Raw genomic sequence first — 228,918 nt, forward strand, 5'->3', positions numbered from 1 at the left:
TGCGGTGCATTGAAGCTTTCGCAGGGGAACAATTAACTTATGGCCAAACAATAACGCCCAGGAATGCACGCTGACAGGAACCAGCCACCAGGAGCACATCCTGCTCAGCTTCAGCTTCGGGTTTATATGTATATACACCCTTCGTCCTCATGCCGAGCTGCATCTTCAGCGGCATGATCCAGCAATAATCCCTCTTTTGTCAGCAAATTTATTGCACACAAACAAACGACCAAAGGATATGCCAAGCGGATGAAACGGGGCGCTCAAACGGGAAGGGAGACGCACCGACTGGGGACTGGGATTCGGATTGGGGATTGGTCTTTGGCTTGGATGAGCCCAGACTTTTGACAATACAAATTTTTATTGCGAAATCTGCAAAAGGCAAATAAAAGATTTGACACTTGAATTGCTTTGACTGCAAGGATTCGGCAAGGACAATCACTTCTTTTGGCACAAACAAAAGCGACGGTTGCCAGCCCCAAACGATGTCCCGCCTTAAACGCTCTACAGTCGGAAAAACACTTCAAAATAATAGCCAAAAACACACACATTTATTATAAGTAGTAAATTATAACAAGTAAAGTCTAAGAAATATTTACAATCCTTAATTTTAGATATTTATCAAGATTAATGTTAAATGATTGAATGTTGGTTGACATTTTCGTTTTCTATATTTATCCTTATAAACAGATCATTACTTTAATTATAAATCCTAGTTAGAGGATCAGAAGTTTGTAACGCAGTAAAGAAGATGACCATATAAAGTATATACTATGATGATGATGCTTATCAAATGACTATGCAAGTATTCAAAATATGTTCCCCAATTTAAAAGTTCTCGACTTAAAACTTTTCCAATAATCATAAAATATGTGCGCGCAGATAAAGTTTAAAACGGGCCTGATCGGACATCTGTATCCTATATCTTCCAAAAGGACGATCGGTGAACATATTACAAGAAAATGAGAGGCTTATTAAATATTGACGTATATTTTTACCTGTCGTATTTTTTATGCATTCAGAATAGAATTGTGTTGGATTTTATTCCACTGATCTTAATTTAAGGAATAATGGACTAAAAATGGCTATACATGGACTAAAAAATATGCATGATATGCATGATATATCTAAAATAAAAAGTCTAGTTTTGGCTTTATATATATCATTGATCCTGCCGATAGAGGCACTATATTCTCTATGAACAATTGGGAAATGTACAACATTTTTATGTATTTTAAGATACTTTTATATTTTATGTTTAAAACTTATACTACTTTAATCACATTTTAATTTTAACTGCCGAAATCAGCTGCTGCTCTTGCTTAAAGGTGATCTTGCTAGTTCCTCCTCATTATTTTCCCCAAGTGTACTTGATAGCAGAAGGATCCCCCACTAATTTGTGCTTGAGATGCCGCATCCTGCATCGATGCACGGGTCTTTGGCAGGCGGTGGCACCTGCTGGATGGCAAAGGCAAACACTCGAGGCCGTTTAAGAAGTTCGGGCCGAGGGTTGGCAGGTATAATAGCTTCACTTCTTATGTCATTATTAAATCTTTGAAGTATCTGAAGCGCAGAAAACAAGGCACAAGTCTTTGGTCATGAGAGATACACATACAGGCACTTGAATACTTGAGTGACGCTCAATTTGATGGACAAGGACATGGAGAATCGGCGGGCAAACCACCCCAGGATTGCCAGGACAATGGGAAAAATCACAGCAGGCAGCGAACAAATTGCACAACTGCAGCCGCAATTTCTGTTTCAGGATATATCCAACCTGCCAACAAGTGGCAAGCACCACAATGGATTCGATTTAACCATCCTGCCTGCCCTCCCGAATCCCCTCAAAATCCTCTGAACGAGCTGGAATATTTCACGCTCGATTTATCCCGGTTGTTTTTTTATTTTTCCAGAGGGTTGGGACAAACAGCAAGTGCCACACACCAATGTTTCGTGGCTCATTTCATTCAGTTTTGTTCATTTGATGTGGATGTGGATGCGGCTGATGATGATGATGATGATGGTGGTGGTGGTGGTGGTGGTGATGCCGTTGCCTAAGCCTCTTGTTTGGCGGCAATAAAAATCGAGAGCCGTGTGCCTAAGCCTCCTCAGGAACCCAGTTCCCTGCCCCTTGTTCGCAACACAGGACGTCAATTTCTCAATTCATAAATAAAACCCAAAGCCCTTTCAATGTGTCAGCACAAGTGTGGAAATTACTGGGCGGGTGGAAATGTGGAAAAGTGGGCATCGTGTGTTATTGTTGTTTATTTGCTGCTGCTGGATCTGCCTGAGCCACCTATAACCACAGCCAAAGGATTTCCGCACATCACTCCCCCCCTGTTTGGCCGCGCTTTTTTCTCCATTTTGAATTGCTCTGCATCCTCGAGGAACTCAACTGGGTACTTGGATCGCATTAAGTTGATTTATTATGCAGCGCAGAATTCAATTAAGTGGGATGATTGTCACTTGTCCGTATGCCACGAAAGCCAAACTCTCTGAATATGGGATTGGTTTCCCACTTTGGCTTTTGCTCTCTTAACTGTTGGGGCGTGGCAGCAATTTGGACAGTTGGTAATAACCATCTCGGGTACTGATCCATGCTCCGCACTCCCCACCCGTGGTTTTCCCCTTTTCCAGCGCGGTCACGCACAAGCCGTGAAAGATAATCGTTTATTTGTTTTGGTTTCGAGGATTATGAAGTCAAAATTAGAAGGGATTTACTTTAATGTGTTCGGGATGATTGAACTCTAAATCGTAGAGAAAATAAATGAAATCAATGAGGATGCTAAAACATCTGCTTCAGTTTTTAGAACTAATGACATTTCATAAGAAATGTATATTTATTCATAAAAATTATTTTAGATTCCAACGTTTTCTTGATTGGAATTAAAATAAAGTCATGTACGTTTATAAGAAAATTAATCAGCATAAGATTTTATTGTCTTAGCAATAAAGGCTCTGCAAAAGGGGTTCATTATTAGTACAATTACCCATTGAGAATATACCCATTTTCGATTACATATAAACAGTATTGTAAACAGTGAAGGATCCAGAATTTGGTTGTGGGGGATATACCAAAATGTTGTCGAGTAGAAGTAAGAAAATTAGGTATAAAATACATATTCTTTTTAACCCGAATGGGGGGATCTATTCCGTATATCCCCCCGTAGATCCGCTCATGATTATAAACATTATCTGCTTAAGATATGTTTATCTTAGCAAATAGTATAATTATCATTAGTAAAAACTATTATTACTATTAGTATAGTTAGCATATTCTTAATGGCTAGAATATACCGGGGCTTAAGTATATATGTTATATGTTAACAGTGCGTATACGCAATAATCCCTTCCCTTCAACCAGTTTTCAATAACTCTCTGTGATTTCCTCGGAAATCTTCATTAGTTGCTCAGCCGTAAGCATGACAACAATCCACAAAAGGAATAACATATCACACCCAGCGACTCTTGAGCGAAACCCATTTAAATCAAACCAAAAAGAATCAAACAGTGAAAAGTTGCGAATGGAAAATAGGAGGATGGTGCAGGACACGCCTAATAAGTTGTTCGGGAGGCACGTGTGGCACGTGGATGAGTCCTTCGTGGATGTGAATGGGTGTCGGGTAATTCACACTTCCTGCCAGGACATCGCACGGGGGTGGGAAAACGGAGTGCCGCTCGGGGAATTTCATTAAATAATCGTTAGTGTAAATCAATTTGTTAGATCAAAGCAATGTGGGCGACATGGCGACAAATGAAAAGAAAATAGAGGACACAATGCCCGGATATGGATACGGGAAGTCCCGGAGTACCAACTTTCGACGGATGCTGGCCGTAGATATTACCAATTTGCGCTGCAAATAAAATGCGAACAATAAATATTTGCCTGCACTGATGAGGATATTACAAACAAGTTAACACGTGGCCGAAGGACCGCGAAGTGCGAACACGTGCGGGATGGTGTCGATGGGCTATCAGTGTCCAAAATCAACAATATTGAATGGACAATTTTCTGGGCCAGGAACCTGAGCTGGGGGAACCCCCTTTGTGAGCAAAAAAAAAAAGAAGCTTCCCAAAATAGCCTTCATAATATAATTCGAAATTAAATCGAAACAGTTTTAAACTATAAACAAGAATTAATATAGCATGGTAAATGTATAAGGAATCACTTTTTCCTATGTTAAAATTATCTTTTTGAATATTTGAAACTTTCGAAAATAGAACAAGAGGGCAAAGATGGAATTGTTAGTGCATTTCATTGAAATGATCAACATGTCTTATAAATTTTGTTGTCTTTAAACAAGCTAACCAATTTTGATACTTTTATTCATAAAAATACATTTATTATGAGAACATTGAACACATTTCTCTGCCATTATTCATATATTTAAATCAAAATATATACAACTTTGTGGGGTTTATAAAAATCATAGTTTAAAGAAATGTGGTTGTATAGCTGACAGAAAGATAAAAAATATACTTCCACGAATATACTTCTTTATTGACGTTGATCAAAAATACCCAAAGGCTTGAAAACATTGTTAATTCGTCGAACTCTACGATCATATATGCGATATCAACGCATTCAGAAACAACAAATAGAACTCGATAATTACGAGTTTATATTTCAAAAACGAAATAGGTTATTCAATAACTCTAAGAACATTTAAATCGTCAGTGATTTTTGCAAGCGTTTTTAAACGGCTTCTTCTTTCCGCTTTGTTCCCTTGTATTATATTTTTTCCTTGGGACAGTCTCCATACGGAAATGGCAAATCTGTATTCCCATAATCGCATTAGGTCGCCAGCCGGATGAGCACTAAATCAAAATCGTCAGCCACTACCCACTCAATAAAACCCGGGCGAAGGCACCCATTCAGCCATTTGATTGTCATTGTCCTTCAGCTGGAGTACAAGCGTTTGAAATTTAATTTAACGCATTTACATGCAGCTTAAGATCTCCGGCTCGGCCTCGGGCCATGGCCATGGTAAACAAATCAAATGTATTTAGAGGAGTGAACCGAGCCCAACTCAAACAAAGGGAAGCGAATGAAATTTCGAGACCGATGAGATGGAGTAGGAGGAATCCGGCGCACATCTACGGATCGGATTGGAGGGTGGTTCCGTTGGGCCCGCTGCGAGCGAGTTGAAAAACTCAATATTTGAATAACTTACTACCGTGTGGAGAGCAAACTTTCAAGTGAAGACCGAGGACACTGGCGGGTCGCAAAAGGACAATTATTTGCTTACGCGTTGTCATTCAAATTGAGTTTTAATGTCGGGCGGCGCGCGTAATCCAGTAAATCCCGTTCCCGTTCCCGTTCCCGTTCTTCCATCCCGGTTCTGAGATGCAAGTGAACGGATTCCTGGCGGCCATGTGGGCACCATTATTTGCTCTATCACGTTCACGTACTAAAAGTTATGAGGACATTATATGTACAGCCGTAGTAAACACAAATATCTATAATCCCCGCCCCCTGCGGGCATTCCGTGCGTCATTCCGGCCGAGCTGGAAGTTCGGAGCTCGTAGTTCAGAGTTCTGAGCTCTGAGTTCGAACTCGAGATAAGTACACATGTACGGGCGTAATGGTTTGCAGATGTCCTTAAATGTCGTGAGAATATTCAGTTGGTTTTCCTCTCCTGTCGGCTGGCCGCCCTTTTGTTTTGTGTATCTTATCTGGCGGAGAACGCCTGTTGCGCCTCTCGGCACCGATTATAAGTTACAAAATGTATCTTCTATCGAGATGTAGTTCAATTGAGTATCTTGTAAGATACGATCATCAACGCGATGATCGCTTACTTGATATTACCCAATTAATTTGTTACATTTTAAAGATAATAGTTAATTGTCTATTACATTTTGAGTATAGATTTTAGTTATATTCACAGATTAGATCAGTCTTAAAGTTACATACTCGGATGAGTAAGACAAGTCATTGATTGTCCTTTCCAACATTACAAAATCAAGGTTAAGAAACTATAAAAGCTAAGAAAAAAGATTAATTATTCAAAAATATTATAAATATGTTTAAAATGTTTAATAAAATATAAATATTTTTTGAGCAAGGTTCGATGACGAAATTTTTTAGGGTTCAACAAGGATTATGTGTAGAACATTATTATATATTTATTTATTTTTTTAATTCAATGTTTTCGTTTTTAAAAAATGCAAATTATTTTTTTATGTTTGGACTACATTTTGAACCGAAACAATCATTTATATCTGAAAGCTTGGTAAAAGCAATATTTTATTGGTTTTTTTTAACACCACGTAATTTAAAGTTATAAATAAACTAAAAATAAACAAAGAGTAACCATATCCTAACTCCTGGTATTACATATAATTGGTGTAATATAGGAAATAGGAAAATGATTTGAGACCATAAACTCGATACGTTTTAGAAAGAATCCTTTATATGTTTTATTTACCCCACACATCATAAACATTTTCTTTTGGTTTCCGTGAAACTCTTTATAAAAATGTTTACAATTTTTGATAGTAGATATAGGAGTTTAAAAATTAAAAAAATAATTTTACTTTTTTATGTATTACTGAGCTTTAAAAATGTTTAAATGTTATATAATGAAGCTGTACATTGTATAACACTTAAACATTTTTGAACAAATATTTGTATTACCACTGTTTGAGTAAAACCAATCCTCGTAGAAAAATAAAAATAAGCTAAAGTCAATGTAGGGCATTAATTACGAATAAAATTAAAAGAAGTCGGATAAGTAAGGATATTAGAGTAGTGGCTTTTAAGAGCTTTCAATAAATGTTACCAACAAATCGGTCAGCATCCGCAGCTGTGTGCTGCATGGTAGTCTCTCTTCACTTGAGGTTTTGTGGTTTCCACATTACCCACTTCCCAGGACCTGAACAATTTCCATATTATTCCAAATCCGAATCATTGCCTCAAGTGTTTTGGCGCAAAAAACTGTAATTTTTATTCATTTCCAGGACGCAGTCTGAAGTGCCTGCTAAACGATTATTAGCAATTTGATATAACTGCATGTAAGTACAACACGAGAACAAGTCAACAACGGATTCGCCTACACACACACACGCACGTGTGGCCACTTACATAAGAGGATGCCTGGGCGGGTGGGTGTGTGTGTGTGTGCGACAGCTAACAGTGGAAAATCACTTCAGTTAACTAAATCCTCGCAACAACCATGCGCCGACTGCGCCGCAGCAGCGCAGCTTCTTCAGAGAGCGAGAGCGAGAGAGCGGAAGAGAGAGAGAGAGAGAGAAAAGGACACTGCTGAAAGCAGCCATTGCGGGGGGCGTGTCTGCGCTGAGAGAGCCAATCAGAAGGCTACGTCCTGCAGGCAGAGGCGTCGACAGCGGCAGAGGCTGCAAGGAGAATGAAAAGGGGGTGCGGGAAGGGGGGTTCCGCAGGACGAAACCAAAAAGAAGGCGGGAGAGTTAAGCTCATTGCCATATTTTCGCCATGCTCTCTTTTGAATTTACTTTACTAACAAAACATGACTGTTGGGAGGCAAAAAGGAAATTGTTTTATCAATTGGGTTTCCTTACGCTTTTTTATTATGAAATTAATTTCCAACATCGTTTCGCAGTCGTTGACGTTCCACCACTCATCTCCCATCCCCCCCGGACTGGCCATTTTCCCCCCTCCCCCTTTCCACAATTTTCCCCTACCGCCTTTGAGCATGTGTTTACTCTAGTTTTCCTTTGGAGCTGCCTTAGCCTCCTACTTTCGTTTCATTTCGTTCGAGCATTTAATGGAAATGTTTGCATAGCCATCTCTTCCTTTCTCCTTTCCCGCTCTTTCCTTTTTGCCCCCTTCCCTCCACGCTTTGCTTTTTTTTCGCCTACTCCCATGAAAATGCAAATCTTGATTATGAATTTAAGCTTGGCAGACAAATTGAATTCATTTGCCACTCGAATGGCACAAATCCTAAAACTTTTATTTGATTTCCTTTGGCTTTGTCTTGTGATAAAGATCCAAATGGAACCTAGTAATCTTTATAAAACAATCTTAACATAAAATGTTGCCTACATTTTGGAGCAACCCTATTAACCATATATGCACTTAAAATGTTTGATATTTTTATTTCTCCTAATTTGTTAAGAAAAATATTATTAGTCAAAGCGGAAATGTAGATACATATGTCTATAGGCTTAACAGACTGTAAAACTGCGGTGTTTCGGTAAATTTACAATCTTCGGTTCAGTTTTTTATGGTGGTTTGTTTAATAATCTTGTTATTTAAATGCACATGCTCTCATTTTCCAAAAAAAAGTTCTGAAAAATAGTACACCATCATGTGTCTTTTATTACTCAGTCTGTTTTCATATATTTATATATTTTTTATAGAAAATTATAAATTATTCTTCGATTCAAATAGTTGTCTATGAATATCTGTAAAAATGTGGGTGTATATTAACCAATTTTTTAACAATTCTTGATTATTTGTATAGCCAATGCACAAGCATTATCGAATCTTTGAGTGTGAGTGACATATGTTATTTAGTTGTAAGTGCAATGAAAGAAAAAGATAAAATCGATGGGCATTTCTGGTCAACACTTGATAGGCTTCTCCTCGCGGAGTGTTGAGTTCAGCATTGGTCAAATCGCCCCAACAAATTAATAACTTGATAGGGGCAATAAAGGCACTTGAGTACTGCCTACTGCCTGTTTTTTTCACGCCCGCATTTTCGCTATGGTATTCCATATTATGACCGTCTTGAGGGAGCTGTGTATTATGTGAGGGGCGCCATAACAGACAGTGAAAGTTACTCAATGCAATAGAAGCACCTTCTCCAAATCGATATCACTGAACTGCAAACGACAATAATAAATAAAGAACGCTTTTAAAAATTTAAAAGAACCCTATCCTTACTATTCATATTTATTTTTTGGAAAAAAAAATCACCAAAGCACTAAGCGTTGTTAATGTAAGGTATGTATATTTTAGTATTTCTGCCTTTTTTTTAGAATTGGCATTATAATAGTTTTCACGTGATGGCAACTTCGAGTAAGAAATTTCGGGTTAAATGTTTTTAAAAAGGTTTTGTAGAAAATAAAAATTGCTATGTTGATGTCTAAACATAAAACACCTCCAACCAGCTACAACCAGAAAACACATCTTTTGTAAAAGGCAAACCATGCTGACCAGTGTAATCGATACGAAAATCATACTCAAAATAGAATGGCCACTAAGTCAGTTAGCAAGAATGTTCGCCCGCTAATTGTAAAATCAGTTTAGGCGCACTTTTCATTGGACTCAAATCGGGCGCTGCCAACGCGGAATATTCACAATAAATAAATCATTTAAACAATAATTCTAAAAATAATTGGATTATAAATTTTAAAGTGACTTGTTACGGTTAATGTTCGGTCAGTGAGCCGCGATTTTGGCTTGGATTACAAAGCAGTCGATCCCAACCAGCGAGGATGGTTCAGTTCCTGGGAAATCCGAGCGCCGCTGGTGGTCAGTGCTCATTCAGTGGTTTCATGACCAACTGCTAATCAAATTTGTACTAATCCGGCGCGAACATGACCTTGATGGGCCACCCAATGGGTGTTTAATGTTCTATAAACGGAATTCTGCATGGATATTAATCATAATTTCATTTTAATTCGATTTCTAAATAATAATTTTTTGTTTGCTATCAAGAAAAAAGTGTTTTTCCAAACAAAATCGCCTTAAATACACATTTTTTTCTACGGAAAAATCAATAAATTAAAATTGAAATTGATTTCATCGATATTTCATCCTTTTATTACTTTAATACAAATATACCAGGTCATATAAATATCTTAATTTATTTATTTATTTATTTTTTATATAATGATAACAAGTAATTATAAACTAAATGCTAACAGTGATCATGAGCTATAGCAGCTATAGGCCTTCAGCTCTTCTGGTTTAGTATAATTTCATTTTGTTTTCTTTTGATCTTAATTTATTTATATCAGTTTTAGTTCAATTTCATTTAATATTTTTATAAGACCATAATTTATTTTTGTTCACAAATAAATTTGAATATAACAAAACCGAAAGAAATTTTCTTTAAAAACATTAACCAATTTAAGTGGGTTAATTCTGTAATAATAAGGACGTCATATTTTGTAGTATCAATTGTGAATTTATCTTCATAAATTATATTGGACTGGATTTTGCAAATATGATTTTATTTTGTTTTAAATACTTTGCATTTTATGTACTTACATTTTTTTATATTAGGCATATAAATTGTTATTGACATTCCAGGAATCTAGTGACGTTATACATATAATATCCATAGTCAACAAAAAAAAAGCTAAAACATAATTTATTTACTTAAAAAAAAAAAAATTCAACATTTAATCCCTTTATAACTCAAATATAGAATAGAGCTGAAAAAGTACTAGAACCCGTGGATTTTTAATTATTATGAGTTTCAAGAAGTATACAGTAGAAACTCTTTCATCTGTAGATCCAAAATTATTTGGACTATTTGCACATTTGTTTAATTCTCTATGAAAATATAGAGTAGATAAGCGTATGACAGTATTAAAGGAATGATATTAAACAAAAATAAACTTTATAGACTAGTGCCTTGAGTGTCAGATACCCGTTATCTGTTTTAAATTTGAAATAAAGTAAGATTCTAGGGCATACAATCGGTATGTCTATTCCCAACTTTGTATTTTTTGTAGTTTTTGAGATCTCAGTGTTCATTCGGACTGATGGACATGGCTAGATCAACTCGACTAGTGATCATTATCAAGAATATACATATATACTTTATAGGGTCGGAAACGCATCCTTTAACCTGTTACATATTTTCCGACGAATACAATATACCCTTTTAGTTTAAACTTGTGTAAAAGTGGATGTTTTCCGTTCGCAGAGCTAATTCACATGGTGACGCTGGACAAGACGGGCAAAAAGTCCTTCGGCATCTGCATAGTGCGGGGAGAGGTAAAGGATTCGCCCAACACCAAGACCACCGGCATCTTCATCAAGGGCATTGTGCCCGACAGTCCGGCGCACCTGTGTGGTCGCCTCAAGGTGGGCGATCGAATCCTCTCGCTCAACGGAAAGGATGTGCGTAACTCCACTGAACAGGCGGTCATTGATCTCATCAAGGAGGCCGACTTCAAGATCGACTTGGAGATTCAGACCTTCGACAAGAGCGATGAGCAGCAGGCAAAGTCAGATCCGCGGAGCAATGGCTACATGCAGGCCAAAAACAAGTTCAATCAGGAGCAGACCACCAGCAACAATGCGGGCGGAGGTCAGGGAATGGGTCAAGGTCAGGGGCAGGGTCAGGGACAGGGACAGGGAACGGGTGGCATGAACCGGCAGCAAACTCTGCAAAAGCGAAATACCACATTTACGGCCTCGATGCGTCAGAAGCACAGCAACTATGCTGAGGAGGATGACGAGGACACCCGAGATATGACCGGTCGCATTCGCACGGAGTCGGGCTATGAGGTGGGTCAAAATAATCCAAAAACTGTTCCTTTAACCATCTAAACCTTTCTTTAGATTGATCGAGCCTCCGCCGGCAACTGCAAACTGAACAAGCTGGAGAAGGATCGCGACAAGGAACAGGAAGATGAATTTGGCTACACGATGGGTAAGGCTCTTCTAACCATTAAATGCTATTCACCCAGCACGTAAATGCCATTCCCAGCTAAGATCAACAAGCGGTACAACATGATGAAGGACCTGCGTAGAATTGAGGTCCAAAGGGATCCCAGCAAGCCTCTAGGACTCGCTCTCGCTGGGCACAAGGACCGCCAGAAGATGGCCTGCTTTGTAGCCGGTGTGGATCCCAATGGATCTTTGGCCAGTGTGGATATGAAGCCGGGCGACGAGATCGTCGAGGTCAACGGCAATGTGCTGAAGAATCGCTGCCACTTGAACGCCTCCGCCATTTTCAAGAACGTGGAGGGGGACAAGCTGGTGATGATCACCTCGCGACGCAAGCCCAACGACGAAGGCATGTGCGTAAAGCCCATCAAGAAGTTCCCCACCGCGTCTGATGAGGTATGTTATCCTAAAGTTGTATAAAAATAATTTTGTCTTTTTGTTCATTACGATTTGCCATTCGGATATCGTAGTTTGATCAAAATAATAATATGTATCGGTACCTAAGAAATTTATAAAATTGATAATAGTATATTACATTTTAGAAAGTTATACCCACGGTCGATACCACGTATTAAGAGGCATCCCTTCTTTCCAATTTTTGTTATTATATATTCCTAGACTTGTCCACGAATGACTACAAGGTACTTATATAGTCAGTTAGGGGTTAATTGTAACCGTCGATTTTCAGACACACTTGGTTCGTTTAAGATTTTGATTATAAGATCATAATTAATTTTAACCTTAATACAATTGCGAAACCTTAAAAAAAGGATTTTACATATGATAAGATCAAACAGAATTAAAATTCCATTTTATGTACTAGTTTCTCCTCTGATTACATCTTCTTTTCTTTTTGACAGACTAAGTTCATCTTCGACCAGTTCCCCAAGGCGCGTACGGTGAAGGTGCGCAAGGAGGGCTTCCTGGGCATCATGGTCATCTATGGCAAGCACGCTGAGGTGGGCAGCGGCATTTTTATTTCGGATCTGAGAGAGGGCTCGAATGCAGAGTTGGCGGGCGTTAAGGTTGGTGACATGCTGTTGGCCGTTAACCAAGATGTAACACTAGAATCCAATTACGATGATGTGAGTTCTAACGAAACAAACTAGATCCTTAGTTTGTAACCATTTATGTATCCCTAACTTTAGGCGACTGGACTGCTAAAACGTGCCGAGGGAGTTGTCACCATGATTCTTTTGACTCTCAAGAGCGAGGAGGCCATAAAGGCAGACAAGGAGGCGGAGGAGAAAAAGAAAGAGGGTAAGCATTAAATGCAAGCGTGGTTAACCACACACCTCCTTCAACCTGATAACCCAATCCACAGAGGCCAAGAAAGAGGCGGAGAAGCCACAGGAACCCGCCACAGCCGAGATCAAGCCGAACAAAAAGATTCTCATTGAGTTGAAGGTGGAGAAGAAGCCGCTGGGCGTAATCGTCTGCGGCGGCAAAAACAACCATGTCACGGTGGGCTATCTCCGCTTTCCTTGATTTCAATCAATACCTTAACTTTCTTTTGATAGACTGGCTGTGTGATCACCCATGTTTATCCCGAAGGAGCAGTGGCCGCCGACAAGCGCCTAAAGATTTTCGACCACATTTGCGATGTGAATGGTAATCCAACCCACGTGGGATCCATGACGACATTGAAGGTCCATCAGCTGTTCCACACCACATACGAGAAGACGGTGAACTTAACGGTCTATCGCGCCGATCCGCCAGAGCTGGAAAAGTTTAATGTGGACTTCATGAAGAAACCGGGCAAGGAGCTGGGCCTCTCGCTGTCGCCCAACGAACTGGGATGCACCATTGCGGACGTAGTACGTATAAAACATGGACTGGCGGTGGAAGGTACCTCACTGAACAATTCCCTCATTAGATACAAGGACAGTACCCGGAGATCGACAACAAACTGCAGCGCGGCGATATTGTAACCAAACTCAATGGAGATTCCCTGGAGGGCCTCACGTTCCAAGTGTGCTATGCCTTGTTCAAGGGAGCCAACGGCAAGATATCGATGGAGGTGACTCGACCCAAGCCCACTCTGCGCACCGAGGCACCCAAGGCCTAGAGACGATCCTCCGCTTCCGAAGTAGTGCAGCATTCAATAAAAGATCCGACAATTCTAATTCAAAACAATCTGTTTTCCGTTGTGGGTTTATTTCAAAAGGAAACTCCTTATGCTATGGAGCTTGCATTGGATGCGATACGGGGCCACAGATCAGCGCATTCCTTGGCCACGGGCCCGGTGATGGCCGAGCCCTTCATTTCGCCCTTGTTGTTCACTATCACCCCGGCATTGTCCTCAAAGTATATAAACACCCCGTCCCTCCTCCTGAATGGTTTGCGCTGCCGAATAACCACGGCAGGCATGACCTGGAAAAGATGGAGACAAGAATTAGTCATTTTTATTTTCATAGTGAGATACAAGGGGACTATGTTGATAAATATGGGGCAAACAAAAAAGAACATTTATTTCTTATTTAACTTTAATTTAAGGGTAAGCACCCAAGAAAAATAAGAGTTCTTGCTGTCTATTGCAATTATTGATAGAAATATAATTATCATCAAAGTTGGATTGTAAACATTACGCAAAGATAAGGTTTGGAAACTTCTAACTCAAAATCATGCATTACAAAAATAAATAACGTAAGGCATAAAACGTGCTTTTTTTTTTAGCGATAAGCTATCTTTGCCGGAAAAAACATGTGGAAAATATAAACTATGTTTTTTAAGATTAATACAACAGCGTACACTTTACAAAATTAAATACTTTCAATAATAAATGTAAGAAACAATTAGAATAAACAAAACTAAGTAAAATTTTTTCGAAACAGTACAAGTTTTCCAAATAATTTCTATCTAAGAAAACTCAACATTTAGGTATAGCCATATATTGGCGAATGTGTTAGCTTTGCGGGCGCGAAACAAATTAATCATACAAGTGAATTATGGGATATGAATGAAAATTGCCGAAAATAGTTAAGGGTAGCACTGTTAATGCACATGTTTGGAATGTAGCCACAGCTGATAATATCAATTTGAACAAAAAAGGTTAGCAAGTGAATTTTAAGAAAATCAAATTTAAAGTTAGACCAAAAAGAAACCTAATATAAGGCGTTTAAGATTTTAGACAAGTGACAATTAAGTTAATAATAATTAAATGTAGTTAGGGGAGTTGTTAGATTGACTTCTTTCAAGCAAACACTGCAAATTTCATTCACGAAAGTACACAAAAACAAAGTTGGAAAAAACGTGTTCACTTGTTGGGTTTGTAAAAACGAGGGGTACAATAAGCGGGGGATCTGCAACTTGACCCTCCCGGAACCACCACACTCACCTTCTTGCGGAGCTCGGGCTTTCCCTTCTTGACGGTGGCCACGAACATGTCGCCGACGCCAGCGGCGGGCAGACGGTTCAGGCGACCGCGGATTCCGTGCACGGCGATCACGTACAGGTTCTTGGCTCCGGTGTTGTCGGCACAGTTCATCACGGCGCCCACGGGCAGACCGAGGGAGATGCGGAACTTGCCTCCCGCGGTACCTCCACGTCCTAAATGGGGCGGAAGCAGAAACACAGGGATTAGTTTGGTTTGGCACACCGCACTTTGTCTCTCCACACACTCGGCGGCGTCACATTTTTCACGCTTCAACCGCTCGTTTCGTTCGGATTCCTACCTCTCTTCGACATTTTGCTGCTCGCGGGCTGGTTATTCCAAGTTTAATCGCTAGTTTGCCAATGGGATGGTTTAATTATTAGCATTGAGAAAAACGTGGAGATTTTATTCTACTTACTTCGCCGGAAACGAAAACGAAAAGGAGGGAAATACGGTGTGACCGCACGTCTTTCGTCAAAATATACCGCGAAATATCGAAAAAATAACCTAATTATTACCAAGAACAAGGTTGGAATGGTGCAGAACTTTGATAGAAGTCTAGCGCGGACTCAAACCGACGACGCTTCTTAGCATACGAAAACAAGTTGGCAGGGCTGGCCATACTAATAGCGTTTTCACACCGGGTAGTGCAACATCATTAGCGTTTATAAGTTGAAACGGACTATTATCTTACGTGTGCTAGAAAACCCTAGCTATTTCTAATAGTTTTTAACTGATCTAAACCGAATGTTTCCCAACAAAATGTTTCAATTCTTTTTAGTTTTTATTAGAAAAGGTTTAAAAAATAAACAATGTTTAATTATTAAAGTGAATAAAAACAAATGGACACTACTAAATACGAAAATACAGACTTTTCATGATGATCGATTGGATTTCTTTTTATAATGACTTATTTATTGAGTTTTTTAAAGCAGTAGTAGTTTTGTCCCACAAGATACTCACCAGAAAATTTATTTTTGCCAAAATCAATTGATAATATATATATTTTTAGTTATTTATTCTGCTGTTTTTTGGAGCATAACGGCATGGGACACTTATTCTCCTTACATTTTTTTGCGTGGTATTCGCAGACGGCGTCGAATTGCTTGCAGGTGCGACAACCTGCTTCCGCCTTGCGTTGACAGTTCTTCGTGTGCTGGATAACGCGTTTTGTAATCCTGCATTTGCGGTTGGAGCAGTTGGAGCATTGGACGGCGTGCAGCAACGCATGGACATACATGTCGATATTCTTTCTGAACTGCTCGCGAGCCAAGCTCTGATAGCCACGAGCCATCCCGTTAGTCATCGTCTATAGTTTTAAAAAATCCCAAGGGAAACCGAAAAATTTTGTGATGGTTTTGTGTTTCGAATGCAAGTAAATGTATTTTTATCACATCAAATACTAACCAGGAAACAAATTGTAAAGCAAAATAAGAAATTGTTTATAATCTGTATGGGCACTCAATAAAAAGACGTCTTATTTTTTTGAGCTCTAAATGAACACTGCATTTTTATAAAATCATTACGCAGGTAGGAAACACAAGAGGATCCGAAGAGAACCTTTCGTGGATAGGAAACCATTTTAAGTGATAACATTTCGGGTTAGGTTCAAGTGACCTGCACGCATGTGTGTTTAGGACAGTGTCTTTTTTAGGGTTTCACCTACAAGTTGTTATTTATGGCTCTAGAAAAATGAACAGAGCTAATAAAATCTTCTATTTCGTACTTGAGCTCATGTGGTGAGCCATCTATGTACAATGTACAATGTACTTATATAAATTTGTATATGTGAATTAGGCAGAAACCATTGTTGTCCCTTTTCCCTGTTCCAGTGTTCCCTGAGTTATAAAGTGTGCCTTATTCCTTTAAGGATACTATAAGAATTCCAAAACAACCAGATTAGCACACACGTTTGGGAACTGTTTGGAAATTGTATCCGTGATCAAACTCACGTTCTCGTACATTCTAGATCGATCTGGACAGCAACAGGCACCTAGGTCCACCGTCCGTACTGCCCATTCGGTTCCGACGTCCCGGCTTAAAAGTTTTAGTCATTTTTTTTTTAAGAGATGTGTTTGCACATGAAATAAACATTGTTTTTATGATTTAATGTCATTTCATTCACTTCTTATTATCACACTTAATTTTTGTACTTTTACTATGTTTTCTACAACCAACCAATTAAAAGAATATGATTACAAGATGTTCAAGTAACACAGGCCTTCGATTAATTTCTTAAAATGAATTATTTTCATGATGTTCTTTTAGTTGCAAGGGTACTTATGTTTTATTTTTCTGGCTTTGGTTCATCTACTTCTGCACTCACTGTATTGTGAACTAGTTCCATCTCAAATAAGGTTCCGGAGGAGAAGCAGCACATTCAGCTGTTTTTCCTATTATCATCTGTTGATTGCATTGCATTGTTCGCCTCGCCTCGCCTATTCGGAGGCGAAACAAAGAGATGTGAAAAAACCCGCAGAACATTCCAAAAACCACCACTCCGCCCTCCAAGATGCATTCCGCCCAGGCGCAGGCTCAGGCCCGCGACAAGATATTCAAGAACTGGAAGGGGATCAGCGAGGTGACCATCATAAAGGAGGTGGCCACCAAGGGCGAGCACATCGACCTGTGCATGGAGTACTGGGCCCAGAAGAGGAAGATCCCCGTCTCGGAGTACCGCCACTACTTCTACGACGTGGTGCAGGCCTATGTGCAGCGCCTGCTTTCCGAGCGACTCGTTTGCAAGGCGGAGGATGTGATCCGTAACGTGGACCGGGATGTCAAGTGCTTCTTCTTCCAGTTCACCTGCGAGTGCCAGGACGAGGAGTTGTGTGAGTTCGTGCTGGATCACCTACGCAATCGGGAGCCCCTGATGTACGAGCAAGAGGAGCCAGTCCTCGCATACCATTGGTCCCTGGTCCAGCAGCTGCGGGAGTGTGAGTCCCTGGTGGCCAAGCATCGGGTGCATCTGCCGCGTGTCCACATAGAAGCCTTGATGACTCTACCGGAGGAGGCCCTGCAGTTGCTACTCGTCGAACTGTACTTCGCCAATGGCAATGAATCTCTGCTGGGATCCCTCTCGAAGAAAATGGTCTGGCAGCATCTGGTGGATAGTGATGAACAGGCGAAGCTCCAACGCTGGTGTCGCTGCCAGGAGGAGAGCTTCGAAGCCCCGGAAACGCTCTCTCCCTTGGAACAGGGCTTCGCCGCATGGAAAATAGATGACAGCATGTATGAATATGCCCTGGAGCAACTGCGGCAGCCCAACGAAGTGCTGCGAAACTTCTTTGCCCGCGCGGGATACTTTTTCACTGATGAGTCCGGCGATATTCCTTCTTTGCTGCGTCGCCTTTGCACCATGGAGTGCTTGGGAAAGCACGCGGATCTCCTCAGCCGTCAGCCTCTGGCCAAATATCTGCTGGATCGCGGCCAATACTCTCTGCTCCTCATGGAATGTGTGCCTGTAGCCTCGCTGGAACAGCTGGCCGGCACTGAGACCCATCAGGAGAGTCTCATTAACCTAATCGTCGATTTAAAAACGAATTCGCTGACCGAGAATGAGGGCTTCGAGTTGGTAAGTCAGGAAATCTAATCCTATCTTTAAAATTAGTCGAACAAAAATGACTTAAAGTATGTAAATGATATCATAATTTAAAAATGTAAAATGTTGATTAATTATAATTATGTGTAGTCAGTTTTGACTTTTGTATATTTTCTCTCCAACATAAACATGACTTCTGATAAATCTAATTTCTATAAAAATCTCAAATTTAAAACATTTATTATTATCCTTTCCTATAAGATAAGTTTAAATTTAATTTAAATTCTTTTTAATTCTTAGAAAAAACTTCAAAATTAAATGTAAGCCTCAGCAGCTACTAATAAATACATTTCTTTCAGATTTCCAAGAGCGTCCAGGCATATTTGGAGAAAACTCACGATACAGCCGACTCATTTGAAGGACATCCCCTGCTTACCTTCTACGACTTTCTGGGTCAGGAACCAAGTGTGCGGTCCCTGGAGGGATTCCTCACTTCCACAAACTTGGGCCGGGTGCCCTATCTCAAATCGCTGATTGCTCGATTCGATCACGGACCAACTAGCAGCAGTTCTAGCCTGCCCACAGCCCATGATCTTTTTTTGAAGTTCAAGCAGGTGAATCTACCGCTCCTGGCCACCGCTGGACACGGCGAACTGGTCAGCTTCTCAAATGCGCGCCTCTGTCAGCGCTACGCCAGAAAATCTCAACTGAATTACACACACTATCTGAAGCAACAGAGGAGTGCCTATGCCGTTTATTATCTGATCGCCGAGCAACTGCAGCTTTATGGTCAGATCACAAAGACCCAACTTTTCCATGCCTGCGAGACGGTTACTCAGATGGCACTGCAGCACGCCGGCGATGAGGAGCTTGTGACCCATTGCGTTGCTTGCTGCGAGATGCTGGGCTTTGATACCCAGCCACTAAGGAGTTTTCTTCTACTACAGCGGAGACTACCGAAGCCACGGAGCGGAGAAAGTTACTCGGATTCGCTGGCTGAGTGGGATCGGGATTTAGTGCAGCAACTCGAAGCAAATCCCAAAGAATTTCCCTTGGAACTATATCAATCACTGATGCGTCTGGCTGTTCGAGATACTCCTGGAAAACTTCCAGCGGGCTTGCTCGAACACTATGCCTCCAGAAATGACTGGTGGCACTTGCTTCTCATCTTTCAATACTTCGATCTTCCTTTAAGTGAACTAAAGAAGCTCTTACCGCACTTTAAGGCCTCTCCAATCGGTGTGCATCTGCTGCGCGCCTTAAGTTTCGAATCCTCTGGCGATCGTCAGCACAAAAGGAGTTTCCAAAGACCGCCTCGTCGTAGCGGAGAAACGCAGACCAACTCCTCGCAAGAAACGATGACTAATTCATCACACAGTTCGAACCAAGAAACCAGCATGCAGCAGCTTCAAAGGAACACCGAACAATCCCTGTGCACTTTGCTAACCCACACAGCTCGTCAGGATATATTTGCCATCATACTGTGCAGTACCAATAGTCTGCCAGATGAAATTATTCCCACCACAGCAAAGTTTCTGGAGATTATGGTTGGCAATGCCCCGCATTGCACAAGTATCAATCTCTTGAGGCACTGCATCCGACAGGAGCTGCCTATCTTGGCTGTGCTGGCAGTCACACTCAGCGAACAGAACCGGGATTGGTGCTGGATCGTTTGGCTCTCGGTTTCCAGCGGTCAGTGGAGCCACCTACTGCAGGAGGCCTGCAAAGTGCGCGAGGAGAATCGAGAGGAGTGGGTGTGGTCTGTCATCCGAGGAGCTGTAGCTGGTGGTCATGTGAATGCTCTGCTACACAGCCTAGAAATTTTTCAGCCAGTGGGTATAAAAATTACAAATTAAATGACATGGTTAATTAAAGAATCTATTCCCGTTTCAGGAGTGCAAATTTACGCATCTGTGTCGTTTTCTCCAGCTGACAGCCCACCAGGAGGATTTTAGCGATGCCACAATCGTAGAACTACGTCAGTTCTTTTTTAGCTGGAGCCAGAATTCAGTTTCCTTGCCACTTTGTGGTGCCCTTCCCAGAAAGCTAGTAATGCAACGCTCCATTGGCTTGCTTATCATCCAACTGCAGTCCAACTTTGACTGCATTTTGCAGCAGCAGCGATTCCTCGACTGCATCTGTCGCTCGGATGTGGGTGATATTTGTGATCTGCTTAATTTCTGTCTCCTACATAAAGTTTTTGGCGTGGCAGCCACCTGGCTGCGAGAACTTTCCATTGATCTGGAGCAGCTTGTGAAGAAGGACAGCTTAGAGTACAGACGGCTGGTAGATGCCCTCACAGAAGCTCGAGCTTACGAGGAAGCCCTTCAACTAGCCACCTTGCTGCAGCTGCCGCTAAGTGATATTGTTTATCGCAAATGGATGGCCGAGCTGGAAGGCGGCGAAATAAGGCCCCATCAGGAGTATGAAAAGGAGATTCAACAGCACTCTCTAGCACCCGCCATTCTAGTGAGTTTTCTCCTACAAGCGGCTTCCTCCGTTGGCCACGTGGGTGTGCAACGATATGAGCTGCTTCAGAGTACGCTGGGCGTGATCAAACAGCACCATTTGTTTCCCAATGAATCTTTTGATCGTGATCAGATTGAGTATGATATGGTTCTGTGCTATCTGCTGCTACCGGAGGACCGGCTGTCCCAGCTATCCATTTACCACTCGGAATATTTTGAACAAATCATGCTTCAAGAGCGCTGTGTGCTTTATAAATCCTTCTCGGAACTCAAAGAACTGGCAGGAATTGACGACCTCAGCATTTCTGATAAAACTAAGCTAACCCCAGAGATGGAAAGCAGACTCAATACTTTACTAAACACGCTTTTGGACAAGGGCGACATAGTGGAGGCACTGCGTCTTCAAGAGCTGTTTGAATTTCGGCCAAATGACCTTAGGTTTATCGTATTTGCAATGGCACTAGCCGAGGGCATGACCAGCATTAGTAAGCTGTCAAGCAAGGAACGCCAGCTGCTGGGCGAGATTGAGAAGAGTGCATTTCCAAAGTTTAATCGGATTACTCTAAACCAAAATGTGATGTCGCGTTGGGACAGTGATCTTTCTGACAGCTGTTCGGACACGGTGGCGATGGAGTTTGAAGAGATTCCCTCCAAGGAGAAACAGCAGACTCTGGACACCTTGCTGGGCATAGGATCAAAGTTAAAATACGGCGTGGAGCTTGGTAGACGTATTGTTCTTGCCTATAGGGCAGCCATGTATCTGGACAAGGAATACCTCGATGTGCTGCGTACCAAGGATGCTAGTGTGCTTTTAAAGAGCGCCGCTGCCGAGGATTGCTTGCAGCGTCTGCTGGTGGTCAGTGATATACAAATATCCACGCGAATGACACCAAAAGAAGTAAGTTCTTGTAATCTTCTAGAACAGCAATGAGTTTGTAATCCGATTTTAAACCTTACAGATTGCCGAGTGTATAGCCCTGGAGCTGACCACCTGTATTGTACGTCCCCGGTTCTATATTTTTAACGCCAAGGAGCAGCCAAGAAATGCTTTGAGGAACGCTGATCTTTGGGGCCACAGCATAGATAGGGATTTCCACTTGTTCCTAGAACTGGCTCCCAATTCAACCATGTTGGGTAACTGTTTGCTGGAGTATTGTGATGCCCTAAAGATATATCGTCGATATCAGGAAGGAAAGGTATTCGAGGAGACTGAAGCCTTCGAAAATCTGTCCAAGGTTATAAAACTCTATGGATTGCCAACGCCCTCTCCCACGGGAACAATATCCGGCATTCCCCAGGTGTTGTCCCACAAAAAGCTGAATCAAATCTACGTTGAGCTGTTGATCAAAGCGCACTTGTGTTTCGTGCACGAATGCTCTATGGAGGGTATTGTAAGTGTTCTTCAGAAAGCTAAAGTTCTAAATGGGCAACTGGCCCAGGCGAAATCCTGGTCGCTGATTGTCCGGATGCTGATTGGAATAGCGCGTTATCGTGAGATGTTCTATTGCTTCGATTCACTGATTGAGAACGAGCAATTCGAGTCCTTGTTGGGACAGTTCGATGAGGATCAGAAGGGCGGACTTCGGCAGGCAATTCTTAGCTACCTAAGGGAGTACCAACCAAAGAATGGAAAGGAACTGCTGCGTTTGGCGGCCCTTCACTTCCTTATGTACAAGGAATTGGCGGAGATGTGGACCACGGAGGCCCAGGAGATAGTCAGCAAAATTCAAGCCCTCGCCGAACAGTCCAACAAGCTGAAATGCTCGGCGGAGGTGCAAACTCTTTTGCAGCAGGCATTGGAAAATTACACACATGCTACGGAGAACTATTTGTTGGACAACAAGCTATTGCTGGCTCAGCAGTGTGTTTCCCGCGCGGAGCTGATGGCCATGCAGCTGGATCTGTGCAACAAGGCACTGGAAAAGCGGCACAACACCAACTCCAATAGTATGTGCGTGATCGTCATTGGAGTAAGGACAAGAGAACATTTTCGGGAGTTGGTCAACAATCATCTAAGGTATATTATATCTACAGTTGAAATAATGTACAATTTTATATACATTTACATATATGATATTTTTAATTTCAGCGTACCCCAAACTTTGATTCTTGGTCGCGCCTATGGTTATGACATTAACTGGAGCGAGGCCATCTTGTCCCAATTTGTAGTCCTTCAAGCACCAAACTATCTGCAGGAATATCTGTGCCATCAGCGAATCAATGACGATGTGATTGAGCAGGTGGTCAAGGGGTAAGATTGTACTATATTCCGCCAACTTCTATTTACTAAAATGTTTCTTTTGTTTCCTTAGATACTTGCTCCACGCCCAAAGTAATGCCACAAATTCAAAGCAGGAGGAGTCGCTGGTCCAACTAGTGGAACTAATCAAATCGGTTATTCTGAAATACAAACTGGCTTCGATTTTGGGGCTCAAGTCCATCGTGATGTCTTTAATCAACGATTCCTCAGTTTATTATCTGAGAGATACAAACTTCGGTCGCAGCGAATTCCACACGGCAGGGGATACGTGACATATATACCATTGTGATTTTAAAATGTTTTTATGTAACAAAATTAGCACTGAATATGTTATTACAAATATACAATTACAAATAGTTAAACTTTTCGACGGATACCGATTCGTCGGGTGTTTTGGCAGTTGCCAAAGTTTTTGGTAATGCTTCAGCTGCGGTTTCTTTGGACAGGGGATCATTCCACGGCTGGACAGTCATTTGACCGAAGATTCAATACAACAAGTTGCCTAGGAAAAGTATAGCGGAGATGCCAAGGAAAACAAATCTCCATTGCGTGCGATCCGACTGAAAATAATATAAAGTATTTGTAAAATATAATATTAAGTACACTATAAGTTAACATATGGATATGGTTAAAAAGTACCTTTCTAAGTAGTATCTGAATATGTAAAAGTTTCCCATTAACCATAGTGTTTTGTTATCGACCACTTATATATGTATTATCAATCCTCACCTCATTGGTAACAGTCAGTCCAATAATGATGGGTGATATCACCCCAGCCGCAGACATCAAGGTGTTGCTGATCCCAAAAAGCAGTCCGGCGAAGTTTGGCGACAAGTCCACGTGGTTGAGGGAACTTCCGATGGCCTGTCCGGAAATGGCAGCTGTTGGACAGACTCACTAGGGCTACAGCCGGTGTCCAGGTGGCAAATGAATTGATGGTTTTTCTCAGGATGGGCAACGGAATGTCTCTATATCGAGTCAAATATTCAGCCAGGAAAATAAACCCGTAGGAGGACATTAGCATGACGACGAAGGGTAGTGCGGATAGCAGAGCATTGACTGCAATACTGTAGTGAAAAACGCCGTGGATGTAGCGCCGTATTTGCTGCATTAGCGTATAGAAGCTGCATGCCTGACTCATCTTACAAAAGGCCAACACGATAAAGGGACGTGAGGTAAGGATTTGGAGCCATGGAACTGGAGGAATCTCACCCCGAATCCCCTGATTCTGCTCCAGGGCCAGTTCAATATGTTTGGGCTCCGCCAATGAAATGAATCTTGATTCGGGTGGACTGTTGGCACCGTAACGTAAAAAAAGAAGGCACCAAACAATTCCCAAATAACCTATGGATGGAAATAAAGCTTGATAAATGCATACTTAGTAAATCCCTTTGACTAAGAATGAGGTTTTAAAAGGGACTTAATCAAGTTTCAATGGCCTATCAACCGTTATTTAGTATGATGATTTATTAACCTATTTTAATGATTTATTGTGCATTAAAACATTTATGACAAGTATTACAGAATTTATAGTTCACTTTGAGTTAGAAAATGGATAATTTTTGCAGATTATGAATAATACTAACACATTTTCCAGATATTTTCGACTTGCTTTTTGAAAAAATACCTAACTTTGTGTTTTTTTAAGAAAGAAATATTTGTCCGTAACCTTTTGTATAACATCAAAAAAAGTATTAATTATTTTGAATTTGGCTTAAGAATTTAAAAAAACTTTTGTGACTCAACAAATTTTTAGGTGCATTACAAGTCTAGCTTGGCTTTCTACGAAACATTTTCGTCCTGCTCTTAATTAATCGTTTACGTTAAAAAATAGAAGAATATCTGCATAAAGATATGTTAAGTCGTTTGTAAATTCCGGTGAGTAAGGAGTTTCAAAACGTTCTTTTAAGAAAAATGCACTCTAGTCTAAATGAAAAGAGCAATTTGCAAAGCCAATATATTCAGAACTAAGATCTGATCGGCCTAAATAAAAAAATATTTTCTTAGTTTAAAAAATTCAGCACAATTTATGTAAAAGATAATATGTTTCTTTGGAATATTAACCAAGTGGATGTTATGGAAAAGTACATATTATCCCTTGATTTCTTTGTGTATTTCCCTGAGCTATTAGGGACAAGTATTAAACTCACCTGGCACATAAAAAGTGCTGGGCCAACCAAGTGGCGAGGCAGATAGCAGGCCACTCAAAGCGAATCCAATTATGGTCCCGCAATCCAGGCCCGTCGTCATGACACCGCCCAAGCGATTCGCCTCCTCCTTGGGGCACCACTTGGCCAGATGGGTGTACAGGCAGGGCCACATGCCGCCCATCGCGAGTCCCTGGACAAAGCGGACGCAGAAGAGGAGCTGCCAGCCGCCCCAGGCCAAGTCGAAGGGCGTGGCAATGCTGAGGAGGGCGGTGAGGAGCATGATGGCCAGCAGCAGCATCTTGGCTACAAAGCGACTCGACAGATAGCCACTCATCATTTGGGTGCAGCACGAGCCCCAAAAGGGACTACTAATCGTATACGACTTGTGCTGCTCCGTCAACTTATATTCCGGATAATATGGGTTACTGCTATTGGCATTGGTGAAGGCCACGATGGCCACGCTCATGTTGAACCTTTGGGCCACGGTCAAGGTGGCGCAGGTGAAAAGAAACAGCACCTGCAGGTGGCGAATGCCCCATTTGGGACCTGCGAAAACAAAAGACTTTGACAGCGAACTTGACATGCGCATTGAACTTTCCAGCTCACTTTTTACCACCAGGTTAAACGATTTTATCGTCATTGCAGGCCGCAACGAAAAATGCGACTACCTCGAATCACCGAACTAGCAATTTGAAGATAGGCGATGCAATTTAATAAGTAGCTGCAACTAGCCATTCTGCAAAACTAGTTTACCCGCCAAATATTAAAACTTGCTTCACCGAAACTCGAATTCTGGCCGCGTGCCGCTGACGAGTTCTATAAAATATATAGTATGTTGGTAATTTGGATAAGAATGTTTTTAAAGTGAATCCAGATACCAGAGCCGATTCAATAGTGGCTTTTATAAAGATAATTACACCCAGAAAAAAAATCCCCTGGTTCGCGGCCCTTCACTTTAATTTAAGAAATAAAAGCTTAAAGCCATCAGGCAGTCCATATGACCTTAAAATCATTCTTAATCCTTAAATGTATATGGGAGGCACATTTTTAAGGGTATGTAAGGCCGTTTTTAGTCCATTGATCTTTAAATTATTGTCAGTGGACTAAAATCAAAGATTTCTTTTTTTCTGGGTGTAAAAACAAAACCTTTCATAAAATATCTTAATGTGAACACAATACAAAATATGATTAAACGAACATTTAAAAGTACAATTTAAGATTTAAGAAAATAAATAATATGTCCAAAAATAAGAAAATATAATATAACATTATTACAATATAATGGAAAACAAAACTTAGATTTCAAGGTAAGGATATGTTATACAAACACAAATATTAAAACTGTTTATGTATTTCGAAGCCTAAACTTTTCTAGTCGAAATTTAAGAGAGCGCGTCTTTTATTATTTCAGAAATATAGCATACTTTTCGTCTTATCAATGTAGAATAATAAAGTACGAGTATCTTTAATAATAGTTGTAACTTTTGCCAAGCATTAGGGTATGCTCTTAAAAATATATGTATATATTTCTTTAAAGCACAATTAAAATGTATAATATATTGTTTTCCCATTTATGACTTTTCCGCTGATAAAATATTATAGATGACGTTACAACTGTATTACTGTTACCAAGATATATAGAAAAATATGTATTGATTTAAGAAGTTGAGATATTACTCACGAAAGACTTAAGAAAGAAAACAAATCATATCACGTAAGTTTTAAGCTTTTAGATGCTTATCTCATAAGCAGTAGTCAATCATGTTGGTTTATTGACAGTTTTATAGTCGGGTGAGAAGCTATTCCATTTCTATTTCCCGCCCCAATAACTCACCGCCCCGTGGGAGCTACACATGGGTATAAAAACAAACAATAACAATGACGGGCCGCAGTAGCTGGCGTTAAGTTCTTATCAGAGAGCAAATATAACAACGGCAGTCAGCCAGGCACTTTATATCAATCGGCAGAGCTAATTACAATCACTTTGGTTCCGGGCATTAGACTGCCTTTTTTTATCAAATGACCAAGCGATCGTTAAGCGATAATTACTGCTGAATTAGCCGATGATAAGATAAGGAGAGGAGACCTTACTCAACTTTAAAGTAGGCTGGTCTCAGGCAGGGATTCCACGGTCTTTGATGAGCCATAGAACTTAATTCCTAAAGTGCATAGTTTGTGAGTTGTCAAGTATTCAAACAAGTAAGATTATATTTCCCGAGAGCACTTGTAAGCTATGGGAATCACAAGTAAGCAAATATCATAGGGTCCCATAAATCTGATCCCATCTGAAGAACCTTCCTCATCTAGAAGTAAACAGAGAGCTCTTAAAAAGGAGTCTGAACAGATGCCGAGCAAAACAACCTGTAACCCACCATTGTTTCCATTCAACTGATATCCCATTTGGAGCAGCTAGTTCAAATAGAGCAAAGTACACAGAGCGGAGAAAGAAGTCAACAGTTTATTTCTAAGTATCACAATATATCAGATATTCACAAACAGCTGTGGCAAATGTTTTTGAACCCATCGATAGAGGGGCAGTGCAAAGCACTCAACTTTGGCTGTAGCCATTGACAATTGGTCGCTCGAGCCGCAATCCATAATAAATATGGGTACTTATATACATTTATAAGATAAATTAACAGATTAGATTGCGCCGCCCGATCGGACTCTTCCTCGATTCGAGGGCCGAAATCGCGAGCGATTGGTAACAACAAAGCGATTCAATTGAAAATAATTTACTTAAGCCTCGCGCTACGGTCACGCCTTATAAATAGAATAAATATAAATTACAGCCTACTTATAGTTAATACTGATTAACAAAAGAAATTGTTCTGTGCAGGCAGGGGCAGGGCAGCCACTTCCGCCACAAATCAATCGATGGCTTTGGCCGTATATCTCTCGGGCCAACTGATTTGCTGCTCCAGAACAGGATCGATGGGTGGGGCAACCTCTTCGGCAGTGGTTTTCGTCTTTTCGCAGGCGGATTCCGCATCCTTTGGCTTGAGGAAATCATCTGCATCCCAGGGCTGCGCCTTGGCGGTTCCCCAAATGATGAAGACCACGTTGCCCACAAAGAAAATGACAGCCGCCAGGCCAAAAACGATCTGCCATTGCCCGCGATTGTGCTGTGGAGAATTGGGAAATATTTATTATTATTGTTTTTGACTTGGGTTTTTCCATATACATTTTTTTTCGACAGTTGACTCACCTTATCGGCCACGATCTCTCCGGCAATCAGTGGTGTGAGGATGGGAATAACATTCGCCACCGTATTGCTCAGGCCAATCAATATGCCAGCATGATTGGGTGACAGATCGATGGAATTCAGGGAACTGCCAATGGTGGCTCCACTATTCACGCCCACCGACACGGTCATCAGTACGATGGCCAGCTTCTTGTTCTGCTGGCTGAGGAATCCTATGCCGATCAGGCAGGCGGCTGGGATCCAGAAGGAGAGCGTATTGAAAACCTTCCTCACCGAGGTCAGGGACAGGATTTTCTTTTTCAGCAGAACATCGGCGGCCACCAGATAGACATAGGACAGCAGCCACATGGCCAAAAAGGGTAGCGATGAGAAGACCGCATTGCTCTGGATTTCCATGTTGAGGACACCGTTCATATAGGAGGGTATCTCCGCCTGCAGAGTGCTCAGGCCATAGGTCTCTGCACACCGAGTCACCAGCAGGGCGAGGAAGGGCACCGAAGTCCAGATGGCCTTCCAGGGAATGGGTATCGTGCGCTCATGGAAGTCATCATTGTGCTCCAGCGAGGACTCTATGTACTTGCACTCGGCCTCGCCAACAAACCGAGATTCGGTGGCATTGTTGGAGGCGAATATCAGCCAGAGGAAACACCAGGCGGCGCAGAGGGAGCCGGACACATAGGATATGCCCGGCCAGCCCATGACGCCCTTGGCAATCATGCCACTGATGAACATGGCCAGCACAGTGCCGCAATCTGTGCCCGTGTAGCTGAAGGCGCCCAGGCGATTTCGCTCCTCCGGCGGTGACCACATGGCCAGGTGTTCCGTCACACAGGGGAAGATTACGCCCTGGAACAGGCCCTGCAGAATGCGAATGGCGCAGAACACCTGCCACCCACCCCAGGTGATGCACCACGGGGTCATCAGACTGAACACTGCAGTGCCACAGCTGGCCACAAAGAGGACCACTTTGGCGCCATAGCGACGGCACAGGAAGCTGCCAGGACAAAGGGTCAGGATGTAGCCCCAGTAGAAGCTGGAGAGTATGTACGACTTCTGTTTCTCCGTCCATTGGTATTCCTGCGGGATTAGGCAGCCACGTCAGCCAAGTTGCATTACGCATTGCGTATCACTCAAGACTCACCGGAAAATTGGGATTCGTGGTGGCCGCATTGGTCATGGCCACAATGGCCACACTGACATTAAGACGGGCTATGTGCATCACTGTGAGGCCCAGGAAGAGCAAAAACGACTGCAGGTGACGAACGCCCAGGCGAGGGCCCTTCGATGGCTTGTGGGTCATGGTCGCCGCGTATAACCAGAAAGCTAGTCCACTAGGAACACTTTAGTATGTCAGTTAACCCGCGGTCTGCACTGCTAGATTGTTAGAATGGTTCTAAGCCCAATCGCCATTGTATTGCCAACATTTATACGACAAGCGAAAGCTTTGAGAGCTTGGGCCGCAACGCTTGGCCATATCATTCACCTGTTTTTTTCTGTTTGGCACGGGGACTAACAAGTGGGTCTCCAAAGAGATGGTTCAGTCACAAGCAAGATCGTCGAAACTTTGACGCAACTCCTCGTTCCAGAAGCCGTCTGACGTATCCCACCCATTGTACCATTTTGCCAGCGGATTGAGAAAGCATATGCATATGTTCCTACGTATTATCAGCAAATATTGATGGGTTTACACAAAGTGGTAGCTAAAACACCAAAAAACACCCGCACCCTCCCAACACTCCATTTTGCCAGAGACGTGTTTATTTGCTTAAAAGATTTATGGCCCGATTATCAACTAACGCCTTTGTTTTAGCAGACCTAAACACGTAGTGAAATTAAATCCGATCTGTTGAAAGCTTCAAACGGAAAGCGGAAAAGGGCAAACTTTACTCACCACAACCACTCGAATCAACCAGAGCAGCCATAAATGAAAGATTTTACTTATTTTTTGGAATCGTATTTATGGCTTTAATCTCGGCGAGGCAATCAAACGTACCTGATAAGCGATGCTACCACACCTGAAAAAAACGAACTTAACGACGAAATTATTTTTTAACGATTTAAAAAGAGTCACTTCTCTTCTAATCGTTCATTAAAACTTCTTCTTTTGAATAGCATTTTCACCATCATCATAAAAAAAGACAAAGCGTGTCTGTAAAATTCTTTGCTTTGAACGGTATGAGTCATATTATGGACCACCAAAGTAGCACAGGTTGAAGTACGAAAGATCACGTCGAGAAAATTATAGTTTCATTAAAAACTGCTTGATAACAGTATTTCCTAAGCTTTATATTTACTAGGTAATACAATAATACCTTCTGATCTCATATGAAATTATAAAAATATAGTTTTGGAAAAAAATTAGGCAAATATAATCAAGAAATTAACAATCTTTTTGATATTAAATGCAGCCCTTTTATTCTGACCTCGTTCGTTTGAAAGAGTACCCCAAAACTTTGGTAACATTTTTTTGATAATCTGTTGTTTTTCTAAGTGCAGTTAAATAAATAATCAACAAATCGATAATGTACACGGCCAAAGTATTTATAATGTTAATGTCAATTTATTGAACTTTATTAAATTAAAGGAAACTCTAATCTGAACCAAATTAAAGCCCTGGTATAACAATCTCGAGTGACTCCCCTAGCTACTCTGAGTGAGTTATGAGCTAAAGCTTAATGGACTTGTGTTTAGATTAACAGAGCTTTATTATCTTCTCAGGAATTTGAACGCTTTCGCTGTTTTTCAGTGATCGTAGTAGAAGAAACTAAAATTGGGCTTTCATTAATGGCACAAGCTTTGGAGAGCTCTGCGTAAAAATGTTGTGGTGGTTGTCCTTAAAGACGTCTTTCACTTCAATACATCAATCTATGAGAAAGGTGACAGTCGAAATTAAAGAAATATAGGTAGCTTCTAACATTATTTTTAGAAAAGGAACAGTTTGGAACTAGCAAGTGATTTGTATTTTCTCATCTGGATACTGGCAGGACTTAGCGATATTTGATCGATGACAAAACTCTGTGGATCGCAATACCCGTCTTGTGGAAGTGCTGGTTATGCCTTAGAGACTAGTTTAGGAATAAATGAAGTGTAAAAGTACTTTAATCAGAACAATGTGTATATGTTATTGCAAAAGCCGGGTACTCAAAGCTGACTAGCTCTTGAGACATGGTAAACGAACTCATTGGTTAAAGCAATTATGGCAATTGATTGTAGCACTTCATTTTAGACCGAAGGAACTACTTCAATCTTTTACCTTTTATACCTAATTATAACTTTTCAAATCAGACTTTTCAAAAAAACTAACACCAAATTGAATACATATTATTTTATTTTGGTAATCCGTACATAACTTAAACCTACCCAGACTTTTAAAAATAATGTTGCCTTAAAATTCAAATAACTTTGACTATCTGATTGTAGGACTTGAATTTTCTTTAGTATTTTCGTTGATTTTTGAAGAAAATTTTTCGTTAGGTGTCGCGAAGCTGGCTGGTCCTTTGGCCAGCTCAGGTTCCTTAATCTGGAGATAGTCCTCGGCATCCCAGGGTTGAGTTACAGCCGTTCCAAAGATCAGGTAAATGCAATTGCCCACAAAAAAGATTACGGAGGCAATGATAAATACAATCTGCCATTTTGACCGATCAGTCTGAAAAGAAGGATGCTAATTAAAATGTTCAGAAAGGATTTATTTATGCCGATACTCACAGTATCCTCTGCAATCCAACCAACCACCAATGGAGTGGCTATGGGTACAAAATTAGCAGCTGTATTCACAATTCCCATCAGAATGCTAGCATGATTTTCCGATAGATCAATGGTGTTTAGAACGCTTCCAATGGTCTGTGCGCTATTAACGCCCACACTGATGGTCATCAATGCAATTGCAAAATTCTTCTGATCCTTATCCAAGAATCCGATGCCAATCAAAGTGGCGGCAGGAATCCAGAAGGCTATCGAGTTGTAGGTTTTCCTCAGGACTGTCAGGCTAACTAAGTTCTTACTCAAGAGAACATCGGCAGTGATCAGATAAATGTACGACATGCACCACATGGCCAGGAATGGAAGTGCTGAGAAGAATGCATTGCTCTTCATGTCCATGCCGAGGACTCCGTTCATGTAGGATGGGATCTCGGCCTGCAGAGTACTTAGTCCCCAGTTTTCGCTGCAACGTACAATAAGCAGGGCCAGGAATGGAGCCGAGGTCCAAATCGCCTTCCAGGGCACAGGAATAATGGTCTTGTGGTACTTCTCGTTGTGCTTCAGAGAAGACTCAATGTAGTGAAGTTCTCTTTCCCCTATAAATCGAGATTCAGTGGGATTGTCGGCTGCAAGGACGAACCACAAGGCACACCAGAAGAAAGCTATTCCAGCCGAGACATACGATATTCCCGGCCATCCCAGGGAACTCTTGGCTATCATTCCACTCAAGAACATGGCACTCACATTGCCACACTCGATTCCAGTGTGGCTGAGAGCCCCCAGGCGATTCCTCTCCGCCGGAGGTGACCATTTGGCCAGGTGCTGATGAATACAGGGGAATACCAATCCCTGTGCCAGGCCCATTATCACCCGAATTCCGCAGTACGCTTGCCATTCGCCAAATCCAATGAAGAGAGGTGTCAAGGCGCTGCAGACGCCAGATCCAAAGACTCCCCAGAACATTACACTCTTCACTCCATACCTCTTGCAGAGATATCCGCCGATGAACTGGGTAAAGATATAACCCCAAAAGAAACTGGATAGTATATAAGATATCTCAGCCTGCGTCCAGTCGTATTCCTGTGTAATTGTATTGAGATTAACGATATTTCTTTGAGAGATTTCTTTCAGCCGAGTTCTTACGGGAAAGTCCGGATTCGTGGTATCCGCATTCGTCATTGCCACCACAGACACGCCCACATTCAGGCGGCCTATGAACATAATAGTTATGTTGAGGAAGATCAGTAGGGCCTGGACATGCCGCATTCCCACTGTGGGACCTGCAACAAAGAGAATAATTGGTATTACCCGATCACTTCCTGTCTGCAAGCCGTTCGGCAAATAAATCTGAATTGCTCTTGAGACATCGTTATCGTAGCCATAATTGGAGTGATTTATGACCACTTCATTGGCGTGCGAGTAGCCCGGGAATTTTTCAGCCGGAGGGCAATGTCTGACTTCTGAAGGGCGTTCTATTTGCTTTAAGGCCGTAGGAGGCAGTCCCATTCACAAATTATAATCCCAGCCGATGGCATTAACATTACACACACCATTATTAGTCTCTGCTGACATTTTGTGATTTAATCACTACTTAAAATCGACCGATCCGAAGCACTGTAGGAACTAAAGTGAGTGAGTGGAGTAACATAATGCTGATTTAAATCCAAATCGAATAAGCCGATAAGATGTGTTTCTCTAATCTAAAACGCCATCACGCGATAAGGTCAATCCACGGGCAAACTTTAATATCTGGTGAGTACGCAAATTAAAAAAAAACCTGTATTTTTAACGAAGTGGTTTGATTTACCAAATCACAATCTTATCAATAAAGATATTGATTCCAATAAATCAATAAAAAATGTGTGGTCATTGACACTTTGTCATAATTAAACCATTTTATTTAATTTAATTAGTAATGATGTCACTACTATCTACTCGGGCACAAAGTGTATTGCATGTATTGAGAGTGATTAATTAAAAAAATACTTACATCATTCTAAATGATAATGCCGACAATCAAAGAAGTCACAATGGTTACCACACTCGAAGCAGTACTTACGATCCCCATGAGGATGCTGGCATGATTTGGTGATAGATCGATTGTTTTCAAGGAGGGACCGATAGTTGCACCATTGTTTAAACCCACACTAATGGTCATCAGAGCAATGGCCGTAGTCTTCTGATGCAGGTCCAGAAATCCTATTTGAATCAACGTGCCACATGGAATTTAGAAGGCTGACTAGACTTAACCAGCGAGCAGAACATTGGCGGTAATCAGGTAAACGAATGACATAACCCTCATGGCCAAAAGCGGTAGCGCCGAGAAGAACGCAGTGCTTTTCATGTCCATATCGAGAACACCGTAAATGTAGGCTGCGATTTCCGCCTGTAGGGTACTCAGGCCCCAGATTCCGCAGCAACACGTCACCAAAAAAGCAAAGAAAAGGGGATAGGGATAATGGTCCTATGGTACTGCTCATTGTGCTTCAGAAGTGATTCAATGTAGTGAAGTTCTTTTTTCCATATAAACACGGATTTGATTCAGTGGGCTTGTTAGCTGCAAGGACGAACCACAAGGCACACCGGAAGAAAACTATCCACCCGAGACATACGATATTCCAGGCCATTCCAGGGAACTTGCAGTCTATGAACATTGTTGTTATGTTGAGGGCCTGTACGTGGCCCATTCCCACTACGGGCCCTTTAAAAACACTTGAAGTTTTTATTGACAAATTTGGATCCAAGCGAAGGACTACGTTTATTCCGCACCTTTATTAATTTCTGACAACATATTCGATTCGATCAGCAAAGAAGTTAAGCCACTGCTTTAAATCGACCAATCCGAAGCAGTTCAGGAAGTAAGTGATTTAAATCCAGTTGGCGCAATGATTTATTTCGTCTGCGGTTTGACCTTATCACACATTTTTGTTGAAGATAAGGCAACATAATAAGCCATATTTTATAGGAATTAAAACATTGGTAAATACGCCTCTTGAGAAAAAGTTGAACGCTGACAAACGTGAACTACTAGAAGTAGGTCTATAAATTTTAGTAGCATAATCAATATGTATGTGAATATATAAGTGTACTGAAATATATTAGATTAAGTTTAGTTATTAAAAAATCTGGATTTGAAACTATCTTTCCCGTGAGTCCAGCGTATTTTTCATTTCATCAGTATCTTTCGATGCTCCGTGGATAGCTATTTTAATAGTTAGGTCTGGTACTTTTAATTGGAGATAGTCTTCGGCATCCCAGGGCTGAGAAATAGCCGAACCAAAGAACAGAAATACGCAGTTACCGAAAAAAAACAATACTGAGGCGATTATAAATACGATCTGCCACTCCGAACGATTGGCCTGAAATACAAATGTTTAAGCGGTGCTATTTTAAAAACAATTAAGGACCAAAACTTACATCATCCTCAACGATAAAGCCGACCACAAGAGGAGTCACTATAGGCACCACATTCGCAGCCGTATTCACGATCCCCATGAGGATGCTGGCATGATTTGGTGATAGATCGATGGTGTTCAGGGAGGAACCAATCGTTGCACCACTGTTCACACCCACACTGATGGTCATCAGAGCAATGGCCACATTCTTTTGTTCCTGGTCCAAAAATCCTATTCCAATTAGCGTAGCACATGGAATCCAGAAGGCTATCGAGTTAATGGTCTTTCGCAGTGCCGTCAAACTTAGCCTATTTCCAGAGAGCAAAACATCGGCGGCTATCAGGTAAACATACGACATAATCCACATGGCCAAAAATGGTAACGCCGAAAAGAATGCATTGCTTTTCATGTCCATATCGAGAACACCGTTCATATACGTTGGGATCTGCGCCTGTAGGGTACTCAGACCCCAGGTCTCGCAGGAACGTGCCACCAAAAGAGCCAGGAACGGAGCCGAGGTCCAAATGGCCCTCCAAGGAATGGGTATGATGGTCTTGTGATAGTCTTCGTTGTGCCTCAGAGACGATTCGATGTACTGGAGCTCTACCTCGCCTATGTAACGAGATTCCATTGGATTGTTGGCGGCGAAAAGCATCCAAATGATACACCAGGCGAAGACCAATCCGGCAGAGACATAGGATATTCCCGGCCATCCTATAGGACTTTTTGCTATCATTCCACTCAGGAACATGGCACACACGTTTCCGCACTCGATTCCCGTGTGACTGAGAGCTCCCAAGCGATTCCTCTCCGCGGGGGGTGACCACCTGGCCAGGTGCTGATGAATGCAGGGGAAGATCAGTCCTTGAGCAAAGCCCATAAGCACCCGAACACCGCAGTACGCCTGCCATCCGCCAAAGCTGATGAAGAGGGGCGTTAGAGCGCTGAAGACACCCGATGCGAAGGATCCCCAGAGCATGACATTCTTGACTCCAAACAGCTTGCAGAGATAGCCCCCGAGGAATTGGGTGAAAATGTAGCCCCAAAAGAAGCTGGAGATTATATACGACTTTTGTGTCAAAGACCAATCATATTCCTGAGATATAAACGAGAATGAATATCAATCAATATAATCAATGATCATTAGTTAAATAAAAGACCTACTGGAAAATCCAGATTGGTGGTCTCGGCATTCGTCATGGCCACCACGCATACTCCCACATTCAGGCGACCGATATACAAACATGTTATGTTGAGGAAAATGAGTAGGGTCTGAACATGCCGCATTCCCAGAAGGGGTCCTGAAATCAAGAACGACCACTAGTTAAGATAGCATGTACTTTGTAATTAGAAGGGTAGCTGTTCATCAGAAAAATCTAAAATGCACTTGAGATATTTATATCCCAGGTTGTTTCACTCAAGAGAACCTGCGAAGTATGTTATGCTTATGGACACTTAAAAAGCACGATCGTTTAAAGTCCAAAGATAAAGTCCATATCCTTTTTTTAATTGCATCGAATGTCTTTCCAGTTTCTGATACTAGCTCAAACACCTTTCTCTTTACCCTTACTTATGTAATTAAGAAAAAACATTTTTTGATCAAAGTAGACTAACTTGATATTTATCTTCTTGCACTCGCATGCACGTATCCAATAATTATGCTTATTTTTCCATACCTTTATTTACTTCAGCTGTCATCCTTGAAATACTTATAAAAAACGGGCCCACCGACGACTGAAATGTTACACCAATTAAACGCGAGTGAGCCGTGAAAGTACCACACCCAGGCACTATTTTAATCTAATTTGTTAATAAACTTTTAATCAGTCAGATTATTCTATGATAAGGCCTTAAAGCGTGCGTGTTAATACAAAGAGTTTAATCCATGATTAAGAGAATGTGGCACGCGATTAGGATCATAAACGAGTCAAAATAGGAATGTTGGTGATTATTTTAAGATTAGCCAATCTAATTTGCAGATTGTCAAAATCTTGTACTACCCATAAATACCATAAGCATGAATTAAATAACAATTAACCTACTAACATTTTTAAAAACTGACCAAGGTTAATATGGATTTCGGAACCCCTAGCCTAATTAGTTGGGGCCTTGAAAAACCGCACACCAAATCTAAGATAGCAAATCAGCTCAAAGGTCAGATTAATCTTGTACTATTGGCCATAACATCTCTGGGAACAATGCTTCTAAGTATTTATCTAACAGTTGCTACGACTTCTTCTCTTATCAAATTTCAATTTGTTGGTAGTGAAAACACATGTCAACTTAATTGAAGAACCAATCGATCTTGTTTTCACATGACACATACGTCAACTAGTTGCTTATTTACGATTAGTACTCCCAATGCTTGTTACAGTAATCAATGTTCATTGATAAAGAAGTGGCATGGTGCTACCTTGATGAGCCCCTTTCCAATAGGTAATTAAACAAGGACGCAGTGTTATTCATTTATAGTTTCTATATATTTATATCTTAAATTATTTATTGGGAAGACATATGACTTATTGTAACCTATTGAATAAAAGACACTTGATAAAAAGTGTTCCGGACCAGCCGCGAGTAAAATTCTTATTTTCGAGTTATAGTTAGTTAGAATGTTCCATGATCTTAATTTTAGTTCTGACTAAGATTCTCCACATTTTCTTTGTTTTTGTTGGGTTCCTGGACCTCTAAGCCAGCTTCACTTTCCTTACGCTTTGCTTCCTTCAATTTCTCGCTCTGCTTTGCTTCCAGAGCTTTATAATTTCCTTCTTCTTGTAGGTTGGAGGATATTTGCTTATCCACAAAATCGGGGGCATCCCAGGGCTGATTAACCATCTGTCCAAAGGCTAGATAGATAATGTTTCCCACAAAGAAGATGACGGCTGATATGATAAATACAATTTGCCACTGCTTGCGATCGTGCTGTTAAGTATAAGATATTTTAGATTATTATTTGTGGGCTTTAAAGGTGTCTTTAACTATGTTACTCACATCATCCTTGACGATGATTCCCACAAGGAGAGGCGTTAGAACAGGCACAACGTTAGCTGCTGTATTAATAATTCCCATAAGAATGCCAGCATGATTCGGCGACAAGTCGATGGTGTTTATGGTACTGCCAATTGTGGAACCAGCGTTGATTCCCACATTGGCGCACATCAGCACCACAGCCAGTGACTTCTGGTTACTATCCAAAAAGCTGACTCCGATCAACGCAGCCGCGGGCACAAAGAACGCAATAGAATTTACACTCTTGCGAATGCCAGTAATGGACATAATGTCCCTGGTCAGAAGGATATCCGCAATGATGACGTAGACAAAGGCCATTATCCAGGAGGTTAAGTACGGTAGGGCCGAGTAGAGGGCATTTTTCTTCATGTCCATCAAAAGAACACCATTCATATAGGCAGGCATCTCGGTCTGGAGAGTGGAATATCCCCATGTCTGACAGCATCTTGTGATCATCAGTGCCCAGAAAGGTACCGAGGTCCAAATGGCCTTCCATGGAACCGGAATTCTTCCAGTCGCCTTTTGCTCCGCTTCCTCCGCTTTGCGACTGGAGTTAATCGAAGTCTCGATATAGTTCAGTTCCGCTTCGTTGATGAACTTTGACTCCCTGGGGGTATTGGCTCCGAAAATCCACCAGATGATGCACCAGAAAACGCCTACACCACTGGATACGTAGAAGATTCCGGGCCAGCCGACACTTGAGGCTGCCAGTAATCCACTGGCGAACATGGCCACCAAAGTTCCGCAATTAATACCCGTGTTGGCCAGAGCTCCCAGCCGATTTCGTTCGTTCACCGGACACCAGTTGGCCAGGTGGGCGTGGATGCAGGGGAACAGGAAGCCCTGGAACAGACCCATTGACATCCGGATAGCGCAATAAGCCTGCCAACCACCCCAGGAAACACACCAGGGGGGAAGCAAAGCCACAAGAGCAGAGCCAATTGTGGACACAAACATGGTAATCCTGGCTCCATAGCACCTGCAGAGCCATCCACCCAGAAATTGAGTTAATATGTAGCCCCAGAAGAAACTGGACAGAATGTACGAACGCTCCATTACGTTCCAATCGTACTCCTACAGGATATTAGTTAATTATATTTCTTAAGGGATAACGATCTTGGAACTCACTGGAAAGTTTGGGTTTGTATTCTCGGCGTTCGTCATTGCCACAACAGCCACTCCAGCATTTAACTTGGCCATATAGTTGACCACAATGGACAGAAAAAGCAAAAAGGCCTGCAGGTGACGCTGGCCGATCATCGGACCTATAATAATTTGAAATTAATACTATATGTAACCCACTTAAGTGTATCTGGAGAACCCCATTTTAAAAATGTACCTTATAAAAATTCTGCAGTTTCTCCAGTTGCATCAAAACCTTTGTTGTCTACTTCGTACTTACATAAATAAAACCAAAGTGTAACCAAAACATCTAGACTTTACCAATAGACTCTCATGGAATTTTTCTCATTGAACCCTGAATTTCGATAGAGCGGAATGCAAAAATAGCGTTCGATACACCCCCTATACTAATTGCTTTTTGTTTTCACCACAAAAATTATAGTATATTTCCCAATATATCTAAATGTGAAGTAACTATGAAGTGTGAGCACCGCTTTAATATATTTTCCTTTAAAGCTCCAAAAATCCATAAGACCTTATAAAGGATCCTATAAGGACCTTCAACTAACCCTTATTTGTTTCCGCCTTCATATCCGCACTGCTTTAGTTGTACCACACACGCCAGAGATCCAATTTAAACTCATCTCACAAGTTGCAGTCAGATCGCTTTGCACCTTCCATTGGAGAGCTAATCGAATGCGCCGTCAGTTTTCAAGTCTAATGGACACCAAATCAGAGCACTTTACAAATACGATATTGATAAGGGAAAAAGCAACATTCATTGTTGAACTTATACTAATAAAGCGCAGCGATACCGGTTCCACAACAGTCAACTGATAGCGATAGAGATTGGCTTTGGGGGAGGTGGGTGGCACGGGGCTTGAAATCCGGATGCGATACTGTTAGAAAGGGAAAGGCCCCCTTAAAGCAGTCTTTTTACTCCGGAGACGTCATAGATTTTTCGCAGTCGACTGTTGTCCGGCAAAGCTATCTACTCTACCTCTTCAGTGGCAGAGGCCTAAGTTTAATCTTATCAGGGGCCAATGCCAATAATCTGCATGACGCTTACCTGTGTTATGCTTAAGACTTTAGCTGGAAATTCCATCCCCCGTACTTTAAAATGATAAAGGTTGAAGCACTACAACTGATAGCGAAAGTTGATCTTCAATCAATCAGGGCGCCAGGCACGAGCGGCTTATCAGGGACCTTTCAAACACTTGTTCTTTTTTGGAATATGTAACGGCTATACTACATAGGGAAAAACCCTCTATAACAAGCTCGTGCACAGAGCCCCTGTTTTTGCTTGAAAAAGGATATCTTTTGTACAATAGATGTATAGATAGATATATAGAAATATACTCGAGATTCCAGTTTAAGTACTTACATTTTCTTGATCTTCACCAAGCACTTGGCATTGGGAACCGATCATTTAAAGGAGATCTTCAGAAAGGTTTTCAATACTACTAAAATGAAAAAAATATATAATAAAACTTACCTGTAAATTTAGCTAAGTTTGATTTAATGCATTGGTGATTATGAAGATAGTTCAACAAAGTCATAATAAATTCAATTAAATGTTCTATATTTATATCCTAAATTACTTAATGGGAATACATATGCCTTAATTGTATTTACGTGTATTTATAAAGTTTTTACTTTTGTCAAAAAAGTTTCGGACCAGCCTTTAGTAATATGTTTTGGTGTTTTCGATTTCAGAGCTCATCATTAAGACCCTTCTTTTTTGGTACCTCGCTTTCTAAGCCAGCTTCACTTTCTTTACGTTTAGCCTCATCAACATTTGTGGACTCTTTTGCTTCCAGAGCCTTGGAATAGCCATCTTCTTGTAGATTGGGGGATCGTTCCTTATCCAAAAAGTCGGGTGCATCCCAGGGTTGGGTAACCATCTGACCGAAGGCGAGATAGATTAAGTCGCCCACGACGAAGATCACGGCGGAGATGATGAACACAACCTGCCACTGCTGGCGATCGTGCTGGAAATGATAAAAAGAAACAATTAGTTGGCAGCCTTTCAACTATCTTTTTACCTATCTATATTTAACAGGTACAAAATATGATCACGATAGATACAGTATACATTTTTGGATATAAGTCAAGTAAGTCTATCAGTCCGTATTAACCTTAAGATCTCTAAAAGATAATTGGCTAGTAAGATGAGATTGAACATTCTATATCCTAGATTTTTAGGGTGACCATTTAAAAAGCAAGAAAGAACGATGGCCTCGACTATAAGATATGTTACTGAATTCAAAATAAAATTCATGGAAATTTTTTTACGCTACGGGTAACGGATACAATAAGGAATTTTTCATTCATACTCACAACATCTTTGACCATAATTCCCACGAGGAGGGGCGTCACAATGGGTATAACGTTTGACGCCGTATTTGCAATTCCCATCAAAATACCAGCATGATTTGGTGACAAGTCGATGGTGTTTATGGTACTACCAATTGTGGAACCAGCATTGATTCCCACATTGGTGCACATCAGCACCACGGCCAAGGTCTTCTGTTCACTGTCCAAAAAGCCGACTCCGATCAGAGCAGCCGCGGGCACAAAGAACGCTATCGAGTTTATGGTCTTGCGAATGCCAGTGATGGACATAATGCCCCTGTTCAGCAGGATATCCGCGATGATTAGGTAGACGATGGCCATTACCCAGGATGCGAAATAGGGCAGAGCAGAGTAGAGGGCATTTTTCTTCATGTCCATCAACAGGACTCCATTCATGTAGGCAGGCATCTCGGTCTGGAGGGTGGAAAATCCCCATGACTGACAGCATTTGGTGATCATGTAAGCCCAGAAAGGCACCGATGTCCAAATGGCCTTCCAAGGAACCGGAATGGCAGTCCCCGCATGTCCCCCATTCGCCTTGTGACTGGACCTGATCGAATTCTCAATATAGATGCGCTCCGCCTCGCTGATTAACTTGGATTCACCGGGAGTGTCGGCTCCGAAGAACCACCACATAATGCACCAGAAAATTCCGACACCACTGCACACGTAGAAGATCCCAGGCCAGCCAATACTTGAGGCTGCAATTAACCCACTGGCGAACATGGACACCAGGGTTCCGACATCAATACCCATGTTGGCCAGGGCTCCCAGCCGGTTTCGCTCGTTCACAGGACACCAGTTAGCCAAGTGGGCATGGATGCAGGGGAACACAAAGCCCTGGAACAGACCCATCGCCATTCGGAGGGCACAATAGGCCTGCCAGCCACCCCAGGAAACAAACCAGGGAACCAGGGCAACCAGCACAGCTGATCCAAAGGTCGAAGCAAACATGGTGATTCTGGCTCCGTAGCGCCTGCACAGCCATCCACCCAGAAATTGGGTTAATATGTAGCCCCAGAAGAAGCTGGACAGAATGTAAGAGCGCTGCATTTCGGTCCAATCGTACTCCTAGCAAAATTAAACATATATAGCATACGGTTTTTCCAAAAAGTCTTTATAAACTTACTGGAAAGTCCGGATTGGTACTTTCGGCATCGGTCATTGCCACAACCGCCACTCCAGCATTGAACTTGGTCATAAAATTGACCGTGATGGCCGAAAAGAGCAAAAAGGACTGCACATGCCGCTGGCCAAGCATGGGACCTATTCGATTATGAAAAGATAAATCTTATAAGTACCACACTTAAGTGGGTCTCAATATTGTAAAACATTCCCGGCACAAAATAATCCCCATCGATGGGCTAGTTTCGCTTTCTTAAGATACGTATTTTCTGAGTAGAAAAATGGTTGACCACTTGAATCAAAGATTTAAGATGCTGGCATGATTTGGTGATAGATCGATGGTGTTCAGGGAGGAACCAATCGTTGCACCACTGTTCACACCCACACTGATGGTCATCAGAGCAATGGCCACATTCTTCTGTTCCTGGTCCAAAAACCCTATTCCAATTAGTGTAGCACATGGAATCCAGAAGGCTATCGAGTTAATGGTCTTTCGCAGTGCCGTCAAACTTAGCCTATTTCCAGAGAGCAAAACATCGGCGGCTATCAGGTAAACATACGACATAATCCACATGGCCAAAAATGGTAACGCCGAAAAGAATGCATTGCTTTTCATGTCCATATCGAGAACACCGTTCATATACGTTGGGATCTGCGCCTGTAGGGTACTCAGACCCCAGGTCTCGCAGGAACGTGCCACCAAAAGAGCCAGGAACGGAGCCGAGGTCCAAATGGCCCTCCAAGGAATGGGTATGATGGTCTTGTGATAGTCTTCGTTGTGCCTCAGAGACGATTCGATGTACTGGAGCTCTACCTCGCCTATGTAACGAGATTCCATTGGATTGTTGGCGGCGAAAAGCATCCAAATGATACACCAGGCGAAGACCAATCCGGCAGAGACATAGGATATTCCCGGCCAGCCTATAGGACTTTTTGCTATCATTCCACTCAGGAACATGGCACACACGTTTCCGCACTCGATTCCCGTGTGACTGAGAGCTCCCAAGCGATTCCTCTCCGCGGGGGGTGACCACCTGGCCAGGTGCTGATGAATGCAGGGGAAGATCAGTCCTTGAGCAAAGCCCATAAGCACCCGAACACCGCAGTACGCCTGCCATCCGCCAAAGCTGATGAAGAGGGGCGTTAGAGCGCTGAAGACACCCGATGCGAAGGATCCCCAGAGCATGACATTCTTGACTCCAAACAGCTTGCAGAGATAGCCCCCGAGGAATTGGGTGAAAATGTAGCCCCAAAAGAAGCTGGAGATTATATACGACTTTTGTGTCAAAGACCAATCATATTCCTGAGATATAAAAGAGAATGAATATCAATCAATATAATCAATGATCATTAGTTAAATAAAAGACCTACTGGAAAATCCAGATTGGTGGTCTCGGCATTCGTCATGGCCACCACGCATACTCCCACATTCAGGCGACCGATATACAAACATGTTATGTTGAGGAAAATGAGTAGGGTCTGAACATGCCGCATTCCCAGAAGGGGTCCTGAAATCAAGAACGACCACTAGTTAAGATCACATGTACTTTGTAATTAGAAGGGTAGCTGTTCATCAGAAAAATCTAAAATGCACTTGAGATATTTATATCCCAGGTTGTTTCACTCAAGAGAACCTGCGAAGTATGTTATGCTTATGGACACTTAAAAAGCACGATCGTTTAAAGTCCAAAGATAAAGTCCATATCCTTTTTTAATTGCATCGAATGTTTTTCCAGTTTCTGATACTAGCTCAAACACCTTTCTCTTTACCCTTACTTATGTAATTAAGAAAAAACATTTTTTGATCAAAGTAGACTAACTTGATATTTATCTTCTTGCACTCGCATGCACGTATCCAATAATTATGCTTATTTTTCCATACCTTTATTTACTTCAGCTGTCATCCTTGAAATACTTATAAAAAACGGGCCCACCGACGACTGAAATGTTACACCAATTAAACGCGAGTGAGCCGTGAAAGTACCACACCCAGGCACTATTTTAATCTAATTTGTTAATAAACTTTTAATCAGTCAGATTATTCTATGATAAGGCCTTAAAGCGTGCGTGTTAATACAAAGAGTTTAATCCATGATTAAGAGAATGTGGCACGCGATTAGGATCATAAACGAGTCAAAATAGGAATGTTGGTGATTATTTTAAGATTAGCCAATCTAATTTGCAGATAGTCAAAATCTTTTACTACTCATTAATACCATAAGCATGAATTAAATAACAATTAACCTACTAACATTTTTAAAAACTGACCTTAGTTAATATGGATTTCGGAACCCCTAGCCTAATTAGTTGGGGCCTTGAAAAACCGCACACCAAATCTAAAATAGCAAATCAGCTCAAAGGTCAGAATAATCTTGTATTATTGGCCATATTATCTCTGGTAACAATGTTTCCACGTATTTATCTAACAGTTGCTACGACTTCTTCTCTTATCAAATTTCAATTTGTTGGTACACAGAGAAAAAAAAATACCAAAACTGGTCATCAATCGGGTATTTTTTCATATCAATTTTGATCCCTTATGTAGCCATATCATATTCATATTTTCGAACATATGACATTGATATTTTCGAACATGTCAATTTGGTATTTTTCATACCAGATTGATATGAGCACATATCAAAGTTGTGACCAAATTGTGGTATTTTGCAATATCCAACTGATATGCTTTCATATCAAACTGATATGCTTTCATTTCAAACTGATATACTTTCATATCAGATTGATATGTTTGTAATATCAATATTAATCACTTTTGTTTTTACTTTTTTGAATCTTATAAACAAATAAATATTGAAAACCCATAAGATCGCTGTAAATATTTATTTTTTATATATTTCGGATCAATTATAAAAATTATTCCAGGACTTAGCAATAAATGACCGATCACTCTGTACTTGGATGCCTCCTGTAGCTTTGCATCAGCGGCAGGAAGTCCTTCTTCTGTCCTCGATAGAAGCTTTCCAGCGAAGTGGTGAACGCCAACTTGCCCAGTTCAGCATCTTGGCCAGCCATTTGACTTTGTTTAGTGCATTATGTGTTGTCATCCGCCGAAGCGCACGTTAAAGTGTCCAAGAAATAAATATTTTAGAATTAGACAAACATCAAGTACAATTGAAAATGAGATACTTAACTTACCATTTGCAAAAATAAAGAAACAACATATGTAAATGTTTCACTTTGTACACTTTCACTTTTCGTCGAATGTTAGAGTGGCCGCGGCAATTCTGTCAAAAAATATCTTTTGTACCATACTTAATACCATAAATACACAAAAAATACGAAAGCACAGTCATACTTTTTTTTCGAAGACTTTTCGATGTTACGATTGATATGAAAAACATATCAAATTAATACGAATATATATTAATATGATGCAAAATCATATCAATTAGAAATGTTGATATGAATTCGTATCATGCTGATATGAATTCGTATTATTTTGATATGTAAAAGTTGATATGTGAAAATTGAGGAGACAATATCAATCGGGTATTGTTCCGTTTTTTTCTCTGTGTAGTGAAAACACATGTCAACTTAATTGAAGAACCAATCGATCTTGTTTTCACATGACACATACGTCAACTAGTTGCTTATTTACGATTAGTACTCCCAATGCTTGTTACAGTAATCAATGTTCATTGATAAAGAAGTGGCATGGTGCTACCTTGATGAGCCCCTTTCCAAAAGGTAATTTAACAAGGACGCAGTGTTATTCATTTATAGTTTCTATATATTTATATCTTAAATTATTTATTGGGAAGACATATGACTTATTGTAACCTATTGAATAAAAGACACTTGATAAAAAGTGTTCCGGACCAGCCGCGAGTAAAATTCTTATTTTCGAGTTATAGTTAGTTAGTATGTTCCATGATCTTAATTTTAGTTATGGCTAAGATTCTCCACATTTTCTTTGTTTTTGTTGGGTTCCTGGACCTCTAAGCCAGCTTCACTTTCCTTACGCTTTGCTTCCTCCAATTTCTCGCTCTGCTTTGCTTCCAGAGCCTTAGAATTTCCTTCTTCTTGTAGATTGGAGGATATTTGCTTATCCATAAAATCGGGGGCATCCCAGGGCTGATTAACCATCTGTCCAAAGGCTAGATAGATAATGTTTCCCACAAAGAAGATGACGGCTGATATGATAAATACAATTTGCCACTGTTTTCGATCGTGCTGTTAAGTATAAGATATTTTAGATTATTATTTGTGGGCTTAAAAATGTCTTAATTACTCACATCATCCTTGACGATGATTCCCACAAGGAGAGGCGTTAGAACAGGCACAACGTTAGCTGCTGTATTAATAATTCCCATAAGAATGCCAGCATGATTCGGCGACAAGTCGATGGTGTTTATGGTACTGCCAATTGTGGAACCAGCGTTGATTCCCACATTGGCGCACATCAGCACCACAGCCAGTGACTTCTGGTTACTATCCAAAAAGCTGACTCCGATCAACGCAGCCGCGGGCACAAAGAACGCAATAGAATTTACACTCTTGCGAATGCCAGTAATGGACATAATGTCCCTGGTCAGAAGGATATCCGCAATGATGAGGTAGACAAAGGCCATTATCCAGGAGGTTAAGTACGGTAGGGCCGAGTAGAGGGCATTTTTCTTCATGTCCATCAAAAGAACACCATTCATATAGGCAGGCATCTCGGTCTGGAGAGTGGAATACCCCCATGACTGACAGCATCTGGTGATCATTAGTGCCCAGAAAGGTACCGAGGTCCAAATTGCCTTCCATGGAACCGGAATTCTTCCACTCGCCATTTGCTCCGCTTCCTCCGCTTTGCGACTGGAGTTAATTGAAGTCTCAATATAGCTCAGTTCCGCTTCGCTAATGAACTTTGACTCCCTGGGGGTGTTGGCTCCGAAAATCCACCAGATGATGCACCAGAAAACGCCTACACCACTGGATACGTAGAAGATTCCGGGCCAGCCGACACTTGAGGCTGCCAGTAATCCACTGGCGAACATGGCCACCAAAGTTCCGCAATCAATACCCGTATTGGCCAAGGCACCCAGCCGATTTCGCTCGTTCACCGGACACCAGTTGGCCAGGTGGGCGTGGATGCAGGGGAACAGGAACCCCTGGAATAGACCCATTGACATCCGGATAGCGCAATAAGCCTGCCATCCGCCCCAGGAAACACACCAGGGGGGAAGCAAGGCCAGAAGAGCAGAGCCGATGGTGGACACGAACATGGTGATCCTGGCTCCATAGCGCCTGCAGAACCATCCACCCAGAAATTGGGTTAAAATGTAGCCCCAGAAGAAGCTGGACAGAATGTAAGAGCGCTCCATTTCATTCCAATCGTACTCCTACAGAAAATCAGTAAACTAATGATTTAAACGATTTAAAGGATAAACAGAATTAAAACTCACTGGAAAGTTTGGGTTGGTATTCTCGGCGTTCGTCATTGCCACAACAGCCACTCCAGCATTAAACTTGGCCATATAGTTGACCACAATGGACAAAAAAAGCAAAAAGGCCTGCAGGTGACGCTGGCCGATCATCGGACCTATAATAATTTGAAATTAATACTATAAGTAACCCACTCAAGTGTATCTAGAGAACCCCATTTTAAAAATGTATCTTATAAAAATTCTGCAGTTTCTCCAGTTGCATCAAAACCTTTGTTGTCTACTTCGTACTTACATAAATAAAACCAAAGTGTAACCAAAACATTTACCAATAGACTCTCATGGAATTTTTCTCATTGAACCCTGAATTTCGATAGAGCGGAATGCAAAAAAAGCGTTCGCCACACCCCTTCAATACTATACTAATTGGTTTTTGTTTTCACCACAAAAACTATAGTATATTTGCCAATATATCTAAAAGTTATTTAACTATGAAGTGTGAGCACCGCTTCAATATATTTTCCTTTAAAGCTCCAAAAAATACATAAGACCTTATAAAGGATCCTATAAGGACCTTCAACTAACCCGTATTTGTTTCCGCCGTCATATCCGCACTGCTTTAGTTGTACCACACACGCCAGAGATCCAATTTAAACTCAACTCACAAGTTGCAGTCAGATCGCTTTGCACCTTCCATTGGAGAGCTAATCGAATGCGCCGTCAGTTTTCAAGTGACACCCGCCTAATGGACACCAAATCAGAGCACTTCACAAATACGATATTGATAAGGGAAAAAGCAACATTCATTGTTGAACTTATACTAATAAAGCGCAGCGATACCGGTTCCACAACAGTCAACTGATAGCGATAGAGATTGGCTTTGGGGGAGGTGGGTGGCACGGGGCTTGAAATCCGGATGCGATACTGTTAGAAAGGGAAAGGCCCCCTTAAAGCAGTCTTTTTACTCTGGAGACGTCATAGATTTTTCGCAGTCGACTGTTGTCCGGCAAAGCTATCTACTCTACCTCTTCAGTGGCAGAGGCCTAAGTTTAATCTTATCAGGGGCCAATGCCAATAATCTGCATGACGCTTACCTGTGTTATGCTTAAGACTTTAGCTGGAAATTCCATCCCCCGTACTTTAAAATGATAAAGGTTGAAGCACTACAACTGATAGCGAAAGTTGATCTTCAATCAATCAGGGCGCCAGGCACGAGCGGCTTATCAGGGACCTTTCAAACACTTGTTCTTTTTTGGAATATGTAACGGCTATACTACATAGGGAAAAACCCTCTATAACAAGCTCGTGCACAGAGCCCCTGTTTTTGCTTGAAAAAGGATATCTTATGTACAATAGATGTATAGATAGATATATAGAAATATACTCGAGATTCCAGTTTAAGTACTTACATTTTCTTGATCTTCACCAAGCACTTGGCATTGGGAACCGATCATTTAAAGGAGATCTTCAGAAAGGTTTTCAATACTACTAAAATGAAAAAAATATACAATAAAACTTACCTGTTTGATTTAATGCATTGGTGATTATAAAGATAGTTCAACAAAGTCATAATGAAATTCAATTAAATGTTCTATATTTATATCCTAAATTACTTAATGGGAATACATATGCCTTAATTGTATTTACGTGTATTTATAAAGTTTTTACTTTTGTCAAAAAAGTTTCGGACCAGCCTTTAGTAATATGTTTTGGTGTTTTCGATTTCAGAGCTCATCATTAAGACCCTTCTTTTTTGGTACCTCGCTTTCTAAGCCAGCTTCACTTTCTTTACGTTTAGCCTCATCAACATTTGTGGACTCTTTTGCTTCCAGAGCCTTGGAGTACCCTTCTTCCTGTAGATTGGGGGATCGTTCCTTATCCAAAAAGTCGGGTGCATCCCAGGGTTGGGTAACCATCTGACCGAAGGCGAGATAGATTAAGTCGCCCACGACGAAGATCACGGCGGAGATGATGAACACAACCTGCCACTGCTGGCGATCGTGCTGGAAATGATAAAAAGAAACAATTAGTTGGCAGCCTTTCAACTATCTTTTTACCTATCTATATTTAACAGGTACAAAATATGATCACGATAGATACAGTATACATTTTAGGATATAAGTCAAGTAAGTCTATCAGACCGTATTAACCTTAAGATCTCTAAAAGATAATTGGCTAGTAAGATGAGATTGAACATTCTATATCCTAGATTTTTAGGGTGACCATTTAAAAAGCAAGAAAGAACGATGGCCTCGACTATAAGATATGTTACTGAATTCAAAATAAAATTCATGGGTATTTTTTTACGCTACGAGTACAATAAGGAATTTTTCATTCATACTCACAACATCTTTGACCATAATTCCCACGAGGAGGGGCGTCACAATGGGTATAACGTTTGACGCCGTATTTGCAATTCCCATCAAAATACCAGCATGATTCGGTGACAAGTCGATGGTGTTTATGGTACTACCAATTGTGGAACCAGCATTGATTCCCACATTGGTGCACATCAGCACCACGGCCAAGGTCTTCTGTTCACTGTCCAAAAAGCCGACTCCGATCAGAGCAGCCGCGGGCACAAAGAACGCTATCGAGTTTATGGTCTTGCGAATGCCAGTGATGGACATAATGCCCCTGTTCAGCAGGATATCCGCGATGATTAGGTAGACGATGGCCATTACCCAGGATGCGAAATAGGGCAGAGCAGAGTAGAGGGCATTTTTCTTCATGTCCATCAACAGGACTCCATTCATGTAGGCAGGCATCTCGGTCTGGAGGGTGGAAAATCCCCATGACTGACAGCATTTGGTGATCATGTAAGCCCAGAAAGGCACCGATGTCCAAATGGCCTTCCAAGGAACCGGAATGGCAGTCCCCGCATGTCCCCCATTCGCCTTGTGACTGGACCTGATCGAATTCTCAATATAGATGCGCTCCGCCTCGCTGATTAACTTGGATTCACCGGGAGTGTCGGCTCCGAAGAACCACCACATAATGCACCAGAAAATTCCGACACCACTGCACACGTAGAAGATCCCAGGCCAGCCAATACTTGAGGCTGCAATTAACCCACTGGCGAACATGGACACCAGGGTTCCGACATCAATACCCATGTTGGCCAGGGCTCCCAGCCGGTTTCGCTCGTTCACAGGACACCAGTTAGCCAAGTGGGCATGGATGCAGGGGAACACAAAGCCCTGGAACAGACCCATCGCCATTCGGAGGGCACAATAGGCCTGCCAGCCACCCCAGGAAACAAACCAGGGAACCAGGGCAACCAGCACAGCTGATCCAAAGGTCGAAGCAAACATGGTGATTCTGGCTCCGTAGCGCCTGCACAGCCATCCACCCAGAAATTGGGTTAATATGTAGCCCCAGAAGAAGCTGGACAGAATGTAAGAGCGCTGCATTTCGGTCCAATCGTACTCCTAGCAAAATTAAACATATATAGCATACGGTTTTTCCAAAAAGTCTTTATAAACTTACTGGAAAGTCCGGATTGGTACTTTCGGCATCGGTCATTGCCACAACCGCCACTCCAGCATTGAACTTGGTCATAAAATTGACCGTGATGGCCGAAAAGAGCAAAAAGGACTGCACATGCCGCTGGCCAAGCATGGGACCTATTCGATTATAAAAAGATAAATCGTATAAGTACCACACTTAAGTGGGTCTCAATATTGTACAACATTCTCAGCACAAAATAATCCCCGTCGATGGGCTAGTTTCGCTTTCTTAAGATACGTATTTTCTGTGTAGAAAAATGGTTGACCACTTGAGTTAAAGATTTAAGACACCTTACGATATGATTAAGTAATTGGAAGACTTCAACAGTCCTTCAAATTAATTGGATTTAATTAAGAACAAAGTTTAGGGCGTGGGTGTTGGGGGTGAAAATTGCGTAATAGTTAGCAAAAAAAACAGTATGCTACAAAAACATTTTTTGTATAACTCTCCACAATCGCAGACAGGTGCGAGACACTCTATAAATTATATAACTTAAAAACATTTGTCTCGTTGAACAAAGAATAAAAGTAATGAAAAATGTAGAATATTATTATGCAAAAATTATTAAAAGTACTAATCATATTAAAGATGCACCAAGAAAATATTTTATAAAATTTCACTAATAAACATAGCAGCAGTTTCTTTAATACAAACTAGGATAATTTAAATACTTTAAGGACAACTAACCCTTATTTAATTCCGCTGTCATATCCGCACTACTTTCAATTGTACCACACACGCTAAAGATTAAAGTAAAACTCAACTATTCTAATGCAAACAGCTCGCTTTACACCTTCTACTTTTTTGAAGAACCAATCGAAACCGTCATGATCGTCAGTAAAACCCGCTTAATGAACACGAAATCAGGCACTTCATAAAAAAGATATTGATAAGGTAATAACAATGGAACCATTGGTTTGTACTTATAAATAAGAGTGATAGCGGTTTCATTACGGATAAGCGGGCATGCCGACAACGAATGGCTCCCAAGGTGCTAAGACACATGTAATCCGGATACGATCTAAATGGAATGTCATCTAAAAGCAGTTTGAATTTTTCCACATATCTAATTTCCAACGATTCTGCAGAATAATGGTGTCAATGATGCGTCATGCTTACGCATCAGTTTCCATGGGTTCTATCTGGAAAATCCATTCCACCAACTCATGTCAAAAAGTCTGCGCACGAAGTACCTCGACTGATAGCGAACTTCTATTTACTCGTACTTTATTGGACTATATAACGACTTAGAGTACTCTAAACTATACATATTGCTTGACGCGTTCTCTCAGCGGCTCTCCTCCTCCTCCTCCTGCAACCGAAGGATATCCGCTTTGTTGATGAAGTAATAGCTTGGCTGTCGTCCTTTCAAATCCTTAGCGGTCCGCTTGGCCCCGTTCTGAATCAAAATCCGGCTAACGGTCTCCAGCGCGTTGGTTCCCATGGCGTAGTGCAATACAGTGCGGTCCAGCTGGGTAATAGATAAGCTCAAAAATAATTTCTTGATATCAGCAAGAAAACTCACATTATCTGGGATTTTCAGAGCCTCAGGACAGATCTTCACCAGGCGCTGAACCACTTCCTCGGACTCTTTCAGTACCGCTATGTGCAGGGCGGTTCGACCTGGAGTTTGTTTAGATAAAATCAAGGATCTCATTTTATGGAACTCAGTACTCCCTTACCATAATAATTCTTGGTCTTAACCAACCACTTGGCATTGGCAACATCGGTCAGCTCCATTACACGCTCCATGTTATTTTCCCTGATCATCTGATGGAGTTCTTCACGAGTCTCCTCCAAAGCCCGAAGATTGGTCAGGAACTCGCCAAGAGCTTCATTCTGTCGTGACTGTACCACATCTATAATGGACTGACCGTTTTCGTCTTCAATGTCTAAGATGTGATCATAGCCTTGAAGAGCAAGTTGTTCGAAGGGTTCCACGTTGCCTGGTTTGGAAAGAGAATTGTACATAGCCTATAAGAAGAACACTCTATGGTAAACCCACCGATAACTGCCTGAGCCAGGACATATCGATCGATCTCAGCCGCATTGTTGGGCTGATTCGCCTGCAAAGAGACATCGCGAGCAGTTCGGTACAGCTCATCCCGGTAGGTGATGTCAATGCCCGACTCCTCGATAAGGGTGTAGAGGGCTCCCCGCCGATGGGAGCGGGCACAGGCGAAGTGCAGCATACTTTGGCCATGCTCGTCCCGCTCCTCCATGTGCTGCACCGCCAGAGCTCCTTCCGCATCCTCCTCTTCGGCCAAGGATCGGGAGTCCAGCTCAATGAGATCTGCATTGGTGGGACCAGGACCATTTCGAGTGCTGGCCAACCTTGGATTTGAGCTGGCATTCGATTTGGCCAAGGCCAGGGTGGAGGTGGAACTGGTGCTGGCCTTGCTGCTTCCCGAGTGGACCTGCACCTCGGTCATGGGCTTGCGATCACCCATGAAGTGCTGGAGGTAGTTGGTCAAATAGGCCACGGGATCTTTGGGTCTCTTGTTGGCTATTTCAGTGAGGGCCTTGATCAAAGGATCGGCGAGGGCTAAGGGCGAGAAAATGGAAGAGATATCTGTTATTATACATGTATAATCTTTAAATCCATTTTCAAGAAATTTTCTTTTGCCATATTTTAGTTTGAGTTAAAAATATCTATAAATAAGTACTGTTTTTAGAACATTTTTTTGGTATTTTCTGGTTTATCATATATCTGTAATTATAGTTGCATAATTTTTAAAACCATTTTCAAGGAATTTTCATTTGCCCTATATATTAGTTTAAGTATGTTCTTTTTAAGTTAAGGATTTTTTTCGTATTTTCAAAAATATCTTTATATCTATTGTTATAATTGCATAATCTTCAAAACCATTTTCGAGGAATTTTATTTTGCCATGTTATAGTTTAAGTGAAAAAGTTCTTTAAATGGGTACTGTTCTTAGATAAGGTTTTTTTCGTATTTTCTGAGCTTTACTTAGTAAATAATATCGGCTGGCTAATCTAAAATGAGTTTCCTAACAGAATGTAGTTAAATTTGTATCGCGTAACCAAACCCCAAGAATTTCAGAGTACTTACAATTAGCTAGATATTTGCCCTGCTCGGTCTTGAAGATGGGATTGGCCTGAAAGCTCACTGGCTGCGCCTGACCTGTGAGGAAAACAAGCTGGATTAGTCACTCCAAAAGCCCCAGGATATCTTCAGTCACATTCAGTGGATCGAGTCCCAGTAATCTATGTACACAAAGCGAGAGGGGGGGAACACTTTTCGGGCGGGAAGGGGTTAAACAAACGAAGATGAGGATGCCGATGGTGGAACTCAAGAGACCTTGCAAATCATATTGAAATCGTGACAAGATCACAGTCTTTGGGGAAGACACGGTTACGGATACGACTATGTAGGTGTAACTCAAGGCGGAACTTACGATTGCGGATTAAGTTTAAGAGCAGCGTAAGCGGAGGAGAATTGAGATGAGGGCACGAGGTAGGTGTCAATCATATAAAGTACTATATAAGCATTTGAGGTTTTGGGTGCTGAGGTATTCTTTTCATTCGTATATACATTGAGCTGGCATTTGGTTCTTTCCTCTAGTTACGATCCACGATGCTGTTCTTCTTGCGTTTGAAGATCTTCACCAGCATGGTGGCAATGTGTTTGGAGTTTGTTAGCGACATGTCCTTTTCGAGTGACAGGATATTGGTGACTGCAGTGCAATAATCCTGGAAAAGCACGAATTCCACCACACCCATGCTTTGCATATTTACAAGGCGCACGGTGAGTTTTGACAGGCGATTGGTCACCATACTCAGGCCTCTTACGGAACACAAGTGCCGCAGGTTGTCCATCTCTTTCATCAGATTGGTCAACTTTACGATGGTGGTCATCTTGAGACCTGTGCCCAGGTAACTGGGCCTGGACTGCAGGTATCCCAGGAGGTAACTCTCCTTGAAGTGCAGTTGTGATTCCAGGTAGGAGATGGCTCTTCCCACTCGCGTATAGGCAGCTCCCATATCGGCAGGCTCTTTGCTGTTGCTGGTGGAGATAATTCTCAAGTGCTCCTGACAATTTAGCCACACTGCCAAATTATTGGCTGAATTAACAAAAACACCCCTGCCATATGGCCAGAGGGCTCCATTGAAAGCCGTGGACTCGGCAGCCTGAACCAGATCCTTGGTATCCAGGAGGGGAATCATCAGACCCAGACTGCTCAGCATCATGGTCACCTCCGAATCGGTTTCCAGCAGTTCGGTCATGGTATAATAGTTTCCCGAATCCGTTTCGCCAATAGCGTCTGCAAAGTGCGTGGTGAATATTTTGCTCATCATCAGGCGCTCCGCTTGCTCTAGTTGGCCAATAGTGAGGTTCAAGGGTAACTCCAACTGATCCAGATTTCTGGAGACCTCAACCAAGCAACGGGTAACCAGAAGGGATTCATCGTCAAAGACAAAAGCCGCCGTATTAAGCCTTTCGCCATTATCCATTGGAAAGTAAGCCAGTCGCGGTTGCGGCTTGAAATCAGCATCTATACTCAGGCAATGCATATCCTTTAGCAACGGCACCAGAAACTCTTGGAACACCACGAACACATCGAAATCTGGGGCTATAATGCCGCAGTTGATATCCTCCTCCAAATGGCGGGCCTTCGAAGTCTTCCGCATGGCCGGCCACAGAACATCAAAAAGATTGTGATCGAGTCTGGTTTGCCGTCGCTTGATTTTCTCATAGACCCCACGCTTCAGAAATCGACTAAGATAACTAGTGACCGAAAGCTGCAGCGATGAAGCACTCAGGGGCTTTCGATGCGATAGGGCCGATGCCGTAGTACCGCTCAACAGTTTTCCCGATTCCGCAATGACGCTAAAGCAGCGCTCCAAGGTCCTCGAGATCTCGCCATCCTGCAGCTCCCGCCGGGCACTGTGCAGATCGTCGGGAACTGCTCGTGGATTTCCGGAGCAGCAAAGATTATAATTTTTTCGTTTTTTTGACGTTTATCAATCAACACACACCAAAGCGTAGACAAAGACACAGATACAGATACGAACACCGAGATCATGATGGATATGGATGAAAGGATTGCAGGGTAAGTGACCGGGATAGAAAAGCCGCAGGTGCCAAGGGAAGGATTGTGCATTTCCCTCTTACATACCGAAAATTTCATCAATATTGCCAATGATTTCGTTGAAAAATTCATTGCGATTTCCCTCCATTTTAGAGGGCCAACACGTATACGCAGTGTGTTCACTGGGCGACTGAAAATCGATGACTGACTTGGCCAAGCTAGCGCCGAGTTGGGTTAGCCCCTAGTTCATAGTTCTCTAACCCAACTCCGAACACGCCCCCCAATGGCCCACACACACACATTTAGCCGGATGTTTGACTTGGCTAACAAATGTATTTAATTATTTCGGTTTAGTGTTCGTGTGTGGGCAGCGAAAGCGAGTGTGAAAACAAAAACGCCACTAAAGCCACAGACAAAGCAAAGCGGCATGGTATAGCAATCCGCTATTCGGAAAATGGGTGAATTGGGTGGATCGGGTGGTTTGGGTGGTGGCTTCAATGTGGGCTCAATGTGGGTGGTGGGGGTGGTGGTGTTGGTGGTGCCTGGTGAACGGTCAAGTTGGAGCACTGGAACACCTGCCGGTGGCTCACGGCCCCCATGGTTTCCTTACCCTGGTCGTTGAGCAACTGGTTCTCCAGCTCCTCCGCCCCGAATATATTGAGCAGCTCGGTGTAGTTGAGTATGTTTTTCGCCTTGTCCTTGTCCAGGTAAAACTCGGCCGAGTGGCCCAGCTGCGTGTGTTTGGTTATTGAATTTTAAATCAAACTCTGTTCATTATTTATTTCGGACTAATCACAAATTTATGGCATATTGATTCCCACTGCAGCAGGCATTTGAAAGTCAAGAGGGGGTGCAGCGAAACGCATGAGCCTTGGCCCACTTTTTACTTCGGTTTTGTGGTGGGTAATTTAAAAACAATTTTCATTTGACATTTAAAATGCCATTGTCCGACTACAGCTGCCTTTATTCACAATCAACTCGAAACTTACTACCATAATAGCTCGCATTTGGTTTTTTTTCTAACTATGGTGCTATGGGTTCAATTTGGGGAAATTGATACACTCAAAAAAGGAACGATTAAGCCAACACATTTCCTAATATGTAGATTGTAGTACCTTTCAGTATTTTATTGCTAGGCATTTAAGGGAAGTATTTCAAAATCAAGTGTTTCTGAATAAGCTTGACTGTACAAATTTGATTAAAGTCATAAAATTATTTCCCTTTATTATAGGAACATTCAGAAAACACTACGAACTTTAAGTAGATCATTTTAAACCACACCAAAAAGTTGATAATACAAAAAGTTTCCTAAAGTCGGACCAAATTTACTATAAAAGACATTACCAAATCTACAGATTCATAAAAACCGAATGATCTTTCATCAAATGTTAAGGGATATTTAATAATGTTTCAGTGATATTTTAGGGAAATTGCAGGGATACTTCAGCGAATTTTCTTTGAACTATCGGATATTTTCTGAGCACCCCAGCAATATTTTTTCAGTGACAGCTGACATTTTTTTCCTTGGCTCACTCACCTTGTCCAGTACATTCGGATTGGCGCCCAACTGCAAGAGCATGTTGTAGAAGTGACCGTTGTCCTTAATTGTGGCTGCGTAATGAAGCGCCGTTCGCCCGTCATTATCCGTAATGGTCATGGTCTCCGGAAAACGCGACGCCAGGTAGCGAACGATATCTGACTCGCAAGTACGGGGAGGAGCAATCATATAAGCCATGTTCGCCGGAGTGGTAAGACTTACCCGTGTGGCCGAAGAGGACGGCCACGTGCAGCGGCGTGGAGCCGTTGGGCGATATGTCGTTCTTGGCAATGGCAAACTTCCGGCGATCCAGAGCCTGCTGCAGTGCCAGCAAACCTCCGTCACGTGCCGCATCGTGCACGCGATGTATTTTCTCCTGCCGATGGAAAATGGGAAGTGGAAAATATGATGCATGCCGTAATTAGTCCCGCAGAAAGTGGCTCTTCCTTCCTGGAGTTCGCCTAGCTTACCATATAGCTGGGCACGTTGTTGAGAAAGGCCTGTATTTCCGGTTCCTGCGACTTAAGGCCCACCAGGCTGCCGCCCTCGCCATTCAGCACTATCTCGGCCAGCTGCTCCAAGTCACCGGCATCCACTATCCGCTTAATGCGTTCCCCCTACGGAAAACAGTAAAGCAACATCTCCAATGAGATGATGATGCTGATGGTGACAGCGAAGACAACGTGGGTGCATTATCGAAAGCGCTAAGGGTGAAGGATCAGAGATGATTCTGGGTATATAAAGAACTCGATGGTTTGCTTTATGAGTGACTCAGGTGCAAACCCAAAAACAAGCCAGGTGAGCCAGCAACCGAGGGCGATTCAGCAATTGAGCGATAGATATAGATAGACAGATAGAAACGGATAGCATTGTATACTTCATCAACTGCAGTTTGAGACTGAACTGTATAATCCTCGGGGGCACCTTGCACAAAGCCCTCAATGGCCATCGCTGATGTTAGGGACTCGTTGCCGTCCTCCTCCTGTGGCTCTGATCCACCTCCTCCTGGTGGCTGATCCTCCTGCGGATCTCCTCCATTGCTGCCTGAAGCTATTACATCCTGTTTAAATTTATTTCACCACTTAAGAATTTATGTTTACTTTGTTGGACTGTGTTCGGGTACATGGCTACAAAGTGCAAAGTTACACAGATACATTAAACATGTTTACATTTATATTTTACAAAGGACTAAGTGCAGCTACAACGGGTGACAATGCCAGTTCTGAACCCTTTGTATACTATATAATTACAAATTTAAACCATAACCATTTACCATTTTTATTAATAGGTCTGTCAAGCATTTAAGCACTCAAGCTAAATTAACTTGTTTGAAAGTCCACATGGTGTATACGCAGTATCACGCATACGCCCCGTTTCCCCAGTTTTTATTGAAATGCAGCTGGAAATAGTTATTATAACTGCCATAAGCAACGCCCACCACTATCTTTAACAAATCGCCTGGGGAACTGCAGGCATTCGGGGCGAACTCTATATATGGTATATTTTCCATATATCAAATATCAAATATCTAATGCCTGCAACTGTTTTGACGTTTGCATGTTCAGTTACCATTCGGACCCACCAACAACTGGATGCCTCTGACAGTTGAGCACCGACTCCGCACCCGACTCAACCTCAGTCTCCGTCCGACTTTCCGTCTCCCAGTCGAAATGTCAGGCGGGTGAAAGTGAAAGCGACCGACTTGGCCTGCACATATGCATATGTATCTCCAGGTCGGAGTGAGTGCATTATTATAAAGCCTATCTGTGGGTAAACAGCTGCTGATTTCAGCCAATCGATAAGCACAAATTGGGGGCAGACACTGGCATTGATTCGATCTAAGGCAATATAACACACAGAAGTGAAACTGAAAGGGAAACAACGGATGCGGAATACGGAAACGGAAATGGAAATGGAAACAAACACACGGATTGTTGGGCAGGTCTCGGGTGTGCGATAGAAAAACGATAAACAAAAGACACAAGTTGCAGGTTTTGCATTCCATTTTTAATTGGTTACTGGTTACTGGTTACTGGTTACTATATAATGGCTACGGCTAGATAATATATTGTTATTCAAACTGTATTTCGAAAGAGGAGAACATAACACTTGCTTTACAAAATATATATATGTTTGTATAGAGATATATAAAGAATTTCACTATGGGTTCGGTTATTTCATTATCTAAGCGGGCTTATGTTGTAGGTTGATTGCTAAAGTTTCGCATTTTGCTGCTGATTGGGTTGCGGCTGAAGTTGTTGCTGTTGCTGTGGCTCTTGCAGTGGTAAAACAAATTAGTATGAATGGAATTTGAGTGTCTGCTGCAGCTGATTGGATTACTTTTACTTTTTTAATTTTTTTTTTTGGTTTTTTGATTTTTTGATTGCGTTTCATTTTACAGGCTCACATTGAAGAGGCGGGTAAATGGGTTGAGCGAACGGCACACACAATAAACGTGAATAAACTACAAAAACGTTCGAGGACACTTAGAGCACGCCCATCTGTACCTCATCGTCGTCATCGTTTTCGTTCTCTGACTCGGCCTCCTTCTTTTCGGCGGACATGGCGGCCACTTCCGGTTCCGCTTCATCCTTTACGGGGGCCTCCGGCTCATCTGCTACTTCCTCTGCATCTGCATCTGCATCCTTCTCCTCCGGTTCTCCTTCAGTCTTTTTGTTTCCTTCAAGCTCACTCTCAGCCGCTGATTCTTCAGGTAGCTCCGCCACCTCCACCTCCTCGCGTTCATCTGGCTGCTCCTCCTCCGGAGCCTCATCATGATCTCCTCCATTCGCCATGACCGCCGCATCTCCTCCGCCTCCTCCTCCATCTTCGTCCTGCCCAACTCCGCCTCCATCTGCGCTTACAGCTCTTGCAATATTCTGTAAAAGTAAACAATTGTCGACTGATTTGCTTTCCAAGTGATTCAACAGTTTCTGTCTACGGTCCTTCGATCTCAGCCTATATTTACAGCGGAAAGGGGATTGTTGGGCTCTAAACAAAAAGCGCAGAGTGCCGTCGAGAGAAAGGTGAAAGCGAAAAGCGAGAGCCGACAATGGCTTACTTTCACAGAGTCTCCCAAAAGCTCAGTAATTAAATTACGAACACTGAAAGCCATTTTCAAAACGTGCAAGCGAACTGCTAACCATCAAAAGCCAAAAAAAAATGGGAAAAAATAAAGAAAAAAGGCGGGATGACTTACCTCAGCCTCGCTATCTTCGCCATCGCCATCGCCATTGATCGTGTTGAATGTGGCCGGCGTTTCCGGTCGGCGCTGCAATGGCGAGACGACTTCCGCTTCCGGCTCCACATCCGCCTTGGACAGATCGTCATCCTCATTGGCACTCGTACTGCGATTTCAAAATGCAAAAGAATCTCTCTCAAAGCCATGCCCCATAAAAAAACACACCAAAAACACAAATGAAAAAGGCAGCGCAGCATTTAGCCAGCAAGGAGCAGCCAAACTTAAGCTTAATTTTAGGGGGTCTAAGACCCATTAACCAGCCAGCCAGCCAGCCACCTAGTCACCTGATCACAGGTGACCCAACCAACCACTCACCCATCGTTGGTGTCCAGCTCCGAGGTGTTCTCAAGGCTGTCGTCCAGCGATTTGCGACCATTCACGGACGGAGGGACCTTGATGTCCAGTTTCTGAGGGGGAAAAGGTAGAAGGGGGAGCAGGAGTTGGGTTTGGGTTGGGGAATCCCGGTGTTATAGACTAAACCCACTCACCTTGGAGCCGGCATCCCCGCCCGCCCCGGCGTCCACCACTCCACTGTCATCGCTCAAGGCCTCCCAATCGGTGGCGCTGTCGGGGGAGACGCGGGGCGCATCCGGCACATAAACCAGGAAGGCGCGCTCGATTTCGTGCGGCTTGTGGCGATAGTACGAGGGAGTTTTCATTTTCTGAAATTGCCCATGAATCATTTTAATTGCCGAACGAACGCCAAACGAAAGCCACCATCTGAACCCACTCTATGCACATCGGTTTATAGTAAAAACTGCTTGTGTCAAAAGGTAATTACTGTACAGTTACAGGCTTATCATCTTGAGAATATCTCTAACAACTCACTTTCCTTAGGCAGTTCCTCATTGATGGGTCGTAATATTACTTGTACAACAAAACAAAAAAACATAACTACGGCCCCTCGAAACACATCAAGTTATACTAAAAAGTTATGTCGTTAAACAATGAATTATCTAAAGGTCTGGGCTTTTTAAATCAATAACCTTGGGCTCTATAAATATAATGACCTTCTCATATCTCCTTAATAAATATACACAATTATTTTTGTGTTCTAAAAAATTTATGTCCTTACATAAATTAATTAGCTAAGGGTCTGGGCTTTCCAAATCAATAACCTTGGGTACTATAAATATAATGACCTTATTATGGGGATATCCGTTCTAACATCTTTTTAATAGAAAAAAAAGTTCTGCCCTTAAATAAATTAATAAGCAAAAGGTCTGGGCTTTTCAAATCAATAACCTTGGTTTTAAACTAATCAAAATGGCCTTATTATGCAGATTAAAAAAATTTCGTTGATACTTTTCAATAAATTTAAAGGACATATTATGTGTTTACCCCGTTTTCACATTTACCTAATATACAAAATTATTTTAGTTATAAAAAATATATCATTGAAAGACTAACGACTCGTACATTACTCTTCTTTACGATTCTTATTCTTATATTATTACCAGTCGAAATAACCTTAACCTTATTTTTCAATAAATATAATGGACATATAAAGGGTTTATCACCTTTTTATATCCCCTTAATTAATAAACAAAATTACCTAGGACTAAAAACAAATATCATGGATATACAAAAGACTTATATATAACCATTCATGACCATTCTTCTATTGTAACCCATAAAAATTCCTTTCAGAAGTAATATTCGGTACAAATCCCTATAAAAACACCCATGTCCCTACTACTTGTAGAAGGTTACGGCTAGTAAAGCCCCCTGAACTAAACTAATAGATCTAGAAGATAACCCCCGATTCGAAGGAACCCTACCACCCACTCACATAATCGACGGCCTCCTCGTCGCAGCCCGCTTGGGTCAGCAGGGTGTAGCACCTCATGTTGTTCTTGGCACTGGCGGCCCAGTGGAGCGGCGTCTTCCCGGTGATGTCCATCTCGTGGGCGCCCTCGGGCCAAATGCCCACCAGATACTCCAGGATCTTGGTGTGACCCAGTCCGGCGGCCTTGTGAATGATATTAAGGCCATTGCCGTCCTTGCAAGTGACCAAGGCACTGGGAACCGGTGGCTCCAACTGGGCCTGAACGGTCTCCAGACTGTTGTCGATGACCGCCTGATGTAGATCCTTGATGGCATTCTGTGCGGGAAACAAAAATTGTATACCACCAGGCTGATGATGGGACTGATGTATCCTCACCATGACATGGGGCACGGCGGCCAGGAAGCGCTTAACACGCCCATTGTTGCTGGCCTGCTGACTGAGGCGGTTGCCCTGGCCCGCCCACAAAATACGCGTCAGCTTGCCAATGTCCTTCTCGTGAATCCAGATCCGAATGGTGGATAGCTTCACCGAGAAATCTATTAGCCGAGTAATGGGAATTGAAAACGTGGAAATTAATTTTCCCGCCCCTACGACCCGATTGCGATTTCCAATTCATTTTCGCCCTCGTTCGTGCTAGCATGCAATTTGCCGAAAAGCCGAAAAAAGCCAAGGAGCCAAAAAGCCGAAACTGAAACTGAAACTGCAACTGAAAACTAAATTAAAACGAAAATAAAATGCAATGAATGTTCAAGTTTGTGACTCCCCAGCTCGCTTAAAGTGGCATTAGTGGAAACTTGAGACAATTTCCGCCCTGCAAAAAAAACTTTGGCAACTTGAAATGCCTCAAGGTCGGCGCCCAACTTTTTCGCAGTGAAAAAGGGGTAACGCCTCCCTCTCCCCACTAAGTTTTGGCATCAAAACAAATTAAATCGCTGAACCAGCAACTGAATGATTTAGTGAAGCATTTGGAAATCAAACACCTGGTTTTTTGAATACGCACCTTCGTTGTCGCGACGCTTGCGTCCATTTTGTCCACCCGCCTGTCCATTCATCGGCATGACTGCAATGGGAGTAAACATCCTGGCTCAGAATCGAATGATTGGCTTACCAAAATGTATAATAAAATGTATGTGACAAGTTCAAGAAATTACAGTGCCTACTTCTCTTTCGATTTCCCTGTACTTACTACCTTTATATTTTACTATTTTTGCGTCTGGCCAGCTTGAGTCGCATTGGCCAACTAACTCTTGGCCGGGCCAAAAGGTGTTGAATTCGGGTCTCTGTGTTGTGGTCAAAAGGGTCGCAAGGAGGAATAATTGCGTCCTGTTCGCGCACTTCCAACTTCAGACATGAATAAATAACCCTTGGATGTATTTGTGTGCCAGGTTGAGTTATATAAGGTGAATAAGTCAACACTTTCATTAGAGTTCCACCAAAACAAATATGTGCAAATAGAATTTCCATTTGGCTGATTCAAGCTTGATTAGCATTCCTTTGGGGGAGATATTTCAAAGGGATATATTTCCACTACTTCTTTGAAAAATAACTCCTACACGAGTTTTTGGCTAAGGTCTCAAAGTTTTCTTTCTTATCTGTAACTAGATTTCAACAATTTCCAAAGTGTTCTTTAAAGTTTTTCTTACATGTCTTCTATAAGCATTCCTTTGAAACCCCAATTCAAAAGTATTTTCAAAAGATATTTATTTAATTTTTGGCTTACGTCGCAAGGTTTTCTTTCTTATCGTTAACTAGATTTCAACAATTTCCAAAGCGAACGTTAAAGTTCTTCTTACATGTGAAATAGCAGAGGTCTTCTATAAGCATTTCTTTGAAAACCTTTCAGAATATTCTTCCTCTATACAACAAATGTTTGGCTAAGGTCGCATGATTTTTTTTCTTATCCCTAACTAGACTTAAACTATTTCCATAGCGAACCTTAAAGTTCCTCTTACATGTGAAAATGCCGAGGTCTTCTTTAAGCATTCCTTATAAACCCAATTCAAAGCAATTTCCATAGCATACTTTCAGGATATTCTTCTTCTAGCACGGGAAATTGTTAGCCAGAAAATTTCCATTTGTTTCCTGGCCTATACACCCGCATAGCTGATGTGTCAAGGTCTTCTACTCCATCTATTTTTGGGCCGAATACCTTGAGGAATTTTTCGACTACCTTTGGAGCGGTGACATGTAAATTAGTTGGCCGCAGTGAATCATTAAATTTCCATTCCACACACACACACACACGATTGAGTGGCAATAAAAACTGCTCGAAAGTGCCACGGAAATGGCGCATTAGTGTTTGCCACTTAATGTGGCAATCAACTGGGAATGTAACTTGTTGAGCTGACACCCTTAACGGCACGCAATATGCAAATTTTGGCCACGGAAAAACAGAAAGGAACTTCTCAGCACCTTTCCTTGGCGTGTTGTCACCACAATTTCCCTCAATTAGGATGAATGAATGTGAATATGAGTATGTTTGTATTCACTGCATACACTCACCTTTGGGCGGCGATGAATGGTAGTAGAGTCCCTGGAATCTCCTGCGTCTCTTGGGAGGCATTGTTGTATTCTGCTATCCGGTTTTTGAGAACTTTTCTTCAACTTTAGACTAGTGAATCACTAGAGTCCGCGGCTCTGCACATCGCCCCAATGGTGATTCATGGGTTATATCCGTTCACTTGGCACTGCGAAATGAGCGATTTGAAAATCCGAAAATCCTAGCGCTTGATGAACCGTTGTCCTGACAAGTTCAACGACGTCTGAATGGACAATTGCACCTGCTCAGCTGGACAACTGGTGAGGTCCTTGCGTGTATGCATATTCAATGGGAAGTGCGGGAAAAGCTGGTCAAAATGGGGCTTGGCTTTGGGGGCGTACTGAGAGTCACAACCTGTGTGCCTCACATGTGAGTTTTATGTTTTATTTATTTATTTTACAATTTGCCAGGACTCTTGGTGCACACGGTTTGTTTTCTTGTTTTTTGCACTATGCCAGGGCATTAGCAGGACTGTAGTGTCCAAAAAAGGAACACGTTGAAAACAAACCAATTAGCGGCGAATCGATTTTTCGAATTCGAATGGCCATATTATCGGAATGGGATACCACACACAAAATGGTATATGAAGGCGGTACAGGTCAAAGCGTCCTGCTTAAAGGTCCTTGATAGAAAGACAGCACGTGCTCATCCTCAAAACCAATTGATGAGTAATTCCACTACAATCTATATGGTACGCACTTGCGTGTGGTCAACATTTTAAGACCAACTTGACACAGTTTCCCAAGGGAGCTGCGTGAGTAGCCTCCAAGGTTTTTCGTCACTCCTGCCCACTCCCCACAAAAAAACAGGTGACCTAAATATTAATTTGTCCCAAAAGGGCCATGAAAATGTCTAAGCCAATTAGTCTGAGGTTAAAACTAATTGCCTGGTTATGTCTGTCTTCAATTAGAACGTTTTGATTACACCAGTTTATAAACGATGTATGCATTATTAATGGGTCCTTAATTTGCTTGCATAAAGTGCATTGCATATGAGGTGCATTGAACTTGGCTGGTAGTCCCCTGAAGGATATATCTTGACCCTGTCTGATGGACAAAAGTCCAGTTCGATCGACACAAATCACAAATAAAGGCGTTTCCAACACACTTCACTTTTTCGAATTCCGACTTCCGATTTTTCCGACGCTTTCCGCGTTTTCCTTCTCTTTTTCGGGGCTTTGTTTTTTCGTTTCGGTTCGATTTGCACGGCGCGCGCTTTCCTTGCAGACTGTGGCATATTCAGCGTTTCGTAGGTGTTTTATCTAATTTTTCCCTTCACGCACACCACCGGAGGTCGTGTTTGTGTGGGAATGTTTGGCTGATTGCTGTTACCCTTTTTGGTATTGAGTATTGGTAATTGCTGCCATCGTTTGCATGCGAACGCCAAAAAAAGCCCCTTACCAATATCATCGAAGGAAAATCGCTGGTGGGGTATTGGTGATTGGCTGAAGTGTAGGCGATATTGAAAAGTGAAGGCGGGTCCCCGCAAACAAATTTTCGATTTCAATTTCACTATCATTATCTGTCAATATTTTTTGCATTGCGATTTAATAACCCCTTAGAATGGGAAGTGGAATCCATTAAATTCCAAGACGAAGCCCTTGAAAAAGTATTATACTATATTTACTTTAATATTATTGTTTGTTATTGTTAAGGCAGTTTCTGCTCTGCAATTAAATATCATATTGTACACAAAATGATATCCTTTAAATTCTAAAATATTTGTTCCAACCCGTTAGAAAAATATAATATTTAGCTTATTATCGTTTATTATTTATATATTTATATTTCATAGGCAGTTTTCTGGCCAGCCTTGAACTTAAGCTAGCTTAGAACTTAATCGACTAAGGGGAATTGTGGCCAGGAAGCTATTGGGCTATCGGCTTTTGCTACTCAGTTCGTCTGCGGAGACGTGAATGGGTTGTGTGAATTCGATGTTTTCGGCGGAGACATCTAAGGAATATACAGAAATAAGTAAAATTTATAAACAATAGACATTAAACATTACTTCGGTATGCCGAAGTTCTTATATTCAAAATCCTAAAATCTTATCATACCTATGTTACAGAAACCGTACACTCAAAAAAAAAATCACCATAAATATTAGAAATTCGCCCGTGATTTTAAAACGCCATTGAATTAAGAAATATTTTCTTGAATTAAGAAATATTTTCTTGATTATAGAAAAAGTTTCTAAAATTTACGGAATTTCGCCATATTTTTTTTTCTTTGTAAAGAAGAAGAGGAAGAATAAAAATTTTTCTTTAACTAATGGCGAATTTTTCTTGATTTTTTTTCTTGAAATAATGGTAAATTCTTACTTAAATTTAGTAAAGAAATACCCATATTTTAAGGAAAAAGTGACTTTTTTTTATACATTTTGATGGTGGTCTAGCTGGTAAAGACGTCCGGTCAATAAATAATCGTACAAAAGTACTGGTTCGAGCCCACGCCACGGCAAGTGTACCCTTTGTTTATTTATTTTTCTTTTTCTTTTTTAATTTATTTAATTTTTATTCTTATTAGTTTCACTTTTCTATTTACCAAATTGTTTAAACGGTTGTTAAAAGAGTTTAGATTAGAATAAACGTTATTGGTATGCGTAAAGCTGGACCAAAAGCACCATAGCCCTCTTAAGTCATTGTATGACAAGAAGCACGCGTGGCCGAATGGGTAAGACGTCTGGCTATGGTGTGAGCAGTTGCGGGTTCGAGTTCATGCCGGGGTTGTCTGAGGTAAGGATTTTTCCATTTGTTATTTATATGTTTATAAAAAGTATTTATATAAAATAAATCTTACATAAATACAGGTAAATATAAAAATTTATATACTATATTACCATGTAATAATTGCCTTTAAGATTAGAAACGGTTTTATCCATTTAAAAGCCAAAATTGGTATACAAAACCAACCAAATTCCTCAAATGTAGAAAAAGGTAATCTTACAAAATAAATATTTTTTTCTTATTTTAAGAAAATTTTCCTTAATTTTAAGGTTATTTACCATACATTTAAGAAAAATTTGTCATTATTTCCAGAAATGGCAAACCATAAATTCAATAAAATTATTTACTTAAAATAAAGGCGAGTCGCCGTTGGCTCAAAATCATAGGCGATTTTCTTGATTTAAGGGCGAATTTCTTGATTTAAGGGCGATTTTTTTTTTGGGTGTATAAAGCGTATATACAATGTGGCAGATTTGTATATTAATATACAGATAGTTTGTATAACAGATATATATTATATTCGCCCGATTTTTATATTATACAATTTGAAATTCTGAGGTCTATTTTTTGATCGTTTACATGGCAGCTTTATGACATAGTCGTCTAATTAAATAACGATTAATTTCGAAATTCTTAAATTGTTAAAAAATGTTACACTCCAGAGTTGAAGAGAATGTGATAAAATACAACAAAGCTATATGAGTTGCCTAGTGATGCTGATCAAAGTTATTAATATACTTTATAGGTTCGGAAATTAAATCAAGTTGTTATATTTCTACACACTCACCTAAAAGTGTTTCATTAAGGTTCACAGTGCTGTTTATCTCCGTTAAATTGAATATATCATTGAAGGGCAAACTCCTTCTCCGCCGTGTCCTCATTTGACCCAAGCTGATGTGGATCTTCTCCAGCGGCAGATCATCATCGCCGAATTCCAGGCACTTGCCATTTACGCAATACCTCTTGCCCACCGGCGAACAGCGAGTGCCCGGCGGAAAGTGTCCATTGCGTCCGTTTACCAGGTAGTACCTGTACTTGATAAACTCATCCTGGCAGCCCACGCGGCAGCTGCGGTCCGGTTCATCGATGCTGGCCGAGATCTGGGCTCCATGGCCGGATAGACCGCGCACCTTTTGGCGGTATCGGGCGCAGGTCTGCTCCGCAAACTCCGCAGCCGTCTGGAGGCGTTCGCAGGGCTGAATGCGGTACGAACAGAGCTGGATGGTCTCCAATCCGGTCAGCCGAGAGGTGACCGCCTGGACGCCCTTCGAGTCCGTCATGCAGTTGGAGTGGCAACCAGGATGCACCACCCACTCCGATTCCGAGGATGAGCTGCGATCGAGGGCGATCAGTGAGGCGGAGGCAGGTGGCGGAGGTCGCGAGATCTCAGGAGCATAGGGTTTGTGGTACGTCCTCCGCTTATAAGGCGATGGTGGGGCATTGATATGATTGCCTTGGCCATAGGCAGGGCGTTTGGCCACCTCTGTAGGGAGAAGTTTAAATTTAGCTATAATCATTCTTTTCATTATATGACATAACGAATTCTTTACCATTCTCATAGTGATTCTTAGGCGATTTTCCCTCCTGCCTCTCCGCATATCGCTGGCTGGTGGTCTGCTGCCTGCTCTCCTGATCCGAGGAGTCCCTGGTCGGTCGCACTGATCTCGCCTGGCAGAAGCTATTGTCCATCTTGAAGAAATTGGATGTGGAGTTGTCGCAAGAGAAGCGCTCACATCGCCCGGAAATGCAGTAGGTAATGTCCTCCGGGCTGTGTTGCTTCGATTGGCAGGTGGTGCCATCCGGAAAAGTCCAACGCCGCGACTTGGTGCCATTGGTCTTGGTGCGGCAGAAGATCTTACAGGAGGCGTCCAGCGTGCTACTCAGCTGCTGACCCTCGCCTGTGAGATCCGGATCCGACTTCCTTGCCTGCATGCACACCTGGCTGGCGAAGTCGCCGATCGTCTGCACCGGCACCTTGTGGCACTGGGGCGAATTGCAGGTCACAAAGCGCCGATCCCGGCCAATACAGCGAGAAGGAAAGTTCAAGCAGCTCCTGTTGAAGGTTCGCAGTCCGGTGCTGCCCTCCAGGAGGCGTCGCGACTGACCGTACAGACAGCCGGACTCACAGGCACTCGGCTCGCTCCATTCGCCCCAATTCGAGGGCGATCCTGGCAGCTCATTACCCAGGAGATTGTAGTCGTTCGACTGTGGGGCTATCCTGTTCGGCTCGTGCCTAATGATCTTCTCGTGGGTGGCCTCGGGAACGTGTTCGGGTGGCCAGGACTTAAGAGCTGAGTAGCTGCCCTGCCTGGAGGAACGAGCCTCACAGGAGCCACCGCGGCACCACTAAAGAAAATAAAAAAAGAACATATTAAAATTTTTAGTGAGACAGAGAGAGAAAACAAAAACATTGATAGTTATTAAATATTTTTAATCATTTAAAATGAGATTCCGTCACTCAGAAACTCTCTCAATATTAAGAGTAAAGATCGATTCAATCTCAAAAACTTAAAATAGAGATGAAGAGTTATCGATTTGCAATCTTTCTTTCGTCCCGACAACAAAAATGTAGACTACTTTCATCTCTGTTTCAAGATAGCTTCATCACAAACATAAATTTCTCGAAAAACATACTTAAGAGTACTTTCTTTATATCAAGAACAGTTTTTCTCAAATAAGTAGGAAGACAATTTCTCAAAACGAGAACGTTTAATATTAACCAATTTTGGTTTTTAAAGAGAATATTACCATGTTGGCACCGCATTCGGTGCCCTCCAAAGCAGGATGCGAGGTCCATGGCAGTCCATCCTGCCGACAGTGGAGATCCCGACAGATTTCCATCTTGCTCTGGGTGCTGGCCTGCATGAAGTTCTTGCCGAAGCGCAACATGCACTGCTGGTTGGCATTGAAACGCTCACCAGGAAGACGCCCACCAGCAGTATGATCCCAGGGACCCACAAAATGATCACGATCGAAGAGGCACTCTGCCTGGGGATCCCTAAAAAAGTAATAAAATATTAATTAAATAAAAAAAATAATATTAATCCCTATGTTTCAAAGAAATTAGTTAAACTCTAGGATTAATTTCAACTTACATTAAGAAATCTTCTAGATAAGTGCGTGAGCACTTGGACCAGGTGACCTTACCACTGCCCAACTTTGGAGACATGATGTGCATGGTGGGATCACAGCTAATCTCCTTGGCATCGTGCCTCATGCCCAAGCTGAAAGAAAAAGCTATCTAATGATATCCCTTTATTTTAAGGAACCACCTACTTGTGTCCAATTTCGTGGGCCACCACAAAGACGCTCTCGAAGTGCTTGGCCTCATTGATCGTGCAGGAGTATATAGAAGTGCACATTCCCTTCACCGTGGCCATGCCCACCACCTGGCTATTGGCCTTGCCCTTTTCATAGGTCACCAGATCGAGACCCGTCAGAACCAAGGCATGGTCGTAGTGCAGGGGATCGGCATCTGAGAAGGGGTTCAGTTTCTCCTGCCATTTACAAAAGCTGTTAAGGTAATTTTCCACATCCCTAGAGCGAGCCAGTCCTGGTGGATCCCAGGATTTCCAGATTTCAAGACGCTTCAGCACAAAGTTTATGCGACGACCCAGGGTGGGATGATGGTAAAGCAACTGAACGCCATTGATCATGGCCAGCAGAAAGCTGACCACCTTGCTCTCCGTGTTCGTGGGAAAATTGCGCTGCATATGGGCATAGAGATCGCTGTCCACAAAGATGGCCGTCTCTATAAAGAGTTCCTCCGGAATGTCCGACCAGCGGTTGCGCGGTGGATCCCCAATGTAGCGACGCCTTCTTTGATTATGATGATGAAGTGGATGTGGATGAGGATGATGGTGGTGTCGTGGCTGGAAGCGCAATCTCAACGGAGACTGGGCCTGAGTCTGGGCCCGCAATCGCCGCCTTGGTTCGTTGAACTCCTCCGCATCGGGCTCGAACTGCAGCTGGCTGTCTAACGGTGGAGCCGTTCGCCTTGACGAGGCCCCACTGTAGCCGCCGCTCTTGTCCACCCTCGCTTGGTAGAGCACATGCGTCCCGGTGCCGAAGCGCGAGGGGAGCGGATGGATCACCAGGTCACTGCCATTCTGCTGGAACACGCCGCGCTGCGGGATTGAGGCGTAAAAAATTAATAACCGGCGGGGATAAGTAAACACTCGATCTCGGAAAAGAAAATACTATCCACATTCAGTGAAATGTGCTACTAAATTGAACAATTAAGTTTAGATTAAATATCTGGTTTGACTCATTGGGGAAAAAATTGGAGAACAATTATGCTTTAATAATATTATATATGAGGTGCAATTTGGTTGGGAAAATGGATTTAGAAAATCGGAAAAAAATATATAAAATTGATTTAAAATTATTATTTAAAGACAATTATTATAATAATAAGTATTAAAATTGATTAAAAATTTTTATTTAAAACCTATTATTCAAATAATTAATCAGACTAGGACAATGTATTTATTATAAATATTAATATTTTTGAAAAATCAATCCCTTTATTTCCCTTTTCAAATTATGAACAGAAAAAAAATATTTTTAATATTTAGCTGTACTGACTAAATATTAAAAATATTTTTTTTTTACACTGTAGTACACTGTAGGCTTACTTATAGCAATTAAGCTACAGGTAGGGATGACAGCCATAGTTGCTGTGCCTTTCGGTTTGTAGAAATAGTTAAAAACAATTTGAACTATAACTCTAATTTTTTTACATTTTTTTTCTTTTTTTTTTGAAATATTATATAGAAATCAAATGAAATAAGCTTTTCTGCGTTATCTTACCACATTGCCTGGCTCGCAGAGATCGAGAGCAGCCGCCGGACTCCGGTAGAAGCATCGCTCCAGGCGCTTGAGAAGCTGCGGGGAGTGTTCCACGAACTGGGTTCCATTTTCGGTGCGGCGGATGAAGATGAAGGCGTCGTCGATTAGCTGCGGCGACTGTTGCAGCTGCAACCGGGCCTCCACTGCGTCCCCAGCCTGCCCTGACTCCCCTGACTCCGCCCCCTTCTCCGCCGGCGGTACATCGTCATCTGCCGAATGCATTTGAATTAATTAAACTGTTCGCATAATGACCGCAACTGGAGCAGCACGAAATGCTCTCTGGATTTCGATTTGGATGCGGTATGGGGACTTGGGCTATTTCATTCACCTTCTACTGGAAGGCTGCGGCGCTGACGTCGCTTTTGGGATTTCTCCTCCCGATCCTCCTTCGCCGCCGTCTGTGCTCCATCCGGCTCTTGGGGATTCCCCTCCTGCCGCTCCTGTTGTGCCAAGTGCACGAGCTTGAATTCGGGCGCTGCCAGGTAAACAAACAACATAAGTGCCTGTCATGGATCAATGCCAACAACTGCGCAGATTTCCACGCCCCCTAAAAGCCCCCACCGCCTTAACCCACCCCCTCAGCCCCGCCTTTCAGTTAACAGTTCAAGTTTAGCATTCCTTGATTGCTGTTGTTGATGTTTGGGCCCCAGCCTAATGACATGTTAAAGTTGGTAATGGGTCAGGGCCAAAAGAATTCATCCACTCAGAAAAATGAATAGCCCAAATTATAAGGAGTTCTTGTAAAATAATACTAATAAAACGGCGGTAACAGAGTGATCCTTTACTAATATAAGTGTTTTTGAAACAAATACAAAATTCCAAGATTTTTATCATTATTATACTGTTCCTTTTTGAAAGATATGGTATTTATTAAAACTAATCACTTGAAATGAATGTTTTCGTAATATTTGAGTATGTTATTAGGTAATATTAAAAAACGAATTTTATTTTAAGATGGAATAACATCTTTTTACTTATAATCAAGTGCGTCTAAGAGTAACAGCCATATTTATGATCGTAGAGAACAGATTTCTGCAACTGATAGGAAAATTTCCTTTTAATACGAAACTAATATGTAAATTATTAGTTTAGATTATAAGTAAGAGCTTTGATATCTTATGTTTTCAACTGAATGATAGGCATCGAGCGTATAAGTCGGTCACAAAACAGCATTTCTCCACTCTGGGTCAAAGTTAAGAATCTTTTCGAGTCAGTGCCTGGGGGCCAACACTTACCCTCTTCCGGAGATCGTGAGCCAAAGATCAGGGCCCTCTCGTGCTCCCTCAGATGCCCCAATAGAGTGTTCTCGTCCAGCTGCAGTGGAAAAAAGAAAGGAGAAAGAGAAATAGCAATGAATGATGTTTAATATGCAAAGCGGAAAGTGTAACATGGCCAGCAAAGCGTTAAACAGACCAAAACAGACGCGAGCACCCACGGAGAAGGGTTTTCTCAGGTTCCCCCAAAAAAAAATACTTTCTCCCAGACAATGGAAAATTTGTACCTCGAAAGAAAACCCCAATTAGCCAAACCGAACAGCTGTGCTGGGGTCACCAGATCATCAGGTGGAAAGGTTAGTGCTGCAGTAAAAATGTATACGCTATATACGCTACATATCTTGTCCGATTTTGTGGTGCGTGCGCCTGTTTGCCCGGTTATTTAATTTAATTTGTTGTAACAGTTTCCATTCGGGTTTATTTGGCTTTTGTGGAAAAGCGCGTTGCAGCCGGCGAAGCGTGAAGAGCGTTTCGGCTCTTCGGATCGAAACTCCGCCTCCAGCCGCGAGGAGAAGGTGTTACAAATTGCCGTTGTGGCGAATGTTTATTATCAACATTGTAATGCTGCGCAAAGGGGGCGTGGCTGATCGTTAACCGCCCAGGGATATCAGATAAAGGTGTGCAGAATATTGTTGGAGACATTTTTTAGGCAAGTCCGATGATGCTTTTTCCATTATTCATGCTCCCAGGGAAATGATTTTTATAAAAATATAACTTTTGCTTGAAGTTAGTAATATTTAAAATAGATCGTTTATAATAAATTCTTAAAAATAATAATAGCTTATTTATAAATTAATACTCAAACCGAAAGAAAATTCAAACTTTTCGGTAGTTCGCTTAAAATACATTGATTAACATACTATAAGAATTCAATCATATATATTTGATATAAGCACAATTTTAAGATAATATCTGTAACTCTAAAAAAATCGAATAATATATTGAATTGTGTCTCATTATTCAGGGCAATTATAAAGAAAGTTCTTAAGATAAATATCTAAAAGTATTTAAGAGTCAGAAAAGTAAATGTATGTATTCACAATCAATTATAAGTCTTAACTATATCCTTGATCTTGAAGGTGAAGGCACATACATAAGTTCTTATGCGACTTTTACTCAGGAGGACCCAACTATCATGGAAAAAGTAAGATGGCTTGTGGAAATTTTTGATTGTGTACCTGTGTTATTTAAAAAGAATTTATTTCAAAGCTAAACTATGTAAATCAAACAATCTTGAAGAAATTTTCTTAGATATTTTCGTAATAATGCATTATACCATAAAATTAAAAATTCTGAAGAATATAAGTTCCAATCAATTTATTAAAAAGCACATTTCAATAATAAACCTTTAGAATTTTCAATTAGTTGATGTTGAGTTATAGGAATTCCCCTTTCAAAAGCATTTCCCTCTTTCGATCTCCGGTCTTACCTAACTTTCCGAAAATCTTTCTGCTGAACTTTACCATAGCCAAACAATGATCAATGAAATGGACATTAATTGGCTGCAAGGGCAACAGCATAAAAGAGCAAATCAACATGAAAGAGTCGGCGATTGCCGGAAAAGCCCCAAACAAACAGCAACAATAACCGATGACAAAACCGAGAGAGCGGAGGGAAAAGCGGAAAATGCAGGTACATATGCTCACTGTAATCGCTCGCCAAGCTGATTATGTGATGAAATTTTGCGTGACCCGTGGGCACAATGAGCAAAAAAAACAGAGGAGGCAGAAAAATAAGGGTAAAATGGCGAAAACTAGAAACCAACACGTGGAAATTATATCACAGAAAATTGTCTTCAGGCCAATTTAAGAGAGCAAAGGAGTGCGAATGTAAAAATACAAATAAAATGGGGGGAAAATCACGTAATCAGCAGCGTAACCAAGCCAGTGATTCTAAAGTCTTGCCTGAGAGGGTCAATAACTTGGCTAAAATCAACAGGAGGGAACCGCCTGTCTTTCGAATTTTTTAAAGTCTGGGAAAAATCGAGAATTTCGAGGCAGCTGCAATAGCCAGCTGCTTGCAAGATTGTTTGCAATTCCCTGTAATCGTGTGATGAATTCCTAAAACCCTCAAAGAGACGATGCGACGCAAGGCAAAGCTCAAATTAAAGGCATTGAGAATCTGGGAAAAGTAGGGGAAATGAGGAAAAGGGGAACATTACACGAGTCATGTGTGTAATTCGAATAGTTGTCGCCTTGTTCGCAACAGCTAATGTTTATTGGGTTAAAGCTCTCGAATTACCAAAACATTTTTCAACACCGATTTCTGCAGAGGTCATTCAACGCCCCGCCTTTGTGGCCGAACTTCTCAACCTCCCCATTTTCCCCCTGGAACTCCCCGTCAAGCTTTTCTGCTTAGCTTTTCAAACTCTACTTGAGTCAGACAATATGTTTTTTGTGTTTTTCGCGTACATGTTCTGTCTATATGGCGATTTTTTATGCTCTTTATTGGTCACTTGACGCATACATAGATGGATGATCCACCTGTTTTTTTTAAATGGGTTAATCGTATGACATTCAAGCACGCTTACACTTGAAAAATACGATTGTTTATTTATAACAAGGGGTAATTAATTATGTTACTTGAGTGCAATAAGGGATTTAGAAAATGGAAATTGATAGAGCTTTTATTATAAATTGATGATCCCCCAGATTTTGTGATTAACATTGATTAATCGTATGACATTCAAGACCGTTTATACTTAAAAAATATCATTGTTTAATTTTGAATGTATCTATAATAAGGGGAAGTTAATTACGTTAATTGTGTACAATATAGGATTTAGAAAATGGAAATTGATAGAGATATTATTATAAATGGATAATCCCCATGTTTCTGAAAATGGGTTAATCGTACGACATTCAAGACCGTTTATACTTGAAAAATATCATTGTTTAATTTTTAATGTATCTATGGAACATAGGATTTAGAAAAAAGAACTTGATAGAGCTTATAAGTGCTTCTATGCTTTTATACAAAGAGGTATGTTTTCTTTTTAAGCATGGGACATAACATTTTTAACATTTTTACTTTACATCATTAGTTTGACTTATTACTAGCTATCATTACAAGGTTGTTGGTTACTTCTTTATTTCAAATTCTTTATTTTCTCTGCGTGATTAGACAGATATATGACTATCACATATCATTTCACAATGAGGCCATTAACAAGTTTTGATTGATATCCTGACTCACCAAAAGCTCACCATATGGTATGTAAGCCTTGTACAAAGATGTTGTCTTGTTATGAATAATAATCAAGGTAATAGAAATATTGTAATAAAATGGTTTTAAAAACGTTTTAAGTAATAAAGAATTGCTGTTGTCTATATGTTCTTTATATGGCTTATCATTAATCGCGCGACAATGCGTAACCATTTATTAATATCGGGTCTTACCTCAATGCCATTATAGTGCAGGCTCCTCTTGCGACGCAGCTCAATGCTGACGGATTTTGGACTCTCGGTGGCGGAGGGGGTGGCATCGATTAGCAGCCACAAGGTGGTCAAAACAATTAAAGCCAAACGACGCTGCCGATTAGATCCAATTGCTGAGACAGTCATAACGATGCGTTGATGATGACGGCTTCTTTTTGTCGTTTTCTGGGACTTTTCTGCTGGCTATTGTAATGCTTCGAGTACACTAATCGCTCTTTGTTGCTGCAACCACCACGCGACGATTGTTGCATAAATTGCAAATATATTATTCCTCAGGCTGCCGACCGATTTCGGTACTTTGCGTCATAATTTTTATGGCTCGAAGTTACATTTTCCAGCTGCGAAAATCGAGGGTGGAAAACTCAGAGCCCGATTTCTCGAGAGAGAGAGACAGGGGGAAAAGTGAAGGCACGATCGTGTGTGCGGCTCCAACTTTTACGGCGGTTAATTTAACTGTTTATGCACTAATTAATTGCCCAGGCATTGCATTACGAGTCATTTGTTGTGGGCCACTTTTCGCACTCTATCTTATTTGGTTTTCTATTTTTAAATTTTTTTCTGTACTTCAGTTTGTTGCCTAAGTTCTTCCTTATTGATCGGCACTCGAGATAAGGCGAAATGGTGCTTGAAATATAATTTATTGGCCGACACTGGCTGCCATTCTCGATTGCCAATATATAATGCTAGTCTTTTGTTTTCACATTTAAACGCACTTATTTTTATTTAAACGCCAGCGCACAATTAAGCAGCTAGCAACAAACACACACGGCTCCCATATAGATCATCGTCTCTGGAGCATAACGATCTTCTGGTGCTTTTATGTCCATAGCCGAAATGTATTTTATATTTTAACATGCAAATCGCTAAATCACACCGAAATCTGACCGTTTTTGGGGTATTTAAAACGATTTAGTGGAGGTCGATGCGCGTTGGATCGATCGAAGGACTTTTTGCTGAGGGGCTGGAGGCGAAAGAGACGGCTGCAGAGTGGCGGAAAGAGACGGCGAGAGCGAGGCAACCACTCGCGACGGCGGCACATTTGCGAATGAAATGTGAAAATCACGGAAAACTTGAACACCCGATCGTCGGTTGGCGCTCCATTCTCGGTCGGCTTTTCGACTGGAGTTCGCGAGCACAAACAAACTCATAAATATATGCTAATGAGCCAGAGCGCCGGAAGAAGAGAAGAAGAATGCCCCAGCCGTTAAGACAGAGCAAAGGGCCAAAAAACACGAAATATAAAAAAAACAGAAGCAAAAATCTGAGGCGATTGTTTTGTGGTCAAGTGCTTGAAAATGATGGAGCAGACGAAAACTTGACACTGATCATCAGCAAAAAAAAAGGCTGGGGAGAAGCAAGAATTATGCTGCATTTCCGCTGTGGAGTTTCGATGTTCTGCGGCCTGTGGCAGCAGGAAATCTTAAATCAGCGAATGCAAATCAGGGAGGCACAAAAACAAACCGAACACAGCCAATTGAAGTGATCAACTTTTAATTGATGCAATCAATGCCTGATGCAACGGTCAAAGTGACGAGTGGCAGTCAACGTGATATATTAATTAAAATGGGGAAAACATTAGGATTCCTAATGTTAATGAAAAAAATACTGTTCACATATTGTATGATTCCTTTTGTATATAACTTGGCAGTTAACGATATAAACTCAAATCAGCTATACAAATTTTATAACTCCACTGCCTCACGAATTTCAAATTCAAATTTGAATTTGATGGGCAGCACTGCTTTAACTTTATATCGATAGCCAATAGCCAGCAATTTTCAATCGGAAGTATGGTTACACTGCATTCGTTGGTATTTATCTGTTACTTGTTTCTACATAGTTTAAAATAATTTTTGTTAAGAACTTATTTATATTCGTGTCAAGCAGTGCATACTTTACATATTTATTTCGAAACTCAACATGGCTAATTTCTGAACTGCAGATAAGTATATGGTTTTTGTAGAATTTTATTTATTTATAAATCAAGATATTTTAAAAAGTAATTCAGATTGCAAGAATACCAAAGTCTTTTTCTACATGGTTTTTACATGCTCCAATAAATATACTATTAGTATATACTAACCCATGCAGACTTCAACCCCCTACACAAAAAAAAAACTATGTTAAACCAAGATAGAAATATTTTACTATACCAATTTAAAAAATTCAAAATAGTAAGTTTAATTAATTATAAAAAGTAAGTGGCCCTAAATAACTCCCATAAACATACAAATAAAACTAGGTCTTAAATAAAATTTAAAATAAATTTTAATTGTTGTATGAAATTTTGTTAAAATATTTAAAAGAGTTTTAAGAACTAAATCGTTAATTTTACATTTTTTTTTTTTTTGGTGTAGGCTCTGTTAGTTAGTTGCATATGCAGTGCGACCGTTTCAAGTATTTTAAAAAAAGATGTACGATTGACTGACGGTATAATTGTTTGATCGCTCCGCGGTCACACTGATTAGACTTGCCTTACATTTTTACTTTGCATTTTCAAATTCAAACTGCAGCTTGGCTTCGCTTCATGCGCAGAGCTCGATCAGGTTTTCGGAGAATTGACTAAATCTCAGCAACATTCGAATTACAAATTGTAATTTACATTATTTATTTTATTAACTCAACTATTCGGACAACAAATTGTATACCTAAACCGAAATCCGCGTTCATTTAAAGAAACGCGATCCAAAAAGCCAAAAAAGATTAAATAGCCAAGCGTCTGCTGATCTGTGTGTTACTTGTGTTTGTTAAAATAGAAAAAATAATCAAAATGGTGGGCACAACACTGAAAATGCGCGGCGATGAGGTGAGTTTTACATAAATTGTTGGATTTAACCGGGAATCGCTAGTTAAGATCGTAAGGTTCCAAAAGTAGCGGGTTTATCATCATCGAGACGCCATTGCAGCGTGGGAAAGAATGGAGAGGGGAAGAGGAAGCGGAGAAAGAGAGTGAGGAGTGGACAAGAGAGCGAGTGAAAGAGGGGGTGAAAGAGTGCCGTTTGTCCTAGGACTTGTTGTTGCTGTAATTCCTGCAATCACGTTTTGGCGCAATTTTCTAGTTCTACTTGTACCGCTAATTATTGCCTTCCACTCCTTATTTTCTCATATACCATAAAGGAACTAACTAAAGGATAAAACTTGCGGTTCTTTTCTTAAAATGGCCGTCGGGAAAAAGTGAATTTCATGATTTTTAACAATTGTCAAAATATGGATGAACCATTACTTGATCTATTCTATAAATAAACAATAAAGTTGGAATAGATCATTCAGAGGGAATAACTAATCTTATAAGCAATGATAAAAATCTCAAAATTAAAAAACAACGTACCATTCTTTAATTAAAAATGAATATTTAAATATGAGATATACATATGTACTTATACAATCAACGTTTTAAAGATATTTTATGTATTTTAACTAAATATTTTAATGATTGAAATTAATTTATAATCTTTATTATCTTTATCCAGAACGCATCGGAGAATTTCAAGCAAGTGCAACTGAAGAAACTGACGGTGCCTTCGCAGGAGGCAACAACAAAACGCGCTGCTTTGGGAGATTTGCAAAATCGCGGTCTAAATCGCGCCATTGCTGCGAAAGATGCGGCGCAGAAAGAGTAAGTGTGAAAGTGATTCTCCAAGTCCTCCATCCCCATCATATTTGTATTACCTGTGCCCAGCTCCAAGGATCTCAAGCTCACAGATGCCCTGCGCAATGCCAAGGCTCGAGTGGACACCCACTGGAAGAAACAGGCCCTGGGAACCACCACAAATGGCAATACAGCCGCTCCGCCCAAGGCCAACGAAGGGGGCGTGGCGGCCTTTTTGCGCTCGAATTCGGTACGCAATCGCGTTCCGACCAAGACGACTGTAGAACCCACTAAAAGTAAGTATATTTAGGAATACCCAAAAAATCACTCCTAGAATTTATTCAACAGTTAAAGTATAATTTATTAAATCTTAAAAAATATACCCCTATTTGCCAACAAACAAAAAACATTGGTAAATTTGTAAATATTTTTTTAATAAAAACAATTACATTTATTAATAGTACACAAGATTTGTGTTTGTATCCATCCATTCATTGTAAATTTGAACAATTTGATTGCCCAATTCACTTTTAATATGACACCCTTGTTTCATATCCTAGTTACAGTAAAGGCGACTTCCAACGATAAAATTAACGAGCCCACCTTGAAACGTGAGGACAGCAATCTCTCCAAGAAATCGCTGACCAAGCTTCGCGCTGCATTGGCTAAGCCCGTGATGGGAGTTTCCGGAATTCGCCGGGAGCCAGTGACTGTGGCCCGCAAGGAGGCGGAGATCAAGGACACATTGGAAGTAAAGAAGGAAGTGCCAGAAGCCAAAAAGGAAGTGACCAGTGTGCCCTCCATTAAAGCCCCCAGTGTCGTCACCACAACCACATCCACATTGCCAACCACCATGTCCCTCTCCAGCAAGCGCTTGGCTGGGATTAAGGACATCGATGCCAACGACAAGGAGAACCTGGTTTTGGTCTCGGAATATGTGAACGACATCTACGACTATTTGTACCAAGTGGAGCTGCAGCAGCCCATACACAAGGATCACCTGGAAGGGCAGAAAGAGGTGTCCCACAAGATGCGAGCCGTGCTGATCGATTGGATCAACGAGGTCCACCTGCAGTTCCATTTGGCTCCAGAAACCTTCCAGCTGGCGGTAGCCATCATCGATCGTTATCTGCAAGTGGTCAAGGACACCAAGCGCACCTACTTGCAACTGGTGGGAGTGACGGCTCTCTTTATTGCCACCAAGTACGAGGAGCTGTTCCCGCCGGCCATTGGGGATTTTGTCTTCATCACGGATGACACCTATACAACCAGGCAAATTCGCCAAATGGAGCTGCAGATCTTCAAGGCAATTGACTGTAATCTGTCCCGTCCGCTGCCGCTTCACTTCTTGAGGCGGTACTCGAAGGCTGCCGGCGCTGAGGATGAGCACCATGCCATGTCCAAGTACTTTATTGAGCTTGCTATGGTGGATTACGACATGGCTACCTACAGGCCATCGGAGGTGGGTTCCGCATGATTTTAATAATATTCTAGAGATAACCATTTAAACTTTTACGTTTTATACATTATTATTCCAGTTTTGATACATATTTTTGTACTGATCTGTATTTACTCTTCCTTTGCAGATTGCTGCCGCTTCGCTGTTTCTGTCGCTGCACTTGCTCAATGGAAACCACCGGGCTGGCACAGGATTCAACGACCGACACTGGACGCCCACTCTGACCTACTACTCGCGCTATTCGGCCGCCCACTTGCGACCCATTACCCGGCAGATTGCAAAGCTGGCCCGGGATGCTCCCCAGGCCAAACTGAAGGCCATCTACAACAAGTACCAGGGCAGCAAGTTCCAGAAGATCGCACTGCGAACGGAGCTGACCGGTGCGCTTATGGACTCCATCGTGAACAGCCCGAGGAAATAGTCTGGTCCAGATTAATTGGAAGACCCACAAAAACCTGGTTTAGTTTAATTTGTTTTCATTTTTTAAATTTGTAGCGTATTCAATATTCTGTTCGTTTCGTGTTCGTTACAAAATGCGTATAATAACCTTAGTCGCATAGCTTACTATGTATCTTCATCATCATAAGCAATTCCCCCAGGCATTTTAATCTGCTGGAGTCCCTTGAGCAGTTTTCACCCGCTGCCAAGAGCTGGCTCCGGCATCTTTGCACCTGGAGCACAAGTTGAACGCGAGCCGGCCGATGGAAGTGAGTTCCGCCGGTAAGACTAGATACCGGACTAAGCTGGAGCCCGCCTGCTCCTCCCGCTGGGTCACCATCTCAGTGGGGAGCGAGCGGCGGTGCGGTGGACACCGAGAGAGAGTGGGCAACGAGTTCATTTGCTGGCCGAAAACATCGGCGTTGTCTCTCCAAGAACAATATTTTATATTCATACCCCATTCATCCCTTACCACTAATTGTATTTAGATTTTATCTTTGATGGGAAATTGTTCGTTCTGTGCATTATGAATAAATACAAAAAACTTGTGCAAAAATATTCCCATACCTCACAAAAATATAAGGAGACCTAGACTATTTGTAATTTATATCATGTATTGCAGCACATCCATACAAAAAAAACACCCTAAGCTAGTTTTATCGTTTACTTATAAATAAGCGAAGATTAAGAAACATTTAAACATATTTTGATGTTTCCGAACCCGTCTCTGAACAATACATAGCAAATAAAGATTTGTGTAATTTTATTAAAAACAAAAATGAGCTGAAGTCTGTTTTGGGTAACTAATGGGTCGTGCATTCTAATATCAACTTGAAAGGTTTTACAAATTAAAGTTTTTATATAAAAGATAAAAACTGAAACATTTTTTACTGGTAGAGCTTGTATGCATATTCATTTTGGTTCTTTAAGTTTGTTGCGTGAATCGTATGATAATAAATATAATACATTTTCTTAGCTCGAAATGAAACGAGATTTTAATATTGATGACTTTTAATATATAGGTTTTGTGTGACATCTCTTGAGATGTTTCTAAAATTAATTGGCTAGATCTACAAATTTCGGTTTGACAGCTGATGAGTGTGAGAAATTTTCCACACTACTGAAAAATTAGGGACCAGACAGACAGAGTTGCATATATGTATACCCTTCGCCAAGGACAGAGTTCCTCGTGTCCTTTTGTCATGCATTCTTATCAATCCTGAATACACAAGGTATTGTACATGGATATACCCTGCACCTATACATACAGTCGGCACCCTGGGGGAAGGTCACCTTCCCGATCGCAGGTCAGTTACTTACCTTTCTCTTCCGCCTCGCCTCTTCCTTCTTCCCATTTTCACGCTCCTCTTTTGGTTTTTCTGTGCCCTGTTCCATGGGCAACGGTAATTGCCAGCACATTGCCCGCACGTGGTTGTGAGTGTGCGTGTTGCTTTCGTGTGTGCGGGTGTCTATCTCACTTTTCTCTTGTACAGTGCTCCCTCGGTACACTGTCTGAAGACCAAATATAAAAATATCACAGAAATATCCTCTAATATTTAATATTTAAGAAAAAAATTCTAAATTCTAAAAGTCCTTAATAAAACTGGTCAAGCCCATAGTGTAGCCCACATTTATATATTATAGCTACAAGAAAATATATAGTATAACATTATTTATAATGACTCTATCTATTCACCTATTCAAAATTCAATTTCACAACATAAGGACACAAACTTTTTCAAACCACTAAATATCAAAAGATAGATATTTTAACCAGTTGAGATCACAATAAGCGACATTGTCAGGGTTCTGGAAGTGAAGACTTTGACATCTAAAGCTTTAAAGTACTCATCAACAAGTCGTAGAAACAAAGTTTTTTTTTAAGTCTTTGCGTCCTTGTAATATAGTTTCAGTAATTTCGATTAAAAATTTAGAAATTAACATCCAAATTACGTTACATTTTTTGAGTTAAACTGTGTTATGATTAAATACGAAAGTGAAATCGTGAAAACCTTTATTATTTAAAGTAAAATTTATATTCTTCATATCTAGAATATAAAATAGCTTGTAGTTCTAATTTCAGGGCTATAAAAAGTTCAGATTCCTATTGCTAGCAAAGAATTTATAAAAATATATGGTTCCCCAAGAACCTTTGGAAAATAGAGCGTTTGCTTTTCAGATAGAGCACTGTACTTAGCCTGCTGACTTTGCTGTGCGCCTGTTCGAAATTTAAGTTTGACGGTTTTATGGCTCTCATTAATTTTTGTTTACGGTCAAACAAATGTAATAAAAAGAAAGTAATTTTTCTTGCCGCCCCCTTGTCCTCCCTTTTGGCATATTTTATGTTGGCTGCCAGTGGCAATCGGCGTCATAAAAACTTCAGGCCGTATAAATCGGGTTTACAGTTTTGGGTCTTGGGCCGCTGTTTGTTTCTTTTTTGGGGAGTTTCTTGCTTTCGTTTCTGGCTTGCTGTTAACGAAATATGCACAGCACGAACCACTGGGTTCTTGATATAATCCTGCTCCAAGGAGTGCAGCCAGTCGTCCAGGTAGCTCAGCAAGGGGTGGATAATTCGCTCAGGGGTCACGGGGCGACGGTTACGCAAAAGGACGAGGTGACAGGAGGACATCTGCTCGTCGTGTGTGCAATCAGCTGAGCGCAAAAACCAAGATTAGTTCCGAAAACCCTGTTGGCAACGAATCTTTGTAACCCTCAAGATAAGAACCTGATTACCAAAGTATTCGGAAATGTGTAAACAGTAGAATAAATATTACTAGAAATTAATATTCTCAAACAGCAGTTGGATTAAGGTGGGCTAATTTTCAAATATATTTAAAGTTACCACCACTCAGAACCTTTCCGCATCCGTAAGATATAGTAGTCCGAATAAGTTTTCAAACATTTTGAACGAATATATAAATTATTACGGTACTCAGCTTTTAAACTGAACCAATAATATTGATAACAAGGGAGTTTACTTCGGTAAGCGGAATTTGGTATACCCGTGCAGTTAAAAGAAATGGCAATGTAAGTAATTAATCTTTTTAGTCGCTTTATGCCGACCCGTCTAGTAATGCTGATCAGAAGGTCAAAAACGTCTCCTTCGTTGCAAACTTCTGAGTGAAATCATAATGCTCTCTGTAAGGGTTTAAAAAAAGTTATAAGAGGATCGTGCCTATATAATCCTGCATATAGAAGCTGATTAGGGTTTCTTATGCTTGACCAAACTCGACTAATTCAGGTGGTTCTCAAAGATAAGCTAAAGGACAGGACATACAAAATCTAAACATAAAATGAATTCAATTATACTTTGAATCTATTAGGAATAATTAATTTAAAATATCTTATTCCCAGCGAAGAAGAAACATTTTGCTTTTTAGAGTATAATTTAGTATCGTTTTTAATTCATCATCGTTTTACAATCATCCTCAGACATTATTTCGACTATTCTCGATTACAATATTTCAAATATTGATTACACATTATTGGTAGAAGAACAACGGGGGATTATCTATCGTTTAGGAGGTTGGAGGAACCGCACGGATATTTCGCTGAAATTCGAAACTGGATCCGGCTAGGAAACGCCGTCTAGTCCGACACCTGCGCCTGCTCTCTCTCTCCCAAGATTTTGCGGCATGATGGCGCAGGACAACGGCATAGAAGCGGTCCTGGCGGGATAAGTAGGAAAACATGAATGTGCAAAGGAGTTTTCTCTTGTTTGTTTTATAATTTCTGTTTATCTTAAGCTTTAGGTTGTTATTTTTTCTTCTTGATGGCGCGCAAAGATGGCAGCATTATTCGAACCATCTATGATGTTAATTGCACGCGACTGCTCTACTCTTCTTCGTTCTGTTCTGATGCTTAACCCTGGAAGGTGGACATGAACTTGGCAACAACGTCCTTCAGCTTGGCATCGGACGCCTCAGAGATGGCACCTTCCTTGGCAATGGTGTCGAGCAGAGCCTGCTCGGAGGTCTTGATGTGCTGCAAGAACTCCTTCTCGAACTTGGTGATCTTGGCGGGATCCATCTTGTCCAGATGACCGCGCACACCGCAGTAGATGACAGCGACCTGGGAGATTTGGTGGAGCATTAGAGAGATTGGTTTATAAACGGGATGCCCGTCATTTACCAGGACACCCCTTCCTTACGTACCTGATCCTCAATGGCCATGGGCACGTACTGACCCTGCTTGAGCAGCTCAGTGAGGCGCACACCACGGTTCAGCAGCTGCTGGGTGGCGGCATCCAGATCGGAACCGAACTGGGCGAAGGCAGCGACCTCACGGTACTGGGCCAACTCCAGCTTCATGGAACCGGCGACCTGCTTCATGGCCTTGGTCTGGGCAGCGGAGCCCACACGGGACACGGACAGACCGACGTTGATGGCAGGGCGGATACCCTTGTAGAACAACTCAGTCTCCAAGAAGATCTGGCCATCGGTAATCGAGATGACGTTGGTTGGAATGTAGGCGGACACATCACCAGCCTGGGTCTCGATCACGGGCAGGGCAGTCAGGGAGCCACCGCCCATGGCAGGGGACATCTTGGCGGCACGCTCAAGCAGACGCGAATGCAGGTAGAACACATCGCCGGGGTAGGCCTCACGACCTGGGGGACGACGCAGCAGCAGGGACATCTGACGGTAGGCCACAGCCTGCTTGGACAAATCGTCGTAGATGATCAGGGCGTGCTTGCCCTTGTCGCGGAAGTACTCGCCCATGGCGCATCCGGAGTAGGGAGCCAAGTACTGCAGGGGAGCAGCGTCGGAGGCGGTGGCAGACACAATCACGGAGTAGCCCATGGCGCCGGAGTCGGTCAGACGCTTCACAATCTGGGCGACGGTGGAACGCTTCTGGCCGATGGCGACGTAGATGCAGAACAGCTTCTTCGACTCATCCTGGGCGTCGTTGAAGCGCTTCTGGTTGATGATGGTATCGATGGCCAAAGCGGTCTTACTGCAGATTAAATAAAAAATATGTGGTTACAAATATTTGACTTCGATGTTATTATTCTGTGATTTTACAAATTGTTTTTGAGTACGATATAGATTTTAAAATATTTTATTTACTTCAATTGTGTATTTAACAGATAATCTTTTTTGTTATTTTTGGAACTTTTTAAAATGTATTTATTTTTTATTTTAGTAGAAACATCTGCATCTTGAGACTGATATTTTAAGCATGGATTCAAAATATTGTTGAAATTTATGTTTGAGAACCATATCTTCAAGATAATATCTTGTTTTGTATAAAATATTGAAATCCTTGGAAAACCACTGTAATCCAAGTCAAAAATACAACTAGTTTTGAGACTATAAACAAATTTGTTTATGATTTCAAATTAGGTTAAGATATCAACATTTTTGAAAAATGCAAGAAAATAGATTTGACTTTCGGTTTAAGGTTATTCCGTTTAAATCTTATATAAAATGTATACTTTAAAGATGGATTCCTATCAGACGAAGTTATATACTCTGAACTGGGCAGATCGTGTTTCGTCAACAGTATATTGAATTTATTTTTAACTATGTTGAATCTTTTATCAAATGAGGACCTAAACTGAACTGTTTTAAGTGGCAGACCTAAGAACCACACGTGAGTTTGGTTTTGTTTTATTTATAATTTAGACCACGAAATAGGGTCTTGAAATGATCGTTATAGTCTCTATAATCTTACCCGGTCTGACGATCGCCAATGATCAGCTCACGCTGTCCACGGCCGATGGGCACCAGAGAGTCGACGGCCTTGATACCAGTCTGCATGGGCTCCCTCACGGACACACGGGGGATGATGCCGGGGGCCTTGATTCCCACACGGAAACGGTCCTTGGTGTTGATGGCACCCTTACCGTCGATGGCATTTCCCAGGGCATCGACGACGCGACCCAGCAGCTCATCACCGACGGGCACATCCACGATGGCACCGGTACGCTTGACGATATCGCCCTGCTTGATCAGCTTGTCGTTACCGAAGACCACCACGCCGACGTTGTCGGGCTCCAAGTTGAGGGCCATGCCCTTCAGGCCGGAGGAGAACTCCACCATCTCATCGGCCTGGATGTTGTTCAGACCGTACACACGGGCGATACCATCACCGATGCTCAGCACACGGCCGGTCTCCTCCAGGTCAGCCTTGGGGGCGACGCCCAGGATGCGCTCCTCCAGGATGTTGGAGATCTCAGCGCTGCGCTGGGTGCTGGCCACATGGAACTTGCGGGCAGCAAGACTGGCGGCGGGATAGGCAGCTTTGCAGGCGGCCTGTAAGAGAAGAGGGTAATCTATATTAGATTGTGCGAGATTATGTAAGGTGTGGGTGGTTGGCCGTTGAATAATCACAGGGTAGCAACATTCTAACGGCCCTCTCTCCAGCTCTTCATAGATCCTAAATAGGTGGTAAGCCCAATGCAGGGTATCCGTCTGTCGGTACTCCCCCACTTTGCATCTATTCCACCTTCACCACTTGCTTGACAGCCGCACCTAACCTCAAAATTTGTGTGCACCGCATCTCCCCCTATATCACAATTATGTAATCTGACCACAAAAACAATGTCTTTTTAACGTTTTTCACACACTATTCCTTGCCAATTAGCCCAGAACTTGTATTTTCTTAAGAAAATTCTTTATCCGCACTGATTATGTAACCCTGACTGACAACCAACAAATTTCAGCGGTCGCATTGTAATTTGCCGCATTGCGTAACAACAAATTCTCGGTCAAAAAGCAGGAAAACCCGGTTAAAATACTTCCTATGGGTCCGGAAAGGCCTTATCCGTTGGCCTTTTAAACTCCGGAACTCACTATGCACTAATTTTTTCGAAAAAATACCCCATCGATTCGGTTATGTATGACATCGTTTTTGCCAACTTTTTTCGCCCGTATTATTTCTTGGAATTTGGGGGTAATACCTGGGTGGCAGCCTTGGGCAGGTTTCGGGCGACCGAGGACGCCAGGCGGGCGGAAATCATCGACATTTTGTATGCTTTTTAACTTTTCGCCGCAGAAGTAATAGTACAATTCCTACACCAACTCCTCTCCACACTCGTAGTACTTTTCACAAGATGGTTGCTGGCCTGACGTTCGGTGTGGCAGTGCTGGGAAACGCCGAAAGTCGGGGTGAAGTGCGCGTGGCGGTCACACTGGTTCATTAGGGTGGCTCAACTTTAACGAATTGCTACAGTCAACCAATAAGCAAAAAAACCATATTAGTTCATCGTTAAGGTGTTTCTTTTAATACAATAACTGCGTATTTAAATTGGTGACAATTAAATTTGTACGAAGCAGCTAATAATCAGCCGACCAAAAATTCCGCTAGTTGGAAGGGCAAACGTTTATTTATGCAGAATTTTAAACTCAGCAGCTTTCGGAATGCTCTATTTGTTCAGCATACAATTTATTTTCTAAGTTTTTTTTCGCAAATTTTCACAAAGTAATCACATAGAAATTCTCAAAAAAACCACTAAACGTTTCAATAAAAATTATTACTGCATAAAATTCACTTAAAAACGGCAAGAAATATTTATCTTTTTGGGGAAAGCCTTAATTTGTCAACATTGGTGTTGGAAAATGCATAAAGTTAAGGTATTGTGGGCGATGTTCCACGCAGCCACACTGGCGCCGTTCTGATCTGTATATGGTCACCCTTAGGGAAGGCAGCCTATGCGATATTTTTTATGTACTGTTTACATAATTCACCCAAACCACATATCATTTTTACTATATTAATCTATAACTTCTTTTGTAATATAGTGACCTTTGGGCATGAAGCGATGGTGGATTATGTTATGTTCTACTCAACTGTTAGCAACTGATTGGGGTTCTCCTTCCATACATATTTTAAAAATGGACTCGAGCACAGCATTGAATATCTGAACATTCCATCTAAACGTTTAACTGTCTTACATTATTGTAGCTCAAAAAACTTTTCAAAAATATTATCTTTGAAAAAGGGTAAAGGGTGTTTCTTGGATAATAATTAATAGTTCAAATATCTCGATTAATGTTATATTAAATACTATTAAAAGTGAACTTTTTCTAAATTGAATATTCTCCTTGCTTAGTTATTATGAGACAATAATCAAGTCTCAGCGCAAGAAGCCTTTAACCATGTGCAAAACACTCAGGTTTTCGATGGTACCCTTAATTTCGAAGAAAGAAGGTATTATTCTTAGAAAGTCACGAGAAATAAAACAAACTTGGACAAATATTACTTAAGACCCATAAAACGAACTAAGCTTAACAATAACTAATTATTTTGGTAGCAAATATTTTCCAGAACTGATTTAAAGTGATGCCAAAAGTATGCTATGTTTTAATGTAAAGTCAGATGAAGAAGGATGGCGAAGACTAAATTTATTTTTTTAAAAGCATACTTATAGGCATGCATAGGTTTTAAGATTTAAAGGGTTTTGTGTCTTCCTTTAATTTTTGCGAATTTCTATCGAAAGTGTTTTGCGGAATGCTTTCAAAATATGGCACCTCTGGATGGCCGAGTTATTAAAACGGTCTGTTCATTTTGGAGACTTTCGAGCGTTTCATTGTTGCGCCGCCTCGCTCTCGCTGGCAGGGAGGCGTGGAGAGTGGGATGGTTTCCTTGTGTGGATGGGTGGGCGGCAGGGGGCTGGAAAGCGCCTGAACGAGAGCTTAAACGCAGAGGGAGAAAGCGGACAAAGAGAGAGCGGCGAGAAAGTCTACACGCCGACGAGAGAGGAAGAGGAAGCAGAGGAAGCTGTGCGCGCGAGCGAACGAAAGCAAAAAGGACTTTTTTTTTTTTAGTAATAAAGCGTGAAAGCATCCAGCCGCTCGCTCACGCAGCTTCACTTCGTCGCTTCAGTCTGAGCTTGTGCGGTCCTGTGAACACAACGCGGCGGTATAACGGTATTACGGTACAGCGGTTTGAAACGGTACATAACGGTACAGCGGGTGAAAGCTGGGCGCTAGGTGCCCAATGTAGGGGAAAATTGCATGTGCCATTAATGTGAATTTGTGCGAGGATTAGCCCGCTGGACTTTCACCTCCTCCAGTTAGCCGGCCAGCTGCCTTTTGCGGGGCGATTAAATATCTCTGATTTTCTGGCCACGTGTTATGCGGTCTTAACTTCTTTTTATTTTAATTTTTGGAAATCAACATTTATTATGCAAATTATCACCAACAACAAAGACTTGAGCATCCAGCATCCAATCTCCAAAAAAACTTAAAAAAAGAAAAGAAAACTCTTCAACTGGAAGCGCTTTTTGGCAATTCTTCTAGGTTTTTTTTTTATATTTGGTTGCTGCTCCTGCTGCTGCACACAGACAATGACACAAATTTGTCATCACACACAGACAAGCGCACGCACTGAGAGCGTAGAGCAAAGGCAACGGGAAAAAGATAAATAAGCCAGGGAGCGGGGAGTGCGAGTGGGAGAGGAAGAAGAAGCTGGGGAGCGAAGAGTAGTACTCCGTCTCACTCGGGCACTTGACTGAACATTAAACTCTCTAGTTTTTTGCCAAGATGGAGATTTTGGACCGTTATCCTTGCCGGCAGCCGCATATCGTCGGCATCTACATCCGCCTCCTCCTTCCCATTCAGCTGTAAAATCCGCATTCGCATCCCACATCCGCCATCCGCCATTCGCAATTTTTGACAGCTGTCAGCGTGAGCGTACGTGTGTGTGCGTGTGTGCTGGCACAGTTATTTCCACTTGGCGGCAAGGTCAGCGCGACATGCAAATTGAAAAGCGCCGCACGGGCAAAAACAAAGGCCAAAGGATGCCCAGCAACAACAGCAGGAGAAACAACAACAACGACATCATCTATGGTAGAAAGGAGAAAAACAAAAACAACAGCAACAACATCAACTAACGAAAATGTTTGAGAAATATGTCGCCACATATGTGCGCGCGTGTGAGCAAGTGAAATTAAAATTCCCGCATGCCTAATGAATTCGCCCGCTCGTTCGCCATCCCTCTCCCACGACCGTTATGCGTGTGTGTGTACCAGTGTGTGTGCGTGTGTGTCGCTGACTTCGGAATGACAACAAAAGCAACAACACTAGCAGCTACAACTAAAACAATGGCTTGCTAAGCTGTCTTAGAAAAAAGTATAAAACGGAGAGTCAAAGAGATAGAGAGAGAGAGAGAACGAAAGAGAGAGAGAGAGAGGTGGAGAAAGAACGAAAGCAAAAGTGAAACTTGCAGCGAAGAAAGGTGAGTGAAAAGTAGCTAGACCCCAGAAAGTATGCTACAACTTTTAATATCCACTGGATAATTGTGAAACTAGGATATCAATCTTTATCTTTAAAATTGTACTATACATAATAACAACATCTTTAAACTGAAGTATGTACAATTTTTATAATTTTATTTCAAAAGGATATAAGGGTTAAAAGCAAATTTCTTCATTTTATACTTTCTAAAAACCCAAATGTCTTTATTTATAGAAAAGTATCTCTATTCTTCCTTGAATTATCATTGATTTTAATTACGTTATATATATTTTTCTCTATAAAATTCCGTTTAAATTTCCACTTAATTAATTAACTTTTTTTGGTATTCCTGATATTTAATGGAGGATTTTGGCAATTACATAACTTTGAGAAAAACCCAATTCAGATAATTGTGGTTGCACATCCTCCCCACCTTTTGTCTGCCATCAACTGCTTTCCCATTCATCAAAACCAAAAGTTGCAAGTGCAAACCCACAAACAACACTCACATACATACACACAATTATGCAAATTTAGCCAAATCAAATTGCAATTGCGGCTGCAACACAAACACGCTGGCAAACTTTAATAATTTGAATAAATGGAAAATGTTGAAGCTTATCTAAAGGATGGATTAGTCCATACACTATCTGGATTTTAGTAAACTAATGTTGCCTAAGAGCTAAGCGAAATCTTGTTGACAGAGATGAAAAACATTTTGAAAAGATATTTTAATACTATTTACAAATGTGATACAAATAAAAACATTTTATTTTCCGAACTTATACAACTCGAATTGAATGTTTGATAAACATTATATAAGCATACAAAAATAAAACGTTATGCAAACATAAAGTTTTCGATTTATGTTTGGAACCAGTCTCTCTTCAGTTTGATATACTTTGATGCAAAGTTGATGACCACCTTTGTTGGTGTTTTTTTTTTTTTTGCTGGCTCACGACCTAAACTTTATCGATTACAAGTTATGGTCTTATGGTTTTCAACCTCAGTGAGTATACAATATATGGGAATAAAGTCATTAACATCTGGGGTCGAGGGTCTCCCCAAAAGGAAAACCAATTAAAATTATTTGTGGCGTCAAAGGCAAATGGCAAAGAATGCGGCGATGCGAAATGGAAACGAAGCGAAATGGTAGAGAAATGAAATGAAATGGAGAGATGTGAATGGGCCCTCAGCTTCCTCGTAAATAATGCGGGCATTAGAAAGGACTCTCGTAGCCCCACCACCCAGCATTCGAGTCTCGAGACCCGCCCACCCATCCAACCATCCAGCCAGTTTTGCGAGCCAACTTCTTGTTGGCCCATTGCAGCGGGGCATAAAAATGTTAATTTATGTTCGCTGCGCCTCACAGTTTGCATACTTTTCCTCTGGTCTTTTTTTGGTTTTTTCTGGTGCTCATTTTCGTTTTGGGTGAAATTTTCGTTGAACACATAAAAAAGATTTCTGTGCCTCCACACTTTTTTTCCCTTGTTTTTAATTATACCCGTTACTCGTAGAGTAAAAGGGTATACTAGATTCGTCGGAAAGTATGTAACAGGCAGAAGGAAGCGTTTCCGACCCCATAAAGTATATATATTCTTGATCAGGATCACTAGCCGAGTCGATCTAGCCATGTCCGTCTGTCCGTCTGTCCGTCTGTCCGTCTGTCCGTCTGTCCGTCTGTCCGTCTGTCCGTCTGTCCGTCTGTCTGTCCGGATGAACGCTGAGATCTTGGAAACTATGAGAGCTAGGCTATTGAGATTTGGCGAGCAGATTCCTGAGCTTCTTACGCAGCGCAAGTTTGTTTCAGTAGAGTGCCACGCCCACTCTAACGCCCACAAACCGCCCAAAACTGTGGCTACTACAGTTTTGATGCTAGAGTAAAAATTTAAACTGAAATGAATTGTTCTCATCAATACCTATCGATTGACCCAAAAAAAAGTTTGCCACGCCCACTTTAACGCCCACAAACCGCCCACAAACTTCAAAAAACCGTAAATATGAACTCGGATATCTCGGAAACTATCAAAGATAGAGTATTGGGATTTCAGATTTAGATTCCGTAGCCTTGTACGCAGTGCAGGTTTGTTATGCGAATATGCCACGCCCACTCTAACGCCCACAAACCGCCCAAGCCTGTGGCGCCCACAATTTTTATGCTAGATAACAAATTTTAACTGAAATGTATTGGTCTCGTCAATACCTATCGATTGATCCAAAAAAAAATTTGCCACGCCTACCCTAACGCCCACAATGCTTAAATCTGTCTTCCGCCGGTAGGTGGCGCACTTAAATCTCGCTTTGCTGCTTGCATATCTCCATTTCCCTTTGGTCCCTTTAGCTGAGTAACGGGTATCTGATAGTCGATGTACTCGACTATAGCGTTCTTCCTTGTTTTTTGTTTGCTGTTTTCGACAGATAAACTGTTTTTGTGCTGTTGCCACTGGGTGCTTTGAATGAAACGTGACTGTGTCCCGAAATATGCGATACAGTTGCCGAGTTGCCCGGGTTTTTCACATTCCGCCTCATTCGAATCGAGTTGAGTTCCAGAGCTTTAGAGATGGATTTTTAGCTGCAGCACAATTAACAAGCCGGCATTAGTGTGGAAAAAAGGATTCCGCCGATTTCATCCGATTCTCGGGGGCAAGATTGCAAGGCATGCGTGCGTGAACATTTAATTAAAGCGACTTATTAAGTATGTAAATTTCCGCAAATGATTAATTTGCATATTTATGAGACTAAAATGAGCAGGATAGGGTGTGTCAGACAACTAAAGCACCACAACAGTACAGAACAGAACAGAAGACGTCGGCAACTGTCAATAATAATCAGGCAGGAACGTGAAGGGGATGTCAAGATGGTATGATGGTAGGATGGTATAATGGTATGATGGGGAGGGGGGTGCAAAAAACAACGACGGCTGTAATAACAATTTGAAATTGAAATTATGAATTTAACATGACAGCAAACGATGCGCACAAGTTTTATGGCTTTTAACTGCAGCTTAAGGAGTTTACTTACGCTGGCTAATTATGCGTAAGACGAAACGCGACAAACGTCAAGAAAAGCTGAGTTTCAGGGGGAATTCTCTTGGGAGATTGCTGCTGAAATTCAGGCAACAGCTGCTCCAGTTACACAGTATTACTTTTACAACTCTATCTTTAAAGAAAATTGAGTTTATTTTACAATATCGCAGTAACTGGCCACTTATTCGAGCTACAATTCTGCAATTAGGACGCGAGGAGAAACCCTAACTAAACTGCTTTTAAATTGAATTTTGTCCATTTTCTAAACAAAGTTCTGAAATTGTATCAATCATTTCAAGGGACAGTTTTAGTTTCTCACCCATGGTTTTTTTTTCTATTTTGCCCGCAACCTCTCCGGTGGCCACTAATTAATCATAAAGCACTCGCGACGCACTTGCGCTGCCCTCCGCGTCGTATTCCAATCAAGTGCATTTCTTCGTTTTCACCTGGGACTCTGTACGTGTACACAAAGAACAAATTCCTATAAAATGTTGCCATCTTTGGGTTTCTAAATTTGCAACCTAATGAAAAAATTGTATTTTTTATCATAACAATAAAGGGCAATCAAAAGAAAAAACCTTGGGGTTGAATATAATATCCATATCTGAGCTCAAGACAAGATATATTTTTCTGCATTGATTCATTTAACCGGACAGTTAACTCATTTTTGTTTCTGTGAAAAAGAACATTTCTGTATATCTTAATTTCCCTATTCAAACAAAAAAAACCTTTAAATATACTATTAAGATTTGACCTAAAGCTAATGCTTATTATTCTACATTGATCTATCAATGAATCATCAATATAAATTTGATTTATTAGTGAGCTCAGACACCTTTTCAATAATACATTTTATGTGACAATAAAATTCGTAATGCCTTATTCTTTGTAAACTACCTCTATGGAGCTCTACCGTTCTATAAACTCTGATTTTTCCAGCAAAACTAAATTTTTCCCAGTGGAGGAGTGTGCTACGACGTGCTCCAATTAGCGTGGATGGCCACGATGGAGCCTCCCGCCATCTCACCCGTCAGCCACTGAAGAGCAGATTCGCAACTCCCTGGACCTTTCACCCGATTTCTCCATGTCCGGACCAAAAATTGCGAACTCGTGGATACTTCGTACACTTACACACACTCGCGCACCTGAAAGCGTGGCCGCTTTTCATGTCAATCAATGGCAATGGCGAAAAACAGCAACAACTGGCTCTTTTTGATGCTCCTGTTGGCCACTAATTCTTATTGGACGTCACACTCGACAGCATTTCACATTTTGCTACAGCAGTACCTCCTCCATTTTCGCACTTTAAGCCTCTTACGCAACCTTTCACTTCGCTGTCTGTGTGTGTGTGTGTGTGTGTGTGTGTGGGGCTGCCTAATTAAAATTCTCCCAACCTCACTTTCCGGTTCCTCTCCCCATTGTCGACCTCGTCATCATTCTGCGATTCTGTGAAAGTCAACAATTTTTAATTTGCCAAACAAACTGTATATAATTAATTAAAGTTTAACGTGGGCGTCACAAATGAAAAAGTAGCCTTATAAGTGCCCGAACCCCCCTCACCCTTTACCCCTCTCCCTTAGCAATCCTACCATCTTTCAACAATGTTCCCATTTTGTTGTTACCCGCTTTTGCATTCTCATTTTGTTTTAATATGCAAAGTCAACAACATTCTGTGTCAGCCAAAGGGCAAAATCAACACAGCCATGCTACATATATAGTATATGTACGTATATAGAAGGGGGGGGGGGGGGGGGGGGGCTGGACGAACCAGTTGACTGCCCAGTGGCCGCATTAGCCAAAGGAGACGAAACGGGACCCGTGAGGATGGATGTCAACTGGCCAACTGACCAGTCTAATGGACCCGATTGTGCACTCAGCGAAACATTTGGATCAGCGGTCGGCACAGAATTCCATGATATTTTGTCATTTATGTTTTGTCACTGTTTGTGTGGCGGCAGAGAACGAGCAGACCCCGCTTAATGGAAAGCTGCCGACCCCTGATTTGAATGTATTTCTTGTACAATGATCATCTCTCTAATGTGCGGGAGTATATTGCGATAATTTTAAGGTTTTTTTAACTCACTAACTTAAAATAATTTTTTTTAGCTTACTCTTCACTAAACTCCACTTCTGCTTTATATAAAACCTTAATTTCCTAACCACAGAAAGCTATTTCTAAAGATGGCTCATTTTAAAAACTATTAGATTCTGATTTTCAACCATTAAAATATTCTTTTATTTCATTGATTCATTTTCAATGGTTGGGGATGTTAGTATTTCTTTTACAGACATTGATATTTTGGTTCTTGAAAATATAATAAATTTATAAAAACATATTATAAAAAAATAAAATAGTATATAATTAATACAGCATTAAAACAAAAGATGCTAGGTGTTAATGTCTAGTTGTATCTTCTTCTCGAAAAAAGGTTCATGTACTTGATATATGTGATTGTATTAAAATATATTATTATTATTTGTAAGGGCAATCCCGGAAAAGTTTATAATATTACTTATAAGACTTTAATTTTTTTCTCTGTTTTTGTGTCTGCAAAGCGAGTAAAAATATGCGTAAAGGAATGTAAGCAGATGCAATTGGCAAATAATAGTTGCCTACAGCAACTCTGAAGTTCCGATGAAAGCTGGTCTCTTATAAAATGCACACAGGTGCAAACAGGCATGAAAACATTCCCTTAGCCATCAAACAAATTCTAGGCAATCTTGGTCATTGCAGTGCGTTGGTTATGGATTATCACCAAAAATAGTTATGAGCGTTAGACAGTTATGAACATTTTTTAACAGCATTGTATTTGTAGTTTTTATTGCTGGGAATAGTAAATCAATATTGAAAAGTATTTTGAAATCCGTTAGATTTGTCTTTTGGGATAACTCATATATAAATATGTTTAAGTTAAATTATTTAGGGTTCATCTAACCTAATAAAAGCTATATGTATAAGTAAAGCTTAAATTCCTTTTAGGTTAAAGTATTTCATATTAGATACCTTACCATATTGATAACTCATTACCCTTGCAAAGAGGCCCTTAAACATTTATACGGCCCCAAGCCAAGGCTCTAAATATAAATTAATTTAATTAGTTTCCTCTTCAGTTAACTTATACTTTTGGATCAATGTAAGCTCGATATTAATGGCACTCCACAACTGAGATACTTTCACCACCCAGCGTTGCAATTTGTTAACGCCTTTTGCTGCCCAAGTGATTTGCTTTAACTCAATTGCGTTGAATGGAAAATTGAATTTACCGCAATATTTGCTTAATCTTATATTCATTCAGACGCACTCACACACCCGCAATTGGCGAATGCAATTGCCTATGGGTGTGTGTGTGGCCGGTGTGGGTGGTAGTGCGACGGGCGTATCTGGTGGGTGGTCATAGCATTTGCGGATGCATCTGAGTTGGGGTTCGTGCCATTGACAGTTTTCCGTCAATCAGTTGTCGTTGCCATGGTTGTTGTTGTTGTCGATTCCCCAGCGATACACCCACAGATCTGCATATGTGTGTAATCGCATTCGATTGCAGGCCATGCATCTGTATCTGTATCTGCATCTGTGTCTGTATCTTCGACTGCATTATGACAAAGACAATATGTAAATATGCTTTTAATTGGTTTGTAATTATTATTGCTGTGGCTGTTGTTCTGCTGTTGTCGTTTTCCAGCGGTTTGAGGTGTGTCAACCGCCTCGATTGTTGGTTTAATAATTTGCGCATCAATTGAACTTTGCTTAAATAGATAATAAATCGATTTCTATTTTTGACTAATTCGAGTTTTATATACAAAAAGAGCGCATGTTTAAGTACACAAAATATTAATATAATAATTATTTAGATATTGATTATGGTATTATGACACCACATTGCTTTGCTCATTCGTTTGAGCAGTGTGATATTAGACTATATGATTTTAAGTAGGTGCGAACTAGACAACAGACTTATATTAAAAGGTGATATGAAAATACTAGCTAGGTTTCAGTATTTCAAAATCTGTCAATAATAAACTTTTAGAACCCATAGGTTAATGACCAAAATTGTATGAAGGAACTATTATTTTTCCCATTCATTGAAGCTGTATTGAGAATGGAGTAACTATAACTAACTATAATAATTTAGCTAGTGGTGGTTCCTTTATATTTTATTTTAATTTTTAATTGCGACCTTAAAATAATGGTTATACTTATAAATTAAAAGAAATTGTATTAAACCAGCTGCAACTGGAAATGTATAGGTTTTTTATTAACAAAATGTCTTATATAGTTGCCTCTTTCTATGCTCTAATGATTGAACCGAAAAAAACTGCGTCTGTTTATCCAATTTATAGAAATATGATGCCCAAATAATGCAAAAATAATTACGTTTTTTTGTGATTAACGTTCAATAGATACAAATTATATTACAGTAACTTATGACACAAACTCTTTATATTCCAATATTAATCCCTTGAATGTTCTATGTTATTAACGTTCAATTACAAATTATGCCACAAATTCTTTAAATTACAATATTACAATAATTACAATATTAATCCCTTGAAGAGAACAAATGATGTTTAAATTGAGGCATAAAGTTATACAAAAGCAAAAATGGTTTAAAAATGTTTAAACCACATCTGCACTTTTATCGATTTAATTTGAGCGTTAATGAATGGTGCAACAATATTCATCGGCCAATCATGGGGTGAATTTTTTTTCGAATGCTCGTTACGCAGTTTCAGTCATTAATTTCTCTCCACGCGCAAACACATAAATTTGCAATTAAGTGCCGCACAAATGCCAGAAGCTCAGGAAGCAATGAGGAAAGTCGTTGCCTACTTCTGCGGGCACTTATCAGCCTTAGCTTTTGGCTCAGATCGCGATTCGTTTTGCGACATTTGCCATTCAGCATTCAGCATTCTCCATTCACCTTTTGCCTCTTGCCATTTGAATTTGTTTTGCGGTCGACGTGAGGCTCGTAAAAAGCAAGAACGCATAAAATGCAAAAAGCAAAAGCTGCGTAAAATTGAGCTTCAAACAGAACGAGGAGGGGGGGTTGGGGCAAACAAATCAAAACCACGTGCAGTTTGAAAAGTTTGAAAACTCGGAACACAGATGTGGTTCTAGATAGAGAGCAAAAACTCTGTCTCTCTTTTTTGCTTTTCCAGTTTTCCGCTTTTCCACCCGTGTGACGCACTTCTTGGGGCTCTGAACTGGTTTCGTTGCCCTCAATGCAATCACAATAAAAACCGCACGCATACGCACAATTTTCATTATAATAAAACTGCGCATAAATATCTAAATGAGCAATAAAAGTGTTTTATGTGCAATGCGACGACGACGGCGATTCTACGACTCTACAACATCGCCATCGACATCTCGACACCGCTGATGATGTGGGAGAAAGGAGCATAAAAGCAGCAGCTGCTGGGTATTCAAAGGAAAAGGATACGGTAGATAGGAAAAGAACCCCAACTTTCATACACAAGCACACACGACTGTGATTGGCATATATTTTTCAGATCCAGATATCGAGAGAGAATACAAAACTTGACCTTACTCCAACTTTGACTCTGACACTCTTCACTCGATATGCGTTCTGTAATTTACTACAGATATTTGAATAAGCATTAGGGTGTCCTTGGAGGTCCATAAAACCTTTTTTTTTTGGAATGTTGGAGTACCTTTAGAATGTTTTCTATTTTAAAGGTAATAGAGCCTTGACTGAACGAAATGTTTTCTAAAATTATTTAACATGTCGTTAAATGTTTACTTTAGCTTATTTTTAATACAAGTAGATATTGGTTCAATCTTAAATTGTAATAAGCATTAGGGTGTCCTTGGTGGCTCATATACCTTATTTTTTGGGATGTTGGAGTACCTTTATAAAGTTTCCTATTTTAAAGACAATAGAGCCTTCTTGACTAAAATAAATGATTTTTAAACAAGTCCTTAAATGATTAATTTAGCTTAGTTAAGAGATAGCGGTCCACCCTTATATTTGAATAGGCATTAGGGTGTCCTTGGTTGCCCATATACAGATATAGTACAGAAAGAACACTATAAAACCCTATTTTATTAAATGTTTGAGTATCTATATGTTTTTTTTGTAAAGGTAACAGGTAACCAAACCAAATTTGTTCTAAAAATATTTAACAAGTCGTGACATGTTTAGCTAACAGATTTTGGTCCACCCTCACCTACATATTTGCATGAAAATACCGAATATTCGCACAAGTGCCGTAAAGTTTTCAAAAGCAATGACAGCTGGAGCAAACTGACAGGGGCAGCTCGGTTATCGATGGGTATCTGCTGGGGCATTACATATGTCTGAAATATTTAAAAGCCCCTGCGTGTGCGAGTGTGTGCGACACTATAATAAAAACAAAATATTAAAATGTCAGAATATGTTTTCTTTTAGCTGATAGAAATAAATATTTTTTGTGATCCGCACACACTCGTGCCCAAAACGATAAAACGGCAGTTGAAATGCCAAAAAGCGAATTGACAGGCCAACGATGAAATTGATGCAAACGGGCGTTGCGTGGTGAATTATAAAAGAGGTATGTCGACAGGAGTTACAGAAGGTGAACTTTAAAAGCTATTTAAAGGGTCCCCCCCCCTCCTTTTCCTTAACAACCATTTACTCATTTTCGCTCCTTTTCATTTTCATGCCCGTTTTCCTTTTGCACTCCTTAAGATTAATTTATATAAATGTCGTTAAAAGCCATTACGTAGCTCATTCCTTTGTGAATATTTTCCGGTATGTGTGAGTTATATATATGTATGTACTGTTGCATCGGTGGAAATTTTTGCCAATGCTTAATTTCCCCAACATGCCAGGCAGTTGATTAATGCATTTTATGGACAGGTGCCTCGCAGCAGCCTCCAATGAAACAGATTACTTAATGACTGAGCGGCCGACAGGGCGTATACGCAATGTTAATGAAATTTCGCATGGAACTATGTGTGTGTGCTTGTGCTCTGAAAAAATGTTAATTTGCATTGCAATAAGAAACTTGTAAGCTGCGAAGCAAACTGCACAACAATGCCAACAAATTGAGATGTCAGGGGGGGGGGGGGGGCGAAGGATGTGCTATGAAAACAATTTGCCCTTTGAGAGGAAGAAAGGAGGCAGAACCGGTGGACGCACTGCTGTGAGGCGCGCTAAATAACCGAGAAGGAAATGCTGGCCCATGGCAGTCGTCATAGGCAGTGCGACCTGTCAGCTACAGGCGGCCCGTTGTCGCAGTTGTTGTTGCCCGGCGGCCATGTAAAAATATGGCACACGTTGCGTATACGTCACATACACGTACGTACGAAGAAGAAGAGTGAGCCAGCAAACATACGTACACGCAGAAAGCTGCTTATGTATGTGAAGAAAGGGCTACCCTTTTAAGACTTTACAATATATTTTTAATGATCCTTAAAATGAAAAAAATAATAGTTAAGGAAATTGTAGTTCTTTCAACTATTTGATTTTAATTTTTTAAAGATTATTATAGCATAATTGTATATAAATTCCAAAAATAGGGGTGAGTTATAGGCTCTTTCTTTCTGAGGTTGCCATAACTTTTATAAGGAAATCCCACCAGTTAGGATCATCAACAGGAACTTGTTCTACACATACTTATAACCTTAAACAGTGTTAGTAAATATTTTTTTATGATATAAAATGAGTTCAATATATTTTAAAATGTTATAATATTTTCAAGCATATGATCCTAATTTTTTCCTGTGTAAGCACAGCAGAGATGTGAAAAATGTTGGCAGCTCCGAGGGAAATTGAGAAACTGACGGGGGAACGAGCCTAGAGAATGAAAATGGAAAACAGGAGCAGCAGCAGAGGAGGAAATGTCGTGAGTGAATGAGTCTGTTTGGGGGAGTGTGTGTGCGTGTGTGTTTAAGTGTGCATGTGTTTGCGTGTTTGTGGGCGGAGTGGGTGGTGGGTGAGGTGGGTGTAGGTGGGCCAACGACATGAGCCGTGACGTTAGGCTCATTTATTTATTATTTCCTCAGATTGAAGCACTATCAATAACCAAGTGCAAACAAGGCGAGAAGAAAGAACCACACACACAATCACCAAATTTGTGGGGAGCATCTGGTTAGGGAACGTATTTTGGGCTTTGGTTTTATCAACTTTACAGCCTCTCCGGTTGGCCTTGTTTATAGATCCATTCCCGAAAAATCTGAGAGCATCTGGGGGAGCATAAATTTCGGATACGCACTTTACAACTTGATTGAGTTCCGTTTGCATACGGATCGATATGTTTGGGCTTTGTAACATTTATTAATTTCAGCAGGGAGAAGTTTGATTTAGATTAACGATTTCATGTTTCATTTCAGTTTCTACCCAATAACTAAATTGGCCTTAGCTACTTTCATTCTAAATATACAAGCAGCAATACATTTACATAATTCTCGTTTACAAGTCTGAGATTCCAGCGCCGGATTTCCCCCTTTAAACAGGGTAATTTTCAGCACAACTCTTTTTTGTTATCTCTGTGAACTGTTTGCATAAATCAAAACTCTTTACATTTTCCCGCCCTGCCGTTGTGTATACGGTTTCCCATGTGTGCCATTCATTTAGTTGTGCATTCACTTTTTGTCATATTTTTTTTTGGATGGCCGGAATCATGATTTAGTGCCGCCACTAGCTGGGCTTAATGATGTCAATCGGCGCGTGCTCTGGCTTTAAACTAAGGCCGCATATTTGCCAAGTTTATTTGGGCAGAAAAAACAGGGCCCCATCCCTTTCCTGTTGCCCGCACACTCATCATAAATGTGAATGAGATACGAGCAAAGGGGTGGGGGGAGTCCTGTGAAAGGTAACATGGAAAAGCAATCGCTGGGCGAGGGACGCATATTTCATGACCCATCTCCAAAAAAGGTTCACAAGTGCGCTGATATGCGAGGAGATGCTTGCCAAAAAATTACATGGACCATTGGTCAGCGGCAGCAACAGCAGAAGTGGGCCACCAGCATCATGGCCCGCAGCAACCCTTATACAACAACATGCCAAGCCCCCTACAGACCCCCACCCACTTTCCCGCCCACTCTGACGCCCCCATACACACACTCGTATATTCAAAAAGGAACAGAAAAACACCTTTGATGTATGTAATTTTGTTACCATTTTTTATGCCTCTCATTCCGATGTTTTGTTTCGTCCACTTTTTGGCCATAATGTACAGCGGTTTTGTGTGTGCGTAAGAACAATTGGGGTCGTATAGGTAGTAAAATAAAACTATTAATGGTTTCTATTTTGATACAAATTACTGAGAAAGTTTAAAGATTTAGCCAGCTTATTTATAAGAAATAAAGATATCCTTAGCTCTTTAAAATGAAGCATATAAAATATTGAGGTAGGTTTATTTTAAATATTGAGAATATTATAATACAAGTTATTTAGCAAGATTCTAATTTTTTCAAACCCTTTAAATAGTTAATATATATCCCTAGTTAAAAAAATAAATCGTCTATTAATTTTTTTGAGTGAATGTATTAAAATCCATGTGACAGTTCATATCAATTCAAATATATTTTTAGTCCATTTTGTTCCTTAAATCAAATGGTAGGCACATTTTAAGGTCATTATTTATACTGTTTAGTCTATTATTTCCACAACTAAGGTCAGTGCGCTAAATCAAGGAATTATTTCTCAGTTAATGTTGGTACATATACAATTTTATACTTTAAGAATGATTGAGCTTATATAATCTCCACGTTTTGGAAACATTACTAAGAGATTATAAAAACGTACTGAATTTTCCCGTGATGGTCTTGGCTATAAGTACATCTACATAAGTATGTACTGCTAATATTTTGACCCCGGCTGTGTGCGCTCGTGTGCGCCCCTCTGCAAGTGTGTGTGACACAGAAAGCCAGTTGTGCGAGGTGCGAAGCTGTGACGTCAGCAGTGAGCCAAAGCAGCGAGGCACTGGCCATCAAATTGGGTTACCCAAAAAAAAGAACCAAAAAAAAAAATGGACGAGGAAAGGGCGGCAGGATGGTACATTTTTTCACAGGCTTCTGCCGCCACAAGGGAAATGAGATTTGCGCCTCAGAGAAGCAGCGTGTCAGTTTCAAAAGCGGAGGAAAAAATAAGAATTCGGGAATAGCGTACTGGATTTCAGGTGGAAATACACACAAATACGTATATTCAGTGAAAAAGTCCAGCTGATTGATTTTATAGTCGGATGGAGCGTTTGAAATTCATATTCCTGCACAAATTCTTTAGACAACTTTTTGCTATTCGACTCATCTAATTGGCCATCAACTGAAAGAAGAAAGTTTGAAAACTTTGTTGGCCAGAGGAAACTTTAGACTAAGATGAAGTTGTTTATTGACTTTTTCTCACAGATAGGCAGGGAATTTACTAATTGAATTACTGGAAGATTGTCATAGACTAAAGTGTGTGCTCTGCCGTCATCGAATAATTATTATGGTAGAAGGAAATTTTTCAGCAGGATACGGTCTGTGACCTACGCTCCCGAGGAGCAGAAGCTTAATTACATTGAGCTAAATTGTGAAGAGCGCACAGTTCACTTAATAAGTATTTGTCCGGCGACAGCAGGAGCGTCGGCGATTGGCACAATTCCCACAAGCTGACAAACTCATCAAAAATTTCACAGCCACTTGGGAAGGCAGAAAAGCGCAAAATTTTTATTGTGTTTTCATTAGAGGCGCGGAAATGGTCAGAGGGATGCACTTAAAAAAAATGCCGTTGTAAAGCAAGACTTAGGCAGACTTGTTGAGAATTGGTGAGTTATTTTATTCATTAAAAATTTGTTTGTATTTCAAAAAATTAAAATGGTAATATGTCCTGTTAATTCAGAAAATCGCATTGATTATAAGACAAAAGGCTTAAAAATTTTATAATAATCTTGTTAAATAATAATAATTACTCAACAATTTATTTTCAAACTTGAAAAAAAAATTGCCCTAATGTTCTGACATCTTTTAAAAAATATTTTAAAAATGGTTTTTAAAATAATTTATGAGGTCTTTTATTAAAACTTTTATTATAAAAGTCAGTGATAATTCTAAGGTACAAATAATTTTGTTTCAGATATATATAATTTTAGTGACCTATTGTGTTATTAGCATGCTCGGGATTTTATAGGGCCTTTTTTATAAATAAATAAAGAAATAAAATCCAATTATCTAAGATAAGATCTATAGCATCATTTTGTATAAAGCATACTTTTTTATAGGACCACTTTTATACATACATAAATAAAGAAATAAATTAAACATATCTAAGATCAAATCTTAAGGATCTATGGTATAAAGCATACTTATTTTACAAAAAATATGGTCGAACATGGTTGAAAGTCAGTTCTCAGATAACCATTTATGACTTAGGGGACATTTCCCTGAGTGTATCCAGTAAGGGAAAGCAAACCACCGTCGCCTAGGACATTTTTAAGGGGCGTGACCAGGCTGGAACTGGACTGGGTGTGGAAACTTTGAACAACTTCGACCAAACACCCAGACACGCGCAAGAAATGTGCAAAAGCAGCCGAGAAGGATGGCGCAAAGGAACCTAATGAACAAATGAACAACGCACAGATAGAGATATGTATCTGCCTTTGCATATATATATATATATATACTGTATACAGATTTACATACAGATGGTCGAACACTTTTTGGGGGGGGGGGCAAAATGGATGGGGGAAATACTTTAATCTCAAGGGCACGTTTCCGGAAATAAATAAATAAAGCTCCACGGCAGAAAGCAAGGCAAGGCAACATTTTGTTATGTTCATAAAGCAGAAACGGAGAAGAAAAGCTCCTCGGCATAGAAACTCTTGACGTAAGCTAGGGAAATGAAATTCTTTAAAATTTTAATGATACAAAATATTTGCACAATGAATTCATCATATTCTCCCACCGACCATTTTCATCATCTTGGTGTTTTGTTTTTGCTGTGGCCAGCACTTGATTTTTAATTAATAATTTAAAAAAGCCCAGCTTGTTGTCTCCTTGACCCGAGGGGAAATAAAACTTCTGCTTGGGTGGCCAACTTGAAATTGAATTCATTTAGAAAAATGAAAACAGTAAAACTGGTGACTATGTACTTGGACTTTACAGTAAGGAAGGGGGATTAAACATTGTATGGTCAATCTACTAGATCTGCTATATTTGTTGTAAATTAAAGTTAGAAAACATGTTTTTATATACCTTTTGGTAGTTCAATAAAAGTCTTAACAAAGTAGGAAACGGAAATTTGTTAATTATACAGGAAGACAATAAAAAACTCAATTTGCTGCGAGTTCCTGCAGAGTTCGTAATTAAAAAGAAAACTTTTTGTTTTGCCAAGTCATCGATAAATCAAAGTGAAACAAGAGCTGAACCCCGCGTTTCTTCTAATTTTCCTTATCCACAGAACCAAATCGCAGCTCGACAGCCGACGACAGCTGATTGATGATCCGCAAAATTACAAATTACACACAAATGTTATCCGCGCCAGGAATTTGGCAGATAAAAATCGCAGTTCCAAACAAAAACACACGCCATCCAATTCACTTAAGGTTTTGCACCTTATTTGCTTTCACCCAAATGAATGAAATTGATTGATTTTGTTTTACCGACTAAATAGCGGGGGCCGCAATTAAAATGGAGAAACGATAAATGTGGCCATAATGACACAATTTTGAACGGTTGTGGGGGTTTTCATATTTCAAAAAGGCATCCAAAAAGTTCATCAGATTGCCTGTAGTCGTGGGAAATTGAACAGCAGTTGCTACGCACATTTCTCCCTATTTTGCCAGGACAAACAGTGAAAATGCTTTTCAAAAATATCAAATTTCCGCTTCCATTAAACGCAGTTTTCGTTGCCTGTCAAAATGTGGTGAAAATGCTCAGAAAATAGACTTGTAAAGGAAAATGTTTCCAAATGATAAGCATCAAAGAAGCTAGTTATAACAAAACCTCCCGCTTAGAAAAATATATTTAAACGCAAATTGTGATATTACTAGAAGTTAAATACCTAAAAACATGCAGGTTATTTTAAACACTTGAAAATTTATTTGGTCCTTGATAATTAAGTTATGTCACATTAGCCATATCCCCAAGTGTGGGGGCTAGTTATAACAAAACCTCCCGCTTAGAAAAATATATTTAAACGCAAATTGTGATATTACTAGAAGTTAAATATCTAAAAACATACAGGTTATTTTAAACACTTGAAAATTTATTTGCTCCTTGATAATTAAGTTATGTCACATTAGCCATATCCCCAAGTGTGGGGGTCGATTTCGTAGCGCTTCAAACGCTCGTAGTACTGCCCGAAAAAGAAACCCTCCAACTGATAGATCTTGAATACTCTGTAGAATCCGACATGTGAGAATTTGTTGTTCCACACCCAGATGCAATGGTTAGGCATTAAGGAAACAATATTATGTCTTCCACGTTGATCGAGATCGCAGGGCAAATGCATGGTATGCTGGTCAAAGGGCATCGTTACAAGCAGCTCTCTTTTGTCACGTTTAATATGCTTTATAACGCCATTGACTACGGGATTTTCTGGTTGCTCCAGTTTTTCCAAAGTCATGAGCTCAGTTCCGTTTACCTTAACATCGGTTGCAGTTACGTTTAACTTCTTTGCGATAGCAGTGTCATTCTGAGCATCAAATTTGCCAGCTAGCGTTCTTGAAAGTCCCTTAGACGATATAGACTATGGATTTATTTTAATTAATAGATCTTATGAACATTATTTAGAGGTGCTTACCAAGACAATAAAGAAGATTAACAGACAATTTATAAGCGTCTTCATAATCACAGAAGACTTATTTACCAAATACTAATATTTGTTTTCATAGATTTAGGTTTTTTGTTTTTTTAAATTTTAGGAGAATACTAAAATTTCTGTAGTCTCCGACGATTGACAACAAACTCACAGAATACCGATCGTAATGGTTTCCTACGTTACTACACTCGCATAGTCCCAGGTATGCGGATCCATCTCGAAACGCCTCAAGCGCTCGTGGTACTGACCAAACATAAAGGCCTCCAGCTGATAGGTTTTATAAATGCGATAGTTGTCCTCTGAAACGAATCTGTTGTTGAACGCCCAAACGCAGTTGTTGGGTAATACTGTCACGATCTTCTGGACGGCTCCCAAGTCCACGTCGCAAGGTAAATGACTGGTTTGAAAGTCGAATGGCACTGATGAATCACGTTTTGTACGAATTATATGCCTTATAATCGTCGGACTGGTCGAAATTATTTTTGTAGGTTCTGTCTTTGGTTCAGCTAGTTCTGTGGATTTCACCGCTTCATCAGTAAGAGTGCTATTTTTCTGAGTTTCATTCTGATTGGCCAAAAGGTCACTTGAAATCTGGGGTGAAGTCATTTCACTGGGAGGGATTCCTCGGGAATTTCCACACGGAAGCTATTAAAACGTATGTTACTATGGAATCAAACACACAACACCTCCTTACCGAACACACTAGCGTCATTATCGTTAATATCACTAAATTTAGTTTTAAAATCATGGTTCTAAGATAAAATATAAAATTACTCTAGTTAATTTAGGATGTTATCCGTGTGATTTGTTTGAAAGCGTTAAAAACTATGTTAGGAAAGTCAAGGCCTGCTAGAAATAAATGTACCAAAAACGCACATTTTTAATGCAGCATATATTACCATTTAGCTTTGTAAGAACAAGCTATTGAAAAGGTTGTTATAAAATTTATTTCCCCCTTTTTATAACGCTTTAGACCTTGTTAACCAGCAAAATCGTATTATTTATTCATTGAATCTTGTACAGGGTATTCTTTTAACTGAGGGCTTCTAAAAATTATTTTAATGGTCCTTGTTACATGTTGTAATCGTAGACATGTGGTTCGAATTCATAACGCTTTAGGCGCTCGTAGTACTGGCCAAAGAAAAATGCTTCCAACTGATAGGTCTTGTAGATGCGAAAGTGTCCCTCGCTCAAGTACCGATTGTTGTAGGCCCAAATGCAATGGTTTGGGAAGGCATGTATATAGCTCTGTCTGCCCCTCGAGTCCATATCACAGGGTGCATGCTTCGTCTGAAAATCCAGGGGCATTTCAGGAAGCGGCGCTCGAGGACTACGCTCTATATGCCGTACGATTATCGCCGAAGCCCTTTCAAACTGCCTCTCCAAATTGACTGTTCTGGCAACTATTTCTATCGGCATCTTGTGGGTTTGTGTGTTATGTTATTACCCAATCAACTATTTCAATTTACTTACCAGGAGACCGCAAAAAGCAAACAAAAGAATTACATATTTTATTAACTGCATTCTCGATTTTGTAGTGTGTAGTTAGTGTACAGAGTTTGTAAATGATGTGTGGGAGGTATGTAGAAGATTTCTAAAGCAAGGCCCCCTAAAACAAGCCATATAGATTTCAAGGTATTTATTAATTTATAGGAAAATATACTTGCAAACTAGTATATTTAAAGGATTTAAAATATTATGTGTTAGACTGTTTTTTCAATTAAGCTGATACTGTACTAGTTTTTAAGATTAGAACCCACATATACTAAATTTTAAAAATATTTTCCACATATTTTTTCCAATAAACTAGATATAAAAACCTAAAGATCCATCTCTGGTCAAGAGTTTTGTGCTGTACTAGGTTTAGCTTTCTCTCTCAAACACATTTTAACGTTATGTGTGGAAACTACAAAATCCTTGGAGCGGCATCAACAGCGATGAAGGCAAAAGGGAATGGCCAAGCACTGACAGCTGAAAGGATGTCGGGATATTAGAGAGGGACCGCGCAGGGACTCGCAGCATGTAAAGTGACAGCCAAGTGTCACATAATGGCCAGCGCTGATAATGACCAAGAGCCGATGCCAGATCGATTCATACGGCGATGATATAGGAGCCAAGACGAGCAGCATTTCAAGTGTGAAAATAATATGACAGCAGTAATCAAGGCGTTGATGGCAGAACTAACCTCTCACACATACTCCCCATATTGATTTCAAGCTGAAAGGCTGCAGGAAATGGGCAAAAATATCTGGCGGAAATGTTGAACGAAACAGGGTTGATGCTACCAGATGCCAGAGGGAGTTGGTATGGGCTGATTGTTAACACATGTCACTGAGCCATAATTGCAAGGGGGTAAAATAGAGGAGCGAAGCCAACTTCTAGCTAGAACCCAGGCAAAATGAATGACAATTGTTTTGACACGCATGTTTTGACATTTAGAATGAGACAGTGATAGGGGCAGGAAACTAGCACGGTCATAAGCACAAAATGAGAGCGAGTGAGACCATTCAAGGGAGTTCTGCTTCGGATATAGAGATAGATATATGACGCACACTTGCAACTCAACTTAATTGAATTTGAGAGGCATATTCTGAACTTAATTTATTTAAAAATCGTTTTACTGGACTTCCAATGTAGCTTGTTGACAAGCAACTCTATTAGGCCAAAGCATCAGGTTGAGACAAGTGTTAAAGATGAAAATACATGGGTTGTGCCTGTACTTTAGGTATGGAAATGATTTCAGGATAATATTATTTGTTAATTGAACCAGATACTCCTGGAAGTAAACAATTATTTTAGTGCTTCGTGTGTTGTTTTAAAATGTATGTTAACAATTTCATAAAACTGAGTTGGTCCGAAATACTTTTTTTATGATTTAAAACAAAGGAGTAAATGCCTGAAAACATATTCAATTAAATACTTCTTATTTATTCTAAAGCCAAACGTATCTATCTGAATTTTGGTTTGAGCACAAGTTCTGTTGCCTGTCTGCAGCTGTGGTTTTTGGCTAACCAGGGCAGTCGACGGTGATGACAGTTAGCCACACCTACTGTCATCTTCCTGGGAACGCTAAATGCCTTAACTGTTAATTTTGCATCCAATTAAGCTCGGCAATTTTCGAGGGTCGAAAAACCGACTTCTGCTTATGACATCTCAGAAGCCACCTTAAACTCGACCTCAAGCTCAAGCCGAAACCCCAAGCTTCTCGAGCATCGCGAACGTTTAGACTGTGAGTGCCGGATACATGGAATGCAAATATTTCCTCAGTGAATTGTGTGTACCTGCTGGAGATGCAATTTCTGGGCAAATGGGACGCTTAATTAAAGCCAAGCACAAGGGGCCTACAGGTTGGTATGAGGGCCTGTCAGTCACTCAAAGGCAGAAGCGAAGGACGCCCGAAAGATTGACGATTGCCGAGGTGTGCACAGGTAGCTGATGAATGTGCCTGGCTGGCACTTTCCCAATGTTAATTTCCATGGGTAAAGCTGTGGTCGATGAAGTAGCAGTAAAAGTTGTATTTATTTATTTTATCTTTAAATATTGAAAATAGTTCCGTTCTATCAAATTAATAATTAAATTTGGCACTCGTACTCAAATAATATTTCCAAAATATATGGGCTTTACCAGCTGTGGAAATTTAATTATGATATTATCTCATACATGGGTCTATTAAACCCTGCTGGTTGCAAGGCCACCTTTGTGCTATAATTTTGAGCACATATGTATATGACAGAAATGCATTTGGCCAGGATTAAATTCTGTGTTTCGTTGGGGATAAACCACGTTACCGGCCGCAGTTGCATACCGGCGTGGCAATAACTTGTCGCTGTCACTTCCCCCCCTGCATCCCGGTAGCGACTTTAAGCGCATTCCATCTTCGACTTTGCCAATAAAGTGAAATATCCTTCCACAATCTCTTCTTTGCCGGTTGCACCCAACCTCACCATTTCAGTGCTTTATACTCCTTCGTGGCTGCTGTGCTGGCACATATTTTCGCCTGCTGTGCCAGCAAATTTGTTGCAGGACTCCGATGCAACAAAAGCTACAACTGCAGCTGCACTGAGAAAATTATATAAAAACAATTGGGGGGTATGTATTGATATAGAAAGACAATCATTTCATTAACTTGGTTTAAGCGTTAGTACATATACCTCATACTATATAATTATATTTTGCTGAATTTTCGTCTGTGACGATAAGTAAAAACCGTACCATGTTCAATTTTGTTCGGTGTAGAACTATTACTGCCTCTGGAGCTGTAGCTTTAGCTGAAGCTGCAACTGAATGTGGAGCCACACACAAGCCTGGCATTTCTGTTCCCTTTCTTTACACCAAGTTGTTTTTCATTTTCATTTAGTTTTTCCTTTTTCCCGCTTTTCGCACGAAGCGCCGCGACCCTTTTGTTTATTTGCGCTCTGTCGAATCACAAAAACTGTAGCGCCATCAGTGTTGGTTTGGGTCCAAAGGGTTGGATAAATGATGTGAAAGGGGGAATGGCAGGAAAACTGGATGTGGGCACCTTGCACAAAGGCGAAGGCAGAAACGTTGCGACGAGCTAAAGCGCAGCTAACAAAATGTTTATATGCCATAGGGCCTCAGCCAGAGATGGGAAGATACTATTATTCATAGCTAGGGTACAAAAAAAGATGCCTACTACGTGGGTAGTATGTAAACGCGTGTCCAGGACATCATAGACTTTATACAGGAATATACTTTTTAAACGTATATTACTATATTAAATACCCTTAAACTTTATTTAAACATTTTATTATCACCAATGAGATTCGACTGTACCTAAGTAAGATAAAAAGTACCTTGTTATGACAGAAGATAAAACTGAAGTTCCCTCAACTCAAAGGGGCGAAATCGGGTGGTTGAAAGGGTGGTGCCGCTGGCTTACTGCTCACGTATGTGCAGTTATAAATTGCAGTTCGTGCACCACGTTTGCCCGGTTACAAAGATGCAGGGGAAGATCCACTGCGTCCACAAAGAAAAGGTGGCTCCATGGATTTAGCACTGCGTGTTTTTGTTAGTGGCGCTTTAGTCGAAAGCCAAAGGGGTTAAAAAGGGGTGTGTAAAAGTTATGCAAGAGGGGCGAACCAAATGTTGTAGTAATAGAATTATGGAAAATACCAAAAGCTTGGCCATAATTAAATAGTTCAGCAGCCACAAATGTAAACTTTGCTAACAACGAAACTATGCCAAATTATACTCAATTGAAAATGGCTAAATGTCGTATTAAATTGCTCAATTATACATTTTGCGGTAGCAAGGGTTTCCGTCGATAATTGCAACAATAAAAGGCACCCAACAACGGGGGAAAAAAAAGTAAATTGATATAAGATTAAAGTGCAATAATAACACGCAAATAAAAATTAAAAAATATCCCAATGGAATGGTCGCTGGCATTGGTGGTCCAGCCAAAGGGGGATCGAGTTCAGTTGCATTAATTTGCATTGAAAATGCGGCAACGAGTCGAAGCTTAAATAATTGCACAAAAGGGGTTTCATTTAAATGGGGATGAACATGGGATATCGAGAGCCCAGACAGGCGGTGCAATACAGAACACAGAATCGGGGCAATACAGAACACAGAATCGGGGCAATACAGAATCTAGTCCAATGCAAATGGGGAATTATTGGCAAGCATTATTTACTTATGCATTAAAAGCGATTTTCAACTTTATTTAACCCCAATTTTGATACTTGCGTGTTGTGTTACACAACATGTTGCCGCTTGGCTTCGTTTGATCTCGGTTGATTTGTAAATTGTAAAACAGGAAATTCTCTGATTATTTTGCTTATCCGCTGTGGAATTAATATAATGAGTGAATATATTACGTTTGCAGATGGGTTTTAATGTTTTCAATTCAATTCTAGACTGTGAAATGGGAAAATGGTCACGTTGATTTACCAAATTGTGAAGGGTGAATAGCGGATATTTCTATTTTAACAGTATTTTCTTCTAAGAACAAGCTCTAGAGCTGGTAAATTAGTTGTGCAAATGCGCAGGGCATTCATATTTCTCGCACCTGAGAGGCTTAGTCATTTAATTAGCGCTTCAGCGAAATGGAGCTTCTCACTATGAATGGGTTTTCCCGCCATCTGTATTTTCCCATGGAAGTGTGCAATTAGGGGCGTCAATTGTGGTCAGCGTTCGCGTGGAGCCAGATCGCGTTCCATCAACTTGACCATGGCAACTTGTCAGCGGTTCCGTCGCATCGCCCACATCGTCCTTTTCGCCCTCGATGCTGTCACATTCGTGTGACAAATGTGCACTTGGCTTAATCAGATGGAATATGCCCTTGCCAAAAGGGTATAATCACTTTCAGTATCTGCTTTGTGCTCTAGATGGTAAGCTTTTTTCCTAGAGTAATTCCCTTTTTCTCTTGGCGCAGAATCGCGACTCTTGCCTCTAATTAGTAGCCTTTTTTTTTGTTAGCCAGTCCTTCACTTTATCCTGGAAATGTTTTTGAGCGCGGGATTGATGGTGATTCATTTTTTATGCACGAAGCTGTCTGTCTCCTGCAATGTGATCCCGACAAATGAACGGGGGACCAGTGGGTTCTGGTTCTTGGCGATTTTTCCAAAAGGGGGTTTGCATTAATTAGCTGAAACCGAAAGCTTGTTATTTCTAGCTGACGCTGCTCAAATCGCACAAAAGGCCATTAAATGTTGTCGGCTTTGGCACAAACAAGTTTGACACGTAAATTCGATTCGTTTTTTGTGCTGATATATGCATTTCCAATTGTATTTACTCACATATACATTTTATATTTATAAAGTCTATATGCATAACCCATGCGGTTGTAACAATATTGGCTAAAATTGCAACGGGAGCAAGCGAATTGAGAATACTATAGTGTGCAAAATTGTTTTCCACCTTCGATAGCTGGGAATTACCATATTTTCACAGCAAACGAGAAAGAGAATGCGGCACGTGAGACGCCAAGGGGGCAGAAATGCAATTTTTAGTCCGCATTTTGGGTTACTTTGCAGCCAAAGCTCGGAAAGATGCTAAAAATTGCAACGGAATTGCAAATGCTGTTGACACTTGCACAATGCAAACAATTGCCCCGGCTATCAGCTTTTTCTACACTCTCCTTCTTTCTTTTTCCCTGTCATACAATTTTCTCCCACATTTTGGGACTCGAAAGTTTTGAGTTTGGGTTTCCCAGGCAATTTTCATGTTTACGTTGGTTTTGGCAACACTTGATTGCCTTTTGGGCTTTGCCCAAGGAAAACGGAACACTGGATAGGTGCCAGGAAGTTTTCCCACCTTATCCTAATAATTTCTGTCGCCTTTTCAATAATACTGGGAATAGATGTGCGTTTCAAATCGATTTTGAAAAGGGAATTTATATTACATAGATTAGATTTAATAGGGAAAAAGTTAAGGGTTTGCGAGTAATAAAAGTATAATCCCATGAGTATTGGGTACATATTTTCCTACCTGCTCCCTGGTGTTTGCCAATATTTTTATCGTCTTTCCCTAAGCATGGGATATGGGAGTATGGGAACCGGATGTGAATTAAGTCAAGCACAAACTCTTAAGCATCTCTCCATATCCGATTTTTCCCGTTTGTGTTTGTGCAGCATCTGCAGCTAGTACCCTCCACATGCGATTGGCTTGCAGGCTGCGGCTCATAAATCATATTTGTATTTGGATCTCGTTCCCATTCCCATTCCCCGCCCCAATTTCCTCTGGGTTTTTCCCGCAGCGACGACAACATTCAATCAAAATGCTGCAAAATCCCACAAATTTGTTATTCGTCACGTATCCGAAAAGGAAAGTTGAATGTGTGTAACTGAGTTTTTTATTTTATTTTTTTATGCATAGGATGTATGCGGTATTACATGGACGTCGAGTCAAAAGGCATTTACGAAAAGAGTTTAAAGCCAGCGCGGGCATTTAAAGTGGCGTAATATGTAAATATGGGCATAGAATAATATGCATTACCCATTCCGCATCCACAAGGACGCCCTGCGAAGCCAACATATGCCGTACATTTGCCAGAAAGACAACTTATCAAGTTTACACTCAACTGAATATTTAGAGTCGCTGTTGAGTGGAGTTTCCCCCATTTCATTCGGGTTTCTCGCACTTCCCTTCTGCGCGATGCTTATTAAATATTAAAATGATAAGGAAAAAGGCAAGGGAAGGGTCTTGTTTTTTTGGTTTTCGGTATGTATGCATTGGGGTCTGTGTTCGCCTGTGTTCACGTCTATCATTTGCTCTTGCCTGTTTTTTTTGGCTAAGAGGATTTGGGCTGAAATCTGGAAAATAAACCAAAACTGTCATAGAGCACTGAGTGCTCTTAGTCGGGCTTTAGCCCCAATATACTTATTCCCGATTCATTAGTTAATTTGTGAACCATTTGTGCATCAAAAATGTTTATCAGAAAAGCGAGACATATTTGCTTTAACTCAATTTGTTAAAAAAAAATTGTACATAGGGGATCCCTAACTACCATATAGTATTTTTTGGTAGTACAAATAAAAGTGTAATTTTCTTCTTGTTAATATTTATTTATAATATATTTATAATCCTCATAAAATAAACAAGTATTTCTTTGATGGACCGCTTGGCCTGTATACTTTTTCTAGATTATTTTTTCATTGGCGTTTAAATCGATGGTAAACGCTCTTTTCAAGGGATTTTAGTTTCATGCTTAAGCCATTAATCGCAGTATCATTACTCTATCCCCTTCATATGCTAATATCCCCATTCATATTTACCATGTCGCAATCATTTTGTGCGTTGTTCTTTTTCTCCATTCTGCTTTTTTGTGTGTTGTTTTGCGGCATTTCTCTGGCCCTGATTGCAAGCATTTGCATAATTTAAGAAGCTCCCCGTCTGCGTTCTTGTCCTGAGCTGGCAAAGCATGAAAATGAAAATTCCCAGCCGTCTTCCTCCGTTTTGCTGAGCAGAAATTATCATATCTTTTGAAGCTCTGTTGTAAATTATTAACGAAATAAATAGCAAAGGCGCAGCCGAGCGCCAAGGGAATATTGAAAAAGTTTCGTATCTCCATTTACCATTTTTTTCTTCATCCATATTGCCATTACAGGATCAGATTCGGGATCAGGAGTAGGAGGAGGTGGAGGAGCTGTGAGCAGGGATCGGCGGCCAAGCAACGACAATCGGGGGCATGTCCACAGCCAAAAGGCTGGTGCTCTCGCTACGTGGACGCAAGAATTCGCAGGGCAACTCGGCGACCTCATCCACCCGCCTGGTATCCGCCGGCACCTCGCCCGGCCATGAGCTGGATGAAATAGCCGTGGTCTCGGGAACCGGATCCAGCAGTCACCACTTCTCCTATGGCGGCTGCCTCGCCACCGGCGATGCGCCTCTGCCGCGCTACTCAACAGGTGAGTGCCTCCCACCCACCCTTCCACCCATCCATTGCTCCACTCCTCAGTTCGCCAACCCTTCAACTATCCAACTCCGACCTCTAAATGCGAGAATCTAGCACCTGAACTGCAGTTAAGTAAAGTCACCAAAACGTAGACCCACCACCAGTTACCAAACACCACCACCACCTGCAACACTTCTGTGACCTTTGTGAAACCCCCAATGAACCTGCCCCGCATGCCGTTAGAAGTGTTCTATTCATCTCATCTACACTGAGGGCAAGAAGGGTTAGATTGTACTACCACAGACTATAAAATATAAAATATACTATATTATAGTTGCTACTGTTACTAAACTCCTAGACTTAGTAAATAGAAATGTGTTTTATACAAAACACAAAACGAGTACCACCTATGTTTTTGAAAATTTTAAATAAGACTTTGAAAACATGTATTCATAATTGATATATAATAAAATGGATTATTTGAAATGAGATAAGTATTCATTTGAAGTCTGTGAAAGGAAACAAATATATATTGGGACTTAAAAACCCTATATATAATTTTAATATAGTTTAGAATAGAGGAAACATTTTTTGAAACGAAAAAAAAGCTTGTAATATCATTTTTTACAATATATATTCATACTTCAAATACACATAGCCTTAGTATTCGTATTAAAAATAATGGGATGTATTTTATTTATCGTCGCATATTAAACGTGACTATCAATGCTTTTCAGAGGCTGGAAATAAATACATGCTAACCACATTTCTTCGAATTTAAACACTTTAAGCTTTAAATAGAACTGCATTTAAAATGTAGGTATATATTGAATTTGTTTTTGCTTGGTGCACTTATTGGCTTTTTAAGCATTGCTTAATATTTGGTCTAGATAAATGCAGAAAATGTAGAGAGCTTGTTTAAAATTGTTAGGGACTTTAGCTGATATATGATATTTATTTAGTCTTATGACTTTTAGGTGATATTTGTTAGAAACTCTAAGTATTTTTATGGGATCTTATTGGATTCTAGCTGGTTAGCAAGGGCTTCCTTCTTCGTGACGATCCAACCAGGCTTACAACTTAATGTAGACTTAGTGCTTGGGCCCTTCTAAATTATGGAAATCTGGGGCCTAATGAAAGCGATGAAGATTTGATTTGACAAAAGCGCCTTAGCAGAAGGCCCGGCCCAAACAAAGACAAACAAATAACAAGCCATCTTGGCCAACGAAATGGCAGCTGTTGTTGGCCCTGCAGAATAAATCAATCAAATGACAAATATGCTTAGGCAATTGTCAGGCCAAGTGGCAGAGCTGCCTGGGTTCTGGCCTAATTTTCTTCCTTCGGAGGCTGCGGTCGCCAGTTGGCAGATGTGTGTGTTCCTGTGCTTGTGTTGTTTTAGCCAAATCCACATGAGCGACGAGTCCTTCGTTAGTTTCCTTGTCACATTTTATAGGCCGCAGCACATGTGTGGCAAGCGTTTTTCCCCCCTGGCTTACAGTTAATTTTGAGTGAAATTCAATTTATCATTGAGCGGGGCATAAATCCGCATTTGGGCCACTTTGGCTCGTTACGGGTAGAGGATTCGCAGCTTGGATTTATTTTCGGTCGCCTCTGTTTGCTAGTCGCATTCAGCATTTCCCACGACATTAGCAAAGTGCCTTCAATTTGTCAGCGATGAAACTTAGCACTGTTTTTGCCATGCATTTAATGGCACTTGTTGTTGTGCAGCACATCGGGCATTTAGTGGAAGTTCTCTTGTTTATTGCCCTGAAATGTAATCGACATTTATCGCCTATTCTATGGACTTGGCTTTAATATCCACCCACGCTTTAACGCTTTTGTGGAGTGGAGTGGGAAAAAAGGAGACTACATAGTATGTAGAGTGAGCCAAGCCGAAGAGTACAACAAAAAACAAGAAAAAACGCTATAGTCGATGGCGTCGACTATTAGATACCCGGTACTCAGTTAAAAAAAGTGCGAGAGAGATGGATATATGCATGCAGCAAATCGGCTGTTTCCGAAGTAGTCCACTTTATTTGCTTATAACTATTTAAACAAGTTTTGGCATGTAGATGGGTATTGATAATCAGAACAAAATCGCATTTATACTTTTGAAAAATATTTAAAAATGTGGGTGCTAGACAGGTTTCAGTGTGGGCTACGCAAGAACCTCAAGAATTTGCATGCCAAGTCCCAACTTTCTAGCTTTTATAGTTACCGAGATATCAGCGTTCATACGGAGTTCGACTCGGTAATCCTTATCAAGAAAATATACACTTTAAAGGATTGGAATCGCTTCCTTCAACCTGTTACATACTTTCCGACGAAATAATACACCCTCTTACTCTTCGATTAATGGGTACAAAAACATGAGCATCAAAAGTTTTCTGCAACTTTTGCCATATTTTTCCACAGCCCCCAAATGCTTTCGACAATTTTTAGTACATTGCCCTGGCCCGTCCCCTTATATTGTTCATACGTATATATTTTTATGTGTGACAAAGGCAATTTTCAGCACAGCTTTGATCAAAGTTTCGGGGCCCTGGCATCAGTAAATTAAATTTGACTTACACACGAAATTCGGCATAAAATAGAACGAGCGAGTAAATAAATCTACAGCATTCATTTTGGCTATACGTCATTGGCAAACACGAGTTTCGTTTAAATCGATATGCGCAGCTCCCAAAAAGCTTAGAAAATTCAATTTGCCAGAACAAATCGTTCGCCTACTTTTGCGGGCAAATCGATCAATGGAGCTGCATAGCATTTATGTATCTATTAGATGGCCAGATAAAACGTTTTTCATATTCAACTCCATCTGCTCTGTGGCGTGTGTGTGTGTGAGTATTTCTGATTTTTCCGAGGAATGCCTTTGTTCGGGTCACGTTTAACTGGAAAAAAAAGCCAAAGGATATGGCCATCAACAGTGGCCAGACTACCAGGGCTCTTTGTTTCTCTATTGTCTCTTGTTTTGTATCCTGCAATAATTGAGCTTAGAGGGTCTTATGGCAGCTGCATCATTGATTTGCCACCCCACCCAGTCTCCCGGGGGTCAGAACCCCCCCTTAGACCCGCCCCCCTTTTTTTTCCATCGCCTCTCCCCTGTCCAAGTTTTCGCAAAACTTTCTCGTTTCGTTTTTCTTTCCATTTTATTTCGTTGGATTTTTGCTTTTAGCCCAAACTCAAACCCGAAAAAGACTTCACTGCCAGACATAGTTGAGTCGCAGCAAAACTTTTTCCATTTGCCAACAGAGCTCACTTTTAGAGCGAGCGAGTGGTTGCGGGTATACGACAATTTTAAAGTATCCCGCTCGCACTTGCACCAGGGAAAATTGCGCATGTATAATTAGTTTTATTTACCACCTGGCACACAAATTTTAATTAGAATTTATGCGCCCATCTCCAGTGGCCACCGCCCACTCCCCCTGCTAATCCTTTGGCCACCGCTGATGCCTTTGCTGCACCACCTCCTTTGTCTTCTAAGCCGTCGTCTTTGGCAGTAAGGAATTTCCTGCCGGCCAAGCGATTAAACTTTGGCTAAACCACTGAGCACTGAGCAAATATCGGTATCGAAAGTTAGAAAAAAAAGGGAAAAGTTTGGCATGCCGATGTTAATACACCCTTGCAGATAAAACCATATCAAGATGGGTACACATATATATTAGAAACAGTATTAACCGTAAATCCGATAAATCTCATGACTATGTCATAGTATGACAGACTTTACCTCGAGTTTCATTAACTTATATCTATTTTTATTTTGATTTTCCCATCGTTATACGATTTTTTATAGCTATGCCAGCTATGTAAAATATGATATGAGGGTCGGTAAATATTACACTCCCTGCGATTCAATTTTCTGGCTAATATTATAATACCCTCTACAAAAGTATAAAATTATATGTTTAACATTTTTCTGTTTTGATAAACCAGGTTTTTATAAAAATATTTCCTGTCCTTTTGAATTTAATTAAATTGTCTTTTTATTTTATCCAACATTTAATGTTAACTTATAACTTATTATGATTAAAATTGGCTCAACTTTTAAGCAACTTTTTTTTTTCAAGAAAGAAAACAATAATATTATGAATTTAAAAATTGCCTTATATACATCCTCTTTTTTTTAAACTATACTTTTAGAACTATCAGCAATTTATTTGTTTTAAATATAAGAAAACATTTTCATTCTTCTTAAAGTATCAAATTAAAGGTAGGTTTCCAAACTTTTGTTTTGCCGGGTGTAGCAGTTTTTCACCCAGCTGAACTGTAGTTGCTGGTCATATGTAATTCGAGCATTTCAATTATAAAAGCAATTTGCCAGGGGATTGCAGAGTTTCGATTACAATACGAGTTTAAGCTTACCAATTACCTAGCTAAGATACAAAGTTGTTGGCTCAAGATATCAAGAGAGGGAGGGTGTATCTAAACCATATCCCATAAACTATTCATCCGGCAGCGGAGTGTGTCTCAAATTTGGCAGCACGGGGAATGCAAAAATAGTTGGCGACCCTTCAGGATGCCGCAGTGTTGCGGGGCTTGGCCTGCCATTTTAATTGCCACGTTGCGTATACGCCACGTTGAGTTGTCCACATTGTTGCCGCGAAGTGCTGGGGATAACTTTACCAGCGGCGACTGCGTGCAACACAAAGGGCCACTTAAAGTTGGCACAGAGGCGCCCTTACAAAAGGGGATTTGCTTTGAACGGAACGAGAATGCGAATGAGACGAGGGGGGTTGGATGAGAAAGTGGGGAGCAGAGCAGAGTGGGCTTAAAGGTCGGCGCCAATGTTGTAGTCCGTAATGCAATTACAAATGCAGGTGGAGCGGCATCAGCTGGAGCGGCATTAGTTGGCAACCAGCCAGGTGTCATCCAAAGGGCGCTCGAGTCGGCCAGTGGGTTCCCACTCCAATCTGCCTTTCGCTCATCTGAAATGGTTGACTTATCAACTAAAGTGCCGCATTAAAAGGAGCAAAGAAAATGGTAAAGCGCTTCGCCCTTTGCACATTTGCAGGGCCATTGAGCTCTACCACCTCCAGTGCCCCTCATCCCCCGGATCCGTCGAGTGGGCATGGTGCAGACAAAGGGCATTGGGAATGGTCAGATAAGAAGATATGCAAATGATCTGCAGCTGGGAGCGTGTGCGACTTAAGTTGAGTGCCTACCACTCGCTTGGGAAGGAGTTTAAGCTGAAGTGATGAAATGGGTATCTACTTACATGAACTGTTTATAAGCTGGGCAGTAGAAACCTTAATACTTTGGTTTTTAAAGGGTTTTTCAAAATTAGTTTAAAAAACATTTATAAAATACTAGTTTGCATCTCTTTGTTCAACATTGTGGCTCATACGCACAGTTACCCGTAAATGGATTTGTTGAGGCTTAAGAAAAATGACTCATACGCAACGTTGCTCATATATTGTAATGTGTAAAGTGACCAAATCCTGGCTATTTGCGTATAATAAAAATGGTTTATTTTGAAGTCTTATTTACGCCAATGCTTTAAGCTTTAATAAAAGACCAACTAAAGTTTTGCTCCCAGACCTTTTCAATGCAAATGAAAGTGTTTGAACGACCGCACTTGCTCACACATGAAAACACAGACACACACAGAGTGGCAGACATCAAACATTAAGCACTTAAGGCCATGAATTTGATTCCGGTCGAGAGGAGGGAGGTCAGAGGGCAAACCGAGCTGCAGGGACAGAGATCATGCGGCGACATGTCAGGCATATCAATCACTTGCCCTCTGCCGTTTCGCAGGGCATAAACCTATTATTTTTCAACCGCAACTCCCCCTCCGAGTTGGCTAAGCCCGGCCAGCGGTTGTACTCATGTTTTTGCCAACTCCGCAGCAGCGATGATAATTCGGTCAGTTCGGTCTGTCCCGACTTAGTCGTGTGTCGCTATGTGGGCCAGTGGGCAGGATTAACTTGCTGGGGATTAACAGCCCCAGTGACCGCAGACGCAGACAGAGGCGGAGACAGGGCCAAAACCGAAATTAGGGGCAGCCAGCGTTGCAAGGAGCCAAACCAAAAATCTTGTTAATGTCTGACCTTTGCGTCAAATATGCCATTTGCTGCTTTTAATCGGTCCTATATCAGTGCACAGAGAAAAACGCGGAAAGCAGAGCTTTAAAAGTTAATTTTTTACCATTTCAGTGAACATTGAAAGCAAAGTTAGTAAGTCCATAGATTTCTTCTTCAATTAAAATATTTTGGGGAAATATTACAATTGTATAGTATTCTATTTAACATTTAAAGTAAATTGTACGATTTTAAAGTTATATTTTAATAGGAGATGAAATGGTAAAAGTAATTATGACTAACAGTATCTAGTATTTTTTTCCTTGACTTAAACAATTTCAAAGGAATTCAATAAATTTAAAATATTTTGTATTTGTATCCATTTCAACTTAATATGCAGATATTTAGGACAAGAACTTCTTATTCCTAACGTTTCATTTAGAAAATGGTCAAAATTGCAAACAAGCATTATTAATCAGAAAACATTTTCATATCATTTAAAATTTCGAACCGTGGTTATATTTAATTAAAACAAAAGTTTTAGAATTTGTATATAAAATATAAAAGGAAAAATGTATTTAAGTGTATTAACTTTAATGATTATTTATTTAAGGAAATCCTAGTAATTGCATTTTTTCTTTCTTATAGAGCTCTATTAAAAATTAAAATGAATAACATTAAAAATGAAAGGTTAGACATGTGAAATGTCTATAAAACCATAGTATTATTGACAAACATTTACGAAACTACTAAGTAATCACAAATACTTTTTCCCTGTGTGCAAATACTATATATACTATTCCCGTACACCCACAGCTTGAGGCTGTGGCAAACTTTTTTAAAGGAGCAATTTGCTGCTGAATTTATGTGGTAATTACCACAACGGTCGCGCTGCAGCAAATTAAGTTTTGCCAGCTGGCAGCGAGGAGCACGACACGAGACATTTTGCTGGCCAACTAAGCGGATTACAATTTTATACTTGGCTCTCGTTCTGCCATCCCCTGAAATTTTGTTTTTCGGGGTTTCTGGTCTGCGGCGAAATTTGCCTTTTTACAATGCGATAAGCGGAATTTAGAAGCCAGCTGAATAACAAAAAATAAGTGGGTGAAGCAGGAGCTTAATCGTAGTGGCAGTTTGATCACGTAGTGCCTTAAAGTTGAATTTGGCAACGGGATGGAAAAAAAAAGAACAAAGAGAAGAAGCTCTTGGCCGGACTGCAGTCTAATCGCATTTCTGCTGCCAATCGAAAGAATTAGTGCCAGGCCAAGGAAAAGCGTGAAAAGTGCGCTTATAAGCTGCTGAAAATAAAGACCCATCCACTCCCGACCATGCATGATATGATTTTCACGTTGTCCACCCAAGGGTTATGGCCCCAATCGAGTTGCGAACCAAATGAACTGCGGGCTCTTACTTAAACGCCCCCCAAAGTCAAGTAAAAGTTTTGCTCGAGAAAATTATGAAATGAAAATTACCAAATGAAGTGGGATTTTATGTTATCTCCGTCTGCGAATTGAACAATAAAAAGTTCAAAGTATTTTGATGATCCCTTACTCAAAAGGAATTTCTTTATAAACCAATATGCCAGCGAAGCCGGAGCAGCAATGGCTTGACATTAAATTCAATGCGATTAGGTCAGACATACAAACTGAGATATAGTACGTATAAGAATGCGAGGGTGGAACAATGGAAGGGAGGAGGGGGGCTACATTGTAACATCGAGAAACATATAGTATTGGGGCAAGAAGCCACTATTGATTGATAACATTCGTAGCCATGCCCTGATGTGTGTGCACTTAAATTTGATATCCTTTGTGAGGAGAATAAATAGCTCAGCAGGACTCTGCCTCGAGTGCTGGCATTTCTTTGCCCTGCCCCCGGACCCTAGCTATATTATAGGTTCGTTAAGCTTTTTGCGTTTTGTCCTGTCTTTCTGTCTCCCAGATCGTCCTCGTCCTGCAGGCCATTAATGCACAAAGATAGAGAGAGACACAACTCCATGTGACCCAAATAGGTTTCGTTTTAGGACCTAATGGCATAATGACGGCAGCACTGCTGCAACAACACCGACAAGAACCCCGATTGAAAGCAAACATGCCACCAAAAATTTGGAACAATTTCCCAGGAAAATGCTCAACTGTCCATTCACATCCCCCCCACCCCCCTTTTTTTCTTTCGTCCTTCAATCGACCACTTTAAAAAGTTGCCACAGAATGAAATTGAAAAGTCAATACACAATGTAATTGTTGTCCCTCCCACCGAAAAACTGTGTTGTCCTTTTGCCGCAGCCAGCCACGATGCTCATTCAATTTATTTGTAATTTTTTAACAATTTAACAGTTAAAAAACAAACCAAACAGGGGAAAAAAATGCGGAGAACAAACTTTTGCACCCAACAAAACACACAAAAATATATGTTTGTATATATATATTTAAAAAGGGGCAAGACCGAGTGGTAGAGAGCCAGCATGAAAATGGTGGCCCAAAGCAAATACAATTATGCGGAGCAACAACAACAACGCGGCTAAGTAAACACTCGCCACGCCCACCGAACGCCCACTCAAAAAGCCGCGTGCTTAGAATGTGTAATTCATTCGAAAGTTGGTGCACCCATTCTCGCGATGTTCTGTCGACAGAAATTAATTTAACTTTCGGCTCGGTCAGAAAGCGGACTGGCAACACCTTCGCCCACCCCCTTTCACCTCATATCACGCGGAAAAGGGTCAGCAAGGTCACGGCCCCGAGTGCTGAATGTGCATTTCGATCAATTAACATTTCCACAAGCGGCTTACAGGCCCCTTAATACGATTAATGTATGAAATTCACTTAGGCAAGAGCTCTTTAAGGGGGCGGAATTTTCCCCGGTTTAAAAGAGAACGTTTCAACGAATGGACCATAACTACACGGTGGGAAAATGTTATCACATTTTATGAAATTTTAAGTAAAATTGTTTAATAATGTGTAGGTGTGCCAAAATTTTGTGGGATTTTAAAGACATTATTTTAGTATTCAAAGGTATTCCAAGTATACCAAGCAAAATACCATACTTAAAACTTTTAAAGATACAAAAATATAATACAACAATTTGGGAAAGTAATTAAAAAAACTAAATTGATAGTATCCAGTAGAACTGTAGTCATTTTGAGTTTTTTTCTAAGACTCAGCACTTCATCATTATTTTTTGACGTTTAAAAACAATGATAATATTAAAATTTTATAATATAAAAATGCCAATTCTTTAATAATTAAATTTTTGAACACATGAAAAACATTCAACAACTTTTCAAATAAACTTGCCAAAAAATATACAATAAAAGAAACCTTTAAAAGATAATTATAATCTCTATGCATTTTCTCTCAGTGCACTAACTCTCCATTTGCGGCCGTCTGTTTGTCTGGCGAAAGTTTTAATTATAGTTGCAGGATCTGTTGTTGCATGGAATGCTCATATCCTCGAGCCAAGATGCTGTGTCGGAAATTGCAACTTGAAGCGGTTTTAGCTTAATTTGACTTGCAGAGCACACACACACACACACACATATCAGAGCATGGGTGAGAGCCAAAACATTTTTGGCCCGAACGCCCAGAACTGTCGAAACAATGAAGTACGGCCAGTAGTGCCAACTCCGAAAAGGGGTGGGGAAACTATTTGCGGCATGCAGAAAGCAAATGAATGCAACGCCGGAGCACATGCAATGCGTATGCAGCAGTAATAATAGTAGCCGTAATAACAGAATAACAACTGTATTTGCAAATTTTTGAAAAAACAAGACGAGTAGCTCCATTCTTGCTATGCAAAGTGATTTTTAGTTAGCCATTCTGCAGAATCATTTGGATTTGTGGATCTCTTGTTTTACCATACAGCCAAAATATCCCTAAGTTATCACAGTTAAGCAAAACATTTGAACAAATTGCCACTTAGACTTTAACAGTTTTTAAGGATTACGAATATAATAGGGAATGCAGCAAACAAGTTTTCAAATAAACTCAAGTTATGTTCCAAATTTTAGCTTTCAGCTTAGTTTCCCCGAAAGGATAAGTACCTATTATTAATTTGGAAATATTTACATAGCAAGCAGTAAAAAGTTTTTACAGCTGAATTTAACGGAAGAACTTTTTTATAAATAGTAAAAAATTTAAATCTTAGCTGTAGCAAACCCAAACCGAAAACCAAACCTTAACCTTAACCAGAGTAAAACGCCTGCTTGTGTTACATACATTATGCTCGCTCGATTCGTTTGCTATCGGTTGTAAAAACAAGGGAATTCCAGATCGCTTTTCCCCCCATTTTCCCCATGTGGTTTTTCTCCCACATGGCAAACGGGGGAGAACCTTAACGGCAAAGTTGCATTTCGGTGAATTATTGATTTGTGGCTGCGGTGGAAGATAAAGAGCTGCGCCATCTGCTGCCGCAGCAGTCGAGCTAATTGAAGCGTTGCGGACAAAGATAGTTATTCCTGTTGGCCGAAGTTCGAGTGCCGCATGAAAGTGCTTAAATGGCAAACATTTTCGGACCGAGTTGCCACCGGAGAGTTCAACGGATAGCGGCAATTATGCCATTGCAGGAGTCCAAATTGAATCCGCTCATTTGGATTCGCTCCTCTACTCCGTCATTTGCATAATCGGCTGGCGGAAAATGTTCATTTTCATTGCATACGCACGGGGGCAGAGAGCCGAATGAATTTGTGGGCGCATATTACGCATACGCCTAGTTGGCGCAAATTGCCCCATTGGCTTCTGTTTTATCGCTGGCAAAAATTAAAATCTAAGCTCAAAGTTTTTCCTGCCCTCTTCACAATGTTTGTGTCGGCGGCTTTGTCCTAATCACATCACGTGCGGCTGTCTTGTCTCACATTACACACTTTCCTGTTTGGGCTACACTCGAAAAAATATATAATAATATGGAGACAAACAAAAAGTAGTCTTAAAGTAAGCTACCCCCATGACCTCCCACCGAGATAAGTATTAACTTTAATAGGTATGGACATATAAACCAAAGAGAATTATTATTATAATCTGTTATACCTTCATTTTGTTATCCCTTATACTTACAACCTGCTCAAGCTGCCACGTATGTAGGTAGAAGTATACCCGTTAGTTTCGATATTTAAAATATACTTAAAAAATCCAAAATATGATGTGAAAATCTTAAAACTTTAGATAATAGAAAGTTCTTTTAAGAGTTCAAATAAATTTAGGTTACAATTAATAGAAAATGTTTTCTTTATAAATAGGTTTACTGTTCCAATCGGTAGTTTACAAATTATGACAATATCTGTAGTTATTTATGTAGTTTTATGTTCTTATTTAAAATAAAATACATTTTTTATATAAATATCATCAGAACTATTAATTTAGGAAGTGAATTTTTAAATTATTTTCAATGATGTCTAAAAGTATGCTACGACTTAAATTAAAATAATTTTTATATATAAATAGCATCAGAAATATTAATTTGGAATTGATTTTCAAAGGTGTCCAAAAGTATGTTTCAATTGTTTTAGAAAATGAAAATAATACATTTTTTAATTAAATTAAAATACGTTTTAATTATAAATAGCATCAGTAATATTAATTTGGAAGTGATTTTGTAGATTATTTTCAAAGATGTCTAAAAGTATGCTACCCTTTTTTTTAGAAACTGAAGTATAATAAATTTTTTACAGCATACTTTTATACACCCCTTTTAGTGGTTTCTATGCCAACATTCCGTACTTGATGAGATAGGAAAATATTTATAATACGGTTAGCCAGCATTCTTTCACAAGTATTTGTGAAAACAAAAGATATTTTGTTTGCCAAGTGTAAGGGTGAACACACACACATATGGGTATGTATATGTATATGCAACTAACTTTGTGGCCAAAATTACAGGCCATGTGCCGAGCTGAGCCGGGCTGGGCTGTTGGGCGGTTGGTCTGTTGGCCTGGCGTTGTCTGCTTTTGGCATTTGTCGCAATTGCCGTTAACTGCCAGCGCGTGTTGCCTGCCAACGTTTCATTATCAAAGTCGAGTTTGCCACTAAGCACGTCGTAAACAATAAGCCGGTCCCCTCAGCTTTCGCTTTTGGCCCTGGTGGCCCACGCATATTACTTTCGTCCCATTACGGGGACATGGTCACAGGACATGGAACACGGCGCATTGGGGCAGGGACAACGGCCCCTGGACAGCTTTATGGCATGCGTACGCATATGGATAGGTACATATAAATTCTGCTTAAAATCGTTTAATATGCCGCATTGTTATCTGTGTGAGGAGACGGGCCTAAATAATTACCATCACAATTTCAATTTGCCGCTTCTTTTTGATGTTTGCGAGCAAAGCCCGCGGGGATAGAGCCGAATTTACCGCCTCTACTCTGCTGTATTTAGTAAATTCCACGGTTCTGTGGAAATTCCCCCGAACATACGGAATAATTCATCTTGCCTTTGTACACACCAGACAAATTGTAGACATTTTTAATTTAATTCTAGTTTCAGTGTAGTGCGTGCAATTGACATTTTACTCGCAACTGACTGCTAAGTGCTCGCACTCTAATTTAAATTAAACTAATTTGTAAATCTTATATACACACACAGCCAAACCAGCAGAGAGGACATTCTTTTCTGTGTCTGTGTATCTGTGTGTTTGCCCTCCACATGCCCTTGTGTATATTTTTAACCCAAATCCATTAGAGAAGTTACTCAAGAATCCTTTAGATATTTATGTGCTGTGAGCGCTGTCTTAACCCCCAGCGAACGCACACACAGATGCAGATACTTTCGCAGATACGGATGCAGTTGCATTCTGGGATACAGATACAGATTCGCATACAGATGCAAGTGCAGTTGCTTAACAGGGAGATTTTGAGCGGGCGAACCGAGCACAGCAGAGGTCACATCAAGTAAATAGCAACGTCGTCGGGGCAAACAAATACGAAAACATTTATAAGACTGCTAAGCTCATAACGAAATGCACTTACACTCGAGAACAAGCTGACTACACATACATATGTGTAGGGTGACCAAAGTTACCTCCCGGATTTTTCAACGCTAAACAAGCTAACAGTGAGAAAAAATTCGAGATCAATTAGAAATTGTACCGGCGTTTTTTTGTAATTTATCTGATTTTGCTAGGAACAGTTGGTCACCATAATGTTTTATGATATACAGTCGGTCTTTCATATTTCAAACAAACTGAAGTATATAAATAAGCTTTATTTTTAGTAAAGATTTGGGACCTTTTATTTTTAATACAAGTATTTTTCCAAAAAATTAAAGAATTAAAGTGAAATCTATTCATATACAAAATCTTTTCTCATGGAAAAGTGTCTTCAAAAAATCATTGGAATGGTTAATAAGTTTGACAAAATATAATTACGTGTTCAGGGAGTTTCTCTGCTATGATGCTCTTCGATCTATAAGATAGACGATTTTTGATATAAAATTTCATGACAATTTTTCCATTTACATTTTTCTCCGTGTATCAAGTATACGCTATGTGGGACGAGCGGCAAGCTGGCTGGGGAGCTCATCTCCCATTCTCGTTGACGTCCCGGGACACAGTCGCTTTTCAGCTGGCTTAGCCACCGCTCAGCGGAATGCTAATACTAATGGTCCCCAATCGCGGGATCGCGATGGGATGGGCATCTGGATTGGGATTGGGGTTGGGATCGGGATCAGGCCAAAAAGATGCTGAAACGATTTTGCAGCTGGCCAAAATGTAATTAACTGCATATTCCCAGGGAAATAAAGATATTCGGATGCGGGCAGCCGCCAGCGCTTGTCACTCAATTTCAGCATTGCACCCGCATGGCCCACACACATCCTCGAATATCCTGGCGTGTTGCAAAGTTGCATGCTTTCGTCCTTTCCTCCTTGTATCCATGCATCCTCGCACTTGCCCTCATGTCCGCGCATATTAAAAGTTTAATGTAAATGTAATGAGTGCCAGCGCATGCAAATGAACAGTTTGGCTTTGCCCCCCCCAGGGCCACGCCCCCCAGCCCAAACACCGCCCTCCACCTCACGCTTTTTATTGCTTTTGCGGTTGCAGCAGCTGTGTGGCATCCATGTTGCTCCACTGCTAATGAGTTGAGTCACTTAAATACATTGAAAGCGCTGCAAAATTTAAAGTACATTTAGCGGCGTCAGTCGACGGGAATTTTCCCACATCCGCAAACCGTGATTTTAATGGAAAAAGTGCTGCTAATTGTTCCTTTAGGAATTTTTAATAAACTGAAAACAAAAACCAGTTTATGCTTTCTTATTTTCGCAATGGTTTGTTTGCGTGGAAATATTGCTCGCTCATTTAAAAATACAACAATCAGAAAGAAAGCGTTGGAAAAACGGTTCTCTCGATCTCAAAAGTGAGCCGACTACCAATTCAATCGTAAATTGTCAACATTCAGATAAAATTAAATACTTTCGCCTCGAAAAATAAAATCGAGACTACTTTTCTATTTCAAAATCGCTTAATCTTGATAAACAATCGATAGCACTATCGATGGTTGTAAAATTTGGCAGTCATCGATGGTTTAGGCCCATCATCAATAGTATAGCTTTGAGACATTTTTTTTTGTTGTAAATTTTTTTTGCTATTTTGAAACTAAGTAGAAAATGCTTCTATATTTCCAAACACAATAGTATTTTAACTAAACTACAGTACTATCGATAATTTCCCACCTCTTAAGAGCACTTTCCTCTTGATTTCAAGAACGCTACTTCTCGAATAAGTATAAAGACGTTCTCATTTTTCTGTGGGTAGTACCTGAAACTATTATTGTCAGAAATTAACTTAAACCGATATAGTTACGATGTTTAGTATTTAGAGTGTCGGATATTAAAATGCTCGATCGATGGTTTAGACCCATCATCGATAGTAACGCTCTGATAAATATTTTATTTGTTGTACATGTTTTTGGGATTTTAAAACGAAAAGTACAAAAAGCATCTATATTTCTAAACACAAAAGTATTTTAACTAAATTACAGTACTATAAATAATTTCCCACCGCCTAAGAACAGTTTCGTCTTGATTTCAAGAACGATTCTTCTCAAAAAAGTATGAAGACTTTCTCAATTTTTATGTGTGTAGTACTAAAAACTATTTTTATCAGAAAGCAACTTCATATTGGATATTGAAATGCTTGTAGCATCTTGTCGACTCTCTATCGCAGCTTTCGCGGTAACAAATGGAAGTCGCTTGCTTGACCATCTGCTACTTCCGCTGTCAGAACTACCACAATTTCGCCAGCCTATTGTCTTGTCAACTTGGACTGGCGACTGTTAATTGAATTGGCTTCTTCGCTGGCGATTTTGTCATCTGCTCCATTCGCTCCATCTGGGCCAGATGTTACACCTGGCCACGCCTCCACATATAGATTCGCATCGCATCGCTTACACGCACGTGCGCACAACTACATAGGCAGTGGCACGCCCACCATCGCACCTTAATACGCATTCATGCATACCAAACGCCGAGTACGAGGATGTACCAGGATGAGATCCTTTGCCATTTAAACATGCGAATGGGAATGGCACAGGGAATGAGTTTGGGTAATGCGATGGTGGCAATGAGTCCCAATGAGTCGCAATGATGACGGGGCCTTACACAGTTTCTCAGTTTCCTTTCGCTGCTGGGCGAAAAAGGGCGTTTAATTAAATGAAGTCGTTTGCATTAATGTTGTCATTACGCATTTGCCTACGGAGCTCTTTGGCCAAAATAAAAAAAAAGAAATGAGGGCAAGATGCACAAAATTCATTACTTAAATGGAGAGCAGGTGCTTGGCCTTTGTTGTCTGCCGAGAAACATAAGCCTCGGATTCGTATACCCATGGACGGACATTATAAATGCCAACCTTTGGAATGAAAAATCAGGTGGAATGGGGTTGGGTGCCCTTATATCTCACACCCAAATTCAATTCTCGCTCGCATCAAACGCTTCCACTCACTCTGGCCAGCCAGTATCGAATTTCCCACTTTCATTTCACAGCTCTGGAAAATCAGATTTTGAGTGCTTTATTGCCCTTTTTTGGGCAGAGGGGCGGCCATGTCAATTAAAGCCACATGGACGCGGCCCTCATCCGTGCTTTGTGCCAATTTGGAGTGGCCAAGGACTGTTGGCCGGATCTATGGCAGTGCCCGTGGTAACCAAGCCGAAAATGTCACTAATCTAACGTAAGCACTACCCGAATGTGCATGAGTTTGAAAAAGCTTTTCAGCCGACTTAAAAACTCTGGTAAATTTAGGGATTGTTTAAATAAATTCTTATGATCAATCCAAAATCAATGGATTTCAAATTTAAATATCTTTTAACCATTACTTACGATTCTGTGACCATTCTGATTGACCCGAGACTACAAACACATTATATTAGCCATGATACTACAGAATTGGTTTTAAAATTACTCCAAATTCAAAGTATTTCGACTCAATATTACAAATTCTTCACGTTTCTAGAATTTTTCAATACGTTAAACAAAAAATTTAGAATTCTGTGGCCATTCCAACTGACTTGAGCTAGGAAAAACAATAGGAACACCATGAATGGCGCAGGTCTATGGGTGCTGGAAAGGCCAAAGGCCGTAGTTCTGATCCACTTTATATTGCTGTACACGTCCGTATAGACGGACGGAATATGACGGCAGCCGCAGCCAATGGGATAGGCAACTATGCCGACAAGCACCCTGCCGTTTATCAAAGGGGATCCGATGTCGCCGCTGCAGGGGTCAGCGTCCATTGTCCAATTGAGCTTTCCAGCACACATCATTCCAACCCTGTAGTGGCGGAAATGCGTCTTACACACATCGTTATCCAGAAGAGCTACATCCAACTGATAAATTCTCACTGCCAAAGGTCCACCCTAGAGATATTGGAACTAGTTTAAATTATGAAAAACAGAGTTAGTTTGTGGCTTACCGCATACAATCTTCCCCAGCCGAGAACAGAATAATTTACGCCAATTTGAGGTGCTGCATTCGGCAGATGAAGAAATCCTATTCTAGGGTGCTTCAAGGGCATTTTCACCTGAAGTTTCATTAGCGCCATATTCCAGGTGTTGTACATGGTAAAATTCTTTGGAACGTAAACCTTTTCCACTGGCGTGCAGATCGTTTTGCCTGGTACATTTCGAAGTCGACTTGGTGATCCGGCCACCACCAGTAGCCAGCGAGCCTTGTACATAATCTTGGCTTGGCTACAGAGAGATTTGGATTAGAGAGATTAGTATCAGATATCGATTGATCCAAAACCAAGGGTCCTATAAAGGATCTACCTACCCCATGACACAGTGGGCGGCTGTTATCACCCAGTGTGGAGATAATAGACCACCGCCACAATAGTGATTGTCGCCAAAATACTTGTTCGGTGTTCTCGATCTGATGGAGACCACGTACTTGCCCATCTCGAGGGTGTCTTCCCCAAAAAATTCGGGCGAAGACAAACGCTTCATTCGATGCGCTCCACTACAGACCACCATTATCACTATTAATATGGCTACATTTTGGTATTTTAGCGCCATATAAAAGTGTAAATCTAAGAAATGGATGACTGTTATCATAAATTTTATTCAAATGTTGATAGATACCGATATGATATGGTGCTGAATAACAAAATGAATCGTGTGCTTAGGGAAATTTATATAACAATGATATTCCCACGAATTTTAACGTTAATTCATTTTGTTTTGAGTTGGATAACAATTTTGTTTTATGTAATAATAACAAGGTAGCTTTATTTGTGGTTCATCTGGCAGTTGACTGTGCTGTTTCTTTTCCGCCATCTCCTGGAGGCGTTTGAAGTTCGTTTTTGCCTAATGTTTTTACGGCTCGACTTCCTTTTTGTGTCGTTTAAGTTTCCATTTCCACTTTGAGCTGTGCTTTGGTCCACCCTACCGGCCCACCCCTTTTTCCCTGCCCCTCCCCGGCCGCGTGTTTGTATAAGGCTGAAGTATGTTTAAGCAAAGTTTGCTCGCCAACTTTTGTCAAAGTATTTTGTGCTCTCAAATATTTTCATTTGCCCAGGCAGCTGCACCAAATAATTGAGGTTTAGTTTTTGTCCGAAATTCCCCCAGAATGCCGCTTTTGGAGCATTTTTCTTTGAGGGACATCGGTTGGTTTCGCTGGTCAGGCAAAAAGCAACCCAAGCCGAACCAACTTGTGATGATTTGCGGCAGGCAAATTTATTGACAATTCATGGCTCGTGGTTTATACCCAGAAAACCCAGGAAGTCCCTCTCTCTCTCTTTGTGTGAGTGAGGCCGTTCAAGCGTTTTGTTGAACTTTTGCGCAAGTTTGTCGCAAGTTTCCGTTTCCGGCTGGCAGGCCATGACAAAGTGCCGCACATTAAGCTGAAGATTTTTCATTTTTCTTCGCTCTATCTCACTCAGCCGCTTTCCCTTTCCGCTTGTGGCCTGTTTTTGTTATCACCGAGGTCGCAGCCAAGACAAACCAAAAAGCGTAAAAGTTTAAATTAATGACACTCAACTATTAGCAAAATTAAATAGTGCCAAGATTATGTCTGCAAACTTGGAATGCGGTCAGGGACAGGGATGGGTTTTCCCTTCCGCCCATCTGTCTTTCTCGTTGTGTGTATATATATATGTATTTCTTCGACTTTAGACAGGAAAAGGCCCAATTTGCGGTGACAGCGCCTGAAAGTGGGCAACAGGCTTGTAAATTGCCAATGACGCAATACTCGTACATTGACGTTGTTTGCGTGTAGGTCGAAACTTTCCCCAGACACCGAAATGCACTCTCGAGAACTAAGTTTGCGCGGAACAACTAAAATCAAACAAGTGTGCCGGCTACAATCAGTTTTTGGAATACAGATTGTCTAAAACTTGGTCTTTAACCATTTAAATGTCAACTAAAGTCTATAAATCGTTTGTGAATCGGAACGTTGAACAAAAATAAACACAGGTATACTTTACCTTTAATTAGAAGTGAAGCATCTGATCAATTGAGAATATCCTATTGCAATTGACTTGATTGGTTTATAGATCAAGTGTCAGACATTGTAGCTCACCGGCTAAATTCAATAACAGCTTAGTGAGCAAACAATTGTTGCCAAACGTTCAGATTTCGTTTTTGCTCTATTTTGTAACATAATGTACTTACATTCCCTCAATTTCGTTTCCAAAAGCGGATTAAAAATAGTGAATTAGCCTGATAAACTTCATGTGTACTCACATTTAATGCCAGAGGGGGCGTTGTGAAAGCTCGGGAATTTGTTATTAATTCATTTGCAGCTAAATAACATTTATTTTTCCAGTTTGCCAACCGCAAAAGTATTTTAACGCAGGGCGTGGATGGCGTGGAATTAGTTAATAAATAAACGCGGTCAAGTTGATTTGTATGTGGCCATTAAGCGCGAATTAATTAGAAATTATTGCCCAGCGAGGAAAGTGCAAATTCGTGTCAGAGGGGTCGAAAAGGTGAGTGGGCCGGGGTGGGAGAAATGGAAATGGAAATGGCAGGTGGGCCAAAGTAATTGACAATTTTTGCATTTTAGTCGCGACCCAACGCGACGCGACAGACACTCGACTCGGGGCAATCTATTCAGCATCATTGTTTGGTGGCCTAATTGAATTACGCTGGCCAGAAGCTGAGCAATAATTAAAAGCGGTCTGCCAATAATCAATGGCCAGGCACTCAGCTGGAGGCAGGTATCCATGTGGCACCGTATCCTTGTGTCCTGGAATCCTGACATCCTGGCGGAGGGAGCAACAGGCGGAGGACACGAATGGGTCGTAATAGAAATAAATTGGCGCCGCACGCAGTTCGCTGGCGACATCGCAGATACAGATACAGATACAGATACAGATACAATATCTAGAAGCCAACAGTCCCGGCCATTGTCTGTCTATTCGCCAGTCAAGTGGCACTTGAGCCAGTAGTCCTTTGGATCCAGGATCTTCGGGGCCAATCCGTACGGACCCTTTGCGTGTGGCAGCTCATGAATTTGCAAGTGCCAGTTGCCAGGCAGCTGGTTAAAAGTAATGAAGCTACGGCGTGTGTGCCTTTCTATCACTTTTTTTTCTGTGTTGCATGCTCCATTTAGGCGCACGTAATTAAATCTTACTTTATTAGCACATTTCGGGGGACTCGAAATGGCGATAGAGCAACTTTGGTGCGAAGGTAACTTAGCCATCACCTTACAATCAGGAAACTTAGTTTTGCATGCAAGTTGTATACTATAAACAGAGAAAGATGTTTGTAAGAATTTGTTCCACTCATTTCAACCACTCATCAAATGCAAATTCAATTTAATTAAGCTGTAGAAAATAGCTGTATTTTGTTGGTGTCTAAAAGTATGCAATACAATTTTGAATTAATTTAAAACCACATTTAGACACCCAATAAATAAAGATACCTTATAAAATGCTTTGATTCCCTTCCAAATGTTAGAGTATAAGACCATAGTAATAAATTTACTAAAAGTTTTGGTAAGATTTACCCACAATTATATCCAAATACCTATAAGTCCTAGCTGTACGAATACCTTTGTTCTTGTAACTCTCGTTGTTGTTTCTTGTTGAATGCCGTTGCTATTTGATACCGTTATTGCAGTTGAGTTGTTGTTAAAGACCAACACTTTCAACACCTCCACCACCAACCAGCAAACCACCTGTAGCCACCAAAAAAAAACCACCACCAAACCACCAAACCAATCCTCTCACTCGTTCTTATTGTGATTTATTCGCTCATTTCTGTGTGTGTTTCCGCCTCAAAACCCTACCACTCGCTCTAGAAAAAATCAAAACCAAAAATGTTATTAATGGAGAAATTGCAATTAATTAAACTCTATACTCTTGATCACATTTCTCGTGCTTTTCCCATTCGAACATTAATCAATGCGAAACCAATTGCAAATTAATCGACGACAACAAAAACTGTGATACATTGGTGGCAATTGCAGCTGCCACGCCCAGTTTGAGGCGGTCGACGGCCATAGATGGCGATGCAGATGGCAATGACAACGAAAACCATGTCGATGGTTATGGCGATGCCAACGATGACGATGACGACGTTGATGACGACGATGATGATGATGATGATGATGAACGATGGCTAAGGACGCCGGCTCAGAAGGCTCAGAAGGCTCAGACTCAGGCTCATGCCGCTCACAATGACAGGCTGCAGACCAAAACAACTGTCGCAATACGTCAAAACAACGGCTGCAACAATAGCAGCAGCAGCAACTATAGGACAACAGCAACATCTCAGTCAAACATTGGCCAAGAATTAGCGCCAAGGGCCAGCTTTCCGGAGATAATGCAGCCACGCCTCTCGCTCAATGGGCTGCTCAACCCCTCGCTGATGCCCTCGCCCCGCCCCCTCTATCGGGATCACAGCTCGAGGTCAATCAACCCGCTGACCGCCTATGAGCAGCAAATGGCCGAGCTGGATGGCAGCTTCTATGCGAGCAATGCCGGATATTTGGGCGCCGGAATGGGCGGAAGTGCGGGCGGTGGAACCACCTGTACCAATCTCACGGTGGGCGGTGGTTCGAGTGGTATTTCAGCGGGTGCAAGTGCAAAGGCAGGTGGTGGTGGTGGACCCTCGCAAGTGGGTGGCACTGGCGGTGGTGGTGCCGGTGGTGCTGGTGGTGCCGCCATTCACACAACCGAACTCTCGATCACACCCACAATGGCCGGCGACGAGCAGTTCATCGATCTGGGGAGTCTGCGGCGGTTCTCGATCGATCGCCAGAGCTTTCTCGGTAAGGCCACGTGATCCCAGATCCCAAATCCCTGAAAACAAAAACAAAAGTTAAAAAAAACAAGGAAGAACGCTATAGTCGAGTACCTCGACTATCAGATACCCGTTACTCAGGTAAAGGGACCAAAGGAAAATGGAGATATGCAAGCAGCAAATGCGCCACCTACCGGCGGTAGACAGATTTAAGCGTTGTGGGCGTTAGAGTGGGCGTGGCAAAGTTTTTTTTAAATCAATCGATAGGTATTGACGAGACCAATACATTTAAGTTAAAATTTTTTATCTAGCACGAAAATTGTGGGCTCCACAGGCTTGGGCGGTTTGTGGGCGTTAGAGTGGGCGTGGCAAACTTTTTTTTAGATCAATCGATAGGTATTGACAAGACCAATACATTTCAGTTAAAATTTTTTATCTAGCATGAAAATTGTGGGCGCCACAGATTTGGGCGGTTTGTGGGCGTTAGAGTGGGCGTGGCATATTCGCGTAACAAACTTGCGCTGCGCTCAAGCCTACGGAATCTAAATCTGAAATCCCGTTTCTCTATCTTTGATATTTTCCGAGATATCCGCGTTCATATTTACGATTTTTTGAAGTTTGTGGGCGGTTTGTGGGCGTTAAAGTGGGCGTGGCAAACTTTGTTTTAGGTCAATCGGTAGGTATTGATGAGAACAACACATTTCAGTTAAATTTTTTGTATTAGCATCAAAACTGTAGGAGCCACAGTTTTGCGCGGTTTGTGGGCGTTAGAGTGGGCGTGGCACTCTACTGAAACAAACTTGCGCTGCGCAGGAATCTCAGGAATCTGCATGCCTAATCCCAGTTTTGTAGCTCTTATAGTTTCCGAGATCTCAGCGTTCATACGGACAGACGGACAGACGGACAGACGGACAGACGGACAGACGGACAGACGGACAGACGGACATGGCTAGATCGACTCGGCTAGTGATCCTGATCAAGAATATATATACTTTATGGGGTCGGAAACGCTTCCTTCTGCCTGTTACATACTTTTCGACGAATCTAGTATACCCTTGTACTCTACGAGTAACGGGTATAATTATCAGCAATTTGGTAGCACTAAGAAACACTCCAGTTGGAACAAGGAAGAACGCTATAGTCGAGTACCTCGACTATCAGATACCCGTTACTCAGCTAAAGGGATCAAAGGAAAATGGAGATATACAAGCAGCAAATGCGCCACCTACCGGCGGTAGACAGATTTAAGCGTTGTGGGCGTTAGAGTGGGCGTGGCAAAGTTTTTTTTAAATCAATCGATAGGTATTGACGAGACCAATACATTTCAGTTTAAATTTTTTATCTACCATGAAAATTGTGGGCGCCACAGACTTGGGCGGTTTGTGGGCGTTGGAGTGGGCGTGGCATATTCGCGTAATAAACTTGCGCTGCGCTCAAGCCTACGGAATCTAAATCTGAAATCTCGTTTCTCTATCTTTGATATTTTCCGAGATATCCGCGTTCATATTTACGATTTTTTGAAGTTTGTGGGCGGTTTGTGGGCGTTAAAGTGGGCGTGGCAAACTTTTTTTAGGTCAGTCGGTAGGTATTGATGAGAACAATACATTTCAGTTAAAATTTTTGTTCTAGCATCAAAACTGTAGGAGCCACAGTTTTGGGCGGTTTGTGGGCGTTAGAGTGGGCGTGGCACTCTTTTGAAACAAACTTGCGCTGCGCAGGAATCTCAGGAATCTGCATGCCTAATCCCAGTATTGTAACTCTTATAGTTTCCAAGATCTCAGCGTTCATACGGACAGACGGACAGACGGACAGACGGACAGACGGACAGACGGACAGACGGACAGACGGACAGACGGACATGGCTAGATCGACTCGGCTAGTGATCCTGATCAAGAATATATATACTTTATGGGGTCGGAAACGCTTCCTTCTGCTTGTTACATACTTTCCGACGAATCTAGTATACCCTTTTACTCTACGAGTAACGGGTATAAAAATACATACAAAATGTTAAATTGGTTTTATATTATTATTTAAACGTAGATTTTTCCCATTTTTTTTAGCAAATATTCACTACTACTAAATCAATGTTCTTTTCTAGTAAGAATTTTTGGGTGCATGCAATAAACGCCCTTGGGCCTTACTGCATTGAAAAAAGTGTGATAACGCCCAAGACAAAAGTGGTTATAGGCATTATTTCACTGGGCGTTATTGCTTGAACTCAAACCGTATAACAATTGCCCTTCGCAGAACTTCAAAATGAACTAAAAGTTTACTGGAAAAATTGCTGAGATTTTTCGAAGACATATATTCAAACGATCGAAATCTCAGAGTTTGTCTTATCCCCAAGTGCTCTATATGTTGTTATCTCATCTTTTACCTTTTCCCATTGTTTAAAAAATGTATGTGTTATATAAATACTTTTTACTCAATAAATCTTTTAATTCTACCCACAGATCTAGGACCAAAGTTTGGCATGACCCAGCCTAAATTCGGGCAGAGTGTCTCGCAACAAGGTTTCTTCACTTCGCACGACAGCCTGGCCACACCATGCGCCTCCAGGGCCTCCAACTCGCACATGGCCACTGTAAGCACTGCCTCAGAAATGGATCTTCTGCACAACAAGCAACGCAACAAGTCGCGGGGTCGCCTGAAAGCGGCTGCCAGCGGCGACCAGCCGCTCCTGGGCACCTGGAACCGATCCACGGGCCGCGGCTCGCAGGATAACACACTGGCCGGCGGCGGCGCCACCAGTTTGGCCATGGGCGGCCACAACCAGTACGGTGGCAACTACTGCAACGGCACAGATCGGTAGGTATTAACCTTTAGGTATATATCACTTAAAACTTATCACGGTTATTGAACTATCTGTATTATCTTTAATATGTATCAATCCGCAAAATAACAATAAAACAATGGTAATCAATTCACTAGCGTTTTCAAATTACTATTAATTTAATTTTAGATGTTTAAAAGTATGCAGTGAATAAAAGATTGTCAAGTTTCGATATGAATTGATGGGAAAAAAAATATTGTTGCATTCTTTTAGACAAAACCCTAGTGATTTGTGTGCCACCCCCGAATATCTGAAATAAATAGCAATATAAATAGGACTTTTTAGATAAAATTCCGATCTCCCCTTTAATAACACTATTTTTTTGCTAATAAATAATGATACACTTTTTTAAAAATTATTTAGAATAAGTATTCAAAAACCAATCAGTTGCACTTGGTCATGTTTTTTAAGAAGTTACTAACTGGTTTTCTTAAATGACATAAAACTACATTTGTCTATCTTTTTGGTCCTTTTTCTCGGCGTCCTTCCATAAGGAAGCATTTTCCTGAACCCATTCGATAAATGGGTATCTAAAATCAATGATACTCTGGAGTATCATCAGTTATGGAGGCTCCTCAGAAATAGATTAAGTTCCGAAAGATTGTCGCTTTTCAGAATGCATATGCGTCTGTTTGACATCCCCCTTAAAAATACCTATATTATAATATAGTTTTAAAACACAACTAAATAAGCCAGATTTTAACAGAATTTCTATCTTGCTTGTATAGCTACCCGCGCTCCCGATCGCAGCAGCAGGGGCACCACAATGCCGCCCAGCAGGCGCACCACCCCTACCAGCTGCAGCACTCGGCCTCCACGGTGTCGCACCACCCGCACGCACATGGTCCACCCTCGCAGGGTGGCCCGGGGGGGCCAGGACCACCCCACGGCGGCCATCCGCATCACCCGCACCACGGTGGCGCCGGTAGCGGGGGCGGTAGTGGGCCAGGATCCCACGGCGGACCGCCGCACCACCAGAAGCCACGGCGAACGGCCTCGCAGCGGATCCGAGCGGCGACGGCGGCCAGGAAGCTGCACTTCGTCTTCGATCCGGCGGGGCGACTGTGCTACTACTGGTCCATGGTGGTCTCCATGGCCTTCCTGTACAACTTCTGGGTGATAATCTACCGCTTCGCCTTCCAGGAGATCAATCGGCGCACGATCGCCATCTGGTTCTGCCTGGACTACCTGTCCGACTTCCTGTATCTGATCGACATACTGTTCCACTTTCGCACCGGATACCTGGAGGATGGGGTGCTGCAGACGGACGCCCTGAAGCTCCGCACCCACTACATGAACTCGACGATCTTCTACATCGACTGCCTGTGCCTGCTGCCGCTGGACTTCCTCTACCTGTCCATTGGCTTCAACTCGATCCTGCGCAGCTTCCGGCTGGTGAAGATCTACCGGTTCTGGGCCTTCATGGATCGCACCGAGCGGCACACCAACTACCCGAATCTGTTCCGAAGCACGGCCCTCATCCACTACCTGCTTGTGATATTCCATTGGAACGGTTGTCTCTACCACATCATCCACAAGAACAATGGGTTCGGATCGCGCAACTGGGTGTACCATGACTCGGAGTCGGCGGATGTGGTCAAGCAGTATCTGCAGAGCTACTACTGGTGCACCCTGGCGCTGACCACCATCGGGGATCTGCCCAAGCCGCGCTCCAAGGGGGAGTACGTCTTCGTGATCCTGCAGCTGCTCTTCGGCCTGATGCTCTTTGCCACGGTCCTCGGTCACGTGGCCAACATAGTGACGTCAGTGAGTGCAGCACGAAAGGAATTTCAAGGTGAGTGCACCTTAAAATGATGACTTTAAGTCCCTCTTTCTTGAAAAAGAAAATGGGTTACCATACAATACTGTTTGTGTCAATCACTAATTGTATACTGTGCGTGTATCGGCAGAGCGCAAGCAGGGAATATGGGTACTACCCCTTTTGCTGCAGACAGCTGCTTTGAATCTAAGTATAAACTGAGGGACTATTCCGATAACCTAGATCAAGAAAGTATAAAAAAACAAACATCTTTCAAGAAACACTAGTATAAAAGTCCACATCCTTTAAAAAGCACTAGGCCACTGCACCATTTTGTGAAGTTTTTTTCTTAAACAAATAATCAAAGGTTATTTATTATAATCCGCGAAGAAAATCAAGCCATTATTCATACATCACAGCAAGCTGTTCTGAACGTGATAAACGCTCATTGAAATAGTGCAATATACTTTTAAAAAATGATTGACGACTCTTGATGCAAAGAAAATACTGGGAAAAATAAAACAATAAGGATTTTCTCAACAATAAGCATAGAAATGTTTTCTTTACACAATCAATGATCTGAATACTATCCAAAGTACTTAGCCTGATTAATTGCTGTTTTTGTTTTATGCAAAAGAAAGGAAAGATCTGTGATTGATGTTACGCTCTTTAAATCCTTGCTTACAAATTTCAAGTTTTATTTTGGCATATAAATAAAGCTGGCATTATGATAAAAGAACGAAATATTAATAATGCCACCCAGCTTATCACCGGAATTCCAGCTTTGACTTCTCCTACAAAATGATAAAAGTGAACGTCAACAATAGAAGGCGAAGGTATTTTCCAGCGTATTGACAAAAACTGACCAAACTTGTTGCTCATAGTTGTCCTGACAACTGGAAGAGGACCTTGCAGCATATGAATGCGGATGAAGAAGAAAGGCAACAGGACAACAATGGGCAAATGCTGCCGTACTTATCCTTAAGCTGCGTTGTTTGAAAGGGGGGAATGTACTATATATGATTGTGGGGGTTGAAAGCCGTGCCAGCTTGGCCAATTTTATGCAAAATATTGAAATCTGGCGCAGCTATGGCAATGAGATGATGTGGCTGTGCCAGAGCCAGTGCCAGAGCCCGTAATGCCCATAATGCCCATTGTGTCATACAAAGAGCGCTCGAAGGACCCGAAGGACTCGTGGAGCAATCTCTCGTAGGCTCAGTTGGGCGTACGGCCATTAGCTAAATGAACTCGTTTACTCGGCCGGGCCATAAATAACTGGACGAAATGCAAGAGCAATCCAAGTCAGCTAAGTGGAAAATGCCAAGTGAAAGGCAAAGAAGGACTAGCCCAGGCTACACTGGAAACATTTTTTGGAAAATGAATTCTGAGGTGTCTTAGGAGAAATAAAATGCTTTGACTTTTTTGGAGGTTTTAGGATTAGTAATTTTAGAAAAATTATAGTAATGATTTGAAGGGGGTAAAACCCCCTATCTTAAACATTCGTTTTTTCGTGATAACAGTTTTTTTATAAAATTATAATTTTAAATAAAATAGTTATATGATTTTACGGAAAAATGTGTATACAGTCATGTTTAAAAATTATTAAAGATAGTTTTTTTCTGAGTGCACAAGCCAGGAGGGAAGACGCATTAGAGGAAGCGGAAACGAGGATAAGAAGAAGCGCCAGCAGTGGGCATCATTTCTTGCTTTCATTAAGAGCAGCGTCAGCTGAAAAATATTAAAGCCACTCTCGACGACAACGAGTCAAGGTGGTTTCGGTGGACTCCTGCCAGCAGGGGGCAAACAAAGCACAATTGGACGCCGGTGGGCGTATCCATCCGAAGGGGGCGTGGCACCTTGATTTCTGCTGGCTCTTCCTTCTGGCCAGGCCACTTCTCCTTCAGCTTCAGCATCAGCTTCCTCCAGATCTTCTCCTCTAAGCCCCGCCTGCAGCTGCCGGCCAACTGGCAGCTGACTTGTTTACACAACACTTTGCATGTGTGTTTGTGTGGGGCCATTGCACATGTGTCCATGTGTCCATGTCCATGTCCTGCAAAAGGAGGCGGGGCCGGGGCAGGGGCGGAGGCGGCGGGGTGGCAAAGTCAGCAAGCAAAGCTCTGGCGGCTTAATGGACGAAACGTGCTGCTGAATTAATTTCTGGCTTTATGCTCTCAATTTTTTCCTTTCCGTTTTCCATTCAGATGCCTTCGTTTTTTTCGCCTGCAGTCAGAAATATACCTCAAAGTATCGGTTTCGATTTTAAAATATTTTTTATTGAAATAAGCTGACTGAAAATTATACAAAAATCAATTAAAACTTACAATCCATCTTTTTAAAGTAATATAAAATAATAAATATTATAATAGTTTAAAGAATGTAAGGTAGCTAACCACTACTCGTTGATTTATAAACTTAAATTTGGTATATATATTTCTCAAGTTCCAAATGAAAAATATAATAAATTTTTAAAAACCACTTGATAAGGTATCCAGAAATATAGTTTTTAAGACAAGCCATTTTTAACTATTTACAAAAACGAAGCTGAATTTGATTACAATCTATAGATACATCTTTTAAACATTTTTTGAAGTTATTCCAAGATACTACTTATATTTACATTCAATTTGGAGTTAATAGTTGTCTGTGCTTACTTTCTGTATGTGCAGTATTTTACGGCTCTTTTGCCTTTGAAAGAATGTTAAATTTTTAGGCACTTGATAAGGTATCCAGAAATATAGTTTTTAAGGCAAGCCATTTTTAACTATTTACAAAAACAAAGCTGAATTTGATTACAATCTATTGATACTTTTTTTTAAACAAGATACTACTTATATTTACATTAAATTTTGGAGTTAATTGTTCTCTGTGCTTACTTTTTGTATGTGCAGTACTATTCGGCCCATTTGCCTTTACAAAAATGTTAAATTTTAATTGCGGACCAAGTTCATAAGGGGCTGTGCATAAAGCTCATGAAATCGAGCAGACTTATGTGCCCATCGCCATCCATATCGACTGCACGGCAGATATCCCTGACATCCTCATCGGTAACGACTTCGCCCAGGATGAGCATGATCGCTCTCACATCCTGCCCGCCAATGAAACCGTCGTGATCCCGATCGATTAGTTTAAAGGCACGTTCCAGAGCTTCATCGCTATCTATATCGGCCATTCGGGGTGCCATCATCTGCATGAATTGTGCCAGATTCAGTTCTGTGTCATCTCTCACAGTCACCGTGCGAATGAGATCGTAGAGCTCTGCTTCAGTGATCTCGTGACCCATGGAAATCAGAGCCAAACGCATCTCACTCGCTGAAAGAGTGCCACTTGAGTCCAGATCGTACCTATCGAAGGCATCCTTCAGCTCTTGAACCTGCTCATACGTCAGCTCATGGGCCAAAATAGGAGGCATATTGACCAATGAAACCCCAAAAGCAATTGAGGAAAATTGTATACAAAAAAAAAAGAAAAGAAAAAAACAAACAGAAAAAACCGATGTGTATAGAAACTGACAATCAACTCAACTCAACCGAACTCAAACTCTGTTCTCGATGGCTAATAAAACACTTAGGCAAGCAATTGTTGTTGTTGCGGTCGCAAACTTTTCCGGAATAATAATGCATCATATATACCGAAGGAAAATAAGTAAAAAAAAAAAATAAAGGAGAGATGCTGAAGCTTGCAGCGTTTGGAGAACCATCCATCAATTTGTCAATTCAGCGCTTGCCTTTGAGTGGCCGGCCAAGGGACAGGAATGATGTTAGATGATGATGATGATGGGCAGTAGTTGTGCTGGAGTGCTGGCCATAAAAAATCAAGCAAGGCTTGGATGGCAAAAAGAATAAAATAACAAATTGAATAGATGCTCTTCCATTCCCAGACTCGAAAGGAGTGTGTACTTCTTGATAATCCTTGCCCTGTTAGTAAGACAGTCAATTAAAATCCTTAGTAATTGGTTTGTTCTATAAACACAAAGTATATCATATCTGTTTCTTAAATTTAATCAACTGAATTGGAAAAGCTTTCAATAATTGCCATGTTCTTGAGGCAATTTATGTGCTTCTTTAATATGTGTTGAGATTTGCTTTTGGCAAATGGATAAAATAATAGCAGCAAGAAACTAATTACTAACCATATCACACCGTTTTGCTAATGATTTCTCTCTTGATTTTCACAAATGCTAGAGTTAAGCTTGTCTTTTGTTCTCAGAGGACGGGAAGCCACTGACTTGTCAGGGATTTCTAGGCTTAGCAATAAGTTTTCCGGCAGCCCATTTGATTCGTTCAACTTTGAGGCCCCCAAAGACTTTGAGCCGGGATGATAAGCAAATGAAATGTTGTCGCCGTCCCACATGACGAATGATTAATGACACGAATGATACATTTCTCCCAGGGCAAAAGGCGGATGGTGGATGGCGGATGGTGGATGGCGGACGGTGGATGGCGGATGGCGAAAACCACAAGCCAGTCAAAAGTTTAAACTTAACCTTAACTAAGGCAGGCACTTTTTCACTCGGTGTCACGGTCCCTCGCTGCAAATTGCGCTAGTCAGAGATCTCAGAGCTTAGTGGGGGGATACTGTTTGCAAAGTGACTGAGTCCCGGGGTCTTCTTCTGCTACATTAGCCTACATCCTCCACAACCTACATTCTACATCCTACATCCTACATCCTACTCAGGATTCCTCTGATGCAGCAACAACTTGTGCTTGTGTATTTGCTTAAGCCGAGGTCGCTTTCCTGTTTCCTTCCGCCGCTTTTCCACTTTTCCACTTTCCCGCTGATGCTGCTGGATGAAATCGGGGTGGCTAAGGGGACGGGGGCCAGGGGCGGTCGGGAAAATTGATTTTGAAATAGTTGGTCTGCCTTTTTAAATTTGATTGACGTTATTACATTACATAACATCGCACACTAAGAGGAAAGGCGAAGCAGCTGGCTTAAGTTATTCATCCATTTAGCCCCACTTAGGGGTTGGGGGTTCGGTGGGTTGGCGTTGGTTTTTTTAGGGGGTTGGGTTGGGGGACAACAACAAGTGGAAAACTGTCATTATATTTGAGTTATTGATGGTTCTTTTTCAAAATCATTTTGCAACAATGTTGCCACTAGCCAACCCTATACACACATACACACAGCCACACGTTGACAGAATCTCCACCCATAACCACCACCCACCACCCCCTAACCCACACACACACACTGTTACATTCACGCTTAGTTAAACGCATGGCTGTGGCTTGTTAACGCCGACAAGCGCAAAAGTTTGCCGTTCGCCGAATGCTTGCGATAATCGACAAGCTCTCACATACTCAACCGAATGCACTTAGACAAATAATTAAAAATAAATGGAAATCAATTTAAAAGAATTAAACGAAAATGTTCTCATATAAGGCAGGAATAATGAACATATTATATGAAAACTTCCCTAAATGTTTATTAAAATAAAACAATGTCAGGACTGTACTGATTTTTAATTTTGAGAAATATTTTGGAATTCGATTTGATTTTCAATCGTATTGTTATGCCATTTTGAAAACTTTTAGTCTATATTATAATATCACATAACCCGTTCAGAAACAAGATAATGGCATAACTGATTTAAAAACGATTAAATAATAAAATTCGGGTAAAACCCTGCAAAGAAAAGTCGAAACATATGTCTTTAATAATAAATATTTTCAGCCATCTGATCGTGTCTAAATGTACGATTATAAAGTGATTTATTTAAAAGTCCTAGCAGAATCACATTTTATAAAATTTTCCTTATTTAAAAGAGTATTTATATTTATACATCTTGTTAATTATAAATTTATATTATAGAAAAGCTTTTTGGCATTTTGGTAAATTTAAAAAAAAAACCGTATACATTTTTGGTTTTTCCCAGTGTAAAAAACCCGCACACTGGCTAGCAACCTGCTCACATTCAGGACACATTCTGTATTGGCGCTGTGTATTGAATTTTTGCCTGTTTTGGCAACAGTCCAAACACCATTTCAAAAAGTGACATTTAAAATTATGGAAATTCAGCCCCCATATCTCTGGCCATCCCTCTGGGCCCCATTATGTAATTGTTATTGTAAATAGTTTTATGCAAATTTTCCCGCTGTCAGCAAAACTGTCAACGGACCTTGATTGATGCATGCCGACAGTTTGCATATGAATCATCTCCCTTGTCCCTGTTTGTGCAAGTGTTTCTGTGTGTTTTTCCAATTTTATTTCCTTGCTTTATTTAGTTTTTAAATATTTATGGCATTCTCTGCTTTCCCCACTTGCTGGTAAAGCACTCAGTCTTCATTTACAATTAACGTCTGTTTGGCCTGGCTTGGCGGAACTTGGCTTTTGGCCTCGCAATTAAAACAATTTACGCGCTCAATTTAAGCCAGCACAAACAAACCAGAATGGTGGCCAAGGAGGAGATTTGTAGTGCCTTAGCCAAGCGTTTTCGACTTGGTAAATGCATAATGGACGGAGTGTTGTTGCCCCCCGCCCCTGTTTTTTTTTTGCTGCTGATGCGGCAAGCCCACAGTGGTGGTGCTAAAAATAGCAGCGAGGCGATGTGACGAAAAGCAAACGAACTGAGCCAAGTACGCGCGTCAGCCATTCGACATTGGCCTGGTAACGGCGATATCCTTTTCGCACACTGAGCGAATTAATTCAAGGTTTTCAAGGTCAATAAATCTTTTATTTTAATATTTTCAAGACTCTAAAGTTTTTATCTTTACTTCCTAATTTTTGAAATCCGTCTTATATATCATTTAAAGGATTTGTTATTTCAGAAAGAATTTTCTATATTATACAATATAACACAATATTTGGCATAGTATTTCATTTAAACAACCTTTGGCTACGCCCCTGAATTCATTTAATATAATCTAATAAATTAAAACAAATTAAACATATCTATTAAAAATAGGGACCATCGAGAACCCATTTCTTAAAACATAATAAATCTACAAAAATAAATATTGGTCGATCTTAAGTTACTTGTATAAGATCATATTGTTCTTAATGCAAATATTATAATAGTTTGTTATTTATTGTACTACAATTTTTCTCAGTGGTAGCTCTATAAAAAAAGGAAGGGGTACCGACGAATCCTCCTCAAAGAGACGTCTTCCGAAATGAAAGGATCTGTCAAAGGACTTTTATCATACCTTTCCAGGGTATCGTTTTCTTCGATTAATCCAGCTTCCAGACCGTACCCCTTTCTTTTTTAACACCCCCCACCCCTTACGCCTTTTGCCTTTTTTCAGAGGGGAAGTGGGCGGTAAAAGGGGGATGTCCATTATCCACTTTAAGTTGCCCGCCCTTGCTGCGTGTGTGTGTGTGTGTGAGTGTCCTGGTCTCCTTTCTGCATGGGTGTATGTGTTCAGCTTGGTTTGTGTTTGTTGTTCGTTTCGCTGTTTGCTTTTGCTTGCCACAGCAATGTCCTGTGTTTGTGTGAGTTTATGTTTGCTTCTGGTTATGCCCCACAGTTGTAACCGTGTGTGTGTGTGTGTGTGTGGGGGGGGGGGGGGATATATATATACATACATATATATATGCGGATTCCAATCAATATCGTAGACGCAGTCGCCGCTGGTGGCCGCTTTTGCCCATTAAGCTGCATGTACACCAACTTACTGTCGTATTTTTAGAACATGCCAGTTGTTGTTCTTGTTCCTCTCGCTTTTTTCACTTTTTTGCTGCTGTTGTGGTTGTTGTATTACGGCATGTAGCTGCTCTTTAAGGGCAAAGCATTCCATTATCCTTGAATGGCGAATTTCCCAAGGATTTCAGCATTCAGCTTTCAGCTCCTGATGCAGCTGGCATGCGCATTGTTATTGCAAACTGCTGGCGCTCCGAGGTGGTCGCCGCATTTATTTTTAGTTACCGCCTGAATAAATCCATCCCCAGCATCCCCGGCATCCCCAGCACCATCATCCGCCCATCAGCATCATCCTTGCCCAGCACAGCTCAGCTCAGCTCGGCTCCTCTTGCCACACGGCGGCCATTGTTTGTTGCCCCAGTCCTGCGGAGCCAGTGGAATCAACAGCGGAGGTAAATGCATAATTAAGGTGCAAAAATCAGAGGCCGAATGCTTTTCGCTCGAAATTGGATCTGCACTATTCAAGGGTTTGCCGTATATCTCCGGCTTTGGGCTGTAAGTTATAACTTGCAACATTTCCGGGGTGGAGGAACTACAATGGGGGGATTTCAATCACTAATAAAGGTGGCTTACAATGTGGTACTAGATGAATTGGATGCAAATGTAAGCCATTGGTTGATGTTTCGCTTACCTCAATATGAAAGTTACTCATGTTTTCTGCTAAATGCAACGCATTTGAAGTAGTTGTAATGGTTTATAGCAATATTAATATAAAATAGCTAAATACAATCAACTAAGTCTAAAATGTATTCGGAAAAATATAAATTAAATGTGTAAATTATAAAAGACCAATCAATGATATTAATTAGGTTGAGACCCTCAGCATTATTAATATAATATAAATATAATCATGTGGGTCTAAAATGTATTCGGAATTATATAAATTATATTTGTAGTTTATAAAGGACCAATCAATTATATCAAGTAAGTTGTGATGTATTAAGATCGGATATACGTTTTTTAATTGTTAGAAATTTGGTTACTAATAAAACCCAAATCAATGATATCAAGTAAGCTGAGATGTATTCAGATCGGATATACATTTTTTTACTGCACAGAGAAAATTATGACGTTCTCAAATTGAGTATTTGTATTCTCAATTTGAGGATGTACTGAACTTAAGTACAAAATTTGGAAAAAAAACTCATATTGAGGAAAGTTTAATTAATTTTTAGAAAAAAAACTTGAATTTATCACAAATTCTCAATTTAGTTAAATTCACTTCACAGAAAAAAAACTTGAATTGATAACAAAATTCTTAAATCGAGGAGATGTGCTCTTCAATTTCTAACATGAGAATAAATATTGTCATAACTGCAACCCAAAACCCCAATAAGGAATTGCGAGTTCTCATAATGAGCTCTAGATTATTCCTTTAAAATCAGTTCTGAGAACGAGACGAGAGATGAGCGGACTTTAATTCGTTGCGTCTATGGTTGTCTCCTGCTTAAATTGTTTTTACTTCTTCATAATGATCTCTTATTTGAAAAAATTAAGCTTAAATGGTAATTTTTTCAAGGTATTCAACAACAAATCACAAAAAAATTTCAAATAAATTGAAAAATAGATTATCCCCAAAAGTCAGAGGCACTTAAAAGTAGGGAATGAAGAGTTTACGCCTTAGAAACAAATATTAAACCTTTAAAACATCATAACCTGTGAATTGGTATTCCAAAGCCATTTCCTTCTGTCCTAACCCCCTTATCCCATCTAAATCCATGATATTTGTTCTCCGTATTTGGAAAAACCAAGATGAAACGGCAGGTGGCGAAACTGCAGACCATTACTTCTCCTTCACTCTGCACTTGGGTGATAATCGCAGACAATTCCTTCGATTCCTGTGCGCATTCAGTAAATGCCAGAGCGTTTTATCCCTTTCCCTCTGCAGCTGAACTCCCATTGTTGCGTTGCCGGTCTTCAGTACCCAGTCGCCAAGCCCCATTTCTCCCGGTCCCCGAGCACAACTTCCGTCTTTGGCATAACACATCAGCTTGACTCTTAAGTGGTTTCTAGTTAGTTTGCAATTTTCACTTGGCTAGGACACCCCACAATTCTGCGTTATCCCTTTTTTTCCATTTTTTCCCTCATTTTTTGTTTTGCCATCTTTGTGAATGCTTGTTGGCTGGGTGGTTTTCTGTATGTGCGGCGGTTTATGAAAAGACTGTGGCACCGGAAGAGCAAGTTTTTGTCACGCATATTTACTGTTTGTATGTGATCCCCCCTTTGTTAGCTCGGCAACTTGCAGCAGCAGCAGCAGCAGCAGTTCGTTGCAAGACAATGGCCTGAACTTTTGCCACCAGATTTCTTTTGCAGGCACCCACATATCAGCCACTAAAGTCCACCTACCACCGACTTTTGTCTGCAGTTGATCCTTCGCCGACAATTGTCCTCGCTTTTCAAAGGGGGGAAAGAGACAATAGTCGAGTCAAAACAGTAAATGTAATTATTGGGAAACGGCAGCGCTTAGTTTGAGGTGACACTGCCATCCAGCCACGACCCAAAAACTGGCTAAAAAGAAACAGAAATAACCACCATTCGCCATTGGAAATTGCAACAGAAGCAGATCAAAGTTTGCCGGGGGCAACTGTATGCGAAGCAGAGCATAAAATGAAAAATAAATAAGAAATAAACAGAATGTTGAAGCCAAATGCACTTTTTGCCCCAACGTTCCGTCTCTTTTTGGCCAAACGCAGCCAAGTGACTTGAGGGCAAAAAATGGCAAATTAAATTTTGCTCGCAAAATGCAACGAAATGGAAGAGGAGAGCGGAGAGTGGAGAGTGGAGAGCGGAGAGTGGAGAGATGAGCCCAGGATGCGGTACGAAACGTAACCAAACGAAACAGGACGGAAGAAACAGGATAAGCTCTGTTCAGCCACAGAGCAAGCAAAGGAATTAAAGCTCGAGTAATTTCTAAAAACACCAGAAACCATCCCGAGACTGAGACTAAAAACAGAGACATAGACACAGCCAGGAAACGAGTCTATCGAGAGCAACCGCAATTACCGAGCCAACCGCATAAAATACGGGCCGAAAGCAAAGGAACCCACTGCAGCTCTATTTGTTTATTTTTGCCGGCTGCCATGGGATATGCAATTAATATTTAGATTGATTTTGCAATTGTAACAAAAACCCGCAAAGGACGTGCCAGCAATTGTGGGCAAAAATTCAAACGGCACCGGGTGTCGAATGCAATAAAAATCGTTGAAATTTTCCATGGCTCTCGTATCACTGAAACGTTGGATAGCAAAATGGAGCAGGATCGCAAAAAAAACAAGGAAGAACGCTATAGTCGAGTACCTCGACTATCAGATACCCGTTACTCAGCTAAAGGGACCAAAGGGAAATGGAGATATGCAAGCAGCAAAGCGACATTTAAATGCGCCACCTACCGGCGGAAGACAGATTTAAGCATTGTGGGCGTTAGGGTAGGCGTGGCAAATTTTTTTTTGGATCAATCGATAGGCATGGACGAGACCAATACTTTTCAGTTAAAATTTTTAATCTAGCATAAAAATTGTGGGCGCCACAGGCTTGGGCGGTTTGTGGGCGTTAGAGTGGGCGTGGCATATTCGCATAACAAACTTGCGCTGCGTACAAGGCTACGGAATATAAATCTGAAATCCCAATACTCTATCTTTGATAGTTTCCGAGATATCCGCGTTCATATTTACGATTTTTTGAAGTTTGTGGGCGGTTTGTGGGCGTTAAAGTGGGCGTGGCAAACTTTTTTTTGGGTCAATCGATAGGTATTGATGAGAACAATTCATTTCAGTTTAAATTTTTACTCTAGCATCAAAACTGTAGAAGCCACAGTTTTGGGCGGTTTGTGGGCGTTAGAGTGGGCGTGGCACTCTACTGAAACAAACTTGCGCTGCGTAAGAAGCTCAGGAATCTGCTCGCCAAATCTCAATAGCCTAGCTCTCATAGTTTCCAAGATCTCAGCGTTCATCCGGACAGACGGACAGACGGACAGACGGACAGACGGACAGACGGACAGACGGACAGACGGACAGACGGACATGGCTAGATCGACTCGGCTAGTGATCCTGATCAAGAATATATATACTTTATGGGGTCGGAAACGCTTCCTTCTGCCTGTTACATACTTTCCGACGAATCTAGTATACCCTTTTACTCTACGAGTAACGGGTATAAAAATGGAGGATGGTGCGCCATTTCTATGCGATATATGTATGTAATGGCTGCCAAGAGGCACACACTGTCATTCAATAATCTTTCACTTTGCTGGCGCGTCTGCCACAAAAAGTGTTCGCAAGTGGGGCACGAACATGAGTAAACCAAGCGAGAAACGTAATCTGAATTCCAGAAAATAAAGCTTTATCGAGATTATTTACGTATTAAATTAAATGACAGAGCTCACTATTTCGGTTGCCAGCTCATTTAAGATTGCAAGTACATAATTAGTGAAGCGTTTTTATTGAATTCATTTGCCTTTGTTCAGAAGTCCATAATACAAAGCTTAATTGAAGATTAGTTGTGGTTTAATTAAAACGTGTTATCATTGAACGTGTTTAATGCTGAATTAATTTCCAACTATACCTATTTGTGGGTAATTTTTAAATTGCCTGTATAAAAAGCAAAGTTGTATTTTAATAATATTTAATCTTTTTCTAAGCATGGAGAGGAAAATGTACATTTGGGGTGCCACAGAAATCTTTAAAGACTTATTACGTGTCTAAAAGTATGCTGTGAATAAAGGATAGTCGTCTTTCTATAATAATGCATTATAATTGTGAGTTAAAATATAATGTTGCATACTTTTAGGCACCTACTATATTACATTTAAAAATGATTTCAAAGTCCTAGTGATTTCTTTGGCACGCCGAATGTTTTGTTCTTTTACTAATTTTTTTGAGCCATGTTCTTTTAAACTTTCTTCATAGCTAACTCATACACAACATGTTCAATTGTTTTATATATTTTGAATTTAAATTGACTGGCTAGAAGGCACTTCCAAGGCTGGCTGTCAGTTTTTATCACAGATATGAGATAGCATGTTCATTTATTTAAAAAGAAGAAGCCATTTCCATTACTGCAATACCACTGATCCCCCAGCTCCACTCTTATAAGACAAGCCAGCTGAAATTTGAGTTGGACAACAAAGGACATTTGACAATTGAGAGATGACAAATGACCAACAGGGAAAACTTGAGCTTTGTGTGCCGGGCAGCAGGAGAGCTGACGATTGATTGCATTATAGATGATGTCGTTGCCGGCCACGCCCCCTCCGGACTTTTAGCCCGGTAACAGGGTATTTATTTGTATTCAATCTGTTTGCCTGTTTGTCAGTTGGTTTTCAAATGTTTGCACGAGCAAACACAAAAGACGCAGCACTCAGTTCAGCTGAGTTCCACCTGCCGCCACCCCATTTTCATTCCCCTTTGGCAAGCGCCGACAAATTGTGTCAATATTTGTTACCACTGACGAGCCAAGAGATTTAATTTCCTCTTATCGACTGGGGATGACTTGCCGTAGAGTGCTGAAGCGGGAAACTAGAAACAAAAGCCAGTTGTCATCAATATTGCTCGACCAGGAGTGGTGTTCCCATGTCCCTGCCAGCAGTCCGGTCACATGAAGTGACCCAAGTCCCCTCAGATATTGCCAATCGACCGAACATCGCTCATTGTTAAGCTGCAACTGCACCACTGACCCACCGATAAAAGTGGTTAGTTCATTTGAGCATGCTGCTCCACTAGAAGGGATTCTTAATTGCCGGCTAAACACAAGATGGGTTAGCTAGGAATACTTCTCCTAAGTTGCAGTAATCAATATCAAGCATACGCCAGGTGGGCCGCAAAGAGCTTATATCGGCCGGACAGCCAAAAGCCCTATATTACAAATTTATGCAGACCGTCTTGATTGAACGATTAAAGGATAAATCCCCAGTACCATGGTACAAAATCCAGCATTTTCTGATCGAGCCAAAAAAGAAAGGTGCAAGCCATTTTTTTTCGTTGGCATCGTGTTAAAAAGTCTTTCTTTAAAAATAAAATTAAATATATATTAAGAACAAAATATTATCTCATAACTGAAAAATATTTTTCAAAATAGAAACACCTTCTAAGAAACTCCCTTTTAAAATGCAAATTGTGTAAGCCATTTGGTGAAAAGTACCTGAATTATTTATCTTCCCAAACAATTTTTGTGCATTGAACCCCTGGCAGAGGAGGCTGAAATATATTTTTCTTCTATGGAAAACCGAAAACATTAGATGACCGTGGCCCTTACTGAATACCATTGTACAAGCCCCTAATTTCCACGCACTTTGTATGCCAGTCGCGTATCAATTTCCAGGAAAATCCTCAGCAAATACAAATAAAACATTTTCCTTTCTTGTTTCCTCCCACTTCTTCCCCTACTTTTTTTGGGTTTTTTTCGTATCTTAGCCAAGCTGGATGGCGTGAAGACGTACATGCGGATGCGACGTGTGCCGAATCATCTGCAGGTGAAGGTCATCAAATGGTTCGATTACCTGTGGCTTACGCAAAAATGCTCGGACGAGGAGCGCGCCGTGTCCTGTCTTCCTGATAAATTAAAGGTAAGTACACGGGACCCGAACATGATTTGTCCATTACTAAAGCCGCCATCTTCTCTTATCATCCCAATCCAGGCTGAAATAGCAATTAACGTCCATTTAGATACACTTAAGCGGGTGGAGATATTCCAAAACACCGAGGCCGGTTTCCTATGCGAACTGGTACTACGCCTGAGGCCCGTGCTCTTCTCGCCCGGCGACTATATCTGCAGAAAGGGTGAGTCCCTAAGCCCAGGCCAATCGTTTTTGGCAATTCTCACTGGTTTTTGTTCCAATTCGCATTCTCATTCTACTCCAAATCGAATCCAATCCGATCCCCCCGGATTCAGGCGAGGTGGGCAAGGAGATGTACATTGTGAATCGAGGACGATTGCAGGTGGTGGCCGACAACGGAAAGACGGTGATGGCCTCCCTGAAGGCCGGTTCCTATTTTGGCGAGATTAGTATACTCAATATGGGCACCGCAGGTAAAGAACTTGGTAAATATCCCGTTTTAGTGCGACAGGCGGAACAATAACGATAACGTAACTACTACAACAACCTTCCAAGCCCAAAAGTCCAGAAAAATGATAAACCGAAAGAGTCTCTTAATCAATAGACCGTACACTCACACACGCTAGAAAGCCTACATCGTATCTGTGCCTATGTGTGGAATGTAATTGTCTGTAATTGTGCAACTAAGTGTTAACCGGAGTCCCCCGATCCTAACGAGCAACATATAGTTTAGAGCCCCCGAATACCCCAGCACATATGTAGCCAAGCACTCGAATCGATTTTGATGAAATTTACATTTTAATTTATTAATACCATACGGGGATATACAAATTTCTGTGAATTGCTTTTTCTTTCGATCGTTTTTTGCAAGTTTAAATTGTTCATATTTTTTTGCAGCAGCCCTAAAAGTATGCAACGAATTTTTATTGCTCACCGTTTTCACAGGGTTGAAAAATTAATGAATGTCAAATGCAATTATTGCACCTGCATGCACTCACACGGGTCTCTCGTTTTCATTGTTACCGACACTTTTATTGTAGGCATATATATATACATATAGGTATAAAAGTATAAAAAGAAAAAAACGGTCGCAATAATTGCGGTTGCGGATCGAAAAAACAACAATTTACTGAACTTTATATGGCTTTAAATTCGCGTAATAGTTGGCCAGCCAAGTGTGAAGTCGATTCATTGAGTAAATTCAACGCGGAGCATAATTAAAGGGATTGCGTTCCAGCCAAATGCATGTGCGATATCTGTTCGTTGCATACTTGAAGGCGTCATCGCTGCCGTGTGCCATCTAATTGAGTTTGCCGAAGAGCAAGAGTGGCGAAAGCAACTCAATTTGCAGGCAAAAGTTAAGGAGGTGGCCCAAAAGTTTTGCACTAAAACCCCCCATTTGGCACCTTACACCCCCCACCACCCCGGCAATTAGAGATGGCAAAATCGAATTGTTTAAAGTTCTTTGAGTTTCTGCATGATTTAAGCATTATTCTGGCTAAGTTCCATTCGTACTTTCTCAACGGTGAGAATTGTCCACAGGAATTTATCACCGAAACGTAATTTCTTACGCTACTTAGTCGCTCTCGCTATCTCTGTCTTTGTCTCTATTTTAATCTCTCTGTCTCTATCTATCTCTCCATATATTCTACTATATAATATATTTGTCTCTGAGTCGATGTTGTTGTTGTATTGCTTTGCCTGGACGTAATTTAAACGTTTCTCCACACGTAATTGTATTGCGAGTTGTGTGATTTCAATTAAGTATACGACCCGTTAACACAAGCTACTCCCACGAAGGATTCTTCTTGCTGAAAAGGGGGGATGCAAAAAAAAATGCATGTACCGAATTTGGATATAAAGATTTTAATCAGAACATCTTTTCGGTTGATCCCATTCAATATTTACTTGCTATTTTCCCCCCACCCAATAACATCCATATTGTGGGGCATGCAATTTTAATGTCTTTGTGCGCCCAAGTCAACAAGAAGAATCGACAGACACACACACTGACTCGAGAAACACACACACACACAGACTCACTGCGGGAAATGCTTTTTTGCAAGACCATTAAACTTTTCTCTTTGCGTTGGCAAACATTTGCTTTGCCAACTTTCCCGATGCGAAACAAAAACAGGCAACCGACGCACAGCCAGCGTTCGCTCGGTGGGCTACAGCGACCTCTTCGTCCTGAGCAAGAAGGACATGTGGGACGTGCTGAAGGAGTATCCGGCGGCGCGTGTTCGTCTGGAGTCGATAGCCGTCAAGCGGCTGGAGAAGTACAAGAAGGCCCCACTGGAGAAAGGTAGGGCACTTGTCTTATTCGTCCCCCCTCCTTTGCATCCCAACCACCCAACCCCACAATATATCCAGAAGAACCACCAGAATCCCCGCCCAAATACAAATACCACTCGAAATTCAAAGATACCAATACCAATACCAAATACGAATACGAATACGATTGCCCCAGAATAACACGATTCGATTGTTTTCGCCTTCCGTTCCGTCTTTCCTTCCTTTTCGTTATCGATTTCATTTGCGTCCGTTTCCGTTTGTGAACGATTTTGGTTTAAAACACAGTCAAATACTTTAATGTAGTTGCCATGGGCCGCTGTCAATCGACGCCCGGCTTGGTGGAGAGCTGTGGGCGGACATCTCTGGAGGAGATGTGGTTGCCACCGGCGACGGCCACCGCGTCCTCGCTGATGCACCACCACCAGGTGCTACAGCAGCAGCCACATCAGGCAGCGATTCAGCAGCAACACCTGCCACACCGCCAGGAGTCAACGCAAACCACCTCCCAGACGCACGGCTACAGGTGAGATTAACGTCAATAAAAGCGGTCAAAATAATAGCACAGCATTTAAGTGGGGCTGTTGTCAATACATTACATTAACCTTTATTGGTTTTTATGTCTGGCAGTATTTTTATCCAAATATACATACATTTTCTAGGTATAGAGTATTTGAAGTTTAACTAGCGGAAGAGGAAATAGGATAGGATTTCTTCTTGGGGGGTGCCACACAAATCACTAGGGTTTTAAAATCGCTTTTAAGTGTCGTTTTAGGTATCTAAAAGTATGCAACCATATATCTTAAACTCCAAAGTACGGTTTTCCCTTATTCACTGCATACTTTTAGACACCGAAAACGACTTTTAAAAGCGATTTTAAAACCCTAGTGATTTTTATGGCACCCCTTAATATGTTGTTATAGCTATAAATGGTTTGGAAAAAAAATATTTTTTAGTACTCTCAATACTCTACATTTAAAAGGGTTTATGGATTTCCAAAGGGTTTCACCTTATTTCCAATGGTCAATCTGAGCACGAACATATTTTTTAAATGAAATCAAAAAAGGTTTATCTTTTTTTAAGATAATGTAGATATTTTTGGGAAATTGAATAATTGAGCTAATATTTTGACCACCCTTTTCCCTGCATCATCTTTAAAATTACCCAATCTAACTTATAATCCTTGAAGTCCCCGCAGCTATGCCGATCGCTTGGTTCGGGCCACCGACTCGCCCAGATCGGTTAACCCCAGTGCCCATGGATCCGAGGAACGACCACGTAGTCGGACGACTTCGCACCACTCGATAAGACCCCAATCTCAACCCAGCCACACGGGTAAGCACGTAAACAAACAAAATATTATGAAAGGATAACACATTATAACCATATGAACCCCAAATTTAGGTCACATTTGCGATTCCAGTTCGCAGTTGGAGTGCTATGGGGCGGGTGTGGGTGGAGCTGGAGGTGGAACCACGCCCCTTCTGGGCTCCCACGAGGTTCTCGAGGACGAGATCAAGAGGCTGAGGGAACGACTGCATACGGTGGAATCGGAGAATCAGGCACTGAACACAAAGCTCTCGCAGCAGCAGTGGGATCTGGAGAATAGACTGGCCGAGATCGAGATGCAAATCTGCGGAGTGTCGTCCACATCCAGCGTGGATCCCGAGAACGAGACGGAGGAGCTGGAACGGAACAGAGAGAGTATCATATAACACGGGAGCGTGCTGCCCCATCAGGCGATCGGTATGGTGTACATATCATGTTCCTCATGACTCCACGATCATCATTGATCATCCGCCAAACTGAGTGCATCCGGCGATCTGGCGATCGGGCGATTTGGATCATTAAACCGCATCATATCGCATATATCTCTCGCCTCCCCAATCTCCCACTCTCTATCTGTCTCGTATTTGTGTTTCTCCCTCTCTCTCTCTCTCACTCACTCACTGTGTTTTGTATTTGTGTGTGTATGTGTGTTATGCATGCAATCCAAATTGCCTTACTAACGAAAAAATAAAAAAAAATAAAATAAAAAATAAAAACATACCAGGAGCAGCAGCAGCTATACGGCAGCAGGAGGATCGGAAGAATCAGGAGACGGAGGATCAGGGGCGCCCACTCGAGAGTGAAACGGGGACTCAGACCTGTGCCAAGTACTTCTCGCTTTAGAGAAGCCCGAACAGAGAGAGAGATAGAGATGGGAGGACTGGGCGCCAGATAGCCCCCAAGATGTTCAATTAATATCTCTTATGATCCCGTGACACCATAAGTAAAATAAAACCCAAAATGGCACTGCCAAGGAATATTGTCTGTACATAGAAATGGAAGAAATTCAGATCAAAATATACGCAAAACGATTGTAATTGGTTAAGTTATGCACAGCGGGTCGGAGAAGCTTTAATAGATAATCCGAGAGAACTTTTTCCAGAAGCCCTAGACAACTTGTTACCCAAACACTTACACTTTTTCCATACTAAGCTCAGAAATAGATTGAGATTTACATAGATATCATTAGGCCTAGACGCTCTTCGCTCCTTTTAATGGTTACTAAACCAAACCGAAACGGGTATTCGAATTCCCATTGTAAATACTTTCGCTCTAGGAACTCAATTAGCATTATGGTCAATGACATAAGTATGGATCATCCGAAAAAATAACTAAATGATTACTTTAACTCATGAGTGTAACAAATGAATCGTATCTATTGTAATATTTGCTAATTGTAATTCAAAAAAATAAAATTTACTAGATGTGTATATGGGAAACGATTTACTTTACAACTGAAAATAATGCATAAACAATTTATGGACAACTAAGTGAATATTTGCAAAATATTTGTACTATTGGAAAAGAACTGCCAGAGCATACACCACACACTCGAAAAACTATATTAATAATAATAATAAACATAAAAGAAAACTCGAAGAAAACGCTAAAAGACATTAAACTATTAATAAAACCAATATTAATGAGTAGATATGTCAAAAAGAAAACACTTTTAATGCAATATTATATTGTACTACTGTCGTATATAGTATCTACATTATACATGATCTGCATTATACTTGATATGGTAAAAATTTAAAGGTCTAAATGTATTTAACTTTAGTTAGTTGCCCCAAAAGCCAAAACCAATGCTGAAGATTGTAGTTGAGATAAAAACTAAATATTAATTTAGGCAAGAGGGTTCTGTAGCAGAACGCAGAACGCAGTTCACGAATCCCCATAATATGGGGGCTGCGATAAAGAAGAAACAAGTAATTTAGCTGTAATTCTAGTTATACCTAGTTATACCATTAGATGTGTACCAGAGAAGACCAAAAAAGATCGAGTCTCGATCGATTAAGAAAATTGTTCAGTGTCAACTCCCAAAATATTAAAAAACCACAAACTGAGTTGATAAGGAAATCTAATAATTATATAGCTAACTCGAATAAGAACCTAAACTTTTCAGTATGAGCCAGGATACGTTTGAGTATCTGCCGAGAAAACGGAATCTGGAACGAAACTCATTTCATGCCAACAATATAAAGGCCAAAAACTTAAGCTCGAATTTTGTTAGGATTTTTCTTAGATTTTTATCAACGAGGTAAACCTATTTTCCTTTTTCTAGAAAACAAATAGAAGGAAATTCTTTTTCGTATTTTTCAACCTAATTACTTTTTGGAATATCATATAATGGATTAAAAATTAATTAATAATTACAATAAACATTAAATGGGGTTTCATCTAAGACAAAGCTTATACCGAACAAGAAAAGTGTTAAACGGAAACTTGTAAAAGTTTATCGGAGTTTTTGATTCCTTAGTTAGCCAATTATTGCCAAAGTTAAAGTTGAATAATACAAGTATAACTAAATTAAACTACATTTTTATGGCTTATTAGCACGCTTATCGCAGGGCAGAGGCTCTGTTCCTTGTTAGAATTATTCCTTCTGATTTCTTCAATGTTTTCCGTTAGAGCGCGTATAGACATATATCTATTTGTTATTGAACGTAAAATACAAGGAACTACATCGATTCGGTTGTGTTGTTGACGCCAGGAGAGGGTAAAGTAGGTGGCGAGTTTGAATGGCTTACATAATGATAATTTTTTAAATTATTTGATGCATTGATATCTATGAAACAAGGAAAAGAAAACAAAACAAGAACGTTTAAAGCTTTATTTTTACTATAAATTAATTAATTAATTTATAAGAACTAAACGGTAAATTAATTCAGCATTGACTTCATAGCCAAAAAAAACACAGAGACACACCAAAGTTCTCAGATCAACGGGCAGGAAAAGGAATTTTTAAAAACGGTCACTATATAAATCAGATCAGATCAGAAAATGCCCCGATTTGCAGCAGGTAAATCGAGCTTATCGTGCGAGAGTTTCAAAGCCGTTTACATTGCTGAACCACTCTGAAATCTGAAAAGGGTAAAATGAAAAACCAAAACAAATGGAATTATAAAGTAAAACGACAAACAAAAACCAGAAAGAAAAACTGAAATACAAATAAAATCAAAACAAAACACAAAAAGAAAATTCTTAATACATGAAAATCGTGCGTTTCATTTTGCTTCGGGGGGCCAATACCTAAACCCAACATATCGTAATATCCATCGACTCATCCATCCACTTAGGCCGGCAATCGTTTGGTCGATCGAATGCAACTGCATGTCGTAATCAATGGGATCTGAGAAAAAGCCGCAAAATTGTTCAATTACAAAGGCCGAAACCACACACTCATCGGATTGCCGACGCCTGCAATTAACGAGCTGGTTGAGTAGTCGAGTCCATTAGGCCAACACTCCACTCCAATCGAATCTCGATACTCGGTTCTCTGGTCTCTGGTCTCTGGTCTCGAGAACCAACTAACCGCTTTGCTAAGCGGAAACGTGGCACCTGAGCGAATTGGGGGCCCAAAACAAAAGCGCCAACAAAGCGGTTAAGCAAAACAAGCCGAGATCGGGCCAAAAACGATGACGTCGCCGGATTCCAATTCGAAACTTCCAGTGCAGAGAAGAGCTTTTGGCCCGATCGTCAGTCTTATGTCTGCTGCCAATTTCAGTCGTTGTGAGCAACTCGTGCGCGCTAGACGTGTTTTTTGAACCCCAAACGCTTTTAAAACCCGCTCGAAGGCGAATCCGAAGTGTAAGCAACAAGTGCCAAAAGGGAAACAAAACAAAAACCAGGCAATCGTACACTCATATAAGTGTGGTACATACCCACACATATCTGTGCTGTGCTGAGTGTGCTACTCCCCCCCCTGACTTTTTAATAACTTCTGATGCCGTCGTCTAACGTTAGCGTTAACGTTAACTTTAACTACATATTTATTTTTTTTATGAATCTTCATGTGTCTCGCCGTTCGCCTTGTGTTTAATTTCGAGTCTATTTCTCTGTATTTCTCTTTGGATTCGAGTCTGAGTCTTGCGTGCCGAGCGTTGTTCTAATTTCGAGCTGCTGCTTAAATTATAAGGGGCTATAAGTCTATATATATTTATATAATTTCGTGCGGAATTTGTGCTAAACACGTGAACGGGCCGCGGGGCGTGTGAATTCGCAAGAAAAGCAACACAAAAACTCGGCCGCCAGCATAAATACCAAAAGTCGCAGTTATAAGATATTCAGATTCAGATATCTGGCCTAGCCCATTGCATAATAGGCGAATGCGAGGGGAAGCGAAAACAAAAACAAAAAAAAAAAACCAACAACACTACAACTAAAACTAAAACCAAAAACCGAAAGCGAATCTGAATCTTAGTCTGGGCTTGCGTCTGAATCTGAATCTGGTTTTTCCGCTGGCGCTGTTCGATTGGTTTTTAAACTGGCTAAAAACCATTTTCAATTGTAATTGCTGCGGCTTTTAGGCGAATAAACGAGGCAGAGTAATGAGCAAAAATTAAAAAACAAAAGAACACACACTCGTTAATGTACATAGACCAAGAAGGTTTGGCTTGGCTGCGCTTTGGCGACGCCTAACGGCATTAATCAAAAGACTGAAGACACAAACTTGGCAGTGCCTCAAAAAGAGCTCGCAATACATGTGCACACACACATAGCCATCCGTATGTGTGAGCAGATCGTTTGGAGGGTTTTTCTATTTATGACGAACCGCCATATAAATGCTGCCAAAAATAAACGCTTGTTTGCCATAGAAGCGTGCGCTAATAGGCCATCTTTTGACTTTGAGGCGTGGCCCTCAGCCGCTGGGCAAGTGTTACAATCGCATTTGGCCAACAGGAAGTGGAATATGTAATATCTAATGGCGAACTAACAGCCCACTCCCAGTCGTTGAAGCTCACTTAAAGAGGAAATGCCATTCTAACTAGACATGGCTTCATTCTGCTCTCAGACAATAAAAATTATACATTAAATGTTAGAGCTTCCTTTGGCAGGGAATCTGTATAATATTTGGCATTTTTTCAAATCATAAAATATTTATCTTAAATAAACTGGCTTAAAAGTCTCTAGGAAAAAATCAAAAATATATTTCAGAGTCTAATAGGAAACCAGCTAAGTAATCCCCTCAATTCGTTCATATACATATACTCCATTCATTTTTCAAAGACCAACCGAAGATGAGCATTTCGTAGTAAATTCCGTAACCATCCATCACCATAATTATGGGTATCACCTCCACTCCAGTTAATCTCATATATTTCAAAGTTAATGACGTTGTCATAGAACATTTAACCAAATATATTCCCACAGCAGAGACCCAAACAGAGTTGTAGCTAGGCAGCCACCACAGAATCATTGAGAAATCAATGGCCATTTGGTACACGGTTTTGGCACAAATCAAACTTGAAATCGCACCCACGTCTAGAACGAGGCGTTGAACCACACCATGTGGGTGGCAGTCGCGATGACGACGACTACGAGATTTCGCTGGCTGAGTGGGTTGGCAAGGCAACAACAAAAAGAAAAAAGCGAATATATATTCGGACAGCAAACAAATCGAAAAGTGTAAAAAATGCCAGACACCTACGTGCACATCGCATTCTGTGATATAGATACAGCGATATACACACCGATATTTGCCTGTATACGAAGTCATGAAGTTTTGGCCATTACGTAATGCCCTAAACTAGGTGTGCTGGCTGGCCCTCTTCTACCAATTTAAGTCACGACAACACTTTCGATATTTGCCTGCTGACCAACTGAGTAAACTAAGGAGCGGATTGGTCATTCCCAGTCCCATTCGCATCACCATTCCCCTGAGCAATTCCACACTATCATTACCATTCCCATGACCTTGCCTCGAGCTGAATATATAGAACTCGGTGAGGAGTGGAGTGGACTTGGGGGTCTCATTCCACTCCAGTGGCGAGTGCAACTAATTAGGTTCATTGCCAATGTCAAGTGTCAGTAAATGACATCAGCCGCGGGATCACTCATAAGTTGGAGGAGCAATTCATTTATTTCCACTTTTTGCTGTCCCCGCCAGTTAATTTATTCGAATCGAGCAACGCAGTTTTGTCACTGAGAAAAAAACAACAAAGCCAGGGGAATTTGTCATCTGTGCTTAAATTAAGTACATTGGATGTAATGGATCAGCTTAACAAAAAAATATTAGGGTTTATATGTATAATTAAGTTAAAGATGGTATCAGTCTGTATTTAGGTCAAATGAAGTCAGATTAGTAGAATAGATACCATCAATATTTATTGTTAGATAGGTATTGCTAGCTAATATTGTAACTAATAAATCAACCTCCAAGTTTGGTATTATTTTCTCGCTCTGTACTCTCCTGTAGGGGCGTTAAAAAATGTTTTAGCCACAACTCATCGCTGTGCCCAGCAAGTGATGAGTGATGTCATCTCAGAGTTGTTTACCTCTCCGAAAAGTGTTTGTCAATAGATAGTATTTGTTTTTGAAAATCTGCATACCAACCTCGCTCAGAACTGGACATGCTATGATATATGTGAGCTGGCGCAACTGACTTTTTGGAAACGCAACCGGATTTCCTATAATTAAGTTGGTTAGACAGTCTTTTGACGCCTCGTTGTCTTTATGACACGGTGTGGAATCAAGCCAAAAAGGCCAACCACTGTTTGTTCGTTCAAAAAATGCCAACTTTCGGTTTGTGAAAATCGTTAAGGTAAAAGTGCGACAAGTGAAAACGGCCAGACAATTGACAATTGATCGTGGCAGATTTCATTACGGTGATTATAGCCATTATCATCGGCGGTGGCTCCCACGTTTACACACATGTTGGCCTTCTAGCGTGGCGTTTGTGAAAGACTTGCTCAAACATCAACAGTCAACAGGCAACAATCAACATTCACAATACCACAGCACTGCCCACAAGATCTGCTCGCTTTTGCCGCGGCGAAATTCCAAACTAAGTGATTTCTGTTATTTTTCAGACTCTTTTTTTTAAACTTTTTTTGTTTTATTACTTTTTTGTTATTTTTGTATTCAATTTTCCTTTTCGCCCGCTTCGTTTTGGCTTGGAAGCGACGAAACCAGTTTTGCTTTATAGCCAGATTCAGAGATATTCGCAAACACACTCACTCACACATTCGCAGGCGAACCCCCCCCGCATTTTTGTATCTGCTCTCTGAAGCTTTGAGCTTAAACCATGACGTCATCGTTTGTTTTGGCCAGGCCAAGAGAGCAGAAGCCGCTCGCGGATCGAGCGACTGAAAACTGAAATTCCAGTTCGCTTCGAGCAGCGAGCGTGTGCAAACGAAACTAAAACTGATACTGAAACCGAAAACGAAACAACGATCGCGATCTGATCAATAGTAAATTCTTTTGTCCGTCCATTTCCCCCGATCAGTGTTTGAACGTGAGTTACACCTGTGAATACATATGTGCGGCAAGTCGCAGGCGAAGTGCAGTGACGTGCAGTGAAGATGGACGTCAAGGACATTAAGGGCGCCAAGGTGACGCACGCGGGGCTGCTGAAGCACAACTCCGATGGCAGCACCGAGACGCAGAAGATCACCCACGCCGGATTGGTGGCCAGGAGTCCCGAGGGCACCGCCGCCAAGGGCATGAACATCCGGGGCAACGAGGACCTCTGGGTGGAGATCCAGGCGAACACTTTCCGCAACTGGGTCAACGAGCATCTGCGCGAGACGGGCATGCAGGTGAGTTGCAGATACATCTGTATAGATATAGATACATTCGCTAGTACCCACTCACTTACGTAACACTTTCTAACCGACTGAATACCTGCCGACTGAATGTCTGATCGATCAAGCGCGAAAAACAATTACCCAATCAATGGGCCGGCATCGTTGAATACGGAATTCGTAGAACTATCGATGAAGCAGGGCCTGAGAATAGAGGGAATTAGATCTGGAATTTTATCCAGGAAATGATATCCAATAGGTATCAAGAAACAAAGATTTATTGAAATTTAGTTGGTCAGCTATTAACAAAAAGATATATTAAAACAGTCTTAGTTTCTTGAATTTAAGATGGAAAGTAAAACTACTTTATACACATCCCAAGAATTTAGTACCACGATAAAATAAATTGGAAACTTTTTATGGTTGGTTAAACTTCTAAATTAGTTGTAATATAACAAAAGGATTTAATGAGTATGTCAATTTAATCAACTCATATTATAATTAATTTATTTAAGACTATTAAACACAAGAACAAATATAAAGGTTTATATATGGGGATAAAGTCTATTAAACATGTTATTTTTCTTTAAATGCCCAATGCTTTCTTAAATCAAGGTTTTCGATTAAAGTAATATACGAATCCCAGTCCCATTTCAAGCTATATATGAACTCATAAGAAGCTCTTGGGCAGGTGACAAAGCCGAACCCGTAAATAATATCAATCCCCATCATAAACTGGGGCTGCGGGCTCTTCCGCGAGTTGCCTTAAATGGCCGGGCTCATAAAACTCGGCTCAAGCGCCCACGCAGAGCGGAAATTACATTGGCAAGTGGCACCAGCTATTACAATTACAATAATTCCAAGAGTACTCACACGGATTTACGTACTGACAACAATGCATTTCATTTGTCCAGGGACTTTTAAACTGTCAGTCGCTTGGATTTTCTCACACGCACCGCACTGAGCGACCTGAACCAACCATATTTGGCCGGTTGAATGCCAAGGCCGACGCATCGAATTTCCATTACCAGTTACAATACACAAAACAAGCTAAAGCTTTTGTCCGCAATCTTGCCCAGTTTTGTGTATAATTTTCGTGTTTTTTTATGGCAGGGCCAAAAACGAATGCGATGAGCAAGGCTGAAGACCCCAGTAAACAGCGCTAATTGAGAGCCAGGCCAAAGTGACCTGGCTCGCGTCTATTTGGGTCACCAAACCAAAACGAGTCACCAAAGTTTTTACGCTGTTTACAATTCTAGTTCAGGCGTACTTGTGAGACAAATAATATTGCAATCGACTTTGTATGACAAGTGCATGCACAAACAAAGGGTACGATTTTAATGGAAGATGATGTGCCATACACAGAAAAAATATCTTTAAGATACTTTTTTTAAATGCTTGTTTTTTCCACATGTAAAGCTATCACTGTTGCCAAACATATTCGACTTTATTTGAATCTTTAATTTAGTGTTTATATGTCAAGCTTATTAAAGGTTTAATTTAATAATCCCAGTTCCATACAATTATATTACAATGACAATACATTTTTTGATATGTATATGCATGTTGGGTAACATGCAAATAAAAATGCACGTAAAAACGGGTGGACTATTCCGACAGGTGAAAATGCAACTCCCTCCGAAACTCAAGTTCATGTCGTAAAAGCAGAGGCATCTTAAAAATGTAAAGGTTGTGCCGCGCAGAATAACAACCAACGACAAATAACAACCTGCGGTAGCTTGTTAGAGTTCCATGGCGCAACTATGTGCGAGATTTTTATGGCATCCAATGAATATTTTCCTAGGCGCAAACAAACAGCAACAGACACGCGATTGTCTCCGTACCCAGCTCTCCAGCCATCCAGCTTTTTAGTCTTCCAGTACCCCCGGCTGAATGCTGACAGCCAACAGATAAAAAGCTTTATGTCAAATGCTTAAAATCGCGCACAATTGGTTGCACCCGGGCGGAGAAAGCCGCTCAGTTCCGAGCCCAGCGAACCTGTTGGGCTCCCATGTTCCAAGACTCAAGTCTTGAGATTGGAGCTCCAAGTTCCGAGCTCCGAGCAGGCGGTTTACCTTGTAAAGTGGGCCAGCAGTTGGCGGAAGGGGCGTTGATTGCTCATTAGGAAGGCTGCCTGTCAAGCGGCCTTCTTGCATATGGACAGACATGGGAGGGCGTTTCGCACGTTTGCTAATCTCCGTTGGGAACTGCGTACGTATGTACACAGGTACTACATCAAGTCATATGATTCTAACAAATATGTTTTCATAGAACTTAAAATTTTTATAGTTGCTAGCGAGATTGTTTTTCTTACTTTGGGGGAATACTTAAATGTAGAAAATCCTTCAAAAATAATTGAGTGTTTACCCACAATAATAAAATAGTTATTCCTCACTGACTACGATTATTATTACCTATAAATAAACAAAAAAGAAATATTCATACCTCATATTATACCTTTAAAATCATTATTTCCTTCACCCATTACCTTACCTATTACTTTACCTATTTACTTCTCACCATATTTCCCATTACTGTTTTTAATGACAGAGCGAACCTAATGCAAATTTCTATTGTTTTTCTTTTCAGGTTCATGACTGGGCCACGGATTTCTGCGATGGCACTTGCCTGTGTGCTCTGGTGGAGAATCTGCAGACGCGTCCACTGAAGCCCTCGTGGAATCGCCGACCTGCCAACCAGCATCATTATCTGGAGAACGCCAGCACTGCTCTAAAGTCCATTGAGGCGGATCACATCAAGCTGGTGAACATCGGCAATGTGGACATCGTCAATGGGAACATAAAGCTGATCCTGGGCCTGATCTGGTCCCTGATCGTACGCTACCAGATCGGTCGCAGTAAGTTCCCGCCACGCAAACTGATGCTGGCTTGGCTGCAGGCCGCTCTGCCGGATTGCAGGATCACCAATCTGACCACCGATTGGAATAGTGGCGTCAATCTGGCGGCGCTTCTGGACTACTGCCAGCCGGGTCTTTTCCCGCATTGGCGAAGCCTCGATCCCAGCCAGAGTGTGCGCAATTGTACCCAGACCATGGATCTGGCCCAGCGTGAGTTTGGAGTCCCCAAGGTCCTGGAACCGGAGTACCTGGCCTCCCCCTGGCTGGATGAGCTATCGGGCATGACGTACCTCTCGTACTTCATGAAGCCCGGCGGTCCCGGTTACAACGCCACCATGCGATGGGTTAACACCCAGGTCAAGGATTCTGTTAAGAACTTTACGGTGAGTTGATGATAAACCTATAAAAAAGTTAGGAGATGGGCTTTAAAGTACGTTAACCAAATTATTGGTGTTAAGCAACAAAACAACCCATAAAATATTGAATTAAAACACCTATTGTACATTTTAGAAGTCTTAGTAAACCTATTTTTTTTTTTAAAATCTCTTACGAACATATAACTTTTTTAACTTATAATAAAAGTAATAGCAAATAATAATATTTATGGCTACAATTTTTGCGTGTATCTTTTGAATTTCCTTAAAAACAATATAATTTACATGTGTATGCATGGCATTAAATACACATTAATAATTATTACCATTATCTTTCGCCAACCAATAAGAAGCTTAACATTTAATTGCCATTTAATTTTTCAGACCGACTGGAACGATGGACGCGTTATGTGCGAAATTATTAAGGGACTGGGCGGCTCGGCGCCTGCACCGGAAAAGCTCAGCACGGATCCCTTCCACTTCGAAAACAATATTCGGAAGGCGGTGGACGCAGGTGCCCGGCTGGGCGTGCAGCCCATCCTGACGGCCAAGGACATGGCCAACCCGGAAGTGGAGCACCTGGGCATCATGGCCTACGCGGCCCACCTGCAGTGGGTGCCGCCAAGGCCGCCGCTGTCCGACCTGGTCACCGTCTACCTGGAGAGCACATCCGGTCGGGTGGGCGAACCGGTGAGTGCATCATAAATATATATGATACATATAAGCCTACAATTGCCAACAAAACTTTAGTACATCCATCACAAGTAAATGGGTTCTTTAAAATTACTTCATGTTTATGGCTAAAAATGCGAGATATTTCTATGATATAACATTTCATCATTATCTGAAAATTTGTTAAATTCAACTTAAAACAAATTTTTGAGTTCATTGTTAAAAATTTGTTTTTATTATTATCTAATTCTTTGAATTTAAATATACAAGGGTGGTCAAAAGTATTTTCACAAAAAAAAAGTTAAATATATTCATAATTTGAACTTACATCTTGTTAACTTTGGCATCAATCGAAATGTAATTTAAATGCCGTTTGAATGATACAATACATTTCTTAACACATTCAGTACTTATTGAAAAGGACGAATTTGTGTGAAAATGTCCTTTTTGAACTTTTTTCCTCGACTTGAAAACTTAAATTTTTTGATGCAAAAAGTGTCTTCAAACAAAAATTATAGTAACTGCAAAAAGAATTTTTCAAAAATCATTTTGCTTATATTTTTTATGATTTTTTGAAAATGCTTAGAAACATGCATTTTTGGCATATTTTTCTCTTTTTCATACAAATTTTTTCCGACAGTGTCACCTTTAAAAAATCATAAAAAATATAAGCAAAATGATTTTTGAAAAATTCTTTTTGCAGTTACTATAATTTTTGTTTGAAGAAACTTTTTGCATCAAAAAATTTAAGTTTTCAAGTCGAGGAAAAAAGTTCAAAAAGGACATTTTCACACAAATTCGTCCTTTTCAATAAGTACTGAATGTGTTAAGAAATGTATTGTATCATTCAAACGGCATTTAAATTACATTTCGATTGATGCCAAAGTTAACAAGATGTAAGTTCAAATTATGAATATATTTAACTTTTTTTTTGTGAAAATACTTTTGACCACCCTTATATACATTATTGTTGCATGTGGGAGATTTTCGTATAGTTTAAACTTCCTCAATCTATACCACTTCTATCTATACCACAACATTTAATTATTTGCTGAACATTTTATAAATTCAACTTAAAACCATTTTTTAAGTTCATTATTAGATATTTGTTTTTATTATTATCTAATGGTATCTTAAATATACGACTATAAGCTTACAAAGGATTTATTATAAAGCTATATATCCTCAAACATTATCCTCAAATTTTATTAATCCAAATTAAACCCATTTTTAAAGGCAATCTTTAGAGTTTTAACTTTTAATGCCACATTTCATACAGTTTTTATTAAAGAATTTTAGCTTTTGAATTGATAAAGAAAATTATAAAAATACAATGCACTTAATTTGAGTCAAACCCCAATCTATCTCATGCTAAATAATATATTCAGCCCTTGCCGAAAGCAAAGAACACTTTCCACTTGAACTGTACTATTGTTCTGATTGCAACTGTATAAATATACACATCTGCAATTTCGAGTGCTGTGCGTAAATGTTTAATGTCCGATTCACACGCAGACCCACTTCCGCGTGGACGTGATGTCGCGGGACATAAGCCTGAGCTCGGTGCGCTGCCACGTGGTTCCTCCGTCCGGCCAGCCGGGACAGCCCGTGCGCCTCAATGCCCACGGCGAGGGAGCTTATGTGCCGGAACGCTATGGGATGCACGAGATTGTGGTGGAGATCGGCGAGGACAGCCTGGGCGGACACTTCTTCCGCGCCCTGCCACGCCTGCTGCAGGTGGCGCCGCCGGGAATGGCGCCCTGCGCCCTGGGCAGTCTCGTCGAGGTGCTGGTCAATGCCACCGGGGCGCCCAAGACGGAGGACATCCTGGTCACGGCGGTCTCGCCCACCGGCATCTCCCACAACTGCCCGCTGAAGAAGATCGACGAGGGACACAGTGCCATATTCAAGCCGGACGAGGCGGGCATCTGGGAGATAGCCATCACCTACCAAGGTCGCCACATCCAGGGCGGACCCTTCACCTGTGCCGTGTTCGATGCGTCTGGAGTTTCGGTCCATGGATTGGATGGAGCCATGCCCCTGAGGGCGCACACCTTCGAGGTGGATGCACGCGGAGTGGGCGTTTCGGGGGAACTGCATGTGGACATTGTGCATGACAAGCATTCGCTGGTCTGCTCCGTGGAGAAGATCGTGGAGAACAAGTACCGAGTGACCTTTATGCCCAGGCAGAATGGAAAGTACCGGGTGTACATCTACTTCAATGGCTACGATGTCAAGGGATCGCCATTCATGTGAGTACATTACGATTCTATGATAGGTTGTAAATATACCATATAACAAAATCCTAATCTTGCAGCATGCGAGTGGGCACCAAGGGCAGATCTGGAAAAACACGTAGCAGTCCGCTTCATGACAGCAAACACCGTTCGGAGAGTCCTTCGATGCACTTCATCTCCACCACGAATACCCGGCACAATGATTATCGGAACTCCTCCTTATCAAGGCACAATACGGCTGAGAGAACGAATAGCTACTCCCCGCAGTATTCGCCCAAGTTGGACACCACCGACTATCACAGTTCGAGTTCCAGGTACTATAAGCGGGAAAGCGAGGTGAGTAAAGGTCAGGGGGCACAAGCATGCGGCATGGGATTTTCTTCCTCATCACCAAACCCAAACCCATCAAAATTAAATGTTTTGGCTAACACAAACACACACATATCCACTCCTCCATCCTTGGTCGGGTCCCCAAACACACACACTGAAAACTACCTTCGACAGGAGAACCAGGCCACACCTCCTCCAGCTCCACCACCACATAGGGGTTCGCCCACAGTCAAGTATCTTAACTCGGCCGATCTGTATACGGATACCCTAAACGGACGACGCGATTCGAAGACCTCGAACAGCAGTTCCACCAAGAACGACTACTACTACGACAAGGAGAACGAGCTGTACAGCCAGAGGCGTGGAGCCACCAAGACCAAGTTGACGCCACCGCGCGAGGAGCGCGAGTTGGCCAGCACCACCAATACCAGCAGCAGCAGCAGCTTCCAGCAGCGCCACCAGCAGCTGGCCACCAGTACCCTGACCAGATCGCTTAGCCCAATACCTAGTCCCACACTCAATGTAACTAAATTTTTGTTCTTTCGATATGCTATCCCAAAAAGAGAATTATCCGAAAACCAACGTTTAACTCTTGCCTGCTTTGTGTAAATGAATGAATGTCACGAACATTTGGTAATTATTTGTGGTATATTTTACAGACCCGCTCCAGCGAGCTGCACACCCACAGCCCATTGACCATCAAGACCTCGAATCAGTACGAGAGCTCCACGCGAAATATCACCGGCAGTCCAAGACACGCCTCCGTTTCGCCCGTGCAACGTTATTCACCCAATAGCGCCTACATTTCCACGGCCACCCACAGGATGGGAAGTCCCTTGACCAGTCCGGTGAGCAAGGTAAATAAATATGAGGGAAATTGCCACTAGAGTTGAAAATTACTTAAAAGGTGTCTAAAAGCAGGCTACAATATTTGTTGGAGTCCAAATGCTGGCCAAACATTTTTTATAGCATACGTTCAGGCGCCTTTTAAAAAATTTTACCTTTAGAGATTAATCTTTTCCACTTCTTAAACATTGTAGTCCCTGTACTAATCTCTACTTTTTGCTCCCCCAGAATGGTTACGAGTCCTCGCGAACTGTGGAAAAGTCCTCGACCTACAAGTCCACCTCGAACTACGTCACCGACTCGAGTGTTCGTGCCAGTCCCTCGCTGTACGGAACGGCGGAGCGACTGCGTCGAACTGGATCGCCGGAGCCGCGCATCGATCACTCCTCCAACGTGAGGGTGTCCTCGATGAAGCCGGCCTCCGCCAGGCGCGACAGCTGGGACGTCATCAACAAGACGAAGCACATGCTCTCGCACAATTCGCTCGAATCGCTGGCGAACATGACCGAGAAGCAGCTGAACACGGAACTGCAGTACAACCGGCCCGATTTGGACCACGAAACGCACCGGAACACCCAGTACAACAAGTTCGCCCTGCATAAACAGCAGCAGCAGCAGCAGCAGTCGGACTATCGCCGGGATTCCCCCGATGATGGAGAGCGCTACAAGTAATTACCTTGACTATTATATGATCTACTTATATTTTCAAAACCTCTGGTTGTATTAAAATACTTAAAAAGGTGTCCAAAACTATGCTTCCTGATTTAAAATACAATTTGACATACTCTAAGATTGTTTAGAGTGATTCCCCCGATGATGGAGGGGGCTACAAGTAATTACCTTGACTAATATATATCTACTTATATTTGCAAGACCTCTGTTTGTATTAAAATACTTTAAAAGGTGTCTAAAACTATGCTTTATGATTTAAGATATAATTTGACATACTCTTGGACTTTTAAGAGTGGTTCCGGGACTTCCCGGTGCTGGTGAGCGCTACAAGTTATAAGTTACCTTTTAGTAGTTTTAGTTACCTTTTAATCAATATTTAAAGGGATAAACTACAGTACTAATTAACGACACTACTGCAATATTAAAAATGTCTAAAGGTGTTTAAAAGTATGCTCTGAAAAATAAAACGTCCATCTAGACTTTCACTTTTTAAATATATTGTTGCATACTCTTAGACACCAATTGTAATTTTTTTAGGGCTGTCGCCAGGATTCTCCCAATTATGGCGAATCCACTAGGCTACTGAAAATATATTATATTATTATGATATAAGTATATGGCCTCTAATGCTCTACAAATTATGGGTCGCTTTTGGTCTAAGTATTTCAAATAAATTGTTGCATACTCTTAGACACTTTTTTAAGTGTTCATTTTTAAAAGTGATATTTATAATTGTTTTTTAATCCCAATAATTTTGCAGACCCAGTGCCATTACAGTCAAGTCACATTCGAACAATACTTATACGGACAAGTCCGGTGGATATACGAAAACCGTGAAAGAGTCCAGCGAGCATGTGGTCACCGAGAGCAACGGCCACGGACCTTCTCCTGGTTACGGATACAGCTCGCTCTCTAGATTTCGACCCATAGACAGCAATGCCACTGGTGCCAGGGCCATTCGGGTGCAGGATATACCGAACGGCTCCATTGGACGGCCCGTCGAATTCGAGATCGATGGCTCGAAGGCGGGCTCCGGCAATCTGGAGATCCTGGTCAACGGCGGGCGTGTCACCTCCTCGGTCCGCTCGCTGGGAGGTCAGAGGTTCATAGCCAGCTTCACGCCCCACGAACATGGAACGCACACAGTGCAGATCACCTTCAATGGCGAAACAGTTCCAGGTGAGTCTCGAGTTTGAGTATTACCAGATATGTGGGTGTGATAAGTGGTTTAGTTACTTATAAAGGCATCTTACTGGGGTCCACATATTTTGGCTATAATCTATTGTTATAAGCTTTTGCAGGGTAATCAATTTATGTAGTTCATCTGTTTTGATATTGGTAGTCTTTCAATGACAATTTAAGTATGCTGATGGGTTTAAAAATTCATATTTTTATAGACAATGCTTTCGATGCCATTATGCATTTAAAGTAGCACCAGTTAAAAGGGTGGGAGTCTTTGAATCAGATTATTACATTGAGTAACTCAATTGGGCATTTGTAAGATGCTACCAATTTAAAAACATAAAACATTAAACATTTTGTTTTTAATATAGATATAGCTTTTCAAAAAAAAAAGGTCTATGAGCTAATATCTGACAACAGATCGTATTAGGATATAATATATCCTATATATCATAGGACTAATTTAAAAATAGTACAACCTTGTTTTTAAACCCCAAGTTAAAAATAAGGCTCTATTAAAAATGGTCAATGGATTAATATCCAACAGTTGGTCGTATTAGGGTATATCAAAACGTATATAAGTTGCTGACTTCCTGGTTCGGTTTTGAAGATCTTTTGAAGAGATGACTAGCCACTGTGCGGCGAATTCGCGGCATGTGGCTCGCTCTCTGAGTTTCCCACACCCGCAGACTCTCACTGCCGCTCACCTGAGCTCACCTGTGCTCACCTGCCGCGATCTCTCCGAGAATTACGCTCCGGTACGCTCAACTATGGGTTTACCTGCTCGACGGGTTTTCAAGCTGATGGCTGATGGCTAATGGCGCTCCCATCGAGAGTCGCGTTGGCAGTCGAAGATCGCGCTCCAAACGAAACTGACACGTCGGCGGCATCGCAGTTAACTGACGATCGGTTCGCAAAAGGCCAGGAAAATTGGCAAGAAAAACGCTCTGAAATTGTGATTGTGGCTAGCGGAGAATCAGATAAAAGTGAAGAATTGTGTGTTGTACACGAAACCAGAACCCCACGCGTAAACAAAATAACAGTTGGCTAGATGGCAAAAGAACACGGAGCTCTTTTTGGGCTCCCGGAATGTGAAGCGAATCGAAAAGATTCCGTGTCGGAGATTTCTAAGCCAAAGAAATATGCTAATATTCGCCCCTCCACTCTCTGTTTTTTTTTCATTTTCTACATTTCGGGGTCTCTTGTGCGAACGAAAACCAGTTTAATGAACCTTTAAGCTGAAAATATTTCAACCCGATGCTCGCAGCGTGCAGGGTTTTTCGTGATGGCTAGTGGCTCTGTGTTTTGGCTAAGCCGAATCAATAATGCGAAGAAAACTATCGCCGCAATGCAAGGCAATTTTATTAGCCATTTTTGCAGTGACAAAGGGGGCAGCCATCTTGGTTTGCCAACTGCTAGTTGCACTCTTGGCCAAGCCGAGACTCAAAGGCGCAGATACAGATACAGATACAGTTACAGATACGTTTGAACACGCTGCAGCTGTATGTGGTTCAAGGCGCACTTGTTGCATGCCAGCGCATTGTGTGTCTATATCTCTCGGCTGGGGCGGAAATCAAAGTCGCGGCAAGAAAACCGATTTCCCCCTGCCTACCTGAATGAAAAGTATCTGCTCCTGCTGCAGGCCGAAACCCGTTGGGATAGGTTGTCAGCCAGGTATGCGGAGGGCGCGACAGGTATGCGCCAGATCTCCGGCGCAGATTGCGATTTCTTGGCCACGTCGGCCACTTTCCACCGATCTTTAAAGCTCACGAAAAAAACATACATCCATACATATATGTATGATTTGGGTATTTAAGCATCGTGAGCAAACATTTCGATTTCGTTTGGCTCCGTTTCGTTTCTTTTTTGTTTAACAATGAGTGACGGCCACACCTCTCGCTTCGATTTTACCCTCCTTAGCCCGCTTTTACTTTGCCCACTGGGTTTTTGGCCATTTCCGCTCAGCATATTGGCACACATTCCCACTTCCAGCGCTCGGCTGTTTGGGATTTTTATGAGCCACCGCCATCCAAAGTGAAACTGCCTTTCTGTCTGCCCGTCTGGGTTATGCATAATTTAATAACGAAAATTGTCGAAAAGCAGCAGCATTAACTGGTTTTCGACGCGCCCCCAAACCTTTTATCCCCCCATCCCCCGAACTCATAACTCATAATCTTAACAGAGAGCTGGAGTTCAACTCGAGTGATTATAAATACTTAAAACAAAACGTATTAAAACTAAAGTGTCGCCGGTGTTGCGGTGTAAAACGCGATTTAAACGTGCGCCGAATCGTGGTCGTGCCGCGATGTCATTTTGTGCAACGCTCCGCAAATTCTTATAAGCGTTTTCGCTTAATCGTTGTTGTCTTGTTGAAATTTAGATTGCACCGCATATAAGCATACACATAAATAAATAATTTACAACCCGCTGTCGTAATCGTTACACGATATAATTTCCACCTCTTTCAAGTTCAGACGTGCCGCCAGCGATTGTGATTTGATTCGACAACAAAAGAATAAAGGTCCACGCGCGTCCCCACCATCAGGTTCAGATTCCACAGCAATCTAGCACTGTCAACAGCACCGGTCTCCAGTCTCCAGCCACAAAAACGTAAATCTTCATTTTGTAACACTCGAAAAATAGTTTGGTGTAACGGTCAGGTTCGGACTCGGATTCAGATTCAGAATCAGAAACAAAATCAGACTTCTGCGACAGCTGCAGGCCGTCTAACGGGCTTCTGCGGCGAGTCACGTAACCGCAGGCAAACAAGCAACGCATACAGGTGCCTGCACTGAGCGAAAAACTTTGAAAGAAAAACTACCGAAAATATTCTTGGTTCTAGATAACTTGTTTCTCATAGTTCACAGCTTTGAATTATGTGTTTATCAAACTCTTGTAAGAAAAGACATTCAGATCAATTGTCATTGATTTCTTACAACATTGATTTTACTATAACAAAGTTAAAGTTAATTCATAACTTCAATATTTTAATTTTCAACATTTAATTTAATGTTTATCTTTTAAGACATAAAGTCTTCTTTATAAGATAAATTGACATTCATTGTATATTAAGAACATCCTGGGGCCTACATAAATAGTTTTTCTTTATCTTATGGAAATAAATCTTGTTCATTGCATACAAAAATGTATTGTATCTTGTTCATTGAATACGAAAATGTATTGTATGCAATGAACAAGACTTATTAGAAAAGTAGATTTAAACTATTTAAGTAGGCCCCAGGATGTTCTTAAACTAAATGTACCTCTTTTCATAGATAAATGGAATACAAACAGATTATTAGAAATATTTCTTAGGATATTGATTTTCAAACTTGAGGATACCTTAGGATAAAGATTACAACAAAAGATACTAAATCATTAAAGGTTTTAGGTGATTTGTTGTGGAGTGTAGAACATAAAACCTTGTGGTCAGCACTCGCTTATACATTTTGGTAATTTGTGATTCCCCTAAGATATCGTTGCCAAGAGATTTTTTTTTAAGTGTGGACCTTCAGTAGATGCCTATGCAGATTGAATAACAGCGTTAGATGCTACATAGCTGCAATTCTTCTGCGAGGCAACAACTGAGCGTTGCGATTAGCACTCCGGCTGGGAAACCGGCCGGAAAAGCGGCAAACAGTCAGCACTTCAGTTGGTCGAAGAGCAGTTGCTCTTGTCTATTGCCACTGGCAATTTACAACTTGCCTCGCAGCAACTTGCAACATCGTCTGTGGAAGTCGACCGACTTTTACTGGGTGCGTTGGACTCTTTGGATCGGCGGTCGCCTAACTGTAACTTTTTGCATAGCCGCTGGCCATGCGCAGAGTTATGAGAATGCGATAACTGATTAATGATGGCCCCAATTGGTAGAATACCGAAAACAAGCAGCCAGAAACAGTTACGAAAACTGTTCGAGCCAAAGTGCTATGATGGGAAGTGTCGCCTACAAAGAGGTTTTCACAGCTCGAGCAAATAAAGAGACAGTGTGTTCATTTTTTTTTCGAAGTTCAGTGAAGAAGTTGAATTTTCCCAGAGAAAATGAAGTCGCGCGCTAAGCGATTCAAGTGGGGAACTCAAAACGAAGCAAGTTTTGAGCTATGACAGTGTGCTACAGCTCGATTTTTTTTCCATCGAACTGGCGACTGACCATTTCAGCACTTTTCATGGAAAGCCATAAAAACAGCAATACAGCAGCAACTGCAAACGAGCACTAAAAGGAAAAGTGCAACAATTGCAAAAAGAGAAATGCATGGAAAGTTGCAAACAAAAGTAAATTTGAGCGCCAGGCAACAAACACAGAAAGCGCAGAATAAGAAAAAAATAACCAAAACCTACCGTGTCCAATAAAAAAATGCTGCGAGATGTGAGATGCGAGTGCCAACAAATAAGCTAACGTTTAACGAGCCAATTGCCAATGCATAGACCATCGCAAATTGGCATCCCAGCCATTCGATGGCGGCTCCTCCAAACGATTTAATGACGCTTTCGGGCTCATTTCGAAACATTCCTGAACAAACTCCAGTCGCTCCACCCGTAATGTAGGCTGCCGCAGATACTAAACCCATACCGATGAAAGTGGAGGCACAGATACGCAGCTGCAGATTGAGATTCAGATTCAGAGCGTTAGATACGCACTTGTCGGCGGCAACCAGGCGGCACAGATTGAGATTGCGACAATTATAATGAGACGCGGTGAGAAACAATGCAAAGTCGCAGCGGAAACCTTGTTGGTTGAAGAATGCGAGGGTTGCTTGTTAAGTTTTGAGGAAACCGTATATTATTCAGAAGGGAAGTCACTTTCTTACAGAATGCATATTCAAAATAACATGGCAGGCAGCCCGTGGGATACTAATATTAATCGGCAGCTTTTCTGCTGATGATCTGCGTGATAACGTTTATAGGAAGTAGGCATTAAAATCAAACCTAAATTATCTAAGGACCAAATTTTAGCCCATTTGTCATCTTTAAAAAGCTACGGAACACACCAGATACTTAGTATCAAGTTCTCGTACCACAGATGCACTTGCAAGCTCACTTTCTGGGTCAAAAGTCATTAAGATATGTCTTTAAGTTGACAGTTACTTGCATTATTCTGCATCTCTCTTTTCTTTTTGAATTGACCCAATAAATGGTCTAATGTAAAAAATATGCAATAAATCTAATCGGGCAAAATGTAGGGCACGTAGAACATCTTAAAGTCTAGTTTTGCAGCTTTATCTTTTGAGTAAATCGTCATATGGCAATCATGATTGAATGTGGAGCATGACAGGTTATCATACTTAAACTGTTTGACCCGCCCATTGGTAGCACTGGCACATCCATCTCAATTACCAGCAGGTGCAAGTGCACACCATGGTTTTATGGGTCAAATATCGTTATTTGCTAGTCGGTCGTTAAGTTAGCTCATTAAAATGGCAATTTCAGATTTCAGGCAATGTTAGTGTTACACATTAAGATATCCACAAGAAAAAATGTATAAGATATGAAGCTCATTTTTATGAAATTCAGTACAAATTGTATCTAACTACGGGACGTTTACTTTGATAGGGTTGCTCTTTATTTGTTATTTCGGAGAGTTTCACGTAATACTGTCTCGTTTTAGCCCAAAGGTATGTTAAGCGCTTTCTCGATCTATGTTCTCATTTTCTTTTTTTTACGGGAATTTTTAAAGATAGGAATGCCTAAAAAATACAACTTCTTTAATATTAAACTTACTTACTTATTTTATATAGATCCTTAAGTTTTTTTATCTGTGTATTAACCCATTTCCTTCTCTGTCCCGATTACAGGTTCACCGTGGCACGCTGAAATCATGTCCTCACCCGGCCTGACCGCTCTGGGCGAATCCACGCGCCTGGTACCCGCCAATACGCCGGCGGTTTTTGAGATACTGCCGCCTCCTGGACAAAGCCTGAGCAAGGGCGAGTGCGTGGCCTCCGTTTTGACCCCTAGTAAGTCGAAACTGAACGCCAGAGTCACCCATGAGGCGGCAAATGGTGCTGCTCGCATCGAGTTCGTGCCCACCGAGGTGGGCACCCACGTGATCGATGCGTCCATCAACGGCACGAAGATCGCTGGCGGCCCGCTGATCGCCAAGGTCTACGACTCCAGCCTGATCCAGGTGACGGAGGTGAATGGCGGCGTGGTCGGCCAACCGTGCCAATTCCGTGTGGATGCCAGCGCCGCCGGCGAGGGCCAGCTGGAGATATCCATCAATGAGGGCGAGGTGCCCAATCATGTCCAGGTCGTGGGCGGCGGTCGCTGTCTGGTCTCCTTCACGCCGGAGCAGGCCAAGTCGCATCTGATCGACATCAAGTTCAATGGCGAAACGGTGCGTGGCTGTCCCTTTGTCTGCGCCGTGGCGGACACCTCGCGAGTGCTGCTCAATCTCTCCAACCTGGAGTTGATTCCGGTCAACCGGCCCTCCTCCTTTCACATCACCGTGAGCGGAGGCGGAGCCGCCGAGCTGGCCGTCAGTGTGCGCGGTCCCCAGGGCGAGTTGCCCGTTCGGGTGACCGGAGATATCCACGCTGGCTTCACGGCAGAATTCACGCCCACCACAGTGGGCGGCCATTCGATAAATGTGGAGTACAACGGGTTCGCCGTGCAGGGAACCCCCTTCCTGGCCAAGTCCTACGATGCCAGCAAGGTGGTGGTGGGCAGTGTCTCGCGGGGAACCATGGGACGCCCGGTGCAGTTCACCGTGGATGCGGGCGATGCCGGTGAGGGCAATCTGGAGATTACCATTTCGGCCAAGGGACAGAACATTCCCACGCAGGTGCATCCGCAAGGCAGTGCAAGGTGAGTCGATTAGTTTGAACTATTTAGTATGCATAGCTCGGGAGATACAACGAAACTACATATTATCATTTTCGAAAAATAAAATCTGTTTAGTTTTCTTCATTATTTTATTGTGCTCCGTTTTTAATTTGTATAATTACTATAATTACTACAACTATTAAAATTTCTGTAATTTTCTAAGCAATTAACTGTGGCCATAAAAAAATATATATCAGACAGAAGAAAGTGTTTCTGGCTTTTTAAAGAAATTATAATAATGTTCATGTTCACTTTTCGTGTTGATGCATCCAAATATAAATATTTGTCCGTAATAATGAACGTCAAGATCTCACGAACCAAAAAACTGTAATGGAATTTCCTTGTTTAATATCTAATTTTAATAACAAGCTTAGCCTTAAAAAAGACATGTTAGGAAGGGGTATTTCATAGGCGCAGCATACCTTCTTTCTTTGTATAAGATTTAACCCATGTTAAGTTTTATTTTTGTATCTTTCTCGTTTTAATCCCAAAATGTTTCTCCTTTGGCTTGCAGATTTTCCGTTTCGTTTGTGCCCACGGAGTCGTGCGAGCACACGATCAACGTGTCATTCAACAAAATGCCCGTGCCCGGCTGTCCGATTACGGTGGGCATCACTGGGGGCGTGGCCGGGCCGCAGGTGTCTCTCGGAGGCCCCGGACCCGTGCATCAGACCAATTCTTTTGTAATCAATCACAATGGCGGCCGTTTGGAGGACATCGAGGTGAACGTGGAAGGTATGTAGGCAGTGATGGCCAGCGGTGTGCTCCTTGGGCCCAATTCGACCTCCTGCTAACCACCAGTCATCTGTTTGTTTGGGGCTATATACCCCGATTCCACCAATTCATTGCCCCTATATGTGTGGTATTGCATTGGTTTTAGTCTTAAGGCTCGTAATTTAATTGCTCGTTTGCTAAATGTTTGTGCCCGCCAAGCGTATTATTCGATTGGATCCATTTGCATACACATACTCGTATCTGGTAGCAGTAACCGTATCCGTATCCGTATCTGTATCTGTAACTCGTATCTGCAACTCGTATCTGTATCCGCATCGCACCCACTCTCACACCTCACGCACATAGACTTGTACAGGCAATTTGTATGAGCGGAAACCGTTGTGGAAAGTCCCAAGCATGCCACACCGCCCCCCCCCCCCCCCCCCCCCCATTTCACTCCCTCCCCCCACCAGACCCAGACCCAACATGTGGTTGATGTCTCCAACTGAATCTAAGAATCCAAAGACAAGGTGCTGCACTTAGAGAGTGGATTTATGAGATGCGCAGCCTAGTCGTGTAGTTTGTGCGTGCTTGTGTAATTATAGAGCCCATTTATCATTTGCTTATACAGTCGAACTTCGTTAACAAAATTCAGCCGCTTAAAGAGCTTTAGTTTTAGATAGTCCTTGCGTAATTTGATAACTTTATGCAGATAGCTTTCTAGATACTCAAAATTAAAAGCATAAACGCAATTTTTCGAGATTCCAATATATTAAAATAGTTATGGGTTTAAATATAAAAACAAATCAAATCTCCAGTTTTGTGAGCATTACCTTTTAAAGTATAATGTTACAGTAAGGTTATTTTTCAGCTTGGGTCAGCTTGGGAGTTTGGGTTCTAACACGCTGGTCTTAGGTTTAAGTTGGAGAAGTTCGACCTTACTATTGGGAGTGATCGGATTCAAAAATTTTGTTTTTGGTACTTCGAAGTAGTTGACTTATGCAAATATGCCAAAGGGCAAGATATGGAATCCTAATTTCCATAGAAACCATATAGCTGCTATTATTCATGTAGTTCAAGCCTATTCCTTGTGTGTTTTGTGTGCATCTATGATTGTGTTTTCCCCTTGTTTGTAATTATATGTCCTTTTTGTAATAATGTTGCTCACTTTTGTATCTGTATTATATTTCAGGACGGCGAAATCTCTTGTACTAGACTATATATATAAATATATGCATATACTTATATTACCTATACTATTAAATGGGGGAGTAGGCTCCGTGCTCTCCCCCATACATATATATATACTATTCACCAGGTGTATATATACTCGCTAACCGTCCGAACCACAAAATAACCCCAATAAGAGTCTCCAATGAGCGAAACTCTATGCCAACACAATAACAAAATGAAGTATTTACTAATGTCCGATTGTTTACTAATTTGTTTCATACTGATTAATGTGTAGAATTACTTGAATAAAAACAAAAATGGTTTAAAACAAACTCGAATAGGTTGTATATTTAGCAGGCTCTTTCACGGGATTCTGTATACAGTGTACAGATCCACTTGGAATTACTCATATATTATCTACTCTGTACTGTCTCTGACCCTTGCCACATCCCCGTTTACTAACCCTTTCTGGCACAGTCAAAACTATAATCAATCGAAACTAACCGCACTTCAAGTAAATGACTCAAACTAATCTCAAACACTACTAACCGCAAGACACCCCTGACTACCCCCAAACATTTTGATAGTTTACAATTACTAATCGAGTCAACATTTTTCCAAATTTTTTCGCTTCATCCGCGACTGAAAACTAAACACTAACCCAACACACTTATGACCAAACCGAATCGTGGCCCAATTATCGAATTTCAACAAAACAAACAAACGAAATCAATCTCAAACTCGTTTCCGGCCGCGTCGCAACTGAATCAAAATCAAAATCAAAACAAACACACAATAATTAATCAATACTAAAATCGAATACGAAATGATAAACAAAATGCAAATCGCTGGCCGAATCAGGACCTGCTGGCCAGTCGGTTCCTGCGCAAGTGCATCAGTCCGCAGAAGGTGTCTTTAAGGCGGAGTTTGTGCCCAGGGTCGTTGGCGAGCATCGAGTGAATGTCACTGTCAACGGATTAGCCACCGCCGGAAGTCCATATGCAGCCAAGGTAAGTACAGGGGATTAAATGAATTTGTATTTAAAGTTTGGGAGGTTTTATAATTACCTTATACATCCTTTAGAAAGCTTTAAGTTATAGATTTTATGCAGAAATTTTCTACTAGTTACTAGATTTTACAGCTTACTTATGCATTTTTAACGCAAAATTGTTGTTCTCTTATGTGCCTAAAAAGTAATGGGTTAATTGGTTTATAGGCTTATCTAGACTAGGGGTTAATATCTCAATGTCATGCTATCGTTTGTCACTTTGTTATGACTCGGAAAAATGTCGTTTGTAGTTAGGTTTACTCTTCTTATTCAGGTTTGTCACACCGATTTGTCGTTCCGAAGATTAACATCACACTGAGAAAACTATTTTCCCTAGCTGAACAATGCGACTTCTTGTACACTTTCTTTAACAAATAACAAACTGGAACATTAACATGACAGGAAATCGGGCCGTTCCAAAGCGAAAGTTTCAAGAAAATCCTAAAATGTTAATTTTTATAAAGTAATAAAAAGGAGTTAAATAAATGTTCACATATAAATCAATTTTCATTTATCGTTATTTTCCTAAAAAGGGTAAAATAAATTGAATTATATAAGTAAGTTTATTTAAATTACGGGTTTGCTAAAGAACGAATGATATTAAAATGTTTTCTATCCCAGGTCTACGATGTCAGCGCCATCAAGGTGAAGAATGTGAGCAGTGGCACAGTGGGCAAGGCTGTCACCTTCCTGGTGGAGACCTCCCAGGCGGGACCCGGCAATTTGGAGGTGACCGTAAACGGAGGCAGGGTCCCAACCTCCGCCCAGGCCCAGGGTCAGCACACCTATGCCATCAGTTTCACACCCCGAGAGGCGGAGAGTCACACCGTGGAACTGCGCTTCAATAGCCAGGATGTTCCCGGTTCCCCCTTCACATGCCGCGTGGCAGCCGCCGCTCGAATCCAATCCCCTGAGACCATGGACAAGGTCAGCGTGGGTCGGCTCTTCGAGTTCGTGGTGGAATCGGACACCAAGCCCACGGTTGAAGTACTGGGCCCTGCCAGGCGGAGTGTTCCCGTGAAGATCGACCCCCTGGCTTCGTCCACCCTGGGCTATAATGTCAAGTTCGAGCCCATGGAAGTGGGCGATCACTCCGTGGAGGTTCGCCTGCCCGGCGGAGGTCATGTGGAGGGCAGTCCCTTCCTGCTGAAGGCCTACTCCGCCGAAAAGGTCATTGTCACAGACATTCGTGCTGGCGTGGTTAACAAGAGCGTGAGCTTCGGGATCAATGCCTCCCAGGCGGGGGCCGGCAACCTGGAGATCATTGTGGCCGTTAATGGTAAAAACGTACCGAACTTTGTGCAATCCGAGGGCAATGCTCGTTTTAAGGTGAACTTCAAGCCCACGGAAGCGGCCACCCACTCGCTGTCGGTGCGATTCAATGGACATCCGGTGCCGGGTTCGCCATTCAGCTGTCACATCGCCGCTGCAGCGGCTTCGCCTTCAATGGGACTACCCCGGGCCATGGCCATGGGAGAGTGCCTGAAGCAGGCGGCCGTCAAGATGGACAACACCTTCGAACTGGAGGGTTTCGAGGGCGTGGAGCCGCAGATCTTTGTGACCTCGCCGTCGGGGGACAATGAGCACTGCCAGTTGAGCCAGCACGATGGAGGCAGTTACTCCGCCTCGTTTCGTCCCACCACCGTGGGTCGTCACTTGATCAGCGTGACAGCCAATGACCAGCACATAAACGGATCCCCCTTCAGTTGCAATGTCTTCGATGTGTCCAGGGTCAGCATCAGTGGGCTGGAACAGCAGTATGGACCAGCCAACCTCGGTGTTCCAGTCACCTTCAGTGTGGATGCAGCAGGAGCTGGTGAGGGAACCCTGGAGCTGGTGGTCTCCACCGACAGTAGTACTGTCAAGGCAGAGGTGGTGGCCTGTGCCCGCGGTCTCTACGATGTCACCTTTGTGCCCCAGAGCACGGAACCCCACTACGTGAACATCACCTTCAATGAGGTGGCCGTGGATGGCAGCCCCTTCCGCGTGGACATCCAGCAGCATACGCAGCACATTCAGATTGGTAGCTTGGCGGCCATTGACTTCCCGGCGGATGACCAGATCGTTGAGATCTTCTCACCGGATCAGAAGTCTGTCCCATATTCGATTAACAGGCAGACGGCGGAGTTCCGTACCCACATGACCGGGAACTACACGTTGCGCTTTATAGATCGCGAGACCCGTCAGCACATTGGATCCCGCACCCTGTGCGTCTTTGATCCCACTCTGGTGAAGATCACCGAGGTGAGCGAGGCCTTCTGCCACCGGCCAGCCAGCATTGGAGTGTCCTTGAACGAGGCTGGACAGGGAGACCTGTCCGCTTTGGTGCGCTGTGGAGCCACCGAAGTGCCGCACACGATCCGGGGACCCAGCAAGACTGGGGTCTACGAGATAGTCTACCAACCCACCCGTGTGGCTCCCCACAAGATCAGCATCCTGTTCAACGAAGTGCCTATCTCGCTGAAGCCCCTGGAGATCAATGTCCTGCCCGCAAGTGCTGGCAAGGAGATCAGCGTCAGTGGACTGGGTTTATATCAGTCTCGAGTGGGTAAGACCACTTCGTTTGCCATTGACACGGTCAAGAGGCCAGCCAGGGAGTTCGATGTGGTGGTTTCCGGACCAGGAGGCCAAGCTCTGCCGGTGAGATGTTATCAGACGAAGAACGGTCACCTGCAGGCGGAGTTCACCATCAACAAGCCGGGACAGTGTGTGATTGGTAGGTACTAATATGTTATTCAAATTCAAGACTCTAATCCCTATCTCCCTACAGAGGTACTGCACCAATCGAAGCCCCTGCCCGGCAGTCCCTTCACCTGCGAGTCCTTCGACAGCAGCAAGGTCACCACCCAAGGGGTCACCAAGGAACCGCTGGCCCTCCACAGTCCCAACAGTTTCACCGTGCGTACGGACAATGCCGGAACCGCCGAACTGGAGGCCTTCGCCATATCGCCCAGCAATCAGAGTCTACCCGTTCTTATAGCCGAGCAATCCGAGGGTGTCTACAACGTGGAGTTTGTGCCCTCGCAGCCGGGCAACTACAAGTTGACCCTGATGTACGGAGGAGAGACGATCCCCAGCTCACCGCTGAACTTCACCGCCTCCTCGAGTGGAGTGAGGAACGACGCCCGGGCCGCTGGCCACGGACTGGAGGTGTGTCATCGAAACAAGGAGGCCTCCTTTGTGGTCTACTGCCCCATTGCCCCGAATGTCCAAATCGAGCGATTGGATGAGTATGGCGAACGGATAGAGCCCAAGATCAAGGCGCTGGGCAACAATGAGTGGCGCATCTCGTACACAATTCTATCGGTGGGCAAATACGAGATCCGAGCCAACTGTCCGAACAGGGGAAGCTTGCCGGGATCACCGTGGCACATCAGTTGCGTGGAGTCCAACAAGGTCACCCCAGTGGGTGGCTGGGGAACTCTGGTGGACCATGACGGCCGCCTGATTCTCCCCGCTCGCATCATCTTCGATGTGGAGAACGCGGGACCGGGAAAGCTGGTCTGCAGCATTGATGGTATCGAAATACCGGTGGACAAGTTGGTCGACGGCAAGATGTGCCTGAACATCACGGGCGAGAATCTGGCTGCCGGCGAGCATGACTTGGATCTGACCTGGAGCGGCCTGACCATCACCCAGTGTCCAAGGAGTGCCTTTGTCACGGGCCAACAGGCGGCGGATAAGGTGCAGCTCATGGGTCGTGGGTTGGCTGCAGCTCAAGCTGGAGAAGCGGCCCACTTTACCATTGACGCCTCGAATGCGCCAGCCGGTAGACCTGAGGTGATCCTCACCAGCCAGGACAACACATCGCTGCCAGTGAGCTTGGCGCAACCCAGGCCCAGCGAAAACATCTGGATGGCCTCATACACGCCACTGAAATCCACAACAGGCACTCTGAATCTCTCCGTGAAGTGGAACGGTCGTTTGGTAAAGGGATGTCCGCTCACGGTGGCAGTGGGTTCTTCCATGGATGCCTCCAAGGTGATTGCATCCGGCGAGGGACTGCGTCACGGTATTGTCGGCAAGGACATCAAATCCTGGATAGACACCAGGAGAGCAGGCCCCGGCGAACTCACCGCCCACTGTGCCGGCGTACGCAAGGTGGCCTATTGCGAACTGTACGATCACGGCGATGCGACCTTTACATTGAACATAAAGCCCCAGGAACCAGGTCGCCATCTGTTGACCATTAAATACGGAGGACAAAATGTTCCGGGCTCGCCGTTCGCACTTAAAGTGGCCGGAGCACCGGATGCCAGTAAGGTGGGTTGACATTGAAGTCTCTGGAACTCTATCCTTATTAACTTCTTTAAATATCCTTTGTATCACTAGGTTCGTGTCTATGGACCTGGAATCGAGCATGGAGTGCTAGCCACCTTCCAGTCCCGCTTTATCTGCGATACTCGAGGAGCTGGAGCTGGTCAACTAACAGTTCGTGTTCGAGGACCCAAAGGAGCTTTCCGCGTGGAGATGCAGCGAGAGAGTCAGAAAGATCGCACCATACTCTGCAAGGTAAGATATACAATTTAAACCATTAAAAATATATCTAACTACATTATCTTAAACTTTCAGTACGATCCAACCGAACCAGGCGACTATCGAGTAGAGGTAAAGTGGGCTGGCGAATTTGTGCCAGGCTCGCCTTTCCCCGTCATGATCTTCGATACTGAGGAGGAGCTACGAAGGTTCTTACAGGGCATATGAGGCCAGCTCAACCACCATGTCATCGTCTTCCCCAGTGGCCTCAGCCCCCTGCCCATTAACCGCAATCAAACGCGGCGACGAGCCCCAACTTGTTCTCCCCTCTAGCCGAACAAGTCTGGAATCCATCCCCTTGTAGAATATATACTTAAGCTAACCATGAGACCTAATGCGTAAAATGTTATACTAATCGAACTAGCTAACTTAAAAACAGAATGAACCGAATAACTAAATCTTTAGGCTAATCCCAAGCGAAGGCTTTTGCTTTCGAATATTTATAGTTTTAATATGTTGAGCAATGTAAAAACTTGCAATTGGTTTAATTATTTAGCATTGTATGCAATACAAAAATACATCATTCAATAAATACATACCTGCGTTGAGATTATTTTTGGGAGATTTGAGTTCTTTGTCAATTCGATCTGAAATTTATTTTTGTAATACAAAAACTTATGTACTGGAGTATTGAATCATGGAAAAACTAAGACAAACTAAATCATAGATTAAAGACACCCCAATCCTCTGGCAAAGCAAATTCATGGGTGAAGTCCTTGCGATACGTTCGAACGAAATCGATTACATTTTCCTCGAGCCTCTGCCGCTGAGTGCTCTCCAAGCTGCTCCTGGCATTATTGGCATCCTTGTTGTTCATCAGCAGCATGGCCAGAAGAAGTCTACGATTCTTCAGTTGAAGGTCCTCGAATCTATCGTGCATGAGGAGCTCTGTCCAGGGCTGTTGGAAAAAGTCAAGGAAGTTTCTAACCCAACCGGACTGAAAACGACCACGCAAATCATTCAGAAGCATTGCATGCTTGCCGCAAAAGTACTCCATGAAGTAAAGTCGTTTCGGCTGACGATTATTATAAGTCAATCGGGTTATTAATCCCTATAACCAAAATAACATACCCTTTTGGTGACGCACACAATCTCTATGACAATCAATTTTCTGTTCAGGCGAATGCGGCAGAAGTCCCCATTTTCGTAGGTGGTCATGCTCTCGGAAAAATCGATGGGAAGTTGACCTATAAGCATGGGCTTCGGTTGGGTGAACTTGATGATTTGATAGCCCATGGGCAGAATGCCCGTGAACATGAATGGCCTCGAGTATCGCGACTGCATCACAATCTTTATCATGTTTAATTCGTAGGCCAACTAAGGAACCAAGGACTAGGTAGCCATCAAAAGGAAATCTACGAACATATACTCACTTTTTCAGCCATTTCTTGCGGACTGGTAAAAGTGTACTGAAAGTTGGGTTTGGGTAGCATTAGCACATTTCTACCAGCGGCGTAAATGTTGCGATCATTGGTGCAATATCGTGCATTTACCACGATCTTCCTGTCACTCAACTCAATTCCTGCATTAGAGAGAACTGGAAAAGGACGAAAAACTGGATGAAAAGAACGATGTTCTGGAAATACCTCACCATTTTCCAAAGTTGTGCTTATGGTATTCCCATTATAGTTCACAAATAGATCGCAATCCAGCAGAACTTTTTTTCTACTTGGATGCGTTATGAACTCCACCTGCTCGATATACATGTTCTCTTGGCACAGAATAAGTTGGCTATAGTTGGTGGACAAGTGGACTGTGATCCCCAGATCGGCTACCATTTCCAGGATAATCGGATCCAGTCGAGAGTCCACCTCGGGATTTCCCAGCTCTTCCATTACCGCCGGCACATGGGGCTGCACATATGTGATGTTCTGGGCATTGCAGCCATGCGTGACCAAAAAGTGAAGGCACTCGTAGGCGCACAAAGTATACCCGTAGACTATAATGTTAAAGTTCGTCATAGACTCAACCATTTCGCGAACCTTGTGGTAGAAAATAATCCTGTCCAGGCGATGATTATTGACCACATAGTTTATTGGCATCGGATGCCCTCTAAATTCTTTGTCCTGAAAACCAAACCTCGTGGCAGCCATCAGGACCAGCTTCTCGTAGTACAACTTGCAGCCGTCCATTAGTTCTACTATCTTTTCCTGCCTAAAGAGATTATAATAAGAAATAAACGGATGAGTAAACATTTTAAAACATTGATTAAATTCAGATGAGTTCTTGTCTTACAATTTTCAATTATGAAAAGTGCTTTATTCTTTTTATATCTACAGCCAATACTTGAGTTTTTGAGCATCAGAAGACTCTCACCTCTTTATAGACTTGAGAACTCCGGGAACAAAACGCACCCAATGCCTCACATCCATACGCTGCATTACATCCCTCACAAAGGGATTCAAGTTCCCGGTGTCCACATAGCAGTTCCGACCATTCGCGCAGTAGCTGCATGAAAATTCGGAATCGTAGGCCGATTCCATAACTCCATGACCCACGATCACTGTGATGTCCACCATGGGCAGGCAGTTGTACTTTTTATAGTTGATCAAGCTGATGGAGAAATAATGTACAAATTAGTTTATACCTTCGTAAATGAAATGATAATTATAGTTTTTATTATTTAATTATTTTGTGTCGTTAAAATTTTTAAGATCCCAGTTTGCCAGCTGAAACAACAAATGAAAGTGTAAATTTCAAAAAAATCTTGAAATGCACACTCTAAACATTTGCAAAAGCTGATTTAAAAACAAACTAATACATTAAACAATTCATTGACTAACTAATATCGTTGGCATGATAAATCTCACTCTTTAGAATTCCAGGCGAAGATGACGGTGCGCAAAAAGGCGAGGCTTGTGTGCGAAACACCCACGATTACCAGGGAGTTCTTCCCACCCATGTGCATGGTGGGCTGAAGATTGTGGCAGAAGAGCCGCAGGCGGCTGATGCAGATATCAACAGTAGAAGTGCGGGAAGCTTTTGATACCCGTCGTTTGAAGGAAAAGCACTTGTAGTGGAAAAGATTCTTCTTCATGCGGCGAGGCTCCACGGGCATCATGTTGTACATCAGATCGTTGGGCAGCGAGATTCCCTAGAATTAGGAGTTCTGTTATTATTTTCGATGACATTTTTGAACGCAAAATGAACAAACATTAAAGAAGTTCATATAGTATAATTCTCGGTAATTATCGTACAAAGCCACTGTGCGAAGAATCGGATTGCACCACATCTGGAAGAAAGGGTGCAGCCTGAACATGACGATCTCTCCACGATTGTGCATCAGCGAGAACTGATCTCGTGGCATCATAAACACCTTGCTAAAGTCATCATAAATCAAAAAGGGGCTAAAGGTAACATATAGGGATGGGTTTAATATAAATATTAGAGAAAATTGTTAGTACCACCTTAGAATCAGAAAGCCCACCAATGGACAGTCGGTGTGCTTTTTGGATTGACCACAACGAATGGTGAAACAGGTCAGATCAGTCATGGGATCCTCGAGGATTTCATCAATGATATCATCAAAAATGCCCAGAACCTCCTGCGTATATTCGTCAAGTATATTACCATCACCAAGTTCATCATCCAAAAATGTGTCCCTTTTGCGGCCTTGCGAGCTTATGATGGTTCTAACATCATCAATCTCCTGTCTTTCAAAGCGCTGTACACGAAGTTCCCCGAACAAAGTACTTCGATGAGCAACGAACATATTTTCAGACACGGAGCTACTTGGACGATGGGCAACCGGCTAGGGGATACGAAATTAGGAAAATGTAATTTCTAGAACTCGAGTTTCATCACTTACCAAAAAGAACCTGAGCAGTTCCCGCTGGCAAGGACTCGTAGATACAGTGGCTGGCACCATTGTCACACAGTAATCGTGATCCGGAAAGGCACTGAACATGGCTGACAAGCAGTAGTATGTGTACTCAAAGCGTACCAGTGGATGCAACTGGAACATCTTCAGCAGGAATCCATTGGATGCCTTTCCCAGATGCTGCAGCCGACTTTCGCTGTGCGAGTGCTCGCCAGGTGGCAAATCGAAAGCGATCTCCAGTTTGTCTTGACAGGCTTTCATATAGTAGTTTGCCTTACGGAGTTCTAATATTTGAATATTTATTTTAAGAAACAAGCTATGAATTTATCCCAACTCACCATCATAAATATGCTTATACTTTCTGAACAAAACATTCTTCGCTTCATCTTGTCCATCTTGTCCATTTTGTCCATCTTGGTTTATCTTACTCTCTCTGGTTTTATATATTACTTCCATTTGCGACTTGCTATACAACTCCTTAAACGACCTTTGCTCCACTGAGCTATAAAAATGAAGCGTTTAAATAAATAACCCTATTCAAGTTTCTTAACAACTAACAGCACGTCGAAATGCACACGAGCATGTTTTATTCCTGGTGTATATCGCGCCAAGTTACCCAGACGTTCCAAGTGAAAGTTTGTGGCCAGATTTTCAATATCTATTGAGTCCGATAACCACATTAGGCCTGCGCCCTTGACATTATCCGCAATCTCCTCCTCAAACTGCAGAATAATGCATTTCTAGTATAAAGTAAAGAAAGATAACACCTACTTACCTCAGCAATTATAATCTTATCATCTTCCTCAGAACCATCCACATTCAGCAAGTGCTCTGCAATGTAAAAGTCTCCATGCTTTTTCCGCAGTTCCGGATCCTCGGAATCAATCATCTCGACAATATCGTCATTGTCCTCGGGTCTGTAAGGAAGGAAAATAGGGGCTTGGATAAAGATTCATGCGAACAACTCACAGCGCCTTGCGAAAGGAGATAACTGGCATGATGTTCAGCCGCTGGATCACAATGACAGCGGGGAGATGCTTCTGCTCAGAGACTTTTGAGTACTTTGGGTAATAGGTTTTACCCAAAGCCTGAACGGCTTCATATTGGCCTGGTGGGCAATCCGGGGGCTTGACCACCAGCACATAGCTGACCAAATGCTCATTATAGAAGACCTCCAAGATGATATTTTTGAGAATACTTGGCTGGCTCTCCTTGCAGATGAAGAAGTTGAAAAAGATTGAATTGAGCAGCGTGATGGGGAGATCTAGGCTTTTGTGGCAGTTGCATTAGGGACCTACTGGGTGGAAGATACTCTCAATCTGACGTACCAAAACCGAGCACTTAGCCAGTGCAGCCAGAGATCGTTATGCAGAACCGGAATATTTGGATGGTTGGCGAACTCGCTGTAGGCCAGCAGTAGGTGAAACTCCTGTTTGTTGTAGACCAACAACCGCTGCGCCTGGTTCCTAACGAACAAGGTATCCAGCGGCGGCGTGTCCTTCACCCCAAAGTGCCAAGTGTTCTTGGCCTCAAAGAGATCCTCTATGCGCCTCACATCCCGAATTCCCGCTGCGACGATTAAAGTATTGTCTTGTGGCAGGGGCATTTTATCAAAAAAATTTTGTTCAACGTGTATTTGAGTTGGTTCACTACTGCACAAGGAAATCGGAAAGTACAGAAACGGACTGCTTAGCTTCTGAAAACTATGTCTCTGTCGATTCCGATGACACATCACTCTCCTCCTCCGTCTCCAAGTGTCGGTCGAATTCGGGCAGATCCAATTTGTGGAAATCCTCGGGAAGGGCAAATTTATGTAGAAAGTCTCGGCGATGATCTCTCAGGAAAGAAAGTAGTTTGATCTCGATGTAGCGCTTGTTCAGCGTAAAGAAATCCATATCGGTTACATCACCCAAGGCACTGCGTTCTGATCGCTGTAAAGTAAAAACCATTATATAATGATTTAAGTTTGATTATTAAGCATGTTATAGACCTACTGAAAGCGCAGAAGAAGCCATGGGAGTGAGAAGTGCCCTATTTTCCTCCTGAAGGTCCTCAAAGTTCTCGTGCATGATCAACTCAGTCCAGGGCTCTTGAAAATACTTCAGAAAGTTGTGAATCGTGCGGGCCTTAAACCGCGACTTGAGATTGTTCAGCAGCATCTCGTGCTTGCCACAAAAGTGCTGCAAGAAGTCCAAGTGGCACTCCTAAAGGGGAAAAGAAATGAGTAATACAGTAGTATAGCTTATCAAAACAGGAGACGTCACCATTTTCGTCACCACTACGATCTCATCCACCATCTTATGCGTGGATAATCCTACACGGCAGAAGGTATAGTTCTTGTAAGTAGTCATATTGCAGTTTTCCGTGACATTCAAATAAGATTGGAGATATCTGCGTGGCATGGTAACTTTTGTGATGTAGTAGCGCATCGGCAGAATTGCCTGAAAGAGCAGAGGCTCTGAGAATCGATCTTCGAAACTTTTCTGGGTAACGATTCCCAAGTAGTGTAAAATCTAATAGTCACAATGAGATTATTAGAATATATTTTAGATCTCTAGATGGGCCTTTCTCACCTTGCGGGCCAACTCCCGCTCACTGACAAACCTGTACTGGTAGTTCGGCGTCCTCCGGATCTTCACAAAGCTGCCAAATGCATAGATATCAGGATCATTGGTCCGGTATTGCTCGTCTACCAGAATTTCGTTGCCTTCAAACTCGATCTTGGCAGCCCTTAGCCCTAAAGAGAAATTGTTGGTGATATAATCAGTATAACGCCTAAGGATACTCACAATGCTTGTGCCTTTGGTTAAGGTATCCCTCCTCAAAGGAGATAAACAGATCACATTCGAAGGTCGCCTGCTTTCGACTGGGAAAATGCTGAAATATTACCTCCATAATGAAGTTCGAAGATTTGTGCAGGTTGTAGTGGTGAAAGTCGTAGTCTATAAAGATCGAGACGCCTTTATCCTCAAGGATTTCATCCAGGATGAGTTGTAGGTTTTTGTCCCAGTACGGATTCTTTTCCTTCGTATCCGCTTCCTTGCCGGTGTAACGATGAGGCTGAACGAAGACCATCCGCGAACAATCGACGCCATGGCCAATGAGAAATGCAATGCACTCATAGGTGTACAAATTGGAACCATACACCAGGACCAAGTAGGTTCGCGGCATATGTTCCAGAAGAGCGCGGACTTTGTAGAATAGCAAGAACTTGTTCAGACGGAAGTTAAGTTCGACGAGGTTGCTGGGTCTCCCGGTGGTTACCGGCGTTTCCGGAGATCGAAGCACGAACATCCGGTCACACATTAGCAGTAGGGTGTCGTAGTGTATTTCGCAGGTCTCCAGTTTCACCAGCTTCTTCTCCCTGTGTATTTACCATAATAATTGGGTAAGCGGTTGGTAATATTCGATTGGGCCTTTATCCTACCTATTAATCTGCTGCACCTTTCCTGGTACAAAGTGCACCCAGTAGCGCAAGTCAATTCGCAAACAACAATCCCGTACGAAGCAGGACTCGTTCTGATAGGAAAGATAGCATCCCAGGGTGCTCGTGCAATAGGGACACTTGAAAAGGCTGTCGTAATCCGCCTCCACAACTCCCGCCCTACATATCACAGTAACTTGAAGTCGACTTAAGCAGGTGAAGTTCTCCGAATTTTTGTGGCTAAGGAATATTATTAAAACAAGAAAATATGAAACAGGGAGAACATAATTTTTCGCTTCTATAAAGCATCAGCATCGAGAGGATCGATAAAATTAAATTGCTTCACACATATCATATCGCAGTCAAAAGCTATACGATTGCTGACCCCTAAATAGGATAGGATAGGATAGTCTAAATAGAATAACTCACTCCTTGCTATTCCACTGAAAGACGAGCTGTCGCAGAAAAGCCTTGGTCAGTGCACCGAAACCAATTATGACCAGTTTCCTGCTGTTGGTGAACCACTTGACCGGATTAAGTTTATGACGGTAGATGATCAGATAATCCTTGGCGAAATCGGGAGTGGGCACATGCAACCGGCTTTTAGGCTTCTTCTGATCCACGTTGACTCCGGAAAAAACCGGAGCCTTCTTAACGGGCTTTGGCTCTAAAACCATCATCATTTTCTTCAGGTCGTTGCTGTACTTATAACCCTGCAGAGTATTTTTTTCAAAAGATCATATGCTCAGCGCCCCACCAACTTACATCGAAAGCACTGATGAAGTAAAAATCATAGAAATTAGTCTTCCTGGCCAAATCCCTGAAGATCAGATCGGCGCTGACCAAGAAGAGGGGATGCAATCGCACCGATATGATCTCGGCCCTTCGTCGATCCAAATGATTGTCGTGCCTGGGCAGGTGGTAGTGGTCGAAGAGCTTGGCATGGCTGTGGAACTGCCGAAGCACCACAAAACCAATCGAAGTGTTTTCCTTGGCCGATCTCGTGGAGTTTCCGCACCGAATCGTAAAGACCGCAAACTCACTGAACTCGTTCTCCAGCACATCCTTCATTATGGCATCCAGAAAATAAAGCTCGTGCTCCTGCTCCGCCCGCTCGTTAATCTTGGAGCAGTATGAGAAGCTGCTGGTGCTGCTGCTGGAATCGGCGGAATGTTCCTTTGCGTCCAAGTTTCCCAGGGCCATTTTTTGCACCACGGGCACATCCCCCTTTTCCAGTTTGTACAGGCTAATATCCCCAAAGATGGTGCTCCGATGGGTAATGTACACCTCGTCGAGGTTGCTCACATCACTTGGTCTTGAGACCACGGGCTGGGGAATAAGACCTAGATTACTTGGATAATAAACTATATACAAAAGAGTTAACTAAAAATTAATAAGACAAACCATAACATAGTTTTAACAGAGTTCTCTCTCGGAATCTCCCATAAGGATATATAATATGCTTAAGAGATTTATGTCTTTGTTATATTCAAATGCATGTTAGTTTTTAAAATATTGTAGGATATTTTAAAATAAACTGGGTTTTACCATAAAGTACTGCAACACCTCCAGGTTGCTCTTGTTGGCCTTGTTCTTAGCGTTCATTACCATCATGCAGTAGTCCCTATCCGGATATGCCCCGAACATGGCCACCATTGCGTTGAAGAGGCGTGGCAATGGAAAGTCCTGTCGCGCCACAATACACTTCAGGATGAAAACGTTTGAGGCCGCCTCCCGAGCTGCCGGTCCTGCAGGCTCTTTTCCGGTAGGATATATGAAGTTCATCACGTTCTGCTCGTGCCGCAAATAGTACTCGGTGCTGCGAAGTTCTAGGTGGACGAAGGTTGGGAACCGGGAGATTCAGGATCAACACTAGAACTCACTCTCAAGAATGTACTTGAATTTGGAGTACAGGCATTCCCTCATATAAAACTTGTTTTCGCTCGCCGCAACAGTATCGTCAATTGTCCCACCAATGGAGCTTACCTTCATCTTTCCAACGCTGGCCACACTGTTGAGAAAAATGCATTACATATAACAATTGAAATAAAATTATAATGTTATAAGCGAGTTAGGGGTTCAAAGCCACCCACTTGGGGATACAAATGAGAAGAAAGTTGCATACTTCTACAAAAAAGGGGCTTCGAAAACCACCCACAACCAAGTCCCGGATGCACTATGGTGAAAATGCTACTTTGAATCTTCAAAATTGCTTCTTTACAAATAAATAGAATTATTTTCCCATAACTTAAAAAAGTATGAGATATGAATAAAAATATTTTTTTGCCTTTATAGACTAAAAGTCTTTCTTACTCTAGGCAATTAATATGCTTTTACCTACTTTCTTGATTGTTAAGATATGTGTATATTTACCCTAATATACATTTAAATATTTATCAGACCATGCTGACTATTCTTTTTTAAAGGCTACAATATGTGTTCTGATATTTTGTCAGTTTAAAACGTTATCCCACCTCATACCGCTGTCAATTTTCTGCAGACCTCCCAGGATCGTCATGGCATCCAAATCCTCCAGGGCATCTGTGGTGAACATACTGGCCTCTGCTCTTCGCTGGACCGAGCTGTTGGATACATGATAAGGACGTACTCTGTCCACTTACGGATCGATAACTTACGACACCGTCATCGTCTCATAGTGGAAGGACTTGCTATCGACGGGTTTCACCAGGTTGCCGAATTGTTCCACCTCGTAGTTTTGCACATAAAACAGGATGTCTATGTCCGTGGTCAACCACAGAAAGATGGCTAAGTCGGTCTCCTCACATTGATTGGTTGTCTCGGCCACAACCAGCAAACTCTTTTCGGCATCGGCGTCCTGCCTCATCACCTCCTCGGCTATATAGAAATCTCCCAGCTCCTCACGGAGTTCGGGCATCTCAACCGCTTGGAGTGCTATTATATCATCATTGTCTTCGGGTCTTAAAAAAATATATTAAAAATACATGAGGAAAAGAGGAAAATAATATAAAATATATGGCTAAATCTGGCGTTCTCTTTTTTGGATTAAAAGATTATAAATGGAACAAGAAACGCTGTTAAATAAAATGGGTATATATCTGCAGTTCGCAAAGTTTAAGTACCACTTCTCTTTGTTGAAGTTAAATTTTAAATGGAACCAAAATATGTACAGTTAAGAAATTAATGTTGTTTTTAAGATGGAATTCCAGTTCGCTACTTTGAAAAGCTAAATAGCCAATAAAGCTTACAGTGCCTTCCGGTAAGTAATCCTGGGCAGTATGTCGAACCGATGTACAATATATAATGACTGCGTGTTAGAGTTGTTCTCCGTGCTAAACTCGTGCGGATAAAACACCGAGGCAATTTTTTCCAAATCGTCAAAGGTCTCATTAAAGTGGGAAGGTTGTCGCACATACGGAGTCCTTACTGCGATCAGATACCACACCCTGTTCTCCCTGTACAACACCTCCTTAATGATTTCAACGAGAACAGCGGAGTACTCGCTCTTGTAGATGCAAAAGTTAAAGAACAAAGCATTCAGCCAGCTAATGGACACTGTCAAACTAATGGCGAATTAGATATTTTACACTGTAGAGCATTACGATTGCATAGATAGGATACCAGTATCTGACAGATAGCCATTCCAGCCAGCAATCCGTGGGCAAAGCTGAGATGGACGGAAAATTCCGGAATTCGGCGTAGGCCACCAACTCAGAGGTTTGCCTGCAAAGGGCCACCACCCTGTAGGTCTGATAGGAATGGAACAGGGTGTGCTTGCCCCGAAACTTTGGACGGATGTTGCCGAACCACTTGACACCCGGCGATCGGATCAGCTTGCTAATCTCATCCAGGTCCGCCACTTCAGCCAAGCGAACATCAAATTCATACATCAGTGCGAGTAAGTGGTGTATAATGTGTGATTAAAACAAAAAGACATACTGAGTTTGCATGCCAGTAAGGTAAATAAATCATATTACCGCATTACATTTTATTTTTGTCATAAGGATTCAGCAAATACATTTATTTCAGTAATTTCAGAGGGGACTCTTTGTGGGCAGCGTTATTCCGTCAATTAGATAGCACTTGGACTTGGCCTCCTCGCATTGATCCTTCGTTCCCGCGTTGGTGGTGCCCTCCCAGCGGAAGTAGGGACACTCGTGTTTTTGATGATAGTCGCTCATGCACATAAAGACCATCAATAGGTAGGGACGACAGGCGCCTTTCAGAAGAACCTTTGCTCCGGGACTTGCCTTTAAAAGATTATAAACTCCGACTGCATCCTTGCGACAGTAATCATACATTTCGATATGGTACTCCTTCTCCTTAGGCCTGTCTACATACATCTTCTCTGCATCCAGCTTGACCATCTTCATGTTAATGGTATCGCTCTTACCAATGTACTTCTTTTGCTTGTACAGACACTCTACAAAGCACTGTGGAGTATGATTAAAAATTGAATTTGAATATTTTTGTGTTTTAGTAAAATTAGATATAATCAATTCAACGGGAAGTATCTAACCACGAACTATAGTGTATATTATATACCCACCGATAGAAAGCTTAGGGTTTTTCCCAAGTCACTATCTCCATCCGCTGGTAATTTGGGCGAGTGAATAACGAAACATTTCACCAGGTCCTCTTCTTCTCCTATATAAAGCTCAGAGCAGCAGCCATCCCTCTAAATTCAAATCTTATAAATAACCTAATTTTAAAGATTTTCAAATCCAACTCACATTTTTGTTGCATTTATCTTCAGTTAAGTCGCCTCCAGTTTCGACTTCTTCAAGATCCTGTGCCTCCGCAATGGCCACCAGTACTAAAATCATCCAATAACTAAGTAACTTGACCATCGCTTTTCGTATGTTATCAACTTACCATTGCCATAACATTTATAAAATCAAGCGGTCTCATTATTTGTATAAATCAATTTAAATACAAATTGCATTGCTTAATTAAATGTAACAAATGTCCCTAGTAATGGATGAAATTAAACGAGCGGAAAAAGTGATATGCGACAGTTTGATAGCTAGACATTTGAGAAATTGATGGCGATTTCCTGTTTATATTTAATCGATATGGGTGGTCACTATATAAGTAGTTGAAATTAGCTGTTTTTTCAGAAACAGCAGAGCAATGAAGTGCACAATTCTATGGTGCTTTATCAGTTTGATTTGGGTGAGTCCTTTGGCTTAAATAAAGGCTGATTGCTTTAATGTATTTTCAGTTCGCTAGTGGAATTAAAATTGATTGCGAAAACCCGGAGGGCATTAATGAGGAGCACATTCATTATTGCTGCAAGCATCCCGATGGACATAATGATATAATCGAGGACTGTGCCAGGGAGACTAATTTCCTGCTGCCCAATCAAAACGAGGAGGCTTTGGTGGACATCACAGCGGACCGGGCAATCCGAGGCACTTGTTTTGGAAAATGTGTCTTTAGCAAACTGAATCTCATGAAGGACAAGGCCCTGGACATGGATGCCGTGAGAACATATTTCACAGAAAAGTTCCCCGACGATCCGGAATATGTCAAGGAAATGATCAACGCCTTTGATCACTGTCATGGCAAGAGTGAGTATCAGATATATTTGCCTTAAAGTATATATTTTTAATGTTTTTCCTCAAGGTGAGGAGATTACCTCCACGTTCCTGGCGAAGCCCCTATTCAGGCAGATGTCCGAGCACTACTGCGAGCCCAAGTCCAGTGTCATTCTGGCCTGTGTGATCCGTCAGTTCTTCCACAACTGTCCGGCGGATCGTTGGTCCAAGACCAAGGAGTGCGAGGACACCTTGGCCTTCAGCAAGAAGTGCCAGGACTCGCTGGCTACTTTGTAAATAATCACTATAGAGGTTTTGGGAAATAAAGAACATACAATAAAAAATTATTCGATCTATCTTAGTAGTTTTTTAGACATAAGGAAACCCATAAATTGTAAATAGGCAGGTTTATATAAGCAATATAAGTTGATAGGATATTTGTCATTTGTTGATAAAAGTACCCCACAACACCGGAGTGGTGAATAGTAATACAAATAAATTGGAAATGCCCAGGGGGGCCCCCAAACCCAAATCATGGATACGCAAATGCTCTGTATTTAAGCCAACAAAAACGGTTGTAAAAATATTTTTATCACAACCTTTTGGGCGGAGTTTTTAGAAGTCATTTTGTTAGCTTAAGTATAGACATAAGATCAGCAGTACCAAGAAATCCATATATTATTTATAATTAATTTATTATTATGTATGTTGATATTTATTGCTTTACTACCATTTTAGAATGGAACAATTTTTTTTCACATTGTTGTCAGCACATCCTTGCACTTTTTGGCAAAGGCTAAAGTTTCCGCGCACTCAGTGGTGTTCGACCATCGACTCTTTGGACAGTTATGAAAGAAGTTGTAGATAACGCAGGACATAATAATACTGGAGGTTGGTTTGCAGAACTTGGAGGTGGCAAAGGCCCTAACAATTGGAAGCGATAGAAACTGCTCAGTGGCATCCTCAGCTATAAAGGATAATTACTAATTACATTCTAAGAATGTGGACACAAAATTGAACTCACATTTTGAGTGGCATCTCTCATAGGCATTCAGCATTTCTGTTTCATATTCCGGATCCAATGTATGGTACCTTTTGTAATAGGAACGAACCTTGACCATATCCAGGGTGTTGTTCTCCATTAGATTGTAATGATCGAAGACACATTTCGCCCAGCAGGTTCCGACCATCGCTTGGTCCACCGTCACATCCTCGATGGCCTCCTCATCGGGATTCGGCAGTCGAAAGTTGGTCTTCTTGGCACACATTTCAGTGACTTCGTTTTGACCATCGGGATGCTGGCAGCAGTGGTGAATGTTCTCCTCATGAATACTGTCCGTGTGACGGCAGTGAATCCGAATAGCCAAGAGTTCATTCTAAGAAAAAGATAAATCAAATTAGGAATTATGCAAAGATATCATATCAACTTTAAAATAACACTGAGTTCTATCTTTAGTATCTTTTATTTAGATCCCTTCTGTTTACAGTATTTAATATTTAATAAATTTTAAATATTTTGGAGTTAGTTTCTTTTATTTAGATCCATTCTGTTTCCGTTATTTAATATTTAATAAATGGATCTAAATAAAGATAACCACCTTCCGAAAATTCGTTTAATGCAATTACAAATTGTAAACAATGCAATAAATTCGCACCAAAAGCTGTGTTAGAACCACACAAATCACAAAGCCAGTTCTCAGCATGATGACAGCTTCCAGCGATTTAACCTCGCTTTTCCACCGTTTTATATGCCAAATGGTTCCCCTTTGATGGACAGCCCTAATGGCGTTTTGCAATGTTCCGCATTAATTTAATTCGCATCCATTATTATGGCAACAAACCTGGCGACGGAGGGCAAACTAATGGGGAGTTGGTGAATCTAGTCATGGCAACGCCGGCAATCAAATTGTTATTTATTTTCCGAGGCGCGGCTCTTGCTCGCTTAATTAGTCAGCGATTGGCCTTTGAAATTTGATAAGCTGATTTTTGGGAAAAATAAAAAAACGAAATCATGGGCAAAAAGGGTAAAGGAAAAGGCAACAAATTGGCCAAAATGTCCGAAGAGGAGCGTGCCCGGTATTTGCAAATGAGGGCCGACATGGAGGAGGAGACCAGACGTCGGAAAATGCAGCTTATTTCGATGTACATGAAGGTATAATTCCATGAATTTTAAAATTACAAAGTCTGTAAGGTCTCTTTTCCTTTTCAAATAGAACAAACTGAAAAGGGAGGATGCTTTTGGTCGCTTGAACATGGCTAAAATCAACCAGGAGTGGCGCAGCATTTTGCGTCAGGTGAAAATCCAAGAGTTGCGCCGTGAGATTGTCGATGTGGAGTCCTTCTTTCAGGAGGCACTAAAACGCAAAGATCAGGTTATCCACCGCCTCATTGCTCACATTGAATCCACCGAGGATATGTATGCCAATCTGCAGCAGTCGCATATGGAAAACATCACCAGAATCGTTGGTAAGTTTGGCATATCAGATAAAATATTATAATCATATGGTATTATAGACATTATAATAACCTATTTTAATGTTTTTAAGTAATACCAAGCCAAGCATTTTTCTTAAACCGTAGATATTGAATTGCATCATTTTCGACTTCGAAACTACTAGATTCCAGAAATATATTTTTATAACAAATAGTGGTAAATTATTTCGAGATCTATACAAATGGGAAATAATGGAGTATTCGTGTGTACATTACTGACAATAAATGTATAATAATATAGAATTAGAGCAACCCGAAACCCTGAAAAACTGTCTGTTTTTAACCCAACTTTTTTCTATATCTAACCTAGATACCCATAGAAGTCGCATCGAGTTCTTCCGCACCATCTACGAGGACGACAAGCAGGCGGTGCTGAGCCAGTGGGAGCAGGACTCCGCAGGATTCAAGGAGATGCATGCCCAGAAGCAGCAGCAACTGGAGTGCGTCTTCTACCAGCTAGAGGAGAACACCGATGGCGGGATCCGGGACAACCACGAGCGTTTCCTGGATCGCTGCGAAGATCTAAAAAGTGGGGTAAGTTTAAGTGAAGAGCATGTTGCCGTGCTCCTGCCAATCCTCGCATTGGGCCTTCGCGTACTCCGACATGCATTTGACCAGGTCCCGGGACACCGAGCACTTGTTGTGCCGACCCCTTCCGCTGCTCTCCAAATACCGGAAGCACTGTTGCACGGTGTCCGTGAAGAAGTTGCGCAGCTCCCGCTCCCGAATGTCCTTGGTCAGCAGATAGCTCACCTTGCGCCGGTCGGGCATCCCATTGCCGTCCACCTGGGAGGAAGAGAATTTAATGTTGTATTATTGCACAGAAGAAACAAGGATCGATTTGATATTTGCATGGTACATTTATCGGGTATCGTTTTAGCCTCTTTAAAAATTCTCTCAAATCGATATCGAAAAAGAGAGAATAGAGCAAAAAATTACTCTGGGTGAGAGCGATAGACAAATTTTCAAAATTCTCCGAAATAGAAAAAGAGAGCAAAAATCAAGATGGCGAACAATTAAAGTGATACGCCCCGTATCTATACGCTATCATTTTAGTCTCCTTAAAAATTCTCTCAAATTGTTATCGAAAAAGTGAGAATAGAGCAAAATAGAGCTATAAAATACTCGGGGTGAGAGCGACAGAGCAACATTTGAAACTCTCCGAAACAGAAAAAGAGAGCAAAAAGCAAGATGGCGAACATATCAAAATAATACGCCCCGTATATATATAGAATTGTTACTGAATTTCATAAAAATGATCATTATATCTGATCTTATCAATTAGAAATAAGGAACATGTAGATATTCAAAGTAGATTTTCGTCCTAGGACACATACCATATTCATCTCCTCGAAAAAGCACTGGGCCACACACTGACCTCCATCGCTGCCAGTGTTGTTTCTGCTCTCAGGCTGCCTTAGTCCTCTTGGCCTTCGGTTGCTGTAGATGACCCTGCCGCCTTGACTTCGATCCCTTTCCTGCTCCTCATCCTGATCCCTCTCGTAATCGAATCCATAGCCGTCGCTCCCTGGTCTGCTCTGCCCTCCTCGTCCACGATCCTCGTTGTCGTCCTGCCGATGCATGCATCCGCGTATCGTCCTTTTGATCTCCGCCTCGCCCACTCCCTCCTGGGATCGGCACTTAAGGCCGGAAATGAAGCAGCAGCAGCAACTCAGGCAAAGTAGCAGCACAGCGAACAGGTGCATCTCGTGAACTGATGGGGGAAGTACTTAGGCCCACGTTATTTATAGTTCTGGAGAGTGACATCCGAAATTACAGAATGACTGGCATACAAAGTCACATATCAATCTTCAGTTTGAAATTGCGTGCCTTTTGCCTGAAAGTGTCATAACTCGACCTTTGGGCGGCTTTAAAGTTATGATGTTTTGTGCAAACTAGTATAGAAATTTAAAGCATCGCATTACCAATTGAATAATATTGATATTAGTTTTCAAAAGTTTACTTAGTATATCGAATAATACATACACTTTCGTCACAAAATTTGTGGGTGTTCAAGGTGCGATCGTCACTAGACTTTTACCTCGTTAAGATGTATTTTTGTTTGATTTAATATCACAAGATAAGCTATTTTTCCAACTGATATAATTATTTCCCTGTTTCCAGATGCATCTGCAACTGGAGCAGATTACCTCCAGGGGTGAGTCCAAGCTGGAGAAGCTGTGGCAGGAGTACCAGGCTGTCCTGGCCGGCTACTGCCAGCACATCGAGGGTTTCTACGCGGAGTACGTAGACCTCAAGCAGCGGGACGAGGAGGCCGCCTTCCAGATCAGCCAGCAGACCCACGAAATCGAGCACCTGGTGGACCAACTGGCCAACCTGCGACTGGTCTCCGAGGAGTTCTATATTAAGCAGCAGGGGCAACTGGAGCAGCGGCAAGCCATCAAACAGCAGTTGACGGAACGCCTGAGGGAGCTGCGCACCTGTGTGGAGCAGGAGGTGGCCCGGGATCACCAGGCGTTCAAGCTCATGTCCGTGGAGAGTTACAATGCCTTGGAATCCCTGCAGGAGACCGTTGGCAAGGGCGAGACTTTGGTCCAACTGTCGGCGGTCTGTGCCAAGATGGAAACGCAGCGAGAGAAGATGTTTCAGCTGCCGGAAATATCCCGCGAGATTATCGAGATACGTGAAATTGAGGGTCATGATAGGGGAGCCCTCTCTGATCCAGCCACTGATCTACTTAAAGTGGGTTCACATTTATGCAGCATGATTAAAGTAACAAACACATTTGCAATCCCATTTTCCAGGACGAGGTCGCCGTGGTGCCCCAAATGGAGACCTTCTGGCGGCGGGTTAACAACGTGGCCGTGGACGTGGCCTGCCTGAAGCAGCAGAAGCGCCGCCTGGAGGCGGAGAACGGCCAGCTGAAGGCGCAGCTGCAGGAGTACCTGGTCAATTTGAACATCGCCCACGGCTCCAACAGCCACGTCCACAATTATCTGGCCCGGCGGCCCAAGAGCATGTCCGTGGACCGGGTGGCGCGCCTCCAGCTGCAGCCGAAGCAGGTGAAAAGTGCCCTGCCCACTGGCCGCCGCCCACAAGCGCCCACGCCGCCCACTTTCCACTTTCACCCGGGTCGAAATCGAGTGCCCGCCTTCGATGCCAACTTTTCCAATGCGGCGCGCTCAAGGACTTTGGCCAGGAGCAGAGTGGAATAGGTGTGACACTTTAATATTTTAATTAACTTTGTTTAAGGAACGTTTAATCTAATTTTATATTTTCCCCTTATTTTTCTTCTATTTTTTAATTTTAAATATGGAATTATTCAATTTAACCTTCATGGTTATATATTTGAACTTTGATTTAACGACATAAAATATTTTAAGTAAATATATAAATATTAATTGACTATAAATTTTGAATAATATTGAATAACCATAAAAAAAATAAACAAAATAAATTATTAAATAAAGCCAAGCTATTTAAAATAAATATATTTTTTTTAGCCTCTATTCAAATATTTTAAAATTAAGTCAAGCATTTTAATATAATTTGTATTAACTACATTTATTTCAAATTTGTAATAAGAAAATTCGAATTCAATATGTAGGTTATTTTTACTTTTTTATTGTTTTCTTAGTGTAGATGTAGATTAACAAACGGACGAGAAAATGGCTCTTCGACTTTATAAGGAATAATAAATAAAACTACGTTAATCTGTATAATTTTATTGTTTGCAACCAAACCGTTTTATATTTATATATAATAAATACGTTAAACTACCCAAATATAAATATATAAACAAGAAAAGTAGTTAATAAATAGTGTGAAGTATTGACCAAAATGGGTGTGTTCAAAAATGTAAAGACCGCGAAAATGCTAAATTCAAACAGTGACTTCGTCTAGGGTTGCCAAATCACCGCGAAGAGATGGTGTTTTGGTATTTTCCAGTATTCCTTTAGTATTTCGCGTTCCACTCTCCCGCCCGTTCCGCTTGCACCGACCATTAAATCCCGATTCCCACCGTTGCGCTCTCAGATTTCCACAGACACGACCCAACGTCCAATTGAGTTTTCGTGAATCGCATTGAAAACGCAGGAAAATAGTTAATTGCAGCAGCTAAATTAAAGTAAGTGTGGGCCCCACAAAACTGGATAGAACCGTGAACCTAGTGTGTGATAAAGCCAAGTTTTCGAGCGTTAAAAAGTGCAGCTGCTTGTGGATGTAACGCAAATATTACAAGGAGTTATAGATACAACACTCTGTTATAGATACAACAACAAGCGGAACGGGGGGAAGTCCCAGGCACGGCAGGCGGTGCGAGCGAGAGGGCAAGAGTGGGAGTGAGTGAGAGGGGTAGAGTGAGTTCTTGTTCTTGTAATTTTACCAAAAAGAAATTTCGTTCGGGAAATGTGGAAAATGTGCGCGAGGAGAGCTGATGGTGAAAACAACCCCGAAAAGCGAGCAATCGACGAATAAATACCAACAAAACTTACACTGCGCGGCTGATTAATAAAAACCAAAAGAAAAAAAACAAAAAACCACAAACTTAAATCGAAATAAAAATCGTTATAAAGGAAGGTGTGAGAGCGTGTGAAATCAGAACTCCAAATCAGAATTTGGATTGTAAATTTTCGGGGTTCGGTTCGGCTGCCTTTCGAATGGGAGATAAACACAAAGAGAGATAAATACGGAAATAAAATTAATGGAAAACCAGCATAGACACACACAGATACGACGTGTGTGGGTGTGTGAGTGTACATAAGTGCTTATCGCATGGAAATGCAACCGTAAGTGGAGCAGGCGTGAAATAATTTCGGAATTTTGGACAGATAAAAAGCAAGTAAACCCCGCAAAGCCCAGCTATAATGGCGCTATACCACTGCCACGCCTAACGAACGAATCATCCTAACAGCTGCCCACATTTCGTTAACCCCCCCCCTCCATATCGATATCATCCATCTTAGGACCCAAAAACAACGCCAAAATGATACCCGCTGCCTTGGGTCATCTGTAGAGGCATCGTCATCGCAAGAGCACCACCATATAATGCATCCCATGCATCCCGAAAACCACGCCATCGCCCGGAGCACGAGCACCACTATTAACCCTTCACGCAGCCGGGGCAGCAGGATGCGGCTCCTGCCCGCTTGGCTGCTCCTCATCCTGGTGGCCAGCACTGGTCTGCCAGCAGTTAGAGGTATGGCTTGAAACGCTTCAGCGGCATCCAAACTCCAGGCCAAATGGCTCATCCATATACCCACATCCCCTTAACCCTTTGCAGGCCAGTACCAATCGCCGCGCATCATCGAGCATCCCACGGATCTGGTCGTCAAGAAGAATGAGCCCGCCACACTTAATTGCAAAGTGGAGGGCAAGCCGGAACCCACCATCGAGTGGTTTAAGGTACCCACAAAATAATACTTCTCTAACTCCAACTACGAACTCTAGCCATAAAACTACACCAGAAAAAACAGTTCTAGTCTACATTCATAGCTCATCTTTAATTTTTTTTATTTCTCTAATACTCAAAGCTTGAACTTTAACCTACTTCTGTTCAATAAATAACCAAATTTGTTAATGGAATTAATATTTTCTAATAACTTTCTAATTATAAAAAAAAAAAAAATAGGGTTTACGCCTTAAATTGATATGCTGGACATAGAAAGTAATATGTCAAATCAGAGAATTGATCATAGTATCTTATCAATTTTTAATTTTTATTGATGCTTTGTGGTAAAGAACTTACACACTCGCAAGAAAATAACTTCATTACTTCAAATTAAGCACTAGCTACATCACTGAGATCTCTTTTACATTACATCAATTTAAAATAAATACTATCTGTGGTTAAAACGTGAATGAATTGCGTTCCATTATTATCCAAAGTTACATAATTACATAGGTATCATCTTTGTTATAAATACTATCTGTCTTTAAAACGTGAACAAATTGGGTTCCATTATTACCCAAAGTTACATCATTACATACATATGTTTTTTTTTATCGTGCCATTTTTTGTAATATAATCGTTATGGTCTGAAGTTTTTTTAGTCGTCACTAAAAGTATACGTTATTAGTTTTCAGATAAACACATACTTTTATTTTTATATTCTAACACTAACTAGAAACTCTTCACATCACATCTTATAATGAAACATATTATCAAATTTGAAAACAACATGTATAATTTGAAGTCAGTCATAGTTCCTTTGAGTGTAGAATTGAGAGCCTTACCAAATCGTAACTCTTTTCCCCCCTTTCTCCGCCCGTTTCTAGGATGGCGAACCCGTCAGCACCAACGAAAAGAAATCGCACCGCGTCCAGTTCAAGGACGGCGCCCTCTTCTTCTACAGGACGATGCAGGGCAAAAAGGAGCAGGACGGCGGCGAGTACTGGTGCGTGGCCAAGAACCGAGTGGGCCAGGCCGTTAGTCGCCATGCCTCGCTCCAGATAGCTGGTAAGTCGGTCCGCCACTCCAGTCTGCAACTTGTCTGCCCACACGCCAAGCTTTGTCTCTGATTATTTTGTGATTTCATTTTTTCATTTTCACTTATTTTTGTTTCTTTTTTCCCTGGCAGTTTTGCGCGACGATTTTCGCGTGGAGCCCAAAGACACGCGAGTGGCCAAAGGCGAGACGGCTCTGTTGGAGTGTGGGCCGCCCAAAGGCATTCCAGAGCCGACGCTCATTTGGATAAAGGTGGGTTCCCAAAAACTAGACATAGAAAATCAGTCAAAAACTTCACTGACTAAACCGCTTTTTGTGCTCCCAGAATGGCGTGCCCTTAGACGACCTGAAAGCCATGTCTTTTGGCGCCAGCTCGCGAGTTCGCATCGTGGATGGTGGCAACCTGCTCATCAGCAATGTGGAGCCCATTGACGAGGGCAACTACAAGTGCATTGCCCAGAATCTGGTGGGCACCCGGGAATCCAGCTATGCCAAGCTGATTGTCCAGGTCAAGCCGTACTTCATGAAGGAGCCCAAGGATCAGGTCATGCTCTATGGCCAGACTGCCACATTCCACTGCTCCGTGGGCGGTGATCCGCCGCCGAAACTACTTTGGAAAAAGGAGGGAGGCAATATACCAGTGTCCAGGGCTCGAATCCTACACGATGAGAAGAGTTTGGAGCTAATCAACATAACGCCCAGCGATGAGGGCACCTACGTCTGCGAGGCCCACAACAATGTGGGTCAGATCAGCGCCAGAGCTTCGCTCACAGTGCATGGTAAGGTCTACTTTACCTTTCAGTCAATCACCATTTAATCTCAAACCCACTTCATTAAAGCTCCTCCCAACTTCACCAATCGACCCAGCAACAAGAAAGTGGGACTGAATGGCGTTGTCCAGCTGCCTTGCGTGGCTTCTGGCAACCCACCGCCCTCGGTTTTCTGGACCAAGGAGGGAGTATCCACTCTCATGTTCCCCAACAGCTCCCATGGAAGACAGCATGTGGCTGCCGATGGAACCCTACAGATCACGGATGTGCGGCAGGAGGACGAGGGCTTCTATGTGTGCTCTGCTTTCAGTGTCGTCGACTCCTCCACGGTACGAGTTTTCCTACAGGTCAGCTCGGTGGACGAGCGTCCGCCCCCCATTATCCAAATAGGTCCTGCCAACCAGACCCTGCCCAAGGGATCGGTGGCTACCCTGCCCTGCCGTGCCACGGGTAATCCTAGTCCTCGTATCAAGTGGTTCCACAACGGACATCCCGTGCAAACTGGCAATCGTTATAGCGTTATTCAAGGCAGCTCCCTGAGAGTGGATGGTAAGATGGAGAAAATACCTTGGTTTATGATACCTTATAACATGGTTCTTCTTTTAGATCTTCAACTTGGTGACTCTGGAACATACACCTGCACTGCTTCTGGAGAACGAGGAGAGACTTCGTGGGCAGCCACATTAACGGTGGGTTATATGATACTTTCTTACCCTAACTAAATGCTAACCAAGAAATATCTGCTCTATTAGGTGGACAAAAGTGGCTCTACATCCCTTCACCGGGCAGCTGATCCTAGCACCTATCCTGCTCCTCCAGGCACACCCAAAGTCCTAAATGTCAGCCGCACCAGCATTAGTCTTCGTTGGGCCAAAAGCCAAGAGAAAACCGGAGCTGTCGGTCCAATCATTGGGTGAGTTTAGGCGGCACACCCATTTAATGAGATCATCATTATATTTCTTTTCGTATTGCAGATACACTGTGGAGTACTTCAGTCCGAATCTGCAAACTGGTTGGATTGTTGCTGCCCATCGAGTGGGCGACACTCAAGTCACTGTAAGATAGGCTATGAATAATTAAACTTCCTGTTGACTAATATTTTCTATGACTTTCATGGTAGATCTCGGACCTCAAACCGGGAAGTTCGTACATCTTCTTAGTAAGAGCTGAAAATACGCAGGGTATATCTGTACCATCGGGCCTATCGAATGTTATTAAAACCATTGAGGAGGACTTTGATGCAGCTTCTGCCAACGATTTGTCAGCAGCTCGAACTTTACTAACTGGAAAGGTGAGTAAATGGTATTTCTGAAATATAAATAGGCCTTACTTAAATCTTCTTTTATTCAGTCCGTGGAGCTATTGGATGCCTCATCCATAAATGCCAGTGCCGTGCGTTTGGAATGGATGCTGCATGTTAGTGCGGATGAGAAATATGTAGAGGTAAGACCAATAATTTATAGAATCATTACCAAACCCAAGCTTAACCTTACTTTATAGGGCCTTCGTATACACTATAAGGATGTCAATTTACCATCCGCGCAGTATCACTCGATCACTGTTTTGGATGCCTCTGCAGAATCGTTTGTGGTGGGCAACCTCAAGAAATTCACCAAGTATGAGTTCTTTCTCACACCCTTCTTCGAGACCATTGAAGGACAGCCCAGCAACTCCAAGATGGCCCTTACGTATGAAGATGGTAAGAGCTAAAAAGGTTATTAAAGATTTTAGTATTTATATTTTCCGTTTGTAGTCCCCTCCGCACCACCGGATAACATTCAGATTGGCATGTACAACCAAACCGCGGGCTGGGTGCGTTGGACTCCGCCACCCTCCCAGCACCACAATGGCAATCTATATGGCTACAAAATAGAGGTCAGTGCCGGCAACACCATGAAGGTTCTGGCCAATATGACCCTTAATGCCACCACCACATCTGTGCTTCTGAACAACCTAACCACCGGAGCAGTGTACAGTGTGCGGTTGAACTCATTCACCAAGGCAGGAGATGGGCCTTACTCCAAACCGGTGAGTTTATTTATTATTTCTTTTATTTGGACACTCTCTTATACTCTCCAATCCTATAGATATCACTCTTCATGGACCCCACCCATCATGTGCATCCGCCACGAGCCCATCCCAGCGGCACTCACGATGGCCGACATGAGGGCCAGGATGTCACGTATCACAACAATGCCAATTTACCCACCGGCGACATCAATCCCACCACTCATAGAAAGACCACTGATTACCTATCCGGGCCCTGGCTAATGGTTCTGGTCTGCATAGTCCTGCTAGTCCTGGTGATTTCGGCGGCCATATCCATGGTCTACTTCAAGAGGAAGCATCAAATGACCAAGGAACTGGGACACTTAAGTGGTAAGTGTTTGCTTTCAAGTAACTATTATGATAAAAACATTTAAATGACTATGATATAGTTATATTTATTAATTCATCATTCTAATATGTCATATTCTTCGATTTCTAATTATTTCCTTTACCTATACTATATCTTTTTAGTGGTCAGCGACAACGAGATAACTGCACTGAACATCAATAGCAAGGAAAGTCTGTGGATAGACCATAATCGTGGCTGGCGAACAGCAGATACTGACAAGGATTCCGGATTGAGTGAATCCAAACTACTATCCCACGTGAACAGCAGCCAGTCCAACTACAATAACTCGGATGGGGGAACGGACTATGCCGAAGTGGACACTCGAAACCTCACCACCTTCTACAACTGTCGCAAGGTATGGTCATTGAGATATATTACAATAGATTTACTTACGAGATATGTTCTTCCAGAGCCCCGATAATCCCACGCCCTATGCCACCACCATGATCATTGGGACCTCCTCCAGTGAGACCTGCACCAAGGCAACATCCTTGAGTGCCGACAAGGACTCGGGTACCCATTCGCCCTATTCCGATGCATTTGCCGGCCAGGCACCAGCGGTTCCGATTGTAAAATCCAACTATCTGCAGTATCCGGTCGAGCCGATCAACTGGTCTGAGTTCCTACCCCCACCACCAGAACATCCACCACCGTCTTCGACCTACGGCTACACACAGGGATCCCCGGAATCGTCGCGGAAGAGCTCAAAGAGCGCAGGCTCAGGCATATCCACAAACCAAAGGTTAGAGTTGATGGATTTTATCAAAAACAATCGCTTCGTTAAGGATAAAATATATGAGCATGTGATAATCGCTTCCATTTCATTGCAGTATTCTGAACGCCTCCATACACAGCAGCTCCTCGGGCGGCTTTTCCGCCTGGGGCGTCTCGCCGCAATACGCCGTCGCCTGTCCCCCGGAGAACGTGTACAGCAATCCGCTGTCGGCGGTGGCTGGCGGCACCCAGAATCGCTATCAGATCACGCCCACCAGCCAGCATCCGCCGCAGCTGCCGCCCTACTTTGCCACCGCTGGTCCGGGTGGTGCCGTACCGCCCAACCACCTGCCATTTGCCACCCAGCGCCATGCGGCCAGTGAGTACCAGGCCGGATTGAATGCGGCACGATGTGCCCAGAGTCGGGCCTGCAACAGCTGCGATGCCCTGGCCACGCCCTCGCCGATGCAGCCCCCACCGCCAGTTCCCGTGCCCGAGGGCTGGTACCAGCCGGTGCATCCCAACAGCCACCCAATGCACCCGACCTCCTCCAGCCACCAGATCTATCAGTGCTCCTCGGAGTGCTCGGATCACTCCAGGACCTCGGGGCAGGGCCACAAGCGGCAGCTGCAGCTGGAGGAGCACGGCGGCAGTGGCAAGCAACGCGGTGGCCACCATCGACGACGTGCTCCGGTGGTGCAGCCGTGCCCGGAGAGCGAGAACGAGAACATGCTGGCGGAGTACGAGCAGCGGCAGTACACCAGCGACTGCTGCAACAGTTCCCGCGAGGGCGACACCTGCTCCTGCAGCGAAGGATCCTGTCTTTACGCCGAGGCGGGCGAGCCGGCGCCTCGCCAAATGACTGCTAAGAACACCTAAGGAAGAAGTATTTGGGCCTCCCCGACTGGATGGATTAGTATTAAAGATAGCATCTAGTCTAACTCTTCATTCATATCGAACTGGTAAACAGTCTAGGGACTGGGTTAACTCAAAGTTTCTGCATCAAACTGATGCCTTGACTCCACTGCAACATGCTTCTCCTGGCAGTTGAGAAAAATGTCAGATTCAACTATTTCAATTGTATTTAAGAAACCCTATCTAAAACAAGCAATTAAGCACATTCGGAAGAGAAAAAACAGATGCATACAGATAATGAGAAAACATGTTGTAGTGGAATCTGGGGTACTACACTCAGATACACAAAAGCACACTTGTCATAATCATGGGGGCACTGTGCAGCTTTAGCAATTACGAATTTTCCATTATCACATCTACCAGTGTAGAGCCTCATAGACAGGCACAGTGCTCCCCCATCCAAGCACCACAGAACGAAAAACCTTTGTACTTAAGAGACACGCGAGTGCTGTACGATAGATATTGCTTCATAAACGCGAGGAGACAGTAATCACTTAAATTAGCAGGGATCTGTGTCCCAGCAGAACTTCATTAAAATACGTACTCAAAGGAACTTATAGAAGAAGATAAACCAGATCAGGCCATAGCAAGTACACAAAAGAATGGGTGTCTCACGACGTTTGTAGTTAGAACCAAAGTACACATATTTGTACAGCATGTTTTGGGGCTTTCGAATCGGTCCTAGTCAATAGGCTTGGTATAGCGAGATACAATAACGATACTGATTACGATATACTTGTATGCAAAACTCTTTCATATCTACGATCACAATCGAGCATTTGTCCCCGACTCGGACTTTTGAGGAGCAGAGTTGAGTTCAAGGGGACAAGTGAAACGGCAGTTGCAATGTTTAATGGTTAGTGCTTTTCTATAACAAGGAATAATATACTTCATTGACCCAATGAATATATATATATACATACTAAACGACACACTACACAACTACTTACATAGCATTTAGACGAGTTGGGGAACTGCACACGGCCAACAGAACAAACCCCAGTTGCCCGTTCCGTTGTCCTGTCCCTGTGCAGATCCCTCCATGACACAATGTTTTCTACAATCTTGCATTTTGAAAAAAGTCTAAAATGTACCTGTGATAATAACCCCATTATACATTATAGTATTTTAATAATTTTTTATATATTTATGGTTTTCTGATTTTGAGTCGCGTTTTTTGTTCATTCTGTTCGAACAACGAGGAATGTTTGTTGGTAATCCCCACGCAGACAGAGTTTTTTTGGGAGAGTATATAGCATAATTTAGAACTTAGGCACGTACCACATTAGAAATGCAAAATGAATATATCATCGAATCGAATCGAGGCGGAGGAGAGAAACGCTCAGAGAGTTCGGCTCGCCGAAGGGGCCCAAGCACTTTTCTACTAAACCCCGGATCGATCGTGAGTTGAATCGGGAAAAACGGGGTAGAGATGAGTGTTTTGGGACCGCGTAGATAGCTGTGGGTATACGAAATATCCACGGGGACTAGAGTCAACGAATCGTTTAAACAATACTAAACACATATGCATTACATTTACCTATATAGAGATCATATAGCACCTAGAACCGCGCATGTATCAAATCAAATCAAAATATGCTTTAGCATACACTCACACAAGTCCACTTCCTTGCTAGCCGCCCCAGATCGGCCCGGCATGTACATATATATATTATATATATACAGCATACTCCTATTCCTAATATCGAATCCAACTTGCTTGAGTTGAACTGCCCTTCCGTAGCCATATACATATAGAAAAAGAAAAGCATAGTTGGGTCTGGGTTTTAATAATTAGCATCTAGTTTCTAGAGTTGTGTAACGGGAGTATTTTAAAGTCATAGCGTAAACGAATTTTAAGAACGAACAGAAACCCCTAAAACGAATCGGACATTTAATTTTTAGTGCGTAATGCCATAAACGAACTTTTTCAAAAGCAAGAATAATAACTGACATTTACTTACGATATAAATACTATATCTAGATATATACATATAGCATTTAAAATTACATAAACAATAAAGGAACATTTTACATATATGTGGAAAATTAAATCTTTGATTTTGCAATATTTTCAGATGGGATGTCGGATAAGATCTTTCTTTCTGACCATTTGTAGGATATATTTTTTTGATCCTAAGTGCGTTTTGCATTTCCTGGTAATACTTCATTCTTCAGTTTACCGATTCCTTTTAAGTAACGGTCTTTGATCGCCTTGCGGATATCTACATACTTCGCCAGAAACCTCCTTGAGTCGCAGCGGAACTTTGCACTTGAGACAACGACAACCCTTGAGATTACTCCATGACCTCTCAATCCGGTTTCAGTTTACATCGGTCTGCTTCGCGTGTGAATGGGGAAGTGGAAGTCGTTCCGAGAGCTGGACAAGTGTTAATTCCCAACGGGACACTATAAGTTCTTGCATCCTCTTCTCATATGAATCCACTTGAAGCTGGAGGACACGCCCTAGGATCGGGAATTGGCTGTTTTCGACGAAATGGGGACTTAATGAGATGGTTTTAAGATCCCAGATTAGATTGCGGGTGTAGGATTTGAAAATGTGTGGCCCAACCAGTCTAGTGGAAGACTGATCATACAAAAAATGGATGCATATTTTGTATACAAAGTTAAGTTCATTAAATAAGAAAGTAATTTCATATTCGTCAGTTTAATTTTAATGATATGAGGGCAAGTTCTCTGATCAAAAATGACATATGTTTGATGCGCGATCAAAGGCAAATTATGTTATGTACTGAAACAAATCATTCACAGCTTGACTCCCATCATGATGCCGTTGTCCAAAATGCCACCGCCATGGTACACCCTTTTGCCAGGCACGAGGTTAGAACCAAGGAGAGATGCGATCTGGAAGAGATGCGGGCAGACCACAAATTGGTCAAAGTTGGCGATACCATCAATTGGAATTGATGGCGGCGCCTTTTGTATTGTTTGTCCCTCCCTTGGTTGGCACACTGGCAACGGACTCAATCTGGATGGATCTAAAACAAATTGGGTGTGAAATGCAATGTTCTAGGACTACTTTCAATTCTGAAAGCCAATACCTATACTGGCAGTGACGTCATTGGCTATGTAAGGCTTCCCAACCTGAAAACTTTTTTAAATAATTATCCGATTCAAAGCATTGTAGGTAGGGTTACATATATTTAAAAAAAACTTACAGTAATCCTAATTACAACTAAATATACTTTACCTAAATATATAAAAACAAAAATTTAAATACCAAATTTTCGTATTATTTATTATTCTTTTAATGGTACACAGAAAAAATTCAGACTATTCATCGGAGTTAAAAATGTTCTTAAAATTAGAACGACATTTTCGAAGCTAAACAAGGAAGAACGCTATAGTCGAGTACCTCGACTATCAGATACCCGTTACTCAGCTAAAGGGACCAAAGGGAAATGGAAATATGCAAGCAGCAAAGCGAGATTTAAATGCGCCACCTACCGGCGGAAGACAGATTTAAGCATTGTGGGCGTTAGGGTAGGCGTGGCAAATTTTTTTTTGGATCAATCGATAGGCAGTGACGAGACCAATACATTTCAGTTAAAATTTTTAATCTAGCATAAAAATTGTGGGCGCCACAGGCTTGGGCGGCTTGTGGGCGTTAGAGTGGGCGTGGCATATTCGCATAACAAACTTGCGCTGCGTACAAAGCTACGGAATCTAAATCTGAAATCCCAATACTCTATCTTTGATAGTTTCCGAGATATCCGCGTTCATATTTACGATTTTTTGAAGTTTGTGGGCGGTTTGTGGGCGTTAAAGTGGGCGTGGCAAACTTTTTTTTGGGCCAATCGATAGGTATTGATGAGAACAATACATTTCAGTTTAAATTTTTACTCTAGCATCAAAACTGTAGAAGCCACAGTTTTGGGCGGTTTGTGGGCGTTAGAGTGGGCGTGGCACTCTACTGAAACAAACTTGCGCTGCGTAAGAAGCTCAGGAATCGGCTCGCCAAATCTCAATAGCCTAGCTCTCATAGTTTCCAAGATCTCAGCGTTCATCCGGACAGACGGACAGACGGACATGGCTAGATCGACTCGGCTAGTGATCCTGATCAAGAATATATATACTTTATGGGGTCGGAAACGCTTCCTTCTGCCTGTTACATACTTTCCGACGAATCTAGTATACCCTTTTACTCTACGAGTAACGGGTATAAAAAGTTTTCATTTTGCTCGAATTAAGTTGAATTGGCGGTATTTACATTGTATATCTCAACAAATAAACTATTAGTCCAGCTAGTATTTATTTGTTCTCTTCTCACCATTTCGTTGTAGCATTGAGAACATTGATAGCAAAATGTACCTTCACGGTTTTTAAGAACGAATGTTCTTAATTCAAGAATAATGTACTTGAATATTTCTCTCTGTTTATGACTTTAATTGAATACAATTTGATTATTTCCTGCTATATTTCGTAAGCTATAATATATTAAAGATCATCGAGATATCTCGAATGACAGCTGTAAAACTTAATGTAACCCTGACTATACTGAAACTAAGATCTGCACGTGGCTTAATCAATTATTAGGGGGAATGCGAAGTTAAGACATCAATTGGCAGATGTACCCATTCGCGGATACGCATATTCAGATTAATCTGGCAGCTTGTATCTGCTGCCCGCAGATAAGACAAGTAGCCATGTATGCAGATCGAATTCGCTGGGCTGGGCCAAACAGCGGACGGTCTGCGTGGGCCTGTTCCCTCCGCCGCGGTTGCCCTGCCTCATCCTCACCTGCCCACGGAGATTGCATTTGGCCCGTTTGCACAGCGACTGCGTGTTGCACCTTTTCCGCTGCCTTATACTTCTACCTGTGATCCCCCAGCGGCAGCTTTAATGATCGTGATCATATGTTAGTACGCAACGCGCAAAAAAAGAAGAGAAAAATGAAAGAAGAGCCAAGATGACGAGGGAGAGCCAGCCGAAAACCAATCGATTATTATATGTGCCGCACTATATTTCAGAGACGGAGACGGAGGACTGTGGCCGATGCAGAGTTCCAGCGAAGAGATTATTTTTATTTTCGATGGCCGCCTTGACACGTCCAAAAGACTGATAGAGGGAGAGATTGGCCCTTTTTGGCCAAACCGGTTTGACAGGTAGAAGAGGCATAAGATGCGGCGGAGAGGGTCGGGGGTTCGAGGGACGCACGCCTTGCCCTTCTGCCCGCCAGGATAATGACTGTACGACTGCGAGAGTCCTCCGCAGGAGGCCCATGGATTCGACTAGGGTCTTTTCCCTGCACTGGGAAAAAACTTTGGGATTTACCGAACAGTATATGGATATTATGATTTAACAATTCAATTGTTTTTGGAAATTAAACTGGTCTTAGTCATTACCCACCACCTTAAAGGTTCGTAGTAGCTATCGGATAATAAATTAAAATTCACTTAAAGTAGGTTTTAAGCTCTTAATTTTCATATTTGTCCTAGGCCTGAAACATACATTTAGTTTAAATAGCTGAAATCATTGACCAACACTTTGAGGGTTAATACACATACACGTGATATAACATCTGAATTCCGTTTTCTCGTTTGCCTGTTAAACTATAAGTAGGTTTTAAACTCCAAATTTCCATATGTTTTCTAGGGTTCAAATCTATTTTTACATTTCACATGCAGACGAGAAACCTACTCGTAAAATTTTTCATCATTTTTTTTTTAGGAAATGGGAAATTAAGTTTTTGTATAACCATATCAAGTCAAGCTAGGGAGCAGTATACTTTTTCCATTATACAAAAATAATTACTTCTATAGATCTTTATAAAAGATCTAACCTTAGTAAGTTACACTTGGGAGATATTTTGTACTCGAAAGCACTATATGTAAGTATGGGTTAGTTAAGTCTTTTTCGTAAATAGCTCTATGTACATGTACATATGTACAATATGTATGTGATGAATAAAATAATCAATAACGTAAAAAAATCGGAATTTGTCTATGAACCACCATGCAACGAATACTTTTGTGACTGACTGTATGTAGAAAACTATTAGTGTTATCAGTAAAACTGGTTATTATTTAACTAATTTTATAACTTTTATAACACTTGTTACTTTTGTATTATTTATTTTAAGTTTTATGTAACTATTGGAAATAATTTTTCCTCAGTGTAGCAAACCTCCTCAACTCCAGGATGCTGATATCAGTGCGTTTGTTTGAGGGTGCGGGTGTGAGCGTTTCGGGGTCAGGTAGCAGCTCAGATTTTCCCTTGTCCTAGGGCCTTTCTCAACTTCGATCCTGTCCCTTTTCTTCTATTTTTTTTAGAAGGCAAAGAAGACGGCGGCGTTTTCCTTTTTTAGGGGGCAAAGGCAAATGCACAAGAGAGAGTGCATGGCTTTCCTAGTATCAATAACAATGCCCGTTCGCTATTGTTGTGCCATCCGTTGGATTTGTGCATCCCAATCTGTTTCTGTTTCTGTGTGTGCGGCAATGTATTTTTCTTCTTTTTGGAGTTATCGTTAATATTTTCCTGGAAACCGGGATTGTGTTGTTGTTGCGTTCGCAGGTAGCGAGCAGCGATCGCACTCACACAGATGCGCCAGAGGGAGAAAGAGAGAGATAGAGAGAGAGGGGGAGAGAGAAGACAGGTACCTGCTCGACTTCGGAATGCAGCGGCAGCAGAAACAACAAATGCGTCGGAGTTTGGCATTGAGTTTGGTTCGGCGGGTAAAGAAT

The 228,918-nt window shown here is 41.6% G+C and overlaps 31 protein-coding genes across 56 annotated transcripts; 8 read left to right on the forward strand and 23 right to left on the reverse strand.

Annotated features, from left to right (window-relative positions):
* The first annotated feature begins 9,233 nt into the window (after nt 1-9,233).
* On the forward strand, nt 9,234-13,744 carry LOC119550775 (inactivation-no-after-potential D protein). Its single transcript, XM_037859705.1, has 9 exons — nt 9,234-9,457; nt 10,863-11,449; nt 11,504-11,594; nt 11,652-12,007; nt 12,472-12,696; nt 12,760-12,871; nt 12,936-13,075; nt 13,132-13,428; nt 13,488-13,744. Exons 1-9 carry the CDS (start codon nt 9,421-9,423, stop codon nt 13,677-13,679), a joined length of 2,037 nt encoding a protein of 678 aa, XP_037715633.1. The 5' UTR covers nt 9,234-9,420; the 3' UTR covers nt 13,680-13,744.
* Nucleotides 13,738-15,421, reverse strand: LOC119550776 (60S ribosomal protein L23). Its single transcript, XM_037859706.1, has 4 exons — nt 15,403-15,421; nt 15,286-15,335; nt 14,949-15,160; nt 13,738-13,984 (listed from the first exon to the last, which is right to left on the reverse strand). Exons 2-4 carry the CDS (start codon nt 15,296-15,298, stop codon nt 13,787-13,789), a joined length of 423 nt encoding a protein of 140 aa, XP_037715634.1. The 5' UTR covers nt 15,299-15,335; nt 15,403-15,421; the 3' UTR covers nt 13,738-13,786.
* A 1,967-nt stretch (nt 15,422-17,388) lies between these two features.
* Nucleotides 17,389-23,621, forward strand: LOC119549704 (spatacsin). Its single transcript, XM_037857930.1, has 6 exons — nt 17,389-18,558; nt 18,885-20,357; nt 20,419-21,891; nt 21,953-23,010; nt 23,083-23,244; nt 23,306-23,621. Exons 1-6 carry the CDS (start codon nt 17,497-17,499, stop codon nt 23,523-23,525), a joined length of 5,448 nt encoding a protein of 1,815 aa, XP_037713858.1. The 5' UTR covers nt 17,389-17,496; the 3' UTR covers nt 23,526-23,621.
* Nucleotides 23,601-26,052, reverse strand: LOC119549705 (putative inorganic phosphate cotransporter). Its single transcript, XM_037857931.1, is given in 5 exon segments — nt 23,601-23,813; nt 23,983-24,139; nt 24,141-24,597; nt 25,404-25,949; nt 26,010-26,052. Coding segments are annotated over 5 exon segments (1,407 nt in total). The 5' UTR covers nt 26,044-26,052.
* A 1,887-nt stretch (nt 26,053-27,939) lies between these two features.
* Nucleotides 27,940-29,964, reverse strand: LOC119550600 (putative inorganic phosphate cotransporter). The gene is made up of 3 exons (XM_037859415.1): nt 29,750-29,964; nt 28,612-29,685; nt 27,940-28,528 (listed from the first exon to the last, which is right to left on the reverse strand). The coding sequence occupies exons 1-3, from the start codon at nt 29,906-29,908 to the stop codon at nt 28,274-28,276; spliced, it is 1,488 nt and encodes a 495-aa protein (XP_037715343.1). The 5' UTR covers nt 29,909-29,964; the 3' UTR covers nt 27,940-28,273.
* Nucleotides 29,965-32,014: 2,050 nt separating this feature from the next.
* Nucleotides 32,015-33,879, reverse strand: LOC119549681 (putative inorganic phosphate cotransporter). Its single transcript, XM_037857890.1, has 4 exons — nt 33,858-33,879; nt 33,451-33,587; nt 32,314-33,387; nt 32,015-32,254 (listed from the first exon to the last, which is right to left on the reverse strand). The coding sequence occupies exons 1-4, from the start codon at nt 33,877-33,879 to the stop codon at nt 32,015-32,017; spliced, it is 1,473 nt and encodes a 490-aa protein (XP_037713818.1).
* Nucleotides 33,880-35,393: 1,514 nt separating this feature from the next.
* LOC119550702 (putative inorganic phosphate cotransporter) lies at nt 35,394-37,449 on the reverse strand. Its single transcript, XM_037859577.1, has 4 exons — nt 37,379-37,449; nt 36,867-37,003; nt 35,725-36,798; nt 35,394-35,666 (listed from the first exon to the last, which is right to left on the reverse strand). Exons 1-4 carry the CDS (start codon nt 37,398-37,400, stop codon nt 35,445-35,447), a joined length of 1,455 nt encoding a protein of 484 aa, XP_037715505.1. The 5' UTR covers nt 37,401-37,449; the 3' UTR covers nt 35,394-35,444.
* Nucleotides 37,450-38,333: 884 nt separating this feature from the next.
* Nucleotides 38,334-40,424, reverse strand: LOC119549687 (putative inorganic phosphate cotransporter). Its single transcript, XM_037857903.1, has 4 exons — nt 40,403-40,424; nt 39,840-39,976; nt 38,694-39,785; nt 38,334-38,624 (listed from the first exon to the last, which is right to left on the reverse strand). The coding sequence occupies exons 1-4, from the start codon at nt 40,422-40,424 to the stop codon at nt 38,334-38,336; spliced, it is 1,542 nt and encodes a 513-aa protein (XP_037713831.1).
* Nucleotides 40,425-41,459: 1,035 nt separating this feature from the next.
* LOC119549688 (putative inorganic phosphate cotransporter) lies at nt 41,460-43,545 on the reverse strand. The gene is made up of 4 exons (XM_037857904.1): nt 43,521-43,545; nt 43,318-43,454; nt 42,174-43,259; nt 41,460-41,824 (listed from the first exon to the last, which is right to left on the reverse strand). Exons 1-4 carry the CDS (start codon nt 43,543-43,545, stop codon nt 41,546-41,548), a joined length of 1,527 nt encoding a protein of 508 aa, XP_037713832.1. The 3' UTR covers nt 41,460-41,545.
* A 66-nt stretch (nt 43,546-43,611) lies between these two features.
* On the reverse strand, nt 43,612-45,266 carry LOC119549693 (putative inorganic phosphate cotransporter). The gene is made up of 3 exons (XM_037857916.1): nt 45,196-45,266; nt 44,685-44,821; nt 43,612-44,616 (listed from the first exon to the last, which is right to left on the reverse strand). Exons 1-3 carry the CDS (start codon nt 45,215-45,217, stop codon nt 43,612-43,614), a joined length of 1,164 nt encoding a protein of 387 aa, XP_037713844.1. The 5' UTR covers nt 45,218-45,266.
* Nucleotides 45,267-47,121: 1,855 nt separating this feature from the next.
* LOC119550954 (putative inorganic phosphate cotransporter) lies at nt 47,122-49,337 on the reverse strand. Its single transcript, XM_037859981.1, has 4 exons — nt 49,289-49,337; nt 48,725-48,861; nt 47,570-48,661; nt 47,122-47,507 (listed from the first exon to the last, which is right to left on the reverse strand). Exons 1-4 carry the CDS (start codon nt 49,308-49,310, stop codon nt 47,217-47,219), a joined length of 1,542 nt encoding a protein of 513 aa, XP_037715909.1. The 5' UTR covers nt 49,311-49,337; the 3' UTR covers nt 47,122-47,216.
* Nucleotides 49,338-50,340: 1,003 nt separating this feature from the next.
* On the reverse strand, nt 50,341-52,952 carry LOC119550779 (putative inorganic phosphate cotransporter). Its single transcript, XM_037859709.1, has 4 exons — nt 52,901-52,952; nt 52,193-52,329; nt 51,049-52,134; nt 50,341-50,706 (listed from the first exon to the last, which is right to left on the reverse strand). Exons 1-4 carry the CDS (start codon nt 52,920-52,922, stop codon nt 50,428-50,430), a joined length of 1,524 nt encoding a protein of 507 aa, XP_037715637.1. The 5' UTR covers nt 52,923-52,952; the 3' UTR covers nt 50,341-50,427.
* A 477-nt stretch (nt 52,953-53,429) lies between these two features.
* LOC119551249 lies at nt 53,430-67,596 on the reverse strand. 7 transcript variants are annotated; one of them, XM_037860493.1, is made up of 18 exons: nt 66,337-66,815; nt 64,835-64,894; nt 64,210-64,370; nt 63,838-64,149; nt 62,534-62,707; nt 62,361-62,452; nt 62,004-62,151; nt 61,312-61,683; nt 59,682-59,864; nt 59,275-59,421; nt 59,027-59,180; nt 58,805-58,962; nt 57,878-57,998; nt 55,287-55,358; nt 54,219-54,758; nt 53,896-54,159; nt 53,739-53,836; nt 53,432-53,684 (listed from the first exon to the last, which is right to left on the reverse strand). In XM_037860493.1, exons 1-18 carry the CDS (start codon nt 66,395-66,397, stop codon nt 53,502-53,504), a joined length of 3,300 nt encoding a protein of 1,099 aa, XP_037716421.1. In that variant the 5' UTR covers nt 66,398-66,815; the 3' UTR covers nt 53,432-53,501. The 7 variants fall into 7 exon arrangements, 2 of the variants coding, with proteins under 2 accessions (XP_037716422.1, XP_037716421.1); XR_005219530.1 differs by lacking the exons at nt 53,432-53,684; nt 53,739-53,836; nt 53,896-54,159 and adding exons at nt 55,633-57,141; nt 67,481-67,596 and having other exon boundaries at nt 54,689-54,758; nt 66,337-66,521; XR_005219531.1 differs by lacking the exons at nt 53,432-53,684; nt 53,739-53,836; nt 53,896-54,159 and adding an exon at nt 55,633-57,141 and having other exon boundaries at nt 54,689-54,758; nt 59,709-59,864; nt 66,337-66,910.
* A 527-nt stretch (nt 67,597-68,123) lies between these two features.
* Nucleotides 68,124-79,695, reverse strand: LOC119551128 (A disintegrin and metalloproteinase with thrombospondin motifs 16). The gene is made up of 10 exons (XM_037860312.1): nt 78,622-79,695; nt 75,185-75,263; nt 74,278-74,424; nt 73,911-74,158; nt 72,375-73,225; nt 72,194-72,322; nt 71,847-72,096; nt 70,649-71,444; nt 69,886-70,581; nt 68,124-68,325 (listed from the first exon to the last, which is right to left on the reverse strand). Exons 1-10 carry the CDS (start codon nt 78,784-78,786, stop codon nt 68,249-68,251), a joined length of 3,438 nt encoding a protein of 1,145 aa, XP_037716240.1. The 5' UTR covers nt 78,787-79,695; the 3' UTR covers nt 68,124-68,248.
* Nucleotides 79,696-81,151: 1,456 nt separating this feature from the next.
* On the forward strand, nt 81,152-84,712 carry LOC119551169 (G2/mitotic-specific cyclin-B). Its single transcript, XM_037860367.1, has 5 exons — nt 81,152-81,466; nt 82,131-82,276; nt 82,340-82,545; nt 82,810-83,711; nt 83,836-84,712. The coding sequence occupies exons 1-5, from the start codon at nt 81,431-81,433 to the stop codon at nt 84,127-84,129; spliced, it is 1,584 nt and encodes a 527-aa protein (XP_037716295.1). The 5' UTR covers nt 81,152-81,430; the 3' UTR covers nt 84,130-84,712.
* Nucleotides 84,713-87,533: 2,821 nt separating this feature from the next.
* Nucleotides 87,534-91,219, reverse strand: LOC119550390 (ATP synthase subunit alpha, mitochondrial). Its single transcript, XM_037859041.1, has 4 exons — nt 91,051-91,219; nt 89,823-90,403; nt 88,301-89,102; nt 87,534-88,217 (listed from the first exon to the last, which is right to left on the reverse strand). Exons 1-4 carry the CDS (start codon nt 91,114-91,116, stop codon nt 88,008-88,010), a joined length of 1,659 nt encoding a protein of 552 aa, XP_037714969.1. The 5' UTR covers nt 91,117-91,219; the 3' UTR covers nt 87,534-88,007.
* Nucleotides 91,220-92,975: 1,756 nt separating this feature from the next.
* On the forward strand, nt 92,976-167,749 carry LOC119549385 (cyclic nucleotide-gated cation channel beta-1). 8 transcript variants are annotated; one of them, XM_037857427.1, is made up of 13 exons: nt 92,976-93,045; nt 93,635-94,328; nt 120,169-120,469; nt 141,367-142,170; nt 144,599-144,953; nt 145,707-146,773; nt 160,784-160,935; nt 161,008-161,149; nt 161,262-161,411; nt 163,064-163,231; nt 163,507-163,744; nt 164,408-164,553; nt 164,623-167,749. In XM_037857427.1, exons 3-13 carry the CDS (start codon nt 120,250-120,252, stop codon nt 164,931-164,933), a joined length of 3,753 nt encoding a protein of 1,250 aa, XP_037713355.1. In that variant the 5' UTR covers nt 92,976-93,045; nt 93,635-94,328; nt 120,169-120,249; the 3' UTR covers nt 164,934-167,749. The 8 variants fall into 8 exon arrangements, with proteins under 8 accessions (XP_037713355.1, XP_037713353.1, XP_037713356.1 ...); XM_037857425.1 differs by having other exon boundaries at nt 92,978-94,328; nt 164,623-164,964; nt 165,272-167,749; XM_037857426.1 differs by having other exon boundaries at nt 93,009-93,045; nt 93,302-94,328.
* On the reverse strand, nt 110,523-111,265 carry LOC119549389. The gene is made up of 2 exons (XM_037857437.1): nt 111,081-111,265; nt 110,523-111,026 (listed from the first exon to the last, which is right to left on the reverse strand). Exons 1-2 carry the CDS (start codon nt 111,123-111,125, stop codon nt 110,577-110,579), a joined length of 495 nt encoding a protein of 164 aa, XP_037713365.1. The 5' UTR covers nt 111,126-111,265; the 3' UTR covers nt 110,523-110,576.
* Nucleotides 111,140-111,924, reverse strand: LOC119549388. 2 transcript variants are annotated; one of them, XM_037857436.1, is made up of 2 exons: nt 111,798-111,906; nt 111,140-111,743 (listed from the first exon to the last, which is right to left on the reverse strand). In XM_037857436.1, the coding sequence occupies exon 2, from the start codon at nt 111,702-111,704 to the stop codon at nt 111,273-111,275; it is 432 nt and encodes a 143-aa protein (XP_037713364.1). In that variant the 5' UTR covers nt 111,705-111,743; nt 111,798-111,906; the 3' UTR covers nt 111,140-111,272. The 2 variants fall into 2 exon arrangements, with proteins under 2 accessions (XP_037713364.1, XP_037713363.1); XM_037857435.1 differs by having other exon boundaries at nt 111,141-111,743; nt 111,793-111,924.
* LOC119549391 lies at nt 112,089-112,700 on the reverse strand. The gene is made up of 2 exons (XM_037857441.1): nt 112,572-112,700; nt 112,089-112,517 (listed from the first exon to the last, which is right to left on the reverse strand). Exons 1-2 carry the CDS (start codon nt 112,620-112,622, stop codon nt 112,170-112,172), a joined length of 399 nt encoding a protein of 132 aa, XP_037713369.1. The 5' UTR covers nt 112,623-112,700; the 3' UTR covers nt 112,089-112,169.
* On the reverse strand, nt 136,862-138,059 carry LOC119549387 (trypsin). The gene is made up of 3 exons (XM_037857434.1): nt 137,728-138,059; nt 137,369-137,645; nt 136,862-137,312 (listed from the first exon to the last, which is right to left on the reverse strand). Exons 1-3 carry the CDS (start codon nt 138,006-138,008, stop codon nt 136,887-136,889), a joined length of 984 nt encoding a protein of 327 aa, XP_037713362.1. The 5' UTR covers nt 138,009-138,059; the 3' UTR covers nt 136,862-136,886.
* On the reverse strand, nt 148,266-150,262 carry LOC119549390 (calmodulin). 2 transcript variants are annotated; one of them, XM_037857438.1, is made up of 2 exons: nt 149,611-150,262; nt 148,266-149,025 (listed from the first exon to the last, which is right to left on the reverse strand). In XM_037857438.1, the coding sequence occupies exon 1, from the start codon at nt 150,144-150,146 to the stop codon at nt 149,682-149,684; it is 465 nt and encodes a 154-aa protein (XP_037713366.1). In that variant the 5' UTR covers nt 150,147-150,262; the 3' UTR covers nt 148,266-149,025; nt 149,611-149,681. The 2 variants fall into 2 exon arrangements, with proteins under 2 accessions (XP_037713366.1, XP_037713367.1); XM_037857439.1 differs by having other exon boundaries at nt 148,267-148,957.
* Nucleotides 167,750-168,213: 464 nt separating the features above from the next.
* On the forward strand, nt 168,214-196,289 carry LOC119551001 (filamin-C). 5 transcript variants are annotated; one of them, XM_037860050.1, is made up of 17 exons: nt 168,214-168,360; nt 171,998-172,310; nt 174,885-175,535; nt 175,911-176,216; nt 177,714-178,450; nt 178,516-178,771; nt 178,940-179,287; nt 179,425-179,622; nt 179,840-180,279; nt 181,044-181,462; nt 187,255-188,266; nt 188,799-189,019; nt 191,033-191,181; nt 191,841-193,935; nt 193,990-195,482; nt 195,552-195,731; nt 195,792-196,289. In XM_037860050.1, the coding sequence occupies exons 2-17, from the start codon at nt 172,074-172,076 to the stop codon at nt 195,921-195,923; spliced, it is 8,874 nt and encodes a 2,957-aa protein (XP_037715978.1). In that variant the 5' UTR covers nt 168,214-168,360; nt 171,998-172,073; the 3' UTR covers nt 195,924-196,289. The 5 variants fall into 5 exon arrangements, with proteins under 5 accessions (XP_037715978.1, XP_037715980.1, XP_037715982.1 ...); XM_037860052.1 differs by lacking the exon at nt 178,940-179,287; XM_037860051.1 differs by lacking the exon at nt 168,214-168,360 and having other exon boundaries at nt 171,880-172,310.
* Nucleotides 196,290-196,354: 65 nt separating this feature from the next.
* LOC119551003 (cilia- and flagella-associated protein 61) lies at nt 196,355-201,206 on the reverse strand. Of its 2 annotated transcripts, none has more exons than XM_037860057.1 (14): nt 200,904-201,206; nt 200,545-200,844; nt 200,351-200,492; nt 200,134-200,297; nt 199,914-200,077; nt 199,564-199,859; nt 199,163-199,506; nt 198,910-199,102; nt 198,566-198,849; nt 198,072-198,308; nt 197,347-197,909; nt 197,129-197,292; nt 196,827-197,072; nt 196,355-196,770 (listed from the first exon to the last, which is right to left on the reverse strand). In XM_037860057.1, exons 1-14 carry the CDS (start codon nt 201,179-201,181, stop codon nt 196,417-196,419), a joined length of 3,729 nt encoding a protein of 1,242 aa, XP_037715985.1. In that variant the 5' UTR covers nt 201,182-201,206; the 3' UTR covers nt 196,355-196,416. The 2 variants fall into 2 exon arrangements, with proteins under 2 accessions (XP_037715985.1, XP_037715986.1); XM_037860058.1 differs by having other exon boundaries at nt 196,356-196,770; nt 200,545-200,839; nt 200,904-201,045.
* Nucleotides 201,207-201,244: 38 nt separating this feature from the next.
* Nucleotides 201,245-206,895, reverse strand: LOC119551002 (cilia- and flagella-associated protein 61). Of its 3 annotated transcripts, XM_037860055.1 has the most exons (14): nt 206,600-206,895; nt 206,227-206,541; nt 205,636-205,938; nt 205,474-205,581; nt 204,883-205,010; nt 204,548-204,828; nt 203,765-204,328; nt 203,429-203,712; nt 203,003-203,239; nt 202,365-202,939; nt 202,149-202,312; nt 201,840-202,088; nt 201,570-201,779; nt 201,245-201,506 (listed from the first exon to the last, which is right to left on the reverse strand). In XM_037860055.1, the coding sequence occupies exons 1-14, from the start codon at nt 206,866-206,868 to the stop codon at nt 201,279-201,281; spliced, it is 3,915 nt and encodes a 1,304-aa protein (XP_037715983.1). In that variant the 5' UTR covers nt 206,869-206,895; the 3' UTR covers nt 201,245-201,278. The 3 variants fall into 3 exon arrangements, 2 of the variants coding, with proteins under 2 accessions (XP_037715983.1, XP_037715984.1); XM_037860056.1 differs by lacking the exons at nt 206,227-206,541; nt 206,600-206,895 and having other exon boundaries at nt 205,481-205,581; nt 205,636-205,654; XR_005219517.1 differs by lacking the exons at nt 201,245-201,506; nt 201,570-201,779; nt 201,840-202,088; ... (3 more) ...; nt 203,429-203,712; nt 203,765-204,328 and having other exon boundaries at nt 204,687-204,828; nt 205,481-205,581.
* Nucleotides 206,896-207,012: 117 nt separating this feature from the next.
* Nucleotides 207,013-207,828, reverse strand: LOC119549694. The gene is made up of 3 exons (XM_037857917.1): nt 207,712-207,828; nt 207,528-207,656; nt 207,013-207,411 (listed from the first exon to the last, which is right to left on the reverse strand). Exons 1-3 carry the CDS (start codon nt 207,826-207,828, stop codon nt 207,013-207,015), a joined length of 645 nt encoding a protein of 214 aa, XP_037713845.1.
* A 283-nt stretch (nt 207,829-208,111) lies between these two features.
* Nucleotides 208,112-208,815, forward strand: LOC119551005 (general odorant-binding protein 66). The gene is made up of 3 exons (XM_037860059.1): nt 208,112-208,153; nt 208,203-208,551; nt 208,607-208,815. The coding sequence occupies exons 1-3, from the start codon at nt 208,112-208,114 to the stop codon at nt 208,813-208,815; spliced, it is 600 nt and encodes a 199-aa protein (XP_037715987.1).
* A 458-nt stretch (nt 208,816-209,273) lies between these two features.
* On the reverse strand, nt 209,274-210,221 carry LOC119551871. Its single transcript, XM_037861465.1, has 3 exons — nt 210,174-210,221; nt 209,543-209,894; nt 209,274-209,485 (listed from the first exon to the last, which is right to left on the reverse strand). Exons 1-3 carry the CDS (start codon nt 210,219-210,221, stop codon nt 209,274-209,276), a joined length of 612 nt encoding a protein of 203 aa, XP_037717393.1.
* Nucleotides 210,222-210,529: 308 nt separating this feature from the next.
* On the forward strand, nt 210,530-214,187 carry LOC119549699 (dynein regulatory complex subunit 2). The gene is made up of 5 exons (XM_037857923.1): nt 210,530-210,670; nt 210,732-210,984; nt 211,322-211,545; nt 213,136-213,714; nt 213,777-214,187. Exons 1-5 carry the CDS (start codon nt 210,530-210,532, stop codon nt 214,185-214,187), a joined length of 1,608 nt encoding a protein of 535 aa, XP_037713851.1.
* LOC119550367 (odorant-binding protein 59a) lies at nt 211,404-212,717 on the reverse strand. The gene is made up of 2 exons (XM_037859009.1): nt 212,349-212,717; nt 211,404-211,797 (listed from the first exon to the last, which is right to left on the reverse strand). Exons 1-2 carry the CDS (start codon nt 212,715-212,717, stop codon nt 211,552-211,554), a joined length of 615 nt encoding a protein of 204 aa, XP_037714937.1. The 3' UTR covers nt 211,404-211,551.
* An 828-nt stretch (nt 214,188-215,015) lies between the features above and the next one.
* Nucleotides 215,016-224,253, forward strand: LOC119550210 (protein sax-3). 4 transcript variants are annotated; one of them, XM_037858763.1, is made up of 18 exons: nt 215,018-215,098; nt 215,937-216,169; nt 216,254-216,375; nt 217,249-217,429; nt 217,551-217,669; nt 217,743-218,196; nt 218,257-218,736; nt 218,794-218,876; nt 218,940-219,100; nt 219,162-219,243; nt 219,308-219,478; nt 219,538-219,630; nt 219,688-219,886; nt 219,941-220,215; nt 220,275-220,566; nt 220,708-220,940; nt 220,996-221,327; nt 221,416-224,253. In XM_037858763.1, the coding sequence occupies exons 2-18, from the start codon at nt 216,019-216,021 to the stop codon at nt 222,176-222,178; spliced, it is 4,191 nt and encodes a 1,396-aa protein (XP_037714691.1). In that variant the 5' UTR covers nt 215,018-215,098; nt 215,937-216,018; the 3' UTR covers nt 222,179-224,253. The 4 variants fall into 4 exon arrangements, with proteins under 4 accessions (XP_037714693.1, XP_037714691.1, XP_037714690.1 ...); XM_037858765.1 differs by lacking the exon at nt 215,937-216,169 and having other exon boundaries at nt 215,016-215,098; XM_037858762.1 differs by having other exon boundaries at nt 215,024-216,169.
* Nucleotides 224,254-228,918: the final 4,665 nt, after the last annotated feature.

This window comes from Drosophila subpulchrella, chromosome 2R (assembly GCF_014743375.2).
Source record: "Drosophila subpulchrella strain 33 F10 #4 breed RU33 chromosome 2R, RU_Dsub_v1.1 Primary Assembly, whole genome shotgun sequence".
In the NCBI taxonomy this organism is placed as follows: Eukaryota; Metazoa; Arthropoda; class Insecta; order Diptera; family Drosophilidae; genus Drosophila; species Drosophila subpulchrella.

Coding starts and splice junctions, on each gene's coding strand:
- LOC119550779 (XM_037859709.1), bottom strand. CDS start 52,922: ATGACAGCGGAATTAAATAAGG. Junction 52,135..52,192: donor GTACCAATCCGGACTTTCCA/GTAAGTTTATAA, acceptor TAATTTTGCTAG/GAGTACGATTGGACCGAAAT. Junction 50,707..51,048: donor GAATTATGGTCAAAGATGTT/GTGAGTATGAAT, acceptor TATCATTTCCAG/CACGATCGCCAGCAGTGGCA.
- LOC119549694 (XM_037857917.1), bottom strand. CDS start 207,828: ATGGTCAAGTTACTTAGTTATTGGATGATTTTAGTACTGGTGGCCATT. Junction 207,657..207,711: donor AAGATAAATGCAACAAAAAT/GTGAGTTGGATT, acceptor ATTTGAATTTAG/AGGGATGGCTGCTGCTCTGA. Junction 207,412..207,527: donor AAACCCTAAGCTTTCTATCG/GTGGGTATATAA, acceptor CATACTCCACAG/TGCTTTGTAGAGTGTCTGTA.
- LOC119549681 (XM_037857890.1), bottom strand. CDS start 33,879: ATGTCAGCAGAGACTAATAATG. Junction 33,388..33,450: donor CCACGAATCCGGACTTTCCC/GTAAGAACTCGG, acceptor ACAATTACACAG/GAATACGACTGGACGCAGGC. Junction 32,255..32,313: donor GTTGGATTGCAGAGGATACT/GTGAGTATCGGC, acceptor CCTTCTTTTCAG/ACTGATCGGTCAAAATGGCA.
- LOC119549388 (XM_037857435.1), bottom strand. CDS start 111,846: ATGATTTTAAAACTAAATTTAGTGATATTAACGATAATGACGCTAGTG. Junction 111,744..111,792: donor TAATGACGCTAGTGTGTTCG/GTAAGGAGGTGT, acceptor ACGTTTTAATAG/CTTCCGTGTGGAAATTCCCG.
- LOC119551003 (XM_037860057.1), bottom strand. CDS start 201,181: ATGCCCCTGCCACAAGACAATACTTTAATCGTCGCAGCGGGAATTCGG. Junction 198,309..198,565: donor TTCGCCTGGAATTCTAAAGA/GTGAGATTTATC, acceptor TTTCTCCATCAG/CTTGATCAACTATAAAAAGT. Junction 196,771..196,826: donor TTGTGTGCGTCACCAAAAGG/GTATGTTATTTT, acceptor AATAATCGTCAG/CCGAAACGACTTTACTTCAT.
- LOC119549699 (XM_037857923.1), top strand. CDS start 210,530: ATGGGCAAAAAGGGTAAAGGAAAAGGCAACAAATTGGCCAAAATGTCC. Junction 210,671..210,731: donor TTATTTCGATGTACATGAAG/GTATAATTCCAT, acceptor CTTTTCAAATAG/AACAAACTGAAAAGGGAGGA. Junction 210,985..211,321: donor AAACATCACCAGAATCGTTG/GTAAGTTTGGCA, acceptor TATCTAACCTAG/ATACCCATAGAAGTCGCATC.
- LOC119550367 (XM_037859009.1), bottom strand. CDS start 212,717: ATGCACCTGTTCGCTGTGCTGCTACTTTGCCTGAGTTGCTGCTGCTGC. Junction 211,798..212,348: donor TTTTCGAGGAGATGAATATG/GTATGTGTCCTA, acceptor TCTTCCTCCCAG/GTGGACGGCAATGGGATGCC.
- LOC119551005 (XM_037860059.1), top strand. CDS start 208,112: ATGAAGTGCACAATTCTATGGTGCTTTATCAGTTTGATTTGG. Junction 208,154..208,202: donor GCTTTATCAGTTTGATTTGG/GTGAGTCCTTTG, acceptor ATGTATTTTCAG/TTCGCTAGTGGAATTAAAAT. Junction 208,552..208,606: donor TGATCACTGTCATGGCAAGA/GTGAGTATCAGA, acceptor TTTTTCCTCAAG/GTGAGGAGATTACCTCCACG.
- LOC119550776 (XM_037859706.1), bottom strand. Junction 13,985..14,948: donor AGCCCGAGCTCCGCAAGAAG/GTGAGTGTGGTG, acceptor CATCTTTTCCAG/GTCATGCCTGCCGTGGTTAT.
- LOC119551249 (XM_037860493.1), bottom strand. CDS start 66,397: ATGCCTCCCAAGAGACGCAGGAGATTCCAGGGACTCTACTACCATTCA. Junction 53,837..53,895: donor TAAGACCAAGAATTATTATG/GTAAGGGAGTAC, acceptor AACAAACTCCAG/GTCGAACCGCCCTGCACATA. Junction 53,685..53,738: donor CTCTGAAAATCCCAGATAAT/GTGAGTTTTCTT, acceptor TCTATTACCCAG/CTGGACCGCACTGTATTGCA.
- LOC119549385 (XM_037857427.1), top strand. CDS start 120,250: ATGTCCACAGCCAAAAGGCTGGTGCTCTCGCTACGTGGACGCAAGAAT. Junction 142,171..144,598: donor CGATCGCCAGAGCTTTCTCG/GTAAGGCCACGT, acceptor TTCTACCCACAG/ATCTAGGACCAAAGTTTGGC. Junction 160,936..161,007: donor GTCTTCCTGATAAATTAAAG/GTAAGTACACGG, acceptor ATCCCAATCCAG/GCTGAAATAGCAATTAACGT.
- LOC119550390 (XM_037859041.1), bottom strand. CDS start 91,116: ATGTCGATGATTTCCGCCCGCCTGGCGTCCTCGGTCGCCCGAAACCTG. Junction 90,404..91,050: donor TGCCCAAGGCTGCCACCCAG/GTATTACCCCCA, acceptor CTTCTCTTACAG/GCCGCCTGCAAAGCTGCCTA. Junction 89,103..89,822: donor ATTGGCGATCGTCAGACCGG/GTAAGATTATAG, acceptor TTTAATCTGCAG/TAAGACCGCTTTGGCCATCG.
- LOC119550210 (XM_037858763.1), top strand. CDS start 216,019: ATGCATCCCATGCATCCCGAAAACCACGCCATCGCCCGGAGCACGAGC. Junction 219,887..219,940: donor GGCCCTTACGTATGAAGATG/GTAAGAGCTAAA, acceptor TTCCGTTTGTAG/TCCCCTCCGCACCACCGGAT. Junction 221,328..221,415: donor GGCATATCCACAAACCAAAG/GTTAGAGTTGAT, acceptor ATTTCATTGCAG/TATTCTGAACGCCTCCATAC.
- LOC119549704 (XM_037857930.1), top strand. CDS start 17,497: ATGCATTCCGCCCAGGCGCAGGCTCAGGCCCGCGACAAGATATTCAAG. Junction 21,892..21,952: donor CGCGAATGACACCAAAAGAA/GTAAGTTCTTGT, acceptor TAAACCTTACAG/ATTGCCGAGTGTATAGCCCT. Junction 23,245..23,305: donor ATTGAGCAGGTGGTCAAGGG/GTAAGATTGTAC, acceptor TTGTTTCCTTAG/ATACTTGCTCCACGCCCAAA.
- LOC119551871 (XM_037861465.1), bottom strand. CDS start 210,221: ATGCTGAGAACTGGCTTTGTGATTTGTGTGGTTCTAACACAGCTTTTG. Junction 209,895..210,173: donor TGGTTCTAACACAGCTTTTG/GTGCGAATTTAT, acceptor TCTTTTTCTTAG/AATGAACTCTTGGCTATTCG. Junction 209,486..209,542: donor TGAGAGATGCCACTCAAAAT/GTGAGTTCAATT, acceptor TATCCTTTATAG/CTGAGGATGCCACTGAGCAG.
- LOC119549688 (XM_037857904.1), bottom strand. CDS start 43,545: ATGGGGATTATTTTGTGCCGGGAAT. Junction 43,455..43,520: donor GATTATTTTGTGCCGGGAAT/GTTTTACAATAT, acceptor ATAATCGAATAG/GTCCCATGCTTGGCCAGCGG. Junction 43,260..43,317: donor GTACCAATCCGGACTTTCCA/GTAAGTTTATAA, acceptor TAATTTTGCTAG/GAGTACGATTGGACCGAAAT.
- LOC119551128 (XM_037860312.1), bottom strand. CDS start 78,786: ATGACTGTCTCAGCAATTGGATCTAATCGGCAGCGTCGTTTGGCTTTA. Junction 74,159..74,277: donor CCGCAGCCTTCCAGTAGAAG/GTGAATGAAATA, acceptor TGCATTCGGCAG/ATGACGATGTACCGCCGGCG. Junction 71,445..71,846: donor CCGAATGCGGTGCCAACATG/GTAATATTCTCT, acceptor TATTTTCTTTAG/TGGTGCCGCGGTGGCTCCTG.
- LOC119551001 (XM_037860050.1), top strand. CDS start 172,074: ATGGACGTCAAGGACATTAAGGGCGCCAAGGTGACGCACGCGGGGCTG. Junction 172,311..174,884: donor TGCGCGAGACGGGCATGCAG/GTGAGTTGCAGA, acceptor TTTTCTTTTCAG/GTTCATGACTGGGCCACGGA. Junction 188,267..188,798: donor CATCCGCAAGGCAGTGCAAG/GTGAGTCGATTA, acceptor TTTGGCTTGCAG/ATTTTCCGTTTCGTTTGTGC.
- LOC119549693 (XM_037857916.1), bottom strand. CDS start 45,217: ATGACAGCTGAAGTAAATAAAG. Junction 44,822..45,195: donor GACAGCTGAAGTAAATAAAG/GTATGGAAAAAT, acceptor TCTTGATTTCAG/GACCCCTTCTGGGAATGCGG. Junction 44,617..44,684: donor CCACCAATCTGGATTTTCCA/GTAGGTCTTTTA, acceptor TTTATATCTCAG/GAATATGATTGGTCTTTGAC.
- LOC119550775 (XM_037859705.1), top strand. CDS start 9,421: ATGGTTCAGTTCCTGGGAAATCCGAGCGCCGCTGGTG. Junction 9,458..10,862: donor AAATCCGAGCGCCGCTGGTG/GTCAGTGCTCAT, acceptor TTCCGTTCGCAG/AGCTAATTCACATGGTGACG. Junction 11,595..11,651: donor TGAATTTGGCTACACGATGG/GTAAGGCTCTTC, acceptor TGCCATTCCCAG/CTAAGATCAACAAGCGGTAC.
- LOC119549390 (XM_037857438.1), bottom strand. CDS start 150,146: ATGCCTCCTATTTTGGCCCATGAGCTGACGTATGAGCAGGTTCAAGAG.
- LOC119551002 (XM_037860055.1), bottom strand. CDS start 206,868: ATGTATGAATTTGATGTTCGCTTGGCTGAAGTGGCGGACCTGGATGAG. Junction 205,582..205,635: donor TATGAGACGATGACGGTGTC/GTAAGTTATCGA, acceptor TGTATCCAACAG/CTCGGTCCAGCGAAGAGCAG. Junction 202,940..203,002: donor AAGGTGCAGCAGATTAATAG/GTAGGATAAAGG, acceptor GTAAATACACAG/GGAGAAGAAGCTGGTGAAAC.
- LOC119551169 (XM_037860367.1), top strand. CDS start 81,431: ATGGTGGGCACAACACTGAAAATGCGCGGCGATGAG. Junction 82,277..82,339: donor AAAGATGCGGCGCAGAAAGA/GTAAGTGTGAAA, acceptor ACCTGTGCCCAG/CTCCAAGGATCTCAAGCTCA. Junction 83,712..83,835: donor CTACCTACAGGCCATCGGAG/GTGGGTTCCGCA, acceptor CTTCCTTTGCAG/ATTGCTGCCGCTTCGCTGTT.
- LOC119549387 (XM_037857434.1), bottom strand. CDS start 138,008: ATGATAACAGTCATCCATTTCTTAGATTTACACTTTTATATGGCGCTA. Junction 137,646..137,727: donor GCCGCCCACTGTGTCATGGG/GTAGGTAGATCC, acceptor ATCTCTCTGTAG/CCAAGCCAAGATTATGTACA. Junction 137,313..137,368: donor GCTGGGGAAGATTGTATGCG/GTAAGCCACAAA, acceptor CAATATCTCTAG/GGTGGACCTTTGGCAGTGAG.
- LOC119550954 (XM_037859981.1), bottom strand. CDS start 49,310: ATGACGGCGGAAACAAATACGG. Junction 48,862..49,288: donor GACGGCGGAAACAAATACGG/GTTAGTTGAAGG, acceptor AAATTATTATAG/GTCCGATGATCGGCCAGCGT. Junction 47,508..47,569: donor GAATCATCGTCAAGGATGAT/GTGAGTAATTAA, acceptor TATACTTAACAG/CACGATCGAAAACAGTGGCA.
- LOC119549391 (XM_037857441.1), bottom strand. CDS start 112,622: ATGCAGTTAATAAAATATGTAATTCTTTTGTTTGCTTTTTGCGGTCTC. Junction 112,518..112,571: donor TTGCTTTTTGCGGTCTCCTG/GTAAGTAAATTG, acceptor CAAACCCACAAG/ATGCCGATAGAAATAGTTGC.
- LOC119549389 (XM_037857437.1), bottom strand. CDS start 111,125: ATGAAGACGCTTATAAATTGTCTGTTAATCTTCTTTATTGTCTTG. Junction 111,027..111,080: donor TAATCTTCTTTATTGTCTTG/GTAAGCACCTCT, acceptor ATAAATCCATAG/TCTATATCGTCTAAGGGACT.
- LOC119549687 (XM_037857903.1), bottom strand. CDS start 40,424: ATGAAGGCGGAAACAAATAAGG. Junction 39,786..39,839: donor ATACAAACCCAAACTTTCCA/GTGAGTTCCAAG, acceptor AATATCCTGTAG/GAGTACGATTGGAACGTAAT. Junction 38,625..38,693: donor GAATCATCGTCAAGGATGAT/GTGAGTAACATA, acceptor TATACTTAACAG/CACGATCGCAAGCAGTGGCA.
- LOC119550702 (XM_037859577.1), bottom strand. CDS start 37,400: ATGACAGCTGAAGTAAATAAAG. Junction 37,004..37,378: donor GACAGCTGAAGTAAATAAAG/GTATGGAAAAAT, acceptor TCTTGATTTCAG/GACCCCTTCTGGGAATGCGG. Junction 36,799..36,866: donor CCACCAATCTGGATTTTCCA/GTAGGTCTTTTA, acceptor TTTATATCTCAG/GAATATGATTGGTCTTTGAC.
- LOC119550600 (XM_037859415.1), bottom strand. CDS start 29,908: ATGACCCACAAGCCATCGAAGGGCCCTCGCCTGGGCGTTCGTCACCTG. Junction 29,686..29,749: donor CCACGAATCCCAATTTTCCG/GTGAGTCTTGAG, acceptor CTAATCCCGCAG/GAATACCAATGGACGGAGAA. Junction 28,529..28,611: donor GAGAGATCGTGGCCGATAAG/GTGAGTCAACTG, acceptor AATTCTCCACAG/CACAATCGCGGGCAATGGCA.